Source organism: Meleagris gallopavo, chromosome 2 (genome assembly GCF_905368555.1).
Source record: "Meleagris gallopavo chromosome 2, MGAL_WU_HG_1.1, whole genome shotgun sequence".
Classification (NCBI taxonomy): Eukaryota; Metazoa; Chordata; class Aves; order Galliformes; family Phasianidae; genus Meleagris; species Meleagris gallopavo.
This window is the reverse complement of record NC_139405.1, coordinates 8,588,012-8,811,544: the sequence shown is the minus strand read 5'-3', so window position 1 is coordinate 8,811,544 and position 223,533 is coordinate 8,588,012. Positions and strand designations below refer to the sequence as shown.

Sequence of the window (223,533 nt, the reverse complement as noted above, 5' to 3'; positions counted from 1 at the left end):
TCTACAGTCAAAAGTTAATTCAGTTTATCAGTTCATGTGCTTAAAATACAGTAATGATTTTGGATAACTCTGGGGTTTTTCCTTACGTTTAGCTTAAACTCTTAATTAGCTAAAGGAAGATGGAACAAATTTCAGCATGAAGGCCTGCACAGTGAGATATCCATGACTAGCTCTTTTGCCATAGTCACTCTTGATTCACAAAGTCTCTGTGCCTCTAGGGACTGCTTCTTTGATGTCAAGAACATCACTTGTACTCTGTCTCAGTTTTCCTGTTTGTAAAGGGGCAGATTTATGCCACCAGAGCACATAGCATGGCAACAGGATGGCATCCTCAGAAGTCGCTGTAACCATGCAGATGTATAACAGAGATAAGACCTTTTGTCCAGCGGATTCTGAGTTTGGAAGACTTCTCACTCAAATTAGTCTCCATCTGCAAGTGAATCTAGATTCATACTGATTCCCTGTTAAACATTTTAAACATTTACTTCCCTAGGAAGTTTTGGAAGGGAGGAGAGAGTACAGTGTGTTTGGCATCACAGAAGAGGGAATGTGAAGAAAGATGTCTGTAGGGCATACATAGAAAGCATGTATACAAAAGAAGATAGGCAGTTACCTAGTACTGTGCAGCATTTGTGCCTCATGAGTTAATGTGGCCTAATCAGTGTCATTTTGAAGAATAACAATTCATTAGCCTCTTAACTTGAGCATCTTTCCTTCTGCAGCATGGATGAGAGCCCTAGGAAAGCAGGCGACTCTTGGAACAACCCTTGTGCCCCTGAAATCAAAGAGTCCAACAGATCTGCCTCCCACCCAGAGCTCTACATCGTGGGCCAGGGGCTGCAGAGGGACTGACCACAGAAGCACCCAGGAAAGCAGAGGCATGAGCAAGGCCTGAGGTCTGCAGGAGAGAACAGCCTTACCCAAGCCTCCAAAACACTGCTCCGTTATTTTTAATCACAAGGAAACAATATGATAGCATTGCATCTAAAAACCCAAACCTCTCAACCTCCAGAGGAAATACTGGAGTGGTAACCAGCTGCTTCTCCGTCTGATTGCAATTCAAAGGTTTGCTTTCAACAACAGAAATACTTTCGAGTTCTGCAAGTCTGAGGCAAACCAATTCGGTATTTTCATGCCCCTGGATTTGCTCAGTGCAGAGCAGAGGAGCTGAGGGGAGGCCTCATGGGAGCTGCAGCTCCTCACAGGGAGTGGAGGGCAGAACTCTGTGTGACAGCAGCAGGGCCCGAACAGTCATGAATCAATTGAATTCTACTGCAAAGTATAAATGGCTTCAGCGAAGTCACAACTTCACACTAGGTTATTTATGAATGTTTATACAGAGAGAAAAAGGCCAAATACAAGTTAAAGCAAAAAATAACCCTTTTTTTTCCAAGGGATGTTAGGAATGTTATTTCCTCAAAAAGACTTTGATCTTCTAAAGCATCTTTGATTACCCTGTAATCTCATCATCTCTAGTTCTCAGGATACAAGGCTAATCCTGATTAGAGTAGTTTTGTAACAGCCTAATCAAACATCCTGAGGCACTTAAGGACATGTTAAAAAAAAAAAAAAAGAAAAAAAAGAAAAGAGAGAATCCTGTTCCCTCAGAAAGAGGTTTATATTCCAGTTTACCCAGTTCGAATGGATTTGTTGCGACTTCTGACAGGTTCTTGTTAATGAAAACACAAGCTACTGACAACTGGTTAATCACAGGCTGGTACAGCATCCACTAAAATACTTCCATAATTTACTGGATTTTGCTCAAAGAACTAGTTTGTCATCAGAATTAAGATGTAACTTTTTAATTTACCTAATTTGACTTGATTTTATATGGTACTTCAGGGACAGAAAAAGATCCAGAAAAAGACCCATTTCTAGTCCTGCTTTGGTGGGAATAGCTTTAGTTTTTCCTACAGCTTTCATGATGAACAGTTCATCTACGTACAGAATTTTTAACCCTTTCTGTCCACCTTCATAATGGGGGAACTAAGGCTTGCCTTAAGCTGTACAAGGGACCCCATTGTCTACTGAACCCCTCTGAGTTTTATTATTGTGCCTTCATCACAACCATCCATCTTCAATAAACTCAGTGCCATTTTATACCACACAAAAGAAAACCTTAATCGTAGTATTTAAGATGAAGTATTGTAAAGAAATAACTCATAGCATATCAATGCTTTGGATCATCAGGGGTTTGTGAGCTTGAAGTGACAAAAGTAGCCATACTCAAGGCATACATGTAGGAGATGTCAACAGACCCACATTGTAATCACGCAGAGAGATACATCATTCCCTATTTAATAGGGAAATCAACAAGGAGATACTGCAAGGCTCCTCAGCAGAGCAAATTCTGCAGGTCAGTTTTTCCCCCTCATCAGAAGTTTTGTCTACTCCCACTGCATTAAAATTACACATTTTGTATGCATTTTGGATTTGTCTATTCTACTGTAATTAGCTGTCAGAACAGAAATAAACCAGAAACACAACAGCGGAAATCTGGCACTTTGCATGCCTAAATGTAGCTTTAAAGAGGAAAATGCAAGAGCGAGGGCGCAACTGCTCAGTTGCTGCAATCATTTCATCCCTTCATGGCTTAATACTGAAATTTCTCAGCATCCACAAGGGATGATAACTGAAAGCGTATATTTATGCCCCCTGAGCAGCAAATTCTTCTATGGAGTAAGAGCTACAGCAGCACATAGAGAAATGCTACAGCAATCAAGCTGAAAACCCGCTCACACCTGTGCTGACAGGACATGAATTCAGCCAAGCCACCTTTCCATGATTAAAATAAGGCTTTCCTGGAGATATGTCACATAAACCATCATCCCTGTACAGCATCTGTTCCAGTTTTGGCTAAGATCATGTCATCAGGATGCTCATCGCAACCATAGTCCTACCTGAACACTGCAGCTGCTGGGGGATTCCAACATTGCCCTAAGGATGTTGCAGCAAACTGAGCATTATATTCAAGAAACAGAGCTTCTCCAGTGGCGATCTGCAAGTCTGTATCATGAACTCATGACTATGTATAACTAAGAGATTCTCTTCAGGCAGGACCCTTGCAATAAGGTGTTAAACTTCAGCTTGTATTGCAAGCATGAAGTTGAGAGTAACTGGTACACTTTTTAGAGAACTGTTATTGTTTGTTGTTGCGTTACAGATTTTTTTTTTTAATATCATTTCCATTTTTCCTAAATTCAACATTTCTGAAATACAGTTGTAATGCTCAATTTCAATATGTATTTTTTACTGACGTAAATAAATCAGTTTTATACATAGGTAATGAGTTTGATCTGCCTTACATTCTGTCTGAAGTTAGCACGGATCTCAATGTTATGTTATTGGTTCCTTACTCAGTGCACTAATGAGTGCCCTCTGCCATAAAAAGTCCTTTTGCTTCATTCCTCCCCAGCCAAATACAAGTTTGTCTTGTTTTGTGTTTCACTGGTACGTCAGATAAAACAGATTACATTTTTGTTCTGCAAATATGTATTTTTAGGCTACAAAATCCAACCGGGACACCAACTGACCAGAACGGAGGTCAGCTGTGCTTCCACCTTTACCTCTTTTAATTTAAGCTTGAACTACCTGGCAATTCAGAGCTCTCCATTCAGAGCTTCTACATAAAACCACAGCTAACCCTTAACCAAGTTAAGGGTTAAAGCCAAAGCACATCTGTTACACTGCAGTCTCATGCAGAAGGGCCGAGCACATAGTAAAGCAGTATCAGTTTCCCAGTCAGGACTTCATAGCTGCAAAACCAGCAGCTAACAGCTCCAAGCTATGCTTCATCTACAGACCTTTGACAAGCTGGAAGCCTTTGCTTCCAGGGAAACTTCTCAAAGCTGAAGCCTTTAATGGACTCATTTCATACTCTCAGCATCTGCGGATGACCCAAAAGTACTATACACCTCCAGTAACTTTATTTGACTTCAAGAGATATCCCAGATATTAGCAATACAATTCAGAATACTGCACAGGTTATCAATAAAAAACAGCATCTTGCAGAATTTTCACTGCCTCACTTCTTAATATCTAAAGACTTCACAAATAATTATGAAATGCTTATTATTAAGATGAATAGTCTGAGAATTTATGCCTTTTGTTTTGGGAATAGCAGAAATCACAGCACAGAGATAAAGTAACCTGTTCTTACTGTCACAGTTCATCACTGCAGAACTGCCAACACCTACTGAAGAGAGACTCCTAGATTAACAAGTCATGAAATCTCCCACATCAGATAAACTCAGAGTCATCATGATTGCAGCATGCACACTGCAGGTATGAACTTCAAACTGAGATTTTGCTCTTGCTGTGCAAGAAGATACTTGGTTTATCTTCACAACAGTACACTGGGTTATCTAAAATACCTAGTGCAAAGATAGCAATTATGCAGTCCTTCCCACTGCCCACTTTGAATGAATAATAAAAATATTAGTCAAAAAAAGGATGTTCAGATATGGTCAGTAAATGCTCAGAGGAAGTTCAGTCAAGACCCAGGATCATGTTATCTCTCTGATCCCTTTCCATTCATCTCATGTATGCCTGCCCTACAGCTATCCTGTACCACCACTGCTTGCACCAGATCATCTGCAGGCTTCACAGTTTCAACTGCTGTCCACTTCACTGGTTTTCCAAATTTCAAAAAACTCATCATATTCTTCCCTTTTTCTTTACCAGTACAAAATTCTGAGCGCATTAAGTAACCCTATGAGGATTTCTGGAGATAGACGATCTAGAGTACACCCTTTAACAATGTTATTTTAAAGGAGAAAGAGGCAATAAGCCTATCTTGCTCCATACAAATCCCTCCTGCTTCAATGAAGTTTTCCTTAAGGCATAGATGAGCTGATTATATAGCAATTAAAAAGAAACCAAAAGTTTTTCATGCTTCAGATTGTGCCAATGGGTCCTTACTATATGAAAGAATCAAAGCTGAAGCTTAAGGATGCTAACATCCTTCCCTAAAGCATTGCTATAAAGCTGTGACTTCCCAGACTTTCCACCACAAAGATAAGCACCTAGGCCAAGATCACTCTAGAGATAAAACCTAAACCAAGAAATTCACTAGCTGCTCAGTTTTTAAAAGCAAGTTTGAGCCAATCTAATAGTGCAATTTCCATCCTGCAACCTTTCTTCCTCCTAAGCCTTCTTAAACTGGGCTTAAGTTTAATACCTCTTACTTCCTCCCTGGAAATTAAGCCTGCCAGAGCAGTATAATGACTTATTTTTAAAAACTTTTCTGACCCCCACCGTGAAGCTTTGTGTCTTTTTGAATGCAAATATACTTAATGCATGGGCAATCAGGGCACAAGGCAACACATGTTTCTGGATTATTCTGGATACTGACATTTTTAAATCAATAGCCCAATACCCACATAGGTCCCTTCATCTTCGTATTTCAGAGAGAACAGATGCATCTACTTGCGTGCATTTATCATCATAACAGCTCCAGCATGGAAGCATGTTCTCCATAGTGCAGTTTTCTCCTGTGGATAACCCAGGGAGCACCAAGGATGCCCTCCTGTCCCACAGGGATCTGCAGCCAAGCAGCCAGTAAGACACAGGAGTCCTGGTGGGCAGTTTCCTTGAGCCTTAGACAAATTTCATATCATAGCAATCCATATAGTCAACAGCAACTAGTAGGGAAGAGTCCTAAGATGCAAAATAAAGTAATCTAGAAAATACTATGGAAAATTAAAAAATATAATAGCACATTCTTCAAACTGAGAAACCTCTGCTCTTCAGAACTACTTGTCCTAGAAACAGCAAAGAAACCACATGCTGCAACTCTAAGCTCTGCAAGCCCTGACAAGTCAGAGATTTTCTATTTCTACAGCATTCTCTTATTCCTTTGACAGCCAAATAACTAGATTAGCTTTTACACAGAGGAAAAAGAAAAGAAAATACACTACCCTCTGCAAACCCCACAGCACTAGGAATGCAGGAGGCATTTAGATGCTCAGCACATTCCCAGTTTCCCTCAGCAGACCAATGGCTCTGCATTTCTCTACTCCCAACATACAGCGAAGGTTGCCGTGACCTCTTCAAATGCTGTTTACAGACCAGCAAAAATAGAAAGGCATTTCTCTAAATAAACAGCCAGCTAATAACTTTAAGAGTAATTTGATAGGTTTGATTTAGATTGCTTTCAGCCAAAATTAGACCAGGACCTGTGTGAGCCTCCCTAACCTTTCTGATAACTTCCCAGGAGACTGACACATTCAGAACTACAAAGCAACAGTGCTGAGACTGATCCTCTCCATTCACCCATTTGTGCACAACAAATCAGTTCTGTGAAAAGATGAGCAGCACTGAAAGCTAGTGAGGTACCCAATGGATCCAATCATCTTGACTCAAATTTTCCTTTCCTCCAAAATTTGCATAGAACAGATCCAAGATGGAAGCTACAACTGAATTTAATTTGCAAATCAAGCGCATTATCAGTCTTCAGAAGTGTCCGAAAGAGGACCCTGCATCATCCACACTTGTTTGTTGCATGTTTGAAGACTACAGAATGCTTCTGGCATGAAAGAGAAATGACTTTAAAAATAAAATGCCATCCTACAAACTGTATGGTTACCACCTAGACACTGAGTTTCACTACCTTTCCTATTATGTATTATAAAGTTTGGAGAGAATACTGGAATATTGGGTGGCTAATTTCCATAATTGTGACCCCAGGGAAAACTTTGAAAGGATACATTCACTGTTCTGGTAATGGCAGCCCCACCTGCTCACAGGCTGAAGCAGGGATTTAATTCTTCCCTGTAATTTTGTCTACCTCTCCTGAACTTTATGCAAAGGGCAGGATTAGATCCATAGTTGAACACACACAGACACATGAAAGACATTTTGTCCTTCAGAAAGCCTAATTAACACATCACACGTGTTTTCCTCTGTAATAACAGAAATTGGCAACCATGCAGAATATGCTGTCAAAACGTTATGGTTTGCACTCGGCTGTGAAGGGTTTTTCCCCCAGGCAGAGCAGTAATGGCAACTACAAATAAAAATGTAAATTTAAAAGATTCAAGTGATTATGAAAAAAATATATTTTTTAAAAGGCAGTGCCATAACTGATCACACCATCTACCAAGAGCTTGGACTGAACCCAGAAGCGCATGCTTCAGCTGCACAGCAGTTTGTTAATAAGGTGAAGAGTTGGCCCATGGCAATAAATTATCACAGAGCTCTCTGCTGAGCAGTTGTTCAGGCTGGGTATAAACATAAGCCATGGCAGTCAGAAGAAGTCCCCAGTGAGTGGAAGAAACATCACACTTTTTTTTTTTTTTTTTTTTTTTTTTTTTAAGAAACAGTAGAAACAAGGACCCAGGGAACAACAAATTGGTGAGCCTCATCTCAGTGCCTGGAAAGATCATGGAACAGATCCTCCCAGAAATCATGCTAAGGCATACGGAAGGCAAGGGCAAATTACGATGGAGTGGCTTCTGCAAGGCCTTTGATGTGATCCCTACACAATATCCTTGGCTCCAGTTGGAGGGCTGTGGATTTGAGTGATGCTCTTCAGTGAGTAAAGAATTGGCTGAGTAGTGCACGCTTGCAGCCCAGAAAGCCAACTGCATCCTGAGATGCATCAAAAGAGGGATGGCCAGCAGGGAAAGGGAGATTATTGTCCCCCTCTGCTCTGCCCTCACAAGGGCCCATCTGGAGTACTGTGTCCAGATCTGGGGCCCCCAGCACAAGAATGATACTGAGATGTTAGAGTGGGTCCAGAGGAGGACCACAAAGATGTTCAGAGGGCTGAAGCACCTCTCCTATGAAGAAAGGCTGAAGGAGCTGGGCTTGTTTAGTCTGGAGAAGAGAAAGCTCCAGGGAAACCTAATTATAGCCTTTCAATACTTAAAGGTGTCTTTCAGTACCTAAAGGGAACCTGTAAAAAGGAGAGGAATCAATTCTTTGAAAGGGTAGATAACAGCAGTACAAGAGAAAATGGTTTTAAGTTGAAGGAGGGAAGATTTAGGTTGGTTGTCAGGGGGAAGTTCTTTATTATGTGAGTGGTGAGGTGCTGGAACAGCTGCCCAGAGAGCTTGTGGATGGCCCGTCCCTGGAGGTGTTCAAGGCCAGGTTGGATAGGGCCAGCCTGGTGTAGTAATAAATGTGGAGGTTGGTGGCCCTACCAGTGGTGGGGGGGGGGGGTGGAGATTCGTGATCTTGAGGTCCCTTCCAACATGGGCCATTCTGTGATTCTGTGATTATAAGAAAAATGAAGATAAATATTTTGCAGGGCATATAGCGATAAGACAAGGGGTAATTGTTTTAAATGAAAGCAAGTAGCTTTAGATGAAATACAAGGAAGAAATTCTTTACTCAGAGGTTGGTGAGGCCCTGGCACTGCTGCTCAGAGCTGTGGGTGCCCCATCCCTGGAGGTGCCCAAGGCCAGGTTGGATGGGCCCTGGGCTGCCTGAGCTGGTGGGGGCAGCCCTGCCTACAGCAGATGTTGGGGCTGGGTAATCTTTAAGGTCCCATCCAACCAAAACACTCTATGATAAATGTATTTGAGAGAAACCTTTCTCACCTATTGGTCTCACAGTCAACTCATCCTTCCACAACCAAATCACAAACACTATTCGACTGCTGTTCCAGGTAAACGTACATCTACGTATCTTTTAAAAAGCAGTTTACCTTTTCCCTGTAAAAGACATTTCCTTTTCATATGTATAAAACAAGATAAGAGACATCTATGAGCCAGAAATAATTCAAATTGCAGATGTACAAAGCTCTGGGATTTGGGCCATGTTGACTTTGTTCATATTTATTGTGAGCACAGACCACGTCTACTTATGAAAGTGTGTACAATACAGGACTTTTCAGGTATTCTGTGTCCCAACCACATTAAAAAGTGATGCCATGCCAATGCTAAATATTAAACAGCAGTAAAAGGAAGAACAAAGAAATCTTGGCAAAAAAGAAACGGAGAGTGCCAGCAAGGAAACATTAAAGCAGGTCAAATGTATTCCTGAATTTGAATTTGCATTACAGAAGATCTATTAGTCTGAAATAAAAATCTTCCTACAGGTGTGAAATGACCACTCTGGCCACGACCAGAGTGGCACACCTGTTGCCATTACTTTCACTGGAACACTTAATTGCAGGATCAATGGAGGATGAAAGAGCAGCACCTGCCAAATCACACTGTGAGGTCCCACTGCTGCAAGAGCAGCCTGCTGGAGGTCCAGCCTGCAAGAGTACCTACTGAAGCAAGCGGGATGATTTAGTATTGCACTGAACAATGCTGAATTTAAAAAGCTGCCAGAATAAATAGCCGAAGTAATAGAGATCCAAATATTTGCACAATTATACCTATATGAAAGTCACCTTATTAGTAGAACCAATTTTCCTTCTTGAACAGTTGTACATTTCAGCACAAGGACTTGTACTGATGGAAGTGCATCAGCACTAAGCAGTTTTACAGCCTATGTTACTTACACTGACAGCACACACAGAGCAGGACAGGTGTGCAGAGGAACATATATAGACACAAGTAGAGAGGGTCCATCTTCCTGCAGGTGAACCAGCACCACTCAAATCACATGGGATATGAAATTTCAGGCTGTGCCCAAGAGCTTGGGCATATCTCAGTTCTGAGCACATATGTCCTGCAACAGAGCAAGCAACGACAGCCTTCATTGCAGCCTCCTGAACAGTTTTTCCTTTCTGCTTGTAAACGCAGCAGAGGTGAAACGTGCTAAACAGCCGTGAAAAGAAGTACAGCCTTCATTTATCTGAAACACAGCTATAAACACAGAGATTTTAAAAGCTCTTTTATCACTGCTGCTTTCATTTGGATACCCTTTGGGGGGCTTTAGGGATACATGGAGGCAGTCTGTTTGCCCAGCACAGGCACTGTTCTTGTCAGCCACTGATACCAAGGCAGAGTGGAGGCTTAAAGGTTCAGGCCAGCTCTAATTTTAGCTGGAGTGGTTTTCTCACCTCCGCTTGCATCAAAGGCTTTATCCCAGGATCAGGATTCAGTGTCAGCTGGCAGGGATTTGTTAGCAATGCCAGCACTTTTATTCCCACCATCACTACTTAAAAAGGATGAAAATAGCCACCTCAGTGCAGCCCCTCTCCCTCCCCTTGACAGAAGGGCCCAGCAACTGGCTCCCAAGCCCATCCTTAACCTTGGCAAGAGCAAATTCTGCCACAATTACTGTAGCTACGCTCAATGACACAACACCTCAGCAGGAGCACTCCCTTCTGGTGGATTCTTTCTTCTCTGCCCCAGCTCTCTTAGCAATGCCACAAAGGCAGCATCAGCATTATTTACTACATTAACCTTCAGTCTCAGCATGACAATTCAGGAACTTCCCTCCTGGTCTTCCTACCACCCTTTCTGTTTGCCATTCATTTTTCCATACCAACCCCATCCCCAAAGCATTCTTGGCACCAGCAAGATTGTACATTTGCATTCACACTCCCACAGGGTTTTCTGGTTGCATGGCTGCAGGGAACCTGGAGAGTTGGGGTATAATACATCACTGTAACACAAGTGCCCTGCACCCCAGACAAACCATGTCACCACACACACGCTTTGACTCTTGGTGAGAAGAAAGCGCCCGCATGAGTTTTGCAGAGTGGATTCAGAGCACATAGCATTGGCCTCTCCATCCACACAACTTCATCCTCCAAAGCTCCTGTGCCCCTTACACTGGGAGATGGCACAAGGTCACTACCCAGTGTCTAGGGAAACATGGGCTTTCTGCAGTCCTTAGTGGTAGTCCTACCATATTACCCTTTCTCCCCACCTTCCATTGATGACAGTGGTCTTACCTTCAGAAGGAGAAGAGTGCGTGTGTCAGCAGGGATCTCTCCTGGGGCTCTGACAGGCTGTAGGGTAGAGGAAGCCAACAAACGAGATTGCCACACGTATTTTTTGCTATGCTATCTTCCGTGGTCTAGCAAGCTGTACTGCACAACAATCAGATGAGTTAAACTGGCCCTTGTAAGCATAGCCTGTAGTCTCCTTTCTGATAAGATTTCTAGAATAATATTATAATAAAGATAAGTTAGAAAAAAAAAAGAATAAACATTACAATCTTTTACTAGTTCTAGAGGAAGGTTCAACCCTGCCCTTTTCCTTGCTTCCAAATGCTCTAAATGGCTGCACAGCAACATCTCAAGTGCAAGCAGCTGGCAGGAGAGCTCACCTGAACTGCATTAACACATACCATTTAACCCCTATTTCTCTCTACTTGCTGCAAACAGACACTTTAATGGCTAAATTTGATTTCTCTGTGGTAAGGCAGTACCTCTGTCATAAGGAAACTGTCTTGGCTGGAGAGGTTTTCCGTTTCAAAAACACAACAGAAGAGCAAACAACCACCTGGACAGAAAAGAGGTACCAGCAGGCAATGCTTTATTCTCACTTCTATGGGCATGCATGAAAGTAATGCTCAAGGCCAGCAGGGAGTTAATAAACCAGTTACACAAGTTACTTTTAAAACATACTTTGCAAGTCCTACAACTAAACACAAAAAATAAGCTCTAGGAGGTTTCTTCTGAGGTGCACAAAAACACTTTTTCTCCCAAATGCAGATATTCCTCTCTGCATCCCCAAGGACACAAGCACAGATAAAGTAAAAACGAAGAGTTTCTACTCAGCCCAGCAAAAGCAGCTTGTGCACAGCAGCATGTACAGGGCTCCAGAGGGATGATCCGCAAAGGGAAACAGCAAGAGCAACTCTCAAGGTGGAAGAAGCAAGACCAAGTCCTCTAGAGATGCCATCTGCTACAAAAATTATTGCCTAAAAGTAGAACTTGTGCAGCAGCCAACTTCAGCAGTTTAATGAAGTGACACCGTTCAAGATCAGCTGTTTAAACTCAGCCACCCTCTAGTATTCTTCATTCCCCACTTAATGTTTTGGTGCATGGTGGTACTCTGCAGAACACCATCACACCTGGTTTTGGTAAACTGTTAGTCAGGATGCCAAACTGCAAAGCACTGCACCATCTCTACAGACTCATGGCTTCTAGCAGGTTCTGCAGGATCTCCTGACACACCAGTGTCTCAGAGCCAAGTCCCTGGCCTAGACACATGCAATATCTTAGCAAAAAGAGACAAATAATTCCACCACTTCAGTTATGTACTGAAAAAGTGTTTCCTGAATAGGTGACTGAACGTGACAACATTATCTGTTGAGTTATTTGGCTCTAGACATATAAATCAGGTGCAGTAAATAGAAAAACCCCAGGACTCTTGGGCTGGAGAGATCTCCCTGCTTATTCTTTGACTCCCAACCTCATACAAGGTCCTTTTACTATAGCCCCATTGTGTCTCATATCATTAGTTTTCAATTTTTTCTTCTCTCCAAAACTTCCATTTTAGTTTCTTTCACAATTCTGCCAGCATATGAGCATAGATCAAGCTGTTCTATTTTCTTATCTGAGTAAGCATCAGCATCTGCTGCTTTCAGCCTGTCCTCTTTCTTTCATGATTTCTCCCCTTTGTACTTCCAAACTTTTGCGTGGCGAAGAACTGGCACTTACCTTCTCTCCTGAATCTCAGATCAAGAAGTACTTATTCATCCACAGATAAGGCAAACACTGAATTTCTTAAAGGACAGGTCCTTTTTCTTTTTTTAATCTATCTTTTTAGACGTTAAGAAAATCTATATGTTAAACAAAAATTAGGCTTTATTTGTTCCACAGTGCCAACCGCAGCTTACCTCACTCCAGAGGTGTGTTATACCCTCAGCCCCTTGCTGCCCCAGGATCTCTGTGCATCAGCCTGTTACATGAGGAAGGAAAGGGGACTATAGATAAGATACACCCCTTGAAATAGGAGGGGAATTTCAGCAAAGCCAAGGGGATTTCTCCTGTTCTGGTACCAGAGAACTTGACCTGTGCATCTGCTACTGCACTGACAGTAAGCTTTCTAATCCTGCAGCTCATATGTTTACAAAATCCATTTCTTACACTGTAAGTAAATATATATGCACATCTCTCACCTTCCAAGTATGTATATAAATATATTATTTTCCTTTTTACAGTTACAAATTGCATTTACACAGGGGTTTTTATTTTTTTTTTTTCTCATCTATGTAAGTTCTGCAGGAAAGAGCAGCTCAAGAAATAAAAGCTTTGAAAAATACTTCCTTTTTTTTAAAAAAGTAGCCTACATCAAAATAGACTATGCACGTCTGTAGCTAAACTCTGTAGAATAAATCTGGTGCTTCAAAATCAGAGTAAAACCAATGCCAGGGTCTCTGCCTGGAGGGTCTCTGCATGGAGGACACCAAGCCTTCTTCACTGACCATCCAGGTCCAAAACATGCCAGAGGTGTTTTGCCACGTGTGGAGGCTGGCTGGCAGCATGCTCCTTGAGACTGGAGCCCATCTCTTGGTGGAGGCTCTTGGCAAGCTTGGTGACCGCAGCCCTGACATTGCTGCTTCGCCCGGGCAGGACACCGTTTCCGATCATGTTGCTCAGGAAGAACCAGAGCACGGGCAGGACGTAGCGCTCGACCACGTGGGCTTTCCGGGGATAAACAGATGCCACAAGCACTGCCAGGCAAGAGAGACAAGTTTCTTAACAATCTCAGTGCAAGCAAGTACCTGCCTGTAGTTTTGGTTCTTTGAAGGGTTTTCCAGACAATGCCAACAAGTGATCCCCAAACAGGCTGACTGTATATTGAAATTAATGGATTAACTAAGAGACGTGGTTTAGTGGGGAAACACTGATAGTAGGTGGATGGTTGGACCAGATAATCTTGGAGGCCTCTTCCAATCTTGGTGATACTATGGTCCTATGATTGCTGAGGACCTTAATTTCTCCAAATTGGAGGTTTTGTGTCCAAGATAGACTTTGGCAAAGTGCATCATACACCTTTTGTAATTTATTTCACTACTTCTGTATTACCAATATACACCACAAAGTGACAAATCTGTTTATTTCCGTAAAGAAGTTATCTAAACTAGCTGAAGTAGATTTTGAAATGCAGCCTAGAGAAGTAATAGAAGGCTTTCTAATAAAGAGAATGATTTCTCTTTTGTGACCTTTGATGAAAAATGCCACAAGTCTAATCTGGCAGTGCCCTTTACTCTGTGGCACACAGAAAATGGCAGTACTATACCACATTTCAGAACTCCAGCCCACAAAAGATGCATGAAGCTTGACAGTCATATTAGAAACATCAGTGACTAACTGATATCTTTGGCAGAAAGGTCTGATTTGAGCTTTTTCCCCTCTTACTTGGTGGCCTCTAATGAGCAACTGTTTCCAATTTCACAACGCCCAAGGTAATAACCCAGACCCCACTGTCACAGCGTTTCAGCATCTGAAAACTTTGATAGCATTTATCCAGACAGTGCTCCCTGAAAGAGGGAAATGAAGATAGAAACTTTTACTTATCATTCATCAAAAAACAAGAACTGCTGCTCTGAAATCTGTTCTCAGGCCATTACCCAAACTGAACTGTATTAAATACAAACAAAAATTTACTACAGACAGACTCTTTGCATGGCAGATTTTGCTGAGATCAAAATCTGAAGTGGTCAGGAGACAGAGCTCTTATTTTCTGCTCAGTGGAAATGTTACGCAGTAACCATTCATTACTCTGTAGGGGAAGGACGTTCATTTTCTGTGTGCTGGTAACCCAGCTCCAGTCATCAACATTTAAACAGCTGCTGCAAGCACCTAAGAACAGTTCTGGAAAGCAGAACAAGGTTATTATACCTATTTTTAAATGGAAGTTGATTTGAGCTTAAGTGCTTATTAAGCACAGCAGTCACTATGGACTTTCATAGGAGAAAGAGTTGCCTGTTCCCTCTCAATCCCAGAGAGAACATCTGCCCTCTCTAGAATAGTCCCAATTTATGTTCAAATGTTTTCTTTCAAAAAGAGATTAAAACAACTGTAAAATTAAATTTTATGTTTATGGTGATTTACTTTATTCAGATCATCTTTAAAGGCACTTTTACATTTGCTGTGGCTAAACATGTCCTTTTGAGATTCATAAGGAAGAAGCAAAGCATATTAAGCCTTGGATTAAAAGATGCTGGCATAATTAGCAGTGGATTTAGCCCTAATTAAAGCAAGGTTATAAATAGCCTCCTCTAGCATTTACTGAGGTTGTCAGTTCTTTCACTCCTTGGCTGTTGCCACTCACAGTAAGCTACTATTATAAACCAATTATCAGCTGCATTTTTAGCATGTAGGACACCACTGATACAGAAGTGGGTTGTTTGCACACCCTGAAATGGTCAAAACACCATATCAGGTCTGCAGCACAGGCAGGGAGCCTCCATTTCTGTGCCAAACCCTGCCCTGCCAATCACCTTGCCTGTTACATGTCAACTACAATGCCTGGGTTGTGCAGGATGCAGCCTCCAGCATTTCCAACAGCAAGACAAGAGTCCTGTGCTGACAAATCAAACCAATCCTCAGAAATATCAGTTGCCACTCATTTTTCTATAGCATTATCATTTGCTTCAGAAAAGGGAGCTCTCAGTCTTCCCTGACCTTTCCTGCACTGTCCTGAGATGAGAGGAGCAGGACAGGGTATTTTTAGCCCCTCTCATTCCCAGAGGCACGTCCTGAGATGCCCCAGTAAGAGCTCGGCACCCAATCTCACACTGCACACTATGACAGCATGCAGGCAAACCCTGTCAGACATGACTTCTACGTGTATGCTACAGGGCAGACAAGCCAGGGCCTTAAGGTGTTCAGTGAGCTACTGAACTGAATATTCAAAGGAATTCCCACTCCGTATTTGCCATTTCCCAGGAGAATGCATGACTTAAAAGCAGAGGTTGGCTGAAGCAGGCAGTACCTGAGAGCTGCTCCGTGACGTCCTGCATGGCTCGGCCGCTGAGGAAACGCACTCGGTGGGCCAACGCTTGCAGCAGTAATGCATTGTCTGAAAGAGAAACGTTAATTTCTGCTCACTAGAACAGGTTATTAGAAGGGATGGGGGCGGGAAAGGAAGGCAGAGGTAATGGCATTTTGTAAATAAAATATATTTCTGCCAGTTTCTGCGATTGCTTTTTCTTTAAAGTTCACGAGGGAGGACTCAAAATTAAAAAACAAAGGCTTTCATGTCACATCTGTACATATGAAGTGAAGTGCTGCACAAGGAGCAGTGTTACATGTTTCTCATCAGAGCCCTCAAAGTTTAAATCATACATAAGCAATACATGGGTTTTGCATGATAGAACTTTGCAGAGGTGAACTTCTCCCACCTTGAAGAAAAAGAGCAGGAAGGCTCAGGAGCCCATACATCCATTCATTCCTAATGGATAAACCAGTGTTAACTCTGTAAGTCACCTGTTGGGACCTACAGACCAGGATCCAAGTTACTTTTATCAGAGAGAATTACCTACTCAACATCAATGCCATCTCCTCCCAGGGGCTGTTGTAACATCTCTGAAATCAGACGTTGGCACAGAGGCCAAAAACTGATTTCCCAGTACTTGACCATCATATACATGTACTTTTTCCCTATGCTACCTGTTACTGATATGGGGTCTTGTTTTACTTATAAAGTGTTGTGCAGATTGGTCCGCAGTCCTCCAGTCTTACCACTTTGATAAGCTGAGTAAAGCTTCTCTCAGACAAGGAATGCTCATGGGGCAATTTTAAACACAGTGCTATTAAGAGCTCCTTTTAACATGAGGTATAAAAAGAGAGTCCCTACTGATCTTTTGGCAAGCACACAGTAAAGAATTGATCCTTTATTTCAATTAATTTTCTGCTTTGGTAATTACAGTCTTCTCATTCACCTTTCTTAACAGACAGTTTGCTTTTTCACTCACACTCCTGCAATATTGGCAGGTGCTGTTCCTCTCCTGAGAGTAACCCTACAGCTGCTGCTTTGGAAAAAAAAGTAGATAAAACCCCAAACTGAGTTCTAGAGATCTAAACCAGTACAAAATGTTAATTAATTTATACCATTGGTACCTATGCAGGGCTTCATGGGAACACTTGAGGTTTAGATGAGTGAGGGAGAATTGTTTATAATCACAATTCACCTTCCAGTGGAAGAGCTTCAAAAGCCCTATGCCTTTCAAAACACTAAAAGCACCAGTCAATAACAAACTTACCCAAACTTTGCTTTAGCTACCTCGAGAGATCAAAAGACCAAGTGGTGTTTAATTGCTGCTAGAAACAAGGCAGCAGTCACTTCAATTCTCACTGACTTAGCTTTCACTCTCTGCATAAGGTGTCAGCTAAACTGCTGGACACAGGACAGGTCTAGCACTCGCAATAGGAGCAAAAGTATCTGTTTCTCCATGCTCACATTTTCATTGCGTTCAGCTCTTTGCTTTGCTGCCACTTATAGGGGAAGATTTCCCCTCCCCTGTTCAATAGAGCTGATGACTGAGCACTATTGGGGCTGCCCTTCTGACCCCACACCCTGGTGTCAGGCAGCAGCACATTTCTTTTATGACAGGAGACAGATTAGGACAGATGTAGGAGAACAAGATCTATGTCTTCATGCCAAGGCTTCATTTGCCCCATCTACAAAGTGGCTTTGTTTTGTGTGGGGTTTTTATTGTTGTTTTTACATTTGAGCAATCAAGTCATTTTACAACCAGCTCGCATGTCTGCATGGGTCATTAAAACTGACAGATTAGGAAATTTCATCTCAAACTCAGAATCTGCAGCACATCAACAAAGAGACTCAGAGCAATAGCTGGGCTCTCAGATAGGAACCTCAATGGCGCAATGGGGCAAGGCACTGCACATATTCACTCATTCTAAGCTAGGAGCATCACACAATCCTTCAGAGAGTTCTGTTGTTGGGTTCTTTTGGTCATTTGCCATTTGATTTTAAATCGTAAAGGCAGAAAATATCAAAGCATGAGGAAAGATTTAGCTCAGGCATTTCATCAGTAGAACCTTCCTTCCTCTACTAAAACCCAAAGTCTTGAAACTCCAAAATATTTCTGATTCAGTTGCCTTTTTGAACTTGTTCTCATGCCCTTAAAAATGAACAAACCCACAAAAAATATACCCTGCCTTACTAGCTTGAAAGTCTGGGCAAAGTCTACCTGATAAGCAACAGACGTACCTTGCTCCTGCTCTGACACCTGCCAGCACTGAAAATTCATGATGATCTCTCAAAATTGGTGAGGGGGAAAGATGACTGAAAGCTCCATTCAAAACCTTGAAGGGATCTGGTTATCACATCCTCTGTTAGGAGGATTTGGCATCTCTTCCCCAACCTCCTCTCAGGCACCACAAAAAAATGGGTCAGGACCAAAAATCAGCAGAACAGGTCTCACACCCTTCTCCCCACAACCCCATATTTGGAACACAGAAAGGCAACAGGTCAGCAAATACACTGGATCCACAAAGAGGCTGATGTGGAGAAAGTTGTTAATTTCCCTTTAAGGCCTGCTTCTTCAACACTAAATTTTTCAGGCGTGTTCACCCAGTGCTGCATTTTCAGAGCTGACATAAATCCGTGTGGCAAGGGAATTTACAGCAGACCTTGGCTATGTAGTTATTGGCTAGAGCGATCTTGCCCCATGCAGAACAACATTTGGAACAAGCCATCATTTACAGCTAGATTTATACCTGTTTGTTCTAAAGAAATGAGCTTGGCAAATCATGAATTCCCTTTAAAAAAAATTAAAAAAAACAAGAAGTAGAAGTGGAAAGTAGACAGGATCAACTAATACCCATAATGTAGAGTCTTCCAGGAAGCTGTTCTGCAGGAGATCTAATGCACCACTATCCCTGCACATCAGTAGCAAAGCAAATCATCTGGGAAGTGAACTGGGCCCAAAGAGCCTCCAAAAGTCCCTTTGTCCCTGAATTCTAGCTAAGTTGTACATCAATATTTGTTGTTCTGAACCAAAGTGGACAAGCAGCACTGAAAGAAAGCCTCTCAAGAATCTGGGGAAACACTGGTAAATGTTCAAGCTTGTCTGGGAAGTGGAGCATAAGGACTGCACCATCAGAGCTCCTTGTTACCCAGCCCACCAGTTAGAACTGGCAGGAATTCAGGGCCTTTGATAAATAGCATAAATGATATGAGTGATCTACAAACTTGGCATCAGTCCTAGAAGCCAAGCACTTTATCTGGAACCTGCTTTTCTGTAGTAGATTTTAATCAGTGTAATAAACTTCTAGAGAACATTTTTATTGATGGCATCCATCTTTCCAAAACCAAACTCCTTGCACGCAGAAATACACATCAGCTTTCATCTCACATTTCAGTAGAAGTCACAGCTGCAGTAAACACCAGATGAAGAGCCTCCAGGAATTGGAAACTTCATGTCACAGCTGCAGAAATGGTAGTGGTAGCATAGGTATCATCAGTGTGTTTTTAAATCTATACCAGGAGATCAAGAGAGAAACAGAAGGCTGTATTCATCTAACCAAATTTTAAACACCGCACTAGGAAGGTGTAAACACCTTCAGCAAACTACATGGATCTATCCTGGTGTCTCTCCCTGGTGGAAACGTGTGCAGGAAGAAAAATAGTCGAAGTTAACACCTCTCCACTGAATCCCTGCAGATAGATCCTCCAGGGGATCCATCTGCCTAGAATACAATGCATAAGAATAACCTAAGAGTCAGAAAGAATATTTTCTGCAAACTTAGAACTGTTTTTGAACTGTGTCCTCTGGCTGCAGCCAATCCTACCAGCCCTTCCTTCATATGGAGCAGCAGCCAGCTCTCTGTCTTTGTGCTCACTGTTGTGAATTATTAATATCAAACAAGCTGAGCTGAGAGAAAAAATTGTTAGTGGAAATTCTCTGTCCTTCACTCCCATCCCTTTATTTCTGCTTTTCTAATCTTCTTCTTTTCAGGTGACTGCAAATTAAAGCAAATTGAAACCTATGGGGTGTGAGGAGAAGTGGGGAGCTAACCTCAGGGCTGTGTCTCCATATGCTTTTATTAAGAAAAACATACTACCCATGCACATATAATCAGTTTCCAGAGCAGATCGCAGTGGAATAGTTCGAAAAACAGTGATCAAAAAAATAACAAGGTGATCCTGGCAGGCAGCAGAACTGTACACCCTGCAGCAGGCTGTGTGGTTCAGGACACAGAGCAGATCAGAAGCTTACCACCTCCCGGCTGCAGCAATGCATTTTACATCTGCGGGCAGACTTGTGGCCTCATGTCTGAGTATCCAGAAAAGGGGATGATAATGGACTCCTTACCCTAGCAGAAGAGGGGAGCCATGTATTTCTACCCTCCAGGCTGACTATCCAGTAAGAATTTTCATCCTTCATCTGATCTCCCTTGCAATCTCTCATAACATATAATCTTATTAAATTCTAAGTCTCAATCTTCAGATTCAAAGTAACATTTTCATTTGAGCTTCACATAGCTAAGCTACTGCCTACAGACTGCAAAATGGGTGAATTCAAAGCCTTAGGTCAGCAAGAGCCAGATGAAGGCTCTGGGCCAGATGCTTGGGAGAGCTGCTGCTGTCTGAGCATGGAATAAAGCCCAGCAGAGCAAAGAGACTCCACCACCTTTCCCATGGCACGCTTCAAGGAAAAAAAAAAACATATCACTTTCACCTTGATTCTGTGGATATAAACTTACCAGAACACACGTCTTAAAAATCTAATTCAGTACAAACAAGAAAAACACAGTTTTCCAGGAAGAAGGGAGAAAATGGTCATGACATGCTAGTTGCTTCCCTCATGTTCTTTTGGCAGGTGCTTAGGATAATGCCTACAACATCCTCTCTACTGAATTAATAATCAGGCATGTAACCCAGATGATAAGCAGTATCCATTCAACTGCACATCACAATGAGATATAACAGATTGGGTTAGAAAGAATTCAGGCAGGACTTCATAAACACCTTGCAGCTGCTGAATATTTCTCCAGGCAACAACAGGTTATCCACAAATGGCTGTTCATTTGGCTCTAAAATATAGAGCGCACAGTTAAGGACAGTCAGTGTCCCAGGTCAGCCTTACCTAGGTGAGCAGTGGATGCTTCCAGTACCTTCACAGCTGCGGTGTAAATCCCTGTGTGTTTCGAGTTCAGGTTGTCAGTGACTGCTGCTACCAGAGAAACCAGCACTGGGTGTAAGGCATCTCTGAGAATGGGTATAACTGAAGCCAGAGCTTCCAGTGAGTGCTGCTTCACCTTCTTATTGGAATCCTGAAGTCTCAGGACAAAAACATCAAAAATCTGTTAAGAAAACAAACAACGCGAAAGCTGGGTTAAAATGTCTGTCTTTCTACAAGGGATGCAGAAACGAATTCCCAACCACTTATAAACAAATGTAACACTTTCTGTCAGGTTAATGCTTGCTAGCATGAATTCACTGTCTTCCTGAGGGATACTTACTATAGTCTTTCCACAACCTCAGGCTGGGTTAAAAGATTTTCAGGCAGTATTACAAGGTTACAAGGTTTGGGTGAGGATGGGTGTTTCTCTGTTTTATCTCTGTCTCAGAACCTGGGTCTGAAGGAGTGCAGAGCTCTGATGAACTCTTGAGGATCCACACCACCTCTGAGGTGAACCATCTCTCTAAGGTAGACTTCTAGAGTTTAAATTGTTGTGCCTTTTCTCATTCAAGAAATGTCAACCACTTTACCAGGCACCACATTCTCTGGAAAGGGCGAAAAAAAAAAAAAAAAAACAGGAAGAAGGAAGCCACGTCTCTAGCTATTTTTGTTACCCTTGCAGAAAGAAAAGAGAAGCCCTAAGAAGGGTGAGAACAATCCTTCCCAACCAGGAAAGAGGTGAGAAGGGAAGTGAATGGCCTGAACTGTGCCTTCATTAAAAAAAAAAAAAAAAAGTTTACAGAAGTATCCTTTAATTTCTTATTTTTAAATCAACACAGCATTATACTTCTCTCCCTCATCCCAAGCCATTCTTCTGTGGAAGAATTGCCAAGCTTTCAGTGTCTAGATTTCCTTTCTTTCCACCTAACAGAGTAGCAGACAACAAAAGCTACAGCAACAATAAACTCCATCATCGTCTCCTGAACAGCAGCAACAAGGCACCTGCCAGAGAAATACATCAGACTGAAATTGCTTGCCTTGAACCTGGAGCTGAATTAAATTATTTTGAGTGAGAGGGGACCAGCCAGTCCTGAATGGCTACCATGCAGTGCAGATGAAGTTAATTTCACTGTGACAGGCTTGGGAAGGAAACTAAAGGGAAAGGAGTTATGAGATGGCCTAGTTACCTGGACAATATTTGCTGAGATGAGCTGGGGGTTGCTTTTGCAGTGATCTAGGAGGAGCATGACTCCCTCTATTCGTGTCTGAAACTCCTTTGCTGACAGGAGATTGTTAAGCTCTTTGAGTTGTTCAATCTCTTCCACAGTGCGAAGTGATGTGCGCCGAACTGTCTGATGCGGTAAGAGGAGGACATCAGAGCTGGACCTCAAATGGGAAAGTAAAAACAAAGCAAGTCCTTTTAGTAATGACATTGTCAGTTAATTAAGAGAAAAACATCTTGAGGAGACTTCCTAATGAAGTCAGCTAGATCCTGATCAGAAAAGCAGCTTTGATCTCGTGACAATCGTTAGAGGAGGCAGCCTCTAAGGAACTTTGTCACTACTGGTTACTCAGGAAAACCAAGGCACCAGGGATAGAATTCACTTCAGTTATCTTCAGATGTCTTCAAAGTAGTCATCTTGCATTACTCTGTGGGGAAAAATAAGCACTACTTCAAAGTTATGAGTTGTCTGTATTACAAGGAAATGAGTTGTCATGAAGAAGCATCTCTATAATATGCATTGGAATCTGGATAAGTAGTTCATATGATCGGTACAGGTGAATCCCACTCAAAAGAGATTTAAGGGCATATCTGAAGGGATTCAGAGAGGTGGTAATACAGATAAAAACTCAGGCATTCAACCCACTACTGTGCTCGCAGTATTTCTCCCCTAGAGACAGATTCAGCAGCTTAGAAAACTCAGTGGAAACAATTCCACGTTGATCAACTTCTCCTTGGCATGGGCAGGGAAGGATCACAACCATGGTAGGGAGGTATGCGGTCATCTTCTTGTTATCACTGAGCACAATAGCATGCTCTGCTGCCAGAGGAAAACAGGTAACAAGTAGTTTTCCCACTAGCACGAGGAGACTAAACTCCTATCTTGGATGCTAATCTGCAGTATCGAGAAGGTGCTTTCCATCAGAAAACTCATCACAGGTCTAAATGGCAGACAGCTACGTAAAAAGTCCACATTGAGTTGGTTGTCTTCCAAAGCTGGTCAGAAGTTGTCTTGCTGATGCTATTTGGAAACAATTGATTTAGTCAGGTCAAACCACATGCATGGAAAGTGCCGTTTTGAAATTGGCATCTTCATTCCGGACTGGGACTTCTCAGCAAAATTACCCACATTAAAAAAAAAAAAAAAGACTTCACTATGATGTCTTGACTGAAAACATAAGTCCAAAGTCAAAGAGCAGAAACATGACCCTCATACAGCCTCTACATCACTGTCCTAACCACTGCATTGGCTCTTCTGAGCCACTGCAGTTATCTTGTCATCTGTCAATTTGAGGAAACTTACTCCCCCTAGAGAACTTGTTTTCAGCTTAGAGCAGAAGCAGACTTTTTTTTTCATCAGAAAAGGCTCTGTTGGGCAGGAAACATACTCTGGCACAGTTCAGCTCCACCAGAAAGATTTTACTGAGAAGAGGACATGAAAAGCTCGTCACATGTTTTGTCAGATAAAACAGAAGAGTTCAGTACCCTTCATCAGAAGGCAAGTTTTCCTGGGATGTCATCAAGCCACTGTTCCTGGACTCCCTGCGGCCTTTGGCAGATGGAGGTTCAGACATACGGTCTTCTATCCCCTAAATACATACATTAAAAAAGCACCTTACTTTATCAAAGATAAAATAGGAAATCATTTGCTTAAGCACAGATTATCACCAAGATCACACCTACGAAGAAAAGCTTAAGGACACATTTCATAATGTAGAGAGGGAAGAGGGACAGAGATTATGCAATTTCTGCTGGAGGTTTTGTTTTCTCTGACCTAAGGCAGGTTGTAGGTGTTACCATGACGGGCAGCAGTAAATCATCAGTTATGAGCACAAATTGGAATAATGCAGACTAATAGGGAACACGCCTTCTCAGAGAGAATAGCAGAAAACTTTTGGACTCTCTGGAGGTTGGCCCATTATGTTAGAGAGTTGATTTGGTTCTCACTCTCCCTATTCTTGCACAAAGACATTCTTTTCTGGAATATAAATGGAGAGGAATGAAAGGAAAAATAGAGATGATTTTCTACTGGCTGCCAAATTCACAGAGCTTCTTCTGCAGCGCATGAAAGCAGGGCAGCATTCCCAGAATACAGACAATATCACCACTGATTATGATAGCTTTGTGTATATTTGTTTATTTGGGAAATTTGTTGGCACTACTGTTCCTTCATCTGTTGTATTCTGTAAGGTGGGGGCAACAGGGTGTTTATATGGGGTTTTGGTTTTAGGGATGGAGATAAAACCATTTTCTCCTGGCTTCCTACCTTGTTTGTTGTCGATATTCAACAGACAACTACTTTATTTCTGATCACACTGATTCCTTCACTGTTTGGTGATAAACACGCTAAAAAACAACAGTTCATTTCCAGAAGCAAAATGATATAGCAAAAGAAGAACGAGATAAAGAAAGTTTAAATGTGCTTTATCTCACATTGGCAATCTTAGAACTTGCATAAAGATGTGCCTCCTGCCAAGCACTTACTTTCTGCTTAATTGTTGCCATAACAACTTGCAAGTCACGGGAGGGGAGAAATTGTTTAAAATGTCCATCAAATTTTGGATGACTCATCAATATATTCAGCATCTTCCGTCCATAAAACCTAAGGAAGAGAGAAATGAATAAGTATTTTAGCTACAGAGTATTACTGCAATCTCCCTTGCCTTATGCATAAACAAAAGAATTTAATAGAATGTGCTGAGATTTTCAACTCATCACTTGCAGTACCTTCATAAGAAGGTAGTGTACATTCAGCAAAGTGAGATGTTTACCTCCACCAGTCACCACTGCCAATTGAAAAGAAGAGCCCTTGAGGACAGAGGGCAATAGGAGAATGTAATTTCATAGTGAAATTCTGTGATCAAAGGATCCTATGGAGCAGATCCACTTTGCTATTGTAATTTATTTCCAATGCTTTGCTGCTGTTCCACTAAACTTTCCGAGCAGAGAAGCTAGGAAATCAATTCACACTTACTATTTCTTATTCTGTACTACAGGTATAAACATGGGCAGTTAGTTGTGTGTTCTTGCATCTACTAATGGGAATTTAGAGTAACAGAGAAAGTAAGGGGCCTTTGTGTTTGTAACCTGCTATGAAACTCCAGCTATCTCCAAGAGGAAATCAGTAGTTTGTTCAGCCACAGATAACATTACACTGTTGGAAAGAAAAAAATGTAGATACTTTAGACAACTAAATCTGCAAAAGGGATTTAGAAAGACTGAATGCTTTGCTTGAAGAAAAAGGGAATTTTTTCTAGGACAGTCTTAACCTCATGAGGAGGAAATGCTTGGGATCCTTATGTGATAATCAGCTAACACTGCTGATTAGTCTGAGCTCAGCTGATCTGAATAAAAAAATCATTCAAGTCGCAGGAATTTAGCAGCAGTCGTCCTTGTTGGACAACCTCATTTTAGCCAGTGCAGTTGTTTCCCAAGACGTCATTATTCACATTAGGAAATAACTTTTTAAATATTTACTCCATCTTCCCCTCTTTTGCTTTTTTATCATAGCCAGACACCAAACAGCTTTCCATTTCTAGGAGATAAGATGAGGAACTGTCACCTTGTATCCTGATTGCAGTCCTGAGCAAGCTTGACCAGCATGTGAACAAGAAGCTCGACACTGTCACGTGTGCCTGACAGGAGCTTCTCAGCTCCAATCTGCTCCATCACAGTCAGCAGGTGCTCTGCTGTGTACCTCCGCACCAGGACATTGCGGTGACTGGAAAAAAGGAAGCAGAGGGGAAAGGAGAGCCCAAAGGACAGGTATTGGTGCCCGTCATCGCTGGGGAAGCAGGCATGAATCCTCACTGCAATATTTGCCAACAGGAGAAGGCACTGCCCTCAGACAAACACATATTGGCACGAAACAGATACGTACAGAGAGGAGGGAGGAATTCAGTCCCCCTGGACTATCAGATAATCAATTTCTTTCCTGAAATTATTGACTGTGAGAAAGAGGAAAATAAAAGATTCTCCCTGGTGACTCATTGGAGGGCTCCCACCACAGAGAGCACTGTAGTAGGACTGGTGCTTATTCCACCCACTTCTAAATCTGCTGACTCTTGAAAGAGCAGGAAAAGCTCTGTGGAGCATGAAGCTGCAGAATATGCAGCAGTGCAGCCAGTTTGTTTTTTGAAGCTTGGTAATTGTTAAGTGTTCAGATGAATTACCCTTTTCAAAAGCTAAGGAAAGGGTAGTAGTCATTTCAGCCGAATTGTCTTTTCTAGCGTGTGCCTTTCCAAAACTATCAGACGTGGCACTAGTATTTTAAGGCAGCATCTACTTCAGGTATCTCATGGGAGTCTGCTTGCGAAGTGACTCACCATCTCAAAGCCAACTTGCAACATCAATTTGAATAGAAAGAGTAGCTCTGAGGACATGACCGTCCTCTTGGCAGGAGCTGTGCTTGTTGAGCAGGCTGTGCTGCACCCAGCCCATCCTCCCCTGCATGCTCCATGACCCAGCAATTAGCATCCCTGTTTCTCAAGTTAGTGGCATAATGATGATGCATGTGTTTTTCTCCCAGAGCCTCTGTGGTTAGTATTGTGAAACAGCAAAGGGCATTCACTGCTGCAATTGCCATTGTCCTTCTTCCCACAAAGCCACAAGGCCATACCATCAACCTCCACCGGGGCTTTTGCTTCCTCATCATTCACCATATCTAGGCAGTGTTGACAGACTGTGAGAGCAAGTAGGTTACAGCAGGACAGAAGTAGATGAGCTGAGGAAGGGAGTAATTGGACACATTCAACTCTTGAGCTCACAGAATATCCAGGATAAAGGACCCTTCCCTCTTTCTGTCCTCCCTCCGTATCCCACCCTTTCTACCTAGCGCACAATTTTAGGTGAAGGATATCACTAAAAGAAGAATCACATACTTGACCCCACCAGCCAGGAGAGCAGCCATTGCTCTTGCAGGAGTCACACTCCCCACCATAATCCTCAGGGATCGATCAGCTGCTTTCTGAATGAAGTCGCTGGAGTCCCCTGTCTTCTGCAGCAAGGCCCGAGCAACCTCCTCTACCTCCTGGTCCATGTGTTTCTTCATGATCCTGAAGAGTTCTCCAAGAGTGCTGATTGCAAAGCGAGACACCTTCGAGCGGAGATTGTTCACCTGGGGAAGTCATGAGGGGAAACATAAGAATCATCTTGTAAAGAAAATCCATTCCCCTGGACAGAAGTCCCAGGAAACAACACCATTTTTTTTTTCTGTCTGGGTGGAACAAAAGGGCAGGAGATCACAAGCACAGAAACTCAACTTACTCTAACAGCAACTTCTTTTGTGTCCCCAGGCCCACTTACAATCCAATTTCAGTGAGCCTGCAGGCCTAAGAAACGTTGTTCCACATAGAATAAAGTACTCTACTTAGCCCACACCATACACTATTTTGATTTTTAGGCCCTTTCAGTGAGAGAAAAAAAAAAAAATAAGAGGCTGACAAGATAAGGAAAGTGCCACTGTTCCTCTCTGTCCAAAAACATAACACTGACCATTTGAGCACTCACTCAGGAAATGGAGTTCATGAGTTTAGGCTCCAAAATTCACAGAAGGAACTTGAGTCCATCTGCTTCTCCATCTACTCAGTCTGTTAGACTCAAGGATTCTGGAAGACCACTTGCAATTCTAGGTGTTGTCACCAAGCTTTTCTAACTTCCAGTGTTGCTCTGAAGTGATCCATGCTTCCAACAAACACTCCCACAAGGGAAAGGAAGAAGAAGCACTTAAGGAGTTGTGTGCTTCATTCAAAAGGCACCTTGGAGGACAGTCCAGCCCTTCTTTTGGCCAGACTTGGTTGTGCTTGTTAAGAAAAGAGACTAACAGGCTACAAGTGCTTGTTAAGAAAAGAGACTAACAGGCTACAAGTGCTTGTGAAAGTAAAATCTAGGGCTGGAGTGAAATGAGAACTGAACAATGTCTCTGCACAAGAAAAATCCTCAGAAGCATAAAAATAACGTCAAAATCAAACAAGATAAGCTCTAAAGTCTTCTCCTAATCTTGCTCTCAGTGAGAGAGTCTGAATTCTGCATACATAAAAAGTTTGAAGAGTTCAACACAAGGAGATTCAAGCCTCCAATATCATTAGACACTACATAAAAGATAAGGACTGACTTTCATGGAAAGGAGTTAAGTCTTACCATGTTCTGCAATCAAAGGAAAATTTAATATATTTGGCAGTTATGTAATAAAAGATAGCTTGCTCGGGCCATCAACAAATGCCAGGTTAGACATATTGTCACAAGTTTTACTAAGGAGCTTAGAGCGAGAATTCTGTTAACTTGATAATGGGACAGTAAAGCTGTGTGCCCAGCACATCCCACAGCCAGGATGCTCTAAACACAGAGGCTGCAATGCAAAAATATCACTAGTGCATGGAGGCAGTGGGTCAGTGGAAAGGACAAATCACCAAAAAGCACACTGAAAGAAAAAAGGAGAAGAGATCATCAGGAAACACTAGAAAATATATACCTATATTTAAACCCCAGAATGCTGAGGAAGACAAAGAGGGAGGAAGCTGAGAGGTGAAAGGTGTAGCATTTAATTACAGTTTGGGCAGCTATTTGGGCTGTGGCAAAATCACCTGATGAGTTCTTCATTTGTATATGGCATTATAATGACCACCTAGGTCAAAGAGGAGAGGCAAAGATACACCATGTACCACTATATATATAGACAGATCATATAGATAGGTGACATAGCTATTAGAGACTTAGGATCTCAAAATAGTAAGAAAGGCAGACACTGAGGTCACATGTAAATGAGCAGGTACATAACTAATCTGTGCCCCATGTGCAGCGTATGTGGGACTCAATTAAAAACAATATTCCTACCTCTTTGGTAACTGCCAAGGTAACATCATGAAGTCTACTGAGGAGGATTTCCGAGTGGCAGATGGCCAAGCGTCTGATGTTGAAGAGTCCTTTCCCCTTCAGCTGCCTGAAAGGCAATTACCAAAGAGATTAATATTTCTCACCACCCAAGGAGAAGGCAGCACCCTCACAAATTACTGGGGTGTTGGCTCAAACAAACAAAGGGAGGTGCTCCTCACACAGCACTTAGCTAAACAGTGGAACTGGTTGCCACTGGAGGCTGTCATGATCAAAAGCATCTGCAAATCCAGAAAGCAAATAGATGGTTTCAGGGTTAATTTGTAGCCATTAAACAAGACAGCTTTCCTGAAAGCACTGGCACACAAATTTCCTATGCTGTTCTTTCCTCACTGTGTTCATTAAAGACCTGAGCTGGATGAGGACACAGGGTAGAGTCGAGGCCTAGAGGGCTGTAATGCAGATAACTCAGCACCATTGGGATCCCTGAGCACAACTCTGTCTGCTCACACCTGTAGCAGCTCTCTGCCCCTTACCTGTGCAATGTGGAGGGGAACAAAGCAAAGCAACCATGCAAGGAAGTTGCTTCAAAAGCTGGAGATTTTTCAGTTATTGTGGTGTGAATGGAGCCCAGAAATCAGAAGGATCCCCACCTGAAATTCAGTCTCCTGTTTTCATCTAATTTCAGGTTAAATGGTGATTAGCAACAAAATATCCTTGTGTGACCCAAGCTGAAGGAGGAAAAGTTAGTTTCTAGAAGTGCAAGGATTCTAGAAGATATATATTTTTTTCCTTTTCTTCTGCCACAAGCACTTTAGGTGAAATAAGAGGTCAAGCAACCCTGCAGTCTGTTTTGCAGAAATTGCAACTCCCCATAGGCACCTCCAGGGTAAAGGGCCTTCTCCTGCTGCCAGCAGCAGGACCAGAGAGAACTCCTAACTCAGTTCCACCTAGGTCAGTGTCCTGAGGGCTCCAAATCTCTAAAGTCAGGACTGCTTCTAGTGTCAACACTGTCTTGTTCCATGACTTTTTTCCTTCCTGCTAGAAGACAGCAGAGACCTGCTGTGGCTGTAAGCACTGCTTTAGACAAGGACATGCAAGAGGCTGCCACCACATTTTTGCCCTGTGATGGCTTTGTAGTGGTTTCACTAGTTCCTTTTGTCTATCTGGCCACAGAAGTGCTGAAAGAAAACATTTTTAACTTACCTTTGAACTGAGAGTAAAAAAGGATGAGAAGAAAGGAGGTTCTTACCAGTCACTGCTGCTGAGCCATGCGAGTGCATCGAGCAGCCCTTGCTCTGGATGAGAGAAGGGTCTGGTCTCCCTGGCGTCCCCACACTCAGGCTCCTCTCCCCACTCCAGGCAGCCCAAAGCAATGGCTGGCAGTGAGTTTGCTGTAGGCAGAGGGTCAGACATTGGCAGTACATACCCTTGGCAAGGTATGGCACCACAGAGCATGCTGCAAACCACACTATCAGCTAAGGTTACATATGGGTACCAGCTGGCTTTGCCTTCAAGAAACTTCCCTGCTTCCTGGCTTATTGCTTTCCCCAGCACCCAAGCATCCCCCCTCCACCGGGTTCCAACTCTTTCTGTAAACCTGAAATCTGCACACTGAGTCCTGCTGGGCTCAGGCAAATCCCCAAGGAGCAACCTCTGGGGAACCAATACCTCATCCTCTAAATCCAGCAGTGTATCCGCTTCCATTCATTTCAAGCATTCTAGACAGCAGACAGCTGAGTGCACATATATTTTAATATACTATTGGGAAAGTAGTAGTTTATAGTTTTTGTTATTTTTCAAGCATTATGAATATTTACTATTTCGGTGATACACACTGGTTGTACTTTGAGGACACCAAGGTGGAATTTATTTGTCATCAAAGGTACTCGTTTGCAAACTGTGCCGTGCCTAAGCTTTCTCTTGTGGAAAAATGTAATTTCTAGTCTAGATAGCTGTGACAAAAAAAAAAAAAAAAAAAAAAAAAAGCCTTCCAAACATGAATTGGGAATATGTAAATATAGATGCAAATTGTTGGCAAACACGCTCTCTTGATGATATATGTAGAAGGTACAACAAAATCGAGATGACAAATGTGTTTGTTTAGAAAACTATTTTATAGTTTTCATGTCTTGCTCTGAAAAGCTCATTTTCTGAAGTGTAGATGAAAACACCTGAGTTGTCTGGAAGTATTGAGTATAAATATTGCATAGAATCTAGATGAACTGATGTGGACTTTATAGAATTTAAGCTTCCTTGTGTGTTCTACAAAATGTGGAGAATGGAGGAACTGTAAAATCAGCAGCAATTTTTTAAAGAATGCTCTAATGGGCCAAAATTCAGATCTCACTGATGTTAGTGATGTCTGTACAAATACGTAGATGTACACATTCAACATGAATGGAGAGTCATGTCAGGCAAGTTCTAGTCAATTTTTAAAAATCAGTAAGTAGCACCTTTAGAACACACCATTTGAATTATGATTCCTAGCTCTCTTTTTCGCAATTCACAACATTAGGTAGGCTACCCACAAAATAGAAATGAGAATCTCTGTGCATTCAGTATCTGCTGCATATTTATTGCAAGTAGCAGGCAGTCTGGGGTCCTCAAGTAGCCTCTCTTGTATGTTATCTGCTGCAACAGTAGAAAAGCTAGCATAGGCAGAAGACACGGCAGCATCATAGAATGGCCTGGGTTGAAAAGGACCACAATGATCATCTAGTTCCAACCCCCTGCCATGTGCAGGGTTGCCAACCACCAGACCAGGCTGCCCAGAGCCACATCCAGCCTGGCCTTGAATGCCTCCAGGGATGGGGCATCCATAACCTCCTTGGGCAGCCTGTTCCAGTGCGTCACCACCCTTTGTGTGAAAAACTTCCTCCTTATACCTAACCTAAACCTCTCCTGTCTCAGTTTAAAACCATTCCCCCTTGTCCTATCACTATAGCTGATAGTAAGTGCTAACTGATCATGGTGGTACATGTACATGTACAGTGAGTTAGCCCTGCAAGTATAGCTGCCTCCCTGTTTAAGCTACTGGCTGAAGCCAACACCAGTGTTATATTTTGGACTCTCAGTATGAGGTTAAGACTTTATCCCTGGTTTATTCAGTTAAACTTTTCACTGGATCCATAAGAACAGCTGCTCCAGTATCATTGGGCTGGAGTGGCTTCAAAGCAGGCTTGCTCTCAATCCTCAGGATAGGATTTGGACCTGAGGTCTCACCTGTGTTTGGGGTACAAGCAGTTTGTGCTCCTCATGGGAGAGAAGAGCTGGTGTGGCAGCTGCTGTGGAGCAGACTCACCTGAGGAGTGCCGTGGGAAGCTGGTGTCCTGGCTGATGACAGGAATGCTGGGCAAGGAGGGCCTGTTGACCCGCTTCCTCAGCCTGGTACCAATGCTCGACCTGCACACATTGCTGGTGTTGGAGGAGATGGAGAGTGCCCCATTGATGTGTGGTGGGCCAAAGTCTGCAGAGACAGAAAAGCACCTTGTGAGTAGGATGCTGGATAGGGTGACTGTAGGCTTGAAAATGGCTAGAATAGTTGTTGGAGTTGGGCAACAATCTGTCGTCCTGTTGTCCCAAGCACAACATTTTGCATGCTAACCTGGGACTGATAGCAGAATGCAGTGATTCTCCACTCAAAAATGAAGAAAACTCTGCACTGCCTTTCCTTTGTTTTCCTGTTTCAAAGGCCAGATACGGAAGCTACATTTCTTGGACTCCCACCTCAGCACTCCATACCAGCATTTCATAAAACAGCAGCAAGAAAAAGAGCAGATAACCTTGTGTGGTGCCCTTGGGTTGTGGTGCTGACTTCTTAAGATCACTGCAGCAGCACTTATGGTAGTGCATGCTGCAGGACAATCGGAGCCTGTCAGCTGCAATTAAGTCAGCAAAGCCGTGCATTCACGTGGGTAAAATGTAAGTGATGCTAAGGGCTCCAGCATGGGCTCAGCAATGCAAGCTCCTCTGCTGGGGGCAGAGAGCAGAATAATCTGTCCTATCATGTGAGCAATAATTTCTTTTTGCCTTTTAATTGGAAATAGTCTGGTTTCTGCTGTTCCAGGTTGCACCTTAGTTAAGAAGCTTTCAGACTCACCCATTCACCTTCCCTGTAAGCTACTCTCAATTAGAGAGTCTGAAGCCCAAATGTCATTGCAAGACTTATACAGTCTGCAAGACTTGGTAGGAGAAGGAGGGGAAGTTATTTATATTCTGTCACTGACTCGCTATGGGCTGCAGGCAAGACACTTCATGCCTCTGTAATTTTCTTTGGAAAACAGAAATAAATCATATTCTAACTTCCACTCAGATGTAAGTGAAACAGCCTTCCAGTTTGATTTCATAGATATTTACAACACTATGCAAACAGTAAACAAGTGAACACAAAGCCCCACAGCTATAGCAACCACTCACCTTCCCCAGCCACGCCCCCAGGGTCAGCACTCCAGGTGGAGACCTGCAATGACTTCTCCTTTGCTCTCTCTTTCTCCCTCTCTCTGAGCAAAAACTCCATCTCTTTTATTTGCTTCTGGCGCATTTTCTCCTGAGCAGACTTGGATATGGTGATATGGATCTGGTTGTATAAGAAATGCATCAATGAGCATGAAGAGAGATGCACAAACTGCACGTGACCCCTCATCAGGAACACAGCGCTTGAGCATCGTGGTCTTTAATGCATGTTCCACAAATATCCCAATTGTTTCACAATATTTCCTCCTTTTCCTCATCTCAATATCCAATGGTCTATAACTGTTTCCAAATCCTTCCACTGGTTCAAGACACTGCTTTGTCCTGCTCAAGCCAAGAGGAGTGCCCCAAAAAGCATAGCCCACATTACTAGAGGGCAGACAGCTTGGTTCCTACAGGCCACGGCAGAAGAGCAAACACCACTCACAGCTCTTCCTCCATTCTCTGCTCCTGAGGAACTCAGTTGCGCCCTGAAAAGAATGTGTCCAGAAGAGGATTCAAACAAAAAAGCTTGAGAAACATTGGTCTTAATGAAATGAAAAATTGAGAGTAACACAGTTATGAGGTACAGCAAGCAAAGTAACAAAAGAAAACTGCTCTTTTGCAACCTTGCTTACACCTAACGTTATGATCTTTGCTTCCAAGCATGCATGTTACACACGTTTACTGAAAGTATAACTGAATCTACCATTTAGATCTGCACTGAATTGGCTTTCATAGGTGAAAAATGCTTCCTTCTTTGTCTTAGTGCTATCCTCTCAACCAGCATCTTCTGCACCAGCAAAAACGAATGCCTCTCTCCACGTGAGAGGAAGATGATGATTTTCAGTGACATTTTGTTACTGAAGTGGTCACTGACATTGAAAAAGAAACCTGCTCACCCCTACCCACAGCCCTTACCCTTCCACTGCTGTCCTTCCAGTCATCGTCCTTCAGAAGGCAAGGACTTGAAAGGTGATCCATCTCTTTGGACTGGCTGAGGGGCAGATCTGCCAATGGGGGCACAGGTTCACAGAGATGCCCCACAGACTTCAGGCTACAGGCAACACGATGCTGGGGAATAGACAAGATGGGTTCCAGAGTCCGGAGTTCTGAGGAGATATGAATACTCATTGTGTTTGAGAAGGCGCATAACATACAGAAGCAGAAGTGTACTTGCTGTTGGCAAATGATGACAAAGGCCTCAGCTCCTGCTAAGTAGCTGTGTTTGAGAACAGAAAGAAGATTGTCCTCGTCAGCTTCTTATCTGTTCCTACCCATTTTCATTTTAGTAAATCTTTTTTTTCCTTGGGTTTTGATTGCTATAGGCCTTCATAGAGGTATCAGTATTTCCTCCTCTTTGCTGGAATATTTTAGAGGTCATCTGAAGGAAAACTTGAGATGTCTAGAGTCGTACCAAAAATAAAACTGTGTTCTCAAAGTTGCATTCATTCTCCCCAAGGAGTTTCATTATAAATTGTAGGAGATTAGCTCACTTCTTGGGTGGCCTCGCTAAAGGCTGATTCTCTTATGGGGAGTAGTACAGTACAGCTCATTCTGAAATGCTCTCCAACAGAGCTGTTAAGACTCAGAGAACTAATCATTCCTCACATAGCTTCACAGATGATAAAGTCATGTAATAGCCAAGTAGTAAAAAAAGGAATAACTTTTTTAAATCAGGATTTTTTTTTTTCCCTGCTGAATGGCCAGGTCGATAATAAAGAGAGAGAGAAAGAGAGATAGCTTAATGATATAGCTCATTTCTAGTCCAGAACGTATCCACCAAAAATGTCACCTTACTTACTCAGCAATACTTCTCCCTAGCTGCATTCAGCATCCTAGCTTCATGTCAGCAATAAAGTAATCATTGCTACAGCGTACGCTCGTTATTTGGCAGAGTTAACATCAAGCTAAGAGACCAGTGAATCTTATCTCTTTTTCTACATCAGCAAAATTATTTGTTAAACTCTCATCTCTCTCATCACTCCAAGCTCACAGATGGCAAAGAAGCAGCAATGGTGTCATTGAGGTTTTCAACTTAAAAGTATTGGCTAACACAGATGCAACTGACACTATTTTATCTTGCAGAACTTTTATTGCTAGTCATAATGCAAGGGAAAAAACAACAGCCAACAGTCACCTCCTAACCCAGCCTGAATTTGCAGAACTGACAACTGCAGATAGAGTAGGGGAAGATATTCATAATAATAAACCTAGCTTATGTCATTTAAAGTAAATTAGTTGCAAAAAAAAGGAAGCTTCTGTTCATTGCTCAGCATTTGATTTAGACTTGTGTTTTAAGAGGATGGAAGGCTGAGTTCAGACAACTACTGCATTGACTTAAGTCCTTCATCTTTAAATGGAAAACTCACAAGGACTTAACGCATAACATTTCACTACTTCTTCCAGTGTAAAAACATGAGATGTTTGTGAATCTACTTCAGATCTCACAAGGGTTTGGTTCAGGATGAGAAAGTGCTCTGAGTGAAGGTTTCCTCCTCCAAGCACAGGTGGAATGAGTGGGAGCATTTCTCATTTCTCTAATCTTCAGACCATGAGAGAGCACTTAGTAAGATTTAAAAAAAAACAAAAAAAAAAACAACAAAAAAAACCATGAGTGTAGAAAAGAGCACAATGTGGAAAGGTTGAAAGAATTTCTTTTCCTGCTGTACATCTCTAGGATGCCAGAATACCCCCCCCAGCTAATACCATTCAGACCCCCTGCTGGAGTTATATTCACTGGATCATCAGAGCCCTTCTCCCAGTTACAGGGCTCTGGAGTAGTCATCTGAGCATAGTAAGGAAAGCAAAAAGTTACAGGATGGTTTTCAATGGAATTTCACAGTGCCAACCATAGGTCAGGATCCCCATGCTCATTTTAGGATACTGATGACCCGTACCTACCCAGAGATGTAGGGGTCTTCTCTTCTGTTCTGCTGCCTGATCTTGGCCTTAAGAAAATTGAGGAAAAAAGAATATATGAGGGAAGAGAGAGAGAGAAAGGAGAGGGTTAGCTTTAAAGGAGGAAAAGTTCTTTAGCAAAATCACTCTGGTGAGGAAAGATGTGCAACCCATAAAACCAGTGATACTGAAAGCTCATTCATTGCCATTAAGCTTTCAAGTTGTAGAGTCACACAGCTCCAACTAAAACATTTAGTTCCAGCTGAAGTGCAGGAATCAGATTCCTCAGTGTGGGCGTTCAAGATCCAATTCTGCTGTCTCTGTTTTGGAGCTAAGTGGTTCTCTCTTTTACAGACGCCTTTCTGAATCAGCAAGAGATGTTACGTCAGTCTTCAGTCTGTACAGAGAGACAGCTACATCTACACTGCAGAAGTCTAACTTTGGTGGGTCGTGATTTAAACTGATGACAGTATCTTGGTACAAATGATAATACCACAGCTCTGTCATTAGAATAGTATTACACCTCCCTGTCCTTTCAAGAGGGAAGAGTTTTCTTCCAACTCAGCTAGTACATAACGTATTCAGATTGCACCTTCAATGCTATACTGAAGTTTTTTTTAAATTGGAACTGTGTTTCTGTTACTTATTTATGGGTACAACAAGGATAAAATTGGCAGCTAGACTTCCCTATGCATACCCAAGTATCTGTCCATCATTTACAGCCCTGTAACTGTTCCCTAGCACCTTGCCCTTTTGATCTTAAAACCATAGGTAAATATTACACATCTATAGGATTATACATCCAAAAACAGATTTATCCTTGCTCTCATTCCACAGCGAAGACCCAAAGAGAAGTTAGGAGCAACATTTACAAAAGCAGCGCCTAAATTTGGTAGGCAGCTATATAATAGCTAATATTTGCCCCAGCATATTTTTGCAGGTACAGATACTGGTTTCTTACAGGTATAGATATTGGCAAAGTTCACACACAAAACCAGATGCTGAATTCAGGTATATATAGCACAGCTCCTAAATGGCATCACAAGGATTAAAAAGTGAATTAGAATCAGAACCAAGCAGAGCATCTGCTCTTCAGTTCCTCAGAAGTTCTGTCTCCATCTCCCCTGCCCGCTCTTTAAAGAATATTTATGCTGGGTTTGACATGTTGAATCACTATAGATCACAATCCAGTGAATACACAGAAATTTGTACAAATACATTGGAGAGTCAGCTGTGGAAAACAGCCTTGTGGGATGTGCGAGTTGAATAGAATACCAGAGGCAGATACTCTGGCTTACCTCATCTCCAGGGGCTCTTGAGAAACCAGCTGCTGCAAGCTTGGGAGAGGTATTTCAGTGCTGCCAGGATCCCTGTCAGATGGTCTTGCTGACTTGGGGATGGGAGGAATCAAAGCCACCCCCAGTGACTTCTTCCTTTCCTCATCACTGCAGTACAGAGACTGCAATGAAGCCTGGAAATAGGAGAGCAGTGCTCAACCCAAGCACACAGCTCTCCTGCTTGATGCCACAAACAGTTTAGCTGTACTTTTCCCTAAGACTGAGGAAAAAATGAGTCAAACCGTTAGCATGTCTTGGCCTGGGATGGGCAATGGAAAGTCAAGTGGTGAAGGAGGGACCATGTCCCATGCTGTTGACAGCTCTCCCCCTTTGCTCACCTCTGTGGCAGCAATCTGCTTGGCAGATAGGATGTTCTGGGGTGGTGTCACCTTTATTAGCTTTCCTAGGGCATTGAAATGGGTTTAGATTGCTATTCCTCTGCTGTCCAAAGGTGCCCACCAGCCATTACTGAGCCCCAGCCAAGTCCCCACAAAGTCATTTTGCATACTGTCAAAACTGCTTTTCTCAAGGCCATAATTCTTTTTCTGCTGCTGCCCTTTCAACATTTCCCTATCAGCCTTTTGGTTCAGATGCTAATGTGCTCTCCAGATCCCACACAATTCATCACTGTGGGCTCACTGACATTTATTAGGTTCACTGGAGCTCCCTACCCTGCCACTCTGTGTAAAGGCTTTCTGCCTGCTGAAATCATTCAGCTTGGCAACATCACCCCTTCAAGCTCCCTGCACCACGGCTAGGGAGGGCAGTGGTAGGAACAGAGCATCTTTACACAGTACCCTATCATTCTTCTTGTGGCCAAAGAGCCAAATCAAGATCTGTTCAATCTCCATTGAAACCAACGGAGTTAATGTCAGGGATGCATATGTTCCTGTAACTGCAGGGCTGAAGTGAAGTGCACTAGCCTTCTGTTATTTTTCCTCTTTATACTAAAGCTGCTATTCTTCTGCCCTCTCGTGCCCATCTTGACAAAAACCAAAACAATTGCATCTCCTGTCTGTCCTGCAAAGCCAGTCGCATGGATAGAGCCTGGGCTCCACTTCTCCTGGCCAGAAGTGCCAATTCCCATCATTTAACCCTGGGCAGACAGAAAGCAACAAAGCCACACAGAGGCTGCTGAGCTCTAGCAATATTGCTAGAAGCAACTGTGCAGAAGTACACTGCTGCACTTGGAACTCAAAGTTCAGTTTGCAGGACTGTCAGCTCCAGCAAACATTTTTGCATCTAAACCAGAGCTGGTATAAGAAGCTGGCAATACACTGGTATGCCTGCAACAATAGCAGCCATGGATGATTCATAGAAACGTGTATCTACCAACTGTAAAAGGATATGCTTGGCCAGGTGAAATATATTTTCTTGCTCTGTGTGGTTAACTGATAGTTTTTCTTGGTCATAAAACCACAAGTGGAGCTCACAGAGAGCACAGAAGTATGCTCCTATTCACATACACTGGAGACACAAAGCACACTGCAAAGACAGCCTGAAATGCTGAGCACATCCACCTGAGCTCTTCCTTGGCTCAGCTGCCACCCTGTGCTCACATTATGTGAAAAGAGAATCTCAGAGCTCAGCCCACAGGAGTACACTGAAGATCCACCACATGTGATTTATCTTGTTTCCGTACCTCTGATGCCAATTCTTTATGGTTGCCTTCATTGCCACCATGATCTGTGCCATCCTCCCTGAATTCCTGCTCCCCATTGCTCATCCAGCTGGGCTCTAGGGGAGGAAGACTGTTCTGGATAGGGGGCACGGGCTTGGAGGTTACCAGGAGCCTCTGGGAAGCTGACCTGGAAATTGCTGGCTTTAGGGCAAGTCCCTTCAGGTCACTGCTGTCAGTTAGGCCTGCAAAACAGAGAGATGCAATGTAAGAGAAGCAGCATTTCAAACACAAAGCACCTGGAGCTAGATATTACGTTTGACAGATTTCTTGGAAATCTGGTATACAGTGGTACGCTGTGCAGTTAGCATACAGGTATGGCCCTACAGCAATGAGAGAGCTACGTGGGAGATGGAGCAAGGAAGGTTATTGTAGAGGGCACACACAGAGGGCAGGGGAGATATGTTCAGTACTAATATGCACTAGCTCTCTAGGCTGGGAAAGACCCTGCCTCCTTCTGAAGAGCGGGCAGGCTCCAGCCTTACCTCTCTGTGGGGCTAACAGGCCCTCAGACATCCTCCTCTTTTTCAGCTTGTCCTTGATCTGAGTAGTTTCCAAGGCAGCACTGCTCACCTCCCTTTCCTGAGGATGAGGAAGGGAGGAGAGATCACTTCCAGCCCCAGCATCAAGATCCTGCACACTAGCCTTGCTGTCCCAGCCCTCCAGGGAAGAGATGGCTCCTAAGTATGGAATGGAAAGAAGTGTGTTAGTTGCTAACCTTGCTGCTTTACAACCAACCATTCCCATGTCAGTCCTTGGCTTCAGTGAACACTGCCAGTAAAGATCTGCACAGTGTTACATGTTTCAGTTCAAAGCAGAGAGACATCTTAGTAAGCAAGCAAACTGCACCAGTGGCATCATCTAATCCACAAAGTTAGATCTGAAGGGCAAGCAGAAAAAGAACTTGGAACTTAGCAATGGCAAGGCGTGCACCAATAGCGTGAGTAGATACAGAACACCCAATTTAAGGCCAGTAGGGCTGCAGTCCCTATCATGGCTGGCAGTGGTCATCATTCGGATACTATTGATAAAGTATAAAGTGTAACAAACTAATGATAGAGATGTGATGCCAAGAGCACCTCCAGAGGAGCGCAGGATCATCCACATCCCTGTCAGCTACCTGCTCTGACACAGAAGCACCAGAACTGACCTCTAACAACCATTTCTTCCTAAAAACAGGATTTCTGTTGGGATGAGTTTCCCATCACACATTAAACCGCCTTCCAACCTCACCTCCTTCTTCAGTAATCCATCTGCTGCCACAAAGCTGCAAGTTTGAATCAATGCTTCCAGCCCGCAGAGGTCTGCATCTGGGTTTAACTTTTGGGACGCTCCCACAGTAGACAGCAACTGGAGCATCATACTTAGCTTTAAAATAAAAACAATACAAGTGACTTGGATTTGCAGCATTTAAAAAAGAGCAGGAAAAAAATACATAGATAAACAGACATCCTTTTTCCATATCAGACTGACACATCAGTATTAACTTACGGTCCTGACCTCAAGGGCCTTAATGACTTCATGCCACGATGTCTAGAGAGATGCTTGCATTCCAGCATTTTGACAGCTGAATGCTCTGGAAAATTACATGTTTTTCTGGTTGCCTATCCAAGACTGCGGAATTTCATTGTCTCCTCTCAAAGGACAGACAACCTGCAAAGGTATCTAGAACTTGGCAATATCTAGGGAGTAGCTACTTTACAAATCTGGTTTGAAAGCTCTTTGCTTTCTGTAATTTCCAATGAATTTTTTTAGTTTTTATGTCCCTCCACAATAAATTACTAGGGCACAAACAATTAATCACTAGGTGCTATACCTAAGAGAAGGACCGTGCACTAGACATCCTCTGTATTCAATAAGCTTATTGGGATATTCTATCTGTAGGATGCATATTGTCCATCCAAACATTCTCCCTTGTTCTGTTTCACTGTTACTGGAGTTTATTACTCTGCTTCAAAGATGCTTCCTCTCAACTAAAAGAAACACAGTCTGGCTCAGAGAAAACTTCTGATCTTAGTTATTCCTGAAAATTCAAAGCTATGTACAGCATGTTTCCCTGCCTTTCATCCTGGCCAATATATTCCCCATTACCCAGCCTCCAAGGTTGGGCTCTCACTCTTGCAGAATGAAGAACAGCTGCTACACTTGCCAGCACGGCCGGCACCTCCGGGGCTACGCGATCAGTGCTGTGAATGCAGCCTTTGTAGGGGCTCTGCCTCCCTGAGCCAAGCAGCATTCCTGGGCACCAGCATCTCTGCTGCGAGCAAACGTGCTACAAAGGCTGCAGCAGCAGGGTTGCAGCAAGCCATGGCTGCAGAGCTAGAGGTCTGTCATCTGCTGCAGCCCTTTACCTGCTGCAAAGTTATCTTCTGTTGCCATGGGAGGATGATAGGCTTTGTCCAGACGAGAGGCTGCACGTGGTGCCTGTCACTGGGCCTGACACAGCTGCCACTGGGGTCCTTTGCAGCATCAGGGGCCTGATGGAAAAAGGACACTGCTAGTACAGCTGACAACCATCACCTTTACCCTCTGGTATCACACATGGAACATGGTAGGAAACTGCTCAAGCCAGGCAGCGTTAAAACACCATAAAAATACATTCAGGCTCTGCATTTTCTACATTTTGCCAGAAACACAGCCAAATACTGGAAGATGACTGTTGACAGCATAGCAGGGAAGTGTAACTCCAGCGCAGCAGCTGCTGTTTCCATGGCTGGATGGGCATGGCAGCCAAAACAGTTTTTCTCACCACACTCACTGCCGTCGGACCTGGCACTGCACACTGGAGCTTTATAGTTTCATGTGTTCAATGCCAAAGAATTGTAATGTTGAAGTGGATCTACACCAAGAACGATCAATAATGGAAAAAAACTGAGGGGCAGAATGGTTTCCCTTTTCAAGTCAAGCATACTTGCATTAACAATGGGGTACATGGTCATCAGACTGGTATGTACCCCTTTCCCATCTGAGAAGGGGTAGGAAGGCCTAGATCAGCTTTTATGACACATTCATGAGTAATTCTGAAGTACAACTCAAACCATAAGCCAGATGCTTCCAGATCTGCCATCTTTTGGGAAAGGGAGGAGAATAGCAGTTGACATAACCTCTTGACACCTCAGAAAGTCTGAGCCTGTAGCATGAGCCATAACCATGGATGTCAGCTGTCCAGAAACCACCTTCCCTGCTAACACCAGCAAGTGCACATCCCACAGGGCTAGAGGACTTGTAGGCAGTGTAATAGGGTGCAAGATATACAACAGTAAAAAGTTCACTCTCTGCCCACCTGTGCAGTACTACAGCAAAACACTTTGCAGCTCCAGTTCCTGTGGTCTATTTCCTTACCAATTTGGCTGCTTTAAAAGCTCTGGAGATTTCCTTTCACCTTCTGGCAGAGGCTTCAGTCACCATACAAAGCTTTGACTTCTTTAATTGTGTTGGCCTACTTTTTACAGCCTAACCAGAGAGGTAAAAGGGCATTTTGCAGAGCATATCTTAGGATGAAAGGTCAGAATGGTAAGTCAGAAGTAAAATTCCTATAAATGTCAGTGGAAACAGAAGGATGTCAATGAGAATTGCTTTTTCAAATCTACTGATAGGTGTCTATAAAGCTCTGCAGAAAGAATGGCAACCACACAGTAGCTAAGTGCAGCCAGGAGGATCAATCACAGAGAGCTCAGTTAAACTACTACAGCAGGAAAAGACACCTCTGCTTTTGATGGGAGAAAGAAGCAGGTACTTATTATCGTGTTCTGTGAGCTTAAAGCAAGTGACAAAGAGCACTTGAGCAAGGACTTTAGGTACCCTACTATCAGTCAAACTTACAATCAGATAAAATTGTGTCCTCAAGCAATTTACAGTAGAAAATGCTCATATAAGCAGCAGGCCCTGTAGCCCCATCCCCTGCCCAATACATTTACATCTCCTCCAAAGCTGTCAATGGCTTCACCTGTAATAAAGCAAGCAATTACAGACAGACTGGAGTTAGCTGTTAACCCATTTCTGACTTTAAATCTTTCTGTTATACTACGTAAATTCAAAGAGACAGCCTAAGGTCAAGGAACAAAGACGCTGAGAGGGTCTGCAGAGTCTGACTCCCATTATTTTCAGTGAAAGTCAGACACTAAATATCCCTAAAATACAAATCTCGGTCTATTTCAAACTGTGCACATTAAAACAAGGAATGAGAGGTGGCATTGTGAGTGGGACAATGGCACAAAGCAGGGGTTAAGGTATACTGTCTTTGATTTCGTCGTGTAGGATGAATATCTAGAAAATACATCAGTGGCACTGGCTGGTTGAGATCACCTCCCAAATGAAGCTGAGCATGCTCCATTGCTGAAAGTATTAAAAATACCCAAGAGAAAGCAGTAAGTACCAGAAATGAGTGTATCTTGTAACTAGGACAGAAGGCTCCCTCTGCCACTGACATATTCTGCAATGAAACTGACTCAGGGTGGGCCACTATCTCCATGCCTCAGTGTTGTCCTTCGGTCAGGCTGTTGTCCTACATGCTAACAGAAATGGCCCCAGAGGCTTAATTGACTCAATTCAGGGCTGAATTCTCAATTCAGGCCAACTACATGTTATGGAAAACCCCAAATGTATGTTTAGATAAGGTCACCTCATTTTTTTGAGGAGAATAAAAGGAACAGAAGACTGCACAAAGTCTGGAATGATAATGGAAGAGCAATTTTCCTGCAGCCTCATGTGGAGGATTCCTCTTCTGCCACTGATATGTAAATAGTATGCTAAAAACTGGCTTTCTGAAAAGGAAAATGGAGCAAAAATGCATCCGAGCAGCTCCAGGCCTTGGTGATGTTTCATTATATGATAACCGTATGTCTTGCCATTCTGCTGGGTTAATCCACAGGAAACACATCCTCTGGGATTTTCATCTTATTTGGATCATTAGCACTCAGTAAATGAAAATAGAGATTATTTAATACTATCATTACTGTCGTCTCTAACTAACAACCTATTTCTCTGGTGGCTTCCCAGCACAGCAAACACATGCATTGCCTTTTTTTTTTTTTTTTTTAAAAAAAAAAACGTGTTCAACTCTCACCTCATGTTTGGAAGGTCTTCAAACTCAGTGTCCCTGTCCAAAGCTCCTGTCAGGGCTGCTTCTCAGCCATGAAACAAGAGTTACCAAAAACAGCAGCTTACCCAGGGCAATGAATCAAGAGTTAGGAATAAGCTAGTCTGAATGCCAAACCTCATTAACTCCTTCTAAACACAGCCGAACAAACCCTCATTCCAGTTCTAATGAGGTGTCCTGCTGGACACAGTGGTTATGTGAGCACTGTAAACATGCTTGTGATGGTCTCTGTTGGAGCTGTGGCCAAAGGTGCCAGTTCCCCAGCAGTGGGTGATGGATTGCTCTGTGGGCTCTTATGCTGGTTAGATACAGTGAGGTAACAAGGAGCCAAGTACACTGACTCCTTGCCTTAAGCATAACCTTGACCAAAAGCATTGGAAGGATTTTCTTTATGGAAGTGCTTTGGCTACAACCCTGGAACCACAGGGCCGAGTCCATTGCAGGGCTTTGTTCATCACATGGCATCACACTGGCTTCTTGTGACTGAATTTTCCTTGGAAGTATCAGGCATGTCTCCCCAGTGCCTCGCAAAGAGAGCTCTCCTGCCCTATTCCTGCCTCTTCAGTAGTAAAGGATCACTAAAATACACCCTCTGTCCCATGCTCTGCTCCCTATGAGGCCTCCTATACTGTTCCCTGCATCTTTCATAAAGGCACAAACAAGTGCAAGCACAGACACCTGCATAAATCCAAGGTAGCTCCAAGAAGCATCTCAAGGGTTCTGTCCTGTTCTGTGTAACCACCAGGCAGGGAAATTCTCAATGATCTGTACCAATCTCATTCAGCAGCACTGTGGGATCTGAGTTACGTACTGAAATTTTTCATTGCAAGTAACAAGCATTGGGAGCACAAAGGCTCTAATGAGATGGGTTTAATTGTCCATTTTATTACTCTTGTATCTATTTCGCTAAGTCCTCGTGCTGTTCTTAGTGCTGTACGAACCTTGAAACACAAGAGTTCCCACTGCTCAGAATTTACTCCCTGCTCCTTAGGGCACTTAAACACCCCTCTATCACATTCAGGATCTAAGTCCACCTTTCCAGCATCACTGATATTTTTAAAGTCTCCTTTCACCTCAACTACCAGATATCACCTAACTCCGTGTGCATTTAGATTCCCAGACCTCCACAGGCTGCTGCTAGAAGCAAACAAAGCTGAAGAACAGGATGAAAAGTGGACATGTGCAGGAGCAGCGTGAACTCTGCTGCCAGCTTGCCATCCAGCCTGCAGCAAAATGTAAATCTTAAGGTCAAGAAAACAGAGCCTCTAAACACAACCTCTGCATGCATGAAGCTGAATAAGTCAACTTCAGTTGATTACAGGTCAGCATCTCCAGCTGAAATATGAGAATGATGATTGGAAGCTTCTCCAAAAAGGAGATCCTCAGTGTGACAAGTACTACATAAGTGCAAGAGGCTGCTGCTGTCATCACAGCTGTGGTCTCTGCAGCAGAGCCCCAGCTTGCTAAATTGTGAGGGAAGAAAAGGAAGGGAAAAAAGGGAAGCAAAGATATTCTCTCCAAAGAGAGAAAGAAATGGAGGGAGATTAACCTGCCAACACCCGTGATAACGAGCAGACAGCCCTCATATCTCAGCCCTTCACAATTTGGTCTGGCCCCACTCTGTAGCTGAAGCAGGCCAGCATCTCTGCACCCCAAAAGGAGCACAAGGTGCATCAGACTGTTGAAGGATTCTTAGCTCCTCGACCTCCTATACCTTCCACAGATCTAGTTCTCAGAGATCTGTAATTCTTTAAATAAACCTCTCTGAAAACAGAGGCCAAGCTGAAGGAAAGTTTGTTCACCAGGTGCTATGTCTTTAGGACCAGACAGCCAGTAAGTTATGCAATGGTCTCTTTCTTTCTCTGCTTGGAAAAAGCAAACAAAAAAACACAATTCTACTTCTCCTCTCACCCTTTTAAGTGAGGTGCTAAGGTTCAACTTAATGAAACACAGCCATTTAAACCACTGTCCAAAGCAGACTTGGTTACCACCCGGCAGGGAAGAGCAGGCACACCAGGAGACACAGAACCATGCCCTAACCCTCAGCAGTGACTGATTCAGAAAGCAGATTTGATTTGGACCTCCCTTGTTTCTACTCAGAAAACAAGTGTGAGCCCCAGAAGGACCACAAGTGCAGTCTTTGCTTTTAGCCCATTTGGAGCAGCTGGGCAGGGACTTCTCCCTTTTCCTGTGCTCAGCAAAGAGGGGATGTTGTGCTTGAGCAGGGGGCTCTCGCTTTCCTGCTATGCCATGGCAGGAATCACTCTGACCCTTTTCATGTGAAGAGTGGCTTCCTTGTCATCAACACCCAGCTGCTCAGCAGCTCCTGCCTGGCCTGCCCTCCCCTCCTCTATCCATCACCCCACACGCTGCTTTCCCACCACAGCAGAAAGCAGCCAGAGCTGCTCACCAACCTCCTTCACAGACAGCTGCGGCCTTCACCTCGCTGCATGCTGAGAAGCTCGTAATCCCCCTGAGAAATGTGAATCCCTGCTGCAGGTCACCTCCTGCAGGATTTCTTGTGCTCCAGAGCTTGCGTTTCCCAAGCCGGGAGCTGGGACAGCCATTTGGCAAGGCAGCCCCCTCCTCTAGGAGGAGACCGGCCCACCCCGCCAGGTGCACTAGCTCCACAAGCAAACAGTGTCACACACCAGGAATAAACAAGGCTGCATAGCAACCGCTTCTCTGAAGAAATCTGGAGGAATATCTCCTGCCTGCAGGGTTGGCAGGCAGCTCCTCAGGTGCTGCAGCAGCAAGCACCCTAGGGAGATCAGTAGCACCCAAACCACAGCGCATGAGCAAATAGCAAAGCATCACTGGCAACTCACAAAAGGAAGAGGAAGTTTTCCACCCCCTTTGCCACAGAATTAAGAATTTGACAACTTCTTTGCTTGGATCAGCAGCGTGAGCTTGGAACCCTTCTTGTTTGGATTGGTGTAAATCCATGCCAGTCCTACAAAAAGCATCACATTCAGGCAAGATTAGCAAAAGAGGAAAAATAATTCTGCCCAAGTGTCCCTCTCTGATCCAACACAGCCACACTTAATGCCATCTCCACTAAACAAGAATCTTCCACCACCCTCATTGCAAATACTTTACGCCTCTCTGCTGTGCTATGGATAACTACACGATGTTGAACAGACGCTTGGTTTTACTACTGCACGTTCTGTTCTTGCTGTGCTTACTCGAAAGCTACTTTTCAAATGTGAAAATGACTTATCCATTATTTCTGTGGCAAGTTTTGGAGTGTTCCATAACAAAGTCACCGCTGTTATGCTGGCTGTTTTTACAAACACGCACACAAAAAGAAATTTTGAGCAGAGGTGCAATAACAACAAGGAACAGAAGCTCATTCTGTCTGTGTCATGATTTGGATCCACAAGAATATTCTGAAAAGAAGGAATTCTCCAAGTACTGAGTCCTGAGCTCTTGTGCAGTCTGCAAGCTAACAGAGAAGCACCAAGAAGATTTTTAGCTGGAAAAATGTGCAGTAATATAACTCCTATATGAAAACAAATAAAAAAACAAACATCAGCAATCCTTTCCCAGCAGGACAGTCACCACGTTGTGACATGGGGAAACGTCTGACACCTCACTCAGCAAAGAGCATCCAAGCCAATGGAAAGCATCTTCCTGCCTCTGCTGAATCACTCTGTCAGCAACAGCAGTGTAGGAGTCCAGGATTCAGCCTTACAATGTGTGAAATTTCAACCTCCCAAGACTTTCAGCTTCTCCAAGGCCGAGTAATTAGGTCCATGAGAAAATAACAAGCCTATACATCACAGGATGGCAGAAAATTGGCCAACTACAGCATATGGGTGTCCAAGTGTGACATTACCTACACAAAACAGGAGAATTCTCAAAAAAGTTTTTCCTCTTTGCTATAAACAAGCAGCAGAGAACTGCCTCAGACTCCAACACTGCTTTATGCTGTTAGAGAGGCTAGGAAAACTCTGCCTCAGCTCTGTTGAAAACTGCAGGCAAGACTTAATCTCATGCAGCTCCTGCCTGTAAAAACAGCATAGCAGAAACACTGCTTGTTCACCTCTCCTGGTTTTCTTCTTGGACAATAAATCCTTCAGGCCAGGGAACTCTCTTTCTACAAGCACGTCATCTAATAGAACCATTGGTTAGGGACAATTCCATAACATGGCAATGGCACTGCCTCTTCAAAAAATATTCCCTGGTATGGTGTTCAATCTGTTCCCTTTAATTAAGCTGAGTAACAAGCTACCAGCTCAGCTCTAGCAAAAAATGTAAGCTGCTGAGTATCTCAAATGAGCAACTCTACAGGAGAGCAGCATTTGGAGAGCTGTAAAGTGTGATCCTCATTAAACCACCAAAATAATGACTGAAGTTCAGCAAAGATTGTCAGCCAGTCAGATTGAGACCACCTGAGAGTACCCAGCATCCAGTCTCCAATCTGGAGTACTGACACACCTTGCCCTTCTGCTGGTGAGGCAGATTCAACAGCCCACACGCTTAGCCTGAAAAACAGGGAGACAAAGTTCTATTTCATTCTTCCTAAAATGGAAGAAAAAATGCTGCTATCACAGGAGAAAGGAGTACCTTCGCTCCTCAGCCTCACATCATCCCACTTCATCTTGGGCAACATCACCCCCAGGCCACATTATGTCACCTGCAGGCCCTTAATGCCACTGTGCATTACACAGGGAAGGATCAGTGTCCTGTGCACAACAGGCAGCCTAGAAATGAACCTGGTTGCAACACTATTCCTTGAGGCATCCCTCCCCAATAGGTTAACAAAACTACTTGCCATGAAATCCCTACACATGAAGCACAGCCTTTTCATTTTAACAAATACATTTTGGATGTATTTGGCTAAACCTCTGCCCTCCCTGCTTTGACCAACAACCTGCTCTCAGGCTGCATTTTCCTACAGCAGCAGAGAAGCCTTGGGGCTAAGCAGAGCTTTTCCCCTGTCCAGAGCAGGGATGGAAATAATGCCATCTTACACACTTGTAACCTGAAATCTACTTAGTTACCGCTCTTGACATCTTTTCATTCACAGGGCATACTTGCTGGGCAGCATGGCCCTTCGCAGCAGCCTCACAGCACACATACAGTTCTTATTTTGTTTTCAGGAACCGCTGCTAGGTTGGGAACCCTTGGGCTTTCCCCATGGCAACCTCATTTGTGCACTGGGCAAGGGCAACCAATGCTGTGTGGCATTTGAGCCTACAGGAGAAATGACCCAAGCACACAGCAGTTCTGGAGCCAGCGGGTTTATGCAGACCTTCTGGTTATATGACCAATGAGCAGAAGCAGGTTATTAATTTAGCACCGAAGGTGCCAATGAAGCTTTGCAGGCTGGGAGGAAACAGATGAGCTTCACTAACAAATACAAGCTGGGTTCCAAGCCAATGGTAAAAATTGATGTGAGCTGGAATACCAACATACAGAAAAAAAAAAAAAAAAGAGTGACATGAAGGCTTTTTATTTTTTATATACTCGTTTCTTAATCAATCCTGGATTCCTAATGGAGAAAAAACCAGGCAGAAAACAGGATGAATAGAGATAATGCTGCTTCTGCCTTTCTTCACCTACTTCTGCTTTGCTCAGCCTTTGGTCAAGACCTCCCTAGCTTTTCCATATTAATTAGACTCAAATCAGCAGGGCCCTGAGGGCTTTGAGAGGGCCACTGTCTTCTGCTTCCTTCCCCCCACAAAGTGGTGTCACAGAGAATAAACCAAATAATCCAAAGAATGACAGGAGAGATGTGTAGGGAACGCACTCTCATGTCAAGCAGTTAGAAGCTAGTAATACACAAAATATACCATAAATTGGCAGCCACGCCCATGACAGAGAGTTGGAACTGGCTGGTCTTTGAGGTCCCTTCCACCCCAAGCAATCCGTGATTCTATGAAAATTGATGTGATGGGTGAAAAAGCACTTGTTTCAACTATTTCCGTTCAAAAAAAAAAAAAAAGTTTTAAAACTGCACATTTGATATTTTTCTTAAATTGCCCTCATCCAATTGTGAAATGGTGTCCATTCAGAGTAACCCTAATTCCAAAAGGTGAATCCCTACCTCAGCACAGAGCTGACCTGCAGGCACCCTCTGATGACTCAGGGCACTACACACACCGTGCTTCCCAACCTAATTCATTTAGGATCGTATGGTCTTCAGCTCAGCCTGCTTGGTTCCCTATGTTGCTAATCTAGTTAACTGCATACTGGCTAATTGCAGGCTTTAACTCACTGCCAAATGTGGCAAGTCACCGTCTGGTCGCTCTGGCTACCTGAAAAGTCAGCAGCCATGTGAAGCTGAGCCTCAGCTGTGGATGCAGAGAAACCAGCTGGTGACACCTGCTATCCAGCACAAGTTGCATTACATTTACTTGATCATAATAGAATGGTTTTCACGTAACACAAGGAAAAAAGAATAAATAGATTTGTATATCCTTAACACAAAGTCTGGGGAGTAACTGACACAGGAAAAACATGACTTTCCTATGGGTCCAGATATCACTTCAAAAGCATGGCATGTGAGTCAATGTGCTAGCATGGTGTGGTCAAAGTCCTCTCCCTAGCTTTGCCAGAATTTAGCCCTAATCCTTTTGAAAACCAGACTCAGCTCCCACAGCTTTCACCTCAGTGTGTGTGTACTGGCCTGCTGGAGGCAGGAGGTGGGCAAAGCCCAGCCAGCTTCAACGATGCCACCCCACCAGCCTCTGTTACAGACCAACATGCAGTGCCAGCAGAAAATAATTTCCAGCTATTGAAAAATCCATGCAATAATAGTGGCAAATCTATACAGTGAAGGTGGTTGAGACTTGAACTAAAGATACAAAGAGAAGTCAGGCCTGCGACTTATTCCACCTGCCATCAGCTTTGAAAGGTCCTGAAAAACACTTCCAACTTGCATTGATCCCTGCTAAGAGCTTGGCAGGGAGCGTACTGCAAGCTGGAAGATGCCCAAACCTGCAGGCAGGTAACAGCCCACCTCAAACAGATGGGGAGGCTTCTTCCAAACTCTCCCACACTGAAAAACATTATTACAGCAAACAAAGATGAAGAGCTCAATTTCCTTACTAATGGCTTTCCATTCAATTTTCCTGTGGCTCCAGAAATTAGCTGCCTGAGCACCAAGGGAAGGAAAAATGGGCACAAGAAGGTGGATTTTTCTCAGAGCTACAAAGCTGAATATTTACAAAGCCTTGCAAAGTCACGGAGAAGACTGCAATGGTGGATGAGTAAGTTCCCCATTTTAGCCTCACTGTTTTAAACAACACTCGGTGCCTACAGTGGAGAAAGCTCTCTGTGGCTTTGTAGGAAGTAGAAATAGCAGAAATCAGGGGGCTGAGCCTGACTCCACCGAAAGCAAGTGGCCACAATGCATAGCCCATGAATGCTTTGAGAAACTACTCCTATTCTGAAATGCATTCTCCTCGTCAGTCCTGGGTGGAAAATTATTTCCAGCCACCAGCCCACAGCAAAGAATAATGATGGATGAAAAATGGCCCCCCTATCGTTTTCTATGAGATGCCAGAAATGAGGTATGGGGGATTGCTAGTGGGAATGCTGTGAGATGGCAGCACAGAGGGAACAGCTCGTTTAGCAGCCAGCTCTTCTCCGCCACCAGCAGCTGTGCACCAGGCCTTCAGCACAAAGCAGAACTCATTCACAGCAAAGAGCAACCAATGAGCCTATTGAAATGCCATAAATCCTACACTGGCAGAGCTCGAAGCAAATCCAGGCTCCACACAAAATTAGGCCTTATGGCTGCACCTAAAGGCAGGCAGGTAACTGAAAGATGAGAACATTTAGAAGAGACCCTATGAGCACCAAGAAAGGAAAGCTTTGGGGGCAGGAAGAAAAACTGACAACCAGTGCCTGGGTAAGGTGACTACCAACCCATTGTGGATCCCACTGCTCCACTGCAGCAGCTGCAAACAAAGAAAATCTATCTTTCTGCTCCTCACATGGTGTCATTCCATTCCTCATCTGAGTGAGAGCAAGAATGTCCAGAGGTGTACCATTATCTTAAAGCAAAGCCATGACTTTGCCATTCTTCTCAAATATAAAAACGCATCACTCAGGTGACATTTCCTGAGACTTCAGCAAGGTATGTTTTTACAAGACATGCTGCCTCTGGAGAAGGGATGAGTGAAAGTTGAGATTCCTACATGGGATAGAATTGTGCTCTGGGGCATCAAGTGACGCTCCTTATGAACAAGGGCACTTCCTTCTACCAATCTTGATGGGTTTTGAGCAGTAATCGAATGACAGTGGAGATTTGCACTGTACCTAGGAGCATCAAGCTAGGCATGCAAAGATACGTCCTTGAAACCTTGTAAAATGACAAGGTTACACCTGTGCCCAGACTTCTCTGGAAACTCAGGCATGGGCATGTTCCTCTCTGCAGCTGCCAAAGAGCTCTGAGTCTGTGGGGCAAAGGTTTACCACAAAATTACCATCATCCCTAGGATGGATGGATCCTGGCTACTCAAGTCTTTTGTTTTGTGTATGTGTTTGTCTGTGTTTTAAACCATAGGAGCTATAGAAAACCACAAAAGGACGTGACAGTCCTTGGGTCCTTTACTCATTCCCATCAGGACTGGTAGCAAAACTGTAATTAATTTTAAATGCCAAGGAACAACCTTCAGAGCACAGCCTACAATGTGGAACCAGGCTTCTTCATGCAGTCTGTCATCTGCGCATTTTTAAAACAATACAAAAAAAGTCTTCGATAAAAAGATTTTTTTCTCCAAACACATCCATGAGCTGTGATCTTTCATTTTCCACAAAACAGATAAAGAAAGGATCAAAACAATTGTCAGCTGAACAATAGTTGAGATGCTTGAAAACACTTGGCAAAGCAGTCAACTATCTGAAACAAGCTGTTCCCATTTTGTCAGATGCTTTCCTTGTTAGATATTCACTTAAAAATGATAATCTGACTAATATTTATAATACTTTTGTTTCTAAACTTGTAGGATCTACGCAGTGAAGCAAAGGAATGTCATGCCAGTGTCTCCTTGGTACCCACAGAAGCCCTAAGGAGAGCTGCAGAGGTGCTGCGGAGAGGCAAAGCATGCACCACACTTGTGCACATTCCTGGCACAGCATTCAGCAGCAGAGCCTTGCCCAGGAGAGACCACCCTGTGCCACCAGTTCAGCCAGCATAGAGGAAAACCTAGAGGCTAGCTGCAGAGATACAAAGCCTGGTACACCAGGCATTTAAAGCAGATCTGGCTGCACGTGACTCAGTAAAACCACAGATCTGTTCCTTGAACAGACCCAGCCATCCACCTCACACCTCTCTCACTTCAGCTCCCAGCTGAGCAGCCTTCCTGGTCTGCAAAGAAGTGCAGCACGCTGTTTCTTTGAGGATGAGAGTGAGACTTTCTCAGAAGCGTAAAACCTCATGTAGCCCTTACACATAAAGCCCTTTGCTCCAGAGCCATTTGTCCACCCCGTAGGAGGCAGGGAAGGAGCTCACATGGATTTAATCTGTTTGGTTTTGCATGCATTCTGCTAGGGATAACAAAGGCTGCTATAGTTCTGTCTTCTCCAGGGACCCTTTAAAAACTTTTATTGTGACTATAACTCCAGTAAACACACACAAGTAAAATCTACTCCCATGCAGCCGGCCAAGGAGTTTGAGTTCCTTTGGCAAAGGGCACTAACCGCAAAATAAATAAAATGCTTGCTGCAAGAATGACAAGAAGGGAGACCTACCTTCACCTTTGTTTTTGTTTACATGCTTCCATTAGTACCCAGGGAAGTTTAACTCTACCACGCCTGGTCCCCAGCCCCAAGTCCGCAGGTCTCAGCACACCTCTGGCAATCCACCACCCTGCAACTTCTCAGCAATTCGGTCCCGATGCACTAAACTGCCACTGCTCACTAAGACGTTAGACCTGATGACACCTAAGCAGATTCATTAATGTATTAGGCAAATGCAATCTGATTGGCTCCTTTTTTTAGGCGTTCAGCAAGCGGCGTGCAAACAAACCTGGAGGATGAGGCTCTCAGGGGAGGGAAGGCAGCTTGCCAGCATTCTTGCTTAAATGGAGGGAAATAAAGCAGCAGCTCTCCCACAATCACTCTGGAATTCACAGCCTACAGCTTGCTCCAAGACAGCAGAAGACAAAACGTGGGATCAACCTCGTAAGCTTTCCAAAGACACAGCGTATCTTCCACATATACCATGCATCTTTAAGTGCTGTTCTACTTCAAAGTGGCGTGGAACTAGCTATGGCCAAACCAAATCTCAACCACCAAGTGCAACCACCTTGCACTTAGACAGAGGCAAACCACCTCTAAATTAATCGAACACATTGCAATCATAATACATCTGACTTCTGCAGGCAATTTGTCTTTAGTACCATGGGCTACAATGTCATTAGATATCATGAATTAAGCAGAACCAGACTGGAAAGATGCTCAGAAAAGAGTCCTGAAGCTCAACAGGAAGCAGGATGAGCAATTCACACTCTTCCAGGTGACACTACCACATCAAGAATGTGGTAAGACATTCTGTATGCAACTACAGAACACACCATCAAACACAACATAGATCCTCCCCAGTAATATCACAATGTGATCACATCTTGTATTCATAAAGACATAAGGCAACATTTCTCCAATCCACTCAGCCCATTCCATTGGTTTTTCATCATAAAACATTTCGTAAGCCTAAAGGTCTGGATAAAGCAGTGATTTGCTGCAGAATAATGCTTATCAGCACCAGGGTTTTGTGAGCACATCTTACTAGACGAATACTCAGGGCCCTGTCATAGCTCAAACACTGAGGATGACGTTGCTTTTCTGTGTCCCTAGCCTCTGGAAGGATCTATGCCTGTCCACCAGCAGCCCAGCCCTTGTTTCACCCAACCAGAACACTGCACTTGCCTCTCCCAAGGAACTGCTTGATGAACACAAACCATGTTGTGAGGCAGCAAAGGAAGCGAGCAGTAACAGCTTTCAGCCCATTATTGCATTACTTGGGTTTTAGTTGGATGCAATAGGAAGGTTATATGATGGCAGATGGGACCTGAGTAGGAGGCACTATGACCATTTGAGTAAACCATCGTATTCTGGGGAAGAGAGTGGGAGAAGAGAGGAGGAAGAAACAGCACACTGCAGTGCTTTGCCTGCTTACTACAACCCCCATTACATCTAACATATTGGCAACGTCTTTTCACCACTTGCCAAAAATTCATGCTCTTACATGGCACTGAACAGTTAAATATTTCTGCACATCACTCCCCTACCCCTCCTCTCCTCTTTCCAAGAAGGAATCAATTCCTTGTCCTGCTGCACATCTGGCCATTGTTTCCTGGTTTTTTTTTTGGTGTGTTTTTTGGGTTTTTTTTAAGCTGTGTAATTAAGAGCTTATATAAAGTTGATTTAAAGTGAGCCTGGCCTTGAGGTGACTCCATGAGGGGAAGGTAGGGGTGCTCAGCAGGTCAGGGATGGGTTCATCTGCTTGTTCCCTGGGACAGTTGAACTTTGAAGGAAGGCTCCTAGGGAGCAGAAAGACTCTACACAGCAATGTGACTGGAAAACAGATTGCTCGGGGATCTTGAACTCTTATTTAATTCATAGATTTAGAAAAGGCTCACACACAGCACTGCAAAGCAGAGCGCAGCTGAGTTTGTGCCCTCCATTAGGATGAAATATTGCATTCGCCTACCATGGGGCTCTGGTGCCTTTCTCTAAAATATCAAGTCCAGGACCCTCAGAGATGGGTTTCTGAACAATACAGTTTACTTAAGACCAATCCAGTCTGTCAATTCACATATTCAATTCACAGGACTAGCAGTGTGCCCTTGTGGCCAAGAAGACCAATGGTATCCTGAGGTGCATCAAAAAGAATATATCCAGCAGGTGGAGGGAGGTGATCCTCCCCCTCTATTCTAAATGTGGCCGCACCAGGACAGAGTGCTGTGCCAGTCCTGGGCTGCCCAGCTCAAAAAAAGACAGGGATCTCCTAAAAGGAGTGCAACAAAAGGCCACAAAGATGATAAAGGGCCTGGAGCATCTCCCATATGAAGAAAGGCAGAGTAACCTGGGTCTGTTCAGCCTGGGGAAAAAGATGACCGGGGTGGGGGGTGGGAATCTGATTCATGTTTGTTAATATCTAAAGGGAGGTGGGAGGCAAACAGATGAGGCCAGGATCTTCTCAGTGTGTAGCAATAGGGCAAGGAGAAATGGCCTTAAACTTGAGCATAAGAAGTTCCATATAAACACATGGAAGAACTTTACTGCAAGAGCGAACAACTGCCCAGAGAGGTTGTAGAGTGTCCTTCTCCGTAGATATTGAAGGTCTGGACGCCTTCCTGTGCAACCTGCTATAGGGAAGTGCTTTAACAGGGGGTTGGACTCAATGATTTCCCGAGGTCCCTCTTCCAACCCTTGTGATTCTGTGATATTGGTGATTGAACACACCTCTCCTCTGTCCTCTGCAAAACAAGCTTGTTAAATCAGCTGCAAGTTTATCCCTCCTAGAAACCAACCTCTGATTTTCAACTAGCTGATTTCACATGCATTTGCAGCCACATAATCAGCAGCTTATTTACATATGAATACCTTCTTCATAAACAATGCCAACAGGTGATGGTAACAACTACAGAACCAGGTGCACACTCGAGCATCAGAGCACACATTGATGTCTGAACTCACTGAACACAAGAAAAGGAAAAACGCTGCACAGCAATGAGGAAAAAAGTGTGAGAAACAGCCGTGTGAGCACCAAGTGGGACAAAGAGAAGGGCTGAAGCAGAGATCCCCCCTGAGAGCCCACTCAGGGGCCGGAACATCCCCAACACTCACTGCTGTATTCATGTTTCTGAAAGGGAATGATAGGGCTACATTCAAGCTCTCCCTCTGAGGCACGTGTCAGAGCTGCACAGCCACCCATTTTTGTTTCCCACATCTCTAATGAAGGAGGATTTCTTGCACTCCCACACACCTCCCCTTTCTGATCTGTCAGCTTTTTTCTCTCTCTAAACACCAAGCATGAGCAGAGCCCTAGGAAACCACACTTGAAACCCTTTCAGACTTCAGAAATGCAAAACATCACAGATGAGAGCTAGAACAACTGAGACCCCCAGTTCTCCCTTCACTTCAAGATATTACAGCACTATGATTCAAAACAGCATTAAATGATGCTACATTTGGCTCTGGCAACTGAGAAATGATAAAGGAAAGACTGGCAAACAGAGGGACTCCAGGAGGAAGGAGAACAGGCAGCCTTTGGAGACACCGATCCTGCAGCTGGAAGTGTCAAGCTGACTTGGGGGTTAATGGAAGGAAGATTCGTACATGGGGATCTACTGTAATCCTTCAACAGCTAAATGTGATGACAGTGGGAGCCCACTCAGCAAGCACTATTTTTGATGTTCAGAGCATTTCTTATCAGATGCAATTAAAGTTCTAATCTTAAATGCTTAGGAGAAAATACATCCCAGGCCTCAAAGCTACATAAGATCACCTTGCCAAACAAGGCTTTTCCTTCCTGAGTGACACAGTAACACCAGGCACACCAGGCCTGCTTCTCAAGCTGCTTCCTGAAGTCATGGGAACTACAGGAACCCTTAAGCAAATTGATGAAAGCTAAGGTTCTGTGCACACCATTAAACTTCACACACCAGAGAAACACACTTTACAAATTAATTTGGACACATAGACCGTGCTTATTTAACTCTCTTTTCTGTAGATATATATTCTCATAAGGCTTCACTTGTCATCTGCTATGGTCCCTGAGTACACTTAAGTTCTGCACATCCCCAGAAGTGCTATTACTGTTTTACATTTAAAAAAAACAGATCACCTCCAGTCCTTTCTTTTCTGGCATCCCAGCATTTTAAGCACATTGCAACAGCTTTTCCACAGTGACAACGTGCACATACAGTGCAAGACATGGAGCTAGAAGGCACAGCCATAGGAGTGCACCTTGTCTGCGCAGCAGAGCAGAGGGCTGGGGACAGCTGCCAGCAGCACAGATGCAGGCTGAGCACCCAGTGGTTTTGTATCACATATATTTCCCCCACCATTTTGCAAAGCAGTCAACAGATTGGAGCTGTGAGCTGCAAGATGGCTAGAATGTTTACCATGATCCCAAAACCTGTATCAGCCCTCCTGACGGTGCAATAGGTGTTTCTTTGCCTTGGCTCAGCAGGGAAAACAATTGGATAGCCAGTGTCACTCCTCAGACAGTTCAGATTACAGCACTGTTATCAACATGTGTATCATCCCATTGGTGGGCATAGGGTGCTTTCCTACTCACAGCATTTTGCTCGCACTGGGAACACTGTTCTGCTCAGACTTCTGTATAGAAATGTCAGTGCTAACTTCTCCTTTGTCCTGCATGTGAAACATGAACTGAGACACAAAACTGTTATCAGTCCCCTCTACAAAGCAGCAGTTGGTGCAGCTTTCAGCATCTTACAATGGGGTTCTCCATTTGAACAACAAGCTAGTCAAAAATTTATTTATAGATAGAGAGAAAAATCCGTCCTATAAATATGAAAATATTTCACTGGAATCGAGGAAACTGCAGGAAAGGAATCGTCACTTTGAAACTCCTCCAGAGTTCATACTTCCCAGAAAAGCCATCCCTTCTTCCTATTAGTTTACCTCACTTAAACATACCCTTTTGCCAAATCCTTAATCGTAGAATTGTTTAAGTTGGAAAGGACTCTTGCACAGTAAAAAAAATAGAGGTATGTAGCTACCTCTGACCAATTTTCAGATAACTCAAGAAACAAATTACTCACAAGCAGGTAACAAAAAAGAAACAGCTTACCCTGCTCTGAAGATAAGGGTTCACTGGAAAATACCCTAAAGGAAACAGTCTCCAAGTAGAGATCCTTCCCTCTTGGCTGCAAGCCTGTAAATGAGGTTAGGGAGGTCATATGGGTGAATTGCTTGCACCTGTGCTCCAGGGCTGGCTCCACCCCTTCACCAGGTGCTCAATCACTGGTTCAGGCCATGACCTAACAGTTCCCATGCAACCATTAAAGGCCATCTACTCCAACCCCCGCAGTGAGCAGGGACACCCACAGCTCCACCAGGTGCTCAGAGCCCCATCCAGCCTGACCTTGGGTGTCTTCAAGGTCAGAGCACCCACCACCTCTCTGACCAACCTGTGCCAGTGCCTCACCACCCCCACAATAAAAATCTTTAAGTTGAACATAAGGAAAATCTCCTTTCTCTATGTATCCTATCACCACAAATTCTACTAAAGACTCTGCTTCTTCCTTGTAGCTCCCCTAATCATCCCTACAAACTGTATTTCAACTGTACACCTTGATTTGAGGAGCCTGAATGCAAGACGATGCTTCAGAAAACTGCAAGTCTGGAGAGCACCCAAACCTGTAAAGTGCTGGAAGTCTGTCAGCTGGAACAGCAGCTATGGATGCCCATGTTCCCCAATCATGCCACAAGATTTTCTACATTACAGAAATCTCTGAAGCGACAAAGAGCAACTCAAGCAAAAGCAAATTCTACAAATCTTTGCCGTTAGCTGCTTTCCCAGAGAGCCCAGATGATGGCAGAAGATCCTATCCGATCACAGAAACTTCCAGCCTGGAACAGTTCAAAGGGTCACTGGTTCTGTCACAGACATTGCATGTGATACCATTTCTGTCTGACTTACCTCTACACCAAATCCTTGGGAGGCACCACAGATAGTCTCACCTGATGCAGAGTGGAAAGATTTTTCGTAGTTTCATTGACGTGGACACGAGAAAGTTCCTTGTTGATGCCAGTTTCCCACAGCAACTGCTGCCATGGTTATAAATCATTTATTGCCCCCCGTTGGCGAGCAGCTGAATATAAAGAATGGGTTTACTATGTGCAGGAGAGCATAGCAAGCACACAAACCTGCTCCTCCCGAAACGTGCCAGCAGGCAGCAAAGTGCAGCAGGGTTTTGTTGCAGGGCCTTTGGGAAGTCGGTGAAACAGCTGACAGAAAGTGCTCTCTCATGCTGATGAAAGCAAGCAGCCCTCCGGCTTAGTCACAGAGATTGAGGGGTCCTGAGTGCAGTAACTATCATGCAAGGAGCTCAGAGACAAACTACTCTCGCAAAGCCAGCGCAGAGCTTGAAGGAAGTGTTTTTTCTCAAGGACAAAATGTACCATTAATTCCTTAAGGTATGCACTTATAACTTATAGTGCTCATTACCGAGCCAAGACATTTGAAATAACCTAGTTAAGCCCATCTCCGTGATTAGAAGAGCTTTGGATAGGCTCCAGGTCTGACCATGACTTCACTCCCCCTCTTAGATAATGCGAGATCCACTCACACAAATCTCATTTCTTCTCTCTCATCCCTTCCTGCAAAACAGCATTACGTCCTGCTGCCAGAACAGAAGCACAGAGAAGCACACGGGCTTTTCCTTAGGCAGAGACCCAGGCTCTCTTCCAAGCAGGATTTTCTTCATGATCTTATTGATCTTTCAAGGAACCCACACTCTGGGAGGGAGGCGGTGAGCGGCATCTCAGACAGGAAGGATACGGTTGCGTGGCACCTAGGTGAAGTCATCCACTTGGAGCAAACTAGGAGGAATCATATTTCCCTACATCAATCATACTGCTCTCTGAAGTAAAACTGAAGTTTCAGGCTAGCCCCAATTAATTAACATATGGGACTTTCCCACAGCCCACCTCCTGGATGGTTCCTCAAGGTCCCACAGCAGTGAGGCCGGACACGCACGCAAGGAAACTGTTTGCAGTGATCCCTCTCCAACCCCCTCCTCACAGAGTACAGGGAACCAGCATCCCAAAGGCTAATCCCCCACAGATTAGTCCCCTGGAGATGGAATCTGTGTTAATAGCTTCAAGTGAAACTTAACTATAAGGCCATACACCTTATCTCAGTAGCAGCTCTTACTCCAGTACCACACTGCAGAGAAATGCTACAATATTTAACAAGGGAGGCAACAAAAACCTTCAGCGCAAACCCTTGGCATAGTAGGAAGTTCCCTTGGAAGCAGAACCATAATAAGAGAGAATATTGTGACTGACACTGTCTCACAGCAGGATGCATTTCAGCAGTGCTAAGACAATGCCATCCTCAGTCCCGCTTCACAGGTTGCTCTTGATAGCCAAGGTACGTACCTTTTGTGAAGCTGCTGTGACACCCTCTGGTCAGCTGTGGTATCGCTCCTTACTGCAGATGTCATTTACTGCAGCAATCTGGAAATTAGGCCATCATCACATAAAAACAGCAAAGCGATACCCCTCCCATTGTGCGGAGGTGCCTGGAGCAGCGTTAAGTACACACCTATAAATGGAACACAATACACATTTGGCATATAAAAGCAGTACACATCAGAGTTTCCACCTCATGGACTTTCTGACTGTTTAACCAATGAGACTGCACTGGACACATCTTGGACATTATACAAGCCCCCAGCTAAACTCTGCTGATCAGAACAAGCAGCTGTCTACCTTCCTGACTCCCTTCGTTCATACTAACACAAGCATCAGGGCTGAAAGGCAGGGTTACTCAGTTCCCAACCCCTTCCTCCAGTTGATGTTGCATCTTTGAAAGACGAAGACATGAATGTTTAGTCTATCAGCTGGCTGATATTTCATGCAGACAGATAAGCAGTGTTAAAGATTAGAAAGTGCACAGAACAGTCAGTTATCAACTCAGGTGCAGGTAATTTTTGGAAGGACCCCAGTTGCTTGCAGTTGGCACACCCAGTTTCACACAGGATTGCTGCTTGAAGATGATGCAAGTAAAGGCTCAGAGGACACATCGTGACCTGGCTGCCAATACCAGAAAAGAGCAGAACTCAGACCCATTCTACCAACTTGTTGAACCAGGCTCACAGAATCTCAGTGTTGAGAAGTCACAGATGTTCCCTTCTTCTTCCTGCCGTAAGGTTCTTCCACGGTTCCTCTCCTGCAACAGGTTTCTGTTGTATTGAAATAATGGACTCAGGTAACGCCCACCTTGACTGCAACACAGACCCATAACCCAACACTGACAGCAAAGTAACCAGGCCACTGCTTAACCCAAAGCCACAGTAATGCTTTGCCTTCTAGAAAGGCTGAGACACAGCTGTGTACGTACAACTGAAACACAGGTGCTGCTCTTGTTACTCCACACCCCAAGAGCTCAGCAGGTTAGCACTCACCAGATATTCACCAGACTGTCATTCACATTCCTCTTTCACCAGATTCAAAGCCAGCCTGTGTACAGGAACATCAGTGTCACAGGAGCATCCTGCGATGCTTGAAAAGCTACACATCAGATCAACCTGACACAATCCACTGTTTCTCCAGACAACATTGCAGCCCCAGTGCAACAAGGAGCTAAGAAACCAGTTACAGATGTTTTGCTTTGTAACCTATGAGGTTGTCTTCCACAAGAGATCTGGTTTATAAAACAGGGCATTTCATCCTTTACCACCACCCTCAGGTATCTGAGGGCTCTCTCAACAAAACCACAGGACAGGTATTTGGTAAAGGAGATGTATATTTATTCACTTTACAAAGAGGGCAGCATTTAGTTGCAACAGCTCCATTTATAGACAAATATATTGTACATTATAGTGGTGAATGGCTCAGACCTTTACCATGTTTTGCTCTTAAAAATGTGTTTGTACCTCTTCAGCTTCCATTAGCTGAGCAATCAGTTGTCCTTGCTCTGCCACTGAGGTTAAAAATTGATAATAAACATATAGCTGTGCGCTATGTATTCACAAGTATCCACCTTCTCATTTCCCTGTGTTACTCCCCTCTCCCCACCCACCTCAGTCTATCCTCTGGGTTAGCATTAATCTTATATACAGCCTCAATTAAAATGAAATTAGGGAACAGTGATAGTTCTAATGTCTTTTTAAAGCACGAGAAAAATCATTGATTCTACATATAAAAGTCTCAAGTTCAAATTTGTTAAAAAAAAAAAAAAAAAAAAGCTGTTTTTAAGCCACTTTGGCATTTAGACATTGCCAAGGCATGGCTGAACCAATGGAGGATGGGAGGAAAGAAAGGAAATCCATTAGAGAATTTAAACATTACAAAAATAACTTTTTTCCTTTTTTTTTTTTTTCCTGGAAAACAAAAAAAAAAAAAAGCAGCAGGATGCCCACTTGCTATTGCTAACTGAAGCATGGAAAGAAGGTATAGATCAGCTGTCTTTGATCCTTGAACATTTGAAACAAATTCAGTGTAAAGCTGAACCAAGTTTACCACACAAACAGCGGTGGCAGATTTATTTCACTTGAGATACAAATGCATGTCCACATGACAGGCATAATCTGACCATGAGAGGTGGAAGAAATGTTTCTATAGTAAGCGCAGGGAAATAGGGCAAGAGAAGGCTGGCGTGGTTAAACATTCTGGATTCAGAAATGCACAGTGCCCCACACGTGCCCCTACACATAGGCTGCGCATAAGTCTGCACTCCCTATATGCAAATATGGCATCTTTCAGCAAGATGATCCAGAATTAGAAAGTTCTGGTGGCCCACTTCTTTAAACTGTTTATTCTTTTATGCCATTATTCTTCTTCACTTTCATTTTCTGGTTCCAAATCAGAATCACCATTAATTTCCTTTTCAACAGTCATGTCTTGTTCATCTGATTGCTCCTCTTTCTCTTCATCTTCATCCCAGTTTTCCTGGAGGGTTGAAGAAAACAGGAATGTTTGAATCTTTGACATTAACACAACTTCTGTGACAAATAACTGGGAGAAGATTCAATCCAACTCCACTTACATCTGAGTCTTTATCCGCAATCATCTCATCATCTGAACCTTCCTCCTCTGAGGATTCTGCAAAAACAAAACAATCCCTCAGTCTGGAAAACAGACTTGAATACGTTCAAACAAAACTCAACTCCATATGCTGCTAAACCTTCACTAAACTATTTAAATTTATTTGAATTCCAAAACTAATTCCATATGAAGACTAGGTTGATCACCATAAATTAGGAATAGTCACTTTGCTATGATTATACAGTATATAGCTGTAGTAGGGCCTGAATGGCCCAACTGGAACTATATATGCACACACTGCTGTGAAGTCTCACTGACTCAAATGTAGCAGCTCCTTGACTGCATCTACTTCAGCACAAGGGCAGTTAGTGCCAGAAATCCAATGTCATCAGTTAAGTACTTCAAGATCTTTCAATTAATTGATTTATTAATTTGCGACACAGGAATCACAGAGTCACCAAGGCTGGAAAAGACCTCCTTCAAGATCACTGAGTCCAACTGTCCACCTATCACCAATACTTCCCACTAAACCATCGCCCTCAGTACAACATGTACATATTTTTGAACACCTCCAGAGTCGGTGACTGTACCACTTCCTTGAGCAGCCCATTCCAGTGCCTGACCACTCTTTTAGAGAAGAAATGTTTCCTAACATCCAATCTAAATCTCCCCTGGTGCAACTTGAGGCCATTCCCTTTTGTCCTATCACTGTTACATGGAGATGAGGCCATCCACCACTGCGCCACAACCTCCCTTCAGATAGTTGTAGAGAGCAGTAAGATCTCCCCTGAGCTCCCTCTTCTAAATAATCCCAGCTCCATCAGCCACTCCCCATAAGACTTGCGCTCCAGACCCTCCACAGCTTTGCTGTCCTTTTCCTCTTCCACCAAGCGGGTCACTCGATCATAGGAGATGAGGTTGGTCAAGCAGGACCTGCCTTTCATGAACCCATGCTGGCTAGGCCTGATACTCCAGATTTCCCACACATGCTGTGTAATCTCTCTCACAATGATCTGTTCCATAACTTTCGTTGACACCAAGGTTAGGCTGACAGGCCTGTAGTTCCCCAGAACCTCGTTACAACCATTCTTGTAGATAAGAGTCACGCTGGCAAGCCTCCAATCCTCTGGGAACTCTCCAGTTGATCAGGAACGCCGAAAGATGATGGAAAGTGGCTTGGCTGTCACTTCTACTAGCTCCCTCAGCACCCTCAGGTGGATCTCATCTGGCCCATGGACTTGTGGCAGTTCAGGTGGAGTAGTAAATTTCTGACTGTTTCCATCTGAATCGTGGGGGGGTTTATTCTGCTCCCCATCCAAGACTTCCAAGTCAGGAGGTAGAGTTCCCTGACGAGAACTGGTCTGACTACTAAAGACAGATGCAAAGAAGGCACTGAGAACCTCAGCCTTTGTCCTTATCCTAGTAGTCAAATTCCCCGCCACATCAGTAAAGGATGGAGATTTTCCTTAGCCCTCCTCTTACTGTTAATATATATTTGTAAAGAAGTTTTCTGTTCTTTTTTACCTCAACAGCCAAGTTGAGTTCACGTTGGGCTTTTGCCTTTCTAATGTTCTCCCTGCACACCCTAACAACTTCTTTGTACTCTCCCTGAGTTGCCTTTCCATTCTTCCACAGGAGGCAAATTCTCTTGTTCTCCTGGAGCCTCAGAAAAAGGCCCCTGGTCATCCATCCTGGTCATCTTCCCCATTGTCTTATCTTGTGGCACAGGGGGACAGCTTGCTCCTGTCCTTTAAGACTTCCTTCCTGAGGAAGGATCAGACTTCTGGGACCCTTTTACCTTTCAGTACTGAATTCCAAGGGACTCTCCCCTACCAGGGTCCTGAACAGTTCAAAGTTTGCCCTCCAGAAGTTCGAGGCAGCAGTTTTGCTGGCCTCCCTCCTGACTTCACAAAAAAAATAGAAGGGAAGGAAACCAAAGAAGGGGAAGAAAGACAAAATGAACTGTAGGATGCCTACATGATTAATTGCTCACTTGCCTGCCATAGATTTCCCATAAAACCTCCCTGCTTGGAGACTGTCCACTACCAATATCACAGGGGCATGATGAACAGCCACCACCTGTTAGCTGCCACAAAAGTTCTGGAGTTGAGTACATCTAGCATAGAGCACTTACCATCCTCATATACCAGCTTCGCAGTCTGATTAACCTCCATCACATCCTGAACTGTTTCCGATGCTGCAACCTGAACAGAATTTGAAAATTAGCCTTACATGGAACCACACATTCCCCAAACTTGAAGTCTCTAAGACTCAACAACATAAATGAAATCTACACAGAGGTTAACATGCATTCATATAGGTGCCCTATCCACACTATTCGCTGCCATCTGTGCCCTCACCCAGAACGATATTAAAAAAATCATTGCCTTCTCTACCTCAAGCCAATTAGGCCTTATAATAGTCACAATTGGTCTTAATCTCCCCCAACTAGCTTTCCTCCACATTTCAACTCATGCCTTCTTCAAAGCCATACTATTCCTATGCTCTGGCCTAATCATTCACAGCCTAAATGGAGAACAAGACATCCGCAAAATAGGCCGCCTACAAAAAACTCTCCCAATAACCACCTCCTGCCTAACCATCGGCAATCTTGCTTTAATAGGCACACCATTCCTGGCGGGCTTTTACTCCAAAGATTTAATCATCGAACACCTTAACAGCCGCATAAATAGGAAGGACAAAGTAAAATTTCAGAGGCATTTGCTTCAAAGCAGCCCAGTACCTCCCACTTATTCCCACTTAAAATGCTATGAGTTAGTACACTCATCTGGCAGGACAGAATGTGCAACACTTTCTGTGAGCATGGACTGACCAGACAGTCAGTCAACTGCAGTACTTTGAGTATTATCACTGTAGCCATACAGCAGCTGCACTAAGTTCCTGATGACAGGTCCCATTAGATGCTCTCACAACAGAAGGCTAAGCCTGCAAATAACACTTCTACGTATCCTGTGTTCTTCAGCTGAACTTACCTGGGTGACAAGAAGGAAGAGCCTTCCATGTAGACGGGAAAGCTTCTGCAGAGTTTTTACCCTGCTCTCCATTAACTGGTACAGCGTTCCCAGCTGAGGAATAAGGTCTGGCAACTTACGAGAAGAAATGGATGAATTAAAACAAAGCTGTTACCCAATACATAACCTGTATCTTACTTTTGTATTTTTAAACTATCCTTACACATTTGGGACAAACAATCCTTGCTGACATCACTGTGGTCAGAAGGAATTGCTGAGGATTCATAGAAATCACCTGCAACCCAACCAGTTAATATGTAGGCTTGTCTAGAACCATAGCCCCTTCTACTTACACTACTTTTTCCTTCCACATTTCCTAATAGCATATTTAGAAGGACTACTTGGAAAGCAGTGTGAATGGAACTGAATAGATTCAGTACACAAACCCAGTAATAGCAATGCATACAGGTTTTGACATACAACTGTAATAAAAGGGAGATCCCCAGAATATAAAAGACTAACAGTGTCACAATACATTTATTTGTTTTATAAACTGAGCTAGAGAGTATTATCCAGGGAAGGCTGGATTTCCACCCAGAAGCTACTACATTACCTGCTTCTCTGTCAACTTAGTCATGCCTTTACCCTATATATCCAGTCATACTCAATACAGAAATTTAGTTCTGTAAGTGTTGATGACAATGGCTAGATCATGTTTGACAGTTATTTGGCTCTCTCCCATGACATAACTGGTTTTGGTTTGACTTTGGGATGCTATTATTATATTTATCTTGGTCATCCATGACAATTTGTAACAAATGTCCATCAAATCAGCAAAATGGTGAAGTACAACCCTCTATACATTGGTTTGAGCATGTACCATACCATGGTACGTACCCTCATACCATGGAGAGCAAGAGACAGATTCCTGAAGGAAGAACATATGTACACTTAAGCACTTAAGTCCAGTTTCAGCTATATGCATTAACTTTATTGCAAAATACTTACTGTGGAAAGGTAGGATGCATGTAGAGTAAAAACAAACTTCAGCCATCGAACCATTTGTGAGGCACTGGAAACGATATCATAGATATTGAGATGTTGGCTGACAACACACATTTCATTTTCTAGTTGCTAAGCTATTCTACAAGAAATGCTTGACTTTTATTACATAAAAAGAAAAATGCAGTAGGAAATAAAATAATTTGGCTATCCAGATGAGATACCCATGTAAGAGACACTTACTGGGAAAAGAGCTGACATTTAAGAGAAAGATGAAAACTAGACATGCTCAGGGATCTGTTTCTCATGGCCTTTCATTGGAGATTTCAATGGAGAAAAGATCAAACTAGTGCTACTTCTTTCTTCTTCTACAACGTGTTCGACTTTTTTGTTTTGTCTTGTTTTGTTTAATCCAGTTGCAGATATCTAGTCACAGCAAAGCTTTTGCTATAGCAATATAGCAGGATTGGCAGGTGCAGGAAGAGCTATGTGTTTTTCTTAAATAGAAGTTACACATCTTAAAGTGATTTGAGTTGACATACTGATCATGTCTGAGCTGTCTGCTCCTTCAGATAAATGCTCACTTCAAGTATCCCTTTCCCTTTTTAATTTCACTTATGTCAGCACATAGTCTTAATAAAAGTTCATCTTTGCACCCACAATCAGGTTACCTCAAGATTCTATTAACATAGCAACTGTTCATTACAATTACTATGGAAGCTTCACAGGGAAGCACAGGCCATAAAACACAGAATAGACGTTTTCAGATAAATTGAACTGTGGGTAACTCGCTTCTTACCTGTATGGGTTGCCTTGCAATCTCTTTGTAAGCTAGAGGAACAAGAACAGTAACAATTAAAAGCAAGAAATGCATAATGAGCTTAAAGCACATCCACATGACAGCCCAATATTTGGGTAGGAAGATTAGTACCACAAGAAAGAATAGATTTTGAGGCCAGCAGATTAAAGTACAAGAGAAATACAACCGTGACTAGCACTGCTATTTTCCAGTTTCAAATTATCAGCTACTTTAATAATATTAAATAAGTAATGTGTTGTTGGTTGGTCTTATTTTTCTGCCACAGACTAAACAAGCTTTAGCTTAACCTCTCCCTTTTTTCCTGCTTACTCATTTAAGATAGCACCACATGATCTATGGCTTTTCCTAGCTTTGACAGTGGCACTTTGTCCTTTGGTTAAGCTTCAGCCAGATGATGTAAGAGTAAGACAGAAATAAACTACGAATAAGTTCAGTATTATAATACTACTAAATCAATATTATTTGACTTGATTTATTCACTGAAATTGAGAGACCCATCCATAATTTTCCCCAGCTAAAAGGCAAGCCAAATGTGGTTTGTATGACAGGTACATGAAATGCAAGCTCTCCTACCTCATGCAGCAGTGGAATGACAGCGTGTATAGGCATTCTGGCTACTGTGTTCTTTATTAAAGTTTCCTTTCTTGTGGAAAGCACTTTCTGTTAAAATGGAAAAATAAATCAGATGATCATTCAGCTTTAACACTGGGAACAAAAATCAAAAATTCCTGAGTTTAAACCTCTTTTTCTATTTACTACTTCTATAAGCTCAGATGAGGATAATGTATAAAATAAAATTTACAATGCAAAGGAGTTCCATTTTTCAAGTCAGCTACAATTAACTTATATCTTAATTAATCAAGAATAAATACTTGATTAACCTGTCTAAAACAACCAGCCATTGCCCCTAGTCCACCCATCTCACACTAGAAACAAAGTATAACAGCCATATTAACAAGAACTTCCCTTGCTATTTTTCTATTTCCATGCTTCACTTCTGTAAATATAGTGCCTTCCACCTGTACTGGTGACAAGAAATTTCTACTCAGTGACAAATCCTTACGAGATTTCCTTTTCCTGCCCCAGAAGTATAAAATTCTCCTAATCCAAGTGCAGTAACAAGCTTTTCAGGTCTAATTGTGGTCATAGATGCATTTCTCAAACACCTACTTGGAAACTGTACACTCTAGACTGAGCACAGATTGTTCTCTAGCTGAAGCTAAAAGGGAGATGGTTGCACTAGTAACATCACTTGTAAAATATCTGAACTCTGACACAACAAACTTACCATAAACAGAAGTGCTACAAAGTTCATGTGATGACTCAGAAAACAAGGTAGCTAGCATTAAAGTACCATTACCATCATTCATAATACCAATGCCTTATCAGCACATCAGCAAAAAGCAGCCAGGAGTAACAACAGCATCTTGACTGCTCTTCTTTCACAGCAGCTCCCCACAAATCTCAACAAATAGTTTACACAGCATACGGTGATCTTACAACACTTACATTTAAGATGTCTTCATCATTGCTTTCCAAGCCCTGAACCAAAAGCACTGCAAAGCTATCTGTTTGTGGAAGGCCACCTGGAGTTTTTACTTTGCTCACATCAATATCCAATGCCCCTAGGCGTTCCTCAATGCTACCCTGCAGACAAAGAAATAAGAACAGTGTTTCAGGGCCATTTCTTAGAAATATCAGGTGAAAGTAAAGTAGCTAATATATACCATTCCCTCCTATCCTGCTGGAAAATAACATACTGAGAGGATAGCCGGAAAAAGAGAAGATGAAGTTTTGACTAAGAAGCAGTAATGTGCCTTAGCACAGAGAGACTGGCAAGTGTGTGACAAAGTTCTGCAGTAACGGGCAGATTTGTGGGCAACGCAGTCAGGGCTTCAGTGAGAGTAAGGTTTTGACCAAAGGGAAGCCCATTTCCTACAAGAAGATAGTATGATTCACTTTGCCCTCATGCAAACAACGAAGGCAAACAACTCAAGTTCAAATATACCTAAAGAAGCTACAGTGATCATTTATGGTTGCTTTTTAAATGACTGTTGGGTTTAAACGAGGGAGCACTTTACCTCTGTCTCTCCTGGTTTCCTTTTGCTTTTCTTTTTCTCCTTTCCTGAGGACGGAGTTTTAACAGTTGCACTGTGTCCTGGAATGCCAGGCACTAGAACTTTGGTGTCCGAGTTCACAACTGGCGTCTTTATCTAGCAGAAAGACAGAAACACACCAGAATAAGTCGCTAATATCTCAATCTTCCTTCCAGTTTTAAATACTGATTTTAATTTGAGATTCTCACATACGTTAAAACCAGCCTGCCACAACCTATTAGGAAAATGCTACGTGCTACTTCCAGAACACTTCTTCCATACCAGCAGTTCTGTGCCTTTTTGAAGTACCCACCCAGCCCTGTGTACATTATGGGAGCCATGCTGAGTGCCCACTAAAGTGATACAAATATATATACTGCAGTGAGCATTGCAACTTCCAGATGATGTGATACAAGTCATATTCCACAAATAAAAAATTGATTTCAGGGTTCAAGAACTTTACTGGAGAAAAATAGTAAAATTAAAATACTACTCACTTCGCTCAATACACAAATCATCACTTTTCTCTCCACAAGGCATGCTCAGACAGCCAAGAGAAATGAGTCTTCACTGGAATTCAGCAAAAAGCGAAACCAAGATGGAGATCATCACTGCATGCCAGGGAGCTCCCACATCTCTCACTGCATCTCAGCTCTGTTACCCTCCAGCTCCAGGACCGGGGAATTAGCACAAAGCTCCACCAGGCTGATGGAGCACCAGAACTGGTAGCTAACCTGAGGGTTAGAAAACCAATGCTGTCTGCTCTCTATACCAATGTTGTCAGCTGTGACATGAGCTACAGGAAGGTAACTGAGGGAGGGCCTATCAGTGCACACAGCAGCCAACGGCTCTGGGTCTCTGAAACTACACTGCAGCCTTGAGCAGATTCATTCAGAAATCCAAATTTATTTAAGAAGACAACAGAGAATTCTAGCATTTCCAAAGTAAATCAAGAGATGCAAGACAATTGTATTTCACACAAGCTCACCTTTGTTACAGCATCATCTGTTTTAAGCACCAACACTTTCTGGACATCCCTTATCAAACATATGTGGGATTCGTTGGTGTTCAAAGACTGAAAGGACAGGAATAAAAACAGTTAACTTGCCAATGAATCACAGTGGTGATTCATCAAACTACTAGAAGACGAGAACAAATTCCAGAGGTACAAACAAGAATGAGCTTCTTATCCTCCCCTAGAGTAGCAATTGCTTTGCACGTCTGCCTTTTGTTACCAGATCCCTGTGCTCTGCAGAGAAGCTCACACATGCAAATTGAAAGTTTTAGAAAGTTTCAATGGCCTAATGTATTAACAGCTGAGACAGCACGAAACAGTCAGCAATAATGCAAGTTACACTTTAACTGAATGAGCAGAATGCACATCCCCTTTCTAAACAACTCAAGGGCAGTCGTCATAACTCCCAGAGAAGGAGAGTTCAATCTCACGCTGCAATTCCAAAAAAGTGTGAAATCCAAAACCTTTCCAATATGTTTTACATACCACTTTCTCTATGATGGGCTGTAGGGTGTTTCCATACACAAGCAGCAGAGACTGTTTGTCTGTGCAAAATGCAGCTGCTAGAATAGGAACTGGTTTTGGCGTGGAGTCTCCATCATTTCCAGGCGTTGCTATCTGGATAGTACAGTTTGATGTTAAGGGTTTTTTGCAGTAGCTGGGGAGGGAAGAAAAGAAAAACAACAGCATGTTTAGCTTAAAGACTTCTGTAGATTTCACAAGTACGCACCCTTCATTATCAAATCCTTAAACTCTACTAGTTTACATCTTTTACAGATAGTTTAAATGAAGTTAAACCAGGCAAAATCTTGGCTAAAGCAACAGGTACTAACAAAGTACAGCATAATCCCCAATAAATAAGCTCTCCTGCATTTCTTGAAACACGTCAGAATCAGCTGGAATTCAATTTGTGAACAGATGAGATCAAAGGCAGCAACACAACAAAATCAGCTTTGCCTCCCAGTAATCCCAGACCTTGCCAAATACACTCTCAGAAGGAGTACCTCCTTACCCATTTAAGATGTGTTCAAATAAATGCAACTGCCCATCTCTGCAAACAACTGCCAACTTCACAGGCTGAAAGAAGTCACAATAAAAGATTCTGATTAGACCAAATGACAGACATCCACAGGTACAAGACATCAAGAGATATTTGCAGGTTATGATTTGACTCTTTACAGCAACTACATACATTAGAGATACAAATAAACCCATAAAATTAGATCAGACACACATCTCAGGAACATTTATAGCAGTTAGAAAACAAAAACGTAAATCTGTGCTTTATTATATCAATATCCAAATCTGAACAGCTTGGCTACTAGAGACACGAGTATAAGCAGCAATGTTTCAAAAATACAGTACCCAAGGTGTCCAGATGCACTGAACTACACAGGCAGTGACACACTAAATACATTCACAGGAAAGAAACTAAAACAGAGTACACTGAGCAGTTAAATTCCAGGTGCACATCACAGAGTACTCCCAGCTCCTACACATGCAGTGAGAAGGCATAAATGGAAACGTTAGGAGTTACAGCATGAAATACTCTTTTTATAAAGGAATCTAAAGGCAATTGGAGAAAAAAATGTTTTAAGTAACTACAGAAATGATTTGTGAACATTTCATATGCAGACACTTTTCGTAAGACAACTATTCTGATACTTCTTGCTGAAAAAGAGATTTGGGAAATGTGCTCAGCTATTCAAATTCATAAAGGCTAGTTAATTCAAAACACAGTTATACTACCTTAGCCACATGAGAATAGACAAAAAAAAAAACAGAACCATGTTCAAACTGTATTTCAGAAAGAAACCTTCGCTGGTTTTTACTACTGAAATCTAAGAAACATTTTGATTACTAAATTGATCCAAATAGGAAACAAATTACGTTTCTACCATCACAAGCAAAATTTTTGAAGGAAACATGGAATTTGCACTTAGTAGCTGTGAAAATAATTGTTTCAAACTGCTAGCTACACAAGTGCACCTATTATAAATATCCTCACACTACTGAACTTGCATTCAAATCTCATCTTTGCATAACAGAAACGAAACACAAACCAAACTTTTCTTTTCTTTTTTTTTTTTTTTAGTGCCCTAAAAGGAACTTGGTGTGAAACTGTTGGATGTATCTGGTTACAAACTACTGCTCCTACCTCTTCTTTGAGCTCTGACACGGTCAGGTCAATAAACGTTGGTTCATCTGTTACCGTGAAAGACATCACAGCATTCTTTTCTTTCCTATCTGATCTGATCTGCCTGGAGACACAAACAGCACACATTATTTAACAGAGCACAAACAGCATCCTCCACATCTGAAAAGCAGCACAGCGTTACAGAGCCTACAAATCGTGCTTTACTGTTGTCGCTCTCATGGTACTACACACCTCAGCCAAAAATACTCATGTTATAATTGCAGCTTTCAGCTTTAAAAGGTGTTCTAAATTTCAAGTGCAAAGTAACCACCAAGCAAATTCAGCAAAGAAGAAAACAAACTTCACAGCAAATACAAAGAACAAGAAGCATACCACGCGCTACATTCCTAGCATATGCTGGGAAGTCAAGTGGCAGCTACTGGAAACACGCTCAGACACAGCCAAGGAAATTTAGGTCTTCATTCAACAATCAGTGAATTGAAACCACTACTTAAGAGATCATCACTGCATTTTTCCAGAGTGCCCCTTCTGCTCAATCAGAGTCCAGAACATAATTGTTCAGTCTATCCTCAGTAACAGTCATAATCAAAGTTAAAAATTAAGAGGAGTTTACATACCAAACACTCAGTAACCGGTCATGTATAGCCCCAGACAAGAAATAAAGTCCTGTAATTCCATCAAAGGGTTTATTTTCATTCATAGGTCTCACTGTGGTAAACATTAATGATGACACTGATGTAGCATGGCCTGTGAAATGCTAAGAGAATGGGGGGGAAATTCAATTACTGCCATCAGCAGCCGTGTGACAAAAATTAAAACATTAGATAAGAAAGAATGTTAAGAAAGATCCAAAGATTCAAGTTAGCAAGAGTATGTCAATGTTTTTTCTGTTTTTTTAACTGGTGATCAGATTCCCTACATTTCTACATGTCTCAAAAATGTTTCCTGACACTCCATCTACTTATCAGAATTAAAAAATTAATGGGGAAATCAAAGGCAAAATTACTGAAACTAAGCTCATGTGAAAGAAATCACACCTGCAGTCACACAAATCTAGTTTTGTTGTGAAGTGTGAAGCAGTCACACTTAACAACAGAACTAGATTTACAGTTTCATCCTCAACTAGAAGATGATCACACAGGACACACTAAAGCTGTGGAACAAAATAAAAAAAAAATCAATCAACACTTCAATTTTTATTTTCACAGTGATTTTGGTCACTACAGGATGCAGACACACACAGTATTTGCCATGTGCCAGCAAGCCCACAGTAACACGTGTGCACACTCAGCTGACAGCAAACACCAGGAAACCAGACTAGCTGCTTCCTATCTGCTGTCATACAGTGGAACAGGACTGCATTTAAGGAACAGCCAAAACACGGTAAATTCCTTGTTCTCTGGCCAGGGCTCAGACACAGTGTTTTTGGCCCTCTGCCTTCCAATTGCTTCCACAGCAATACTGATAACACCTGTTACACAGAGCTTAGTTAAGAGACCTGAAGGCTTTCAAGAGATACTCAGCACAAAGGTACAGGAGCTCCCATAAAAACGCATCAGCAAAAACGAATAGTGCAGTGAACCGAGCTCCCCAGTAGAAGGGCTTCAGAAAGGGACACAGTGAAAGAGAACAGCACCTATCCTTATGCTATAGAATCCAGAAAGGCTGCTGGCAGCATTCTCAGACACAGCCAAGGAATTCAACGTCCTCATTCAAGTGTCAGGAAGTTGAAACCACAGTTGAAGGTATCATCACAGAAATAACTTCCAGCAACCCCAAAGGTACCAGCTGTGTCCTTCCACCCTACCAAATTTTCAGATGATCTATTAGGAAACACTAAATGCACAATGCCATTAATCAAGAAGAATATGTACATATATATTATTTTTTTATGTCTAGTAGCACAAAATTACTTACTCTGTAGACTTCTTTGGTCTCCAGGTCCCACAGTTTTATAGTTCTACCGGCTGACAGCAGCATTTTTCCATCTGGACTGATGCACAAAGAGCTGACACTGCTACTGTCACCTTTCCACTTGCTAGAGTTTGAATGGAGACACAGAAAAGATATTCATTAGCATAACTTCAAAATGCATGACAACTCTGCTGGATAATCTAAGGCAAAACATACTTCAAAAAAGGCTAAGTAGTCAAAAATTAGGTCAGAAATTATTCTGTTTCAGCTCCTCAATTTCAAATTAGTTTACTCAAAAATAAAGAAATAATTAAGACTATTTTTTGTTTGTTTTGCTTTGCTGTTGTTAAAAAAAATACTATTTGCTTACCCTATTCTCAATATCCCCCCCCTCAAAGTTCTCTACTACTCAGGACCAGGCAATAGGAGCCACACTGTTAAGACTTCTCTTGGAACCATAATCCACAAAGCTTCCATCAACTTATTCAAAACGGACCTCGGAGTTTTAAGGCCCACCCAGTTCCTGGCACACCTCCTAAGTCTGTCAGTGACACTGACAGTAATAACCTTGGCCTCAAAGGTTTAAGAACTCCATGGTTGAAAGCACTAAGAAAAAGAAAGATGCTGTGATGGAAAGCTTGTGCCTGCTTAGAAAGAGTCTGAGTATTGCTTATTGCTAAGAGGACAAAACTACAGGGAAATCCTTAATGCAAACCCTCTGTACATAATAATCACGACCCAACCACCACGTTCTGATTGTGAACAGCCCCTTCTGAAATACTTCCTGAGACCTTTCTTATGCCAAGCAGCACCTCTTCTGTCTTCTACAAGTGAGCTCATTTACACCATCACCTTTGGCTAGATTTCATAGAAGCTGCAAGTTTTACTAGCTACAAACTTGACAAACAACATTATACCTTACACAGAGCATAACAAAATTCTCTATTCTCTTCCAAAGTGTAAGTCAGAACTAAGAATTTCAGATCAATATCCATTTAATGGAGCAAACCCAAGAAATTATATTCAAATGTACAACTAGATGGTCTTTAAGATCCCTTTCAACCCAAGCCATTGCATGATTCTATGATTGCAATATCTTTTACCTCAGGCATGACTTGCAATACATGACTTCTGATGTGACTTCTGGTAGAAAGTGTGATATTATAATGTCAGCATACTTTCCATTTTTGCACTCCAACAATAATAATTTTTCACTGCTATCTTCAAAATTGGAGAACACAATGCCTCTAACAGGCAGTTCATTCAACAAATCTAGGAGTACTTCTTGGCATTTTCCTAAGCAATTACTGCATTCTAACTGAAAACAAGAACTGCCACAAAGTATCCTAACAGTCAAACTTTGAGCAGTTTGTAGGTGGTGTTCTCCTCGATTCAATGGAGAAGACTCACATAGGAGTAGGCACATTCTGCTCATCAACACCTCGTTAGCTTGTGTAACCACAGGACTCTTCCAGCTACAAGGACTGCTGAGAGGAGACAACATTCACCTTGCGAAGTGGGACAAGAGCAATTTTGTCCACAAGCTTGCTAACCTAGCAAAGAGGAAACTAACCTAGGATTGGAGTGAGACAAGAACAATAAGCAGTCACAAAAGAAGTGGGGGTATATGGCAACGCAGAGGGAAGCACCCAGGGTGAAAAGTAACAAGAACAGTTACCACATTTCACGAGACAACAGCATGGCAGGGACCCATCTCAAGAGGCTGTGCATAAACACACACTCTATGGGAGACAAACAGGATGAGCCATGGGGAGCTTTATAGTTTTGATCTTACTAGAGATCACAGAGAACCTGTGGGATAGAACTTAAGACAAGAATACTGTAGTTAACAGACTTTTAGGAAGGCTATTTAGTGAAGACATGTCAGGAAGGTGCAAGGAAGAGGTGGTTTTCTCTACACATAAAGGTGGCTTTGAGTGCATGAAGCTTTGCTACAGAGCAAGACAAACAGCAGAATTACAACTCTGGTCTTCATAAAAGCAGACTGTCACTTATTCAAGGAACTGATGGGCAATATTCCACTGGAGACTGCTATGAAGAGCAAAAGGTGCTCAGGAAAGCTGGTTGCTCTTCTAGGATGACCATTTTAACGCACAAGAATGGCACACACCAACACAAAGAAAATCACCAGGTGTAGCCCTGGCATGCAGGAAAGCCAAAGTTCAGGTGGATGTTCAGACCAGCAGGAAATACGAAGACCAACAAAAAGGAGACCTAATGGTACATCAGCAGCAGTAAGGTTAGGATTGAGAAATGTGTGGGCTCAGTGCTGAATGGTGTAGGGATCTGTTCAGCACACAGAAAAAGCCACACCACACAAGAGTAAGGACGGCTCTCAGGGCTCCCATGTTCCCAAACCCAGCACCAGAATCAGAGGGAGCAGAACATTATCCATAAAAATAAGTAAAATCAGGGATTATAACAGCAAGTTGTTCACACATGCAGCCTCTAAGATGGAATGGGATGCACCAAAGTCAGTGATGTTGCGAGACCACTCCATCATCTCTGAGTGGCTGCACTGCCCAGGAGAAATTTCTGTTGACTTGAAAAAAAGACAAACCTATCTGCAAAAAGAATACAGGAAATGAGAGGAAAGATTACACACAGCAAATCCACCTGGTAAAGATTTCCAAATATACAAAGGTCAGAAAAGCGACTGGAAAAAGCAATCACACTTAAAAAGAGAAAATCATCCCTAACCAACCTGCCTTTGATGACACACACTGTAAACTATTTAAATTGAGTTTAGCAGTGCTTCTGACAACGTCTCACATTAGACTATGCAATTCCAGTTTGGCTGCAAGCATACTAACTGAATGGACTCCAAGGTAGGATAGGAACTGCATGGAATACTGAGCTCAAACACTTGCAATCACCGCCATGAAGTTCAGCTGACGGCCAGTTACTGGTATCATTCCCCAAGGACATTCCAATTCCATTCAACCTCAGTGTTTACTCAGGTCTTCACGAATGACCTTGAAAATATGACAGTATGCATCCACTAGCAAGTTCACTGGCATTAAGAAATTTGGGAGATCAGCTGATAAACATGCTGGAGGGCAGAACTGCTCATCTCAACAAGCTGGAGAAATAGGCAGTCAAATCTCCGAGATGAAAGGATTAGGTAAAGCAGTCTTCATGTGTGCCAGAAAGAAAAAAAAAAAAATCTCATATGGGCTGGATTCAAATTGCCAAAACACATATTAGCAACAAAGGAGGTGGGGATCCTTATAGACCATTTTAATATGAGTTAGTAGTGAGTACTTGTGGCAATGAGGTCAACCGCATGCTGACCTCTACTAGCTAGAACATGGCCAGTAGGATCAAGGAAAATGGTTCCCCTTTCCTGTGCAACTTCTGAAACTACACCATCCAGTTTGGAGAAGCTACTGACACACTGGAGTCAATCCAATAAAGGATCACAAAGAAGGTTTGGAGGCTGGAGTGTAAGGAGGAAAGGGTGATGGAAACAGGTTCCTTCACACCCAAGAAGAGGAGGCTAATGGGAGATCTTATCTTTTGCTATTTTGCATCAGGGTCTAAACATAAGGACACTTTTCCTTCCTAAGGAAATTGAGGAGGTTACTGGTGACAGTCTGTCTGCAGGGCCCAAACATCTTCAGCAAAATCTGTAAAATGCTGAAATAACACAATGGGAAAATTTTACAAAAAAAAAAAAAAAAAGTAACAAGAGTAGAAGACAAGGGTCAAGGTGCCATCACATACCAGACCTTCATTAAGTTAAGATGACCAGAATCACTAACAGAAGACTTAGTTTCTTAGAGCTTAAAACAAAAGATTGACTGTACTGAAAAAGAAAGCAAATAGCTACCCTAGAGAACTTGTTAACGCAGCACTAAGTTTCGTTTGGCTCAATAGTAGTTTAAGTGGCAGCAGCCTGCTCAGACAGCCAAGTGGAATTGTCCCCACTGCACATCAGTAGTGAGCGAAACCAATTGGGTATCATCACTGCTAGGCCCTTGGGGCTAAGTCAGGTGTGCACAGTAGATCTATCTGGGATGAGGCGTTCCAGCATCTGCTTTCCCCACACTCTCAAGGATATTTCTAAGAATATGGATTTTCAGTGTCTGAAAAAGCAACTGGAAGCCCGTATCTCACTAAGAGTCAGCATGGAAAGACTCACGTCCCCCTTAGCAGCTAAACATTGTATTTCGTCCTTCCAACATACAGAGGAAGAAATTCAACTATAAGATTTACTCTTTTATCCCTTAATCAAGCCACTCTGAATTTCTTTAAAGTAGTGACTAACTGCTAATTTGGTACAGCAAGCACGAAGCCTGCATAGCAGAGTGCAGCATTTCCAACAGCACAACACTAACACCTCTAAAGGAGGAAATACACAAAAGCAAGGACAACAAATCAGAGCAAGAGGATCACTCACCACTTCACTTTGCAGGTCTGTGTGTTCCATTCCACAATGTGTTTGTCTTCTGAACAGCTATACAAGCAGCAGTTGTCCTGATGCCACCTCACACAATTTATTCTATTGTCATGACCACCATCCTACAAAACATAAGAGATGGTCACTTACGAATAAAGAGGTATTGCTACTGAGTCTTCCCCATATCAACAATGTGAACAAAGTGCTCTTTGAAGAAATGAATCCAAATAATTGGTACCTCAAAGAGGAGTGCATAGCATGCAACTTGTTTTGTGCTTTTTACAACCAGTACACATATAGAGCTGCAAGTTAAAGATACTTCATATTTTCAGCTGTACGTGTATTAATTATTGTTCTACTACTTCAGTTAACAAAAAGTTGTCCCGCACGCTACTGACAAACACAGCCAAAGCTGTTGAGCAGTAGCACAGTTAGCACAGGTATCTTGATAATGGATATCTAAGTGCCTTCTTGCTTAAGTCCAATCAGGATGTACAGAAGAGTCCACCAAAGAGTACTCAGCTTAACAAGAGCTGATGAATACTTCAATCCTGCCCTCTCCTCCTGTAGTCCTGGAGAGGCACAGGGGATGATATGCCCATGGAGAACTTAATTGTTCAGTTAGACACTTAATCACTATGAACATATCTGATGTAAAATAACAAATCCACACACAATGTTAGGATACTGCCAAACCAAGAGGTCTCAAAGTGTACATATTGCCAACAACAGAAGTACCACTCAACAATTCCCAAGAATCTAAATTACTGCAATTCTATTCATGTATGTAGTCATTAAGAAAAAAAAGATCTGATTAACTAGGTCAGTTTAGCCCATTTTTGAGCAACAGAAAGAACAGCATAAGCTGACTGAAACCACCATTATTTGGCAGCACGTGATGATGAGTGTGTAACTTACTAGCTTGCTCTGTAATTCTCCTTTTACTGTGCTGTACAACAAAATGCTACCAACTGCTGTGCCAATAGCCAGGATGTCTAACTGCTTGTCCACTCCTGTAGCTTCAGACTTCCGTTTTTTCCTCTGGGGGCCATCCTGCAAAACAGAGAAGAAAAAAAATGGAATTAACTAGTATGACCTGTGATTCTTAAGTGCTAAAGCAGGGGGAAGAAACCTCTCCGAGTCTGAGATCCAGTCAGCCAGCACAAATTCTGCTAAGACACAAGATGTAGACGTGGCAATTTAGAGGTTCATCTTATACCTCCACGTACAAGGTAGCAAAGTTGCTGAGTCTCTTGGAAATACTCAACAGAGGCCATTTTGCTAACTTACTGACCACACTTAGAGGGAAAAACATTTGTTCACTTCCCAGAGGCAGAGGTAAAGATTAAACACGACCAAATTATTTCATTCACAGAACAGAAATGTATGTTAAGTTTTATTAGGAATCATCAGTTTACCATCAGTCTTGCAATACTATGTAACCGTAATGCCTCTTAAAAAGAAAGTGCAACCACACCAGACAGAGAGAAGCAACCAGGGATTGAAACTATGTCATCTGGAGTCAATTACTAGGGGTCTTCCTACTGCCTATCAGGCAATTCTCAAGTCTACACCTTCCTGCTTTGCAATGGATATCAACTACTTCAATAAAGAATTTCACCTTGCTTAACCAAATGCATGCAAAACTTGAGTAAAACAAAAGCAGAAGAAACAGCTATCTTAATTATGACTAGGTAAACCTAAGTAATTAATCACAAAAATAGAATGGCTAATTCAGGTTGGATATTAGGAAACATTTCTTCTCCAAAAGAGTGGTTATGCAGTGGCACAGTCACCATCCCTGGAGGTGCTGATGAACCACAGAGATGTGGCACTGAGAGACACGGTCAGTGGGCATGGCAGGGGTGGGCTGACGGTTGGACATGATGATCTGAGGGGACTTTTCCAACCTTAATGATTCTATGATTCTCATCTGTCATATCATATACATCATATAAGGTACCTAATTTCTACAGCCCCAGAGATGTAATGGCTACCAGGCTTCTGGGGTTTTCAGCAAATTAAAACTAAAAACTTTAACAGCACAGGGTAAATAGTCCCATTGTTTGAAGAAGTAGAGCTTTCTTTTCCTACGTATTTAACATACACACTTCCCCACCCCCAAGGAAAATGGTTTTGTTCGAAACCAATAAACACAAATATGCTGTATTGCTTGTTAAAAACAGCAGTGGGCTCTAGAGAAAAGTACAGACATTGGTTTTTGCAAGGATTTGTTTAGGCTTCATCTTCCCTGGGAAAGAAAAGTGTTTACAAAAAAAGAAATGAAAGCGTAAGTGCTGAGAAATCACCACAGTTACAAAGCACAACTAATCAATCAACCAGTTTTAAGATAATATAAGGAGACTCACGCACTGAATAACCTTGCTAAATTTCTGGCAGCAATGCCAACTAAGCCATCTCAAAACAGCTGTTAGAAATGCAAAGACAGGGACCACATTGCCACTGGAGATGTAAGCACAGCTTATATGTTTTCAGAGACTTTTCAAAATCTGTAAATCTAGTTTTATTAATTATCACTCCCAATCAAAACTGGGAACCAAAACCACAATTAAGCGCAGATTTTGTTCTCGTACCTTGAATGGAGCTTTTAATTAAAGCTCATTCAATCTCCACATGGTTTCTTATGACTGATTTCCCTAAAGCAAACCAAAGGCTTCACTGAGTGTAACAAGGTCCCGCTGAGGTCCACAGCATTACCAGTGTTATGAAGAAAGTAGGGGAAGTTTTCTCCAATTACTTTTCTTACATCCATTTCTTTAGCGAACAACCTTCATCAGCGCTATTAGTGGGATGTTCTGTCTTGAAAGAAGCATCAATGGAAAATTCAGACCTATTCATGCTGGAAAGGACTCCAAAGAATCACCTAGCTCTCATGGAGAGAACAGAGCAGCTGAAGTGTATCAAGCATCAGCTTTTAAACATTTTCAGATTTATGGAAATTCAAAAGTACTTAAAAATACTGAAAAAAAATTAGCTTTAATTAGCAGAGATAGTTAGAAAAAGTTATTTGCAAATGAGAATTTCCATAATGTTCTCTCTTGTGTAGGGCAGCTGCTGAGAATGAGACTCTTCTTCCAATTAACAGAAATCTCATCTCTCTTGCTAACATGTGAAGTAAAGCTCTTAAAACCATGAAGAGCCTTAAGAGCTAAAGATGACAGAACAGCTAAAACTTACTATGAAGGAGATGGAAGAAACTACTTTGAAAGTTAGTGGTCCATAAGCTCTTGCAAGACACCACTTGGTGGGAGGGGAGGTGGTGAACAGGACAAGCAGGAAGCACAAATGCTGCAAAAGCACGTGTGCAGAGAGCATGCCAGTAAGTCACCACTGCATCAGCAATTCCAGGGCCTGGAGTTCAACACTGCACTCCTCAAGCTCCCCTCTAAATACCTGGCCTTCATAAACACAGAAGCAGTCCAAAGCACAGTTGATGTGTAACCTGGTAAAACACCAGGCACCTACTGGCATGGTTTTATTCCTGCACACCAAGTACTACTGCTACCTGGAGACATCACATTTCAGCAAAAAGAATAAGAACTAAATAATGCCATAGGAAAAAAACAGAGGAAGCCAAAACTTGCCTGATGAAACCCCTTTTGCATATAACCCTAAAAACAGTTATGTTGGAGCATCTGTAGTCTTTAGGGGTGGCTGTCTAAAATAGCCTTAACGTTTAAGCACCATTCAAAACCTCCAGTGCTTGACCTAAGGCAGCACGGTACGTCAGGCTTTGAAGCTGCACTGCACACAGCTGAGGTGAGCACCAGTTTCAGTTTCTGTTAACCTGTTCAGCCTTTCCATTAATGCATGCACCTTCTTTCCTTCCAAATTGAATTAAAAACGAGCAATGAAGAGGCCAATCTGAAATTAATTCTTTCTTCCACTTTATAAAGCTCGTGAATTAAGCTACTCAAATGACAAAAATGGGGCAACACAGCCTTCCTCTGAGTGGGTAATCTGAGTGCACGGAGCATGTCACGATACCTGTTGCAGTACTTCTAACAAGCTTTTACCAGAACACATTTAACTCACTGCTTCTTAGGGCAAACAAGGTGTATTGCACAAATCCATCCAAGGGTTGCATCCTGCTCAAGAAGTTGTATGTTACAGCGAGCAAAGTAAGGACTACCTCGATATAAACGAGCCGAAAAAGTGATTTAACGCGTGTAATACGGAGGCTTTCAGCAGGAGCGTCCCAGTGAGCTTAGCTGGAAGGCGGAGATCCCCCGAGGTGCGCGGAGCTGCTGAGCGCAGAGCACGAGGTCCTGAGGAGGGGAGAGGAGCCGGGCTGCGTGCCACATACCGGGCTGCTGCAGGGCGCGCTGCTTCCACGCATGGAACGCGAAAGGCAAAGGGGTATCGCCATCAACGCTTTGGCTGAGAGCGCTTTTAGTTAATTTAGAAGAGAAAATTAAAAAAAAAAAGAGAAGGATGCGCCGCGCTCCCCGCCACCCGGTGGGCTTTCCGTCCCGAGCAGCAGCCCCACACGTGGCGCGGGCCGGCCCGGTCCCGTTGGCGCTGCCGGGCCCCGCCGCATGGCGCCGGGAGGGCGGGGTGAAGCGGCGTGGCCGCAACTCGAGGCCGCGCGGGGTACGAGCGCTCCGCCCGCGGATCCCTTTCCCCCGATCCGCCCGTACCTTGTCGGGGGGCGGCCGTCCCCCCGGCGGGGCCCAGGCCAGGCAGGTGCAGGCGGCGCTGAGGTGCGCGGAGGGCACGTACTCGTGCTGCAGGCGGCTGCTCGCTGCGTCCCACACGCGGATCCTCCCATCCGAACCGGAGACGGCGAGAAAACGGCGGTCGTGAGGCGAGAAGGCCAAGGGGGGCCGCGCCGCCGCCGCCTCCCCGCCGCACGCCGCCGCCATGGCGCTCCCAGCTCGGCCCTCCGCGCCTGCGCAGCTCCGGCCGCGTGCTCGCTCCGCGCGCGTGCGCCGCGCTCCCCGTGACGCGGCCGGGGTGGTGTCATCGCAGAGCGCGCCGCCTGCGGAATGGCGTCATCACAGAGCGCGCCGTCTGCGGGATGGCGTCTCCCGCCCGGCTCCTCCGGCGGGCCTTTTCCTCAGCGTCCGACGGGCGGAGGCGGAGGAGGGCGTGGGAGGCTTCGCTGTCACCTCTGGAGAGACTGAAGCGGCTGCTGCCGCCAGAGGAGGCGGCGACGGTGGAGCGCTGCGCGGAGCCCCGCTCCTCTGCCTCCCCACAGACGTCTACTGAGGAGAAAATGGCGGCGCCGAGCGCGGCGCCCACCGCGGCGCCTTCCCCGCGGGGACACCACGAGGAGAAAATGGCGGCGCGCCACAACCCGCTCCGCGCGGGGGAGCTGGCGCTGGCGGAGCTGCGAAGGAAGCACAACGCGACGCTGAAGCTGCTGTGCCGCTTGGAGGCAGGCGGGGTGCTGAACTCGCACGGCGGGCTCCTGCCGCACCGTGACATCATCGGGCGGCTGCCCGGGCAGCTGCTGCGCTCCTCGGCCGGGGCGCGGCTGCTGCTGAGGCGGCCCTCGCTGGACGAGTACGTGCTGCTGATGCCGCGGGGACCCACCATCGCCTACCCCAAGGTATCGGCGGGTCGATCAGGGCCGGGGTGGGCCTCGCCCTCGTTTCGAAGTAACGTGCCGTGATTTGTCACCCCTAGGATATCAGTGCCATGCTGATGATGATGGACGTCCACCCAGGAGACGTTGTGTTGGAAAGCGGCAGCGGGTCTGGTGCTCTTAGCTTGTTTCTGTCGAGAGCGGGTAAGGCTCTGCTCTTTGAGACGCAGCGCAATTATCAGAATCGTAGAATCATGAAGATTGAAAAGGACCTCTAAGATCATCGTGTCCAGCCACTACCCCCACTGTGCCCACTGACCACGTCCCTCAGTGTCACATCTAAGCATTTCTTGTCACCTCCAGGGGCAGTGGCTTCACCATCTCCCTGGGCAGCCCGTGCCAATGCAAACCACCACTCTTTCTGCGAAGTTTTTCCTAATACCAAACCTGAACCTCCCCTGGTGCAACTGTAGGCCATCACCACTTATCCTGTCGCTGTTACCTGGGAGAAAAGGCCGACCCCACCTCACTGCAACCTCCCTTCAGGCAGTTGTAGAGAGCAGTAAGGTTTCCCCTGAGCCTCCTCTTTTCCAGACTGGTCAATCCCAGTTCCTTCAGCTGCTCCCCATCACACTTGTGCTCCAGACCCTTCACAGCTTTGCTGCCCTTCTCTGGACACACTCCAGGGCCTCGATGTTTTTCTTGTAATAAGAGGCCCAACGCTGAACACAGCACTCGAGGTGTGACCTCACCAGTGCTGAGTACAGGAGGATAATCACCTCCCTGCTCCTGCTGGCTGCTCTATTTCTGATACAACCAGGATGTCATTGGCCTTCTTGCCCACCTGCTCACACTGCCAGCTGTCAGCTAACACCCCCAGATCGTTTTCCAGTTACTCTGCCCCAAACCTGTAGCAATTTATGGAGTTGTGACCAAAGCGCATGACCCAGTACTTGGCCTTGTTGAAGCTCACAGATCGCCCAACAATCCAGCCTACCCACATCCCTCTGTAAGGCCTTTCCATCTTCAGGCTGTTCAGTGCTTCCTTATCTTATGTTGCTTTTAAGCTGATCAAACAGTTGCAGTCAACTCTTAAAAGTTCTGCAGCACTTTTAACATTCACATATGCTCTGGTGATTTAAAGGAAGCCTGTGCCTGGCCCTGTGCAGGAACTATGCTTTGACCGTATTTTGAGGGTTGTTGTATAAAGAGTCACCCTCCTGAAAGGTAAATTTTAGTTCTCATTACTGCTGGGTTTCTAGTGCACCAGAGCCTTCCTCCAGTCTCCTTCCTTTCTCAGTTTCTGTTTCCTCACTTTGTTGAATAATGAAAATGTTGTTTGTTTTTTCAAGTAATGAGCTAGCTTGGTTTGACTTAGATTTCATTGGTCTAGAAGGTGGAGAGCCGTTGCACTCAGTAGAACTGTCATGCCTTTTCACTTGTGCTTGTACCATTTAATGCTACTATCAACTGTCTTGGGGAGGCAATCTGCCAGAAGGCTGTTCTTCCTCTTTTTGTAGACTGCAGGTTTGGTTTCTTGCTACTTTCATTCCCTGGCCTGTTCACTGCATGGTCAGGAGCTGGTATCTGCAGAGGGGAAATGGCAGGTAAACGGGGCTGGGGCAGAAGGTGGGCAGAGCTGCCCCTCTTGGCTGCACCCCGCAATAGTTTAGTTTTCCTGGAGTCCATCTGTTTTGTAGTTGTTTGAGGTTAAAAACCTGTTTTCTTTGCTATTCTGAAAGGATTCACGGGATCAAATAGACGAGGAAAGGAGCCTGCTGGCTCAAAATAGCTTAAAAAGTTATGGAGCGTTACCTGCTGAGCTGTTCCTTGTGGAAAGCTGTCTTTGCCCAATAAAAGTAGCGAGGAATAAGAAGTTAATGGGATGATAGTGTTGAGAAATGAGAATCATATAAGCACAGAATAATACAGCAATATACACACTGCTGTCTTTGCCTGGATAACCTGGTAACACTTCCTCTATGAAGAATATTGTGAATTGGACTCATACTGAAGATTTCAAGATAGTAAGTTTGTACTTACAATATATTTAAGGCAATTTATTATGATTATAAACAATAACCATATATAAATCAGGAAGTGCACTTGTAAAGCTTGTCTATGGGGTGAGGTCAATGAGTAGACCTGGGGATTTTCGTAGCCTTTGCTCAATTCTAAAGGAAAAGGTGGGGGAAGAACAGCAAACCTTTGTTTAAAAAAATAATAACAATTTAAAAACATTGTTTTCAAATCTGCTTTATGGTATCTAAGGGTAGCGACCTGCGTTGCAGCTTTCTTAGCTGCTTCCTGGTAGCTGTAGCAGAAAAATCAAGGGTTCACAGGGCCACAGGTACTCAAGTCATCTTTTCCTGCAGGGAGTTACTTTGCAGGAAGACGTTACACGTGTGGTTATTTCCTAAAATGAATTGGAGATTTTGAGGCATATTTCTTGTCACTTGCATTGCAATTTTTTTTCTAAATTACTTACTGTGGATGGGGAAAATAGTAGTACATCTAGTATTTTGTTGTTGTTGTTGTTTTAAGTTGGGCCCGAGGGACGTGTTATCAGTTATGAAATCAGAGATGACCATCACAACTTAGCAAAGAAGAATTACAGGCATTGGCGTACAACATGGAAAATAGGACATATGGAAGAGTGGCCAGATAACGTGGATTTCATTCTTAAAGACATCTCAAGAGCTGCTGAGGATATGAAATCTTTAACGTTTGATGCAGTAAGTCCAAATAATCCATACGTGACATAAATCAACACTTTTGTTTTCTGTGTGACTTGAAAACTCTAGTGCTGTCACTTGCAGTGGGATTCCCAAATCTAACTTAACACCAGCTAGCAGATGATCCTGATTTTTTTTTTTTTGCACCAGGTTCCAGCTACACTTTCCCAAATGAAAGAGTTACACTGCAGTAACAGAGGAATAGCAAAATGAATCTTGTCCTTGCCTTGTAAGGACATACTTACCTGCTGGATTTTGGAGAAATGCAGAAGTTTTTGTATATGAGTAAGGCATAATATTTCAAGCATTAAATTAAAAAAAAATTACACAAGCTTATTGAAAATATGAATATGTAAACACTTGGCTATCAGCTGCACAGAATACAGAATGTTTCTAAAAAGAGAAACTAATTATATTAATACTCCAAATGACAATGTTGTAAAAGGGTTTAAGTGAAGAAACAGAAGACTAGCATAAAAATACATAATCTTTAAAAACAGTAAACGCAGTAGTCCACAGGAAGGATCAGACACTGCATTTCTCACTGTTTTACAATTTGAATGGATTTCTACCAAAAAGAAATAAAGGATGGGTAACTGAGACTGAAGTTTTCTAAACCTTGAAACCAGCAGCAACCTACACATTAAGACTGTAGCCTGATCATTTCATCGGACAGATGCATTTGAACTTGTTAACATTTACAAACAAGATACCCAAAGATGTTAGTAAATGCAGCTTTCATAACATGACGGAGTTTAACTAGTAGGAGATTTACCATTAGTACAGGACTGCCTTGCTGCTGACACGTGACTTCCTGTGGTAATAGAAGTTCACTTGGAAATAGCATGGGCTTGTTTTTATAGACTGGGGAACTCAGGCTTCTCTAAGCTGTTCAGGAGCATTAATAAAACTGCCTTGCTGTAGCATGCATTAATTTTCCATATATAAATGTTGTTTTTCAAGTATTGTCTTAACAGAAAAACATAATTCTCTTGCAGATAGTTCTGGATATGCTTAATCCTCAGTCTGCTCTGTCTGTTGTACACCCCAGTCTTAAAGAGGGTGGTGTGTGTGCTGTGTATTTAGCTAAGTAAGTATTTACTTCTGGCACTTCAGCATTTATACAGGCATCACCTGAAATTGTTGCTAAACCATGCTCTCCTAAAGTACTCATCCATCTCTAATGGAAGTAACATATATATATATATGCTTTTTTTTTTTTTTTTTTTTTGCATTTTTCATTTATTTCTTTTTTTAGGAGTTGCACTCGGTATAAATCACACTTCTCTACATCCTTTGGTTCCTTCAGAACACTTACTGTGGTCACTGGAAGGTTTTAATTAATGACATCCTCAAAATAACTATTGTGTTCAATTCAGTAGTCGAGTTGCTAGTTCCTTTATCCTAAAATGGAAGAATGTGCAAAAAACCCAAAGGTAAAGAATATGACAAAGGCAATAGAACTAAGTTTATAATATTGATTGGAGTTCTCAAAATATTCCTTTATCCTTTGCATTTCTTCAAAAGCATCACACAGGTTGTAGACCTTTTAGACAGAATACGGACGTGCAGGCTCCCTTTTGCCTGTGAAAAGATCGTTGAGGTAACCCATAGAAATTGGTTGGTGCTCCCTGCTAAAATCAAGAATTGCAAATCAAGCCAAAGAGTGGAAACTCAAGAAGATATCGAGGAAGATCCTCAACAGAAAGAAAGTGATGAAATCCAAACTCAGGATCAAATACTTCTTAATGAAGGTGAAGGCGACGGTAAGAATAGTACTGTTAATAAGATGCTGTTACTGCAATTTTGATAGTCCAAAGATAAAAATCCAGGCTAAACAGAAAATAAATGACAATCTGCAAATACAGAATGACTGTCCTTCCTGATTGTTTTGAAATTTTTAAATAAAATTCAGTCCTTTTGCTGAGGATCCTGATGGGCTCAAGGACTCCCTATGGAAATGCTACCACTATGCCCTGTATTCAATTTATACTGTCTTAGCAAGTAAAAAAATATATATACCTCATATAAATATATGGTTGATATACGGTTGCAAAATTCAGTGTAGAGCAAACAGGTCTGAAAGTACTGATAGATGACAACAAAGCACTTTAAGAGCAGGATAAAGAAAATGAATGTGCATTGGTAATTGCAGTCTGATGGGTGCATGTTTTCAAACTTGTTGGAAAGAATTATACAAAAAGCTGTACTTCTCACAGAATCATTTCCTGATGATGCTGAAACACACTGCTCAGCACCTTACATTGCGAGACCATCTCGTTGGCAGGACGCTCATTCAGGTGAGATACTTGAAAAATACTTTTATTGTAAATGTTTTACCTTAAAATATCTTCAAAAATAATAACTTCTGTACTAGCACTTGACATATTACTATATCACAAAATCATGAAATTTTTAATAAACTAGAAATTCAATATTGAAATAGTTAACTTGTTTTGTTTTTCAATTAGCATTCCTCACCAAGCTGAGAAAGTTTCGACCACCACTTTCTTGATGCTCCTGCTGTTAGCTGCTAATCTGAGTGTTGTATCAGAATAAAGAGTTACAAAATAGCTATATTTTGCAAGTTTTGTAACTTCTAGGTAATTCCTGCTTTGATTTCTATTGCATATCAGACTCTTAAAACCTACTTGCTATTTAAAGGGAAATGTTTTAACAGTCATCATGTATGGCACTGCAGTGCAACACCAATTGTTCTGCAAAGCACAGCCTCTGTTTCTTTGTTCAGTGCATTTCATTCTTCATTCCTTGTAAACCAATCCATGGATTTGTCTTGGTTGGAGGTGTTATCTCTTCTCCTTTTGCCGGACAGGCTCTGACAGTCTACCAAAAATCAGGAGGGGGAAAAAAATTGGTAAGAAAACTTTTGAGATGCTAGTGAAGCAGCTTCCAACTTGGCTCCATACCAACTGGTTGCTATTGGGTTCTTTAAGAACAGTGTTTGCACAACTGTAATGGAAACTGAAATTCACTGAACTTGTTCTTTTGATAAAGCTGTGCTTGTTTCTAAGAAAAAATACCAGTTGTTGATAAGAATTGCTTTGGTTCACTTCCAGCAACTATGCTGAGATCTGCCATGGTATTTATTAGCTTTGCTATGAGGTACTCAAATGGTCAAAACAGACACAGAGCTATAAATTAACTGGAACTTGAAGGTTAATTAACTGAAACTAACCCTTAATAAGTAAGTATACTAAGAACACTGCAGTATGTCTTTGCAGAACTGGGGCCTTAGCACAGGAAGTTTACATCTCACGGGTTCCACTCTCAATTATAACGAAACATTAGACAACTGCTCTGAGTAACAGAGACTTCTCATGTAAAGGCTCAGGAGACAGCTTTGAGTAGTTCACTGTGTAAAGATTCTACTCTGTAAAACAATTTTTGCAATAAACTCTTATATTCTTTTCCATACATACCCCCAACTTTGAAAGAGTATCTTGCATAAATTCTGTCAAAGACAGAGCTGCACTTAAAGGAAACAGATCATCTTATCACACCAAGGATAAAGCGGTCCTTACTGTGTTTTAAAGGGCAAATACAGCCTCAGTTGCCTAAACTAATTCAAAAATATTTGCAGTATTTAACCATACCTTGGGCAGAAGAAGCAGGAGAGTCAACTAGCATTTTTTCAATTGCAAAGGTGTCCTTCAAATCCTGGGATGAACATAACTCTGTCACTTCTAAACTACTAGTTGATGAGGAGGAAGATGATGATAATCCCAGTCGTACAAATCTTCCTTTCTTACCACAGAGGTAACAGGGGATAGGAGAATTATTAGGTCCTCGTGGCAGCTGTGCTTCATCTTTGTTGTAGTTCCTTATGGCTCCACTGTGGTACACAGAGCGTTCTCGCTGCCATATGTAATGTGTTGGAGCAATAGCCATTACCTATCAGAACAACCATTCCATCAGAAGCCATAAAAATAATTGGCAAATGTACAGCTGAGAACAAGGGATCCAATTCACATATAACAAAATTAAGACTAGAGGAGAGGTACCTTGTCTGCCTCAGTCTCACTAGAAGTTTTGCTAACGAGGGCGAGAATAAGTGGATTGTTTATATTCAGATGTTTAAATGTGGTAAGTAAAGCATCACAAATATCAGGTTATGCTTTGTTTGTTGGGCTGAAGTTGTTGTCTTTTGCTATTAAATATAAACTAGATGGATCTTCTGGCTCACAGAGTCGCTAAGCTCACAACAACCAAGTTGGTACGGTGTGCTCTGAAGCACACTCCACTTTTGCCTCATTGCTTGTATTTTTCCCATAAGCATCTCATCCCATTCCCAGAGATGGGATGCTGAAGAGATTTTCTTTTCCACCAGTTGTAGTAAACATTATGTTCTTCAAACATAGCAGGGCTTTTTCAGACAGACAGATGTCATCTGGAAAGCAAGGAATGCCTTTTTCCCCCCAGTATGTTTGAAAAATGGAGGTCGTAACAACACATTAACAAAGCATGTTAAAAGCATGTCCGTTCTTTTTTGAAATGCAGTGAAAAACCATTGCCTTATAAACTCAATTAAAGTTATATTGTTAACTCATAAGAGAGTAAAATTTTACCTGAGGTGCTACTTGAAGGTTTCACTTTGTCTACAAACTTGAAATTTGTAAAGCAAAGATGCATACAAAAAATATTTCTACAGTGAATGACGTTTAGCAGCTAATAATAAACTCTAAGCAAAATTATTTGCACAAAGCAGAAAGATTCTTGTCCTTAAAGCTTGAAACTGTAGCATAACAAAATATTCTAGTTTACGTTAAAAACAATATTTCAAAGATTGTATTTTGAATGCAGAAGAAAAAAAACTGATGGAGGAAAAGCTCCATCTTTTCCTTCCTGTGGCTTATCTACTCACTTCAGGGAATAAATCACTAGTGTGGAGCTATACTGTTAATTGGTATTAATTGTTGTAGTTTCAGCATCTACAGTATTAAAACTGTCCCTACCTCTTCACAGCAACGTCTGCTTACAATAGCCCTGTAGTCAATTCTACTCCATAGATGATCTCTTAACTTTAAGAAATCAGGAAAGAGTTTTCTCCAGTTTTTTCCCAGAGCCCATGGGAAAATTTCATACTTTGATTCTTCATTGTCTTCTTCCACTGTATTTGCCAGATACCTTGAAATATATATATGTTTGTGTCTGTTATTCGATCTTGAATCATAATATGAATGTGAGTTCTAACACTAAAAGACACATTAGTTATTTTTCCTAATATTCTGGAGGGAAAAAAAAAAATTACAAACAGAATATCCTTCTTTCCAGATTGCAATATGTTCTCAGTCAGAAAGTTTCACATGTATCCTTTAGATAAATATAAATTTACAGTAAGCTATTATTGAAGCACTTTACCAAAGAGCCTCCTAAATAAGTAGGTATGTAAGAACTCACATATCCTGATGCCTTTCACCTAATTTTAGTTTAGTAACCCCTACAAATCATACCTGAAAAAATTACTACTTTTAGTCTCCTCACTGGCAAGAGGACAAGTCTTCTCTCCAGTCCCAGCCCAGCGAGACCCTTTGGCCCTTTCTCGTCCTCTCTATCAGTTCTCGACCTGGTTTTTCTCCCTTCATAGGAGCCAGACAACTTTCTCCTCCTTGATCTATGGATGCTCATGGCAAAAGAAACAGCCACCTTTCTCCCTGCACTGGTGTGCAAATCAGAGCAGCTTCTATTATAGGAAAAGATTACCTGTGCTCTGTAACTATAAAACAAAATACTGAATCTGTCAGTATGCTATATTTTCTTGGCCAAATACAGAACTATATAGGCTCAATAAAGGCAGGTTCGTCATTGCACCTCTGTTTCAATGTATAGGAATTTTTATAAGTATTCAGGAAAGTGATTCTAAGAAATTACTTAGCTATGTTTTTACTGTTGACTCAAATCACCTTGTCAGAAACTTTATTAGTAAGTTGTGCATCATTATGAATCATTTCAGAGCAAATGACTTGAAAGCTTGCAAAAACATTAAATGGGGTCTTATAAGAGAAACATAAGACATTTCTATCTCTTATCTATTGTCCTGCATTTATTTTATTGCATATTTATTTTAATCCATACAAAGTTCAGAGATTTAGAGTTCTGTAGGCAGAGGTCCATGCTATAAATTGCAGAACCAATGCAAACATCCCTGCTACTCAAGTTGGAAATCAGGAAAACAATGTTCAATTTGCACTAATTACATATAATGCGAAGATCACGTTTCTTTGCTTCATATAGAACCCAAACAACTACAAACTGGTTATGATGTCTTACTGTGTATCAGAATCATCAAAAAGCAACAAACAAATGCCAAAATTTTGCTAATAAAACTAGATTATTTAAGAATACTTACAGAGCAACAAAGAAATTGAGTCTGGTATGCTCATCTATTGTGAAGTTAGCCCTCTTGAAGTAAACGAATGTCATTGCCAAAAGATACTGTTGTAAAATGTGAAATGTTACATTCATTATTAAGCATTAATACATTATTTCAATATAACATTATAGAAAACTCTTAGAATGTTTGTCTCACACCAAAATACTGTGTTGTGTCTTGTCAAGAAGGAAAGTGTAAACTGAGTTTTCTCAAAGCCTCCATAAAGATGTATTAGGAAAAAAATACAAGCAGTATTCTTATTGTAGTATCAAGTGATTAGCAGCAGACTTTCACTCAAGATAGACTGCATTAACTACAAACATTTACCTTGTCTGCAATTTTACAGCAACAGTCCATCCATAGGAAGTCTTGAATTAGATCATCATCTACAACAAAGATGCTCATCAGCAGTTCAGTTTAGCCTCTCTGTATTTTAATTTAAGCATTAAATATACAATTCAACAAAATAAAACACGTTTAACCTAAGGCACGCCTATTAGCATCTATACAGCAGCATCCCAAAATTATCACTGAGTTTAGAAAACAGACTTTCTGAAGAGTTCTCTACAGTTCAGTCAATCGGTATCTAACAGTGACCTACCAAAGAGTTTAAAGAAAGCTGTCATTTCCTGGCGCTGAATCACAAGGCACGGTGCCTTTGGCTGGCCGTAGGTACCATTAGGAACCCTTTTCTCACAGTTTTCTCGGCAGTTTCTGGAAGAACGCCGCTTCGGTCTGACCAGCTTTTTGTGCTGCTGGGCTCTGGAGGCACTGGGCTTCAGGTGGGCAGCAGGAGGTGTGTGGCACACCAGGCTGTGTCTCATGGTGGCGAGCCAAGATTCCTGCAGGGAAGGACTTGGTTAACGGGAAGGATGGGCACTGCGCAATGCTGCCGTGCTTTGTTCACACCAAGCGCCTTCAGCAGAGCTGGCCTGCCCCGATACTGCGATGAGCTGTATCACCGCTGAGCGAGGCAGCTGGCTTTCCTTTAGCTCGTTTGTAACCACAAACACGGGGATACCGAGAGAAGCGTGAGGAAAGCTGTCTTTCATCGGGAGAAAGCGACTTTACACCTTCGGCAGGGCCTACGCAGAGGGAGGCTGTCCGAGCCAGGCTCACAGCGGCCCATCGGCTCTTACTCAGCCGTCACACTTACGATAAAGCTCCTCACGAGCGCCGGCAATGCCATTCGCCTCCCGCCCGGCGAGCGCTTCCGACGCACCTACCGCCCCTCAGCGAACCGCCTTTCACGCCACGCCCCAGCGCGAGACGGCGTCCTTGGCAGCCAATCGCGGCGCGGGAGGCTCCCGCTTCAGCCAATCGGGCGGCGAGGCGTTCTTAATTTCCCCACCCGCCGGCCGCCCTGGGTTACAGCGCTCCAGCGGAGCCCGCCCCAGCCAATCAGACGAGGGCACGGCTGTTGCTAGGCGGGCGGCGGTTGGGCCGCGGTAAGATGCCGCTGTCTCGCAGCACTGTGTGGTGCTGTTGCTCTTCCCACTCTGATAAGCTGTACCCTCTATAATAAGCTATTCTGAAACCCGGCCCAGCCAGCTGTCTAGCAACGTTGTAAAAGCTTCCCTCTGTTTTAACACGACACCTTTAGCTAAAGAAACACAATAACGAAAAGACACGACTAGGCTTATCAAACACCAAAAGAAGGCAGGCTCCACACGAGGCCAAATTGTGTCACACCAGGAGTAGACTGGGATGCAACAGGCAGATGTCCAGATACTCCTCTCCATCCTCCTTTTCCAGCACCTCAGTATAATTTATCTCTATCCAAGGACAAACAGATGTTCAGAGTGGCCGAGCGCTGAGTGAGCAAACGTTATGATTTTGGTACCTATAAATTACTAATAATAGACGTTTTTCTACTGAGCATGCATCAGTGGAGAACGTTCAGATAGAGAGGAAGACCACTGGATGAAGTAAAAGGCGTCAGTTGGACTGTCATGATGCTAAAAGATGCTAAATAGTAGAAAAGACCATGGAATAGAAGACTGGAAACTTCATAAATCGCTACCTGAGATAGACTCGTGAATGATAATTATCCCACGGGTAACTGATGAATATGTGCTATCTGTGGAAATATAACCGACTCTGAGTCGTTGAAGTGCTTATGGTGGAAATATCCCAGTGCTTCCCAGCACCACTAATAAAGAATTCCTGACCTAGCAGTAGCAAAACTTTGCTGTTAGGTTTCTGCGCATTGACTTCTGTGATTCAATACTCAGGGAAGGGTTGTGTCAAGTTTCTGGCCATGTTCTCAAAAAAGGGAGAAATATATCAAGTGGTAAATGTACAGACAAACAATGTTATTATGGAATATGCTGAAATCGGGAAAGATGGCAGTGGGGAGAAGATAATGCCAAATAATCAGCTGGGCAAACATTTGTCTTTGAGGTTCTTGCTTCATATACATGTGGAGCTCAGTTATGGCGCTGAAAGGGCCAACTGTCTCCAGTAGGAGGCACAGGAAAGGCCAACAAGGAAGGTAATTGTCATTAAAGCATGTTACAGACCACCCAGTCAGGACAAAGAAACAGACCAAGTGTTCTACAAGCAGCTAGAAGTGTCACAATTGCTAGTGAGACTTCAGCTTCACAGTTGTCTGCTGGAATACAATGCAGCAGAGGAGAAACAGACCAGGAGCCAGTTTTAACATTTTTGCCAGTAATCTGGACAAGGTGATTGAGTGCACCCTCAGTAAACTTGCAAATATCAAGCTGGGTGGGACTCTTGATCTGCTTAAGGGCAGGAAGGCTCTGCAAAGGAATCTGGATAAGCTAGTCATAGATATCACATCCAATCACATATCATTCAACAAGGCTATATGCCAGGTGATACGCTTGGGTCATAACAACCCCAGGCAAGAATAACAGTCTTAGGGAAAAGTGACTGAATGATTGCACAGCAGAAAGAACCTTGGGATGTTGGTGGACAGCCAACTGAACATGAGCCATCAGTGTGCACAGGTGGCCAAGAAGACCAATGGCTTCTGGCTTGCATCAGAAATAGCATGGCAGCAGGACAAGGGAAGTGACTGTCCTTCTGTGCTCAACACTGGTGAAGCCACAACTTGAGTACCGTGTTCAGCTGGAGCCCATCACTACAAGAAAGACATTAAGTTGCTGGAATGTATTTAGAGAAAAGCAACAAAGCTGGTGAAGGATCTAGAAAATGAGATGTGAGGACCAGCGGAGGGAACTTGGGCAGTTCAGACCAAATTCTTCAACAAAGAATTCTTCAGCCTTCAGAGAAGGCTGGGGGGAGACCTTCTTTCTTTCTACAACTGCCTGAAAGGAGGTCACAGTGAGGTCTGTTCTCCTTTCTCAGGTGACACATGATAGGATTGAGGCAATGGCCTAAAGGTGCACCAGGGAAGGCTTAGATTGGATATCAGGAAGAATTTATTTACAGAGAGGGTGGTCAAGCATTGGAGAAAGCTGCCTGGGGAAGCGGGAGAGTTGCTGCCTTTGGAGGTATAGAGATGTGGATGTGGCACTTACAGCATAGTAGTGGTTGATGGTTGGACTTGATGATCTTAATGGTCTTTCCAACCTAAATTATTCTATGATTTTTTTTTGTTTTTTTTTTTTTTTTTGTGTGTGTGTGTGTGTGTGTGTGTGTTTGGGTTGTGTCACCTGCAATAAATTGTCCTCTATTAAAAAAAAAAAAAAAACCTTTATTTTTACACACACACACTCTCATTTGTTCTCAATAGTTTTCGTCTAAGGAACTCAAAGTACTCTGCTACCAATCATTTGATAACTGCAGAAGGCAAAGAAAAAAGATGTTACAGAAATATATGTGTAGCCCGAGAGACCACTGAAGCTAGGGAGAAAGCTTTTGTCATGTTTTGCATTCTGCAAAACATAAAGCTGCAGTAATAGTTGTGAAGTACATACATTCTTACTCTTTGCATCTTCTGATTTGTATTCCTTGCAGTGCCAGGTAAAAGGAGGTTACAAAGCAGATTCCAGAGGTATTGTGATCCACTCTGCAAACACTTTTGCACGATTTCCCACCTCCCAGGAGCCAGGGCTGAGCTGTAATACAGACCAGCCTTGTAACTTTGTCTCAAGACTCTGACGAAACTGAAGTTGCAAGATAAAGCTCTGAGAAAGTTTGCAATTTTGCATTTCTCCTCTTGAAGGTGGGAACCTAGAGACTAAGGTAGGATTGTTGGGATGGGGATGACTCAAACATTCACCTTGAAGCATCATGGAGAAACACTGACATGGAAGGACAAAAGCCCAAAAGGAAGAAAGAGCTGACAGCTCAGCCCAACTGAGGGTTTGTTCTAGGCATAGGGGCTGCATGCTGACCTGGATAGCCAAGGTGCTCTGACCTCTCTTTGGAGGTGATGAGCTTACTAATGCCTAACCTAGAAGCTTTATGTATATTTCCTAATGAACAGTTGTTTTGTATTCTTGAATTGTGTATCTTGCACGCAGGTCTCTACTGGGTACATGATAATAAGTTATTTAACAGGGTAAAAACAAGGAAATAAAACTTTACCAGGTTGTAGATCCTGCGTACGGTACAGAGGACCTAACCGGTTCTCAGCCTGGCATATCATTAACTACTGCGTCCAAGAGTTTGTTTAACAGTTCATCCAAGCGTATCTGAAAGGAAGTCATTATTCTCTGATTTGCAAGTAGCTCAGTGAACATCAGGGGGCACTGTTTCACTTAAAACAGAAACAACGTAGCACTTCTCTGTTTTCCTACCCTGGCTTTGTTATTGTCCTTAATTCTGAATCCTTCCTAAAGAAAGAGGTTAGATCAGTCGAGCTACCTTCATCTCTACCTGCTGTTACAGTTTGAACTGTGCTTTTCTCTATAGACAATGATTAAGATTCGCGTTCGAATTTTTACAGGATCTTATTTTTGAGAAAAGAAAAAAAGAAGATTGTAACCATGCACTGGAACCCAATTAAGTGACACAGGGTTACATAGCTACTCAGTTGCTAGGTCCAAAAAGGCAAAGGGAAGGCAGTTTATTTACTTTAAATTACAAAATAACAATTAAGGAGTTTTCAGTGAATGAGTTGTTTACATGTAGATTAATAAGTATGGCAGAAGAAATATTTGTACAGGAGGAAAACAAATACCTTTGACATCCGGTATCCTTTTTAGTGGGGTTTTGTTGTTGTTTGAGAAAGATAAAGTCCCACTGGAAGAACACCTGGTCTATCTCTTCTCAGGAGGTCAGGAAGATGGTTCTTCTAAGTACAGATCATTGTTCACAATAAAATACGCATTTTTCCAATTATAGAATTTTCTTATTGCTGAGTATGAGATAAGAGAAAAAAAAAGAACAGTTCTCTTCCTTGTAGAGAGAACTCCTGGCCTTGTCAGGGGAACCCAGCCTCAGTCAAACATGTTGTAGATGAAATGAAATATTCAGGATGAGAACTCTGTTCCTAAAGACATAAAGCGAAATGCAAGCACTCATCTCAAAAGGAAACTCCGGAGATATGCTAACTCTTTTAGAATATAAGCTGCAGTAAAGCACATGAGTTTCAGTAAATTTAAAAAGAAACAGATGAACTACCTGAATCCACATCTCTCACTAGTAACCTGTTTCTTTATGTGGGAAGGGAGAGTAAGGATTTAGAGGAGTTGCATGAAACAGCACATCATTGCAGCAAACTGGGGTTCCTGGACTACGGCCATACACATAACAGCCTGAATATGACTTACCTGTTGGTACTCTAACCAGCAGCTAATGATGTGAGAAAGAAGCCTTCATGATAAATCCTCGCTGTCAACAAATGCTACCGTGTGATTAAAATTAAAATGCTCTAGTGCCACTTAAGTGTATGTCAGTGATGGATGGATGGACATGGAAATTGTTGTCTGCTTTGTTTACCTGAAAAGAACTTCTAAGCATTCATCAGGGTTTTCTAATACATAAGGTCAAGAATAGCTCTTGAGAGCTGAGAATTTCAGGAACTATATTTAAAAAATCATTTGGAAATATGGCAGTGAGTAAGAAATGTACTGCCTAGACTAAAACAACAAATGGCAGAAGAATGTCAAGGTCACCAGCAAATCCAGTGCGTGTCTAAACACGCAGCATCTGAACAGCCAGGTGCTCCATAGCAGCACTTCTAGATTAAATATTGAGGACATAAGTTTGAACTTGCTGTTCACTTCTATAATAGACGGATATATCCTGTATGAACCTAACCCATTCAAATCAGACAGTGGAAGCATTTATTTTTAAAGATTGGCTCTTCTGTGCTGGTTATAAAATGAAACAAAATAGTCTTACCTCAAGAATTCCAATTAATTGCCAAAAAAAACCAGGTGAGACTATGCTAGGTCTTCACCATTGTGTCACAGCAAGGCAAATGAGGAACCAACACTGTGTCTCTCAACATCAACAGCTCCCACCTCTTAAGTGCACGTTTACTTTAAGGGGAAAGGACGTGAAGTGTGCAGTACTCCATATAGTGATTTATTTTTTTCTAACCTCCTGATGTCTCTCACAACATTTTAACTTTCAGCAGCCACTGGAAGTTGTGTATTTGCACGTTAGTGAGCACTTAATAAGCATGGGTATTCATTACCCAGTTGCGCTCTTGCAATTTCTTCATCCTGTATTGTGCAAAGAGCCCTAATGAACCAGACTGCTCTGTACTGCCATGACCCAGAGCCATTTCTTCCAGCTGCAGAGCAGCAGGCTTCCCAAGGCACAGGTGCAGGAGCAAGAAGCAGGTGCGTTGACCAAGCCCCAGAGCTCCCAGCATATTGCACATGTGGAGACTACCCATATTTACACTGGAAAATGCAAGCACTTCAGTTTATAGGTATTCCCTCTTTCCTCTCAGGAACAACAAGCAAACACAAGGCTTCAAAGATCCTACCAATGAAAACGTAGCTGAACCAAAACAACTTCCAGAGCTTTTACTTAAATAAAATAAAATGTTTATATAAAATCACGCTAGCTGAAAATTTCCCATTCACGTCTAGTGAACAGCAACACGCATGCAGTCTCATTAATGTTAATATATATGTGCACATTAATACACAATATTGTGACAGATATGGGCAACTTACTATCCAGTAAATAAATATATCTTTTTACCTAGGGAAATAACACACATAACAAGTTTGGTGCCTTCAAAACAACGCCCTAGTATTTTTCTGAAGGAGAATTTGTCATTACTTGAACGAACATGAGGGATAGGCAAGAGCCTTCAGACTCTAGTTAGCTGGCTTATGATTCTGTAATTGGACAAACTCTGTAAATCTTTCTGATCTCATGCCCCATTCCTAAATTCAGCTTTAACTCATGGTTTACTGCTTGCATAATTCAGATCGCAAACTCTTTCAAACACAAGGTATCTATTTATACAGTTTTTATGCTGCTGAACACAATTGAATCTTTGTCCATGACCACAGCCCCTGTAATATGAAACAATAGTGGTAATTAAGAGAGTATAATTTCTCTATTGTCAAGAGACTTTATTTTGACAGCAGGGCACTCAGAAGACTATGACAGGATTAACCAACAATAACGCAGCAGTAATTTCCAAAGTAAGGAAAGAAATGTTTTCATATGCAAGTATTTTGTCTCCTATCCTCCCAACGCTGTGATGAAAGAAACAACTCCAAGTTCAATAGCAGAAAGGCAAAACTTAAAAGGCTAAAAACAGGTGCATTACATTGTGAGCTGGAGAGCCTCAAGATGTGTTTTTTTCACTGCCATCCAATGATCCAGGCTCCAAAGGGTTAAATGAGACTTGCCACAGTTTAAATATTGAATGCCCCTCCCAAGAAGCAATGGGCTCTATAATTACCCCCCTGTGCCAGGTCAAAAAGCTCTGGTTTGCTTGAGTTCAGCAATCACAAGTTGTAAAAGTTTTTTTCCCTCAGAACCTGAAGCAATAAAATGACTAACAAGGGCTGTAAATTAAAGTGCAAAGGAAAACAGATGGACTTTGGTAGCAGCTAGTGCTAACCGAAACAGAAATAAATAAATAAATAAATAAATAAATAAATAAATAAATAAATAAATAAATGCAGGATAAAGCAGGAAGGGAAAGCTGTTTCAACACAAAAGCCATTTATTTCAGTTTCACCACACAGTGTGAGCTATGGCACACCTAACTTCTTTACCCCTGCTCTGTGCGGCTCACTTAGCTTTGCTAAGTGATGTCTGTGGGCTTAGATTTTTCTGCTCGTGTCATCGGTCTATTTGTTCACCTTTGCTTTGGGTATGACTACACATACGTGTTGCAATGAGGCAAGACTGGGTGGGGATTTACAGCAGGTTCCCCGCTCCATGGAAACTGCCTGTGTGCTTGCTGTGACCCTGTTCTCTTTGAGGAACAGATGTTTTCTGCACACTGCCAGGTCCAACTCTGTCCATAGGCTGCTACTGTGCACTAGCTGACTGATATACAACAAATCTACTCTAGCTTGTCTTCTTGTGACCTGTGCACACTCAATCCAACACAAGGAGATTTAATGGCAGACACCTCCAGGTCACAAGGGAAATACTGCCACCACACTGAGAAACAGGACAGCTATCTGCCTGTAGAACAATCTGTTTTGAATATGCTTACCTCCCAGCTACAAAGTAGTCTGGATATAGACTTACTCCAGTTTTTACTTCTCATGCTGTGCATTTTAAGCAGCTTAGAATGCTCATCAGATGTTCTAAATACTCTGTAGGTAGAAGAGTCATGAAGATGTGTTTCCAGGGCAGTTAACTGAGGGATGATGAGTCAGTTAGTGACCCCACCCACTGGGGCTGAGACCAAGCCCTAGAAGAAAGGTGAGGATGCCATGATGTATCAGACAGGTTGGTTTCTATAATCCTCAAAGATGCAAATAGAACACACGTTAATTACATGAGCATTTCTCTCCTGTGGTTGCACCCCGTCTAGTTTTAAGAACCTCTGAACCAACAGCTGCTTGCTTCAGACACTCTTACTTTCAGCCAAAGGTTTGCAGCTTGATGGAGTACCAAGCTGCGAGCTTCTAAGATGAGGACAGGCTTTTGAGTGTTGCCATTGCCTCTGATCTAATTTCCATCTCCAGTGTGCACAACAATTCCAGCAAAACAAACAAACATTGTTACATTTATAAACTTTCAGTATTCAAAACGATCTAGAAACAAGGCAAAAATAAACATAACAGTACTTGCCTGTATGTAACGTTGTTCAAAAAAAAGTCAGTGTTGGTACAGTTATTTGAGCAGGAGCATGCATTGGTTTGTGAAGGTCTGGCATCTTCAGAAACACATAGTGGACAAGACACTATATACAGTTTTCCAGTTTTGTCTCTTCCTATGGTCCTTTCAAGGCTTCATTCTATGTAGACAATAGAGTCTGCAATAAAAAAATAAAAATAAAATTAAAAATAAAAATAAAAAGAACACAAACATTATCCTAATAGTATCCTAATAGGAAGTGTCTGAGTTTACAAAAAACTTGTCACTCTAGAGTGCAAAACTGTTTCTGCTTGTTCATAACTTCATCAGACTTAACCAATCATGACAAATTTTCAAAAATTGTTCATTTTGTGGGCAAACAGCAGTAGCACTGTTTTTTGTGCTTTGGCATAATACATGGCCTATTTGTTAGGGACAAACCTTTGGTCATCCTCAGAAGAGCACGCCCAAAACTGGCCAGATTTGAAGCCTCTAAAAAATCTGTTAGAGGTAGATTGCCAAATACTCCAGCGAAACCTGTCATCCTCTCCCCACTCATCTCTCCATCTGTTGACCACAGTACATGTCACAGCCCCACCTCCAGCATTTCCTGGTGCTTCAGGAGTGACTCACAGATTCTTGCAACTTTCCCTGAAAGCAGATTTTGTCCATTTACTGTGTCTGTGGAGTGTCACAAACCCATTCACCCAAATCACTTGGTAAAGACCTAGGCTGGGTCCCATTATCACCCCAATTCCTACTGGCTTCTGAAAGAACTGGATTTATCTCTTCAGACCTGATCCACAGTTCACTGAAATCAATGGAAAATCTTCCACTGGCCTCCATAGCTCTTGAAGTTTAGTTGGGAAGTGAACTAACTTTAGTCTCTAAATAGATCTGGAGATATAAATTGGAGAGCAAAAGCTGAAAGCACAGATCATGTAACTTTGTCAAAGATGGGTTTACATGTTCCCCTAAGCCTAGTGATCAAAACATTTTTGATGCATGATAGAACCAGTAATGTGTTTGTAGCATTTAAATTGTAGTAAGTCTGAGCTATAATTATGCTTTAATAAGTGTAAACCACAACTAGCCTACACTGTACTGCCTCATAAGCATTCAGCTATTTGATAAGAAGAGGTATCTCCAATTGCTGATGAAACTGTCCTATTTGTAAGCAGTAAGCAAGACCCTACCTTGAGAGCTGTACAGTGAGGAACGTTTATTTAGAACAGACATTGAATAATGTAATGTATTTCCCACCCCTCCTCCAGACACTGACTGGGATGTCTCTGTAATTAAGGAATTTCAACACTTGTGTTGTTTTACCATTTTAACCAGATGCCTGCTCCACTGGCTTTGATTCTATGGAGAAGCTTCCTCAAAATAAACTGGAAAGAGACTAAAATTCATGGTATTGAGAATGGCCTTTCATTCCCAAAGCTTTGCTGTGGAACAACATCATGGAGAACAATTCCCTCTGTTTCTAAGATACTGAGCAATGTCGATACACATAAACAACTTCATTCTATTTGGAAAGCTGAGGAAACAAAGATAATGAAATCTGCATTCATTCTGCAAATTGGGGCAAAATCAAATGCTGTTCTACAGAAAGCAATACAGTGCACCTGTCTTCACTGCAGTTACAGTAGGGCTTCCTACTGCTGGCAGTTGAGCGAGCATGAAATGAGTCACCCCAAAAGGCCAAAATACACTGAATCAGGGTTCCTCAAGACACACAAATATCCTAAGTCTGTTCCATTTTCAGAGACTGAAGGTGGTGGCTTTGTACACTGACAGCAAAGACCTGTCTAGAGTTTGGAGGCAGTTTGAGGCTGTGGAACTCTTCATTTTTTTTGGGGGGGAAAAAAAAGGAAACCAACAACAATAAATTTAAATACAAAATGAGTTTTACAATCAGATGGGCTTTTCTGAGCCTACTGACCCTGCCCATCTTTAACCAGAATGACATCATCTGACAGCAATACTCAGAAAAGTCTATGCCTGAGATTTTCCAGTCTTTCCAAGATTTCCCTTTGCTAATGTGATGCTGTTAATTCAAGTCGCTTAAAACTAGACCAGAAGACTATTATTAAGCCACTCAAAACTGCAAGAAAAATCAAGAAAATTCTGGAAGAGTCTCAAGCAGGCTGTACCAAGCCCCTGAGAACACTCATTTAACTGAGACCCATATGAGACAGCTCTTTGATTTCAGCAGAGCCCTTTAGACCAAGTGAATACAAAACCCAAGATGCAGCACAAACACAGCTGTGCAGAGACACGATCATGAAGATAGCTACCCTGTGCTTACTTTTCAGAGCACACAAAGGTTCTAAACAGTTTCATTATCCGAGGTCTGCACCTAAAAAGGAGTGGCAACATGTTTGTATTGTACAGCCAATATAAACACAGGCAAGAGGAAGTTTCGACTGTCTTTGGAAATTTCATTGATTTCTCACAAATGCAGCACGTTATTCTGATTTTCTCTTTCACTAAAACCACTTAGTTTCCAAGACACTGCTATATCTTTCTGTAAGATCCAGGTATTTGTTTTTTAATCAAAGAAATGAATGCATTAAAAAAAAAAAATCAGAATCAAAAAATAATCAATTTCAGTATTCCTTGCCAACTTTTTGTCTTACACTTTGACATCACTGCCACAGTTTGGAAAGCAATTCTAAAAACAGCAGCAGCCTTTCCCGCCTTTCTTCCTTTACCTTCACACTACTGACCATTTTGTGCCCTATGAAGCTGACTGCATTTTCTGGATGAGGAAAGTGCATACATACCCTAGCGCCAAAGCAACCCCCTCCAGAGCAGGCCTAAAGCACAGCGACCTAGCAGGGAGTTTACCATACTGTTTTTGAAATACACGTAAAGAGGAAGAACCTTAAGAAAGTGTGCTCTTTGTGCATCAGTGATCTAGTTGTTCGGCTTTTTTTTTTCTGTTTGGTTGTTTTTCCCAAGGGATTATCATTATTTCTGTTAAAAGAGTTCAGTGTTTATGGAAAATTTTATTGAATCTGAGCAACGCTGATCAACTCCTCAGCCTGCGACAGCATGACCACAAAGGGGATACCGAACACCCCTGAGCGCTGACAACAGGGCAGGGCTGGACAGCCATGAGATAAGGCAGACCCATCTCCCAGTGATTCGCTCTGCCGGCAGCAGGGATACCATCCCCTTCCGACACCTCCGAGCCGCACAGTTTCACCCCCTCTCCCTCAGCACCGACCGCGCCTCGGGGCGCTCCCACCACCCATCCCAGCTCGTTTCCCTGCTGGGCCGCCGGAAGAGGCTATATTTGGGCCGGGGAAGGGAAGGGAGATCGAGTCCGCCCTGCTCTCTCCAGTTTCGCCCAGGTGCGGGGGGAGGAGGAGGAGGCGGCGGTTTAACAGCCCTCGCAGTCCGAGAGGCGGTGCCGCCGCCGCCCCCCGCCCGTCCCAGGTGTAACCGGAGCCGGCAGGGCGCGGCACACCACCACCTGCCCGACCTGTCGGGCGGCTCACACCGGGTCCCGCCGCGCACACAGCTCTCTCTCTCCCCGGCCCGCTCCTCGGAAGCATTTCCTCGGTCCCTCCGCGCCGCGAAGCCATGGAGCTGCTCCGCGGGACCGCGCTCCTGCTGCTGCTCTGCGCCGCTGCCTGCGCTCAGGACCGTGAGTGCTCCCGTTCCTCTGCACCGCGACCCCTCGCTCCCCGCGGAGCGGCTCCTGCGGCCCCACAAAATGGCGCCCCCTCTCCGCCGGGCCGGGGGAGGCGGTGCCCAGCGGCCGGGCTTCCCTCTCCCGCCGGGGGGCTGCGGCTGCCGTCCCGTCCTTGGGGCAGCCCGGCTTCAACGGGTGGGCGATGGGCGGGAGGGGTCCTGGGGCGAGCGGTGCTTCGGGAAGGGAGCCGTCGCGCTTCAGGGACCGAGGGGCGGCTGCTCGGCCCTTCCCCTGCCGCCTCGCCCTCGGGAGCGCCGCGCTCATGGCCGCGCGTCTCTTGCAGCGTGCACCTGCACAAAGAACAAGCGCGTCACCAACTGCAGGATGATCGAAGGCGTCTGCAACTGCAACTCCATCGGCTCCAGCGTGTCCGTCAACTGCGAGACCCGTGAGTAAAGCCCGCTGCTTTGAGCTCCCCGGCTGCGCTCAAGGGGAGATGTGAAAACGGGCGGTGAGCTCCTGGCAGAGATAACGATAGAGAGGGGAGGAAGGGCTCTCCCAGGCCTCCCACGCCAACCAGCTGGTGATGAAGCCTTTCTGATTCTGACTGTGTAACTTATGTGGATGCTCTTTAACAGTTTATCCCTAATGGCAGGGGTGTCTCAAAGGCTGAATCTTGACTTCCTTCTCAGTACTCATCCCGACTTCTCTGTCAAACCTAGAGCTTCTGTACCAAAACCTTACTCTTAGTTTGAGGTAGCCTAGAGCTCTTAAGCATTTGCTTTCAGATCGCCCTGCTGTGTTGACGTTGTGCACACCTACATCTTGGGTACTTGCTCTTCCTTGTAATGGCGTAGGGTGCCGTCGCGTCTGTTGTAACCTTGTGCTTTCCCAGCCTGAGTTCTGAACGCTCGTGGTGTGGCGTTGTGTAACGTGACTTTCCGGTTATTTTTAGTGACTTCCAAATGCCTGTTGATGAAAGCTGAAATGTCAAACACGAAATCGGGCCGCCGTGAGAAACCCAAAGATGCGTTTCAAGATACTGATGGTCTTTATGATCCTGAATGTGAAAATACTGGTGTCTTCAAGGCAAAGCAGTGCAATGGAACCACCTGTTGGTGTGTGAACACAGCTGGTGTTAGAAGAACTGACAAACATGACACAGACCTGAAATGCAATCAGTTAGTCAGGACGATGTAAGTCTTCTCAATAGGGTGTGCTGTAACCTGAAAACCTTCCTGTGTTTGGATCAGCCTTATGGGGTTTATCGGTGTGAATAATGCCCTAGGACTGAACATGGGGCAATAAGTACTTGTCACTTTTTTCTTTGGAAACAATGGGGAAGAGGGAAGATGTTTCATTTTTTTTTTTCCTCAGTGCGTTTTTTTTTCCTCTCGTGGGATTAGAAACGGTAGCTTGCACTTTACATGCATGTATTTTTAAGAATATTAACTGTATTTACATCCTACTTCAGGTGGATCATCATTGAAATGAAGCATACTGAGAGAAAAACTCCTCTGAAGGCGGAGTCTTTAACAAAGTAAGTGATGATTTGAAGGTCTTGCGAAAATATCTGCATGTACTATCAGATATCTAATGTACTTCTAAACAACTGCATGCTTAAAAGCATTGTCAAATGTGTGAGCTCATTTGTTTATGAGACATCTTGGATGTGACTTATGAAAGTCTTTAAAATTTCATTTGCAATGGAAATTAATCTTCTCTTGGAAACTGCTCCTGGTAGAGGAAGAAGTAGAAGATAGGTTATAAGGAGAAACTGTCAAAAAATTAAACTGATGAGGGAGGAATTGTGAAGAAGAAGCAGGAGACAAAACAGGCTAGGTATGTTTTTGGCTGAAGTAAAATCCTACCTTTTTGTCAAAGGTTATAAGTCAAGAAAAGTGTTTGTAGCTGTGAAGTTTATTTTGCTTATTTTCTTGGGGAAAAAAAATCCTACTGTATAGCTCCTTTTCCTGTGAATTCTCAAGACTGTTAGGTTGTCTGCTCTTTGCCAGTACAATAACTGTTTATTTTTCTGTAAGTGCAACTTCACTTTTGGGAATTAACAGAACTCTGTTGTGCTGGGTCTGGCTGTTTTGGAGTTAACTTTTTTTGAAGCAGAAGTGACCGAAACTGTACTGATAAGCACCAGTGTTTGAGCTGTTGCTGATCAGTGCTTACATAGTGTCAAGGTCTTTGTCTCTCTCTGCTGCCCTGGTGAGTAGGCTGGGGATGGGCAGGTGACACATCTGAGGCAGCTGACCTGGATTGACCAGAGATACCCTAGATCATAAAATGTCGTACTTGGCAATAAATTGGGGCTGAGGGGGGAGTGGTTCCAGAATAACTATTGCTTGGATACTGGCTGGGGACTTTTTTTTTTCCTCTCCTCTTTCCACCACTTCATTTAGTAAACTATCATGACCCGTAAAAGATTTTTTCTTATTACCTTGCCTTCTCTCCCATGCTGCTAGCAGGGAGAAAGTGAGAGTCTGGGCTGGAGCTTACCTGTTAGCAGGGTCAGCTTTTCACAAACACACTGCAGGAGGAAAAAATGCTACTAGTCTTTCTTACTTTGGAAAAATAGTTGTGTATAAATGTACTTTGCTTTTAACAACGGTTATGGTTTTAATATCCTTACAGACTTCTTAAGGATACAATTACCAGTCGTTACATGTTGGATGGACGCTATATAACTGGTGTTACGGTAAGAAGCACATAATTTTTAGTGAAATATTCACAACAAAAAAGAATGTTGATTACTTTGAAAGTGTGACCATGCTACAGTATGTTATCGTAGGCTTTCAAAATAATATTGCTTACTGAGCACTAGTAGCTCAGTAAGCAATAGCTTACTGAATAGCTGTATCTGAAATTAAAGATTGGAAAGTTGCATGTCTGTCTGCTTAGTCTATATATGAATTATTTTTCACCAAAAACATGGAATTTGAATTATACTATAAAAACTTTGCTTGAGAAGTACCATAAAATTGATGTAGAATGTGATCTCACAAATTGGATCACATTTTTTAATATTTTGCTGTGTATTTAATAGTTGGATCTAAATTAGTCCTTTTTTAATGGTGTGGGTTGTTTTGTTTTGTTTTTCCCCAGTATGAAAATCCCTCTGTTACTATTGATTTGAAGCAAAATTCCTCAGATAAATCCTCTGGAGATGTGGATATAGCTGATGTGGCCTACTACCTTGAAAAAGATGTAAGTGTCATGGGTAAAGTCTTCGAAAGACTCGGTGTGTATTGCATTATGTTCAGTAGCCTTACTGTGTGCTGGCTAATGCAAGATTAATTGTTGGAATGCCTAGATGATGTCTATTGCCAGCTGAACAAGCAAGTCTCTTTTGCTGTCTGTCCCTAGGTAAAAGGTGATTCCATCTTTCTTAACGCGCTAAACATGAGTATCGATAATGAAGCGCTGACTTTTGAGAATGTGATGGTCTACTATGTTGATGAAGTACCACCAGAGTTTTCCATGAAGTCTCTGACTGCTGGCGTTGTTGCTGTCATTGTTATCGTCGTACTAGCAGTAGTTGCTGGAATTATTGGTCTGGTAAGTTCTAAAAAGCTGCCAGAATAATAGTGGAATTTGGGAAATAATGCACCAGGGTAATGGGACTCTGAATAGAGGTGTTCTTTTGTAAACTATAGTGCTTGATATTGTTTTTGAGACTGGGGAGTAGAGAAGAGGTGATGGACAGATGCACCATAATGACACAAGGGTGTTATATGGAAAGTGAAGTGTTGGAAAAAACACGTTTAGGTCTTCACTTAAAATTAAACTTCACAGTTAACCTGTCCTTTCCTTACAGGTTCTCTCAAGAAGGAAAAAAGGGAAGTACGTGAAAGCAGAGGTAATTTTCGTTGATGTTATCTGGGGAAATTGGGCAGGTTAGCTAGAATCCAAATTTGATCAGGAGTTCTGGTGTAGGTTAAAAGCTTGCATTAGGTGCTGCAGGTATTTTCAAGTAGAATATAAAAGCACTGAAATTCTGTAACCATGCTTTCATCTCTATAGTCGACCGTGTATTTTCTGCAGTAGCTTCAGAGGCAATTGGCGATTTGCATTTCCTAGGATTTAGGCGGGTGGCAGTACTGGAGTCAAGTACCGTTTTACATATCTATAGCAAAGGCTGTGCAATCCACAGGAAGCACTGTTAGTCCTGTTTTATTACAAACGTCATTGCTTGAGGTATTTGCATGAGCCTTGCAGTTCCTACTGAATGGAATGATGCCACTGTATGTTGCTTCAGCTCCAAGTGCGGAGTATTTATACAGGAATCCAAATGTTGTAACTGAATAGTCAAGCTGACGGTACTCTCTTTCCCCACTCACCCCCAGATGAAGGAAATGAATGAAATGCATAGAGGACTGAACGCATAACTGAAATCAGCTGAAGACAGAGTGTGATTCAGATGAGAAAACGACAGAAACATGGGAGGCATGGATCTTAACTCTTGGAAGATTCTTTCTGAAGGGGAGTCAGTTGTGTTCGCTTAATCATTGTTAAAACAAAGCCTAGACCAAAACGAAGCCTAGACCGGCAACCATGATCCTTCTTTTGTTATTTGTTGAGAGTTAAATGCCCCATTTTTACTCTAGTCCAACTATCACTCCCTGATTTTTTTGTAATGAGATGTGCTGACAACTGCTGCTACTAGGCTTCCAGAGCATAAATGTTTAAATAGTTCTTTTAGTCCTGTGGGAGGTTTTTTTTTTTTTTTAATGATCTTTAGCCATGTCATAATGACAATTTGGCTCGTGTATAATGGAACATGGCTTTGTTTTTATGGCAATTTGTACATACTTGAACTAGCTGTAACTTTTTTTTATGACAAAACAATAAAACTTTTGAAACGGGCTTCTTCTTTCATGTTGGAATGGTGATCTATAAACTATCATACTGCCAACTTCAATAGTTTAGTACTTCAAGCAGTAGTAGCATAGGTGAAAATATTCTAGAAATCCGAAGAGCAGTTTGTATTAGCTACCTACTCTTGTAGTAACCAGATTATTTCCTTAATACTGAAATTTATGCTTTATTTTCAACTCTTCATGCGTAACAAGAATAAAATAGTTATATGGATTGTTTGTAGAAAAGAAAAAATGTGCTGTTAAAACAGCTATTTGAGGAATATGTAGACTACTCCTTCAAATTGGTACATAAGTATTTATTATAAAACGTTCAATTGCTGGTAGGGTTGGGAGTGGGTAGACTTGGTATCTGCTCCCAGAGTGCCAGAAGAGCTTTTGTACCATAATTTCCATAGTTAGCCATTGTGAAGTTGTTGCACAGTTAAACGGTTTTTGCTCTTATTACTGCTTACTGTCACAGAGGCTGACCAAATTTAGCAAACTATCTACCTCTCAGAAATTAGTGTGAAGAAGCTTGTTTTGGCAGTCAGTAATGCATATAATGTATACTGTCAGGTAAACGTGTCTAGTCCATCTAGCATCTGAATTATAAAGGAGATGCTGTAACTCCTGTTGCCAAAGAAATAATGAGATACAAGATAAGGAACTGAATGACAAATCTGATTACTAATGTAGTTTGTTTTGATTTCCCCCTCCCTAAAACAGGAAAAGTATGCTAAACTAGTGTGAGATTGCTACCTATGTGCTGTGTTTATAAATGGGAGACATACCCTATGTGTCTCCAAAATAAAATATGAAAGTTGCTGGGCTGTGTTGACCCTACTTATGTATGATGTAATGGGTCACCAGCATACCTTCTGTTTTTTAAGTAACACATTAGGTATCATAAGGTTATATTACTGTGCTGGATGTTGATGTTACTAGCAGTGTCTACTCCTTTGGCTCTTCTGACTTTGTGGTGCTATGAACTTAGCTGTCTATGTCCCAGATCTGGGTAAGTGGAGGTACTTGTGTCAGTTGCTCTGTTGAGCTGCTGCTCCTGCCAAGTACAAAGATCCCACTGTAGAGAATTTGCTGGAGTACCTTGCCGCCTTTCATTTGTACGTGTCACTGACAACTCTTGTATTGGCAGCAAGGCTGTTCTATATACCCTCTCTGCCTTGGTGTGCAGTCCAGCTGCTGAGCTATGCTAAATCTCATGTAATTCTATAAGCTGTTAAATGATGTTAGGTTTTCAGTAAGGTTGTCTATATTGTTAATATTAGCCTATTGTACTATGTGTGCACACAGGCATGTGCACCAGTCACAAAATTTACTGGTGATAGATTGATATATACTGATTATATTTGAATACTAATTAACTGTAGGTAAAACAGGATTTATTTATTTTTTTCTTTTGAGTGGTTAAGGAGCATCCATTTCCTTAAATGAAAACAAAAATCAATTTTTCTGTGTATGCTAGTTATGCATAAGAAGGATACTAAGTTAATGAAGGTTTAGATTAGCATCCCTTTCCTATCCACTGCATTTTTAACAATTACACCCATCTTCTCATTCCCATCTCTCCTGCAATGTCAAAGAACTGTTCTGCAAGCAACAGGATGATGAAGTGACCACAGCTCATAACAGGTTGATGGTCTGTACCCAGACCTGTGCTGATCAACCAGGGTGGCGAACGGAAGAGGGAAATGGCAAAAACTCAGCAGAAAAGTGATTGATCCAGTGACATGTTCAGCAGCAGTCACAACAGAAGGAGTTTTTCATAGACTGTGCTCAGCACAAAGAATGTTAGCGGCAGGTTTGGGTAGTGGCTTTCTGTAAGTGGGAGATTACAGTTCAGTAGAGTTGCCTTGAGCAAACTGCTGAAGGAGAAGGTGTAACTAGCCCCAGAGTGAGAATAAACTTTAACAGGCAGCAATTACACTTAACAGGTATTTATCTCTTTTGAAGGTGGTAATGAGGTCCCTTGAGCCCACCTTCTCTCCAAATGTTCATGAAAGGATGCTTATTTACTTCTTACGCTTTCATCTGCTTTAGCTGGAGTTATCAGTGAATACAAAGAGAAATAATCCTATCTATTTTGGTCAGACCTGGCTTTAACACCTTACTATGCATGCCCTGCAGAAGGCTAGGTTTTTGAATGGTAGTTATTAAGGCCTAATTTTTCCACAGGAGCACAGCCTCAAGCAAATGATTTTGGTGGACCAGAATATCAGGGTAGGTGGTTTAAAATAAGACTGGGAAAGTATGCTTGTCGATACTGAAAATAAGTCCAACTGCCCCTCCAGAAAGGCGTTTTAGGAGATAATAGGAAGATTTAAAGCTATTAAAAGCCGTAAAGGTTCTGCTAGCCCTACACGCAGCCTCTTCCTAAGGTAAGTGTTGTGAGCGCTGATTTTCCACCCTCTTCAGCGAGTGCATTGGCAAAAGCGCTTTGAAGTCCTTTTATGGACAATAATATAATAAGAATGCATTCAGCAGCAGACAGAAGCACTGCTACCACGTTTATAACTGAAAGTGGCTCTCCAGTTGTCTTATTAATCGAAATGCAGCAGTCATCCGTACTGTAACCCGGGATGGGAAGACAGACGGGCAGTCCCCTGTGCCCGCTAGGCAGCGCTAGGCGCCGTGCCCGCCTCCTCGCGAGCCGAGCGACCGCCGTCCCCTCAGCACCGCCCCACTCCGCGCGCGGGAGGCTGGCGGCCGTGACGCAGCGCGCCAGCCGCACGGTGACTGGCTGGCGACTCCGGGGCGGCGCGCGCGCGGCGGCCGATGGCGGGAGGCGGCAGCATGGCGGCCGAGGCGCCGCGGGAAGCGGTGTGGCCGGAGGGCGCGGGGGCCGAGGCGGGCTTCGTGCGCGCCGTGCTCTCCCTGCTCGAGAAGCCGGACACCACCGTGCGCTTCTTCGAGCGCGGCGACTACTACTCGGTGCACGGCGCGGACGCGCGGCTGGCCGCCCGCGAGCTGTTCCGTACGCGGGCCGTCATCCGGCAGCTGGCGGGCGCGCCAGGTGCGTGCGGGGCTGGGCGGTGGGCGGCTCGTGGGGCGCGGCGGCAGGGAAGGAGCGGCGTTGTGCTGCGGGTTGCAGATCCAGGGGGTCTTTTCCAACCTCTGTGTTTCTGTACTGCTCGATTGCGGGTGGTTCATTGGGTTGCATTGATAACGTTCGCGTGTGCGAATCGCCTGTTTGTAGGTGATTGACTCACGATGGCCTGCAGCAGGGAATAACGTCTAATTATGTATTGCTCAAGATTTTTTCTATCTGCCTCTTTCTCCTTTTTGTTAATAATCTTTTGGTATGCGGAGGTAGAGCTTGCAGACATCAGATGTAAGACTTTGTCAGAAGAGGCAAACCTTGCTGTTATCATTCGTCTCAAGTAGCTTAATATTGCAGAGCTTATACTTAACAAAATAAACTTGATTGGAACCGGTTCGTGATGAGTGAAACTTTTTTGATGCAGTGGCAATTGAAAGTAGAACGGCACTGGAATACGCTTTGCACTTCTTGGTATGAGTGATGGGCTGCTGCATTAGAAGAAAGCTGTGAAGATCTTAGAGAGTGTGACAGTGTCAAGGCTGGGGTCTGGAATACCTCCCAGACCAGGAACACGTGTATGGGCCCCATTTCTGTGTTATGTTCAGTGCTGCTCAGTTCAGAGATGAAGCCCGGGTCCTTCAAGCATTGGTTTCAAAACATTCATGCCTAATGTTAATAATGAAATGTTTTGGGTTTGTGTCATTTCAAGGGTTTTATGTCATCTTCAGTATCAGATGAACATCAGTTCTGAAGGCTGTAAATTCTATCTTGGGAGGGGGAGGGGGTTTGATTACAGAGAACAAACATGATGAACACACTGAAGCATCTTACAAGTCCCCTCTCCCCTCCCTCTACTTTTCTTTCCATAGGAAATCAGAAACTGGAGAGCGTTGTGCTCAGTAAAATGAACTTTGAATCTTTTGTGAGAGATTTGCTGCTGGTTCGTCATTACAGAGTGGAAGTTTACAAGAATAAAGCAGGGAGTAAATCTGTCAAAGAGAACGACTGGTATTTAGCATACAAGGTACAATTTTCTACCTTTCTGTATGATGGTAAGAGGGAAGGGGGTAAAGAAATTACTCTTTCCTGCATCCCTCAGTTTGGAGTTTCAGTGACTGCCTCTGGTGGTATGGTGGTAAGTTGTGCAGTTGGTTGTATGTTGCTGTGCTTTCAGCTGCTGGAGGAGCTCATCCTGTGTCCTTGCCATAGGTTGCAGGTCTGAAGAAGCCTGAGGTAGTTCACTTTCTATAGATGATGAGTAAAATTTTAATGGTTTAAAAAGCTGTATGTTTTGTATTAATGGTCTGTTCTTGACAATTCTTCTTTGTTTTGTTTGGTTTTAACAAGTGTATCCTGTGTTTACACTTTCTTTAAAACTTCCTTTCTCCTGCACGTAGGGTTCTCCGGGAAATCTTGCCCAGTTTGAGGAAGTTCTCTTTGCCAACAATGATATGTCAATGGCCATCGGGGTTGTGGGGGTGAAGCTGTCTTCTGCTGATGGACAAAGAGTAATAGGAGTAGGGTATGTGGACACTACGCTGAGAAAACTGAGCGTCTGTGAGTTCCCAGATAACGATCAGTTCTCAAACCTTGAAGCCCTGCTGGTTCAGCTAGGACCCAAGGAGTGTGTGCTGCCAGGAGGAGACACTGCAGGAGAGATGGGGAAACTGCGGCAGGTAAGGGCAGCAGTTCTCTCAGGATGTGCTTCTAGGTGATGAGCAGCTGTCCAATGAAAACTGAAATTAATTGGTGACTGTATTTTATGGCAAACAGGTCATTCAGAGAGGAGGAATCCTGATTACAGACAGAAAGAAGGCAGATTTCACGACAAAGGATATTGTTCAGGATCTCAATCGCTTGTTAAAATCGAGAAAAGGAGAACAAATGAATAGTGCAGCATTGCCAGAGATGGAAAAGCAGGTGAGCCCAGAGCACTGGTTGATGTGCCCGTTTTTTTAGAAGCAGAGTGGTGTGTGCACCTGTTGTAAGATGATCGCTACCCTTTCTGACCCTGTTCTGTGCTGGATTCCCATACCTCTGAGGGTATGCATTGTGTTAAACTGCATTCTTGCTGAAGCCCTTAGCAGTTCTGCTCTGCATGAGTCTTTGTGTCCAGGAGTCCTGGAAGAATGTGAGATATCACGTATCTCTTTCAAGTAGTAAACTCTGGTAAACAAATTGATTGCTAACAAGGAGTGCTTCCTATTCATAATCAATCTACCTAAGGACTGAAATATAATCCTTTGATTATTTTTGCATAATGGGAAAACTCATATTTGGAAACAGGGTGCTGTTTATGCTAATGCTTTTGTGATTTACATCATCTGACAGCTCAGTTATATGATGTATGTTGCCCTGTCCCTGGAGGTGTTCAAGGCCAGGTTGGGTGGGGCTCTGGGCAACCAGTTCTAGTATTAAATGTGGAGGTTGGTGGCCCTGCCTGCGGTGGGGAGGTTGGAGCTTGATGATCCTTGAGGTCCCTTCCAGCCCAAGCCATTCTATGATATCGTATGATATGTAGTGCCTGAATATCAGATGAACATGTCTGTTCTCTTAAGTCAACTACAGACAGTTAATTTACTTCAGAGGAAACATATTTAAATTTATTTTAAAACACCTTTCATTATGCCTCTGCAATGGGCATCCTCTGAGTTATTCTACCCTATGTGTGATTTCATAACAGGTTAAAATAGTTGGAAGTCTGTTATAATCAAACAAGTCAGTAATCACACTCACTGTCTTTTGTGCTGGCATTAACATGTGTAAGGTCTTACAGTGAGCCAGATCAGATCCTTGCTCTGTCTGTAACCATGAAACCGTGTCCTCAAATGGTACATGATATCTATCTGCTATAACTTGTTTCTGTTCCTGGGCCAGAAATGTCCTGATAAGAGCTTTGGCAAGTTGGCGTGGCATGCTCTTCACATCTTTGTTTATCACATTAAGCAAGTATCTAGTTTGTTGTTCTTACACCTACCTAGAAAGAAGCTGTAGTGCCCTAGAAAAAAATGATGAATCTCCTGTAACCCTGTTGAAATTGTCATAGCTCAGAGACTTTGCCTGACTATTTCTAGTTATTTTCTTTATTATCAAATGCTCCATGGCTCAGGAATATTTCTAACTAGAATATGTGGTGGTCAGCGTTTTTCTTTTCTTTCTTTTCTCTTTTTTTTTTTTTTTTTAATCTTCAGGTTGCTGTTTCATCTTTGTCAGCCGTTATCAAGTTTTTGGAGTTGCTGTCAGATGACTCTAACTTTGGACAATTTGAACTGACTACTTTTGATCTTAGTCAGTATATGGTTCTAGACAATGCAGCTGTCCAAGCCCTCAACCTGTTCCAGGTAAGAAATGTACGCTTGGATTAATCTATGTTTTGCAATATACTTATTTAGCTGCTTGATAAACAGTCACAGCTTCCCACATCCTGATTAATGTCAGCTTCTGCTTTTTTAGCTTTGTTTTCAGCTACTCTCATATAGAGTATGTTTTAAACAGTTCACAACTGTTAACACTCTTTGTTCGGTTTTGTTCCCTCGTTTGCCTTTGAATGCAGAAGAGAAGATCATAAGAGTGGCAGGAAGGTGTAGAATGCAGAATGGGAAGTGCCTTGGAGATAAACTGCTTGCAGCTGCTGAGGAGCCTGTTTAGCCAGAGGAGGGAAGGCATTAGCTTTCCTTGGTTGTAGTCAGAGCAGTTCACATCCTCAGTGGCAGGAGCAGGTTTGGGGGATGGAAGAAGAGTTGAGTTCAGTAGTTGTATGGTGTGACAGGGAACTCCAAAATAATTTCTACAGTCATGCTGTTTTTGGAGAAGTCTGAATGTGTGAAGTCTGTAGGTGAAGTTCTGATGATGCAGCAGATGCAGGTGATTATACAAAACTGTAGCTGTCTCACTTGGATGTGCTGGGGTAGGTTATTTGTATTCTGTGGTGCTTTCTTGGATTCAGGAGTTTTTCATACACTATTCTGTCCAGAACACTGAAGGTATGAATATACACTTTAAATTATCTGGAGGTTAAACCATCAGTGTACCCTCTTGCTGAATTTCCTCTTGTAGTGCTAGTTCTACGTTCCAGCTAATTACAGACATCCAAATCTGTTGCTGGTCGAATTCCTACACACTGTTTTAATTGCAGGCATTCCGGGGTAGAAAGTGACTGAGGTTTTAATTTCAGAGTTGTGAGTTGAAACAAGATCAGTTGTTATTTGTCAGTGTTAAACACGATTTTTGCTTGCCAATTGTTTGTGCAAAACAACCAAGCAGAAATCCTAGAAAAATGACTATAAAGCTCTCCTGAGTGCAATTAATATTAAGCCAAAAGAGTACTAAACAATAGTAAGCTGTAGTCTGAACAGTCTTATTCTACTTTTTTTTTTTTTTTTTTTTAATGGATGGGATCCTTATTTTTTCACCTTACGAAGGGCAAACTAGCAAGTATCTAGATAGTTTCCACTTCTCCTATTCAAAGAATATACTACCCAATGACTAGGTATGTTCCAGGAAGCAGTGTAGCTGCTTTAATGCAGTGCCTTCTTTGATGGTGCTAGGTCTCATACAGAAAAAATGGATCTGTTTTTAAGCAGTGAACTGGAGTGCCAGTCAGTGAGCGTCAGTAAACTTAATTCTTTTTCTTTTCCTTTCCAGAGTTCTGTGGAAAATGCTAATAATACACAGTCTCTGGCTGGTTTACTAAATAAATGCAGAACCCCTCAAGGACAAAGACTGGTTAATCAGTGGATCAAACAGCCGCTTATGGACAAGAATAGAATTGAAGAAAGGTAAAATTGTTGCGTGTTTGCTGGACTTTATGCAAGTTGTAACTGTTTTACAGAAGGTCCCTTTTTCTTAAACAAAATAATACAACCAGTAAATCAGTTTTTCACTTGTTAGAAAGTTGTCCAGGTGGCTGGAGGTTTTTGTGTGCTATACTCTGACACATCGTAGTTCAACAGAACAGAAAGTCTTCTGCTCAATGAGATGCATACTGACAGCTCACTGTTAGATAGATAATTTACAATTACAACCTTTTAGAGAGGAAGTATAATATGTTCAGATGGTCAGATGACTCTGCTATAGGCTAAGGTGCTGCTTTCTAACTTCACACTATATCTTGATGCCGTTTCCAGTTTACCAATGAAAAAAGAAATTAAGCAGTAGTGATCTCTTTGTATTTCTAGAAGCCAAATCCCTTAGTATGAAACAGGGCTCTTACCGTATTTTATGCAGATACTGTGGCCCACAGATGGTTGTCATCTTCCTTGCTGTTTCATACTGCTGCCTGTCACCCGTGTCAGCCCTACCAGCAGAGAGCAGCATCAGTTAGTACAAAGCTTTTCAGCATTTGACAAACCACTGCTGAGATTGTACAGTTCTCAGTCCTTCAGAAAGAGGAACTACAAATGTCTTACTCCCCCAGAGAGTGTATATGCTAATTTCGTGTTATTCTCCACACAAAGAAAGCCTACAATTTCATTTAAGCTCATGTTAAATATAGCTGTCCTCAATCACCTAAACACAAACATTGTACAGCTCAAGTAAATGGTATGTTAGTGCATTTCGAAGTCTGTTTGTTTCTTTAAAAAGCAGAATAAACCAGAAAATTGAATTCAACTTCGATACATTGTCAGTCTTGTATTTCAGATAAGGCAATGCAGGTATTTTTGGCTATGTTGTTGGGCTTTGACATGGATCAGTAACGCCAAAAAAGAAATTTCAGCTTGGACATAGGATGTTTAAAGAAGCTACGCAAAGAGTAGTCTTTCTAGATTTGTATAATTTTATATTTTTTTGTGTGTTTTCAAATAATTTGCGGAATGATGCCTAGTAACTTGATCCAAACATGCTTAAAAATGTTTCTAACCGGGGAAGTATTTGTCCCCAGGTTTACTGAATGCTGTATCTTAATTTTGCTTGCATTACTAAGCTTTCATCATTAGTTCTTGACTACATGCCCAGGATATTCTACTTCTGCCAGTTTTGGATCCTAAAATTCATGCCAACATTAATTGTATGGTTAGCTTGATTTTAAGATTTTGAAATGATTTACTCCCATTTTTGGTTTTCTTATAACGAAGTAAATGTTGGAAATCTAAACTGTTTTCTGACAGTCCTGTTTGATCATTATTGTGCACCACAAGTCCTGCAAGTCTGGAAGAAGGACGATGTTTTCTTTATGAAGCTGAGGTAGTAGACAGAAAATGTGACTTCTGTATGGTTAATGTTGGCTGTATTTAGCAAAAGCTGTATTTAAAGGAGGAAGGGAGCACTTCAGTAGCTTTAAGCTATCTTGAATGTGTTAAAGCTCTCCGCTTAACACTGATGCACACTTCTCATCAAACCAGTCTAAACTACATAGGTTTGACTGATGTTAGATGACTTTTCATTGGAGTAAGCCTGTTGTTTTGGTTATCCAGAGTTGGATGCCTGGCAGTTCATTTCAAAACCTTGGAGTCAGACTCTTGTAACCCCCTGCTAAGACCTGTAGATGGTGCAAGTCATCTTTTGGAGCTAAATGGATTAACTTTCAGTAGTTTTTAACCTGCAGTGTGTTCCGGTAGTTATGGATAAGTAGAACTGGATGTTACATCACTAATCCATATTAACCATCAATACAGGATATGGTAACATCACAAATTAGTGCATATGTTTTAGATAACATGATGTTTACCTCCTCAAACAGCTTCTGCCCGAGCAAAGAGAACAGAGAGTTCTGGTTCTTGTCTGTCTTGAAAAGCATGGTGTTCTGCCTGTGTCTGGCTGGTTTCCCAGGTATGCACAGTCCAGCCTTGCTTTCACCATACAGCGAGTTCAGATGGCTGTTCAGATGGAGCCTCCTGTCTCTTCTTGGAGTCAGCATATCTCTGAAATTAAAAGGTAGCTTCAGAGACAGAAAGTGCAGATCATATTCTGAATAGGATTGGTTGGGTAATGTATTGTAGTGAAGTACAGAAAGCAACTTCAGTATGTTTTGTTTATTTTTTAGATACTGGAAAGTTTGAGATATGTGGGAGAACGTTAAGCAGTACTCTTTCTGTTCAATCCTGAGGAAAAAAAAATATGCTTGAATGTGAATATAGTTTCATTCAGAAAAGTAAAACATATCTAGTGTTTGCACACAGCACAAATGTAGGATTCCATTCAACTGATATAAGCCCCATTTTGAGTGAGAACTGGGACTTCCCACATAAGTTGGTCTGTAGTAGGTTTTCACTATTTTTGTATTCTTCTTTAGCCTACAGCTGTTCCTGCAAAGTACTGCAGGCAGTCTGTGTTGCTTCAGTCATTTTGGTTATCTTTGAAAGGACCTTCGCTACTTTTGCAAGTACAGGTCAGTACTTGTCTGGAGCAGCAAACTGATTTCAGGCAGTTCAATTAGTGGCCTGCATCCTTGCTAAGGGAGGGGAGAATGTGACCAGCTTGGAGGTTTGTCTAAACAACTTAATTAAAACACACTTTAACTAAACATTGGGAGTGTCTTTAGTGCCTGCAGAGACAGTTCTGGAACACAGGTTGAACCTGAGCTAACTGTAAGACAGCAGTGTGATTTGATTTTTGTCATGCATGTCATGGTGCAATAAGTGTTTTGCATGAAAGAAGCTGTCATTTAGTGATAATGTAAATGGCATTGGCTTTCCAGTAAGCCTCTAGAAATGTTAGAAAAACATCACCTTTGTCATTCTGTAAGTCACAGCCTCTGAGTTCACTAGTAAAATGTTTGTAACTTGAAGCTCTCAGCACTTCTTTAGTGCTCTCTATTTCCTTCAACTACGGTCACTACTTTCAAAACTACTTTTAGACTGCCTGTCTTCTCATTTATTTTTGCTTCTGAAACAGGTTGACAGTGAATACTGCCTAAAAACTTAAAAGCTCTGCAAGTCGAGCGCATGTCAGGCATGTCACTTCTTCAGGAAGAAATTTCCATCAAAATCTGAGGCCTTTGAAAACAAATACAAAGTTTAGATTCTTCCACTGCTAGAGATTAATTTTAGTTTTCTCGTCTGAAGAGAGTATGAGGAGATAAATAAAAACAAAGATTTCCTTTGTGACACCTTCACACGTGGGGAAGACAACATTGCAATTTGAACGGAAGGAGTGCATAAGAGCTGTTTGTATTCTTCATGTTATTGTTATCATTTGTCTTCCAGGTCAAGGATCAGCAATCAGTACCATAAATCTGTATCTCTTAGGTGGCATTGGTTGTCACAGTATCTCTTTGGTGGTACTTTCAGCTCTCCCACTCCATCCTGACCAGCCATTGATTGGTGCATAGTAAATACGAGGATTAAGCTTTTAGTCACTTTTTCTTACATCCGAATTTTGGGGCTCAAGTGAAATCAAAACTAAACTGAAACTTGGTTAAAAATGTCAAACCAGTTTTCAGATTTTTGTGCAAGAAATAATCAAATTGCTATTTTTATTTCTTCTTTAGGGAAAAGTGATTATGTTGCTTGTTGTCATACTATTATTTTGCTCTCAACCTGTCAAAAGAAGGTGTATGATAATTACTGCAGTAATTACATTTTGCTTGAAATCTGTGTTTGATTAAAGAATTGTAGAACGACTTAGATTGAAAATGACCTCTGGAGGTCATCTGGTCCAACCCCCTGCTCAGGTGAAGTAGGTTGCCCAGGACCTGCATTTGAGCATCTCCAAGGATGAAGACTCTTCAGCATCTCTGCATCTGTTCCTATACTCGGTCACCCCCCCAGCACTATCTTGATGCTTAGATAGAACCTCCTGTGTTCCAGTTTGTGTCCATTGCTTCTGTGTCCTGGCACAGGGTGCCGCTGAACAGAGCCTGGCTCTGTCATCTTTGTACCCTTCCTTCAGGTTTTATAGACATGGATGGTTCCTCCCCAGCCTCCTCCAGGCTGAACAGCCTCAGCTTTCTCAGATTCTCCTCACAGGAGAGGTTCTCCTTGCTCCCTGATGGTCTTGGTGGCCCTCTGCTGGATTCTTTCAGAATGTCCACGAATATCCTTAATATCCTTCTTTTCTAAGTGGCATTTCTCTGATAAAATTGACTGTAGTTAGCTTGAGTACTTAAACAGAAAAGCTGATCTTATTCTGCAGTCATAGGAAGACTTCAGCAGGTGGAGAGTGTAAGCTCTTTAGAAGGCTCTACTGTTCTGTGGCTGGGGAAGAGGAGTTAATACCTTTAAGATGTTCTTCAAAAGTGATAGCTGAGCTTCTCCCATAAAATAGTGCATTTCTCATTTGATTTCATTATTAATATATTTTTTTCCTTGTGTTAGTTCAATTATTTCCCATGAAAATATCTGACAGATCTTGGAATTTTGAATTACTGCTCTAGCAGTAGTGATATCTTACGGATTCATGTATGGATCCAAGTATCATAAACTGATAAAAACCATCCTGTTCTTTTTCAGAGCAGTCCCAGAAGTTCTTGTTCCTGTACGTACTGCTGGTGTTGGTTTTAAGTTATATCACCTGAGATTTTGAATTTGCACATTTGAACAGCTAACTGTCTTGAAACGGGGATTTCATTTATGTTCTACTGCAGTTTTGGTTTCCATAGTTGTTATTGTTTCTGTTATCTTGACTGCACTTCCTTAGATCTGTGATGGAAAGTTCTGCTTTATCCCCCCCACTTCTCTCTCTTTTTTTTCTCTCTCCTTTCAGCTTTTTTTTCCTCTCTCAACTATGTGGGAGAAACAAGTTATCCAGTATTTTCATCTGTTGTTTGCATCTCTTCATTTGATTTTTGCTTTGATTTCTTCCCATGTTTTCTTTGTTTACTCAGCCATAAACTTTGTATTACAAAAAAGCCCTTTCCCTTGATATCTTTATTAGTTGTGAGCATTAGATGTGGCTTGTGTTACCTTAACACAGCTCTTGCTTTTCAGCAGCCTTGTATGTATTCCTACTTTATGGGAACCTGTTCTGCAAAATGAACACGAACCTGTCAACCTTATGTGTATGGCTGGCAAATACAGGAGGGAAAAATAGAACAGTGCTAGGAAGGTCATGAGATGTTAGTCTAATTAGCATAGTTTTGGTAGAGGAAAATTGTGTCATGCAGATCTGAACTCTTTGAACCTGTCATTATAGTGGACAAAGGCAAAAAATATGAATAAATTAGGTATTTCAAAATGCCTTTCACAAGTTCTTTTGCAGGAAGCTGTTGAACAAGCTGAGAATTGTGGGATGAAAGAGATTTGTTTGTGTATGATGTAAAAAAGCACAAGCAATTAAAAAAAAAGGCAAAAAAGGTGAGCTCGTGAAAAGCAAAATATAGGCTGAGTGGTTGGATAGAGCAGTGATTAAGATTTTGATCATTGACTTTTATGATGCAAGGGAAGATTAATTTCCAAGTAGATTCTGAGCTTTGAAATACATACTGAACAGATGTTGGCAGTTTGAAATGGCTTCAGTTCAGTGCTGTTCATTAGATACCCAACTGTAAAATTCACAGAGCATGATACAGTGCGAGTATCCTTCCTCAGACAGAAACTTCCTTATGAACGTTTTTGTTGTAATTGCTGATGTAAAAGAATTGCATACCACGTCACGCTAACCCTTACATCTCATTAAATCTTACTTAGGTTGAATTTGGTTGAAGCCTTTGTGGAAGATACTGAACTGCGTCAGGGCCTTCAAGAAGATCTTCTGCGCCGCTTCCCAGATCTTAATCGGCTAGCAAAGAGATTTCAGAGGCAAGCAGCAACCTTACAGGACTGTTACCGAATGTATCAAGCTATTAACCAACTGCCTAATGTTGTACAGGCACTAGAAAAACACGAAGGTAATGCTACTCCCTGGTCTCAGTGTTTTATAATGCGTTGAGACTGCCAAGGAATAGTGTATAGATTTCCAAAGATGATCTTTTTTCCTGTATACTTCTTCTGCAGGAGTAAAGTTAAGGCATTTAAATTGGAACTGTGCTGGAAAAATACCAGTCAGGTACCTAAAAACAACACAGACTGTTGAGTGCTGGGTACCGTAGCCTTTGACAGTGCCTTATCTCTAAGTATTCTTCACCATCACGTGCATGTTTGTGTATCTTACAGTCAAGATAACTCTTCATACGATACAGTGTTTTTTTTGAAGACACAGTTCTCAAATATGTTTTGAGTTGTAATTAAAATATTTTTTGTATTGTTTAAGCATCAGTGGTATCATTTGAAGAGCATTTTGTTTTTTGAAGTAGTGAAATGTTCCTGCCGTGGAGAGTAACGTGGCAGGCTTTCTACAGATCTTCAGTGGTAGGAAGCTTAATGTTATGACAGACAACCCTAGAAAATACAAAGGTTACTATTTTCTTTTCTGGATATTACCAAGAAGATGCAGGATAAGATGGTATCAGCATAAGAGGAATGCGCTTCGATACAGCAACAGCTGTCCTAACCTACTAGAATTCATATTTTTATAGAAGGCCACTAAGTTGACAATCCCTTTGTGTAAATCAACCAGTGAAACCTTAATGATGAAGAATTTTTGAAGTGGTATGGCTGCACCACAGAGTGATTAGCAATGATTGCCTTTCGCCCACTATGAAGCATTGCTTTGTTGAGGTGTTTGTTTTAATGGATGATGAAAGCTGAAGAGTGGGGTACTGAGTGAAGACCATTTTTTATTTTTTAGACATAAGAAACCTGCATAAGACAGGAAAGGACACTGAGTCATCAAATCATTTTGCTATTGCTGGCAAAAGGAAGCAGTTGCTCATTACTCAGATTGCTGGGCATAAAATCTAGGTACTTAGATGTCTATCTTTAAAAACTGCCAAAGCACATTCCTTCTCATTTCAGACTGACTCAATTTTAAGCCTGCAAATATGCAGGATACAGGACTTGTGTGCTGTGTTCTGGGTGGACTTTTACCGTGTTATATACAGTATCTGATGAATACCTCCTCATTGCTTTGGGAAATACCTATTTTTTTATTATGCACTGTAGTGCTGGTCATTCCTTGACTGCTGTACCACTGTTTTACATTCCTTACCATTTCCAGTGGATTATTTCCCTACTCAGAGCACTTTTCTGTCTGTAACTACACTGCAACTTACTAGTAAACTTTGCTTCGTTTCTGCTAGCTCGGTTTTCAAGGACGTTTAGTTATGTTCTTGATTTATTTTCTCCAGTTTCCTCTGTTATCTTCCACACTATATATATTAGTGAATTTCATAAGCAACTTCCTTTTGTTTGTATGTTCATATCATTAATTCTCACATCTTCAAAAGATTAATGCCTGTACAAGCCCTGGAGGAACAGTACTGCTAATATCTTTCCAACTCATTCATCTTTTGCAAGTCATGGGTGTCCTCTTTATCTGCCTTTTAATCTTTGTATAATCATGAATCTTGTATCTTAGCATCTTGTGTGACACACTGTTGAGAAGTCCAGATGAGGTCCATGGATTTTTTTTTGTCTCAAAGCCAGGCAGACTTCGTGGTACACAGGCACAATCCACTTTCAGTAAAGCTACACTGTATTTTAGTTTCTCTTTTGCACCATGTTCTTTTTACAATTTTTATATATTTTTTGTACAACCAAAATGCCAAATTTAAGTCATTTTGCTTTTTTTTGTTTTCCCTTGGTAGAACAGCATTGATTTCCATATTTCTTTTTGCTGCCTAGCTAACTGTAGAAATGTTTTAAGTTTAAAATAAAAAAAACATTCAGCTCTATAGTTGTGCTGTTTATCTTGGGTACACGAATTCTGGTGAAGTTGTGAAATATTGTGAATAATTTTTCGTGTTCTTAACAGGAGCTCACCAGATGTTGTTATTGGCAGTGTTTATAACACCTCTTAATGATATCCACTCCGACTTCTCAAAATTTCTGGAGATGATAGAAACAACATTGGATATGGATAAGGTATGAGCTGGCGTGGATGAACAGGTTTACTTTGCTATTGAAATTTCTTACTGAACTTCACAATCTGCTCCACACTCACTAAATTAATTGATTGTCTGTATAAGTTGTTACTGTTAGATTAGTCATGGCGTGTAAGAGGAGTCACATTAATCTTAACAGTGGAATATCTTAGTTATGTGGCCAATGAAAAAGTGCTTTGGTTACATGGATGCCTGAAACTTGTTTTCAGAAACCTCATCAATATTACAAGTGGGGAAGTTACTTTGCCACTTTTTTGCTTTTTTTCCTCATAATTTCAATGTTACTCTGATGTCTCAAATCTAGGACGTAGCCAGAGTATGCTTCTTTATTTCTCTGCTTTATTGACTTCGGGAGACATGCTTTTGTTTGGTGAGAGTCTTCATAACTAACAGTTTGTTTGGAAAATGACCGACCGTGATACAAACATGAAGTTTACTTTGCAGTGTAAAGAAGTTTCTTGCTAGAGAAAAAGCACTAAAATTAATTTAGCCTCTCATCTGCACTTATAAAACATTACTGCAGATAGGACTAATTCTGCAAGCAAAGCTGGTTTCTGTTCCAGAGGAAAACTGGCCAAAGAAAGGAGCATTACTGTTCCTTAATCTGTATCAGAAAGAAGGGATAAATACAGATGAATGGTTTGTTGTATAGCACCGAACACTTCTTGTTTTTGGCAGTCTGGTTACTGAAAGTGAAACAGTGCCAGAGTTTTTGGTGCAATTTATCATCTTTGTTGGAGAATTGGAGCGATGCACTCAAAACGCACACATTTTTCTAGTGTTGTTATTTCATCTGCTTGCTCAGACACTTGCTTAATGTTTGTTGCTGACAAGATGCTTCAGTCATTTTGGAAAACTTGGGAGGCTTTTAGGATTGTCATAAATGTCAATCTGAGCTGACTGTCGAAAGATGAGCTGTACCTGACCGCGTGCCAAGGGTAGGAAGAGCAATTTGTTGCACTTTGGAAAACTACATTGACCTTAAAAAATTTTGAACGTGCATTTTTTTCTAGGGAAAGAGGTGCGCTTTTTTCTTTCCTTGTGCTGCGTATGTGTTCATCACCTGAGTTTTATACTCTTTAAGGCTGCTCGACTGACGTGTGGCTGTAATTGATGATGTATGCTAATGAAGACATTTATAGCTATCTACTAGTTACACACCATCTGTTGATGGAACTCTGTATTCTTTAAAACAAGCAGTTGTTTCAGCATTCACCCAGCTCTTCACATTTCTTTTCAACTTTAGCTTAAGTAATATTTTGTCGTTCTTCTACATAGGTTAGAGAGTCAGTTATTTTTAACCAAGTCCCGTAGGACCTGTTGTTGAACTTGTGGTTGTTTTTCCTTTGAGATACCGGGATCAATTAAAATGCTACAGGTAAACCAACACTGGTTTTGTGAAGAGTGAACCTTCTGCGTAGGAATCTTCAAACTTGAACGTTTGGCTTTCAGTTCCTCTTAGATGTTTGGGTATTCAGACAAAACGCCAAGCTCTGTTCTGAGTGTGATTGAAGGACAGGTTGTCATAGCAACTAAATTATGCCAGGAATCTATTCAGGGTAAGCATTCTAATATAAAAAGAAACATCTGAGTTCAGAAAGTGTGGGATGTGGTTATTCATTTACCTAGCTGTTTGAAAAAATATAAAGTTGAGAAACCATCACTTCCATTCCTGTATTTCTTAGATCCATGAGGGGCTGTGGAAGATGATCTGCTCCAACCTTCACCTCAAGTTGGGACAACTTCAGATTTTGTTATTGCTTCCGTTATACAGCATTTTGATTTTAGTCCTTAGAGCACGGCCCTTTACAAAAGGACTTGCTTTTCAAATTAATTAGCTAGCTCAACATAGCACCAGAGTCTGCAAATCATTTACTGTCACCTCATTAAATTGAGAAGCACTTGGAAGCGAGATTTACTTATTTCACATAATGAACGTATTCAGGTATCAGACTGTCATCAGTTCTGGCTTATTAGTCTGACCTGTCATGACAAGGCTTGGCATTCTTGGCACTTTCAGCCTATCCTTTCTGTTTCAGAACCAGGCTCTGTTCTATAAAAGCAGGAATGTTCTGCTGTACATTCTGTCATCAGTATTCATAGCTGTTCTTTTTGCAGAAATATGAAGGGAATGGGAGTAACAGATCTATCAACAGGGCCATAACAAGGAATGAATTTGTTTATGCTGCTTTCACAATGTCTGCAGGATTCAAGAGGGATCTCTGAAATCACATAAATGTGTGGAGGCCACATGTCTGGTTAAGCAGCTGGAGAACATCACTGCAGTGTGTTGGCATGCAGCAAAACCACAACCAAAATAGCAGGCTGAGTGAAATGCACAGAGAAAGTACGCAGTGAAGGAGATTATTATTTTTATTACCACCTCATTTGTACGAATTGTTTTTTTGTTTTTCCCCCTAGGTGGAGAATCATGAGTTCCTTGTTAAGGCTTCTTTTGACCCCAACCTGACAGAACTGCGAGAGAAGATGAATGAGCTGGAAGAAAACATGCAGACCTTATTAAAGAGTGCAGCCAAAGAGCTTGGTAGGGGATGGAAGTACCTTTATTTCTTACCTCCTTTTAATTAATTATTTTGAGACCAAGTGATGAAAACTGGCTTAGAGTAACTAGGTAGGGGATGTTTCTATTTGTTGTTCTATTTATCATTTCCCTTAGTTTGGAGTGACTTTCATTGTTACAGTGTTGTCTATTGGAAACTGAGTTACTGCAGGGTTACGAGTTGGCTTTTTTAAAAGATAGCATTACAGAATATTTCAATGTTGCAGTATATTGCCTGCAACTCATCTCATTCTTAATTAAGCCCAGGTTTTTTTTTAATTGCATTTAAGCAAGATTCCTAGATATAAAGACGGAAAGGCAAAGCTACGTAAGGATGAGAAATCCCACCAGCAATAGTATGTGTTAATAAAAGAATCACAAAGCTATACACGCTGTGTTTACAACAGCAAGTAGAATGTCCTTGCAGCATGCTATGAATGGTTTTCATTTTTCTGGGGAATATGTAGCAGTACAGTAATGGTGCACCTCATTTCCATGTGCAGTTTGAGGGCATATCAAAGGTAAGAGCAGTGAAATTCTGTTAGGTGTAGGTATTTCTCATGTATGTACAGAACCAGAACAAGTGTACTGAAGAGCGTGTTGGAGAGGCTGTGTCATTTGAACTGGGATTATTGAACAGAAACAGCACAACCAAAAGGATTTTGATAATAGTATTTGTTTGGTTTTTCTTTTCATCTAAAAGGTTTGGAAGCTGGTAAAAGTATCAAATTGGAGTCAAATTCACAGTTTGGACACCACTTTCGAATTACTTGCAAGGAGGAAAAGGTTCTTAGGAACAATTCAAAGTACAAGATAACTGATACACAGAAGAATGGTGTGAAATTTACAAACAGGTATGAGGAATACTGGTCATCTTTCAAGCCTGTTGCAAAAGAAGCAGTTATTCCTCTCTGTCTTGTTTTTCCAATAAGCAGTTTTTTGTACATCTTGAATGGCTGAATTTTTACCTTTTTGGTCGGCTCACAGGTTGATACATTGAGTGAGACTGAGGAGAAGTCATGCAGTTTCTGTTAAAAGCACATGCCTGCATTCCCCATTTTCTTTGCCAACTGTTAGCTATTTTTGTTCATCTCACTTTGGCTAATTTATCTGTTTTAGCTGCACCTACCCATGTAATTGCATTCAGTGTGAGTGTTTATACAGACACTTTTACAAGCTGAAATAGGAGAAGAGCTATTTGTGTTTATCACTAAATATAACATACAGCAGTTTTGTTGGTAATTATCTTTTCCAAATTATGCTGTAATTTCTGATGGTCATAAGTATTGGACTTGTGTCCTGAGGTTCTGTAAGCTCAGGGAGAATTTGGACAGCACTCTCAGTCAGGGCTTGGGTGGTGCTGTGTGGAGCCCGGGGTTGGACTCACTGATCACTGTGGGTCCCTTCAATTCAGGATGTTCTGTCATTCTATTCTATGAAGCTGCGAAACTTAAGAGAATCTCTTGAGTTTAACTGGTCCAACCCCTCTATTCGAACAGAGTCACCTTTGAAGCTAGATGCAATCTCAAAGTTAAATGAGGTGGCTCAATGTTGTGTCCATTTGTCTGTTCTTCAAGCATCTTTCATAACCTGTAGGCACATGAGCTCCAGTGCTTAATGCCTCTTTCTTTATCACATGTAATGAGAATTTATGCTGTGATTTGAGTGTTCAGCATCATTCTTCTCTGCACCTGCAAGAAGAATTTGATGTCTCTTCTCTCCAGACTGAAAACGCATGCTTCCTTCCCTGTATCTCCCAGCTCTTTTATGTAAAGCTGTTTTGTAGGCATCAGGACCACAGTCGGTCTGTACTCTTACATGGAGTTATTTATCCCACATGCAGGACTTTGTATTTGCCTGTGTTTTGAAATTCTTGTCCACCTGCTTCTCTGGTCTAACCCAATGAAAGGCAGCCCTGTCCCCCAGTGTAGTGGTGGCTGATCTTAACGCGGTGCTCACAGCACTGCTGAGAATGCATTTCAAAGTGTGTTCAGTTCCATCATCCAGTGTGTAAATCGAGGTGTAAGTAGTATCAACCCCCAAAAGTGCTGCTACTAATCAACCACCAGATGGACTTCAGACTGGAGACAGGTTTGTCTATATCTGCTTCCTGTGTTATGTATGGAATGGTTAAAACAGCAGCATTAATACAAGGTCTGTTTCAGACAAACAATGAAACTGTGACTTCAGGTGTAACAGTTACTGCTGGAGTTACCATTAGAGAAGTGAGTTTCTTGGGAGGTGGCCAGAAGGCAGAGAACATGACAACCTCTAAATGTTGCCGTTTTGTTCACAGCAAGCTGAGTGCCATCAATGAGGATTACATAAAGAACAGAGAAGAGTATGAAGAGGCTCAGGATGCAATTGTTAAGGAAATTATTAACATCGCTTCAGGTGAATATGTCATTGTTGATATGCATGGCAGTCTGGAATGCTGGGAGGACTTGCTGTTACTCTGTAAGCCCTTCTGCAGAGAAGGACCTTAACTTTCCCTAAAGAATGTGAGAAAAATGGTTTGGGGCCTTTAGTCTGTTGTTGAAAGTATGAAATACGTTGTCTTACGGTCAGACCTTTCCCTGGAATTGCTACAGATGAGCAGTGATGGGGCACGTGCAAATGCTTCTTCCATAACAGGGACAAAAATATGTCCGTAGAGGCCACATCTGTCATCCTCTTCCCTCCCTGACTGTGGGCATCCCCACCCTAACAGCAGGCTGAGTAGGAGGCAGAATGGGCAAAAAAACAAGGAACAGAGGGACCTCAGGGCTGTGAAGGATGGTGAAGAAAGAATATTATGCCACAGAAGAACAAATAAATCATTGATTATATGGCACAATAAACAACTATTGTTTTCCTTAGTTTTCTGTATTTTGTTCTAAGATTGCCTGCCTGTAGGGTATTCTTTGCCATCCTTTTCCAAAAGGAGAAGACTTGCCAGGAAATGTCAGTGAGAAGGATTCTGTAAATACTATCTCTCCCAAAGGCACAGGACCCAGCAGAACAGGTCTTAGGTCTTTGAAACGAAAAGTGGAAAGTGAAAGCACTAATTAATGTGAAGCAAAGGCCAAATGTACTAAAGATAGGAAAGCACTTTTAAGATGAATGCAAATACATTTCATTGTATTTATTGTATTTCATTGTATTTCATTGTAAGTTACATTGGAAATCTTTGACCTTTTAGGGAACTTGCCAGTATACTGTAAAAGACTTTTTTTGTGTATGTGTCTTGGTACTTTTCAAGTGGGGCTTGTGGGTAGTAAAGTTAAGTTTGTTTGTATACATATAGTATGTGGAAATTGAGTATCCTATAGTAGGAGTAGCCACAGTATGTCATCTGCAAATACCAAGTATGTCTGAGAAAAAGTATTTTGCTGCTGCTTAAGGTTTGTGACGTGCAGTAACAGACTTGCACGTGTATAAGTCTTGGGAGAAAAACACATTTTTCCTCCTGTGAAGACAGAGTAATTAAAAAGACTGGATTAATTTGTAATTCTTGAATGAAAGTGACTTGAAGTCCTCTTAATGATCTATACCTAGCCAAGTTCAAGGAATAATGTTAGAATAGTGATTGCATTTCCTACAGATAGGATTCTTTCTGCAAGTCAATACTCATCTCTTCCTATATACGCATTCCTAATGCAGATGTTAGATGTTTCACCTCTATAGCTCCCTGTCCATCACCTCTTTCACATTTCTAACTGTGTTGAATTTGTCTCTCTGTAATCAAAAACAGGTTATGCAGAGCCAATACAGACCATGAATGATGTAATAGCTCAGTTAGATGCAATTGTCAGTTTTGCTCACGTGTCAAACGGAGCGCCAGTGCCGTATGTCCGTCCTGTCGTTCTGGAAAAGGGGCAAGGAAGGATTGTGCTGAAAGGTGCCAGGCATCCTTGCATCGAAGTGCAAGATGAGGTGGCCTTCATCCCCAATGATGTTACATTTGAGAAGGGCAAGCAGATGTTCCACATTATTACTGGTAAATGTTTGTTACTTTTTTCCGCTTAATACTTAGGTTTTAAATGTTTCAAGTATTTCCAATACCGATGCCTTTTAAACAAAAGGGAAAGGAGGGGGAAAGCTATGTTAGAATAATTTCTCTAATCAAGAAAGTGGGAGCGGTGAACAGCGGTGAGCTCACGTGTCTCTATATGGGCTGAGATTTAACTAGGAAGAATGTGTTCTATGGTATGATATTTGGGTGGTCCTCTATGGAGCAAAGAGTTGGTGCTGATGATCCTTACGCGTCCCTTCAGTTTGGGAGATTCAGTGATTCTACATAAGGAACAGTGAGCATTGCTTATATATATGTATCCGTCCATAAAGTTCTTGTCCTATTCCTTCTGCTTATGGACATAAAGATATCTTCCAAACTACCAGTCTTGGAGTGAGTTGTTACAATTGTAATCACGGTGTGCACTATTTGAAGAAGTTGTCACAGATTTAGAAATAGTTATTTGGGAAGAAGGGGAAGGCTACTGGGATATGAGGAAGTAAGAAAACTCATCCTTAATACATGTATTCTTTGCTTTACTGAATGTCCCTTCGCAAGCCAGACAGCCTCAGGAGCTGGAGAGCCTAACCCTACTGAAGTGAATTGGAAAATTCCATGAGGCATCAATTGTACTGTAGCCATCATGTAGGCATCTGCTGTAGGCAAGATTTTAAACACCCACTTTGTTAATGTTTTCTTTGTTCAGTGTTCGTCAATTTAAAATGCAAAGCATGTTTTAATGACCAGACTTCATACTTTTTTTTTTCTTTCTCCTAATCTCTGGTGAAATTAAGAGAATTTTACTATACAGGAAAACCTTTTTAGTGTTTACACATTTAATTGAATTTTAATTTCCATTCAGATATGCTTAACACATTCTGAGTAGCAAAGATCTGAAATTAGAGAATGATTAATGAACACTTCTAAAACGATCAAAAAGAAAAACTAAGAGTTTGAATAAATGCATGGCAGCACTCCTGTTTTTCTGGTTACAAAAGCGTAAAATTGGTTTTAATTATCAGTTTGTTTGGAAAGCACTTTTTATTTCATTTGTGCTTCAGTTAAGTTCTAATTGCATAATACATTTTTTTGATGATTCAGAATCCCTTTAGATTGTAATTTAAATCACCAGAAAGCTTGAACCTAGTCTGTTAAGTAAACTACTTCATTTTTGCAGACAAATAGTGATTGTGTGAAGTAAAAGCAAATTATTTTTGTTCTTAAGCAGCAATACTGATGACTTTACAATGAAAGCTTGTTAGTTTTAGGTACGAACATGCATTTTAGATGACTGCTTACATTTCTAATAACTCACAAAACTTATGAAACCTTTCATTCCTCCCTTCTCTCAAAAAAAAAAAAAAAAAAGAAAGAAAAAAGAAAGGAATGCCTATCAAAACAGTAACCCTTTGTAGTAGTAGCCCTCCTAGCTGCACCTGTTAGACAAGTCTTCTTTCTCCTGACAAAAGAGTAAGTTTATATGTTGGTTTTTGTTTGTTTGTTTTTTTTCAGCTTGCTTTCCTTTAAAAGGAGTGTCGAATTGTAAAAGACACTTGTTTTAAATTCCTTTGCAAAATTTCTTCTGTAGGCCCTAACATGGGTGGAAAGTCAACGTATATCCGACAGACAGGAGTCATTGTTCTTATGGCCCAAATTGGGTGCTTTGTACCATGTGACTCTGCAGAAATAACCATTGTGGATTGTATCCTGGCTCGTGTAGGAGCTGGAGACAGTCAGCTGAAAGGTGTGTCTACTTTCATGGCTGAAATGTTGGAAACTGCTTCGATCCTTAGGTAAGTCCTGCACTTCTTTCATTTGATTGGTGTTGATTGGAAAGGATGCGCTGTAAGAATGTTACATCTTATCATGTTCTTTTAGCATCTTAAGATTTTCTTTTAGGATCTGAGACCTCTAGTCCTTTACTGTAGGACTGTAAGTTCTTGAAGTAGCCTACTATTTATTTCAGCCTTCAGACGCAGCTGCTTCCAGGAGGCCAAAGTCCAGATGGGCCAAAGAAGCTATAGCTTGGAATAATTTGTGACACTGTGTACTTTATTCATATGTTGTTCATGTAAACTGTTGTTGTCTTGTGCCTGATGCTGTGCCTCTACAGTATGATTTGTGGTAATCCAGTATCCAGAGTTTATGCTTTGCCCAAACTTAATTCTTTTCTGTTTTAGGACAGCATCTGAAAACTCTCTGATAATTATTGATGAGCTGGGAAGAGGAACTTCGACCTACGATGGCTTTGGCTTGGCGTGGGCTATTTCAGAATACATTGCTAGCAAAATTTGTGCTTTCTGTATGTTTGCTACACACTTCCATGAACTGACAGCTCTTGCTGATCAAGTTCCAACAGTAAATAACCTACATGTTACTGCTCTAACCAGTGACGACACACTGACAATGCTGTATCGTGTCAAGGCAGGTAAGACTATCAACAGTGAAAATGGTGACTTCCTTCCTTCCTGAAAGAGGGAGGAAGAAATATTAATGGAAAGGAACATGAAAAGTTATTTCATGTGTAGTACTCCAAGCTTTTACAGTGGACGTGCTGACGTGCTCCTTATGGATAGATAATGTGAATGGCAGGGGCTCTGTGCCATCTTTGAACACAGCTGGTGATGGTGATGATTACTTGTTAAAATTCCTGTGTTATTTCTCACACTCAAATTAATGCTTTTGTAGTTGCTCTTTTTCAAGGGCAGAAAGAAGGGCTCCAAAATGTTCTTTTCTGTTTTCCTAGATTCCTTTTGGAATTGAGTTATTTTTTGTAAATTGTACAGAAAGGACTTATCCTTCTGGGATGTTTTTATTTTTTTTTAAGGAAATAAAGACAGCTTTTCTCTGCTGGCATTTTTTCAATGATGTCTTTTTCATTATTGTTAGAGTTACTTACTGAAGAAAGTCATTGCTCAATTTGTGCAGTAGTTTGGTATTAGAAAAGTTGCATGCCTTAGTTTTTAGAAAATGATATTATAAGAAAATAACAAGTAGCTTGCTTCTGCTTTTGAATCCATGGAATAATACTTGTCCTTCTATTACTTGTGGAATTGCTGCTAATTTTACATTCACCTCTGGCTGTAGTCTTGCAATTAGCTTTCAGACACTGCTCTCTAAAGCTAAGAGGTTGCTCTGAGCAAGAGCAATAAAAGAACAACCAGAAGTGCTGCTGTCCCAGAGCTCAGCAGAGAATCTCAGATCTTGCTGCCGTCTTTTTTCTCTTAACTCTCTCCTTGTGAGCTCTCCCTTTTGAGATCTTAAACGGCCTCTGTTCTCCTTTCTGTGCATGCAGTTTTCTTGGCAATGTACAGACTTTGTTCCTGGTCAGTCTGAGTTGGTGGCCCTGGCTCTTCAGTCCCCTCCTTCTTTTTTTTTTTAACCTGTATTCATTCACCCCTTCTAGAAGCCATGTTTCATATTTTTCTTTGAACAGTTCTCCCAGTTTTAGTCCTTCACATCTTTTCTTTGAGCTTGATTGAAGTGTTGCTGTTTTTTTTTCATTAGTCCAATTTTTTGGACGTGCTGTTGAGCATAGTATCTACTAAAACCTCAATCAGATTAAATGTGATATTATGAAATCTTCATCTTCAAATACATGATCTGAATTGTATTTGTATATTATAATTGTATATTATAATTTGTATATACAAATTGCCTTTTGTATAAGGTTCTGATTTTAGTTTTGTGCTTTTTCTTTTTTGGAAGAATTACTTTGTTGGAGCAATGATGTAAGAGGAGGCAGCTCGCATGCAGTTGTGTTTTGAAACAAACAACAGCTTTTATTTGATTTGCAATGTACAACTAAATCTAAAGTGCACGATAAGGAAATGAGTAGAGTATTTTCATTCTGCTCTTCATTCTTCATGACTGTGACAGAAAAACTGAGTACAAGCCTCAGTTCCAGGATTTTATCAGCAGAAACTGGAGTTAACTTTGTCAGTGCAGATGTGTGTTCTTAAAGCAAAATCAAGAGAACAAATGTCTGCTTAAAAATATTAATTTTCTTTAAAAAAACAAAACAAAAGTGAGTGAGTACAGTTAGTGAAACAGAAAAGGTCTAAATACTGTTGTTTTCTTTGCCTTTTCTTCAGTTACCCAGTATTTAGCAGATGTTTAGTTGTCATTTAAAATGTGTAATTAATTTATTATAACTTTTTGCTGGAGACCAGAACTAAAAGGATAGAGTAATATTTGTGGGTGGCCAATCAAAACGATGGTGATATAAAAGAATGGCTTTTGATATTGAAGTGAAAATGGTTTTATGTAACCGTGTATAATTGCCATATTCTGAGCAAGTGTGAGAACTTTCATTCTCAACCTGGTGCTATGAACAGGGTATTAATTGAAGTAAGTATAAACTTAGAGATGAAAGGTTTTGATATAATTAAACTCTTCCTGGAAGCTAGGAAGCTGTGTGCTGATGCAGAGGAGGAGGAGGAGGATTGACAATGCACCAGAGCATCTTTATATATGTGTCTAAATGCACTTCTTATATGTTTTTATAAATGGTGCAGATGATTATTTTCCACAGATTGTGCTGAAGCACTTTAATTTAAAAAAATATTGTTCGGTTTCATTCATGTGCTAATGGGAAATTTGTTCTGCCTAGAGGGTGTTTTCCCTTTCTCCTCAAAGGACTTCTGTAGCTCTGCAGTTACTGTTCTAAGAGAGCTTAATTTAATGAGAGCATATTCTTAATCTGCGTTATCATATCATATATAGCCCAGAAACGAAATGAAACTGTGAAAACCAAACCACACATCACACACATACTCCTTCAGAATGAAAAATTATTACATATTAGTTTGTATAATCTCTGTGCAGGCCAGTTGTTTCTTGAGAATTCTTTACAGGTTGTTTTTTTCTCTGCCCAGGTGTTTGTGACCAGAGTTTTGGAATACATGTAGCAGAGTTGGCAGCTTTCCCAAAACATGTGATAGAAAATGCAAGAGAGAAAGCACTGGAGCTGGAGGAGTTTCAAGACCTTGGCAGGCCCAAGGAATCTGAAGGAGAGCCAGCAGCCAAGAAATGCTACAGAGAAAGAGAGGTTTACTAACAGCATTTTTTTTCCCATTTGTTTACATGGGGTAGCCTGAAGAAAATAGTTTGAGGACTCAGATTTCCCCAAAGCACATGCTGTCCTACTACTTGCTTTGCCTTTTCCTGATAGGCTCTCTGTGCCTTTCTTAGCATAAGCATATAAAATGTAACTCCTAACTCGAGCCTTGTAACTTGTTTATCATTTTTATAGAACAATTGCAACCTTGGTAATGCTCCATTATGTGGAAGCCTTGAAGTGCTAATCTTCTGTAAGCACTTTCTACGTTTAAAAACACTTTGCTTTAGGCAGAGGCTGCTCCTTTGTTTTCAGTTTTGGTGCTTCACGCATCTGTTCTTGGCTCAGTAAGAATCTCATGTTACTGGTGAATGACCTCTGGTTTGTCCTGCCAGCTGGTATTAGGAAGTTCCCTCCAACTGCATCAGCAACACTATGACCAATATGCCAACTAGGTATCACAGTGAAGCATTTTCCAGTTCAGTTGGATCTGGCTGCATGATTTTAAACTGATTATAAATTAAACAGATGTGGCAAATGCTCTGACAAATACAGTGTCATGTTTTATTCTTTGACAGTTCATATTATATTTGATAGTAAATAACATGTCATAAACTCTCGAGGCACATAGCGTTTGAGGTCTTTTCCACGCAATTTGTCTGCCTTTATTCACATCATGTTCAAGGAGACAGCCGTGCTATTATATTACCAAGTGCTTTGGAGACTTCTGCACTGAAAGCACTCTGCATCAGTTCTAAATATTAAAATCGAAGTACAAATGCTTTGTAGTAGAGTATTATCGTAGAAAAAAACAGAGGACTAAGCAGAAATCTGTGTTCTGGCCAAATTGTTTCTGATACAGGAATCCTGAACACTGTCCATTGACATGTTTGTTCTCACTGTTCAAACTGTTTAGAAGTTGTACTTCGCCTATTTGTGTAAAAGCATATGCATGAAGCTTAATTATCATCTCTTCTCAGTGGTGACAGCCACTCTTCAGTTGCTTGGTAACAGTTTGCTCTATCTTTTTGCATATGGAAATATTGATTTGGATTTACAGTTCATCCAAAAAGTAACATGGCCTCTCCCAAGCAATGACTGCTCTAGCAATCTTTTCATGATGTGGTTACATGATAGAATTAAATGTGAAACATGCATAAGAGCTCTCAGTGTTAAAATTAGTCTCTGTCAATCAACTCATAGTTTTTGCTCATGGATAGAATGGGGAAAGAACTCTCAAAAACAGTATAACTGAATTATACATAATAGCAAGTGCAAAAATAATGTGGTTTTGTCTGTGAAAAGCTCCTGATGCTGAATAGGACTTTGTATTTTTGGAGTAATTTGGAAGCATCCTGCTTGCAGCGTAACAATTCTTTCTGTTTCCTTTTTCCCATCCTTCCCCTCACTCTGTTTTAGGAAGGCGAAAAGATCATTCAGGATTTTCTCTGTCAAGTGAAAGCATTGCCCCTGACAGATATGTCAGAAGAAGACATCAAAACCAAGCTGAAGCAGCTGAGAGCTGATGTGTTGGCAAAGAACAACAGTTTTGTGAATGAAATCATTTCCAGAACAAAAGTTACTCCATGAAAGATGTGAGAACAGGATGCAGCTCTTGAAGTTTTTTGTTTTTTTTTTAATTGATTGCAAGAACTACCACTTTCTTGTCTTCTTGTCTGATAGTTTTTATGTGCTATAATGTTTCATATGGATTTATGTAGGCTTTTTTTTCCTTGAATTGTAATTGTTAGAAAACTAAAATTCTGCACCCAGGTTTCTGCTTTAGCTCCCATTTCTTGTGTTCTCTTAGAAATTTTCAATAAAATGCTTTTTTTTTTTTTTTTTGGGATTGAGAGAATTATTCAAATCATATAATCTTTTGCCAGAATGGAAGTGCACCAGTAAAGATAACCCTTCAGCTAGCATACAACTGTCACAGCCTTGAAAAACAACGTCCCATACACAAAATCTTGGTCCCATACAATTATGTTGATTAATTTGGTAAAGTTTTAGTTAGGCGCTATTAGTGCTCCATTAGAAAAAATCATCATAAAATTTACAGGAGTACCCAGGTGGAGCTTTGGTGGAATCATGGAATGGTTTTTGTTAGAAAGGACCTTTAAGATGATGTAGTTCCAACCCCCTGCTATAGGCAGACACAGCTCCCTTTAGACCAGGCTGCTCACAGCCCCATCCAGCCTGGCCTTGAATGCCTCCAGGGAGGGGGCATCCACAGCCTCACTGGGCAACCTGTTCCAGTGTCTCACCACCCTCACAGTAAAGAATTTCTTCCTAATATCCACTCTAGATCTACACTCTTAAAGTTTAAAATCATTTCCACTCATCCTGTCGCAAAGTGCCCTTATCAAAAGTCCTTCCCCAGCTTTCCTGTAGGTCCCTTCACTGTTTCTTTTATGCATGGACAGGTAATGCTCAAGTGAAATATCCTACAGGCCTGCTCGTTGTGCCTGGATAGTGGTATCTCTTGCATTTTCTGGTGGCTTTGTAAGGTAGGCATAGGCTGAGGCAAAGTTACAGGTGAACAGAAACTTCTGTGTTGGTTGTGGTTTGTGTTGTCTGTCTGAAGAAAGAATACAGAGATCGTTATCTGCTACTACTCACACCAAGACACTTTAAAAGCATTTGGATACAGGTTTATGTACTGGAAATTCAGCATTTTAAATTGTAGTTCTAGAATGCTTCAGCTTTATTTAAGGCTGGCAGTGTTGAAAGATTGATGGGAAAAGATATTTATCATTTAGAGATGGGAATAAAATGATGCCAAAAATACCATGAAAACTCTTGCTGTGTTCTGTAGCAGAGATGACATCAGTGGGTGTATGCTGGGGACTGTACTGCTGCTACATCTGTGCATCAGGGCTTGCTCTCTTGCAGCAGTCTGCATTAACTCCTTTGTGTGCTCCCTGTTGGAATGCTTAGTGCTGTTCAGCTTGTTAGTGGGTAGCATTTTTTTGTTGTTAGGCTAGAATTCGGGAAAGATGTCTGGTGCTTGTAATCTTCTAACTGTCCTGAGTGATACCAGAGATGTCCTTGCAGCGTGCCATCCCTGACCAGGGCAATAGCCATGATAGAAAGGTATTTTCCAGGGATGTTTCTGTTTTCCCTGTATGTCCAAACTCTCTGTGTCTACAACACCGCTAAGATGTTCCTCACTCACTGAGCAGGAAGGACTGCTGCTTATTTGCTTTGAACCCTGTGATCTACACTTTTATTCAGCACGCCTCTGTACCACAAAAAGTTTTGCATCCCGACACCAAAAGGATTCCATTAGTTTGCTCTCACCTCATGCTTTTCAATAATCGCAGAGAAGAAAGCTGCAAGGTGATGGGTTTTTAAAACTCATCACCTCATCCTCCGTCTGTGCTGCACTTCCCTGTCCCCCGTCCCTGGGTGTGCTGCTGCCGCCGCATATAGGCGAGAGAGGATTGGGCTCCCTTTAGTCTCCATATGCCATTGCGGCTTACAAACTGGGTTACAGACAGTGTGATTTCATGTGAGCAGGAGGATGGCTATTTTTGCTAATTCCAATTTAGCTTTTCTTTCAGAAACATACCTACAAGGCAGAAGCAATTCCTGGCCTGCTCCAGTTATTACAGAACTGCGACGAGAACATGAAGACCATCAAAGCTTCAGAACAAAACAATGGAGCTGTTGAGGGGCACTGGGGCCCCTTCCGTTCAGCTTCAAATAAAACTGCAAGTTTCTCGTTTGCTTGAGAAAGCTTGGCACTGTATTCCTACTGCAGGTGTGGTCTTTTTAGTCTGTGCAGTTATTGTTCCATCTACAAGGCTCCTTATGAAGGATGCAAATGGCATTAGGTGAGTTGAAATAAAAGAGCAGATGTGGTCAAGCACTGAAAGAATTTGCTTTTTTTTGATTGCTTTCCCACCCACCTTTCAGTTACAGGCAACCTACCAGCATGGAAGAAGAAGACACTTTGTTTTGCCTTTTGGTTTGTGGTCAAAAGCAGGTGAGCTGCTTGGTGTCAGTGTGCTCCAGTTACAGCTGGAGGACTTGAGGATTAAGCTAATGAACGCAGAGAAAGCAGTTATCTTAGCTGGGACTCAGCTCTGCCACATGCCTATTCCTACTTGCAGCTATGCAAGTTCATCTCACATAACAGTGCATTTGATAAGTGGCTCTGTATCTCTTCACTGGAATCAAGGTTGATTTGGAATCAGAAATTACAGGAATGGCATCAAGCTGAGTCCTTGCCCACTGGCAGATGCCACTAAAGATGGCTGGAGAAGAATTTCAACCCTAAGAGACCTTCAGATCCCTGTGGTTCAGCCTCTGCTTTCACTTGTTCGTGAGCAGCAGGCCCGTTGCTGGCATGGCCTTTGTGAACGTGGGTTTGTGCTTGCCAGCTCCGTCCTGAGCTTCGTTTGTGCAGCTGGTCCAGGTTCATAAACACTATCAAAGCAGCCAAGTGTGCTGGTGGTCTAATCCTTCCAGATTTAGTGAAGCCTGCATGGGAGTTTGTCATTCTGGAGATACTCTGCTGAAGTCCAGGATTGTGTGTGCAGTTTTATCTGGTTTGATACAAGGTGAGGATGACATCATCTAGTCATTACCTTTTGTTAAAACAAAGTCACCAAGATATACCTGTTGGGAGTTTCCATGAAAATTTCAAGCATTTATGAAGCAAGCTGTGGACTACAAGCAAAACACCTGCATGGCTGGGTGGCTTTTGTTTTGTTTTGTTCCCCCTCCCTGCCCCCGAGTCTGTTGGTTTGGTCCATGGGTCTGTGCTATTCTGTTCTTGATCATTCTCAGTGGTTCCATTTCTCTTAAGTACTGATTTCAGAGCGATTCCAGCAGCACAATGAGGGCTGGAGGTACAATTAGTGACCAGATGCTCATTTATTCTGCCTACATGAGAAAGAATAAACTGTTTGTGACTTTGATTTCCCTGTCCGAAGAAACCAGGTGAGGTGCCAGGCAACTTAAAGATGTTTTATGTGTATGAGAGTTTTAAGGGGAGCACTGTAAGCGGTACACTTATCTGATATTTGCAGATGATGCCTAAAAGTGTGCTCTTTGGCCCTTCCTGGAGAGGGAGATGTGTGAGGTGTGCTTGGTGTGAACCCCAGAGATGCTGTAGCCATGGCACCTAGGCCAGTCTCTCTTCAGGAGTGTTCTGGCCATCAGTACAACCAGCACCTGCCCATTAAACCAGAGGAACCCAGGAGCACCTGGTACAATTGCTACTTTGAGGACAAGTAGAGTCCCTGTTTTTGTTCTTTCAATACATGGCTCTACACCCCCAGCACTGGCTACTGCCTTTGTAATAGAGCACAAATCAGCATGTGGTGCTGCCCTTGGGCTCAGACTTTGCACAGAGCTTGTCTCTAACCCTGTGGTGATTAGATGTGTGTGTTGGTTTGGGTGGGACTGGGGGACTACAGGTAGCGAAGAATACTGTGTGTCCAGATCAGGGCCACTCTGAAGCATCTGTCTGTACTGAGTGCACAAGCAGAATGAGGTGCTCTGGGGGTGTGTGTCAGCCCTCAGGCTCAGCATCACTTAATGCTGAACTGCTGTGAAGAACCTTAATGGGTGCTGCTGTTTTCTCTTGCCTCACTTTGGTTCAGTCCATTAGACAAGAACTTCTTGGTTAATTAAGAGAAAAAAAAAAAAAAAAAAAAAAAAAAAAGCAAGGCAGTAATTAAATGAAAATATGAAGCATGCACAGCTAGAGGGCTCTTAACTTCTTAACAAAACCCTCCTTGTAATTTACTGTAAATGTGGCCATAAAACTGAAGAGGACCAGGAGCAGGAGGCAGCTCCTGGTACGGCACTCAACATCTCCCAGCAGAGGCAACACAAACTAGGAGAACCTGCAACCATCTATCTTAGTTACATAATGTATTGATCTCCTGTTCAACTATAACAAATTCTACTGCCTCTGGGGCATGAACCAGCAGCAAATACCAGCAGTTACTCCAACAAGAGAATGACCTACTGACCAGGAGGGGCAAAGGGATCCATGCTGGGACTCCGCAGGTCCTGAGGCCCCATGGAATATGATGTCTGGCTGCATTTGCAGAGATCTGACTGACTTGAGGTAAATGTTGGCAGCTGGAGCTTAGTCTGAGCAACAGTGCTCCCAGGGCTGTAGATACGGTACACTGACCATTGGTGGGATAGTAGAAAGACACTGAAGGATATAGGGCTGAAACTGATGATGCCCTGCTGTCATTTCTGAGGTTTGGAAAGATTTGAGAGCAAAGACGACTGGCAGTGCTGAATGATGTTGTAGCCCCCAAATCTGGTCTCTATGCTCCCTAGAGAGAAGCTGTTAGACATCAGGGATCAGCCTGTGTAGGGGGGAAGCAAAGTGAGCCTGAAAGTCGGACTGAGGCTCCCGTGCCCAGCACTGGGCAAAGGGGCTGAGAGGGAGAGAGCCGTCACCAAGAAGTCCTGGCATGGCACCATTTCTCCTCACTTTTTTTTTTTTTTTTTTGAGGACAATTTCCTTAAAACCCTTTAATGAAATTATGTTTTTAGTAAACATCTCCTAAGTGTCCTTTGTTGGAGTTGCTATGTATTTATTTGGTTTCGCTTGAAGGGCATCCAGGAAAATGTTCTTGGGTGCCTGAGCCCAAAAGGCCCTTGGGCTCAGCCCAGGGCAGTGCTGATGGTACTAGGCCTCATGGCGGCCTGCAGCTCCTTGCAGGGTGGAGCTTTGCTCTGTGTGATAGCAATGGGGCCTGAGGGGACAACATGGAGCTGTGTCAGGGAAGAGCTGGGGGGTCAGGGAAAGGCTCTGCCCCAGAGGTGGTGGGCATTGCACAGGCTGCCCAGGGCAGTGGACACAGCCCCAATGCCAGAGCTCAGGGAGCATTGGGCACAGCACTCTCAGCCATAGGGTTTGGATGGTGCTGTGTGGAGCACGTGGTTGGACTCAGTGATCCTTGTGGGTCCCTTCCACTGAGGATATTCTGTGATTCCATGATTTTCATGAGAGCTTGAGTTATGGTGTGCACTAAGCCCTGCTCTCTGCTGTGGAGGTGCAGAAAGGGTTTATTATGGCAGGCGCGACCCACCAGCCTGAGCCAGCTCCCAGGGCTCTAACCCTGTGATACTCAGTCTATGCCTGCTCTCAAGTAGAAGTACCCATGACACCAGGCAGAATTTGGCACTGGTGATTTTTCTAGTTGCTTTGGAAAATGAACTGTTGTGCTCGAGCAGCAAAGTGGCTGTGGTATTTCTAGGGATTTCCAGCACTGCCTGTCCACGGCCCTCAATTTGATTTCTGTGTCCTCTCTGCTGTTCTGCAGGTGAAACCAGCCAGAAAAGAATGAATGATCCCTAATGGTAGTTTTCATACGTTCTTTTGAAGTAATTCTTTTACAGCAAAGCAATAGAGCTCAAAATGCATTGAGCTTGAGAGATAATAGCATATAAAAATAACTAAAAAGTTAGTGCATTGACTGTTCAATGCTTAGATAGAAAGTAAAAAAATGAAAGTAATTCTCCTGATAGCTTGTAAGAGTGCTGATTGATGCAGCTGTCTTTTCACTGCCATTTTCAAAAGCCAGAGCTATGCTTTTTTTAGGATTACTTTGATAAACGGATGTTTTGTTAAAATCCTACTGAGCTGTTTTTTGACTGCTGCCTTATTCCTAGCTGATACCCACAGGACGGCAGGATTTGTGCTGTTGGTGCTATGAATGACAATATCCCTCACCTCTCTCACTTGCCTTTAATCATGCCCTCCTGTTCTCATCACTATGGCCCTGCCGTCCTATTTCACAAGCTTTGCTGTCACAAGGCGGTATGCCTGCTCCCACCTGAAAGCACCCGGCTTGGAAGCACCTGGAAAATGCTGGATGCTATCAGTTTCTGTTGGAGATCAGGTGCTCAGGAGCTGTAGGGTTGGGACTCTCCTGTTGTTATCATCTCAAGTAAAGAAACTTGCTGCCTAAGATGTTGGTCTGGGGCTCAAGGAGCAGTTCTTAAGTTCTAATGCTAGTGTAGAACTCCCATGTTGTGGTAGACAAGTCCTTGAATCTCTGGCATTTGAGTTTCTGTATACAACAGATAGGAAATAAGGATGGAGAAAACTACTCTCTCAGAAACTCAAGGATCAGCTTATGGCTGTTCATGAGATGCTTGGAAATTACAGACAGCAATTACAGTGGCGGAAGGGAAAATGATAGAGGATCTATTCATCCGTGGGCTTCTAACTATTGATAATGCTGTGTTTGAGGAAGGTAATTGCTCTTCAGAGGGAAACAGTCTCTAAGAAATAATTCCTGATGGCTCATGTTTTCTTGTCCTTTTTTTTTCTCTAAGGCACTGTGCACACAGCCTGTAGCTGCCAATAACCCATTCTTAGTGCAGGGTAATTTCTGTTTTAATGATCTCACAGATCTCACAGCAATGTTTCCCATCACTTGTTAGATTTATCAAGAAATATTTCATTTCCTGTGTAATAGCACAGCCGATTTTCATGAGGTTGCTGAATTACACTTACATTTTTGGAAGATGAATGAAAAATATAAAGATTGGTAAAAATTAAAACGTTACTTACAGTCATGAAGAGCCAAAGGCAATGATTCAGCCTCATTATATGGGTATGAACAATCTCTTCCTATGTTGGCTTCTGTTCCTGCATAACTGCTGATGGGTTTTACCTGATTTGCAGTGATTTCAGGAGTGAGCTTTAACCTCCCTACATAATCCAGATTAATTGGTCTGGTTTTGCATAGGCGAGAATACTGCAAATCCACAACAAAGTAACAAGATGGAGGTAGGGACCCTATACAAACCCCAGGGAAGGGGTGCTCATAGCAGCAGCATCCATGCTGAGTGGCAGTGGGCTCAGCACTAAGCAGCTGGCAGCTCTCCTCTCACTTCTTGTCCAGCACAGCTCCATTGGCTGTCCCTTTCCCTCCTTTCCCCTGCCTATCAGGGAAACAATTCTGTGTGCGTTCTGGCAGGCAGAAGCTGCCAATCAGTGTCCACAGGTGGTGTGTCTGGCCCAGCAGCAGCAGGAGCTGGGCAGTGGCTTTGGCTGGGGCTTATTTCAGTGAGATACAGAGGTGGGGGCAGACGTGTAGGACTTGACTGGGATTATGAACTGGAATAGTTTCTCCTTTGGTTCCATGTTGCCTAGCGTGATTAGAAAACCTCCACATTCAAGGCAATAACATTTCTCTGTTTGCAGCGTGATTGATTTTTTTCTTAATGTCTCTCTTCAATCAGTAGCAAAACTTCCTGAGTTTATCTTAATACCCTGCACGGAAGTATTCTATTGATCTGAATGAAACCTGGGAGATACAGCAGCAGTTCCTTACAGCCACACAGAGAGCAAACAGCCTCCATCTGCTCTCCGCTTTGTGGCTGAGCAGAGGTTGGATCCTGCAGCTCTTCCTGGGTGGCACCGTGCAGTGTGAGAGCCTGTTGGATGGATAGAGAGCACATGTGGAGAAATTTCTTCCTGAGAGAGAACCACAAGATGGCTTGGGTTGGAAGGGACCCTAACGCCCATGCAGCCCCAACCCTGCAGGGCTGCCCCCACCAGCTCAGGCTGCCCATGGCCCATCCAACCTGGCCTTGGGGCATCCACAGCTCTCTGGGCAGCAGTGCCAGGATCTCACCAACCTCTGAGTGAGAAAAGAGAATGAAACTGAAGCAGAACTCTCAGCACTGGCTCCACAAAGAACACTCACACACGTCCTCCAGGCAATGTTTTCTCTTGTTTATTTCAAGAGTCTTTGTAAGAGCTTCACGGCAACGATCCCAGTGCCATTTCCAACCATGTATGAAGGGAGCCAAACATGACTGCTCCGTTTGGTGGCAAGCTGTATATAACATACCAGTAGAGTGAGCTGAGTATGGCTTTTAGTCCTCTGTGCTCAGAGATCTTATCCTGGGAAAATCCTGAGCTGACACTGAAAATCAGCTGGGCGATAAAAGCACTCACAATTACTGGGTGTGCTGGATGTCAACCCAGAATTAAATCACTTTTAAAATGTCAATCATTTAAACAGACTTCAATCTTCAAACTTATTTCACTTGTTGTTTTGCTGGGAAGCATCATCTCAAGGAGAACAAATATTGGTACTTTCTCATCAACCAATTACAGGAATTTATGAATGCAATGAATGCAAAGGGGTAAGTGATGCCACCAGGAAACCAGCGTGGATGGGGCATTCCTTCCCCAGTTCACACAGTGACACACAGCAGTCAGCAAACACCAAACCCAGGGGAATTAATAGAAGCAAAGTTCCTCTGATGTTCATCATAACAAATAATAACAGCAGCTCAGTTACAGAGACCTATGAAGCTGTGCCCCTGTAAAAATAAAGGAGAATTAAACAGGAATACCTTTGAGCAGATATATTCTTTTCACAGTTGAGTCCTTTTGTATTGGCTTGAAATTTGCAGCTATTACTTTTGCAAAGACTGTGCAGAAAGGTACCTCCCAATAAGCTTAAGTTTTGTGTCTGTGTAAATAAAAGGACAGCTTTTTTTTTCCTGGTAAATAAACAGTATATGCATACACAACAAAATGGTCTAAGATATTTTTTGGCTGCTGAGGATTTTACCATGAAATGAGATGAATTATTGCCCACTGCCAGATGGATTTTACTTCCAGTGACTACAACTGATTCCCTAATAGAAACAATAGGAGATGACAAGCACTGAGAACACACCTGGTGTTTGAATTGCACATTGCCTGAATTATCAGCGATTATGTGTTTCTATAAGCAGTTATTTTGCATCAACTTGCTGCCTTACACATTATGAAATGTGAGAGGGTCACAGGAACATCTCATTCACATTTCTTAGATGATTTGATCCTGAAAGCACTTGGGCTGTGATGCTGCACATCTCAGAACCCACCGATGTCCTCATGCCCCACGCTTGGAGCAGGCTGGGAGCTGGCTGGCCCCTGCCTGAGCGCAGTGTGGATGCTGGCACTGAAGGGGAGCCGAGGTGTTGAAATCAGGACCTGCAGTGTACCTAATATTTTGCTCATCTTAGCCATGGAGCAGCGTGGCTGCCTTTCCAGCAGCACGCCTGGTCATCAGCTTCTCCGGGTTGGCCCTGCAGCACTCGCCTGTGGGATGGAGCGCAGTGTATGTAAGCGTGCAGCCCTCTGCCTTTCCTCTGCATCTCACACAGTTCGTCTCTGAATGACCCACATGAGCCTGTGACGCATCAGGAGCAACTTCAAGCTGTAGTGTTGTCCGTGGTTTTATGATGGAACATGATGCACGTGTGTATTGAAAGCAAAGACTGCTTTTTTTTCCTCCTGCATTACTTGGAAAATACCTCTGATTCTCTCCCTTTCTCCACACTTCCTATTCTTCTGGATACAGCAGGAGCACTGCAAGTGGGACCATCTCAGGGCTTTGGAAGTAAAAGGATCAACAGGTGGCAGTGTACATCAAGGTAGGTACATCTGCTATTTTCTTTCCCATCCTACATCACCAAGTATCCACAGCCATATAGTCTGTCGTTTCCCAAGGCAGGGTGCTTGCAGCCAGGTGATCTGTACGATCCCTTCCAACCCAAATCATTCCACGGTTGTAAGGAACAAAGCCAACATGTACAGAGGTGCAGGGTTTGCATATGGGTCATACAGTGCACATTTCATTAGTTATCCTGCGAGAGTCACATATTTGTGCCTGACTGAATTTACCACATAAGGTAACTTCTACTGTTTGATTTAAATACAATATTGAAAATGTGTGTTGGTTTGGAAAGGAACATTAGTAATCCATTGAGAGCAGAAGCCACTCTCCGTAGATCTCCCTAGCAAACAGCACTGCACTAAATATGACTTTGTTTAAATTAGTGTTGAACATTCACTGTATAAATAATTAGTATTTTTTGAGAGAAAAAGTTAGAAAAAATAAACAAAATGGTTAAGAATGATCTCACTGCAATGGGTCATTTCTGTGTACTTATCACTTCATCCCATAGGCCATCAGGTTTATACCAAGCCAATGGCCTTGGCTATACATCCACCACTCAAATATAGCCATGGGGCACAGGCACCTGTTAGTTAGAGTTTCTGCTGCCTGTACAGCTGCTCCTCAGGTAGTGGAACTGTCTCAGTGTGATGCAGCAGGAAAATGAGAGGAGTGAATATAAGGAAAGATGAACTACCCGATCCTAAGCTAACTTTTTGGCTGTCCAAAAATAGAACCCGGAAAAAAACTATTCAAGACTGTAATACAAATCCCAAGTTACCTGAAAAGAAAGTGCAGTCTAGTGCAGTGTGCTTTCATTTTCCCATTTTGCTCCTTCAGCTTCCTTCTCATTTCTTGTGCTTCAGTCTGTGTCTGGGTATTGCAGGTATCTGCTTTGTCTGCAAAGAAATACCAGGAGGAATTCTACTTGGTGCATCCAGTGCATGTTTAGGGTTCAATTAAGAAAAGGAACAGGCTACCATGGGGAATTCTGAGTTGAACCATACACAGTACAAGAGGGGAGGAGTTAAATACTCCAGCATTGCAAGTTTTAGAAGATTCCCTAAGAAAGCTGAAGAAAGAGGAGGGAATACAAAGGACTGGTTCCAAGTCCTCCACATCCTCCTGGCTTGCAAGCTCATGTACATCAGTACTGAATGCCCAGACAGTGTTAGTCCACAGAAAAGTGGGGATATGGAGCTCAGTTTTCATAGAATCATAGAATGGCCTGGGTTGAGTCACTTCAGTGCATGGGTATACGTGCACTGCAAGAAATAGGGCCACTGGCAGAAATCAGGTCATGTGCTTTCTTTACATCCCTCTGAGGCTAAGGAGAAGCAGAAGGGAGGTTTTCAAGGATCTCAAGAGTAACAAGACATTGCATGTAAGCGCACAGAGTAGTGATCAGTTGCCCGAAGCCCTCGAGGAGCCCAGTTCTAAGAGCCAATCCATGTCCCCCTGACGTCAGCAGGACCTGCAAAGCATCCTGCAGCGCTCCTGATCAGGAGTCCAGGCTGGCGTCCAGATCAGACAAAATGCAATCAGAACCAGAAACATGTAAATCACAGAGCATGTCTGCCTTTAACTGGGCTCAGAAGAAGTGCAGGAATGGCAGAGGAGGTGTATGAGCAATTTCACATTAATTCACATTTCCCTGGCAGAAGAAGGTAGTTTGAAAACAATTTACAAACATTTAAACAAAATCCTAATTGCAGCTATAACAGTTATCTTTTAAAAACAACTTACTGAAAAAATAAAAACCCTTAATTTGCAATTTTGTTATCATAAAGATGTAGCTCTTAAGCTTTCAGAACATTAATGCATTTTAACTCATTTTTACAACTATAAACCTAAGCAATTCTGCTACAATAAAGCCCACCTGCCTCTACTTATGCAGCACTTCACACAGCAGGGTCTGCACAATGAGCAACAGTTCCAGCAATGGCAAAGGAACCACAACACGATCCTAAGGGAGGTCTGGCCTCAAAGAAAGCAGTGTGCTATATATACATGCACTTAATGAACAAGCTTGTAAATTGACACTCAAATGCAGCAGCTGAGATGGACTGCATACACAGACCCACGTAGCTTTGGGGGTCCCTGCAACTAGGGAAGCTCCTGCCAAATGAAGGCTGCTCGAATGCAGCCTCTGCCATACCAAGTATTTGTAAACTCTGTAACAAGGTAGAGAATGCAAACATCACGGAATGATTCTGGCCAGATGCATCTTCACAAAAGCTGTGACTACAACTGTCGTATAAGAGCCACATCTGATGGTCTAATGCTCTGATCCCTTCTCCTTTAGACAAAAGATACAACCACTGCCACCCTTCAGCTGGCAGTCTCAAGTGTGCAAAGTGTGCAAACCCTCAAATTAAAAGTTAATCCCCCAAAGTTAAATTCTGAAATGTTTCGTGCTCCTCTAACTTAAAAAGAAAGCAAAATGAGGGAGACCCAAACATACGCAAAACAAACTAACACGTTATCTATATGAAACTTCACAGATGTATTTTCAAACATTTCTAACATTCCTAGTCCTTTTCCATTAACTTTTTCATATTTTTTCCCCAACAATCAAATCACTAGTCATCTATATATCATAATAACTATCCAAGAGGTTTTTCAGACCATTGTGGCTTCAGCCTTAAGTGCTATTTCTTTCTGAAATCTGGAGAAGACTTTATTCCTTACAGCCTTAAAGAAGAGAGAAATTAAATAAATTATCTAGATCTTTGCAAATATCCATAATAGCTATTTGCAGGAATGCTTCTGCACCCATCCATCACGCTGAAACACACACACCCTCAGACCAGGTCTGCTTGAAGACGCTTCCTCAGCAGTTTGGACTAGCACCATTAAATATGAGTTAAAACAGTAGCAACTACCCTAGGCCAATTTATGATTTAATATAAACATTTTGGAGAAGTCAGCTTCTGGAGGATCTACGCAATCCTCTGAAGTTTTGCTCCAAAAATCTATTTTGTACAGCTTTTAGTCAGGTTTGTGGAAAACAAGTATTGCTTGGGCCTGTGGAAAATTGCAATTAAATTATTTGCAAGATCCTCTCCAACAGTATTCAACAGTATAGTGGAAGATTTATGACAACAGAGAGAGCCTACATTCATTTTAGCAGATGATTTTCATGTAAAAGTAACATCATTAATAAACAGTTTAACTTACACTTCAGTAGAAATGCAAACATTTGACACCAGACATGAATGCTGGCTTCTCTTGCATGTTTTCAGGTTATTCTGTAGGGAGGAACAGCTGTGCATGTTTCAATATGCTTCTTACGATTTATAATCTCCCGACTTTTAAGAGTTAGGTAGTGCATGGTGTTTTCTGACAAGACTGGCTGAAAAAGAATTGTTTGTTGTCAGGGGAATTCAGTCAATTTGATTCTCTACCACTGAGGTCAACAGGATTATTCAAGTGAAGCATGGTCACCCTACGGCTGGTGTACCTGCAGTCACCTACGTGTATGTTATATACAGGCCTGATATAAAGAATTGGCAAGACCAAGTGCAAAGTTCAGGGCCAGATCCAGACTCCAACAAACAGCGTGATACGGGTTTAGACAACCCTTAATCCTCCAAGTTTGAATCTGGAACTGACCTTGCTCAGAATGCATTCAAACTCAGAGTTCAGGTTATCTGCTGCGTAAGACGTCCGTTCTGACACCGTTGTCACCTCTCATACCATTCTTCTGAAAACACTTCAGATTCTGCATCAAAGACATCCAAGTCCCTCACAAAACCCCCCAGGGAGAATTGTGACATTGTGGTCAAGATGTTACTGCATGTTGGAGAAGACATAAAAACCCAAGAAACCAAACTGCCGAACACCCAACAAATACTGAGTCTGCTCTGAACGTAAAACTTTGATCGTTTGCAGCGTTAATTCCACCTGAAATTATCATTTTATTTTTATCAAAGAAACAAAAAGAACTTCAAAAACTCTACCTAGAGTCACTGGTTTCTGCCAAGCGGTTGTTCATGATGGCTAGAGCACCCACCCCTGCAGAGAACCCGTTCTGCCTCGTATTGATACAAACGTTCCTCGGGTAGCCATTGGCTGTCTCGTACAGCTGCTTTTGCAAAATAGCCAGAGAGACCTTGTTGGACGCCGTGAGCTCCCTCATGGAGATCATCTCTCCAGAGAGCCTCCTGCCATCTGTGTCACTGTCGTACTGTCCATCAGCCTCCAGGGAGATTTTGTGCCGGCGCAGGCGGGCTCCTGGGGTGATGGCGTTGCGACGCCCAAGGCGGGTACTTGACTTATGGCACTTTGGGCAACATCTGCATCTGAATTTTTTCAACACCCAGTTCAAGAGTTGCTTGATTACAATTGAGATGACGTTAAAAAGAGAGTATATGCAACATACCCCCATTAATATAAAGATGAAGTTTCCGAATCTGTATAAACCCTGATTTTGGTACACAGCATTTTGGCTGCTTACCAAATCTCCAAAGCCGATGGTGCTAAAGGTGACAAAACAATAGTACAAGGAGTCGACGTAGTTCCACCCTTCCACCAATGTGTACATCGCAGAAGCACAGCATGAAAGTGTGATGGCAAAAATTCCCAGAATGAGCATCACGTGATAAACAGATGGCTTCCAGCCGATGAGGCTGCCCACCCCCGACATAGCTGAACCTCTTCGGAAGTTGGGAGGTAGGAGACCACTTCTTCGCAGCTGTCTTTCATGGCAAGCCTTCATGATGAATGCCAGGAGGGAGATAATGCGCTCCAGAAAGAGGTTGAAGAAGAGGATAGTCCCAGCACACCCAAAAAGACCGTAAACGATGAGGAATACTTTTCCAGCCACTGTTGCTGGCGTGGTCATTCCAAAACCTAAGGTGTGGAGAAAAAGGAGGAACGTTACTGCCACAGTTTTTCATGCATAAGCTCAGGAAGCATGAAACTTATCCTGTCTCACTGGGCAAAAGAGAGTCCTATCTCTGTGTCAAATAAGGTCAACATGAGATAAGTTTTATAAAGAATGAAGGAGGCACTGAAAAGCTGAACAAGGTGATTACAGCTCACAAGAGAGCAAAAACTTCCAGCAGTCATAAAAGACAGTGAATTCATTGGGTGACACCACGGCCACTGAGAGAGTGCTGTTGGGGAGGAAAGCCTTTGTGAGCCTACAGCATGCTGAGGTGAGATGAGACAAACAGGTCAGCTCCCTGCTTCCACTGTGTGAACCAGCACGAGCAGCTGGGAAAGTCCTCTATTTATGAGCTGTAAATCAGCATAATGCTATTACCATCAAAGTCTGATTACACCCCCCGGCTGAGAAGATGGAAGTCTTCACGTTACAAAACAGAAGGAAAAAAAACTCCCAAAAGATTGAACATCATTTTGAAAATAACACCACCGTAACACTCTAACCAAATCCCAACTGAGTCCAGCCCACCTGGCATAGTCAGAGAGAAAAGGAAAAGCCTGCAGGTATTGCCCTTGTTATTGCTATTCTTCTCTGTAAAAGTACTCAGTGATTCAGTCAAAAATCATTCTGATGGGGCTCAGGTGACTGATCATACTCCATGGATAAATAACCAGGTATAATTAAAATGAATGCACTGCCCAAAATGACAAGCTGAAATCTCTTTACCTCACTGTTCCATGAAATTGCTGAGCAAGTAATACACTTAGGGAAGTAGATATCAACAGCAGACCACACCAGTGAAAGTTTGCTAAGAAAGCTGCATTTAACAGATAATGCGAACATAGTGAAATCATTAAATCTAATTTATCATTATGCACCTATAAGCAGAAAAAGAGAAATATTTCCTATGTATAGTGAGTTGAGATTGCTGCCTGAAATCCATTTAAATATTCATGAAAATGTAGAAGTGAAAAATTTGCAGAGTAGTACAAAAGAATAAAAAATGACACAGATGTAATTAGCTGCTGTTGCCTGGACCCACAGCCTCTCTGTTCATTTGTGCTGAAGATCTACCTTCCAAGTAGGCTTCCCAAAGCCTGCCCTGCCATTCCCAGACTTAATAAGGGTGGATAAGGCTTTAGTCAGCTCCTATTGTGTGGGGTGAAGCTGCTCTCTGGGTGAGCCTCGCTGCTTGCCGGAGCCCTCTGATTTGGTGATGAATATCCACTAGTGGTCTCCAGAAGAAGTCAGGAAGTCTGTGTGGCTGCCAGCAAGGAATACACAGCCAGCTCATTAGGGAGACGGCATCTGTCAGCCCATGCCTCATCAGCAAAGTGGTTAAACATGAGCTTCACTGTAAGTGCCTGACTATCATGATCAAAATAAATGGGCTGTTGCACATATGGCTAAACACGTTAATTAATTATGAATTAAAAAAAAACAGTGTCGGTTTAGGTAGAATTATAAGTGCATTGAAGTTTTTTAGTGTTGTCTGATGCTGTCAGTGCTAATGTGTATTTTTCATATGGCTTAAGTTTAAGAGATTTCTGAAGCATAATGTTACCAAAATTTTCTATGTATCTATGCAAGGTGAAAAGTCACACCTCTGTAACAAGAGTGCTAAGGTGTACAGAAAACAAGCAAAGAGCATGCCCAGGTAATGCAGTACCACCAGGTGCTCCTTCAGCAGCCAGCAGCACGCTCACGTTCCCTCCTGTAGGGCCTGTCCCTTTGGCACCACCCGGGTCATATAGTGTTACCCCTGCTGCGCTCTTCACCGCACACTTGAGCTCAGTCCCTCCTCAAGGCCCAGTATCATCCTGATACTCAGACAAAATAAATTCAGCCAGAATATCTATGCTTTGAATCTTCTATTCAAAGCACAACAGTGCTTCGATTTTTCCATGACACTGGCATATATAGCTATATATATGGCAATGATAGACATAAAGTCAATGTTGGGGTTGATTCTGTGCGTCTCAAGCAGTTATTCATCTTCTCTCATTTTAATTCTGTCACACTCCAACCTATGACTTTGGATGCACTTTGGATGGCACCCTATCCCCAGACAAATAGAATTGGTGGAGATGAGTTGATAAAAGCTCCCAGATAATGCTTATGCAGCCTCTCATGGGTAAGTAAATTAATGAGTCCCGTATTCTTACTTGCATATTAGGTTTTTTAGGCACTATTCAGCCTGCAAGGATTTTGATATATTTAAACTGATGATTAAAGCAAGAAACAATGAAACATGAACTTGCAAAGAGGAATGTGCCTGTGACATGCTTCCTGTTGGTCTTGTTTTTGAGATTAAAGAGTTTGGCAGTTTTCCAGTAAAGATACATTTACCCAGAAATGGAAGAAAGTTTTGGTCACCTGAAAACTGAACACAAGAACTGAGTAAGCAGAAAGCTTCCCATCCTCTGCCATAAGGCACTCCTGTACTATATGCAAAGGAATGAAAAAAAAAAACAAAAACTAAACCAATCCAAGCCCTAAAGTTGTTGAATACAATTTTTAAAACAAATTATTTCTCTAAACAAAGAAAATATCTATAATTGGAATGCTGTTACCAGGTAGAATTAATTTCTTGAGATATAAAGACCAAGCTCTACAAGGCTGGTCACCAAGAATGTAGGTTACAGAAAGATAAACTAAAAGCAATCAGTTTTCAGATCTGCTCCATACACGCTTTATTTACTTCATGGCTTTCCCAGAGTCTTGATAAGTTGCTACTGCCCAACATGTACACTGCATCACATTCTGTATTTTAGAACTAAAATTCTGGATTAGGGATCTTGTGCTCCTTTCAACCACTTTTCACCTGCCAGCACTCCATCATTATTGCTTCTGACAGAACCGTACCTGTCTATTTCCCAGCTACCTCTCATTTATTCTGCAGCTCCTCAATACCTAATATCCAGAAACAGTTACCCTGGATACAGGGTCACAGTGCAGAGCAGATCAAACTGCTGCAGACAGAGCTCTTCTGCCACACACACAGCTTTCTCCCAAGCACTGGGACCACCTGAGTCAGCCTTTTCAGACCATAAATGAATAAGTTATTTTTCCTTAACATTCTTGACAGCCAGCTCTATCAAAATACCCCCCCTCTGGGGATCAAACAGTCCATTTTTTGAGAGCTTTACCTAATAGAGCACTCCAATAAACTCAGTGAACATAGTGTCAAGCCAGGTGACCACTGCTTCTTGTTCAACAGCTCTACTGTTGAAGTATCAGTCTGGTGCTTGAGACAATTGCTGTTCAGAAAAACCCATGCTGGCAGAATGATGGAGATGATGAATTGACCATCAAGAAGTTTCAAAAGCTGTGAGAAATCATTAAAGGCTCTGACAGTACCACTTTTCCTGTTTATACAAGGTTGTAACCAGATTTTATTGGTTATGCAAAATGCTGCTCTGCACAGCAGTACTGAGTAACTGAATCAATCCTCCTCAGTGCTTCTCTACATTCTATCCATCACCCACAAGGCCAAGACCAGGTTTTCACTCCTTTTAAAAGCAAACTCGGCTCTACGAGAATCAGCAGATTTGTCAGCCTCTGTTGGAACCCAAGCTCTCTTCACAGAAAAGGAAGTAAGATTAACAATATGATTAGTTAAAATATCTGCAAGTTTTCTGTTTTAACAGAGTCAAAAGACAACCTCAAGTGTTATCACTTTGATAGCAGTCTAAGGCACCGGAGGTGGCCCTGAGGAAGGAGAGAAGAAACATTTAGATGATGTACCAAGGGACGTGGTTTAGTGGGGAAATATTGGTGGTAGGTGGATGGTTGGACTGGATGATCTTGGAGGTCTTTTTCCAACCTTTATGATTCTATGATTCTTTGATTATAGCCTTGCTGCATGTGTACATTTACCTTCTCCTGACACTGCAGGGCTCCCAAGTGTGTTTTTCTCCACTGACATCTAGCTGAGCTTTCCAAGAAAGATTGTCAATTTCTAGTGAGTGCTCAGCACAGACATTTATCAGATCAAGTGGTATAACTTTTGTACATCTGAATGATAAATGGCCCTGACAAAGATGTGCTGGAGTCTCAGCTTCACCACCAGCAGCAGTACTATTGCTCTATCCATTTACTAGAAGTAGGTAAGCATTTTTTCTGTGTTGAACTGCATGCTGCCATTTCTATGTGCATGATGAGAACAAAAGGCATATCAAAGATTAACCCCCCAAAACCTTGCTCATTTCTGTACACAGGTAGCCCAGTAAGTACAGAAGGAGGCTGACCACCTGCTCTGGACAAGCTGCTTTGGTACAGTCAAGGATAGGAAGAAACACAAGTGTCTCTAAATCAGTTTTATGGCCATTGGCTGTGACTGGCTGCTCCTCTGTGTACTCTGTATAAGCAAATGGCTATCACTAAGCCCCCAGCATCGCCAGAAGAGCAGCAGCTCCAGCACCAAAACTGCTACACAGCTCCCTTTCCTCCTGCCTGCATTTCCAAGCATGGGACATTCTCAAGATTGGTCACAGGCTTAAGGGTGGAAATCTCTGGCAAGCTTACATTTGGGTTTGCTGGTTAATCCTATCACATCACTGCAGGGTTTCTAATATGGGACAGTCTCCAAAATGAGACTATGAAGAACAAAGATCAGGGAAGGATTGGTTCCCGAAAGCCAAAAGAAAAACAAATTCAAACTACAAAGAAAGAAATGACTGACAAGCCGGCAGTTTTCTTGCCAAGTCCCTGGACTGAACAGAGATAGAGGCACTCTGCAGAACTAGCATCCTTCTTAACTTCTCTGTTAACATAGAGGTCACACATAAACACTCTTCCAATGTATCAGGTTTTATTGCTGTTAAAGCAGCACATTCTTTCTTTTGACTGCAGACTGCAGTGTCCTTGCAAATTGCCCTAATCCAGCCCAGAGCTGCTTCTCCTGGTTGGAGAAGCATCTACACCTGATGATCAGAGTCCTGTCTGGTTTGTTTTCTTTCCTTATCCTCCCAGCTGGGTGGAAAACACGTTGCTATTGTATTTTCTGAAATTGTGGTGGTGTTAATAATGGAAAATTATAGCCCATACAGTCCTGAGTTGTTTGAATAAGTTATGTTTGAATAAGTATAACTACTATGGAAAAAACACTTCCCTGCCCTAGAGGCTAATTGTCTTCATATCCTGCCTTAGCCATTGCAGCTGTATCAGAGCCTTAATCTCACTGCAGGTCCTGTGCAGAAGCATCTGTCTCAGCTTGCTGTGCCACTGAACCTCAGCAAATGCACAGAGATTTTGAGACACTATCAGAGAACACATCTCTGAATTTAGAGTAACCACTCAGAAAAATCTGCAAAGAAAAGAATGATAAACAAGACACACATTCAGACTCGGTACCCATGGACATACATGATGACAGAGCTTCTGGACTCCAGGAGCTGCCACTTCATTCCCTCCCCTGAGATGTGCCAAATGGCTGAAGCCATGCACTGCTGTCTCTGACCTTTCCACAGCCTTCACAGAACTGATGATATAATTCCAGGTGAAGTTTCAAAAGTTGGCTTCTCTTGACATCGTAATTCCTCACCCTTTAAAGATGCTTCATCTCTTATTTTCCTCCTATGTTTTTGAGAATTGTGTATCTAAGCAACACTCTAAGAGGAAAAAGCTTACACTTTGTCATTTTAAATTGTTCAAACACAAGCATTCACATCAGCTTTTGTTGTTTATTAAAACTCGCAGCTGCATTTCAGATGCCTGTGTGGACTCAAGGTTGCAGAAAAAAAAATTATTTACACCTGTAAGGAAAAAGAAAAAAAAAAAGGCATCCAGATTTTGTAATATTCCTGAGATAATATGGATATTATGAAAGAATACCTGCATGCCTACTCACAACACTGCTCCTGTCACGCTAAGAAACAGCGCTATCTGAATTTCACCAGTGATCCTGGGCGTGTGCCTTACTTCTCCTCACGTGAAGTCTGAGACAACAAGGTGCTGCTCCTGGGCTTCCCAAGCCTGATAGCTGGAAAGGTTTGTCCAAAGGTTACATCACTGGCTTCTCTTTTGGCTGTACAAAAGCAAAAAGCTTGCAGATATTTTTTTAAAAAAGGTATTTCTTGATAGCTGTCTTAGCTCTTCCGCTTTAAAAAGAGTAAACCTGTAAGGATGTACCTATAGGACATGAACAACTTAAGCCTTCTGGGCAAGATCTTTTACGCTGTCTGTCCATTTTTCTCCCACATGCTCTTAAGCCACCTTCAGCTCGGACAGCTCTTCTACTTCCTTCGAGAAGACACAGGACCTAATTTTAAGGAACTGCACTAAAAATACAGGGTAACAGCACTACCCAGACTCATCAGTTATTTCTCATTTCCTATTTCTGCATTTAACTCTTCCTTCCTTAGTAAGCATTTCCTCTGACTGCTGTTAAAGTTAATGGTGCTGAACACCTTAGCCACTTCATCATTCACTTTTCATTTTATCCAGCATTTTCCTGGTCCTGTCAGCTCTGTCAGCAACAGCTGTTGTAAAATGACAAACTGTTTTACCCCACCTTTTTTTTCTTTTACTAAACCACTGCTTTTTTCATCTATGAGCAAGGAGCATTTACTATGGATCTTTAAACAAGAGTAATAGCAGTGCCTCACCCAAGTAATCCCCTACATTAGCATCAAACCTTTCAACTTCTTATCTTATTCCTCTCCAAAGCTTTAATTACTTGAGAAGGCTGCTAATGCCTTGCTTCATCTAATGTAATTATATTTAATTTTCTTTCTGCTTTTCTTTGTTCAACTCCAGAGGGACTGCATTTGAATCTTCCACTATCTACAGTTCGGTGCATCACCCATTGCCATCAGCAGACCCACAGAGCTCAGGAAGATGTATTACCCACAGCAATGACACCTCCAAGGAAGTGCTGACAGCACCAGGTCTGCAGCTGCATTACAAACCAATAAAAGGATTAACATGGGATTTCCTAAAGCCGTGTAGAATGGCCCACTATTGACTTCAGCTGAAGCAGGCAATTGCAGAGACATAAAATTAAACATATCTGATTTGTGTGGATTGCTATGCACTGCACCTTAGGTTAAAATATTTTTTTTTTATTTAACTGCTTCTGTTCACAGAAGATTTTATTAGCACTATTGTGATTTTCATATGCTCCACTTCTTCAGCGTAAACCTCGTTCTATGTCCTCACCTACCTCATCCCCAAATGCATTCAGGTATGTGCTTGGTGCTGATACACTACGAAAATTATTTTGATAAAGGTAAGCAAACTCCATAGTACCGTGGATAGAGGTTATGTTCCCAGTAAAAAAAAAAAAAAAAAAAAAAAGCTGTCTTCATACAAAAAAAAAAAAAAATAGGGATGAAATGTTCCAAGTTGGTTTTCCGTTGTTCTAACCACGCTGCTACTACAACAAGCTGTAAATTCTCAGTGACTTCAATAGCTGCAAAGGTACATTAATGCTGCAGTCAGTAAAATAAAGATATCCATCGTATTTTCCAGCATAACAAGAGGAGTGGACATTGACTGTCACATGAAGTTAACAGTCAATAGATCTATCCCATAATTCTTTTCCTGTTGTGTTCACAATGAAGAGCAATTGAAGTCTGCATAAAAGCAAGACAGAATGCTTGCAAAGATGGGCCAGCAGTAAATGTGAGAAAAAATGAAGGAGTTTGTATGTTCTGCAACAAACAGAAGACAACCTGAGAAGGGAGAAAAATTTAGACCGCAAAAAGAAACAAGGGTCAATAACAGGAGTAATGCTGGGGTGATGAGGAAGAGAAAGAAACCGTAAAGTTTTACTTTCATGTTGTTCTTTGGTAGTTATTAATTTGAATGATTGCAAAGATGCAAAACAAGTATTCAAAATCTAATCAAACATCAGTAGTGGAGGGCATGCTAATTGGGAAGGAGGGAGCAGAAGCTGGAGGAATTAAGAGTGCCTGGGTGATGGGAGAGTGTCAGATAAGCTGTAACACAAGGAAAGGGGCAAGATATCCAGGGGAACGACATGGATGGCAGAGGCTGGGGGCTGGACAGGCTATCTGGGAAGACCAACTAACCAACCAAACTGCAACAACAAAAAACACATCAAAAAACACCCCCAAAATAAATTTAAGATGAAACCCTTCATCAGGAACACCTCAAGTCACCCGCATAATTACGTGGATGCTCTCCAAGTACAGCTTTCCACGGCCACTCTCAACTACAAAGCCGCAAACTGTGATTAAGATTACTTTCCTGCTTGGAGCTTTCAACTCATATCCAGACATTCAGGAACTTCTCACCAGTGGTAGATAAAGAAATTAATGCCCCCTTGGTGTTGGAGCTGGGAGGACAACCCAACCCAACCACCCATTCTGTTATTCTATGAAATATGCTGTTGACCTGCTGATCCCCATCCTTTGCTCTGACTACGGGCAAGAAAACAACTGAGAGAGATTTGCCTGACTAGTGATCAAAACATCCCACATGCCTAAGGGATCCAATCTGGCCAGAGCAGACCAAATTGGAAAACACTCTCTTGCTGGCCCTGGATTGTATACAGGGTGGCAAAGACAATGAGCAGACCTGCAGCTTAGTAATACTGCTCGTTCTTCCAACTACTTTCCTGCTTGCTTCTTTTGTTTGAGCTTCAACGGGTTCAAACTGGAAGCAACTGCCTCCTAATGTGAACCCTTTGCAAAAGCATCCCAGAATTGCAGAGTCCCAAGGAAATACAATACTGATGCTGACTGGGAGCACGCTTTGAGCTGCCACCTTTGGGTTTACACAGGCATATAAATGATGAAACTGCATCCGCAAATAGCCAGAACCTTCCCCAGCTACCGCTTAAATACAGCACCAAAGAAGATGGGACAAATCTATTTTCACCTTAACCTTTCAGACAATTAAGGTTATTTGTGGAATTACTTGCCAAATTATCATGTGAACTGCTTTTGGGTAGGCTAACTCAATGGCTGCTGATAGCACAGTCCAGTATCTGAACAGGTTCTTGCAGAGCCACCCAACTCCCTCCCTTTTGCATCTCGCTTCCATTGAACTGCCACCTTCAGCACATCTGGGTTTCTTCAGACAACTCTGATGTAGAATCAAAGGAACTTTAGAAGGGAGGGCTTATGCTGCCCAAATTTCAGAGCACAGCCAGAGGTGGGGATGCTGCATACATACAGAGGGCCCAGAGCAAACAGAGTCTAACCCCACTGACACCCAGTGGTCTTTTCATAACCACCCAGAATCTAGACCTAAACACACTTACTCTAAAACAATCCATCTGCAGTGAGGGTGCATTCTAAAAATCTTACGTTGAAAACTAATTTTTATGCACTGGAAAACATTGTTTGACCTCTCTACTTTTGTATTTATTTTTTTTTTACACCTGGCATGGATTTTTCTAAAGTAATTACACCACTTGATTTTCCAACAGATGTCCAAAAATGTGTACAAAAATGTGTACTTTAGAAACTTAACATTCTGACTGAATGAGGGGCCAATGTCCAAATATGTTTTAGTAGGCAAGTACCTAGCTTTTATTCTAACATTTATGGCAAGAAAAAAAAGATAGAGATTAGATTCATGGACTGAGTCAGAAATCCAGAGCTTCAGATGCTGCCCCATGTACTCTAAGCAGAATGTATAGTTGCTAGTAGGACGGCCATCCATTGGAAAACCCATAACTGATGAGGCTGTGCTTCACAACGTTATACCACGGAGAAACCTTGTCTGAGTTATGCTGAGAAAGCTCTGCTTTCATTCTTTAAGAAAGTGCTGGGAACTATTTGTAATTTGCATCTGGGGAAGGAAAAAATAATTTGAAATTCTACAGCCAGCCAAACCAATGAATCAGGAATAAACTTCACCCAGGTGCTCCTTAAAGAAATGAGAACAGCAATACTATAAATTGCATAAAAGAAAATACCTTTGGAAGCTCAAAGTAATGACTGAATTAATGGTGCAGACTGACAGCAAGAAATCAGAAACCAGCCTTAAGAATTTTCTTACCTAGTTCTGAAAATCTGACATATTTAATGAAAAATAGATTTGGCATTTCATTATTCAGCCACAAACAATGCAATAGTAAACCACAAATGCCCAGAGTACAATCGAGAGGGTATTTTGTGCACTATTCAGCAGTCGCCTTGTGGGCTATTCAGGAAAATGCTGAAAGATTAGACTTAACAATTCATTTTAACTCTGCTTCTCTAAAGACCTCACTGATGTGCTTCTTGTCCCGAGGGTTTGCCTGTGCCTTGTGTTCAGTGTAATGATGCATGATGCAGAACCGCACCAAGGAAATTTAGGAGCTGAAGCACCTAATGGAAGCAGCGCAGAGCAAAGGTCCTGCTGCAGAAGGGTGGGGAATGAGTCCATGTAACCAGCCAGGTGAAGTCCAGGAGCTTCTCCCCAGCCCTGCCCAACACCTACAAGGAAGGTGGGAGGCCCACCCTGTGCCTTCACTGTGTGAAGGGATGAGGGAGTGGAGTACCCATCCAGCAGCACGGGGCTGCTGCTCAGTGAGAACCAGGGAGGGGAAGATGAGGACCTGAAGAGACCCAGTGAGCTTTCTTTTGTCTAAGCTGGGTAAGAGAGAGAGCAACCCGTGGGTGATGTCTCCTTGACAAGACAGTGTCTTTCTGTTGGTTAAGCTTTCTGGTGTGTTGCTAGGACAGGCATGTGTTCAGCTAAAGTAATAAAGCTGCTTTGACACATGTATCTGATATGGCAGTTGGGGAAGCAGGCTGTTTTGACTCTAAATGTCTGATAGCTCTAGGTGAAATTAGGTAAAGATAGCTTTCTTCTTGTCAATGAATCATGACATGAACACAAGTGAATTTGCTCTGAACGACTATAATACTAAATATAATAACAGTTGACAGCGGAATCAAAGGCAGAGCAGATCGGTGGGCACCTAAACGAGCTGGCTGTGAGAGCCCAGCAGGTCCGTATGAAGGCTCTAGAGCTGCTCCCCTGGGGTACATGCTGATGCAGTGCCCCAGGTTGCACTGCAGGAGCATGAGAAACATATTCCTCTGTTTACACCTGTCAAGAGTGCTGAAAAGCCCTGCTGAGTCCTTTGTTCTGCCCAAAGGTGCAGTGACTGCAGACAGCGGGATGAAGTGGAGGTACAAACGTTTGCAAATGAGTGAGAAACATCTTACATCTTCACGGCCATTCCGAGGAGAAGGCAGGGGCTACAAAGAGGGGAATGTGTCTGCATGTGCACACCTCTGTCTGCTACTGCAGGTGTACGGACAGAGCACTTTGTTGGTTTGTCAGTGCACCAACTCAGTTTTCCATCCATTCAGCTCAGTAGTAGTGATCTTTTCACAACGGTGTGTTCCTGAGACACAGGCCTAACAAAGTTACATTAAAATGGTTTTAATGCCTGTTTTACCGAATGGACTCAAAGAAGGAAAGTTAACAGGATTATTCAGTGCAAAAATTAACGATGCTTAACAGCACTGCTGCAGTCATCATCACGGCTGTGTTACAGAGCTCAGCCACTACTGATGAAACGTTTTCTGAACCAAACGAGTGTAAGCACAATGGGGAGCTGTGCGCTTCCTTCTTTTTAATAAAGCAAAGCACGACGTGTACGCTCTGCGGCCCCAGGGCAATTTGCTCGTTATGGAACTTACAAAGTGGCGGAGTGAGGAAATAAGCCCGCTGTGTCTGTAGGGACACGGTTCCTAAAGCAACACCGTGAGCTACGGGCAGCCTAAATTTACTTGGGGTGCATCTCCCACACCGCAGCTCTCATTCGGGCAATGCTAGAGTAAAATAAAATTCCTCCCCCCCAGACCATTTGCCCATCCAGCACCGCTCTTTCCAACCACCGAGCCGCCGCCGATAACCGCAGCCAGCCGCGGCCAGCGGCGCTGAGGGGACGCGTCGCTGCGCTACCGGGCGGCTTCGCACATCTCACGTCTTCGTTCACAGACGCGCCTCAACTTTGTCAGCCCTTACAGACGAAAAGCGCGGCACTGCACTCAGCGGCGGCCCGCAGCGCTCGGAGCGGCCGTCCCGGCGCAGCCCCGCGGGACCCTCCCGGGAGCCGGGCTGCCCCGAGCGGGACGCCGGCGGCGCTCACCTACCTATGGTGGAGACGACGGTGCTCACGAAGTAGAAGGCTCCGGGGAAGTCCCAGCGGGGCCGCAGGGCGTCGACGCGGATGCCCGCGGCCATGGCCGCCTCGTAGCTCCGCAGGAAGGCGCGCAGCTCGGGCAGGCTGATGTTGAAGATGCGGCTGAAGTTGTGCAGGGTCCGGTTCCAGCGCAGCTGCGCCGCCGCCTCCGACGGGCTCTCGAGGGCCGAGAAGACGGTGGCGCCGGCGCTCAGGTACGCCGCGATGAGGGCGGCCAGCAGCAGGAACCGCCCGTTGTCCTCGTTGAGGGGCGCCGGGCGCCGGCGGCGGCGAGGACCCGCCGCCCCCCGCCGCGGCATCATCCGGGGAGCGGCGCGGCGGCGGCGGGGGCCGCGGGCACGGGCGGGCGCGGCGCGGCGGCTTCGCTGCGGGGGCCGCGGCTTCGCTGCGGGGGCCGCGGCTCTGAGTCATCCCCCGGCGGGGCCGGCGGCGGCCCCGGGGCCTCGGGCTGCTGCGGCGCGGCCTCGCCGGCGCACCTCTGCGCGGCCATGAGGGCGGCGGCGGCCCCGCCGCGGGCGAGACCGCCGCGGGGAGGCGGAGGCTCCGCGCCGCGCCCGGTCGACGGCGGGCGGCGCGGAACCCCGGGGCGGGGGATGGAGGGGGTGGGGAGCCGCGCACAGGGCGGGAGGGCCGCCCCGACCCCGGTCCCGCGCCGCGCTAACGGACCCCGGGCCGCCGTGCCGGGGGCGGGACGGGACGGGGCGGGGCGGCTCCGTCGCGGCCCCCGCGGGGGTCCGCCGTCCGGCCCGAGCCGCCCCGAGCGCCGCGGCACGTCGGGGGGCTCGCGGCGCTGAGGGGCGCGCGGCCCCGCGGGCGGCTTTGCTCGTGCCGCTGCCCCGTGTCGAAAGAGGCGGCTTCGGGGCAGCCGCTCTGCGCAGGGAGCGAATGAATCGCAGGCGATTCGAGGTGCTGCTCCGGTTCCAGTTTCTGGGCTGCGCAAAGTTAGACCCAGCGCCGCGACCGGTCGCGTTGCCGGTGCCGAGCTCTAGCTTAGTTGGAGACTGCGGCTCCAAGGTCGCTTTTCTCGAAGCCGTTTCTGCAGGACACTCGCTGCAGCCTCCGCTGTCCATTGGACTGCAGGAAGAACCGCAACCCCTTCCCGAGAGACTCTATTCAACGGTAGTTGGATTTCTTTGCTTGTAACTCACGCCAGTGAAGTGTTGCAAAGAGGATGGGAGTGGTGGCAGCCCTGCCAGCGGGGGCTTGAGAGTGCAGACAGACCCTGAGCGCCACATCTGCGTGTTTCCCGAACAGCTCCAGGGACGGGTCCTCCACCGCCTCCCTGGGCAGCCTGTTCCAAATGGAACAACTTAGTTTACAGTGTACTCGACTGTCATGTTTCGGTAGCCACTGATGGGTTTAATCGTAACTTCTTTGCCATTCTTGCTTCTGTGTTAAAGCATTTTGTTTGTAGAGGTAAAAGGAGTGTGTCCAAGCAGAAATACTGGAGAAGATTTTCAGTCTGAAAAGGACTAATATCATGTGCAGCCCTCAATAAAATGGGGCTGCTGTTTCAAAGTATCAGTGGTGTACCACTATAAATGCTAAAACCAAATGAAAATAAAACAGTTAAGCCAGTGAACCACAAACTCAGTCATTGCAGATCTCAAGGACAAAAGAAGCGAGAAGAAGTGAGAAAGTGTAGAAGATCTAATCAAGACCCCATCAAAACAAGTGTGATGTAATAGGTCAGATATGGACCATACATCTCCTTTCGGGTGATGTGCTGCCTATGGAAGGATGCCACTGGTGGGAAGCTGATTGGAATTGCATAATAGATAGGAAATGCTCTTGTAAATTTCCATCAAGAAATGGAAGAAGCTTAAAGTGAAGAAAGAAGTTTCTTACGAAAGAAAGAAGCTTAAGCAATAAAGAACATGGCTTGGCTATTCCAGCACTGAAAAGACGATATTCTGAGTGTCATTGAATCGCAGCCTGTAAGAATTAGAGCTTTGTCAGATTTTCAAAATGTTTTGACAACTTATTTCTCTTAAGGTTTTTAATTAACTCTTGAGGATTGTCACTGTTTCGCAAAAATGCTCTTTTTTTTTTTTAGCTATGGGGGGATAAAAAAGAAATGTCCATATAAATATTTTTTTTTATTAAAATTCTTCATGAAATTGCACGGTCCTTTTGTAAGCAGCTAACTGCTGGACAAACTCAGAGTTCTGGATGCAAGTCCTCACATGACTTTGGCTTTAAGGAAGGTCCCAATTTCTGTTCATTTGATACGGGTACCAGAGTTTGTTTGAGGAAATGTCTTGAAGCTGGTGCTGTGTCTCTAATTAGGGAGAACTCCTAAAGGCAATAGATGTTTAAATGAATTGCTTAATTAATTGAATAAAATAACTAGACGTGGCAAAAAAAAAAAAATCACTGTTTAAGACTGTTTGCCTAGCAATTTTTTTAATGCTGATGGTCAGCCATAAATCTGGTTTCATGTTAAAATTGGGTCACTGAGCTGTGGGTTCACTGGGACCCAGCTTCCTCTGCACGATATCAGCCATTTTGTTTGCCAGGGGGACAGTGTTCATGAAGACTCATTTTAATAATCCAACTGTGATGTTTATGTTATTAGCTTAGTTGTTTGGAGTGGAATTCGTGCAAAGAAATGAGATGCATTCATTAAATGTTTAATTAAACCATTGTCTGGAAACAGGTTGTAACACTGAATATCATGTCCCACTAGTAGAGAATACCATTTATTATGGCATTTTAAAACAGCCCAGCAACTGTTGAACCTTTCAAGGGAACGGTTCTCCTCTTGTGTGGGCGAAATCATTAGATTCCCATCCATGCTTTGACTGTATAACTTCCACCCACGTTAGTAAGTCCACTGGTTTTGATCTCAGTGGTATTAAGACCTCCACAGATGGATGGATGCTTGGTTTCGAGCTTCACCCCAATATGTCCCCACTGATGTTGCAACAAACGTGTGCTGAGAAGAAAAAAAGCAACTGGTTAATTTAGAAGATTTTAACCACTATATTGACATGGAATAGTCTCAAGTAATTATGTGGAGATGTCTCCAGCTTCATGAAAATAAATGCGCAGTACAGTTTCTGACCTCAAGTGTGTGGCTGATTTGAAGTAGTCAGATAGATTTTCTAAACTTATGATGACCAAAAACAAATTATGCATCTGTAAATGTTCCTGTAGCCGTGAATACTGTGCAGATACTTTTCCTTTACTCTTTATACAGTCCAATATTCCTTAGTTTTTGATTTGTAACACATGTCAATGAAATCACTTTTCAGTTTTTGGTTAACTGGATGCTTACCAAAGTACATGAAATACAATGGCACTCTTCTTCTCTTTTCCTTCCTGATACTTAGAATAAGAACAGATTGAGATAATGAAAGACATGCAATACGCAAAGGCAAAAGATTGTTTACATGGAACCTTAGACATTCCTAACTCCAGTTCTTCCTCAGGAAGTGTTTTGATGGCTTTTGAAACAAAGCACCAGAGCAGTAACCTGAACGGCCATATGTACTCTCTTGTCTCTTAATTGTGTTGGGGTGAACTTCTGGGGAGAGGAAAGAGAAAAGAGAAAACAGGCAGACTGATAGCTTGTCTTGAAGATACGTGTTAGCTACTGCAGCCTGTGGAGTTAAAACCAACTCATTTCATGGGCTAGGTATAGCATACAGTCTGTCCTGAGACTTGAGGTTGAAACACTTATCAGATGATTCTGTGCTGTGTAAAACCTTGTTATCCCATCTGGAGCACTATTGTCAGAGCAGAGCTGAAGAAATTGAGAAGATAAACTCAAGAATCATTTGAGAACCCTTTTCTTTATTCCCAAACTCAAAATCAAGTCACGGCAAGAAATAGGAGTCAAGTACATGTGAGTTTTGGCTTGCTAGCCAATTTCAAAAGGTGTGATCCTATCTGCTGCTATGAGCATCCTGAAAATGCTGATGTACTCTTACTTGCCAACAAAGCCAATGAAAGCTGAAGGCACCCAGCATCTTGTGCGTTTTGTTTTGCATTCAAATGAGTTATTTTCATCTCAGTCTTTGGCAGCATGAAACCTCACATTTTGTGGCCAAACCTTCCACTCTGGTGGGTAATCTTCCTATTTGTTTTACTAATTAGTTTTCTATTATTGCTTTGTGTAGGGAAGTCTGATAGTATCTAGGCATTCAAAGGATTTTTAATGCATTTAACAATGGAAATACAGCATTCTAAAACTCTATGAGAAACAACTATGATGAGAACTTACGAAGGATAATTTCTGAATACACAACCTGCTGTAGAATTCATGTAGAGTAATAGATAACCAGTCACTTCCTTGGCTTTTTTTTTTTTTTTTTTTTTTTTTTTTTTTGAGCTCATCTTGTTCAATGCAACCCAGGCCAAGCTTTTTCAGAACAGACTGACTAAGGGTAGAATTTCTGAAAGGCCTGAATGGCCAATTAGGCAGTGAAAATGTGATGCAGCCTACCACTCCTCTTGACAATAACTTCGAGGAAAAAAAGAAGCTCTTTGGAAAAACACTCCCTCTCTATCATGATGAAATAGGTAAGAGTTGCTGCATGCAAACTTCCTTTGAAAATGTGGTCCCCATAGTCAGTCACAACATCTCAGAATATCCCAAGTTGGAAAGGACCCGCAAAGATCACTGACCCCAAACCCTATGGCTGAGAGTGATGTCCAAACACTCCTTAAGCTCCAGCACTGGTGCCATGCCCACCGCCTTCTGGGACAGAGCCTTTCCCTGACTCCCTGACCCTCCCCTGACACAACTCCATGCCATTCCCTCAGGCCCTGCTGTCGCTGTCACACAGATCAGAGCTCAGAGCTCAGCGCTTCCCTCTGCTCCCTGTGAGGAGCTGCAGCCACCCATGAGGCCTCCTCTCAGCTCCTCTGCTCTGTGCTGAGCAAACCCAGGGGCTTCAGCTTCTCCCCTAGTCTGTACACGTATCCAGGGCTGCTACATCTCAGGTGCACAACCGGCACTGCTCTTGTTAAACTTCATGCATTTGGTCTGTCCAGCCTACTGATTTGCCAAGATCTCTCTGCAAGATCTTTCTACCCTCAAAGGAGTCAATAGGAGTCCCTAGATTATTTATAAACAGAGAAAACTGGCACTAAAGTGGAGTGCCAAGGAACCCTACTAGTGACGGGTGACCAGGCTGAAATAACTGCATTTACTATGACTCTTTGAGCTGACTGAATCTGTCTGCCAATTGTTCATCCATTGCATTATACCTTTGTCTATTGAACATTTTGTTCAGAAGGATATTGAGAGAAACAAAATAAAAAGCTGTGCTGAAATGTAAAAAGATTACAAAGCTGGCTTCCCAGTCTTTCCAGGCTTGAATCAAAGCGGCTTGAGGCTCCTACTACCACAGAGGGGAGGGGTGGATGGAAAGATGCGTGGACAGATGGATGCAGATTTGTTACCAATATTTTTCAAGTGTCTGCAGAATGGGATCAATGCAGCTCCTGTGAAACCTGCAGCCTCCAAATCCACACTTGCCTGTGAACTGCCGGGAGCTTGCCAGGAAAGGAAGTAATTTTAGAGTGTGATTTGGAAAATGATTCAGTTAAAAAATTGCTATTTTTGAAGGGCTACTTTCCACTGGGATTCAGTCCACAGTTCTTTCACAGAAGCACATTTCTTACTGCAGCAAAGCATGATGGAGGGGGAGAAAGAGGGTCTGCCTGCAGCTGGCAAGCCCACACCACCACTGGGAGAACAATCCATGGAAATGCTTCCTCCTTACACCTCAATCTCACCTTGCAAGTGAGATAGAAGGTGAGTACTTTAACCATGGATTTCTAGATAGAGATGGTGAAGGTAACTCTGTTCATGCTGAGTGGGAGATACACTGTCCCCAGAGGAGTGAACAGTCCTGTGCATCTGGAAATGGAGCTTCTAGACAGACCACATTTTGAGGCACAAAAGCCTACTTCTTCCTGTTGTCATAAAAGCCAATGACAGACTGAGGTATTTATCAAGTCATGAAATGGCAAGCAAACACCTTTTTCATGCCATCTGAGGATTCACTGTATGTATTGTACAGCTCCTGTGTCAGGCTCCCTTCCCAGTTCCTCCAGCCAGTAGCACTGACATACAATCTGCTGAACTGATGCTCAGTGCATTAGGCTGAGCCTTTACGGAAGTGCAGAACAGAACTAGGCGAGAAAACATTGGTAACCCCTCTGGCTTGCTGGATTTGCTTTTTAGGATGAGAAGATGCAGGTAGAGTTCTGATGATGTAAATAGAGAGGGGTTGCAGGTAGAGATCTGATGATTTGATGGTCATCTGTGCTGATGGCTCCTGTTGGTTAACAACAAACAGGTTAAAATGTCACCTCCACACTCGATTTCTATCTTGTGTCTCATGCTGAGTGATAGCCTTTTGAGTTCATTCATCCTGCTGAGCTTTAATATGCAAGTGCCTCTTGTGACTAAGCAACTTCATACAATTAAATTTGTTATTTAGGATGCATGGAGTTGAAGCATATGGCACATAGAAAACGTGGCTGTGCTGTAGTTCACATGCAGGTATCAGGACTGCATGACACTGATGGCTTTAGGAGGCATTAGCATTCACCACAATTGTGTCTGAACCCCGGATGTAATGAGCAGTTGAGTTCTGCAGACTGTGGACCCAGCCCAACTGAGATTTGCCTGTATGTCCATGTATACAAAATACATGGGAGTAGTTTTGCTTGAAATGAAAGGAAAAGCAGAGCCTACACTTGGATGATCATCAGTTTTCTCTCTGTTATAGCTGTGTTGAAAATGTGAGTTCCTCAGTAGAAAGGTCACAGGGAGTATCGCTATGTACCACTCATCAATGAGGCATTGCAGGTTTATCTCACTCCCTGGAGTGACTGACTTTTAAGAAGGTGCTGTTTTCATCCCTGTCAGTCTCTCTTTTCTCTAATGTTAATAGGAAGTGGAAGTTTGGGTTATTTCCTGAGAGGCTTCCCAGCTCCTTGCACATTTTGGTATGCAGCAGATGAGTAGCCCAGCCTCAGGCTGTGTGAGAAAGCTTTGATATCCAGCAGCCAGGTCCCTGAGGCAGCAAATAGGGGTCAGCCACTCATCTGCTCACCTTGTGTGTAGCACAGAGATTGCTGACTCTTGCACTGACCTTGCCAAGCCTTGCACAGACACTGTCTAGTGAAACCATGATTCAGTATGAGAGGGCAAAAAATGATGCGAAAAGGGGGCATATTCTTTTGCTGTTTGGTTATTACTTCTTTTTCTGGGACATGTTTGTTTGAAGAGATATTATGGTATGTTTGTTGGGGAGGAGGAATGTATGAGGAAAGCAATATATAATTTCTTGAACAAATACTAGTTCTCAAGAAGCAGAAGGTAGAGAAAGAACATGATTGTCAATAGGCTGCCCTTTTACACTTGTCCATTCCTGCTTCAGAACTTGGTGAGCAAACTGAGGAATGTATTGAAAAAAATCCAGTTTGTCAGGTAGAGTGTTTTTCTTCCATGTAGAAATGCTTTGTACTTGTAACACAAAAGAGCCACTGAGCAAGCAAAAATACCTCAGGAAAACAGACAAAACTGCATCCAAGATCACATTCAGTCTTATCTGTGGGGGTCTCCCTTAACTTGGAAGCAGACTTCAGCCTTTCCAGATTTCCTATGTTCAGAGCTGGCTACTGCCAGTGTTCACCTGGGTATTACTGGAAAATTCAGTGAAGCTGTTTGGTAGCATTTTGCAGTTATTTTGAAAATGAGCAGTCATAGCAGTGGAAGGGGTAAATCATACAGCTTCTTATATAAGACAAGCCATTGTCTTAGAGTACTGGAGTATGGTTTAGCCTATAACAAGCACTTATCTGATGAAAATGCATTCGTGGAAAAAAACCCCCAGCTCCTCCCCCCAAAAAGAACAACAACAACAACAAAAATGCAGTGGAGAACATACAGTATTGAAATATAGCTGTGTTATTTGCTTCAGGTACTAAAGATCTTAGAAAAGGAATGAGGTAAAGATAAAAGAATAATGAGGCAAAAGGTGCCTAACACTGGTCACTGCAAGTTTGGACTCAAAAATGGTAATACTGGTGGCCCAGCATGCCCATGATCACCTCTGTTGATCTGAATGGTAGGAGACAGGGAGAGAGGATAGAAAGGAAAATGTGCCTTGTTAAAGAAGTTTCTGAAGATTCTGTCAGCCTTTCAGTCATCTTTTTTTTTCTTTTAGTGATAGTTTTTCTTCTAGATGCACAATCTCTATGCTGGCCCTTATGGTTGGTTAACTTCTAGTTAAATTAGCACAGTCTAATGCAGAAGTGGAAAACCTGCTTGACAAATTAGACTTTTCTAAATCAGAGGTTCAGTGCATTAATACAGAGCATTCTGGAGATATGAGAGCCATTCCCCATGGAAGAAAACTGCTTCTGAGCAGCGGAGTATTGCACCTCTCTGCCAGGCAGGATCTGCTGGTTTCCCTTGAACTCCCATCTGCAGGTTCCTGTTTTGAAGTGCCTCACTGTCATTAGAATTCAGCCCACTCAGCCTTTATAGGCACAATACCACCAGCTACTACTCTTGGTCTAGTGGATACCTCCTTTTTTTCACTCCTCCAACTCTGTGCTGGTATATCATGTCATCTGGCTCCAGTTATTTTTCTTCCTCTTGCCTTATTTTCCCTCCAAGTCTTTCTCCTGTTTCTTCCTTAGGTCAAGAAGTATTCCAGAATAGAGTTTATTTTATTTTAATGCATTATGGTAGCTGCATTGGAAATTGCAATGACAATCATGTCTGGGATTATGGAAAGATTCCCACCACCCAGGAGGGACATGAAGTGTGTCCTATTGCCCTGAGAACCACTGTGCTGGGGAGACTCTGACATGCTGTTCATGATACTAGGGTAGAAAACCGAGTTATGAAAAAGATGTGTGCTGTAGCAATCAGGATTCATTCCTGCCAATGTGGCTTATTATATTCCAATGAAATGAAATGTATTCATCCTCTCTTGAACAGACTATGTTGATTTAATTTGTGTTTTATGATCAAGATCCTAAATTTTATATCTTGCAAATTTTTTAAGTAGCAAGCAGGGATTTAGCTGCATGAAAACCATTAATGTAAATACAGCTAACTCCCCATGCTCTTCTTTAAAGACTATTTTATACACAACAACATAGAATTTCTTTTCCCTGGCATCTTCAAGAAAGCTGATCTGAAGGCAAGCGCACATTTAATTATTGCTCTCAAAGAAATAAGCATTTTTAGTAGTCTGATTTTTTCCTGCTGACAAATGACAGGCAATGTGTAATGCAGAAATCAAATAGCTGCTTTGTTCTGGGTTGGCTTGGGAAAAGTAATAGAATAGTTTCATCTAGGAAATCACAGATTATTGATTTTATGTGTTCAGTGCACTCTCTTTGTTTTGTTTGTTTGTTTTTGGTTTAGAGACTTCATATGCAGTAAGCCAGGGACACACATCATCTCCAGTTATTAGAAGAGGAAGACTTTTCTAGCTGACATTTGCTTAGCTTGGTTCCTTCTTCAGGTACAAATAAAAATGATCCAACCACATTTGAGAATGCAAACAGGAAAAAAAAAAAAAAAGACATTTTCCCAGCAAAAGATGTTAATTTAATGTCACTTTAATGGCAGTATGTGGAAACTTATGTTATGTGCTTTGGCTGAGCAAACCAAGTTTATAAATAGAGGGGCAGAAAAATGGAAATGACCAAGGAGACAAGTATCTGAATTTTATCAGTTGAGTACTGAACAGTTAGGAGCTGCCAGTGTGGATGCCTGGGTCTCACACACACTGACTATTTATAGCTGGTCTAGATAGTTCAGTTGGAAAGGATGCTCTGATTCTTCTAGTCCAGGTGCATCTCAGGAATTTGTTATTTGACAGCTGTGGGAATTATGAATCCCAGGATTCCCTGATCCTGGTGCTACTTCTAAGCTACATCATATGTAAGTAGATGAGGCTGAATTCTTGATGCCTGATTTCAATATGTGAGTCAGAGAACAGAGCTCAAAGAATGAAAAGTTCAGCTGAAAATATAAGATAATGTTGACCCAAGAGCAAATGAGTGATATATTACCCACAGATACACTAAGAATGGATGTTTGAAAAAGTTCCTAACTACTAAAGCAATCAACTTTTTGAATATTCTTTCAGTAGGAAGAATGAAAGCAAAAACCTGGACTACCTGTAAGGTAGGCTCTGAAATGCATCATATAAAGTGACAGCAGAAAACTGATTTTAATAAGATGGTCCTAAGCATTATCGTATGTTTCAAGGTGGCTAAAACACAGACCTCAGTCATCCTAAACAATACTGAAACAGGTATCCCATTATCAGTACTTCAAATAAAGGTGGAAATTTTCTCACCCAGGATGAATTCACTGCATGTTCATTAGCTTCTATTCTATTTTACAATTCTATGCTTAGCAGGCTATCTCAATGCTCGTTCATGGCTGCGTGGCTGTACTTTATAGAAATATACTACATATCAAACATAGTTTGCTGTCCAAGATTGACTACTTAACTTATTCTTACATCATCATTAAATGACAGAACGTTGTGTCCTCTAAACTGTTGCTAAAAGAATTTTAGAAAGCAAATCTCAGAAATAGGAAAATGATTCAAAAAGCATGTTTCCTGCCAATCAGCTAGATGACAAGCTTAAATGGATAAGCACTTGCAACCATGGTCTCATGTAGGAAAGTGTTCTTCCAAAAATGGCATACACTGTGGAATACATTTTCTAATCCTAGCTACTATACCCTGATTTGCAGGAAAGCCACCTCTTACACTTCCTCCTATATTTTAATCCTAACAGGATCTGAAAAATGTGATGGCCAACCCTGTGCCATGGGCCAGATCTTTTCTGACACAGTGTAATTGCCTGAAATCACTGACACTCAGCGGAAAGACTGATCAGGTTTCCACAGGTCTACTCCATATTCACTGCAATAAATGTTCATTTTTGAAAGTTAGCTGTTGTAGGTTGGCTGGAGAATGGATTTAGGGAGAGAGGCTCAGCACAGTTTTGTTAGAAGAGTGGAAAACCAAAGCAAAAAAGAAATATGTCTGTTCTATTTTACAAACGCAAAGGTCCCTCAAGGTCTCTGCTATTCAGAACCCAGCAGGAATTTTCCAGCTGAGGAGAAAGAAAAGAAATGTTTACTAAAAGACAGATTGTAAGCATCAAGCTGTCTGTTCTTTAATTGATCTTTTACACTGAGCACATTCAAAAGATCTATACTCATGGTTAGGCTGTTATTTGGAAAGCCGACATAATAAATTCTACTGAGAAATGCTTTGTATTAAACCTGCAACCCGGGGATCTTTTAAAAAACAGCAATCATCTTGAATGTTCATTTCCAGACAGAAGGTTCTTTGTACATCTAAATAAATGATTTGTGCTTCAGACCCACTGGGTTTTTCTCCTGCTTGATTGAGAAGTGAAAGAAACAGCACAAAGGAGAATAATGGATATTCGAGAATTTTTTGTTAAGTGCCATGCTTTTGCACTGGAGGATGCTCCAGTCAAAATTCTAAACAGGAACTCATCTTAAATTTTTGCAGTCTTGATTCTATTCCTATTTACACCAGGTATGCTATACATCTGGAATAACCTCAAAACTTCACCTAAATATTTTCAGCTGGAGTAACGATCTGCCTTTCTAAAACAGCCTAGATGTGGCACCTTTAAACTTGGAAGTTTGAAAACTAAGTGCGGATGTCCTCAGGAAGGGAAGTTGTTCAGTTCAGTCCATGGGGCTGGACCTAGCTCAATGAAACACCCTCTGAGAAGTCCAGAAGTGCGGAAATAATGGTCAAATGCACTATCTATCAGTTTGCTGAACAATTATATTGCCATTTTTAGGACAGGCACTTTTGTACTTAGTTATATCGACCTTTAGTTTCATTGCCAAGTGTTCCTTTTTGTGTTCTTTTCCCGTCCTCTTCAGTCAATATCATCTTGATGAGATGACTAGTAATTAAATGATTAAGTTCTGCTTGGAAAAAGTTCGATGGTTTTCGAATTTGCTGAAACTTTTTGATTGCTACTGCTAGAATATGAAGTCACAGAAAACGGATTTAATGTTTGCTGGTAATGCTTCCTATCTGGCAACATGAACCTAGGTCCAGATCTCCCAGGTTCCTGTTAGTAGTCATCCACAAACTTGTTTCCCTCAATGGAGGAGCAAAGCTATGCTTTGCTAAAAAAGCTGAGATGAACAGCTCTGTAGTGCTTCAGTCCCTCTTCCATCTGTTCCACCACTCCTCTGAGACTTGAATCCTCTGCAATACCAGCAGAAGGGTAATAGCTGTAACCCATCTCTCTGATATTAAATTCCCTGGTACTAGTGGATTGTGGCCTTCAGCATTGTCAATATTATTAAGAACAAACTGTTATAATGGAAACTCAATCAATAATCAACTTTTACATTAATTGTTAAAGAATTTTTCTCTGAGCAGCCCAAAAGGAAGCAAATATCCTGGATCCATGAAAACATCTCAGACATAAAACTCACCAAAGATCATGATTGACATTTGTTGTTTCCCCTTCACTCTCAAAGGAAACCAAGGAATTAGAAAAGACATCCATAGAAGAGAAAGGGGGTACATGGTGCCATAGGTCCTTCATAACAAATGTTGCCTGCTTGTATCAGCAGAATGCACTAGCAATTGAGCTGTTTCTCAGAGGGGAACAGATTGCTTTCACTGCAGAGTTGATGCAACTTTTGAGGACCATCCAGCTTTGAGCTGCACTTCTGCTTCCCAGTGCCTTGGCTAAGCACATATGCCCTGCTGGACTAGAGGGTCCGTCTGTGTGCCATTCACAGCACGGTGCGTGGGCACACATATTGAGCCCAAGCAGCTCAGGACCTCTCTGCAACGACTCCTACATCAAGAGGAGCATTTTCATACTCAAAATTTTTTGGTGCTGATGGAGCAGACTCCTGTGCTGCAGACCTTTTGAATAGAAACATATCAGTTCTCAGTTATTACAGGATTTAAGTAACTTCTCATTTCTGCTTTGGCCATGAAATGTTTTCTTTCATTTCTATACCTGTTTGGGAAGAAAGCTTATAGCTGTCCTTCAGCACCTCAAGGCATCAATTCTTCTGCAGAAAGAGAGAGCATATGGGAGCAGATACATAGAAGATAAATAGAGACCATGTCCTTGTAATGATGGTAACTGTTACCGGAGTGGAAAAAGGTTCATTTTGGTGTCCTTATAAAACAAGAAGCCAATAGCTTGTTGGATATTGAAGCACAATGCAGAACACACTCATTCGACCCTCACTAACAAAGAAGACTCTGAGTTAGGTGAGTTGAAGGCAGGTAAAATTTAAACCATCTTGCTGATAACAAATGAAGCAGTGACTGATGGTGCAAGGGGAAGAGAAATAGTTTATCTCGGGTCACTGAACATGACGGTGTACTCAGGATGTCCTCCAGTTTTTAAGTGTGGAAAGAAGACTGTGCAGCTAAAAGCCCTGAAGTTCAGCAGCTCAGAATGTGGCTCACCAACAATACTCTATAGTAATATTAAAAGAAAGAAAAACATACATGTATTTAATGAGAATTTACTGCTGCTTTTAGCAGTCTTCCAGACATAAGCTTTCAGATAAATTTAAGTGCATTTACTGTGCTTGCAGCGTGAAGTGCATTCTGATGGAGCATTTTCTGCAGCTTTAAGCTTTGCCTTGGTTTAAATAATTGAGAAGGTAATAGTGAATGATTAAAATTAGTAGAAAATGGTGTTTACTGAAAACATTAGAACTAGCTTTCTATGGATAGCCTCTGAGCCTTTTGCTTGTCTATAGAAACAACGATCTCATTGCTCTCACCTGCCATCAGTAACACAGGAGTGCTTTATTTATCTGAGCTCTTGCACTGAAATACTTCTTTGTTCTTTCCTTGTTCCAGCCCAAACTGAAAAGGTACTCTTAACTTGGGTGTATGAAAAGTGTGAAAGCTACAGGTCAACATGTGCCAGTTTCCCCTATGGACTAAAAATTACTAGGGGAGAATTAGCCCCAAAAGTTCTACCAAACATTGGTGTCTTGCTTTTTGCCATCCAGAAAACTGGCTAATTCATTCCTGTCATCAGAAATGCCACAATGTCACCTTTGGCTCAAATGTTTTTAAATGTTTTGTTGTTGTTGTTGTTATTGTTTTGGTTTTTGGTTTTTGTTTGTTTGTTTGTTTTTGCTTTTGAGTGCTGTGAGGTACTTGTGAACAAGTATCTCAGAGTAGGTGAAAAGTATCAGAGTAAAAATCTGAGAAAAATCAGAGTGAAAAACTGAGAAATGCTCCTTGAGATGCATCCCAATACACTGCAAGAGGCTTGTTTCTCTAAGATGCACAGTACTTTAGCATATGGTATTGAGCAGCCTGGTGCTCACTATCAGTAGTAGTTCAGTATGAGGCTGATAGGGCAGTGAAGCGGGCATGGGTCTGGTTGTCTGGAGTCTTTAATATCCTCCCCCTTCAGCCTTCTGATATGAAATAGAAAAGTGAGCCTCTATTTTAAAAACAACAATTTTAAAAACAAGCTCTGAATCATCATGGACACAGGAGCTATTTGCTCTCCTGAACCTTGCCTTGATAACTTCTTTCCAAATCTGTGGAAAATATTACTGCTGTTTGATCAGGGAAAAACATTGCTTCCAAAAGAGAATAATATATAAATCTTTTCATTTAATTTTATTGTTCTTTGCTAATATGTGGCAATCTCAGCTCCTGAATTTTAGTTGATAATGCCATACAAAGTCATAGGTGGGAGTCGCACCTGTTTGGACAATCATGTAAGATACTCTGAAGAGCCAAGAGATCAGCCCAGGAGATTTCAAGCAGCCAACCATATCTTGCTTGGCCAAAGGTCAAGCTCACATAGTGCTCTCAATTCTTTGTTATTTATGAGCTTACCCTTATTTTTCCAGATAACATTTTTTAAAAATGGGACCTGATCACGCAGGGCAGCTGCTGTAACAGTGATTCCATAGGGCTGCCAGTCATGGCTGCAGAGGCCAAGACACAAGTATGCCTGAAATGTTACTAGAAAAGTGCTGCCTCTTTCAAGAGGAGCAAGCCTTGACCACGGGCCCATTCTCCATGGTGCCAGATGGTTCCCTCATCCTTGGGTCTTCTCCTGCAGCTTTTAGGACTGTCTGCTAGTGGAGGAGTAGTGGATTCTTGCCAACCGTCATCCCCATACCTTTGGACCCACGCAATACTCCAAATATGTGTTTAAATTGAGTTCTTTTTCAGGCATATAAATTACAGCAGTTTTAATCGGTGTGCTATATATTTTTATTACTGTGAATGAGCTCTGGGGACATTATTTATGAGGAATCAAGTGAGATTTTATGTCAGGAGCCTTAAAAGGTTTCTTATTACTTAATTAATATAAAGCAACTTCACCAAAACCAGTGAAATTATGTAACAGTAAGCAGGATCAGGGCTTTCTTTTGTTTTTACTTAGCACATCTGATTTGGACAATGTTTACTCAATCTAATACTTAACACAAGGCTGAATGTCTGGTACTCCAAGTCCTCAAATATTGCCTTTTTAGTGCTAGACAGCAAACTTAAGATTTGTTAGATACTCAAGCTGAAATTGGAGAAAAAAAAAAGATGCTGAAAAAATGAGAGAGAAAGCCAGCAGACAACCTGAGGAAACAGATTGGCAAACTGGTCTCAGGATACACAATGAGCTGCAGAAATTCAGAATTGAAATGGAAAATTGTTAAAGAAACAATATCTGTGGGCAGACAAATGTCCATCCAAATTATTTTTTCATGTTTTCAATGGGATCCATTTTTGCTACTCTTCAGTACTTGTCTAGAGGGAGGTGATAGGATATTTTATAAGGAGACACTTCTGTTTATTGTCTGGTAGACAGCTGAAGACTGTAGGAACTTCCTATACTTGGACCATCTGTATCTCAGTGGAGTGTGCTGTGTGCCAGCTCACAGACTGAAAGGTAACTGGGGAATAGGAGGGATGGCAGACAAATGAACAGACAAGCTCTTGGGAAGGCAGCTGAATATTTTCACCATGTGACGGGATGTTTAACACAGGGTTCAGCAAGAACAGGGACTCCACGTTGTTGCTGTTAAGCTGAGTGCCTGATTGCTGTGTCAAGGGGTTTGTGTGAACCGTGGACAAGGGATCTTTGCTATGAACACTTGGGGACTGCATTAGTGCCCTCTTTTGCATTTGTATTGCACAGCACTGCAACAAAAGAAAGGAGAGCTATTCACAGGAAAACTCTCTGAAATTTAAAAATAGAGATCAAATGCTTTTTCCAATCTCTTATTCTCATAAATACCAGAAGCAATGTAAAACAGAGGGGTATAAGACAGCTCTTGCTGGTTTTCTTAGGAACTCAACCTGCAGGGCTTTGTAAATCCCAGCTTAGGCCCAGTTTTCTCAATTCAGTGCAAAAATGAGTTGGTGGTGTGCATAGTGCAGCAGTGCAGAGAAGTTCTGGGCAATCTGTCTCCAGACTGGCACCAGGAGATGAGCCCCACTTAGTTGCTCCCTGCACACATCATTTTGAGTCAGAGTAGCTGCATATCCTCTGGGCCTGAGCCTGCAGCACTTTGTAGTGCTGCCTTGAGCAGGATAGTGCTGCCTTGAGCAGGATGGCTGCAGTCGGTTGGCTTAGGGCTGGGGACAGCATGAAGACAGCCTGGGGAACCTCTGCAACACAGACTCTGGTAGTAACTCTTCTTTCTTCCTCTTTGGATATGCCATGTTCATGGAGCACTCTGGCTTTTTGTGCCTCAGGGGAATGCCTGGACCAGTGGAACAGAAGAGAAATTTGCTGGTAGTGCCTTCTCTATCCTGTAGGGTTTTTGTCAAGAAATAACTTGGAAATTAAACTTGGATTTATTTCAGCCCCTTCACTTTTCTCTACTCCTTCCCTTCTTCCTGTCCCACAGCAAAGCAATAGCCATGTACCTCAATGGAGAAAGTGCTGCCACAGGAGCTGGGTATTAATCTTGTTGCTGAAATGAAGAATGGAAAAGTTCTTCAAAACTTTCCCTCTATCTATGGAATGAAAGATGTGACTGCTTTGTTTTCCACTGCGTATTTGTCTTACAGTGAATTTCTAATACTTTTTTTTTCCTTCCTTTCTTTCTTTCTTTTTTGGGTCAGTTAATATGTTGTACATTATTAAGACCAGCTATGTGTCAGTCTCAGGCAATAATAGTTCCTTCTTGCCCTTGGGACACTTTGTCGAGTGGCTGACAAAAAAATGGTCTTCATGAAAATCTCTTCAACTGGCCATGAAAATGCAAACATAGTCCAATTTTTTGCAGCTTTCTTTGAAAGATAAAGCTGTCAGTTCTCCAAGAAGACTTGAATATCCATTTTTACCCTTATCCTAGCACTACTGCTGTACTCTACATAAAATTAGAAGCAGTTCCACAAGCAGTCAGAGGGCAAGAATTATTTCATGGATTCAAAACCAGAAGCAAGCTACTTGTTTTAGTATACGGTGCTATTTCCTAAAAACTAAAAGATAGGATTTTTGCTGCATCAAGTCACTGCAATGTCTTTCTTCAATATCTAACTGTCATTACAATGAAATAGGCATTATTGAAAAAACTATGACTATGTAAAATTTGCACTCACTTCATTTAAAAGAACAATTCAAGGAAGATAATTTTTTGACATGATTTACCAAAAATAGTGTTATTCCAAGAGGAAGACTAAAACAAAAGCAGCAGAATATGGAGAATTAGTCTGACTTTTTAAAAAATTCAGTATGTTTAGGCTACAGCCAGCATTTCTAGAGATGGCATGTCCTGACACAGCAGCAAAAGCTGGAGCAGGGAGAAAAACTGCCAGCAGCAGTGCTTTGCAGAGGCGGACCACTGGCTGATGAGCAGTCATGGGATCAAGGAGGTACTTGGGACAGGAAAAGGTATGGAAGTGGAGGAAAGGTGTTAACTTCAAAACTAGGATGAGAACAAAAGGTGTAATATACTGCTTAAAACCATTAGGTGACTGGTAAAAGACGCTACTTTGCTGCCAAGTGAGTTGTGGATGAGATATGCAGATTATTCATTAGATGCATCATAGAGGGAAGGAACATAATGGATTAGAAATGCAACTTGCATCATAAAGCTTTCACTAAGCAAGGAAAGAGTAATGCTTCTGTTTTTATTTTGCTGTCTTATATGCCAGATATAAAGGGGTCTTCAATCCTATGCATCTGCTTCTGCATCACTGCTGACTGGGCATAGAGCAGCTTGATAACTCTGAGGTTTAGAGAAAACGCAGGCTTTATTTCCATAGGAATTCTCAAAATAAGCACAGATAAAATGTGCTACTGTTGTTTAGCCTTCTAGAAGAGCTGTGTTTTACCTTCTACTCTTTGTATCTAACCTAGGTTACCTAGATCAGCACAGTCATGAAACAGTGCTCCAAAAGGAGTCTTACTCCAGAAATGCATGTATGCTGTGCACCCCAACTCCTCCGAGTCACGCATTTACATCATCCCACTCCTTTTGGCACATCTCTCAGCTGTGCATTGGGAGAAGCGCTGCTGCAACCTCTTGCGGCAGCTGCTGGTCCAGCATTGCTGATAGCAACGACTGCTGAGGTGAGGGAAAAAGAGGGTGGAGTTCCTGTATCAATAAGCAAATGGTAAAGTCTGACATAGGAATGCCATGCACTTTGATTCTGTTTCATATTTATGACTCTGACAGTTCCTTAACTGCCTGCGGAAGTAGCTTTAAAAATAAATCCCTGTGCATTTTAGTTACCAGAACACCAAGCTCTGCTATTTTTACAACATTCAGAACGAGGTAGCTGGTGAGGAATGTAATAAATAGGCTCAAATCCTTCCTGTAAGCAAAATTTAAAACTCAGAAAAGCAATTTTACCCTCAAAGCTCAGGGCAGCCAAAAGCATTCTACATTCAGATCTCCTTGACAGGCAATATTACAGTGCAGTGCCCTGCACTGTTCTGAGTCAGGCTGTTGAATTATGAGATTCACATACACTGGGTGAGACAGCGAGGTTGATTTGCTAACCACTCTCTTTCCTTTTTATTTTCTCCTTCCTCCTTTCTTGTTTTTCTTAACTCTCTCTCTTCAGTGGCTTACCAGTATATTTATCTCAATTTCCAAATTGAATTTAACAAAGAGAAGGACATTTAACAATTTAACTAAGAGAAGGGTGGTGAGACACTGGAACAGGTTGCCCAGTGAGGCTGTGGATGCCCCCTCTCTGGAAGCATTCAAGGCCAGGCTGGATGGGGCTGTGAGCAGCCTGGTCTAGAGGGAGCTGTGCCTGCCTATAGCAGGGGCTTGGAACTACATCATCTTAAAGGTCCCTTCTAACACAAACCATTCTATGATTCTATTATATGATTTAAAATACCCAACTGATATGTAAAGGTTGCGATACACGAATAAAGCACCAAAAAGTAAATTACATATATATATACAAAAAGTTATTCTGGTTCATAAACCATAGAGAGTAATGTTTTCATACATTCTAAGCAATTTAAAGGCTAGAAATGTATTTTAATTTCTTTTGACAAAAAGTAGTATGTGTTTGCTCATTGTTCCTTTCACATTGTCTTTCTCTTATTCAAGAATTCGAGCAGATAACTTTAAATAAGGCAGAAAATGTTTTTGGCAGTTCCTAACTGTATTCTGCTGCATCTGCACTATATGGCTAAGTGAATTTCTTAGACTTGCTTTAAGCTTGCTTTAGTGGGGAGAATGGTAGTCTGAATTTACCCCCTAACAGAGGAGGGTGCTTAATCAATCAGCAGTGAGTACTTCTGCTTAATGGAGACGCATTTGTTCCAGTTTAATTGGGCAACAAGCAGGCATCAGCATGTGATTCCAAGTGAGCTGCCAGACCAGAGCTCCTCTGCACAATTCTGACTGTGAGGTGGCAGAAGTCATGAAGTGAGGACAATGTCACCTGCACCTTGCTTGTCTCTTTTTTCTGAAGAAATCTCGGGAGGGCTGTCCCTCACTGCTTATCCAGAGGACCCATCTAAAGCCCAAGCACTATTGCAAATTGCAGCATGAGGGCTAGGAGGAGTGTGACAGTCTCTGTAGACTTCACTCCTTCATGAAGTCTCTGCAATGGTGACTATGTCATTGTCTACAGAAGGATTATATGCAATTTCAGCTGTGAACAGTAAATGCGAACAAAAAATAATAAATATAGTAATCTATTAAAAAATAATCAGCCATTGCTATTGCCTGCAGTGGAACCCAGCATGCTCAGCTGAAAGCAGAGTAAGTGTCAGTTTTAGTTCCCACCTCCATCTCTCATACTCACCACATAGCACAGAAACACAGCAGATTTTAATACGAAAAATGGTGGACACTCTTTCTTTTGTGATGGAAAAAACATGAAGCTCACAGGATTCAAAATACCCCAAGCAGCCCCATCATTGTTATGCATCTGAGACTGCTGTATTTTTCATTCTGATCACTGGACTCTGTCTTTTAATCTCCGGCTTTTCTCTCTTTACCGTTCAACAGCAATTTGAAATAAGATGGATGCATCTATAAGTGACAGCATCAATTTCCTTTGTGCTGATACGCAAAACCAACCTTTCTTTTTAGCAGTAAGAAAACAAGTCTGCCATTTGCATGTTATTGGCCTGTCTTTTATGAAACGTTTCACCATTCATAGCTCTGGCAATCTGCTATAAATACAACCATGCAGCAGTACATTTTACAAGCAGCTTGTCAAGACAGAAATAAAAAACCCCTAGTGTTAGAGAGAAAAATAATTTGGCACTGAGTAACCATTTATATTCCTGCAAACCAACAATGAAATGGTGTGGAAGGGCCACAAGCTGCCCTGTGTGCCCTCTATCAACACAGAATCATGTAAATACAGGTCATCTCGAGCTGGAAGGAGCCCATAAAGATCACTGAGTCCAGTTCCTGGCTCCGCACAGCACCACCCAAATCCAATCCCTTATCTAAAACTGATTTTAAGAATGATATTATCTCTTTATCATCATATCACTCACATCATGGATATACTTTTGCTCTTGGGCTCTTATATCCACACATTACCCTAATTTCTTCTCATCTTCAATTCTCTTCTTTCTTTCCTTCCAGTAATTTTGGCATCCCCTTTATCTTCTTCATGCTAGTTGCTGAAAATCTCTGGCTCTCTCCCTCTCTTTCTCTCCATCCCTCATTAATGTGCATTTGTACACCATGGCATAGGAATGTCTCTTATTATCTGTATCTGTATATTAAGTAGGAAGAGTATTATTTAGCAGATCTCAGATTGTGAGAAAATAATTCTATGTATGACACTATTTGTGAGTTTATGTACAATATTGGTAATCTCTGTGCAAAAAGATCAGTTTTGAATGTCTTGTTGAAGAGAAAGGCTGCTTCCTAACACGTGATTTTCCAAGTTCTGCTGTCATTTGGCATACTAGCAGTAGCATAATAAAAAAAAAAGCTGTACAGATAAGAGCAGCCAAATGCTCCATGGTAAGGAAGAGCTTCTAAGAAGAGACAAACAAGGACACTGCTCCTCAGCATTGGGAGAAGGCCGGCATAAAATGAGATAAATGGCCGTGAATAGGGGAATGTTTATTTGTTAGTCCTGCTACAGCACTGTGATGAGGCACCCTGTAAAATTACTGGGTAGCGGGTTTAAAATGAAATTAATGGTTACTTCATATTGTTTGTAATTTGGCTGCAGAACTCATTGTCACCAGCTGCTGGAGGTCAATCATTTAAATTGCTTCCAGAGGAAATCAACTCAATTAGGGAAGGAAGGTTTGCCAGGGCCCATTAACACACTCAGGTGTTTAAACACAGAAGTGCTCAAGAGTCATAGAGCTGGTGTCTTGGTGGAAATATTGCTGTACAGAGTCACAGAATCATTAAGGTTGGAAAAGACCACTAAATCATAACGTCCAACTGCCAGCCCATCCCCACCACGCCCGGTGACCACATCCCTCAGTGCCACATCTCCATGTTTCTTGAACATCTCCAGGGACAGTGACTCCACCACCTCCCTGGACAGCCTGTGCCACTGTCTCACCACTCCTTCTGAGAAGAAATGTTTCCTAATACCCACCCTGAACCTCCCCTGGCATAACTTAAGGCCATTACCGCTTGTCCTAGTTCTTATACCCTTCTCTATTGCACTTGTCACCAACTGCTGTCAGAGGGACCCTTAGCCTGAATGAGCTGTAGCAATTACTGTATGCAGAGTGCTCAGCTGGAGTTGACATGAAGTACTACATGTCCCTGCACAGTCAGTCAGTCAACAGGACATGCACAGAGCATGATTTTCAGAAAAGCAAGTTGTCTTGGTGGGAATTTCCTCAGTAAATCCTTTCACAAATAGTAGTTAAACCTTACATAATTAACAGAATACCGTAGAATAAATGTTCAATGGAAAAGAGTTAATTTCTTAGCTTTTTACTGCTGTGAGACATTCTTAAGTAACTGGAAGTGATTGGTGCCTGAAAATAACTGATGTCAAATGTTGTCATCATTAGTCCTTGGAGGGACATGGTATGAACTAATGCCAGCTACATTGTTCAACATTGTTGAACTTCCCATCCACCAGTATTTCTAGGCTTGTAACATCCTGGGATCTTTTCTGGATGTGAGTTTTTAGACATAAAAATACAGACTGTTCCAAACCAGCGTGCTTTTCTCTCTAGCTGGTAGGACTATTTATCATAACTTGGCAATGACTATGATCGTTTTAAGAACAGGAATCTACAGCCAGTAAAGTTTCAGATAAATGTGAAAAACATCTCCGCTCAAAATTACTTCAGTAGAGCCCTCTTGCCGCTGTTGAATGTGGTGCTGAGCTTCCAAAAGAGCAATGCCCATAATTTGTACCTGGATTTAACTCTCACTGTCACACAGCAGAACTGGCTCTCAGGTATTTGCTTTAGACATGGACCCAGTGCTAAGTATGTGCTAATGAATCAACAACATCAAAACATACTGTTTTAGAAAGACAGTCCTGTAATGAAACACTAAAACAGAGCAGGGCAACATGCTCAGCATGACTGTATTGTATAGTTAAATGAAAACAGTTTTCCTATTCAAAGGCAATGTCCCTCAGAAAAAAATCATGCCTTGTAGTAGATCCCATATGTAAAACTCTTCTGGTTAATGGAGGGACTTCCAGTGTATGAGTAAAGAATTTCAAGCACCGTCATTAAAATGAGTAGACCTTCTTTGATATGAGCTGGAAAATGCCAATACAATCAGTGCTCTTCAAAGTGAAGACTGAGACAATAAAGCCTGAATTTTTATTCTACCAGAAGCTTTGTTAGAGGTAACACCTCTGGCCATTGATACTAGGTGTACCGAAACTAGTGATGACATCCTTTAAGGTAGCTGTTGTAAACACAATCACTAGATACGAATGCATATTTTCCAACAACATTATTCATTAGAACAAGGTCAAATCAGAAAACACTAACAGTGCTTTCTGTTTAACAGTGGAACATTTATAACACGTCACTGATGCGCAGCAGTTACCCCAGTGTGGCAGCACTGTCACAAAGAACGTGGCGGTAGTGCCAATGTCCAAATTAGACTTTGAAGACTGTTACATTTTTCCTCCCTTTCACTTCCTCCTTTTTTCTAAGTCTGGCACTTGCTTTCGCACCCAAAAAAGGAATATGGTGGACTGCTTGTTTTTGTCCCTGCCTGCAGTCCAATTGTTCCCTTCCCCAGCCCAGGCAGCCCCTTCCAGTACTTGCAGAACACATAGGAAGGAAATGTCTCCTGTTTCTGTATGGAAGAGCAGTATCATTTTAAAAGAAAACTATAACAAATGTACAACTCTGGATGGGAGTACTCCCTAGCATTTCTTCAAAACCCTAAGAGAAAGTATGAGAAGATATTTGATGAGCTGTAAAGAAACACAGAGAGAGAAGCAACAGGAATGCTTTTGTCATCACAGCAAATTTGTTGGTAAAAGTAAAGTGTTTATATGAGGTGACTGTACCAGCAGTAAAATAAAGGTGGAACTGACCAACTGAAATAAAATATTCTGAACAAAAGTGTGCTAATATTATATTAAATATCACATGACAATTCTTCTGGGCCTCTATAGTAATGGTAGACAAAGGTCTAAAGCTTGTTATTGACTAAAAGAAACCTGTTCTGAAAACAGCAAAATATTTTATCATCAGTCATTTAAAATATCTTCTTGACTACAGAGACCCCCTAGGGTCAGACATTCCATTCTGTTGGACGGTTGTTCATCTCCTTGGTTCAGCTCATGTGTATAAAATCAACTACCAGGTAGAACATTGACCCTTATGTGTACACCTGACTGATGCACCTCTGAGTAGTAAAAGATCAATTCATTTTTCACCAGACACCAACTACCAAAGATTAAATCAGAGGAAGAAACTTTATCTTCTTCTGGTAAGCAAACAACCAAACAAATATTTACTGCTGGGCAAAATAATAAAGAATCCAAAACCTGCTGCTGAGCAGAATAAGACATACCTGGATCTCTGTACAGGCTGAAGGTAGACACAGGGTCTTGAGGCTGTCAGCGATGAGCAACACAATGGGTTACACCCAAACTTTTTGCATCTGATCCCATTTTACTTCTTTGGACTTCTCTGTTGTACAGCTGAAGAAAAGAGAATCACTTCAATGTTTCAATTTATTCCATGAATTACATGCATTTTGTTTAGTACATAAATGAATCATCTTTATTTTTTTTCATGGCATTACTGACACTGATGGACTAGTACATCATTCCTCAGGAAATCATTCCTATTTTCGTAGAAGATTAAGACAAGGAACTTATTTTTCTGAAACTATGACTGCTCCCTGTGCAAAATTGTTTTTCAGTATTATTTAATTCCCTGTCTTTTAAGAGAGTTTGCCACTGCACATCTCTTGTATTAAAAATAAAAAATGGAAAACAGCTTTCAGAATCCCCATTGCACTAGTAGGCAAAGAAACAGGCAGGTAAGTGATGTTCCTCTTCAGAAATGGAGAACTGCCTCCTTGTAGACATAACAAGAGAGATTGGAATGAGGACTACAATTTTTAATTGCTCTTTTTTGTAAAGCAGACTTTGATGTATGTTCAGCCTGTGTCACTGTTGCAAGATTTTTGTGTTGATGTGGAAAGTTTTAAGTGCTAAGAGAAAAGCAAGAACATTGGGTTTGCAAAGGCACTTGTTTGGTTTTTCTATTAGCTTTGAAGACACGTGTTCACATTTCTTCTTAATTACATAAAACCTACCCATGTGATAATTTTAATTTTCCATTGTTAGCTGAGATGTCAATTAATTATTTCATGCCTGGATTAATGTTCTCCTCCCTTCTTTTTATCAGCCCACTTTGCTTTAAACTACAAATGTTTCATATGGTAAGGGACTAAAATAATCCTTGAGTGTGAAGATCCTTAATGATTCGGTTGCGTGGCATGAAACGGAAAAAGCAGAACATTTTCTTGAGAAAATATTTTTCACAGAAAAAAAAAAAAAAAAGTGATATGACGAAACCCAGGCACTTGGGGAAAAGCATTCCTTGCAGCTGAAGCTTTCAGCAGAGTGTGAAAACATTCTTCTCCTTGGGTAGCCCAACTCTCCTGCTCAAGTGCAGAAAGGTTTGCAGTTGCCCTGGTTTCCTGCAAAGTGCCTGTCTAAGCCAGTTGTTTACTTAAAGCAACCCTCTTGACTTAGAGGTCATGGCTGTCATCCTAAAATGCATAGTACTTGCTGCTTGTATTATACGTGCGTCGCTCTGAAACTAATGCCTCCTATTTATTTCTCTGGAAACTACAACAGATACAAAGAACAATGACTCTGCTGCCATCTGTCACATGGTAACAGCATATAATGGAATACTGGTGGGAAGATTCAGCCTCTGCTGCCATCTCAGCAACATCCGCCTCTGATGTGTTGGCCCATGACAATGAAACAGGAGGCATTACTTTTGGAGAAATTCTCATAGATCTTTACTCCATCTTAAAAAGTATTTCTTTTTTAAAATTATTTTTAAATTCTGCTGCTCTGTTATACATTAGTCTGCATTATACGTGCAGAAATGAGCTAATAAGCAATATGTCTCTGTTAGCCGGGGACATTACTCTCGGTTTGTGTCAGCCTCAGCAGAACTGGTTGTATGAGCATGTCAGCAAGCTGGCAACAAAACTGCATTGTGCTTAGCCTCAGAATTAAATTTCTCTTCTGAAGGATTTAAAAAAAAAAAAAAAAAAAGCCAAGAAATACAGATATTTAAAAATTTCCCCAAATATCTGGGAGATAATCAGGTAAGAGAAGTGTGTAACTGTCAGAGTACGTCAACAGGAAAAGCGACTTTGCAAGCAACTTCAGAAATACTTATAGGAATTTAAATAAGGAAAGTATTCACTTAATTAATGACTGCTATATTACAAAGCATTTCAGCATAGTTCTACCTTCAAACTAGTCAATAATCTCATGAAACTAAAGCTGTGATTAAATAATGTAATTTAACCTTATTCATTACTTTGCTGTTCATTACTTTTTTCTACTTTCACTAGATGTGATGTGTCACGTTGAACCAAACACTCCATTGCATTACAGTGATTTTTGTTCTTCACAATCTTTCTGAAATAAAATAGATGTAATGGTGGAGAAGGAAGTCAAGCACATGGTTGGATTAGATCTTTTTTTCTTCTTCCACATCAGTACTGCAATTAGACCTGGCATTCTCCTTCTCAGACAGTGAATGTTGTACCAACTGCCCACTGACCAAACTGCTTAATATCAACTGCTCACCTTATCTTAATCGGGTGGTTTTTTCAATGAACCTAGTGCTCAGCTTTCCCACATTTTACAAAATTTTCTTAATACATTTTATTAATTTACAAAGTAGGATTTCCCAAAGACTGAATTCCCCTATGCTCACATATTTGTCACAAATATGTGTATGAATGAATGAAAATCTTTTTTTTTCCCCATAGTGCAGGTGTATATGCACACTGTAACCTAGTCATTCAGTAATGTGTTTTCTTTCTATGTGGGTTTGTTCTGTGTGAACATGTACAGCCCTTCATCTTGATACCTCGTATAGAATCTTCAAAATGAAAGGAATGTGAAGAAAACTGGCATGAACAAAGTACAAACTGTGGGCAATATTGATGGTAGGTGGACAGTTGGACTTGATGATCTTAAAATTCCAGACAATTGTCCCAGAACAAATACTCCAGAAATCCCTTCAACAGACCTTTCTAACATCATCCACAAGCACAAGCATGCTGGCTGCCTCACAAGATGAATTCTTCATTTTCAATGTATTTGTGAAAGACAAGCTGTTCAGCAAAGCAGTAAAATATTTTTTTTCTGTGCAAACATTTGCTGCTGGAATTGAAACAAAAAATTCCTTGGGTTCCACTGCACTGAGAGACTTAATATCCTGTCACAGTTTCTCTTGTATTTAAAAATCAATGACTTACATTTGCAGTCAGTCATGCATCAGGGCAGGCTTGCCTGCAATTAATTCTTTGTAGCCTCTACCAGTTCTGGTTCCTTGTCCTTGTTTCTGATGATGATATGATTTTCTGGGTCTGAGACTTCAGGTAATTAAGAATGAGGTGGTTCTTAAGCTTTAATAGTTGATTTATTTACTCCTACTAAACATTTCTTGCAGATAATTGCTACTTTTCTCTGATATCTATATAAATACATACCACTACATCTCTATATACAGAGATGTATTTATATGGACACTGTTAATTAAGTGTTGTGAAATGAGATGGCCTTCACAAAGCTATCTGATTGCCGGGACTCAGCCCCTTAGGCTGAAATAAATCCAGGCTGAGGGAAAAGGTACAGACTTCAGCTTTGGTAGTGTTGTCCCTTCAGCTGTTCTTTGGTCTGGCCAGTGCTGGCTTCAAAGTAGCAGAAGGAAATGACATTCTCTTAGGTGAGAGAATAAGTAATTTGGTCAAGCAATGAAAACACTGAGTGTTGAGGCAAAGTAAATGCTGTGTCTTGTCTTGAATGGAGTCCAGTCATGCTGTGAAAATTGTTTCCAAACTACCTTAATTTAGATCAGTTGTAGCCCACTGAGTTGGATTTCCCACTACCTTTTCCTATGTGGCTGAGATGTTGGTGGGTTGTGGCAGCAGCTCAGCACCAATCAGCTGATGGCTCACATCCCAGGGGGATGGGGAGAAAATTAGGAAAAAAAAAAGGTAAAAATAATGAGGACTGTAAAAGAACGTACAAAACAAGTGTGCACACACACATCCTGGCCAGCTCCCTGGTATTGTTGCTCAGCACAGAGTTGTTTGGGTTGGAGGAGACCTCAGTGATCATCTAGTTCCAACTCCTTGCTGAAAGCAGGGTTGCCAGCAGCTAGATCAAGCACTAGGTCAGGTTGCCCAGAGCCCCCTATGACCTGGCCAGCATAACACCATGTAGTACAAGATAGCCCATGGCCAGTCTAGGTCAGCTGTTCTGGTGCTGGCCCCTCCCAGCTGCCTGCATATCCTTACTCTAATCAAGAAGATATGTCAGTATGTGCTTAAATTAAGTAATGCAAATCATAGATATACAGTTGAAGTTTCTTTAGCTACCTCCCTTAAAGGGTTCCTTAGCAGCTTTGTGGCAAACCAGTGGTCAGTAACAGTGTGGGGGAAGCAACGATCCCTTTGTAAAACATTGTTTTTCTCATGTTGTACTACAGGATTTAAGATGATGGATTATAGAAAATAACTTTAAAAAGAAAATCTGTGGACAGTATGCTGCCAAGAGTAAAAAAAATTACGTACTGAGTAAAAACACATAAAAGCATTATGTTGGAAAGCCCGTGGCTGATGAAGAGTGGATGCCAATTCAGAGATGTGTCTGCACCTGCCTTACTCACAATGAAGCAGGCTGGTCTGCAATGAAATAAACCCATCTCTGCGGAATCAACCTTGAGGCTGCCTACGTTAGCTGGAATTACATGAGGGCTGCTCTGAAAGTAACATCTCCTGTTTTATGCTATTGGCCCATGAAGTCAGGGGTGGATATTGGTGGGATGGCAGCAGAGGCTGAACCTTCTCACCAATATCTCATGATATTTGTTGCTGCGTGACAGATGGCAGCAGAAGGGCAGTCTGACATAACGGTGCATGCTGTAGAAGTGTATATGGAGCAAAGGGCTGTCTTTGAATTCCTGTGTGGAAACAATGGACCCAAGTGCTGTATTTATCCTTTTTTCTTGCTTCCAAAACCAGCAACCAATTTTGCTAATAACTTTAAAGAAGTCAGATATGCTGAAAAGCTACTTTTGACAGCTTTACAAATTTAACAGTTTGTTCACTGAATAGGGGTGGGAACACAAAACAGAGAAAGTTGGTCACATCACTGGCTATTTTACAAGCTATTTTTGTCATTTCTTTGGTAACATTTTGAAAACTATCTCCAAATGATCTGAAACATCCCTGTTACCTACGTGAAGAGTTCAAAGCATTCTGAAACTTACCTGCCAACAAGCCTTAAAAATAAGAAAAACATTTCTGAAAGATAAAATTTTCCTAGTCTGCACTTAAAATGCCTAAAGAATAACTGCAGGGCACCTTGGTGAGCAGTTCCATCCTAATCTGCATTGCTGTTTAGCTTTTAGGATCTCATGAATGCTTGATAGAAGTTCTGATTCTCTTCCTCGACTTGTAGTGCAGTTTCATGGTTCTGCATTTTTGGGAGTTCTCTGCAGCACTTAAGAGCTATTGATATCAGCAATGTATGTTTAAACTTAGTAGTCACGTGCCTCCAGTTGCTCTAAAATTATGCAAGTTTCCTCCCACCACACAGTACTTCTTGAAATGAGTTTTCTGAAGGATGCACTTTCTGTAATGATTTGCTGTCTGCCCTGGTTCTGCTTGAGTCTGATTTCTCCTGGGGAGAATGGGCAGCTGCCCTGTCAGTGGATATGGAATAGCACAGGTCACTTCATTTTGCTGTTTTCTTTCCTTTCTAGCAATACATCAGGATTGAAAATTTTTCAGGGAGCTTTTGGACTTCAGTGTTGTATCTGGATTATAAAACATCATTCCCTGTACAAATCACAACTACAAGAGCTTGGCCAGTACTTTTACTGAATACTGCTGATTGGAAAATCCTTCTACAGGGTATTTATATATATAAAAACCTGTATTTTATGAAGCTGTATTTAACACTGTCTTCATGCATTAGCACATTTAATTTTTTATTTAGGAAACACAATTTTTTTCTAGAGGAAAACAAATACATCTGTAACTCTCTTCTGGCACTGACTACTCAATGTACTCTTGAGAGCCTTGTTACTGTTGTGTGATATGCTTCCTCCTCATCTACCTACAAAAAAAGTGGATTTCTTTTTGTTGAACATAAAAAAGAGCATTTCTGTGGTTTATTTGCTGGTATTGGCAATGTTTTTAAAGAGCTCTTGTTTTAGAGATGCTTAGTGCTAAGATCACAGGATCACAGAATCATGGAATGGATTGGGCTGGAAGAGACCTTTAAGACTGTCAGGTTCCAACTCTCAGTGTTGGTTTATGATAGATCCTACAAACATGCTTTAACAGCTACAAAGGAATTATCAGTCAGAACTATTGCTTCCTTGGCTTTAGATGTGTTTAAATATGAAAAAGCCCAGTGTGGGGCAGTTTCATAGCAAGGGATGTAGGGAACTGTACTTTCCTCAAAAACTGTACATGGCCTACATGCACATTGTTTTCTTCTGGAGTCCAAGATACTGTGGAAAATGTCACTTTAGAGAGAGCTTGCAGTGTGATAAAATAGCATTCATATAGACTCATGAGCCTGCACATATCATCTTCTTGGCTTAATATAGCAGTGAAATAAATATTTCCAAGGTTTTACTGGAGGAACAGATTGAAGACCATGATAAAGAATGAGCATGTAGTGCCATTTATAGCATGCCTGAATTAAATTTCTTGTGTCTGAGCTGCCATTGGAACTGAATGTAGTAGGCTTAGATTGCCTTTGTCAACTGGGGAGAAGCTTGTGTCAGGTAGTGGCTGTTCATTTAGCCAGGCTGGGTTCTGCAGTCAGCTCTCTGCAGCTGTTTCCTGAGCTCGTTGGTGTGTTTAAGGAACACACATTTGGTGCTCTGTGTGTGTGGAGGTGGCATATCTTCACACTCCTTGCTGAGGCTTAGCACTAAGCTTTACAGAGCAGTAGAAACAAAATCCCCTGACATAAGCAACCACCATCCTCCCAGGGGAAGAATGAAATCAGAATTTCAAATCAATGTCTTGAAGTTCAGCCCCACAAAAAGGCTTGTGGCCAGGGGTGCAGTAGCTCAGAATGAAGAAATAAACAGCAGAAGAGGGAGTGCAAGGGAAGCGAACAGACCTGAGGCAGGTGGAGGACAGAGGTGTGCATGTAAGGCATAGAGGACGCTGTGATGGGGCAGGGTCTTCTCCCTCCCAGCAAGAGAGCTTCCAGGAAGGAGCAGTGTCTGCTCTGGAAGATGCTGAGTTTACTATACAGGAAAAAAGGTGAACTGGGAGCTGAAGTGACTTAAGCTTATGATATTAGCAATGCTGCAGCACAGTTGCAGTGGTGTTATGTGTGGGAAGGAAATCGGCCCTGAACAGAGACTCTCTGAAACGCATACTGCTACTCTGAATTGGGTAAGATTCTGTATCCAAAAAGAAATGCTGAAAGGATAAATAGTGGGGGTGGGTTTCATTTTTCAGAGATGTGACAGGAAAACAATTCTCTTTTTCTAAGTGAGGGTTAGATCTCTTCTGCTTAGTACAGAACTTCAGTTTCAAAAGTTAATTCAGTAATTTGAATATACTGGCATCCCTCTTGTTCCTGAGAGCAGATGCAGAACTGCTGGTTTTATGCTTTCTGATGACAGAAGTCATGTGGTGTTTTACTGGGGTGGGGGAGGATATATGCAGAGATGTTTTATTAGCAAGTTCACACAGCTATATGACAAACATTGAAGTTTTAACCAGTTTTTGTCTCCAAATACTGTTACTATGATATTGCTTAAATTGCTTTATTGTTTACCTGTTACTTTGAAGGAGGAAAACTACTTTTCTCATTTGATGCAAGTGCTGCAGTTGTTTAGTCTACAAACATCCTCAGCCTTTGGTACTCCTGAAATCCTCAGGGCTTCTGGATGTCCAGACAACCTGGAGTTAATTTTCACTTCCTCCTAGAACAGATTTAAAATGCTGTCATATATATTTATATTATAGATGTATGGAGTTATGTGTATATATATTTATATTTCACATGTATTTTTATCTGGAAACAAAACCACATATAATAACACCGCAAAAGTCTGTGTGCTATAGCATGTTCACAGCTGACTTTCTTGATTGTATTGTATGTCATGTATTGTCATGTAGATGCACTGGAACAATTCTAGAAAGATAAGTTAATATGGCAGGAATTTCTTTTTCTACAGAAAAGTTTGAGCTAGAGGAGCCCTCATTCTATTTTAGGTCTTTAGTTTCTTTTGGTGCAGTTATGTCTATAACGAAAGCAATCTGTAACTCTATGCAACTCAATTTTTTTTTAACTTAACTGTAACTTCCTTTAACTGAGTACTCATAAATGGTCTGTAGCATTGCTGACCATGAAATGTTCCCAGTGAAAGGAACGTTTCTGCCTGTTCTCACTGGAGAGTATCCACACTTACAGGCATCCCTATGAATGACTCTGAGAGGCAGAGACTGAGATCTGCTCAGTTAACTTGTATGTTAATGTCCTTGCTCCTGCCTGTCTTGTGCTCTGAACTCACTGGAACCTCAAGGAAGCACGGGATCTCTGCTCAGGACAAAACCACATCATAACTACGCTGTGGCTAACGACATCCATATAGCATCTTCTGCTGATACCTCTCAGCACTTTTACTGGGGACCAAAGATTATCCAGCATCAGAATGCCTTGCTGCTGCTATGCACACACTTCCTGTCTGTTACACCGTAACAGCTAGTGCTTTTCTGTGCATTGTAAGCCTAAGTTCTTATAAAACATAAAATTCCAAATAGTCTGGCAGAATGCCAGTAACTGCTGTGATGCTGTGATGCTAAACACACTAACCAGGGAAAGAAAAGAAGAAAATGGAAGTGTCTGCCAGGTAATGGAAATGATTTATGTCTTGTATACGGTATGAAGAAATGGAGGTATGAAAAACTTGTTTAGAAGTATTTGGTTTGCTGGAGAATCTAGTAAAAAGTTCCTCCAGTAGAAGTGAGAGCTGATGAGAAAAGCCACACATGAGATAAATTACTGTGTTGTTAGAGAAACGCTCCAGCAGTATGGAGGATATTGCAGGAGTGCTAATTATTGAAAAACTAATGATTGTAGTACACTATGGATGTAGGAAGAAACAAAAGAATTCTGCATAATCTTGATTTTATGTAGACAGCCACAAATCCTGTTTTCCCACAGCTTAATACTACTGGAATTGTTTTGTCTTCTTCTGACTAATAATTCCTGCAGTTGCCACATTCATTACAGATGTTTTTCTGGTGAAATCTGTTAGTAGCATTTCCATGATGCAGGACAATGTGGAGACTCCTGATAGGCAATTCTTCTTCTTTTCAAGTTTTTCTTCCGATCTGTTTTCTTGAGCACACCGGGGGCTCACACTGCCCCAGTGAAGGGGAAAAATAACTTTCAAAAAGTTGTGTCTGCTCAATACTGCTGCAGATGTTGTTTAAGAGTGGAGTTCTCCAAGTCAGTCTAGTCAATAAACCAGAGACATCCCCTTTATGTAGATTTGCTCCAAGTAGAGCATAGATCAGCATTTGCACTCATGCATTGAATCTAGTCTCCCAGCTGAAGGAAATGCACTTTTCTAGCTAAACTTCCCCGGGAAAATTCTCTTTGACTGATGCACTGAATATGTCTACACAGGGGAGGGAGTGAAAGTGCAGGGAACCAAACTGTCCTGGGAAATAAATTTGACATATTGCAAAATAAATCCCAAATGACTTCAGCTGTCATTATGCTCAAGCTTTTTTTAATTAGCCTTTCTTCCTAAGTGTCCTATATACAGCCTTATACATAGATAGAAGTGCTTAAGCAGTTAGATATAGACTGGGAGCCTGGAATGGCAGAATCTCAGTGGCTCAGCTATCTTTAGCTACTTACAGCAGCCTGATTTTACAACTCTTTGGCCACATAAAAACTCTTAATGAGTGTACAGATTCACATGGACTTACTGCACAAATATTGCATTGCTCCTGTCCTAAATTGCCTATTCTGCACTGCACTACCTGTAAATTAATGATAAATATAGGAAGTGATAGAATTGTGTGTCTTCAAGAGAAATTGATCCAAGTTCTTTGCCACAGGCTTTAGTAAATCTTTTAGTTGAAGGTAGGATTAACATCTTTTGAGGCTCCAAGATCTTGGCTTGTACTGTTTCTAAAGATGCATGAAGAATTGATACTCTTACCTTTCAGGTGCTTGATCAACTTCATTTGGCCTGATGATACAATGGTCATGAATTTCAAAGCTAAAAATAGGTCTTTTATCTCCTAGTTCTCTGAAATAGATTCTCTGAAATGATTCAGTGCTACCTGGTGACCTTTCAAGTCGAGGTCTCTGCATGTTAAATGAACATACTGATTTGGAGACCTCTATAGTTTGAGGTTTTAAAAACAGTTAGATGTTCAGATCTTTTATTTAAAGCCCCAGAGGAATGCTAGGTGACATCATTTTTTTACAACAGGGCATACATGTGCCAACTGTGGAGCATAAAACCCTGATCCTGTTTTTTCACTTCAAATAGTTTTATCCAAAATATTTACTTTTTACAGGACTACTTCATAATGTGTAAAGCTATTGAAGCATTAGAGCCTGCTTCCACTTGCACTGCCATAAATCTCATGTAACCAAGGAAAACTGATACCAGATCTGTGCCATCACAGCAAAGAATAACAATCAACTCTTGACTACTATGACTACTGCAACAAAGCAACTTGTCAGCATCTTGCTTTAAGTGCTTCTTCTGTTTTTGATGGTTAATGAATCAACTTGCCAGCTATAACTAAGGCAGGGCATCAAAACATAAAGAATGTGTGGACATTCAGGGACAGTTCACAAATGAGCACAATTCAGAGAAATCAGCAAAACCTTTCTGGCATTTTTTTCTTAATTGAAAATCAGTTGATATTGTTAAGTGCACTCCCGCTAAGCCTGTTGTACTGCCTATCTGTTAGCAAAACTTGCCAAGCATCTCTTTCTGAATACATGTTCATCAGTGAATCAATAATGCATTGTGTATGATAGAAACCACCTCAGAACAAGGTCTAAGCTGCTCTGAAATTAACAGTATTAATTAAAATTAACAATACCCGTAAAGTAGATTAGTAACTTTTCCATTTTAAATATGAAAGAGTCCATCTTCTTTACTATATCATACAAAATAAAACAAGATCCTGAGCCTGCATTGCATTTCTTCTCAGAAGAGCTCTCTAGATGCCAAATTCACAAGCAAATCTAAAGCAATAAACAGAACAGCCCAGCTCTGTTACTTGCCTTGGTGGGATCTGAAGGGATGCATCCATTTGCCCAGAGAGCTGTGGGTGACCCATCCCTGGAGGTGCCCAAGGCCAGGTTGGATGGGTCCTGGGCAGCCTGAGCTGGTGGGGGAAAGCCCTGCCCATGGCAGAGGTTGGTGCTGGGTGGGCTGTGAGGTCCCTTTCAACCCAAACCATCCTCTGATTCTATGATTTGCTTTTTACTCTGAAATTAAATACAAGCTTCTTCAATGTATTGTTTACTGATTAGCATAATGCAGTTGTGAGAAAACACAGTCACTCCTACATATGTGCTGGATGGCAGTAACTGATCTGCTTAAAAGTTGCATTTGCCTGCCTTGTGTGTCTCCATCTTTTAGCTGCATAGAAGTTATAGTCAATGATGTAAGTGCTACAGTATGGAAAAATACAGTTAGAAGAGGCACTTCTAACAAGCTGGATATAGCTTGTCCTATTTACTGAGGCAAAGGAACAAAGAAACAAACAGAAAAGCTTGTGGTGTCTTGTGCCTCTTTTCAGAGCTCCGTGATTCACATGTCAGTGTCATTTTCCCTGATGTGACATACTTAACTCTTTACTTTACCCAAATTTAGGATAAAGTAAAGAGTTTAGGGATTTAGGAGGCAGGCAAAGAGTTTGTTGTGACAGCCAGTGCTCCATCACACAGCAGCACTGGGTGCTGTCAAAGATCAGTGTTTCTTTGAAAAGAAGTTCCATAACTGAAGTCTGAAAAAAACTATTATCTCCAAAGATTTTTAATAGTAACAATAAAAAAATATAGTAATAAACAGTAGTGCAGTAATATTAATATATAATATATACTCGTATATGCTACATAATATTATAGTAATTCAGTAACAAAAAAGTACTGTGTATTCATGCAGCAGAATGAGGAGACAAAGAGCAATCTAATACAGATGTGACATTGGCAGTCGCGTGCTGCACAGGTATATGCCCATGTACGACTAAATCCAGAAATAAAATAATGTGTTAAAGAAAGGTAGATGCATAAGATCAGGATTATATCAAAGAAATGATAATAGGGAAATAATCTATTTGGTACAGTTCTGCCTTACCCAATTCTCATGGCTGTATTTCAAATAGGGTTTGGAAGTTTGTGGGCGGAAAGTTCTGCATCAACACAGTTTCAGGGTCAGAGGGGTACAGTTAGAGTGCCAGTCCTCTCATTATTTTAATTGAAGTTATAAAACTGCTCAAACTCTAAATGGAATTTGGTTGTGATTGTAACGCCCTGTCTCAATTTAAGTAAGATAAAATGCTTATTTGTTGGCTGCTTCATGAGTTGTTTTTCTGAGCATTCTGCCCAGGGGACCCCCAGGTCTCTATCTTGTTCTCAGATAGTTTCTGATCCCACAGTGCCAGCTGGACCACCTAATACAAACAGGATGTGTCTGCCCATAATGATCCTTCTACATGCTAAGCTAGTAACTGTGGTCATTTATAAGTTCCCCCATTTCTTGAACCATGTATGACACTCAGGCATCATGAAACAGCTGGGACAAAAAGATGAAAAGAAGGTTCCATTGTCTTAGGCTCCATCCAGTTGTGTTCCTCAACCCATCCTGGGAGTAGTTTGAATGTGTGTGGAAGAAAGGGAAAAAGCAATGCCAAAGTGTCAGCAGTGCAGGCTGAATATGCCACAGCCACCCTGCTTTCTCCTGCAGTGAGGAGATGGGAGAAAGGATGTTATTTGGGCCCAGGACCTGACTGTGGGGAAGATGTGGTACTTCCACATCACCTTCTTTCCTCACTTCTCCCCTCCCTCTTTCTGGTCCCCAGCTGTTCCTACTTTTCCACTGTCTTTCCTGCTTGACCAGTCTGCTGGATGGGCAACAGCAGGAGTTACAGGCATTCTAACACATCTGCCTCCTCCTAATACCCAACTCCTGGGTGCACGATACATACTTTCCTCACTCCACTTTGGATGTAGCCCTACCACTTGCCTACCCAGGGGAAAGCAGCAGGACTTCGATGTGCAGGTGGTGAGGACCCAAGTGAGAACTGGCCTGGGTACAGCAAACGTGCTGGATCCTCCTGGCTGGCAGGAGCAGCGTAGGCAGTCCCATAGGTGAGCTCTGTCTGAATCGAGCTCAAAAAGCACTTGAAAAGCTGTCAAACTGCCATGCAGATAGCAGAATGTATTTCCCTATAGTCAGGCTCTAGCAGACAAGCAGAGTGAACGTGAAGGCAGAAACCTCCATCCCAGAGCAACAGCCAGCACTTATTAGGGTTTTACTAAGAACGAAGTTGGCAGGGCCAGAGAGGTATACTGTTAAAAATATTTTTGGCTGTTAGCAGGAAAAAATACTCAAACCTACCTGACTCAGCACTGCTTGGCTGTACAGTCTTATAGTAGCGGGAGGGTCACAGCTGGCATCTGCTGGAATCAACTTCTGTGAGCCCTCCAGTAAATCCACACCTGTGGGTTCTGCACTGAATCCTGTTTAGTCCTGTAAAAAAATCATGGAAAGAGAAAATAGAACCATTCATCCCGCACAGGCAATCACTGTGTTGAAGCAAACTCATGCGGACTCAGTGCGGCACCTCACTGACCTCAGCTTCTGCAAGACCTGTCAGGCTGAAGGCTGGTGAAAGAAAACATCACTTTTTCTTTTTACTCCAGGTTCTAGGTGTTTTCTTCTTTCCTTGGAAAGATATGTTTAATGTATTGAATCGCATCTGCGAAGTGTGTCCTTGGAAAGACATGAGGCAACCAAGTATTACATTGCAATTACATTTTAACTATCAAAGTAATTTTTCAGAATTTCCTAAAAGGTCCCGACAGTCCTTCAGTCCTTTTCTTTGTGAAAATGTGAGGTAGGTTAGCTTTGTGTAAGATGTTTTGGATTTTTTTAATTAGAAAAGAAAAAGCAGCACCTGATAATCAGTAGAAAATACAAAAAGGGAGGGAACTTGGAGCAGGAAGCAGATGTGGAGGAGAGGCTGAGGGGGGCATGTGTATTTGCTGTCAGGGATAATATTGTCTCCTAGAAAAGGAAAAGCACGCAGGACCTGCAGAACTTCTGTTGCTCTGTGTTTGTGCATGATGTCTCTTACATAATTAACTACAGTCACCTCCTCAGCACGGTAAAATACTTGAATATCTTATAATTTGTTATTTGCTAGTGCTCACTTTTTTCCCCCCCCATTATTTATTTCCATCATACATCCAACTACATCCAAATAGGAAATCCTGCTTTATCATGGTGCCATGCAAGTTCTCTTCAGAGAATGTGAGCCTAGCAAATCCAACCAGTGAGGGTTTCCTTCTGACTGGTGAAATCTTCACAAGGACACAGTCCTACCACAAAAAAAAACCCTCGCTCCAAACGTACCCTAGTATAAAATGCAGCCTTTAAGGTACATGACTGGACTCAGTGGTTGAGTAATTTGTGTTACCTGCATTCATTTTCTTGCTCTGGCATGTAGATTGGATAATAACTGTGTCTCCCAATTATTTTTGCAAAAGTAGAGCAGCATATCTTGACCCATATTATGAATTAAGTTCTTAAAAGATCTAGATGGTAATTCCTTCTTAGCAGACAGCAAAATAGCACTATCAGATATTTACTGTAGATGAAAATTGTTTCTTTAAAGCTTCTTCTACAAATGCAAAGCTGACACAATGCAACGCACAAGGGAGATTTTACCCAGGTTTGTAATCTCTACTCTTTAGATGACTTACAATAATGTTAGCTCTTAGGCTGGTACTGCTGCTCCTCTGTGGCAACATTTAGGGAATATTGTAAATCCTTCAGCAATTTTACAACCACAATTATATAACACACTTCTTTGGGGCTCCAGCTCACAGTACCATATGATTATATCAGAATCCAAGTTTCCATAAGGAAGAAATGGGTAAGCTTCTTGCCTTTGTGAATAGCTTTAAAGGAAGAAGAAACTCTTTAAATATGAAATTGATGGAATGTGGTATGTCTCGGAGACTGAAATGTGCCCTATAGAGCATGAACTCCAAAACGCATTTTCATCTGGCATTCATCCCTGAATCCAGGGTCCCAGTGAAACTATGACAACCAGCCTTGCAGAAACAATGACAAGTCAGGAATCGTGGCATGCGCTACCAACTCACTGAGTCAATGTGCCTGCAAATTAAAATGTTTAATGCTGTTACAAGTTATCCTGCTGCTCTTGCCTCCGCTCTTATAAAGCAAAAAGGTTCCCTTTTCTCCAGTTGCTTTCTCTGGATAAGTAGGATTACAACAAAAGGCTCTAAGTAGAGAACAATGAGAGCTTGCTGACAATATATACTGGCTCTGAATTCTCTTACTCCAGCCATCCTGTACTGTGAATGTTGTGTAGCAAAGGGATGTAAAAGTTGAGCTAATACAAAGTAATGTTGAACATTCATCCATGTTGCATAGCTTAATAAAGTACTATTTTTTTGTGTGTGTAAAGAGCCCTAGAAGTACACACAGGGATAAGGGAAAGAGCTGAATCTGTCAGGAAGCTGTTTAGCAGTTAAGTAGTTAGAGCTAGAAGCAGAAAATAGCTGGGACTCTGCAGAAAACCAGAAATTAATAAAGCCTATTGTTCCCTTTGGGCTAAAATGTTATCAGCCTGCTTTACTCTCAGTTTATAAAACTGGCTTGTTTCCATCTTCTGATTGCATTTATGTGCTCTAACTGGAGGCATCATCTGGCCTTTGATATTGGTTACTATTTTCAACTGATCTCATGTAAGTATTTTTGCCATTAGTGAAGGCTTTGAGTTTGCTTTCCTCTTTGGGCAAAGCTGTTTTAATTGACTGGCAACTAATGAGCTAACAGTAGTTGGTTTGAGTATTTGTAATTGGACAGTGTGTTCTCAAGGGACTAAAACGATGCCCATTACTCGTTTACCAGAAGTCACTATTGCATGTCACTGACTGAGGGCTCTGTCCCATGCTGAACTTAACATCACCTTCAGCACAGTCTTGGCTTGCAGATTAAAGAAAACCTCAATGGAGTTTTAAAAGAAAATAGAATCAAAAGTGCTTATGATAAAGCATTCTGAGTTACAAATGTGAAACAAATTAAATGTGTATATTTATGCATTTCTACTTACTTTTGCTTCCTTCTCATTAGCTCCATTTTTGTGGTTACTATTTCTGAAGAAGGGGAGTTTAAAGAAGAGACAGGCGCTCAGAATTTTATTTTAAGTAATGAAGAGAATACATTGACAAACAGTAAATGTCTTTCTGCTTGCTTATACCAAGTAGAAAGGGGAGAATCAGCAGCACAGGCCACAAACAGATTCCCTGCTGCGTCTCCAGCACGAGCTGCTGGAGCTGCTCCTCTCCTGCCTCCCCAGTGTTATGGCCTCTCAGAATTGGAGGGCATTGCTGACCATGCAGGTTTATTGTGGTAGCTGAGGCATTTGGCTTTACTGAGTCATTCAGTGTGCTGCCAACGGCTCTGAAGCCAGTAATACTGCATCTATCCCATGGCTGGCTGCTGACAGCAATCCTAGTAACGCAGCTCAGCTGCCAGGGGAGCAGTTCAGAGCAGTGGATCTCTGTAAGCCCAGTGACACTAGGTGTTCACTGCTGTGACTAAGGAGAGAATGTGAATCATAAAAAGTGTTTAAAAAAAAACAAAAAACAGGTGGTGCATCAGTTTGGAGGAATAGGAAAAGTCTGCACTGTTTCTCAATGGAGCTACAATGATCTATCTACAGCAGGTTTTGAGGACATTTGGAAATGAAGTGAATGCAATATGCAGTTGTTTGCTCATAAGTGAGGAGCTTTTGGTAATGATCTGTGCTGCAGAGGCTGCTGGTGAGTCTCTAAGTATGATCTGGGAACAAGGTTTTGTTTTTTTTTTTAATTTTTTGTGCTCTGAGGAACTCCTCAGTGCTTTTGCTCATCAGTACTTCCATCCTAAGCTGTAGCTCCATTCAGCCAAGTAATCCTGGCTTGTGTCTGCCTGAGTGAGGATGTCACAGCCTGGTGAACAAAGAAATCCCTCACTTCAGTCGGCACAGTGTGAATGAGGATGCTGTGCTGAGTCACAGAGGGAGAGTGAAGGAGGAAGCCTTTTAGCTATGATGTTCTCAGTGGTACCTGTTTCTGAGGGGAAACAATGGAACTGCAAGAGGGCACTTACCATCAGGTCAGTTCTTCCCACAGAAATCCCATAATTCCAACGTTGTGAATGGAACAAAGAAACTGTCAGACCATCTTGGGAGCGCCCTATGGCTGCAGAGTTGACAGCTGCAGAGTTGACAGAGTTTCCAGCTCCAGAAATTTCACAAAATGCCTTACAGTGGAAAAGCACGGCATGTTAGATATCCAAGCCTTTGGCGTGTATTTTTCATCATAAACTCTAGTATTTTTCCATAGTTTTCTACAAGCCTGTGGGACCAGATCTGCTTGCACACAAGTTGCAAGCTGTGGGTTTGCTGCGTTCCCTCACGGTGGCCTGGATGTGCAATCCATACTGCTCTGAGGATTCGACCTGATGGTGGTTTTTTACTATTCCAGCTGCTGCTGGATCTGAGCCAATGACTTCAGTGACCTCCCAGTGATGATTACAAGAAACCTTTTCTGAGTACTCAGCCTGATTCACATTCAATGTCATGTAAGTGTGACTATAAGACCTCTAACATATGCAGCTATACTTTTATCTGCATTGAAGTGCATCTGGCACCTTCCTAACTCCTCACCATTTCCTCATCATCAATGCATCTTTTGACAACTAATTTCCAGACTTCAAGATTTTACTGACTCCTGCCTTTTGGAGATCACTGGTGAAAACATCGGATGAAACCAGTCTGACACTCAGACATTACTGCTGATCCTTCACTGCCTTGAAAAGTGACAGTTACACCTTTACTTTTGCTCCTTATTCTACAGTGAGGCCATAAAATGACCTATCCTCCAATCCTGTGGAAATTTAATTTCTTTAATAGATTTTGGAGGCGAGTATTTTTGAAGAATTTTTGAAAAGCCAACTGTATGATGTCTGCCAGCAATCTTTTCTATAATTTGTGAAGTCCTCCTTGTCCTTCTAAATCATCAGCATATCAACTTACCATATGAAAACTCAGAAGCATCTCTAAGTCATATGCTTTTCCTCAGCAGCTTTGTGCAGGAGGTAGTCCAGGTTCCCATTTCACGTAATGTATCTGCCAACAGAAGGTAAGTGACAGAGCCTAATTGAAGGTGCATTTTGTATATCAGTAATCCAGAGCACTTTCTAAGATGGTAGATTAATAAATAAATACAGAAGCTAAACAAATACTTAATTTGTAACTGATGATTGTTTTAGGTCTACTCAAAAGAAAATTTTGTGGTTTCATCAAAATAGAAAATGACAGTCATTGTTAAGTCAAACTAAATTGTCTTGAAGTCACATCAGTGGATTTCCATGTTCTGTCATGTCATCTTAAATAGTTAACTTGATTTTAAATAAAGCACTATTTTAAAATGAAAAAGTGGTACTTCGCATTATGAAGCATTACGTTAAAAACAATCTTCACATCTTAGGGGATTTTTCTATATTTGTGGCTGAAACTTACTGGCCAAATTCCTATATGTATTTGTGAGGTGGAACGTTTGATCCCAAACTGTATTATCCACAAATGAATTAATTGTATGAAATGCTTCAACTAAATTTATATTTAAATCTCTCAATGCTCAACTTTAAACAATATTAGATATACTGCAGAATCACGTATACTTGACTGCATATGGAAATAGAATACTGCAAATGAATGCACAGAGAATAAATCAAATGCACATGTAAGTCTTGTTTGAGAGTAATTCACACTTCTTCCTCCCAAAACTATGTAAAATCAGACTTGGAACTGCTTTCTTCTCACACACTTGCTGACATATCGCTCACACTGTTTCCATACTCTGAAGCTGATGCAAATGAAAATCTAACCAGTTAATTTGCAGTAATCCTCTTTTAGATATCAGTCTTCTTAAAAGCAGGATTGTTTTGCGAGAGTAAATCTGGTAGGAAACCATCAACTCTTTATGAACCCCTTTTTCAAAAGACCAGTGCAAATAGTGATGTGACCAGGTGCCTCATGGACATTTACATGCCAGTGATGCACTCTTCTGAATTTAATGATGCACTATTGACGTGCTGCCTTGCAAACCAAAGGAATATCAGTCAGAGAGAATTTCTCCCAGTTTCATTTCTGTTCTGTTACTTGCTACTGTATTTCAAAATGAATAATCACTTAACTGTCTAGTTTTTACTTAATAGAACTACTTTTGCTGTTGGTAGGGGAGCTCTGATTTACCTCACAGAATCTTAGAGATATGCTGAACAGAACAAATATTAAAAAAGAGAATCTGCAATATCACAAAATATCACTTCTGCTTTAATGTAACAACTGTTCTGGGAAAGGCAAAGTAAATTGCAGTAGTTCTAGCTAGATCCTGTAGTCTGAATACATTATGTAGAAGAGTAAAAAGAAGAATAATTTGCAACATTTTGTAGAGGATCTTAAAATTATAGCAGCTTTCTAATAGTAATTTATTGTAAAAGGGGTTTAACATAAAGCTAGTAATGACTTTAAAATAATAAGAGTCTCATGAGAGCATAAGCAAACGCATTATGTGCTGGCACTGCAGGGTGGCTCCGAGTGACTTGACATTCTTCATTTACACACATGATATACCACCTTATGTACAATTACATTTTGTTGGTTTTGTTGCGTTGCTTAAAATATATCTTTTTTATTTTCCCTTAGAAAGTAGAATAAACGTTCTGGACCCAAGTGACCTAACTTGCAAAAATGACAAGAAAGCTGAAGTAATTTGTGGAATGAATCTAATGTTAGGAAAACCCATTTCCTATAGGTCTTGGATAGTGATACAAATCAGTCCGTGCTGTTCATTAAGCAAAAGCAAAAAGGGAACAGCGATGACATAAAATATTATTAAAATAATATTAAAAAATTATAAAGTGTTGAAGAAAGAACATTTGGAAGCCTGTTTTTAAAAAACACCGATTTCTAGGCAGTAAAACAAACGCTAGGAAAACTGCTTCAGGTATGACTTAAAAACATGTGAGCGATGTGTGTAAGCTTTATCTATGACCTGAAATGAGTGGGAAGACTTCACTGAAGTCCTCTGAGAACACACAGATATAAGAAAGCACAACGTGACCTGCCTTTAAAAATCCTTTGACCTTTAAACGTCTTTAGAAATCTGACTCTTGGTTTGTTGCTTTTTTTCCTCTGAAAATGATCCTAATTCTATCAGGTTAGGATTCAGCAGCCAACTAAATAGCGTTTTATTTGCTTTGTCTGTTGTATCAGAGCCATGATTAGGATTGTATTAACATCTCTTGGGTACATTCAAAGACCGCCTCATGATAGTGCTATTCCTTTAGCAGCTGCAGTTAGAAACTTTCTCTGATTAGATTATTTATTTCAATATATCTTATTTCAATTCATCTTATGCATAACGAACACAGAGCTATCCAGTATCCTAGCAAACAAGATCATATTAATGGGAGATTTACAAATAATCACTGGCAGGAAACCAATATAAGGCATGTTATATTCTCACAATTATAGCTTTCTTCTTGGTGCTTTGGTCAAGGCACAATGCATATTTAGGTAAACTTTACATTGCTGGAAAGCAGTTGAAAACATATCTACTCTGGTGGATGAGCCAAAGTGGCCCACAACCATCTAACAGAGCAAAGGGGTCCTGTGCACTGACTTTCATTATTTCTCTTATTTGGACAGCTCTGATTTTTGCAATCAGTGAAATAACAAAGTCCTTTGTAGCAATGGAGGAGGCCTGAATATTCAGCATGCGGTTTTCTTTCTAGAGATCATTTGCCACCCAAGCATGAGTGAATGTTTGCTTCCTGAGACATGTTAACTGAGGAGAAAGGCTAAGTGCATTATGGACAGTGGATTCCAGATGGCAATGATGGGGGGGGGGCTCCCTCTACTGCAGCAAACAGGAAGGTTTTGCTGGTCCCCACCAGTATTCTGCACTTTGGCTACGAGAGAAATAAACAGTCTTTTAAAGTAAAAACAAACCAATAGTAAATAAATTTGTCTCACTTAAAAGTAGATTCATAATTTGCTAGAGTAAGTCATGGAGATGTACTTTGTTTCAGGAAGTAGAGCTGGCAAAAGGGCGAAGGGATTCATGTGCAATTGGAGACTTGCAGCTGCTTCTACGGCATGGGCTGCTGGTGGGCTGAGACCTGAGGTGCTTCTTCAGAATGGCTCCAGATGCAGTTCCAACACAGATTCAGCCACACTTTTCTTTAGGTTTCTTTTTCTCCAGCTCTCACTGATTTCTTGCCTCCTTTTCAACCATTTTTCTTTTTCTCTCCCACACTCTGATCCTTGTCTTCTCCTTTTGTCTTTTTCTCACCTAATTATATTGGGCTAATATTCCCTTTTTGATCTTGTTTGCCTGACTTATTACTATTAACCACTCTGACCACGTATTTACCAATCGCTTGTAGAGAAGCATTGGTTGGTTTTCTTCTTTCCCCTTTTCCCTGACAACAATCTGGAGCATGGTCACAAAATCCTTAAGAAAAATGCACTTGAAAAATGCACAGCTCTGTGTTTCTGCATGCAATGAGGCTCAGTGTGACTGTCATTCCTGAGTTTGCTTTGCTTTTGTTTGTGAAATTCACAATACATGATACTTTCTGTGAAATCCCAGTTTCCAAAACCACAGCATTACACGGGAATTTAAACTTTTACTTGAAAGGAAGGCAGGTTCTTAGCTTTCATATTTCTAGAGAAACATTTGAAAGTTGAACCACTAGGAGCTACAAAAATTACCAGACAAGCTTAAAAGTTCATTACATTACATTTTAAATCTGTGTTATTTTTTGATGCCTGAGGCTGGCAATATAGCACAAGTCTTATCCTGCTGTCAGCTCACAGATTTTACTTAAATTAGATACTAAAGAAGTTCAGTAGTTCTCACCAAAAAACCATGGGGCCATCTGTCTCCATGAGTTTCTTCTAAAATTATGAATTCTTGTGCTGCCCAGCTGTAATTGGCTGAGAGGTAAGTAAGGCACCATGTGAGGGAAGAGGGAAAAGATGGTGAACATAAACTTTTCCCAAAGTATTAACGAAGTATAATTGAGATATTTAGTCATTTTTCCAATAGAAGAGCATTTCGAAGTAATGAAGTACATTTTCCATTACCAGAGAAATAAATGTACTTAAAAAGCACGCCAACCAGATGAGCTGGTTTGACTATGAAGCAGGGCATTCTCTGAGATCCTCTGTTAAGATATATGGAAGAATGTGGGAGGAAAAAGCAGATGCTTCAAGACAAGTGAAAATCATTTAGGTGTACTTCTATTAGCACAAAAGCTGCGCTGTATGACTACTATTAATATAGGATTTTCAAGATACATGGCAATAGACAAGTCAAACAATGACTTCATGTAGCACAACATCTTGTTGGTGTGAGAATCCTTCTTTGTTTCCTGGCTCAGAGCTTGCTTCCTGTCTCATGTTGGGTACACATATATCAAATATATCATGACTGTGAAGAGGAAAGGAACCTGGGGGTGTTGGTTGATGCTCAGCTGAACATGAGCCAACAGTGTGCTCAGGTGGCCAAGAGGGCCAACGGCATCCTGGCCTGCAGTAGAAATAGTGTGGCCAGCAGGAGCAGGGAGGTAATCGTCCCCCTGTACTCAGCACTGGTGAGGCTGCACCTTGAGCACTGTGTTCAGTTTTGGGCCCCTCACTGCAAGAAAGACATTGAGACCCTGGAACGTGTCCTGAGAAGGGCAACAGAACTGGTGAGGGGTCTGGAGCATAAATCTTATGAGGAACTGCTGAGGGAGCTGGGATTGTTTAGTCTGGAGAAGAGGAGGCTCAGAGGAAACCTCATTGCACTCTAAAACCTTCTGAAAGGAGGCTGTGATAAGAAGGGGTTTGGCCTCTTCTCCCAGGCAACAAACACAACCTGAGGAAATGGCTGCAAGCTGTACCAGAGGAGGTTTAGGTTAGACATAAGGAAAACCTTTTTCTCTCAGAGAATGGTCAGGCACTGGGATGGCTGCCCAGAGAGGTGGTGGAGTCGCCGTCCCTGGCAGTGTTCAAGAGGCATCTGGATGAGGAGCTGCAAGATATGGTTTAGTGCTTGTGGTAGCAGTGGTAATGGGAGGGAGTTGGACTAGATGATCTTGTAGGTCTTTTCCAACCTTGTGATTCTATGATTCTAGGAAAGAACCTCCTCTCCCTCCTATAAATTGGAGCGAGTCAGTTGGTTGTGCCAAAAGATCCTTAGGTGCATTTCTTTTGAATTCTCCATAGAGAAACAGAGAAGAAAATGCTGCAGTGATAATAAAATGAAGCTTCAACTAACGAGTGTGCTGAGCACAGACCAGCGGGGTTGTGTCGGGTCCCACTGCAATAAACAGTGCAGTACTACACAGTTCCATGGTAAAACAATTGGTGAAGGTTCACGACTGAAATGCTGGCGGTTAAGGAAAGGGTGGAGAAGGACATCTTTAGACAGTAGCTTTTTTTAGATATTAATATATCTTATGGGTTTTTTAAACTGAAGTGGAAACTCGCTCGAGAAAGGAAATAATTTATAGAGCCTGATCTATAGAAGGAATCAGTGTATTTGGCACCATCTCCAATTTGTGAAGATGTGCCATCATCCTTACATGGAATGTATTTAGTACTAAATCCCTGGGATCTCCAAGGTGCAGGTGCCAGCTGCACAAATGCACTTAAGCATTCCGTACTGCAGGCAAATTGCCCATGGGGTCTCTATCTCTCCTTGCCCAACCGTTCTCCAGCTTGCTTAACTGCTGCATTGCATCATAAATACCAAGTCATCCAGCTATATCCAATGTATTTTTAATTTTCCTTAACAACTACTATGGAAGATTACTAAACTGATTGCAGGTTATAATATAACATCGGAAACAAACCACACAGCAAATCTATTATATTAATTGATTTCAATGGTATCTATTTGGAACCCATTAGGACATTTGTATCAGTCATTATTTGATGGTTTGATTATATTTCACATTAACTTTAAAGCAGTATCAAGAAATAATGAACTGGACAGCAAACGTGATAGTATTTGTCTTCAGGCTCTGCTACTGGCTTCTTTCAGTTGTGAAAAGTGGGAGGGGCACAAGGACAGATTGATAACCTGCTGAGCAACACCTTACAGCGTAACACTGCCCTTACATTAGTTTTTAACAGCAGCTGGGTAGAGCATATTACACTTTGCATGGCTTTCTTTTTAAAGAGAAGGAGAAGGAAAATGGCAGAAAATGGAGCTTTTAGTGAGGACTGAATGTACCTGCAGGGAAAAAGAAGGTCCACAGGAAAAGGAAAGAATGGGGAAACCTTGTGTCTGCAGCATGCAAAGAGGGGTATGGCGCATATGGCCAAAAAATGAGAGAGGCCTTGAGCTTGTGAAGGATGGTAAAAATTATACAGAGAGGAACAAAGGATGTGATATGGTACAGGAAAGAGAACAGCATGGCACAGTCAACCTGGGGATGAGCTAGGTGAGAGTCCTGCTAGTCCATCAAGAGAGAGCTCAATTCCTGTGTTTCCACAGGTTTATATTCAACCACATATACCCAGGAGTGATCCCTACTCTACTTTGCACCAAGCATGAGGTTTTTATTTCCTCATCAATCTGGAGGAAAAAATATATATACATTCATTCAGAAAAGTTCATGGTTAACTACATCTCACTATGAGAAACAGTTATCGGATGAGGTCTGAGTGGGAACGGATCCAGCACAGACAGGGCTCAGAGGCCACAGCGCTCATCCAGTGTGAAACACAAAGCATGCGTCACTTCAGAACAGTCCTCAGCCCACGTCACCTCATCCTTGTCCCGATCTGCACCTCCTGACATTCAACAAAGAAACAACTTTTGGAAGGCATTCTCCAGATATACTGCCAATGTTACTTGGCAGGAGATTAGCTCCCCATAAGGAACAAAGTTATAGATGTAAGAAGGAAATAAAGAATTTTTTCTCCCCTTACTCCATTTCTCCCCTCCCCCCTGCATTTTAATTAGAAGAACCAATTTTCCTTTGGCTCACCAAGTGGCACCTGGCAGGGATGCAGAATTGGAGCATTTAATTCTCCAGGCAGTGACTGCACTTACCAGGCTGCTTTCCCGTGGCCTCTGTCACCCATCATTAGTGCCAACAAATGACTTCTCTGAAGTAAGACCATGTCAAGCAAAATGCACAGCCTTTCTTTAGTGACACCCATTTGCTAGTTCAGTGCTGGGAAAGAAAATGGAACTTGCTTACACCTATCCATCTAGCTTAAATTTATATGCCCTGCCTCAACAGCTCTGGATAGCTCATGTTGCTTAATTGACAGATCACTATCATGATCTGTCTTTGCAAATCTTTATATCAAAACTGTTTTCCATTGGAGACTGTCTGATTTAAATAGCGATTGATTCAGGGGTGCCCTGTGCCCTGTGCTACACAGGTTAGGCTGTTAGACTGCAGAGCCTTGGTTTTGTTTTGTTACAAGTTTATGACTTATTTTTTCTTTGTAACTTGAAGTTATTAAACTATATAATCAAAAACCCTTATGCGTTCATACTATTAATAGAAGCACAATAAAGCAGAAGGCAGGAAGCAGGATAAGTGTGGGTGGCCACTCCACTTGTAAAAAGCAGAAGCATCTTGAATTTAAGGAAATAAGCAGATGACTGTTAGAGCTACAGGGAAGAAAGAGTTCAATCATCTTCAGACATGGTCCTCTTTCTTTTTTTTGGGGGGGTGGGGGTGGGGAGGGGTGACATTCTACTACCATGCAGGGATCTATAGTGTATCACACAAGAAAAAGATCTGAATTGGAGATGCAGTCTGCAGTTTGTCCACATTTTTTGGTTGGTGTCATGGGTTACATTTAAACTTCTCTTATGGTTTTTGAATGTTCTGGTAGCTGTACTGTATGTCATTTCAGCAGCTCTGGTCTTACTGCAGACCTACACCTAAAGGAACGTATAATGGAAACATAACACCCTCAATGTCATTTTTTCAGAAATTTTAGTTTCATCTGTTTTTACCGCCACTTTGTCATTAAAGGAAAATAGTGCAAAGGTTTAAGTCACTGTGTAATCAGACACCCTAAATAAACATACATACATCGCTGCTAAGTTCTTCTAAAACTGGTACAAGGAAGATACATGTCCTTAGATACAAAAAGCATGAAGTGAAGAAAAATCTCTTCTGTTACTAAAATAAAGGTGGTTTCTCAACCCAACCACAGATCAATAAGCCACTGAATAAGCAGCAATATCTTCATACTCTTGCATATCCTTTTGAGTGTGCTGGATGATGATGAGAAAACTGAGAAGTAGTAACCTACATGGAGGAATAATACCCTTTAAGTATTTTTACCTTTAATAATACCCTTTAAGCCCTTAGAGCTCTCTACTACATTAATTTTTCTCAGCTAAATTAGCATATTAGGGTATTTGATTCTTCCCATCCTACCAGTTCAATTGTATTCTGATACCAGAGAGACATCAGTACTCAAATATTTTGTCATGGTTGCACTTTTTTTAAACCTTAACCTTTCTGTGTTACCTGATTTACAGCTCATGTAATATACAGACTCGTGCTTGAATTCTCCTTTGGGAGTCAATTTTTTAGTAATGTCAGCATTGTCTTCAGTCATGTCTACATTAGCATGATTAAGCTACTTCTGTAAATGTTCCACCTTGCAACCTAACAGCTCATTATCATGAGATTGGCCTGGTACCCTTTATCAACAAGGTAAGGCTCATAAAGCATTTAGCACCATGTTAAGGTTACTTCTGATCTTCTCATCAGTATAAAGGGAGTTCAAGTCAACCCCAGAGAAAGGGCACACATTAATCAAATGATGCACCGTGTTCTTTTTCTTCCTCCCATTAAGCTATTTGCATGCCAAACATTTCATTTGCTGTTTGCCACAGGACCTGATCCACCCCCTTGATTTTTTTAGAGTTATTGCTGGGATTATCCAGCAATTGCTGGGTCACCCTGCTCTGCCCACTCCATTTGGATGCTTAAGTCTGCATCCTTGTTGGTGAGAACCTGCTCTGTGCTGTCTGCACCCTTGCTCTTTTCCCTAAGCTTGACTTGCTCTTGGCTGTATCTGGCGACTCAGAACTGTGTGATATCTCAACTCAGAAGTCACTTTTCCTTTCTAACATGTTCTTCAGCAAGAATATTAAGAGATTGCAAACACTAGGTTTCCTTTATGATCTACATTATTTCACTTTCCCAGAAAAACCTCAAAATCACTTGGTTAGCATCTTGCTTACTGCAGCAGCGAACAAAGGAGAAATTATGCAACTCTAGGGGTGTGGGAATCAAATGTTGTTTCTGCATTAGAATTGGATAATATATTTTTTTATTTCATGATCTCTGCTGTCATAGTTCTTTTTGGGAGTCTTTCTGCTTAACTTGGGGAAGATCCCTGATAGTTTACATCACTTATCCTCTAGATGATCCTTCGCAGGAACACACGCTCTGTATATAGGTGTATATAGGTGTATATAGGTGTATATAGGTGTATATATGTATATTTTGTCATACACATTGCAAGAATGTCCTGCACGAGATCAAACCAGAGAACAAGTCACGGCATGCCCGAGGAAGCGCCTGAAGCAACATCGAAAGGCCTGGCATCCCCCCCCTCTCCCCCCCCCCTCCCCGGTGCTCCTTGTTTAACGAAGACTTGGAAGCAAATGGCCATATCAATACGACAAGAAGAGCGCTGAGACATCTTGGAAACAACAGGATGGCTACTGAGTGACACCAGATAACAAACAAATTAACAAGTAAATAACAAATCTAAATCTTCTGATAAGATTGTGAACCTGGAATACCCAGCCAGTGGGGAAACAGGGGAGGGGGGGAGGCAAAGAGGAGAAAACAGTGTATAAAGACTGTCATGTTGTGTCCATAGGTGCGCTCCTGCTTGCGGGACGCCCGCCATTGCAATCACAAATAAAATCTGCTTTATCAGAGATACCGTCCTGACAAAATTATTTGGATATTTCCAACAGGGGGAAGCCTAGCATAGCAAGCTAGCTCATGGATCCTGCTCCACCATTAACATGAACAACAGCCCACCATCCTTTTCTGCATCAGATGTAAAGAACGTGCTGTATAATCTTTTAAAACAAGGTGTACTCAAAGTTGCTTCAGTTTCAAAAATTTCAAGGTACTGTCTCAAAAAAAGCCAAATCCTTGCCTTTTCCATTTAGAGTGGAAATTGTTCAGAAGCACTTAGAGATAAAAAGCACAGTTGAAATCAGTGTGGGAGTATTTGCACAAGTATTGGCAGGGGGAGAGGTAGAAAAATAATTAAAATAAATAGAGCACTTTTTGATATTCAGCTGAGCTTGGTGTAAAGTCTGTGCTGCCTTAACAATTTTCCATGCTTTCCTCTGGAAAAGAGAAATGATCAAAGAAGGAGAAGGGAATGCAGAGAGTTGTTTATAGTAAGTTTTCAGTAATGCCACTTACCTTTCAAAGCTTCCTATCAAAAAGCTTTGAAGATTCTTGTACTAATTAGTCTAAATCCTACTAAAGACTGATGTAACAAATAAATACATACAAATTAGATATTACAGAAGTAGATATTTTACTAGAAACAAACTGAAAACAATATCATAAAGGTTTCCTCTGTGTGTGTTTTGTTTGAATGGCTCTACAGTTATGTATGTGGATGAGAAAAAGGTACCAGAGAACAGCAGGACAAAGAGGAGGAAAGTATGTTTTAAGTGGTAGCATGTGAAAGTCTTCCATGTGCTCCCAAACTCCACAGACAAGCAGTTCTGCTGAATCCACAAAATCTCTGAACACCACACCTGCTGAATCTAACATCAGCCATGGGTTGTATAATCCAGGCTACATCCAAGAAGCATGCTAATTGCAAGACTACAAGATTATGTCAAATTAATACTTATGCATATGATGAAACAAAAGGCCTTGAGGGAGTTCCTGAACATCTACCTCAAATCCATGGGTGCTTCTGGTTTTAAGTCAACAGCTGGAATTAAGCGTCCCAGCTGGGTGACTGTGAAATGTTTGTGAACTTTGTGAGGGAATTAGTGAATGCAGTGGGTGATTAGTTCCTTGCTATTAATAATAAGAGCTAAACACAAGATTTTCCAATAAATAGAATTTCAGTGTGTGGGTGACAGACCACTGGCACAGGTTGCTCAGAAAGGCTGTTGACATGGTCCTGGGCAACCTCCTCTTCCTAGTCCTGCTTGAGCAAGGGAATTCCAGAGGTCCCTTCCAACTTCATCCCCTCTCTGATTCTGTATTTCCAATGACTGTGGTCTCTTCTCAATATCTCCACAGTTATGCCAAATCTGCATGCCAGCAGAGAGGCTAGGACTGACTCACGACCTCCTGTCAGCCTGGAGATACCCAGGAGCTACCAAAACGAATCGCAACAAGTCTTCCATGAGGCTCAGGAAACCGAACAGAGCGAATTCCTTCAAAAGGAACATGCTTTTAAAACATTTTGTTGGGCTTTGTGAGACCTCTGGTGGTCAGATGCCTTCCTCGCAGTTCGGATGGTTTTGCTACAGCTGTGCTTTGCAGTTAGTAGAGGTTTTGGTTCACAACCCCAAAATATAATTTTAGAGAAGGAAAAATCTAATCTAAAAGACGTTTAGCGGCACGTGTTTTGTTTTGTTTTTGTCCTGAATTTATGCTGCTAAAAACAAGTCCTTACTTTGTTTTGTACTGTTACAGACTAAGCACATCATTGTAACACCTAACATTGACTGCATTCTAATGCACACAAATTTGCTTTTAAAGGAAGAAGAAGAGCTCCAGTTACCTCAGCAGCCATTTCTTTGCTCCTGCCTGGAAACCCACTGGGAAAGGCTGGCAGCTGTGCAAGCTTCTTCTGCTCCAGGCACATCTCTGAGACCTCTGCACTGCACTGCACTGCTGCTCTTCTCACAGCACAGCCTGGGAGAAAGTGCTCCAAGGCAAGTGCACGGCTTCCCCTTCCCTGAGGGAATCTTTTGTTTTTTTCTTAGGTTACGGCTTCAAATTGTGCCTGGGGAGGGTCAGGTTGGACAGTAGGAGAACTTTTTCC

The 223,533-nt window shown here is 42.0% G+C and overlaps 8 protein-coding genes, 2 long non-coding RNA genes and 4 other non-coding genes across 26 annotated transcripts in view; 4 read left to right on the top strand and 10 right to left on the bottom strand.

Annotated features, from left to right (window-relative positions):
- Positions 1-883, top strand: part of PCARE (photoreceptor cilium actin regulator) — a 7,905-nt gene extending 7,022 nt beyond the window's left edge. Inside the window, 1 exon segment of the mRNA XM_031552308.2 lies at positions 723-883. Within this exon segment, the coding sequence (XP_031408168.2) occupies positions 723-852 (130 nt within the window). The 3' untranslated portion in view covers positions 853-883.
- Positions 884-11,367: 10,484 nt separating this feature from the next.
- TOGARAM2 (TOG array regulator of axonemal microtubules 2) lies at positions 11,368-60,183 on the bottom strand. 4 transcript variants are annotated; one of them, XM_085218855.1, is made up of 21 exons: positions 60,103-60,183; positions 59,251-59,334; positions 41,725-41,850; positions 40,607-40,741; positions 39,859-39,955; positions 39,338-39,558; positions 37,657-37,829; positions 36,362-36,408; positions 34,379-34,569; positions 33,425-33,584; positions 32,310-32,474; positions 30,258-30,399; positions 29,009-29,114; positions 27,058-27,293; positions 25,740-25,898; positions 24,662-24,779; positions 23,663-23,766; positions 22,143-22,341; positions 20,920-21,136; positions 15,798-15,884; positions 11,368-13,530 (listed from the first exon to the last, which is right to left on the bottom strand). In XM_085218855.1, the coding sequence occupies exons 4-21, from the start codon at positions 40,733-40,735 to the stop codon at positions 13,274-13,276; spliced, it is 2,808 nt and encodes a 935-aa protein (XP_085074981.1). In that variant the 5' UTR covers positions 40,736-40,741; positions 41,725-41,850; positions 59,251-59,334; positions 60,103-60,183; the 3' UTR covers positions 11,368-13,273. The 4 variants fall into 4 exon arrangements, with proteins under 4 accessions (XP_085074981.1, XP_031408167.2, XP_085074980.1 ...); XM_031552307.2 differs by having other exon boundaries at positions 39,859-40,053; positions 60,103-60,182; XM_085218854.1 differs by lacking the exons at positions 59,251-59,334; positions 60,103-60,183 and adding an exon at positions 54,177-54,351 and having other exon boundaries at positions 39,859-40,053.
- A 2,733-nt stretch (positions 60,184-62,916) lies between these two features.
- On the bottom strand, positions 62,917-85,525 carry WDR43 (WD repeat domain 43). The gene is made up of 18 exons (XM_085218848.1): positions 85,237-85,525; positions 81,494-81,628; positions 80,576-80,697; positions 76,156-76,276; positions 74,856-74,995; positions 74,239-74,341; positions 73,093-73,157; positions 72,567-72,738; positions 72,054-72,140; positions 71,051-71,182; positions 70,479-70,616; positions 69,543-69,629; positions 68,949-68,980; positions 68,156-68,219; positions 67,169-67,282; positions 66,310-66,379; positions 64,177-64,232; positions 62,917-64,079 (listed from the first exon to the last, which is right to left on the bottom strand). Exons 1-18 carry the CDS (start codon positions 85,459-85,461, stop codon positions 63,960-63,962), a joined length of 1,983 nt encoding a protein of 660 aa, XP_085074974.1. The 5' UTR covers positions 85,462-85,525; the 3' UTR covers positions 62,917-63,959.
- On the bottom strand, positions 71,604-71,682 carry LOC116216398 (small nucleolar RNA SNORD53/SNORD92). Its single transcript, XR_004159079.1, has one exon. It is a non-coding gene; the product is annotated as a small nucleolar RNA SNORD53/SNORD92 (small nucleolar RNA).
- Positions 74,665-74,748, bottom strand: LOC116216400 (small nucleolar RNA SNORD53/SNORD92). The gene has a single exon (XR_004159081.1). It is a non-coding gene; the product is annotated as a small nucleolar RNA SNORD53/SNORD92 (small nucleolar RNA).
- LOC116216401 (small nucleolar RNA SNORD53/SNORD92) lies at positions 75,915-75,998 on the bottom strand. The gene has a single exon (XR_004159082.1). It is a non-coding gene; the product is annotated as a small nucleolar RNA SNORD53/SNORD92 (small nucleolar RNA).
- LOC116216399 (small nucleolar RNA SNORD53/SNORD92) lies at positions 80,072-80,148 on the bottom strand. The gene has a single exon (XR_004159080.1). It is a non-coding gene; the product is annotated as a small nucleolar RNA SNORD53/SNORD92 (small nucleolar RNA).
- Positions 85,526-85,547: 22 nt separating the features above from the next.
- On the top strand, positions 85,548-95,738 carry TRMT61B (tRNA methyltransferase 61B). Of its 4 annotated transcripts, none has more exons than XM_010706488.3 (7): positions 85,548-86,150; positions 86,228-86,330; positions 88,671-88,861; positions 89,860-89,951; positions 90,389-90,627; positions 91,081-91,161; positions 95,599-95,738. In XM_010706488.3, exons 1-7 carry the CDS (start codon positions 85,617-85,619, stop codon positions 95,613-95,615), a joined length of 1,257 nt encoding a protein of 418 aa, XP_010704790.2. In that variant the 5' UTR covers positions 85,548-85,616; the 3' UTR covers positions 95,616-95,738. The 4 variants fall into 4 exon arrangements, with proteins under 4 accessions (XP_010704790.2, XP_085074975.1, XP_010704788.2 ...); XM_085218849.1 differs by having other exon boundaries at positions 94,467-95,738; XM_010706486.4 differs by lacking the exon at positions 95,599-95,738 and adding an exon at positions 91,333-91,434.
- On the bottom strand, positions 88,914-96,551 carry SPDYA (speedy/RINGO cell cycle regulator family member A). Of its 2 annotated transcripts, none has more exons than XM_085218851.1 (7): positions 96,409-96,551; positions 95,854-96,094; positions 95,580-95,638; positions 95,229-95,314; positions 93,835-94,006; positions 92,476-92,773; positions 88,914-91,705 (listed from the first exon to the last, which is right to left on the bottom strand). In XM_085218851.1, the coding sequence occupies exons 1-7, from the start codon at positions 96,439-96,441 to the stop codon at positions 91,617-91,619; spliced, it is 978 nt and encodes a 325-aa protein (XP_085074977.1). In that variant the 5' UTR covers positions 96,442-96,551; the 3' UTR covers positions 88,914-91,616. The 2 variants fall into 2 exon arrangements, with proteins under 2 accessions (XP_085074977.1, XP_085074978.1); XM_085218852.1 differs by having other exon boundaries at positions 96,475-96,544.
- A 1,973-nt stretch (positions 96,552-98,524) lies between these two features.
- Positions 98,525-107,885, bottom strand: LOC146544860 (uncharacterized). The gene is made up of 3 exons (XR_014881848.1): positions 100,369-107,885; positions 99,774-99,880; positions 98,525-99,301 (listed from the first exon to the last, which is right to left on the bottom strand). It is a non-coding gene; the product is annotated as an uncharacterized LOC146544860 (long non-coding RNA).
- EPCAM (epithelial cell adhesion molecule) lies at positions 107,883-112,944 on the top strand. Of its 2 annotated transcripts, XM_010706489.4 has the most exons (9): positions 107,883-108,081; positions 108,413-108,517; positions 109,025-109,265; positions 109,544-109,609; positions 110,713-110,776; positions 111,184-111,285; positions 111,445-111,636; positions 111,896-111,937; positions 112,425-112,944. In XM_010706489.4, the coding sequence occupies exons 1-9, from the start codon at positions 108,018-108,020 to the stop codon at positions 112,464-112,466; spliced, it is 918 nt and encodes a 305-aa protein (XP_010704791.2). In that variant the 5' UTR covers positions 107,883-108,017; the 3' UTR covers positions 112,467-112,944. The 2 variants fall into 2 exon arrangements, with proteins under 2 accessions (XP_010704791.2, XP_085074976.1); XM_085218850.1 differs by lacking the exon at positions 107,883-108,081 and having other exon boundaries at positions 108,136-108,517.
- A 2,739-nt stretch (positions 112,945-115,683) lies between these two features.
- On the top strand, positions 115,684-142,306 carry MSH2 (mutS homolog 2). The gene is made up of 16 exons (XM_085218847.1): positions 115,684-115,968; positions 116,865-117,019; positions 117,393-117,671; positions 117,769-117,915; positions 119,187-119,336; positions 120,640-120,773; positions 126,561-126,760; positions 128,725-128,834; positions 131,276-131,399; positions 132,118-132,268; positions 133,711-133,808; positions 135,148-135,393; positions 136,997-137,201; positions 137,589-137,836; positions 140,286-140,458; positions 141,887-142,306. Exons 1-16 carry the CDS (start codon positions 115,731-115,733, stop codon positions 142,055-142,057), a joined length of 2,829 nt encoding a protein of 942 aa, XP_085074973.1. The 5' UTR covers positions 115,684-115,730; the 3' UTR covers positions 142,058-142,306.
- Positions 142,307-149,553: 7,247 nt separating this feature from the next.
- On the bottom strand, positions 149,554-169,485 carry KCNK12 (potassium two pore domain channel subfamily K member 12). 4 transcript variants are annotated; one of them, XR_014881843.1, is made up of 4 exons: positions 168,880-169,485; positions 155,883-156,774; positions 152,702-152,819; positions 149,554-151,562 (listed from the first exon to the last, which is right to left on the bottom strand). XR_014881843.1 is itself a non-coding variant. In XM_085218846.1 (3 exons), the coding sequence occupies exons 1-3, from the start codon at positions 169,229-169,231 to the stop codon at positions 152,783-152,785; spliced, it is 1,281 nt and encodes a 426-aa protein (XP_085074972.1). In that variant the 5' UTR covers positions 169,232-169,485; the 3' UTR covers positions 149,554-152,782. The 4 variants fall into 4 exon arrangements, 1 of the variants encoding a protein (XP_085074972.1); XR_014881842.1 differs by having other exon boundaries at positions 149,554-150,793; XM_085218846.1 differs by having other exon boundaries at positions 149,554-152,819.
- Positions 169,486-170,265: 780 nt separating this feature from the next.
- On the bottom strand, positions 170,266-211,571 carry LOC116216280 (uncharacterized). 2 transcript variants are annotated; one of them, XR_004158738.2, is made up of 6 exons: positions 211,477-211,571; positions 210,549-210,701; positions 206,763-206,894; positions 200,933-201,080; positions 193,420-193,549; positions 170,266-175,222 (listed from the first exon to the last, which is right to left on the bottom strand). It is a non-coding gene; the product is annotated as an uncharacterized LOC116216280 (long non-coding RNA). The 2 variants fall into 2 exon arrangements; XR_014881845.1 differs by lacking the exons at positions 210,549-210,701; positions 211,477-211,571 and adding an exon at positions 209,509-209,682.
- Positions 211,572-223,533: the final 11,962 nt, after the last annotated feature.

What these genes read in the sequence shown, in the direction of transcription:
- SPDYA (XM_085218851.1), bottom strand. Translation starts at nt 96,441, where the DNA reads ATGGCATTGCCGGCGCTCGTGAGGAGCTTTATC. An exon ending in CGCTCGTGAGGAGCTTTATC is followed by an intron (nt 96,095 to 96,408) that starts GTAAGTGTGACG and finishes CCTTCCCTGCAG; the next exon opens with GAATCTTGGCTCGCCACCAT. An exon ending in AGCTTTCTTTAAACTCTTTG is followed by an intron (nt 95,639 to 95,853) that starts GTAGGTCACTGT and finishes TCTTTGTTGTAG; the next exon opens with ATGATGATCTAATTCAAGAC.
- TRMT61B (XM_010706485.3), top strand. Translation starts at nt 85,617, where the DNA reads ATGGCGTCTCCCGCCCGGCTCCTCCGGCGGGCCTTTTCCTCAGCGTCC. An exon ending in AATCTTTAACGTTTGATGCA is followed by an intron (nt 88,862 to 89,859) that starts GTAAGTCCAAAT and finishes ATTCTCTTGCAG; the next exon opens with ATAGTTCTGGATATGCTTAA. An exon ending in TGTGCTGTGTATTTAGCTAA is followed by an intron (nt 89,952 to 90,388) that starts GTAAGTATTTAC and finishes TTTCTTCAAAAG; the next exon opens with CATCACACAGGTTGTAGACC.
- TOGARAM2 (XM_031552307.2), bottom strand. Translation starts at nt 41,752, where the DNA reads ATGGCAACAGAAGATAACTTTGCAGCAG. An exon ending in CAAGAGCCCCTGGAGATGAG is followed by an intron (nt 36,409 to 37,656) that starts GTAAGCCAGAGT and finishes AATTTTCTTAAG; the next exon opens with GCCAAGATCAGGCAGCAGAA. An exon ending in TGGCAACAATTAAGCAGAAA is followed by an intron (nt 23,767 to 24,661) that starts GTAAGTGCTTGG and finishes GTATGTATTTAG; the next exon opens with GGGATAGAAGACCGTATGTC.
- EPCAM (XM_085218850.1), top strand. Translation starts at nt 108,151, where the DNA reads ATGGCGCCCCCTCTCCGCCGGGCCGGGGGAGGCGGTGCCCAGCGGCCG. An exon ending in AAGGCGGAGTCTTTAACAAA is followed by an intron (nt 109,610 to 110,712) that starts GTAAGTGATGAT and finishes ATATCCTTACAG; the next exon opens with ACTTCTTAAGGATACAATTA. An exon ending in GCTATATAACTGGTGTTACG is followed by an intron (nt 110,777 to 111,183) that starts GTAAGAAGCACA and finishes GTTTTTCCCCAG; the next exon opens with TATGAAAATCCCTCTGTTAC.
- MSH2 (XM_085218847.1), top strand. Translation starts at nt 115,731, where the DNA reads ATGGCGGGAGGCGGCAGCATGGCGGCCGAGGCGCCGCGGGAAGCGGTG. An exon ending in AAGAATAGAATTGAAGAAAG is followed by an intron (nt 120,774 to 126,560) that starts GTAAAATTGTTG and finishes AATCTTACTTAG; the next exon opens with GTTGAATTTGGTTGAAGCCT. An exon ending in AATTATTAACATCGCTTCAG is followed by an intron (nt 133,809 to 135,147) that starts GTGAATATGTCA and finishes AATCAAAAACAG; the next exon opens with GTTATGCAGAGCCAATACAG.
- KCNK12 (XM_085218846.1), bottom strand. Translation starts at nt 169,231, where the DNA reads ATGATGCCGCGGCGGGGGGCGGCGGGTCCTCGCCGCCGCCGGCGCCCG. An exon ending in CACCGTCGTCTCCACCATAG is followed by an intron (nt 156,775 to 168,879) that starts GTAGGTGAGCGC and finishes TCCACACCTTAG; the next exon opens with GTTTTGGAATGACCACGCCA. An exon ending in GCAGAAACCAGTGACTCTAG is followed by an intron (nt 152,820 to 155,882) that starts GTAGAGTTTTTG and finishes ATTTCTTTGCAG; the next exon opens with ACAAAGCAGATACCTGCAAT.
- WDR43 (XM_085218848.1), bottom strand. Translation starts at nt 85,461, where the DNA reads ATGGCGGCGGCGTGCGGCGGGGAGGCGGCGGCGGCGCGGCCCCCCTTG. An exon ending in GACCGGTTACTGAGTGTTTG is followed by an intron (nt 74,342 to 74,855) that starts GTATGTAAACTC and finishes TTGTGTCTCCAG; the next exon opens with GCAGATCAGATCAGATAGGA. An exon ending in ATGCATCCTACCTTTCCACA is followed by an intron (nt 67,283 to 68,155) that starts GTAAGTATTTTG and finishes TCTTCTCGTAAG; the next exon opens with TTGCCAGACCTTATTCCTCA.